The 288,358-nt window shown below is 32.9% G+C and overlaps 12 protein-coding genes and 1 long non-coding RNA gene across 17 annotated transcripts in view; 7 read left to right on the top strand and 6 right to left on the bottom strand.

Moving 5' to 3' along the window:
- The window catches only part of LOC145324601 (uncharacterized), a 26,465-nt gene extending 8,590 nt beyond the window's left edge, over nt 1-17,875 (bottom strand). The window contains exons 1-10 of the mRNA XM_080167184.1: nt 17,865-17,875; nt 17,607-17,710; nt 17,003-17,216; nt 16,601-16,719; nt 5,257-5,360; nt 3,238-3,349; nt 2,863-2,893; nt 1,768-1,900; nt 802-944; nt 241-319 (exon numbers count right to left, since the gene is read on the bottom strand). Of these exons, the coding sequence (XP_080023310.1) occupies nt 241-319; nt 802-944; nt 1,768-1,900; nt 2,863-2,893; nt 3,238-3,349; nt 5,257-5,360; nt 16,601-16,719; nt 17,003-17,216; nt 17,607-17,710; nt 17,865-17,875 (1,050 nt within the window). The remainder of the gene's footprint in view (nt 1-240; nt 320-801; nt 945-1,767; nt 1,901-2,862; nt 2,894-3,237; nt 3,350-5,256; nt 5,361-16,600; nt 16,720-17,002; nt 17,217-17,606; nt 17,711-17,864) is intronic.
- LOC145324042 (uncharacterized) lies at nt 6,225-13,146 on the top strand. Its single transcript, XM_080166670.1, has 3 exons — nt 6,225-6,504; nt 6,805-9,884; nt 13,141-13,146. The coding sequence occupies exons 2-3, from the start codon at nt 7,083-7,085 to the stop codon at nt 13,144-13,146; spliced, it is 2,808 nt and encodes a 935-aa protein (XP_080022796.1). The 5' UTR covers nt 6,225-6,504; nt 6,805-7,082.
- A 697-nt stretch (nt 17,876-18,572) lies between the features above and the next one.
- Nucleotides 18,573-24,238, bottom strand: LOC145324600 (uncharacterized). The gene is made up of 12 exons (XM_080167183.1): nt 24,148-24,238; nt 23,418-23,605; nt 23,010-23,111; nt 22,711-22,784; nt 22,472-22,475; nt 22,084-22,190; nt 21,861-21,911; nt 21,305-21,448; nt 20,718-20,797; nt 19,219-19,387; nt 18,962-18,996; nt 18,573-18,722 (listed from the first exon to the last, which is right to left on the bottom strand). Exons 2-12 carry the CDS (start codon nt 23,474-23,476, stop codon nt 18,573-18,575), a joined length of 975 nt encoding a protein of 324 aa, XP_080023309.1. The 5' UTR covers nt 23,477-23,605; nt 24,148-24,238.
- A 1,879-nt stretch (nt 24,239-26,117) lies between these two features.
- Nucleotides 26,118-106,288, bottom strand: LOC145324599 (uncharacterized). Its single transcript, XM_080167181.1, has 13 exons — nt 106,171-106,288; nt 45,504-45,577; nt 44,864-44,960; nt 30,621-30,687; nt 30,370-30,401; nt 29,855-29,914; nt 29,396-29,447; nt 28,026-28,138; nt 27,618-27,669; nt 27,104-27,161; nt 26,787-26,851; nt 26,418-26,489; nt 26,118-26,132 (listed from the first exon to the last, which is right to left on the bottom strand). Exons 2-13 carry the CDS (start codon nt 45,574-45,576, stop codon nt 26,118-26,120), a joined length of 756 nt encoding a protein of 251 aa, XP_080023307.1. The 5' UTR covers nt 45,577; nt 106,171-106,288.
- LKRSDH (lysine ketoglutarate reductase/saccharopine dehydrogenase) lies at nt 46,062-86,618 on the top strand. 2 transcript variants are annotated; one of them, XM_080166500.1, is made up of 28 exons: nt 46,062-46,140; nt 46,684-46,746; nt 49,312-49,390; nt 49,785-49,898; nt 50,275-50,334; nt 50,607-50,770; nt 52,444-52,533; nt 52,821-52,932; nt 53,348-53,439; nt 53,643-53,787; nt 54,068-54,258; nt 54,666-54,935; nt 55,987-56,102; nt 56,801-56,894; nt 57,342-57,428; nt 57,755-57,812; nt 58,147-58,210; nt 65,397-65,573; nt 65,993-66,094; nt 66,525-66,614; nt 66,953-67,030; nt 67,641-67,734; nt 68,016-68,106; nt 75,479-75,561; nt 77,925-77,964; nt 78,626-78,703; nt 79,420-79,546; nt 86,464-86,618. In XM_080166500.1, the coding sequence occupies exons 1-27, from the start codon at nt 46,079-46,081 to the stop codon at nt 79,543-79,545; spliced, it is 2,820 nt and encodes a 939-aa protein (XP_080022626.1). In that variant the 5' UTR covers nt 46,062-46,078; the 3' UTR covers nt 79,546; nt 86,464-86,618. The 2 variants fall into 2 exon arrangements, with proteins under 2 accessions (XP_080022626.1, XP_080022627.1); XM_080166501.1 differs by lacking the exons at nt 46,062-46,140; nt 46,684-46,746; nt 49,312-49,390; ... (1 more) ...; nt 50,275-50,334; nt 50,607-50,770 and adding an exon at nt 51,781-51,819.
- Nucleotides 87,609-90,740, bottom strand: LOC145323902 (uncharacterized). 4 transcript variants are annotated; one of them, XM_080166502.1, is made up of 5 exons: nt 90,664-90,740; nt 89,216-90,370; nt 88,850-89,022; nt 88,462-88,632; nt 87,609-88,333 (listed from the first exon to the last, which is right to left on the bottom strand). In XM_080166502.1, the coding sequence occupies exons 2-5, from the start codon at nt 89,765-89,767 to the stop codon at nt 87,673-87,675; spliced, it is 1,557 nt and encodes a 518-aa protein (XP_080022628.1). In that variant the 5' UTR covers nt 89,768-90,370; nt 90,664-90,740; the 3' UTR covers nt 87,609-87,672. The 4 variants fall into 4 exon arrangements, with proteins under 4 accessions (XP_080022628.1, XP_080022629.1, XP_080022630.1 ...); XM_080166503.1 differs by having other exon boundaries at nt 87,609-88,061; XM_080166504.1 differs by having other exon boundaries at nt 87,609-88,043.
- LOC145323903 (uncharacterized) lies at nt 90,737-95,277 on the bottom strand. The gene is made up of 4 exons (XM_080166507.1): nt 94,814-95,277; nt 94,394-94,546; nt 92,984-94,095; nt 90,737-92,768 (listed from the first exon to the last, which is right to left on the bottom strand). The coding sequence occupies exons 1-3, from the start codon at nt 95,235-95,237 to the stop codon at nt 93,437-93,439; spliced, it is 1,236 nt and encodes a 411-aa protein (XP_080022633.1). The 5' UTR covers nt 95,238-95,277; the 3' UTR covers nt 90,737-92,768; nt 92,984-93,436.
- Nucleotides 106,289-123,664: 17,376 nt separating the features above from the next.
- Nucleotides 123,665-127,126, top strand: LOC145323905 (uncharacterized). Its single transcript, XM_080166510.1, has 6 exons — nt 123,665-123,776; nt 124,589-124,678; nt 124,971-125,047; nt 125,435-125,536; nt 126,351-126,392; nt 127,029-127,126. Exons 1-6 carry the CDS (start codon nt 123,687-123,689, stop codon nt 127,099-127,101), a joined length of 474 nt encoding a protein of 157 aa, XP_080022636.1. The 5' UTR covers nt 123,665-123,686; the 3' UTR covers nt 127,102-127,126.
- Nucleotides 127,127-127,467: 341 nt separating this feature from the next.
- LOC145324598 (uncharacterized) lies at nt 127,468-129,542 on the top strand. Its single transcript, XM_080167180.1, has 4 exons — nt 127,468-127,478; nt 127,531-127,660; nt 128,440-128,498; nt 129,425-129,542. The coding sequence occupies exons 1-4, from the start codon at nt 127,468-127,470 to the stop codon at nt 129,540-129,542; spliced, it is 318 nt and encodes a 105-aa protein (XP_080023306.1).
- Nucleotides 129,543-129,981: 439 nt separating this feature from the next.
- Nucleotides 129,982-131,928, top strand: LOC145323907 (uncharacterized). Its single transcript, XM_080166511.1, has 3 exons — nt 129,982-130,129; nt 130,502-130,604; nt 131,792-131,928. Exons 1-3 carry the CDS (start codon nt 129,992-129,994, stop codon nt 131,902-131,904), a joined length of 354 nt encoding a protein of 117 aa, XP_080022637.1. The 5' UTR covers nt 129,982-129,991; the 3' UTR covers nt 131,905-131,928.
- A 755-nt stretch (nt 131,929-132,683) lies between these two features.
- On the top strand, nt 132,684-136,136 carry LOC145323909 (uncharacterized). Its single transcript, XR_013881134.1, has 3 exons — nt 132,684-132,998; nt 134,083-134,160; nt 135,443-136,136. It is a non-coding gene; the product is annotated as an uncharacterized LOC145323909 (long non-coding RNA).
- Nucleotides 136,137-136,162: 26 nt separating this feature from the next.
- Nucleotides 136,163-163,118, bottom strand: LOC145324597 (angiotensin-converting enzyme-like). The gene is made up of 26 exons (XM_080167179.1): nt 163,110-163,118; nt 162,498-162,587; nt 161,930-161,984; nt 161,049-161,111; nt 160,337-160,448; nt 157,363-157,414; nt 155,206-155,274; nt 154,777-154,845; nt 154,015-154,074; nt 150,698-150,748; nt 149,239-149,300; nt 147,532-147,602; nt 145,948-146,041; nt 145,194-145,274; nt 144,510-144,605; nt 143,857-143,964; nt 143,302-143,416; nt 142,895-142,983; nt 141,037-141,096; nt 140,345-140,414; nt 139,598-139,688; nt 138,973-139,081; nt 138,104-138,178; nt 137,613-137,661; nt 137,058-137,118; nt 136,163-136,719 (listed from the first exon to the last, which is right to left on the bottom strand). Exons 1-26 carry the CDS (start codon nt 163,116-163,118, stop codon nt 136,655-136,657), a joined length of 1,926 nt encoding a protein of 641 aa, XP_080023305.1. The 3' UTR covers nt 136,163-136,654.
- A 14,524-nt stretch (nt 163,119-177,642) lies between these two features.
- On the top strand, nt 177,643-248,959 carry btv (dynein cytoplasmic heavy chain beethoven). Its single transcript, XM_080167178.1, is given in 72 exon segments — nt 177,643-177,787; nt 178,170-178,257; nt 179,263-179,312; nt 181,744-181,794; nt 182,187-182,242; nt 182,410-182,473; nt 182,825-182,887; nt 183,227-183,295; nt 183,668-183,733; nt 183,972-184,015; nt 184,169-184,256; nt 184,587-184,702; nt 185,205-185,280; nt 185,730-185,816; nt 186,125-186,168; nt 186,659-186,728; nt 187,330-187,415; nt 188,063-188,140; nt 192,718-192,796; nt 193,230-193,314; nt 193,922-194,041; nt 194,645-194,787; nt 198,494-198,526; nt 199,649-199,764; nt 200,273-200,394; nt 200,762-200,830; nt 200,936-201,048; nt 201,584-201,682; nt 205,999-206,127; nt 206,527-206,582; nt 206,918-207,037; nt 207,783-207,938; nt 209,423-209,567; nt 209,944-210,038; nt 210,618-210,784; nt 211,373-211,464; nt 212,716-212,808; nt 213,269-213,400; nt 213,900-214,000; nt 218,821-218,885; nt 219,157-219,228; nt 219,593-219,664; nt 219,840-219,871; nt 220,255-220,395; nt 220,899-220,992; nt 221,221-221,375; nt 221,500-221,602; nt 222,100-222,217; nt 222,472-222,637; nt 223,871-223,995; nt 224,474-224,590; nt 225,048-225,109; nt 225,397-225,506; nt 226,060-226,166; nt 226,499-226,562; nt 227,088-227,229; nt 227,595-227,676; nt 229,295-229,337; nt 229,955-230,033; nt 230,571-230,722; nt 231,182-231,315; nt 231,467-231,472; nt 231,598-231,711; nt 232,522-232,644; nt 233,297-233,378; nt 239,168-239,320; nt 239,634-239,698; nt 239,946-240,044; nt 240,340-246,780; nt 247,260-247,338; nt 247,806-247,902; nt 248,560-248,959. Coding segments are annotated over 72 exon segments (13,125 nt in total). The 5' UTR covers nt 177,643-177,652; the 3' UTR covers nt 248,595-248,959.
- Nucleotides 248,960-288,358: the final 39,399 nt, after the last annotated feature.

The raw sequence follows: 288,358 nt of genomic DNA, 5'->3' as shown, positions 1-288,358 counted from the left end.
AAAGACATAATATAACCATCCAAAAATTATGAAAAATCACTTTTTCAAAACTTTAGCTCTAAAAATCTCCGGTGTTAATGGAGGTAAAAATTATTTTTTTATATATGCTTATGTGGAAATGTACAGAGAACACGGATATATTCTATTTTTGATGATACATTGAGAAATAAGGGCTGTAAACCCTAAAAGATACTTTTTCGTGGGTCATACTGTATATTAAATGTTAAATTTGATTCCTAAAAGTTGGTTAAGTTGATCATCATTGATGGGGAAAGACACATCTTCCACATTCTGAGCTCCTGACTTCTTCTTTAATTCACTAGAAAAAAATATTAATTTTTAAGGGATACCTTGTCAAAAACATGGTAAGGGCAAAGCTACTGCCCAAGACACTTTAACGTCAAGTCCAAAGACCAAGGATAAATAAGGGAAGCAATGGCTCTTTTTCCGTCTTAACACCCGGGGTATATGTTAGGGTAAACCCAACAGACAACCAACCCTTTCATTGCACAACAATTGATACTTTATGCCCCGAAAATCAAATTGTAAAAAGTAGTTTGGCTTAAAAATACAAAAGAAAAGACAAATGTTTAGACCCTAATATTAGAGAAGAATGAAGCAGCTTATAGTGCCTATAAAAATGACGTCATACAATACAAATGACCAATGATAGGACAGTATATATTGTAATTGAACAATAGTAAAATGTAAACTGGCCTATAATTGGTCATTTGTATTGTATGTCATCATTGTTTATTAGGCACTATAAGCTGCTTCCTTTGCTGTTAAAAATATTTTTACTTTAGTTCTTGCATAACTGCCAGAATCTTGTTAATCTTATCAGCATTCTCCTCCTCTGTCAACTCAATATTCTCATCCATAATATGTTCAGTGTCAGCAACTGATGATCCGTTCTTCGCGTAGTCGTCGGCTCTTTTGAATACCTTTAACAGAAAAACAAATTAAAGAATATGCGGTAAGTGTGACGTCATAAAAATAAGTTTATTATCCAACTCTATTTAAGGGTTTTCTTTCCCACTTCTCTTTCATCCTTCCTCTTTAGACATATTTTTATGACTTCACACATGACACTTTCCGCATATCCAAAATTGGAATTATCTACTACACACATATAAGATATATTGAATTATATATTGTCCTAGCTAGCTGTTATTTATGAAACAAGGATGACAACATTCATAAAAGCGAATCTCTAAAATCAAACAGTAAGACAAACGAACATTAGTTCATTTGGAGCACATTGCTTAAATCTATAATACAAAGTAGAACGATGTCTGTCTGTTTGTTTGTCTGTCTGTCTGTTTGTAGCGAAGGATCTCGCTAACCACTGAACCGATCGGGTTCTCCTTAACAGGGTAGATTCTAATATGTCCCTGGAAGGTTTATAACTATAACCCTCCCTAGAGAAATTAATTTTTTTTTAAATTTCTCAATTTTAGAAAGAGAGTTCAACGAAAAACAAACATCAAACGTAATTTTTTTTTACTTTTTCTTTTAAAATCTAAAATAAGAAATTGAATTACTAAATTCGACTCTCTCCTCCTCAAGTGCCCCTAGAGGCCTCTAGGGGCGTAGCCGCTAGTACATAATAAAGTTTAAGGAAATACAATATTTTCAGAATTTATAAATATCTATAAGACAATACCAACATGTTTAAATCCGGTATCCATTATATATGGTAGGACAGACCCTAATTATTGAACTTTAATTTAAAAGTTATCTAAAATTATATAAATATCAAATCACCTTGCTGTCATCGCTAGCGCTTGTCTCATTGTCATCCACAAGAACTTTGTCACCTCCAGTGTTTGCTTTCATGTCAGCCACATTTTTAGGAAGAAAATGTTCGAATGTTGGGAAATTTATATCTCTCTCGTCTGGTTTTATAAAGCATTATAATTACTTTGATCGATACTCGTTGAAAACAGCAAAAAATAAGAAAATAGATTTGCAGTTTCTTTTAAATAAACTGAAAATAAGTGGAGAGGGTTGTTTTTTACTTTAGGTTAGGTTAGGTTACATTGGGTACAGGGTAGCCCCGCAGGTTTAAGACACGTCAAACATAGGCCCTACGTCGATTAAGGCTTCCCGAAAGGGTTAGACATATGAAACAAATTACCCTTCCCCTCATTTTTTCCCCCAAAAAAGGGGTTTGTGCTCCCAAGGCACCTTTCAATGTAGAAAGATTAAGTACAAATTCAAAATTCAATATCGTTGGCGCATCAAAAATTATTAGAAGTATCTTTAAACTTTAAAAAACAGCCTTAAAATTTGGTACAATGCTAAAACAGTTTATATTCTACACTTTTTTAATATGAGAATATTTCATAATAAACAACCCTCTGATTTATAGTTAATCATCTATTAAAACCAGATTCAAAAAAGTTTACTTAACCATATAAATTTCTTTTCGAGAATTTTGTTTCATGGAGTAGAATAATGTAGAATTTATCGTATAGTCAAGGTTTCATTATCATATACTCTAATAAAGCGAAACTAGTAGCGGTCTTCAAAAACAATCCTTCGCATAATCCTTTTAAACCATCCCCTCCCCCTTTCTGGATGAACAAACTGACCAATATATGGCAAGGGAAATAGCAACCTAATTTTTACCCTGTCCCAATATCCACGTATATTCTTCATCCATTATTTTAACACACTAACCATAAGTTTCATATTATTGTATATTATTTCAGTCATACGATAAATATATATTGAATATGTGAGACATAAAGATATAAACATAGTTTTAAGCCCTTATTAAGTAATCTTTTAAATTCAAATCGTTCCAATATTTTTGTAATTTAATATCAATTAACAAATCAAAGTAATTAATTTCCTTTAGAGCCATTTCCAAAGAAAGAAACGTATCCTAAAAAAAAAGATATTTTTACAAAAAATAAATAATTATAAAATTTATGAATATTTATGGACTCTTCAAATGAATAGACAGTTGTTAATTAATTGAGGAAATATAAAAACAACAGTAGCTAATTAACACATCGTATTACAGACAACTTTCCGCGGATATTAAAATGAATGATTATAAGATTAAAACCAGTTGTGTTAGCACCGAGGTGCCTTTTAATAATTTCCATTACTATAAGCGTATGTCTTTAATACAATGCTATACATGCTTTTTCAGTATAGCTGAGAACCGGTTCTAATCCAGCGGATATTAATCGGTTTCAAAGCCATACTGGAAAATTAACTTACCAAGGGAAGATCTTGTAAGCACATCGACAGCATTCTGCAGGGATTTAAACATGGAGGAATCCTCTCTGATCAACTGACTAACAGAGTTAGGGTCCAATTCTCGTTTGAAGGGCTGAAATGAAAATCAGTTGAGACACAATTAAATTAGAAAAAGTGATATAAAGGGATAAGACAATGTCCGATAAATTGATGTAAGCCAACGAATAATAAAACGTATTCTAATGATATTACCACGGATTTATTTTGATAACATTAAAGTACAAAAAAACACAAAAATCTAAATTTTCCTCAATTAAAGAAAAAAGATATCAAGCTTTATAAATGATAAATAATAAGACCATTAGATCATAAATAATTGTTGATTTCAAACATTTAAACTTCAATTTTAAAATATAATTATACATTGTCTGCGAAAATGACTTCCTTGGGAATTATTAGAAAAAATTCACGGCCAAAAATACAGAATGCTTTTTTTTAGGACAGTTAGATAATTTAGATCATAATTATTAGTAGTGAAGCTTCTCTATGACAAGGCATATCCCCATGGAACTTAAATAATAATTACTCAGCTACTATATAAGATAGAAGTCTAAATTTTGCTTGTTTATATTTTCTAAATAAAAGAATATATCAAAGCATTAAAATAGGGAGGGAGGAGGAATGGACTGTAAATGATACTGGTGCCCAAAATTTTATGATCACGTTCTCTCATTAGATTTGCTGTCTATAAGAACCATGCCGGTTCAGAGGAAAGAGAGACACACAAACATCCTGGTATTTTTATTAAAAGATAGCGTTAGAGCAAGTTATGAGCATATGAATTAAATTATTGATCTTGTTGCGCTAATTTTTAATTGTATTATCCTTGTTCCTTTCACAAAAAGATATTATTTAACATTAAATTATCCGTTGTTAAAATTTTATAATAAACATTTTAAGCATTTAATTTACTTCTATTTTACAAGAATAAAAAGCTATTTAAAGTCAGTTATACATGAGAGTTATATATGAGAGTAAATTATTTAATTGTACATAATTGAAATTAAATGGCTTTTAAGAAGCAATTATGATTTGATGATATTATGTAGTTATTTTTACTTTAACAAGGATGACAACATCCATAAAAGCGAAGCACTGACACGGTAGGACAAACGGACATTAACACTTGTATAGTATCTGAACTGAAAAATCGGAACATAAATGAATAAATGTCGAATCAAAATTGTAGGTAAATTTGTTGAAAAACTGCTTAAAAACAGGATAATGTTTATGGACATACTTACATTTTTGGACTTGATTATAGAGTTGCTTCGCTTATAATATTGTTCTTTGTTGTCCCAGGAATCAATATACCAAAAATCAGATCAAACGGATAATTAAAACACTTGAAAATTTGTTGTTAAAAAAGTAGAAAAATCAACATGTTTAAAATGGACGTACGGACATTCTGGTAATGATTATAGAGTTGCTACGCTTTCTAAATCGAACCCAACTACTACAGCAATCATCATGCAAAGTTTAAAATCGATAGAACAATTCTTACATGCCTAAATTAACGAATAAAAGCTATCTATCTCGGACGGACGGACGGACCGACCCTAATTATGGAAAAGCTTTTAATTCATCTTTCGTGATTTAAATCCCCTCCCCCAAAAAATATTATTTCTCATAAAAAGAGTGTTAAAAGGTATTCAAGTGCCGAGACGATCACAGAAACCTCCCTTTCCTCAATCCCACTTTTTTTTTTAAAAATAGATTAAAATAAGGTAAAGATAGTTTTTCGTGTTTATGTTTGTTTTTAAAAACGAAGCTTTTCTATAATTAAGGTCGGTCCGTCCATACGTACGTAACGAATAGCTTTTTTCGTTAATCTAAATAGGTTAGAATTGTCCTATCGATTTTAAACTTTGTATGGTGATTCCTTTAGTAGTTAGGTACGATTTAGAAAGCGTAGCAACTCTATAATCATTACCAGAATGTCCGTACGTCCATTTAAACATGTCCTAAAAATAATTTTACCTTAGCATCTGTAGTAATACCAAAGGTTCTCTGGACAAAGACTGTTGAAGACGGGGTAGTCACCCTGTAGCTGTTCTCATATGGTGTCTGTGTGCTAACAAATTCTGAAATATTTTGGATTATTAATCACCCTGTAGAATAATATACATCAAAATCTATTGAAGATGGGGTAGTCACCCTGTAGCTGTTCTCATATGGTGTCTGTGTGCTTACAAATTCTGAAATATTTAGGATTGTTAATCACCCTGTAAAATAATAAACAATGAAAACTATAAAAGATGGAGTAGTTACCCTGTAGCTGTTCTCATAAGGCGTCTGTGTGTTTACAAATTCAAAAATATTTAGTATTGTTGATCACCCTGTAGAATAACATACAGTAAAATCTATTGAAGATGGGGCAGTCACCCTGTAGGTGTTACCATATGGTGTCTGTGTGCTTACAAATTCTGAAATATTTAGATTGTTAATCACCCTGTAGAATAATATAAAACAAAAACTATTTAAGATGGGGTAGTCACCCTGTAGGTGTTACCATATGGTGTCTGTTTACTTACAAATTCAAAAATATTTAGTATTGGTAATCACCCTGTAGAATAATATACAGTAAAAAATGTTAAAGATGGAGTAGTAACCCTGTAGCTGTTCTCATATGGTGTCTGTGTATAAAGCCTACGAATTTTGAAATATTTGGAATTGGAATACCCTGTAGATTCAAATATAGCAAAAACTGTTCTCGTATTGAGTTCTGCTAAAAGAGTCGATGAGCTACACTGGTAACCCCCAATCTTCCCAAATCAGTTTTTAAATGAATTGAAAACAGAGGGGTTTGGGGTCCGATGCTTAACCCCTCTAGTCCCTAACGATGCGGAACATTTACTTGAAAGTGTCAATTTTCCAAAAGCACAAATTATAAAAATAAGTGGTTGCATAAACCCTACAAAACTAACTAGAAAGTCTTTCAAAAAAATTGTCTTAACCTCTTTTCGAGGAAGCTTTGTGTTTATCAAGTTCGAAATTAAATTCCTTATCATTAAACCAAAATCAAAGCGCAAATGTCGTCTTTTAGGGCTTTCCTTTCATAATGTGGCGCGGCATAGAGTGTTTGTTTATTTTGAAGCGCACGTTCTTTACTTTTGAATGAGATATGAGAGTGTGAAGATTGCGGAGAACAAAATTGGGCCTATCATTGGTCTCATTGAGTGTGAACTACCCTAGTATATCAGGGATTTGAAACCATAAGAGCTTCAGGTAGAATTTGTTAATTTGATTAAGAAGTATGGTGTATAGGACGATTATATGTAGTTTTAAAAAAGGCTTTAGCCAGCTAAGCATGAAACTTAATTATGATTAATATATGTTTTAGTAATTTTTATGTGCCTTATTGTTGCATTTAACAATGATTTATTAAACCAAATAATTTTCCTTTAAAGCCAAAGTTTCCAAAGATTCTTTAACCATAAGAAAAGAAAAAGATTTTTTTTAGTGCTCAAAGTTTTAAGATAACGAATAATATTTTATTCTGTTTATTAATTGATCTTGTAATTTCAGGTCTTTTGAAATAATTTCATCAATAAATCTATATTCAAACCTGCTGTTGAATCTTGATGGTTCCTGGTATTGGGGGTTTTGTATGTTCGCCAACTGATCTCGTGAACTTCCCGCTAATTCGGAAGTCCAAGCTCAACCAAAGTGTCATGGTTGAGACAATTTCAAAATATCTGATGAATAGGCGTTAGCATTCATCAAGAGATCAATAGCATCTAGTGAATTATTGATGCAATAAACTGTGACAATTTTTCTGTGAAATAAGTACCTAGTGAATCAATATGCCACTAACCAAAAAGCAGAAAATTGAGCGAGCTATCGCTATTGGCAGTGAAAGGCTAGAAGTTTTTGATGAACAGTTAAAATTGTTTTATGACAATCTAAAAGCCTGCCAAAGTTTTAGTTCATGTGAAAATGTGAATGTAAAATCAATTCGTGACATTTTTAGTGAGGTCAAGGACCAATCTGACCTAATAAAAAGTCTAAAACCTGCCGTGGAGACTAGTGAGCTGCGCGAGTTCAAGCGTGATTTGGATGAAGCTAGTGAGCAGAAAACTGTTGCAGATAAAGTTTATGCGTCGTTGGAGCAGTGTACAAAAATTCTGTACTGGCTTGACAATGATTCAGATGACGCGAGGTCAAGCACTGTCGCCAGGAACCTTGACGTCATTGAGAAGGTGAAGATGGACATGGGAGTGCTTAAAATTTCCGTGGAGTTGCGCCAAGAAGTACGTGATATGTACCGAAGGCTTAGAGAGATGGAACGTCGTTCATCTAATCTGGATGAGAGTGGGACACCTGCCATGCTCTCCAGAAGTATGTCTGCTGTGGATATTCGGAGTTCCAACCCGCAGTATGGGCGCTGGGACAACAGTTTGTTGCCGTCGTTCGACGGTACTGACACGGATTACCCAAATTTTAAACAGGTCTTTAAGGATCTATGCTCTGGTTATGGATTTGCTGACCAGAGGTTAAGTCTGATGTTGTGTATGGAGAAGGTGATAACCAACCCGGAACTACGCAAGCAAGTGTCAGCGATTAGAGATCACAATGAACAATGGGCGTTTCTTGACCAGATGTTTTTATCAAACACTCGCCGGTTCATGAGGATTTTAACTAAGTTGAACAAGATGAAACCTGTGGATAAACCTGTGGACGTGGTTAGCGCAATTGCTACCTTCAAGAGCATGATGCAGGAGGTAGAAGCCATCGTTGGTTCTGCAGCTAAGGATTACAACCACCTAACTCTCATTCATATTTTTAAAGACAAGTGCCCTGAAAATTTGAGGGACAAAATTATGATGGAGCTTGGTAGCATGAACCAACCAAACATCCCGAAGATTGTTGAACTGCTGGAGAGGACCAGAGGTGCCATGTTGGCCGGTGATATGTCCTATGATAGTGGCGCCGGCAAGAGAAATCGTGATAGAGCTGCCGCCGCGCAAGTATCTGGCCGCAGCGACGATAAGAATGGAAAGGCTGGAAAGGGCAAGGCGTCCAAGTGGAACAGTGCATGTCCTGTGGAGAGCTGCAAGGAGAAACACCCGATTTTCCGTTGCCTCACGTTTAAGAAGATGGATGTGGTTGACCGGAAGAAAGTTGTCCAGCAGAAGAAGTTATGTGAACTCTGCTTGTGTGACGGCCATACTGCTGACAAGTGTAATAAGTCTGATAAGCTTGGTGTTTGTGGTACCAATAATTGCGACAGATACCATTCCAGGTTACTCCATGAGGCTAGTGCTGGTGTGAATACAGTTTACAAGTCAAGTTCTGCACCCAGCCCCTGTACCTTCTTACTGCAGTTAGTTCCTGTTGTAGCACCTGGCGGCGGCACCTGCCACGCCACGGTAATGTTTGACTCCGGGGCAAATTTGCCACTTGTGTCTGAGAAGTTATCCAACAAGTTGAAGCTGAAATCTACTGGCAGATATACAACGATTTCTGTAGCTGATGGCAGTGAGTCTTCCTGCCGCAATGTTGTGTTTTATTTGAAGGATAGGGACGGCAATCTGAGGGAGTTTGAGGCAGCTGTCATGCCTACCCTCGGCGGGGCCAACGAGATGCGCTCGGTCCACCCCGAAACTGCCGCCGAGATATTTAAAATGCCGCCAGAAAGGTTTACATATATTAGTGGAGGCTTAGATATCATCATTGGAAATACACATCCTGACGTGTTTCCTTCAACCTACCAGAAAGTGGGCCAGTCTATGTTGTGGCGAACCATTTTTGGTAGTGGTTTTATCTGTACGAGTGCTGATGGTGGAGCTGGAGATCAAAAGTCGGCTTATAAGGCTGTCAGTGTCAGTGGAGGCACTTTGCCAGACTTTCTGACGTCTGAATCGTTTGGCATACAGCCGCAGGCACTTTGTCCAGGATGTACTGCTTGTCAAGAGTGCAAGGCTATGGCCGACGGCACTACCTGGGACCAGCGTGAGAGGCAGAGGATAATTGAGGCAGGTTTAACACTAGACTTGCAGTCCAACAAGTGGACAGGTCAATATGCTTATATTGAAGATCCTCACACTTTACCCTACAATGAGAGTTTAGCCCGCAAAATTGCTGAAAAGGATCGTGCCAGGATGGTCAAGGAAGGTACCTATGGAATGTATGTGGAGGTATTCAACGACGCCATAAGAAGAGGCGTTTTCCAAAAAGCCACGCCTGAAGAGTTGCAGTATGAAGGACCTAAGTCTTGTTCATCAATAGTGGTTGCTTTCAAGGAGGATTCAAGTTCCACACCCATGCGATTGTGTGCAAATAGTTCTCTGACGTTCAAGGGTACCAGTTTTAATAACATAATGCTGGGAGGCCCGCCGCCAATGCAGAAGATTTTTTATCATTTGATGCTTTTCCGCGGTTACAAGGTTGGTATAACCGCGGATATCTCCAAGTTTTATAACTCCATCCTGGCCACAGAGTTCGACAGCCAGATGAAGAGAGTTTTATTTTCCCCGACGCCAGATGGTCCACTTGAAATTTACCTGACCAAAGTTGTGAATTTCGGCGAGTTAGCTGCGGGAAATTTGGCAGTTACAGCCCTGAAGTTGACGTCCCGCCTGTTCGGCGGAAAGAGTGAAGCAGAGGTCAAGGAGATGTATGGAGAGGGACAAATAAACGGTAGTGAAATTGTTGCCAAACCTGAATTATGGAAGGAGCCACAAATACCTACCTACCCTGATGAGGAGTTCAAGTTACCTCAGATTCCAGTTGCAGTCAAGCTTGAGAAGCACAGCTTCATAGACGACGTTATTTCGGGAGCAGGATCGAAGCCAGAAGCCAAGGAGATGATGAAAGAGGCCGACAGGATTATCGGCAAAGGTAGTTTTTCCTTCAAACAAGTCATTTATTCTGGAGATGATTGCCAGCATACCAAGGTTCTCGGGCTGATATGGAAGCCAGCCACCGATGTGTTGTCCATTGCCACAAGAGTCAACCAAGATGGTAAAGTCAAGGGAAGGAAGGTGAAAGAGGATGCTGATTTGTACAACCTCCAGGACGCCTTGGACGAGAATCTGACGAAGAAGATGGTCCACAGGTTCGCCGCCCAAACCTTCGACCCGATTGGGCTTTGCAGCCCTATTCTGTTGAGAATTAAACTTGTCCTGCGGAAAACTTGTTTGCTGAATTTGGGCTGGCAAGATTTCATTCCAAAAAGTCTACGGGATGAACTTGTTCAGTCGCTGGAGGACAGAGCTGAGGTCGCTAAATTGGAGTTTGACCGTTGTGTGGTCCCGGATGAACCAACTGGCCTTCCATCCTTGATGATGTTTTCGGATGGGTCATCAGAGGCTTATGCATCTAATGCATATTTGAGGTGGCCAACTAGACAAGGTTTTGAAACGTTTCTGCTAGCCACCAAGTCAAGAGTTGCGCCGGTCAAGTGTGAGTCAATTCCACGCCTTGAGTTGATGGGGTGCCAGATGTCCACAAGGTTGGCAAAGTCCGTCAGAGATGCCCTGCCTTTTGATGTTATCAGAGTGATGTATTTTACTGATTCATCGTGTGTTTTATCACAAATAGTTTCCAACAGTGCTATGTTGAACACATTTAATTCTCATCGTATTGGAGAAATTCAATCTGCGACCAACAAGGATGACTGGAGGTGGGTCCCGGGGACGCAAAACGTTGCAGATTTGGGCACCAGAAGCACCTGCAAAGTATCAGATTTGGGACCAGGTTCCAGGTACAGATTGGGCCCAGAATGGTTGCGCCAGGATGAAAGTGCGTGGCCGGTGAAAACTGCCGAAGAAGTCAAGCAGGTTTTACCCCCTGAGGAGTTGAATACCAAAATGGTTAAGTTATGTTCAATGAAAGTTGCCGGAGAAGCCGCTGAAGATGTCTTTAGGTTTAAGCACAGGAGGTCATTTGGACAGGCCAAACGTATTATGGCAGCTGTCCTGCAAGTTGCGAACACCTGGTTGAAGAAGCTAAAGAGCAGACAAGAAGGTAAGGCTACAGCCGCGGGTAGTCATGTAGCAGCCGCAGATGCTGTGTACAAGCCGTCTTTGTACAATTTTATGGCGGCGGCGGAACTTTTCATTGTGTCCCGAAGCCAAGAGGATGAGTGGATAAATGATGCTAAAGGCAATTATGCGTCATTAAATCCATTAGTGCATGAAGTATCATTGACCTGGCCTGTCGTTGGTCCCGGTGGAAATTATGTGACCAGGGAGATGAGGATTCTTAAAATGGTTGGTCGAGGACAGCCAGTCATTGACGCCATTACTGGCGGCCGTAAAATGATATTTGAAGACATGCCAGGTTTAATAATTTTGGAGCCTGGTAATTGGTTAGCTGCTATTTTTATGAGAGAAGCGCATGTTGAGCTTCACTCTGGTGTCCGTGGAACTTTAGCTGAGAGCCGCCGTTGGTGCTGGATTGTGAAGGCAAGGAGGTTGGCCATCATGGAAGTGAAGAAATGTTGGCCCTGCAGTGTTGAGAGGGCTAAGGAATGTCGTGCTACCATGAAGGAGGTGTTACCTGACAAGTTGGTCCCGAGCAGGCCTTTTGAAGCTGTGCAAGTCGACCTGATGGGTCCGCTGGTTACGAGGAGAGCTGCCGCCAAAACGAGGAGTCAGACAGCAACGAAGAAGGTGTGGGTGTTCGTGGTGGTCTGCAGATTCTCAGGGGCGTTGTGGTTAGATGCCTTGGAAAAGTATGATACCAGCAGTATCCTGTTGTCCCTGCGCAAGTTGGAAGCTGTTCATTGTCTGCCGAAGATCATAGTAAGCGACATGGGCACACAATTATCCGGTGCTCGCAAGGTTTTAGAGCAGAAGTTGGGCAGCCAGGTAGAGTTTTCTTGGTCTCAGATCCCGGCCCGAGCCCACCATTATATTGGGCAGGCTGAGAAAATGGTGGGACTAACCAAGAGATTGCTGTCCAAGAAGTTGGTGAATAGTTCTGTTAATTTCAACGAGCTCCTGGTGCTGTTGGCGGAGGTCAGTAAAATTATGAATAGCAGACCACTGACGATTGAAGCTGCGAACGACGTGGAGAATTGGCGGCTAATTACCCCTGGCCAGCTGCTGGGAAATGTTGACCGCCAGCCGTTGTGCAATGTGGCGATGAAACCGGAGGACCAAATTTCCTCCAGGTTGAAGTTGTTGGAAGATTTATCTGCCCAGTTTTGGACTGCCTACCGCCAGGAGATCCTACCGAAGATATTACGGATGTCCAAGTGGAAGGATGAGATGGCAGAGCCACTAGCTGATGGAGATGTAGTTCTGGTTACGAGTACCAATCCGCTGATGAGATGTTTGAGGATGGGCCGAGTGACGAGAATTGAGGATGGAAGAAAGACGGCAAGAGTCTTGTTCAGACTGACGGATAAATCTCCCCTAGAAGAACATGCTGTATCAGTCAGGCAGTTGTTAAAAATTATGATTAATAATTGATTCTTATTTTATGGAAATTGAGATTTTTTTTAGTAAAAAGCCACATTTTTCATATGCCTATTTTTATGCCTAAAATAAGAATCAAATGAAATGCGATTAAATATTCTTCTATTTCATATGCTCAAATTTAATTTTATTGAGTTTAATTTCTTTTCAAAAGTACAATTCATTTTAAAACTTACCTGAAAAGTTTAACAAAAAGGAATAAATGTGTCGAGGTTGCGTGATTCGATATTTATTCTATGAAAAAATCAAGTATTTTTTTAGCAGATTTTTTTTAAAATTATATATGAATTTCAATCAAGTAAAACATTTTTATTCAGATCAAGGAATGATTGAAAATTCATATTTAAAGTTTTTTTTTACAAAGAAAAATTGGTATTTTTTTCATAATTTCAATGAAAATTCTAACGAAGATATTAATATTTTGCTATTCTTTAAGTATTAAAAAGTTTTATTGTTGATTAAGATATTACAGTTCTTATTCATTAGGTTTGAAAAACTTTCTGCCCAAGGATTTTGAAAAATTTTTTCTTACTACTCTTTTTGATGCTTAACAAATTTAGTTTTAAGTACCTATAAATCTTAATTTTCTTGTCTAAGATTTATTTCGTTTTATTTTTACATTATTTGTTTACATTTACATTTCAACCTGATTTCGTAGGTACTTATTGATTTATTAATAATGATTTATTGCCTATTGATTATGAAATGATTATTAATTAGTATAGTTGTTATATTTACAACATCATGATTAATAGGATTATCTATTTTAGGATTGTGTATGTGATCTTGTGATTGTCATGTGCATGGAATGTTGTATGGTACAAACCAATCCCCATCCTTCTATCCTAAAATGTGAGGTATTATGAGTCCTAGTGAGGAGTATAATATTGTGTATGCATTTCACGGGGTTTCATTTAGTTAGGAGCAAAATTGTCACGTTTTCGGGATGTGGCCATTCTCATGTGATTATGGTGAGTTGAGTTTAGTGAGAAATGTTGCTAGTGCTCAGCGCGAAAAAAACCTTGAATCTCGTTAAGGAAGTTAATTTGACTTTCAAACGGGGGGTGTGTCTTAACCTCTTTTCGAGGAAGCTTTGTGTTTATCAAGTTCGAAATTAAATTCCTTATCATTAAACCAAAATCAAAGCGCAAATGTCGTCTTTTAGGGCTTTCCTTTCATAATGTGGCGCGGCATAGAGTGTTTGTTTATTTTGAAGCGCACGTTCTTTACTTTTGAATGAGATATGAGAGTGTGAAGATTGCGGAGAACAAAATTGGGCCTATCATTGGTCTCATTGAGTGTGAACTACCCTAGTATATCAGGGATTTGAAACCATAAGAGCTTCAGGTAGAATTTGTTAATTTGATTAAGAAGTATGGTGTATAGGACGATTATATGTAGTTTTAAAAAAGGCTTTAGCCAGCTAAGCATGAAACTTAATTATGATTAATATATGTTTTAGTAATTTTTATGTGCCTTATTGTTGCATTTAACAATGATTTATTAAACCAAATAATTTTCCTTTAAAGCCAAAGTTTCCAAAGATTCTTTAACCATAAGAAAAGAAAAAGATTTTTTTTAGTGCTCAAAGTTTTAAGATAACGAATAATATTTTATTCTGTTTATTAATTGATCTTGTAATTTCAGGTCTTTTGAAATAATTTCATCAATAAATCTATATTCAAACCTGCTGTTGAATCTTGATGGTTCCTGGTATTGGGGGTTTTGTATGTTCGCCAACTGATCTCGTGAACTTCCCGCTAATTCGGAAGTCCAAGCTCAACCAAAGTGTCATGGTTGAGACAAAAATATTTTCATCTATCCATGCTAAAATTTCACAAATTTGAAAAAGCGAGGGGTCTGCCATTGTCATATCCTTACAACTTTGATAAATAGATAAGAACGTACTTTTTAATATCCAAGTATCATGTGGTAAAGTGAAAGGAGTGAAAATTATTTGTTGACAATAGAAAATAATCAGGGATCTAAAGGGATAAGACAAGAGCAAATTAATTAATGTACATCCCCAATGTTAATACACAAAATTACTCCATATGTAGATTACAATTATTGGTTGAAACATTTGACCACTCAACTTAAAAGATGAACCAATCAAAATTCAGTAAAAGTTCTCAAAGTTGTTAAGAAACGAATAAGAAAATGTTATTATAGAACTTTGGGGAATTGTGTAATAAACAGCCCTCCTTCCCTGATTTGTTGACAATATAACATAATACATAATAATATTTAACAGTGGTAACAAATCAAAAATAAAATTTCTCCTCTAATAAAGTGTTCCTATAAAACAGTCAATATTATATTATAAGCTTTATATAGTGTCAATAAAAAAAATGACGTCATATATTACAAATAACCAATGACAGGCCAATATGTTACAAAACCTGAATTGCGTTTTAAAATAAAAAAAACCTACGTATTTAAAGAAGGTTTAAAGCTTCTATGTAATTTTAAAGCATTGTTAATATTAAGTTTTCCTGAAATAAGATATTGACTGCAAAGTGAAAACATTCAGTTTTATTCCCATGTAACTTCTTGAATTATGTCAACAGGGTGTCAAAATTGTACCATAAGGGCAGGGCTCGGCAGCCACACGTCAACCGCCTGTAAGTCTTTAAGGGAAATCAACTTTTAACAATTTTAAAATCAGCTGGATGTCTAAACCTGACCCAAATATGGCAATCCCTTTTTTCAAACTTTTTGAAAGTATCCAAATGGTTTTAAATTTGGGGCTTAGTCGCGTCTGCAGAGTACTGATTTAAAATACTCTTTATTATTTCAATTTGCTAGAACAACTTTATCATTTTAGGTTTTGGAAGTACGTGTTTAAAACCTTAAAAATCATAATTTATCTTATATATTGTCTTAAATTGAATAAAAATGTAAATAACACATTTTAATGCAGCTTCTTTAAAAATTTCAGCCTGCAGTTTTTTTTTCTCTCTGCGCAAGTTTCCGTCTCTAAGCTATTTCTTTTCTCCATATAAAAGAATTAAATAGCTTTTTGAAATGTTATGTTATATCAAAATCAAATGCATATTTAATTTTCATACAAATATAAATTCACACATAAATAATTTAGAAACATTTGTTATAAATGCATACAATTTCTCATGTATTTATGCAATTTTCACATATATGGTTTAATAATAAATCTAAATAAATTTAAATCTTAATAAAAATCAATTAATTTTATATTTCTAATCAAAAATAACGAAGCTACTCTTTAACTACACTTTGTCTGTCCGTTTGTCCGTCTTTTTGAGGATACATTTGAATTTCTCTATTGCTATTTTGCCATTAAGAACAATTTGAAATCTTCTATTTATGTTGTTGATATACGTCGCCGTTAGTGGATGTTATCATCCTTGTTTAATTTATATGTTTAGCTTTTAATTAATTGTAATGAAATATTAATTTTCTTGTGTAATTAATTTCATGATTAACATTATACAATTAATTATGAAACAATTATGAAAAGTTGATTATATATACCAATCACTTTCAAAGATCATAATAAAGAAATCCTCAATATCAAATGAATAATTAATTACATGAACATATACATATATCCTTTTGGAAAATACAATCTCATACATATATATATAGTATATTTGCATGTACAGTCTAATTCAATTAATTTCAAAAGCTAATAATCCAGTACATAATACACACTATTTCAAATATTAAAATCAATATGTAAACAAATTAATAAAAAGCCAAATAATAATAAAGTCTCTTGGACAATTGAAATTTCCTCTGCTGGCTTAGGAAAATCCCAACTCTAGACTAAACCGATAAAATTTTATAGGATTTGGTTCTCTGTAAGAAAGATAGACTTGATCAAGAGTAGCTAGCTGCGCTATTAAAATTCTTACCCGCATTTTCTATTCTCTGTTTTCGTTGATTTTCCAGATTTGTGTTGATTCTGTTTTGTTGGGCTGGCTTCACTTTGATGTCACGGGCAAACTTCTCCACCTCCTTCTTTCCAACTTCCCTGGATAGATAGATACACTTATAGCGCAGGTAGGGAGGGGACAATGGGCTGTTCATTACACTAGTCCCTAAAGTTTTCAAATAATGTTTTCTTATTCGTTGGCTCAACAACTTTGGGGAATTTTATTGAATTTATTTGGTTGATTTATTTAAATAAGTGCCCAAATGTTTCAACCAATATTTGTAATCTACAGAAGAAGTAATTTTGTGAATTCCTATTGGGGATGTTCATCAATTTATCGGCCATTTTCCTATCCCTTTAGGTCCCTGGATTAAAATAATACCTAGAAATCTCCGCCTCCAAAGAAATATCTTCATCACTAGTAATATCAGGAGCGAAGCTTAGTGAGGGTGTGTTCAGCGGTTGTTTGGTTGTGGCAGATGTAGTTGTTGTTGTTGTACTCTCTTCAGTTGTTGTCTGTGTAGTTGTAGTAGTAGTGGTGGTTGTTGTTGTGGTGCTTGTAGATGTGGTTGATGGTGTGTTAGCTTCGATAACATCTATTTGAAAAATGTGGATAAAATTTTAAACTATTGCTTTCCGCAAAGTTCTTAGCGATCGTAGAACCTCCCCCACCCTCCCATTATTTTTTAAATTGAAAATAAGAGTTTATGAACCCTTTCCCTATAATGCCTAACTACTACGGGGCTACCTAATTAAATCTAACCCAACCTACCCAACAAGTTAACAATTAACAAAAGACAGCGGCGAAGGGTGACCCACCCTTCCCCACACATTCTACATTTATTTTACGATACCATGTTGGATTGGTAGTAGTTGTTTTCTAAGAGCCATCGTAATATCTTTTTGGTCAGTAAACTCAGGAAAATAGCCTTAGTCCTGCTTAGATACATTACTATATTTCTTAAAAGTATAAAAAATTATCAAACCTTCGTTTTCTTGGATTCTAAGACGTTCCAACTTTGGTGGGGAGGTTACTGTAAGACCTCTGTTTATTGGTCGGAGGGTTTTCAGCTCGTCCTCCAGAGCTTTCCTGTATTTGATAAAGCATTTAAATTTAATTTGATTAATAGCGAAGTTTTAAAATTCAATGTATGTATATGAAATATCCAGGGTTCGGCAGCCGCGCGTTTATCTTCATATTATAACTTTAAAATTTAGCTGGATGTATACATCTGTTCCTGAACAGATTATCCATCTTTATAAAAAAAAAAATATTTTGTCACATTAGCGGGTTAAAATTTGAGACTTATGAGCGGCTGAGCCCTGATAATATCCTTTTAAACATTATAGCTTTCCGTATTGATTATAGCAGTATCTTAAAATTGTTCATCAACTTGCGAAAAAATACAATTTGTCCAAATGAGAATACAATAGGAAATATTGACAAAGTATTACATGAGGCTAACTTGTATAAGTTTTTTTTGAATTAGCTTCGCTACTAAAAATTATAAATGCTTTCCTATTGCTAAAGAATTGTTTCTTTTCTTCATCTGATTCAAATATATGGCCTGAAATCAATCAATTTATTATTTACTAGCATCATGTAGAGGGTTCTTATTCGATTTAATATAAATTAGCATAAAAAACACACAAGGATCTATGTAAACTTTCCTAAAATAGAGAACTTAATGGGTTCAATGGTTCAGAGGGACAAACAAAAAATTCATAAGGGCTGGACCTAAACGTACAACCTTCCTTTCAAAATCTTAGAAACAAGGCAAATAAATGATTATCTAGGAGAAAGGGGACATTGGGCTGTTTATTACACTAGTCCCCAATCATATAATTTTGTAATAACGTTTTCTTACATCTTGGATTAACAACTTTGAAGACTTTTATTGAATTTTGTATTATTTGGTATTTTTATTTCAAAAATTTGTACTATATAATAATTAATTGATTCCTTGTGGGGGTGCATGATGGAGGGGTTTAGCATGGTGATGGTGGACAACCGACCCTGCAGGATGCAGAGGGGCTCCCAGGTCAGGTAGGGCTGGCAGGTGCGGGGCTACAGGCTCCAGAGGAACTGCCTTTCCGTACTGCAGAATCAAAACATATTTAAATATGAAGGTTGTACTTGTGTATTTTTTTTTCTGTCCTTTATTTCTTTTATGAGGGATTTATTTTGTTTCTTGACAGTTTTTAAGATATTTTGTGCATCAGGGGGAGGAGGGATATTTTCAAAGGTTTCCCTTTTATGCCTAAATCATATATTTGATTTGAATTTTTTTTTAAACTAATATATTTTGATTTTAAAATTTGTTTTTAAATAGTTTTCCTGGTGAAGTGGAGTTGGGTGGTGCTTCACAATTGGGGCTGAAACAATCAAAATTAATTTGATAAAATTTATAGCACGTCATTAAACAATAAATAACATTTAACATAAAAATAAACATTTATTCTGTAAAATAGATTAAAAGGAAAAAAGAAGTACTTGATAAATTACGATATTTACGATAAATATTTTTTAATAATCTATAAGTACTAGTAAAATTTATATTTCCATGTCCCCTCCTTCCATGAATAAGATGGGGTTACCTGGAGTATAATGTCCCGGAGTGGGGGCATGGTGTGTGGGGGCCACAGCCGGGGACAGATGGATGGCGGGGGCAGGTTTATGGTGCTGGATGTGTTGCACGTGATGGTGGTTGGGTCCATGGTGCTCCAGGTGAGAGGATTGATGCCCGGCCCCGTGGTATTTAGTCTCCTTGACAGATAGAAAATAGTTAGATATTTTGATTCACAGATTGATAAAGAGAGAGATAGAAAGACAAGCAGATAGCTAGTTAGACATATAGATAAATAGGCAGATAGACAGATAGGCATATATATATATATATTTTGGCAGATAGATATTTTGGTAGATAGATAGTCAGGGAGATAGAAATTTAGACAGATAGTTAAGCAGATAGAGAGGCAGATAGGTAGAAAGGATGAGAGATAGAGAGGCAGAAAGATAGAAAATCAGATACATAGTTAGTCATAAGTAGATAAGAAGTTTGATATATAATAGGATTAAACAAGGTTGAGAATAGGGTTGGGCCGGATATCCGGTGTGGCCGGATATCCGGCCGGATATCCGGCTCTATAATTTTTTTATACTTTACACCAAAAAATCTCTACTTTTTAAATTTTAAATGGCTATAATTTTCTTATTATTGAAGCTAGAAGTACATTTTTTCTGAACAAGTTTAACTTTATGTAAATTTATATAAGATTTCTGATGAAATTTTTTTTTGCTTCTTTAATATCTGGTAATTTGGCCGGTTATCCGGCCGGATATCCGGTAATTTGGCCGGATAACCGAATATTTGCCGGATATGCGGCGTTGGCCGGATATCCGGCCGGTTACCGGATATCCGGCATTTGAAATCAGCCGGATATCCGGTAAGCGGTATCCGGCCAAAAAAGTATCCGGCCCAACCCTAGTTGAGAACATCCATTAATGCGAAACTGGGATCCTGCAGGGTCCCCAGGTTCAATTTTTAGTAAGAAAGGTACCTACAAACAAAGATATTATAATGTTTGACTAAAGGCATGATTATTAGGGGCTAGTATTGAAAGTTGGTACCTGATGTACATGATGTCTAACTCCATTGAACACAGGTTGGGGAGTGATAGATAGATAGAAAGATTGATAGATAGATACATACCTGGTGTACATGATGTCTAACTCCATTGACCACAGGTTGGGGAGTTCTTCCTGTATATCCCTTGGGTTGATAGATAGATAGATATACAAATATATAGATAGATAGATAGATAGATACCTGATGTACATGGTGTCTAACTCCATTGCCCACAGGTTGAGGAGTGCTTCCTGTATATCCCTTGGGTTGATAGATAGATAAATACCTGATGTACATGATGTCTAACTCCATTGACCACAGGTTGGGGAGTACTTTCTGTATATCCCTTGGGTTGATAGATAGATAGATAGATAGATAGATACCTGATGTACATGATGTCTAACTCCATTAACCACAGGTTGGGGAGTGCTTTCTGTATATCCCTTGGGTTGATAGATAGATAGATACCTGGTGTACATGATGTCTAACTCCATTAACCAGAGGTTGGGGAGTGCTTCCTGTATACCCCTTGGGTTGGCTGTACGGTCCTGAATTATTAATAGGTATAACATAATTTTTTTTTATTATTCTATTATTTCGAAGATTTTTATAAATAATTTTGGAAGATTTTTGTCATTTGAGATCAAAAACCAATCAATACTGTCGTTTCAAAGATCTTCAATGCTATTCGACAGTATATGTGAAATAAATAGAAGCCATTTATAATGCCTATTAAAAAAATGAAGTCATACTGGCCTACCATTGTCTAATTAAAATGTATACTGGCCTTCCATTGGTCATTCATTCTGTGTATTGTCATATCATTGGTCATTTGTCTTGTATTTATGGCATTATTTTAGGCACCATAAACGGCTTCGAACGAATACAGAGAGGGAAGGGAAAATGCAGGTTTAATTAAATTACTGTTTTTTTACACAAAAAAATAAACTAGATTCCAAAGGTAGAATTTTACTTACGATAATTTGGAGGAAGATTTTTAATTATTTTATTGTCATGTCCCATAATTTTTTTATTAAAAAATAATCAATTTTTACCTGTTTTAAAGTTGGTAGAATACAAGCCTCCAGTAAGATCAATAGTTTGAGCATGGTGGTTAGCAAAGTTCTTTTCATGAAGGCTCTTGATACTTTCTTTTATCAGAGAGTGGTAGTCATCTACTCCTTGCAGTTGGGGGTAACCTAAATACCAAGGATGATAACTTCCAAAACAGAGAAAAAAAGGGTAAAAAGGAATGGGTAGAAATATTGGGAGGGGGGAAAAGAAAAGGTCAGATATATAGTAGCTTTAAAATTGATAAAAACATCTATTGGCAAATAAGCAACAAAGAAATAATGGCTGGACACAATGTAATAGGTCAGATGTTCAAGGGTCATGTGAGAGAGAAAGAGAGAGAGAGAGAGAGAGAGGGAGAGAGAGAGAGAGAGAGTGTGAGAGAGAGAGAAAGTGAGTGATAGAGAGAGAGATAATGAAAGAGAGAGAGAAATAGTGAGAAGGATATGAAATATAACAGAAAATCGCAAAACCTTTGTATATTACATACTTTGTCTTTTATAGCATATTCGACAGGCTAATATTTAAAAAATCACTTACCAATTGATGGAAGTGGAGATGGGTTGTGTTGGGGTGCTGAATATCCATAAGCTAAAAGAAGACATTTTCTTAATAAAAAAATATAGTACATTAAATAATTGACTTTTATAAACATTACATCAAAACTAAAAAACACCAAAAAAAGTTAAAGTTACAAAACTACAAGTCTTTTTCCTTAACCGACTTTAAAAAAAATATATTTCTTGTAAATTTTATTCCATACCTTTGTTATCAGGAAACTTGATGTGAACATCATGATGGGGAGCTGGTGGGGGAAGATGGGCGGCTGGAGGCGGGGGCAGGTACGATTTGCTGGGCGGTTTTTCATTTCTAGAAGGTGATTATATTGATTAAAATTGTTTATGCTGTTTTGACGTTAGTAAAAATATAATAATCAGGTAGAGAGGGGTACCCGAAGTTGTATAACCATCTTTTCATATTCGTTTCTAAGATAACTCCGCTCTATGATCAGTTGGTTTCAAACTAGTGTGTCCAAATTTTTCAACCAATAACGTTTATCTACAAAGGAGTGATTCTGTTTATCTACATTGGGGATGTATCTTATCTTATTGTCCACAGTCTTATCCCTTAAGATCTCATTCTCTGTATGCCTTCCTTAACTAAAAACCGTGCCTATCATTTTCCTTTACGTTCATGAGTAACCTTATTTTTAGAGGAAGTAAGCCATCTTTTGTCCATATGAACATAAAAATACATGATTCACATCCACTAATTGCCCTATGAGCAAAAAATCTCCTCCCCAACTAAAACCGAAAAAAAGGGAGGTTTTTTTTCCAATTTTAGTGACCATAACATTTTCTGTTCAATATTTGTCTTTCTTTGTATTTACCTTGAAGGGGGTAAATATGATTCTTTTGGTTCTTGATAGGCCTCTGTTGGCAAATATGACTCTGCAAATTCATCCTGTGAAAAAAATGTTAAATCCAATTTATTATATCCATTTTTAGAACATTTCTATTAACATAAATAGCACCATTTATATATTTTTCAAGATTTTAATTGATGCACCCTGTATTTCCCTGCTTTCTATTTGAGTTTTGAAAAGTGTAATACTTTACAGACTGACGTACGGCCAGAAGCAAAGATATACCTTGTTTATATAGTAGCTGCGCTTATTTTAATGCTCACCTTTGGGGGAACATAATCTGAATCAACTGGGGGCAAATATGACTTGCTGGGGGGCAGAGGGTGGCGTGGGGGAGGTAGGTATGATCCAACAGGCTCTTCAACCTAAATAAAAGTTCATAAAAAAAAAAATATTAAAAATAAAGAGGGGTGGGATATTTTTCCTAGTGTTTATCATACCATTCAGTTAGGTTCAGTTATATTTTGTACAAGGGAGCCTCATAGATGTAGGTTCCGCAGGGTTAGGTATAGGTATAAGAAGAAAAAACTACTCCCCCATATTTCAATTTATGTAAAAATGGGGAGGAAAGGTTATTTGTTTGTTTGGCCATCTCAGGCAAAGCACCAGATCTTCAAATTATTTTAAAATTTACATGGATATAATTTATCTTATGATCTTAAAATACAAACCTTTGGTGCTTCATATTTAGATGTGGCAGGTGTGGAAATAACATGATCAGGGCTGCCATAAGAGTCAGGAATAGGGTGATGGTGCAACTCTAGGTCATCACTGGGTGCCTCATGTTCGTGGGCAGATGTCTTGGGTACTCCGTAGGATTTGGGCGCAATTTGCACAAATTGGGGTGGGGGCGGGTATCCTAAAAATAGTAAATTGTGTAAAAACTAAAACATACATAAAATACGGTTCCGGTTTCTTAGTAGTGATAGTTGTTCTAGCATAGGCTGGTGTACTGGTTAAAATTGTATAGGAAGCTCCTAGAAATCTTACCTGGATTATAAGAATACAGTTCTGGTTTCTTGGTGGTAATAGTTGTTCTAGCATATGTAGGTGTACTGGTTGAAATTGTGTAGGAAGCTCCTAGAAATCTTACCTGGATTATATGGATAAGGTTCTGGTTTCTTGGTGGTAATAGTTGTTCTAGCATATGCTGGTGTACTGGTTGAAATTGTGTAGGAAGCTCCTAGAAATCTTACCTGGATTATATGGATAAGGTTCTGGTTTCTTGGTGGTAATAGTTGTTCTAGCATATGCTAGTGTACTGGTTGAATTGTGTAGGAAGCTCCTAGAAATCTTACCTGGATTATATGGATAAGGTTCTAGTTTCTTGGTGGTAATAGTTGTACTAACACAGACTAATGTACTGGTTGAAATTGTATAAGAAGCTTCTAGAAATCTTACCTGGATTATAGGGATAAGGTTCTGGTTTCTTGGTGGTAATAGTTGTTCTTGCATAGGCTGGTGTACTGGTGGAAATTGTATAAGAAGCTCCTAGAAATCTTACCTGGATTATAGGGATAAGGTTCTGGTTTCTTGGTGGTAATAGTTGTTCTAGCATAGGCTGGTGTACTTGTTGAAATTGTATAGGAAGCTCCTTGAAATCTTACCTGGATTATAGGGATAAGGTTCTGGTTTCTTGGTGGTAATAGTTGTTCTAGCATAGGCTGGTGTACTGGTTGAAATTGTATAAGAAGCTCCTAGAAATCTTACCTGGATTATAGGGATAAGGTTCTGGTTTCTTGGTGGTAATAGTTGTTCTAGCATAGGCTGGTGTACTTGTTGAAATTGTATAGGAAGCTCCTTGAAATCTTACCTGGATTATAGGGATAAGGTTCTGGTTTCTTGGTGGTAATAGTTGTTCTAGCATAGGCTGGTGTACTAGTGGAAATTGTGTAGGAAGCTCCTAGAAATCTTACCTGGATTATAGGGATAAGGTTCTGGTTTCTTGGTGGTAATAGTTGTTCTAGCATAGGCTGGTGTACTAGTGGAAATTGTATAGGAAGCTCCTAAAAAGAATAACATCATTATAATATATAAAATACTGTTCAATAAAGTACTTCTATTCAACTCTTTTATGTGTAATGTATATTTGTCAGTCTGTAGGTCAGTTAGACAACTATCCTTTTTTTTTAATAAAACCACTTCAAAAGTGTTTGAGTCCTTCCTTTCTAATGTACTTAAGTTCCCTATTCAGTGAGAATATGTTAGGAAAATTAAGAATTTGTTAGAAAATTATGAATTTGTGAGGAAAATAAGAATTTGTTAGGAAAATTAAGAATTTGTGATGTTTAGGACAAAATTTTATCTCATCCCACTACAAAAATATATTTTACCAGGAGTAGACACAGATGGTTGATACACAGGAACTGAAGTGGTTGATTGTGAGGTATATGAGGTTGATGGTAGAGTATACGCGGTCGATCCTTTGGTGGTTGATTCTGTTAGAAATATATTCAATCAATATTATTTTATTAGAGACTAAATGTTCTTTTTGAAAATAAAACTTAGTATTAATTTGAGGTAAATCTGTTATCTGAAGAAGCAGAAAGGTTGGAGGTTACATTATTAAGAAATATATTGTAGATATTTTATCTTATGGTTAGTTTTTTTATATTTGGTTGATTTTTTACATCATTTCCATTATGCTGATCTTTTTTTTCAACAGTGAATGTAAATGTAGATGAACACTTTTTTAAAGTTTCCTTTGAAACCAATATTTTCACTAAAATATTTTTGTTAGGTGTTCAATTGGTGTTAATTGAATGCCTGTAGTAGATTGTGATGTTGTTGTGGGTGTTGTACTTGAATATACCGGGGAGGATTCTGAAATAATATTGTGTGATTTATCTATCAACTAGAAATTGCACCCCATGCATGTTGCCGCCTTGTATTCAAAGTATAGCAGAAATATAGCTAACAACAACTCCTAGACTAGCAAAAAAAAACTAGCCTAAAACCATCCCAGAACCTATATGTAGCTTTTCTGTAATAGAAAATTCAATCAATGTTGTGGCTAGCAAGATTTTTATGTTTTAAAAGTTACCCATGTAAACCCTTTTTTTCCTCATATGATAAGTTTTATCAAATTGCCTGTGAGTTTGAAGCAAAAGATCTGATAATCACAAATAACTTCTCATTCACTTTTTAAAAGCTCTTCTTGTATCAAATAAATTAATATATAATCCGCCTACCTTCTTGAACAGTGGTTGATTGAGTAGTAGCTATTGAGGATGAATAAGGTGGCAAAGATGATAGGTGGTGGAATTCTTCTTGGGGCACATAAACTCCCTAAAACAGTTTAGACAAATGATGAATAATTAGCTATGCAGGTGCGTTGCCTTAAAGTGAAATAAATTGAAAATAAAGTGGGTTTAGTTTTGTTCTACCTAATAACAAATATTATCTAATCTAATATGACCTAAGCTAATAAAGAAGCAAACGTACTTTGAGTGAAAGCATCATTATTATTCTATTTCAGAAATTCAGGCTACAGCTAATTATGTATCATAAAGTTACCGGCTTTCTGTCTGACTGTATGTATAGTAAGATATCTTAAACGGATAGACTGTTCGTTCCATAATTTTAGGATAATTCAGAAGAAGGGTTAGACCATGTAATATACAATGATAAAAAGAAAAAAAAATGCGTCAATCTTCTTGAATTCAGTTTACCTTATTTTTTGCAGGCAAAGTTCTAACTTCATCATAATTTGGTGTTATGATTTTGTAGCTATACTCAGGACTCTACAAAATAATATTATCAACAATTAATAAAAGTATGTAAGTTTTTGATGGAAATATGATTTACTCAGTTGCTAAATTAATCACATTGCTGGAATTTTTTGATTATTTTAGATTACGTTAAAGATGAGATTTTATTTATGTGAAAAAGTTTTGAATACTCTGAGTGCAATTAATTGAAAGCTTAAAATTTTATCCATAAGTGTGTCGTTATGTTTAACCACTGGTGCTTTTATTAGGCCAAAAATTATAAGATTTAAAATAGAAGCTGGAAATGTGACATGTAGAATAAGATAATACCTTAGTAGTTGAAGTAGTGCCAGGGGTGTCTGTGTATGATTCTATTTCAGGATAGTGAACATAACCTAAACATTAAAGGTATTTATAGTGCCAAAAAGGAAGTCATACAACACAAATGACCAATGATAGGCCAGTGCACTACTAAATTACCAAGTATACGGGCCAGTATACGGGCCCTACAAAAAGCTTCCTAACCATTAGAAATAGATATAATCTAGATTCATATTATCTTAATCAGCCAGAATAAGTAGAATTACTCTATCTGTATCTATTAAAAATAACTTTAATATCAAGTTGGATGAAAAATAGAAGTCTACCTGACGAGTGTGTAGACTGGTGTTCATGTAAAGAATGGTCATGCAGATGAGATTTTTCCTAAATACAACAAAATTGTATTTTTATGATTTATAAGCAAAGCTACTTTTAAAGTCTTTTATTTTAGTCTGCTTGTTTTAAAAATGATTTTGACTATGCAGCATTAATGCCATTATCATGACTGAATTTTCTACTCCCTCCATTCCCATTTGTGGTGTAGCATTCAAATTATTAATTTCCCTTTTTAATTACAAATATAGTTTTTTATTTGTAGAACAGAGGGTTTGAACTCTACTATTGTTATTTTATTTACTAAAAAGTTATACTACTTATAAACTAATCTAACGATTAGGACCCTAGCAAAGACCTAAATTTAAAAATTATATACACTAAAACCAGCCCGAGACCTGTGTGATGCTTAAAAGCATAAAATGAGTTCTTAACAAACTAAAATCATATTAGTTTATGTAATAGAATTAATCCTGATATAATAATTAACTTAAAAAACTGACAAACCTTATAGTCATCATAATGGCTTGGTTCTGTATGAATTTTCTTGGATACATCACTAAAATAATAATTATATTTGTAACATAACATTATAGCTACAATTTTTTAGTTTTCATAAGCTTTAATTATTGTAATTGAGGTTAGGCATTAAATGTTAAAGCTTCAGTCTAAAAATAACAAATAAGATCATTTCTAGATTAGGGTTAGGAAAAGGAAAGATATATTAATAGTTATAATAATACTTATTGATAAAGATCTTTATAGTGCCTATAAAAAATGACGTCATACAATACAAATAACCAATGATAGGCCAATACAACTAAATTACTAATGGCAGGCCAGTATATTATATTTTAATTGACTAAACAAAAAAGGAAGCTAACGTTAAGACAACTAAAAGAAAAAAAGGTTTACCTAAAGTAAAGAGTACCATCGTTTTTATAAGCAGTTTTATGCAGAGTATTATGCTTTATTACAGCTTCATCATAAACTTGCTTCTTCTTGTAATAATCCAGATAATCTCTGTACAGTAGACAATGTCAATTTGAGCAAAATTTAAGATACATCATTATATACGTTTTTAGTTTTGTATTAGTTCTATAATGCTTAAATTAAAATAATAGAATTTGGAAGGGTTAATTAACTGTATGATGGGGGGGACTGCCATTTACACATCCAGCAAATTTACAGTGGATGTGTTTTCGCCAGTGCAATGGATGCATTTATGACAAACTGAATTTTTACTGTATAAATGACAGTAAAATTGATTCTCATGCCATAAATACATCCAACACTGGCAAAACTACATCCAGTATTTTTATACATATGTCAAAAATACATCTGACACTGACATTTACACATCCATACGTTTTCAATCATATGTCATAAATACATCCAACACTGGCATTTATACATCCATAGAAATTTAATTTAAAATAATAAGAAAACAACTTTTATATTATTTGAGTTATAATATATTTGTCAGGTTAAAATAAAAAGCATTATAAAGATTTAAACTATAATATATATGTCAGGTTGTCTTTTTTATAAGGACATGTTCTTTATGATATCTTTTTTTTAAATACAAATAAACAGTTAATAAATCAACCAGTAAATAAACTATGTACAAAGATGGATAAAGTTGTAAACTAATGAGTAGCGAATACCCCTCCCCCCCAAACGAATTTGGGGGTGCCAAATTTTTTTTCATTTTATCCCCCCCCCCTCATTTAAAATTTACCCCTACCCTGGGGGTGCCTACGGCGCCCCCAACGATTTAAGAGGGGGTATTTACCCCCCCCAAACAATTTTGGGGGGGTAAATACCCCCCCCAAAATAAAAAATCTCTAACAAAAAAAAAAATTTATTACTAAATTCTTAATAAAATTTAAATTACCCACCCCATTCGCTTCGCGCGCATTTTTATTACTAAATTCTTAATAAAATTTAAATTACCCACCCCAAAAATTTTACCCCGGGGGTAAATTTTTGGGGGGGTAAACAAATTTTACCCCTGCCAACAGATTTCAGGGGGGGTAATTACCCCCCAAGCAAATTTTTTTAACTAGTTTTTTTTAGCCCCGAGGTGCCGGAGGCACCGGCTAAAAAAACTGGTTTTAATCTTATGATTGTACATTTCTATATTCGTAGAAAACTGGATATAATACGATGCTAGACATAGTTTTTTCGTATGGATGAGAACCGGTTCCTATCCACCGGATTCGAATGAATACGAGAAAATATATTTAAACATAAATATCAAACAGACATTTTCTATTCCTGTATATTTGACTGGAAAAGGGGTCACGATGGAAATGTCCCAACTCTAAAGGTTTCCTAAAACATAAACACAATAAATTTGCATCATATTGAACAGTTTCTTTATTAATAACAATGAAGACACATCTTATGAAATGCAGAAAAGTAATACTTTTGGTTCAATAAAAAAATAGAGATTCCTCCCCATTCTTATCTTTGAAATAAATTGAAATAGGGAAAAGAAGTCGTTTTGTTCTAATGTCTAACCCCTTATGGGTTTAACCCTGCAGGGCTACCCTGTGCCCAATATGACCTAACCTAACCTGACCAAAAGTAAAACACAAACACACGTAAAACTACCAACTCTTGTTTTCAAATTAAGAGAAGGAGGTGTTTCTATGCTTCATTTGACACTTAGAGGGAAACCGTCAATATTGCAGACTTTAATTGTCAAGAAGATGCGCTTGTAATGTTATGACACTTACCTATGTGTAGGATCAGGAAAAGTAACATGGTTTGTATTGTAGGGAGTTCTTATACTAGTCCTTTATAAAAAAAAAACATTGTAAACTAGTTTATTAACTTTTATCTTCTTAAGATAGATGTATTACACAATATAGATGGGCTCTCAGACACAATAATCTAGCAGACGAAGATATTTACTTTTTTAAAAATATTAATTAAAATTAAACTGTAATAAACATTTATAGCAACGTATTATAAACAGCTTTCTGCAGATATTTAAATGAAAAATTATAAGATTAAAACCAATTTTGTTGGCCTAAAGCGCCTCAGGTCCGGGCTAGCAAAACTGGCATTAGTACTGTGATTTTTTTATTTTACTATTAGTAGATAATTGTCTATAATACGATAGGATATATGGTTTTTCATTATGGTTGACAACTGGTTCCAATCCAGCGTATATAAATCGGTTTCGGTGCCATACTGGAATAACATTTCCTATAAGTGTTTAATTAAGCAAAAAAAGTATACTAAATACCTGTTATTTGTTAAATCAGGAGGTGGTAAGTCCTAAAACATGAATAATATTCACAAAAAAGTTATTAAATCCCCAATGTGAAAAACTATATAATCCCTTCAATAGACGTAAACTATTGGTGAAAAAGGTTAGACATTTAATGAAGATTGTTTATAAATCCCCAAAATATTTTATGTAACTAATCAGGGCACATTTTTAAAGCTTTGGGGACCAGTTGAATATAAAGTCCACTAAAATAAATAAAATTCTACCTGTTCGCTTAAAAAGAGAGAATGTGTATCAAAAATCCCCCTCTCTAGCAGATAAACCAGTATATGTCTAAAAATAAATAAAATAATTATTGATACATTTTTGTCAATAAAGTCTCTTTATAATTGTGGTATTTCATTATGTCACCACACACAAAGACGTAAATACTTCCAATGGCTACCATATTTGTAATTTAAGTATAATAGTTTATTGTTCTTTTCTTAAACTAAAAGTTTCTTTTTTTCTTTAATATCCTCTATCAACTAGTATTATTATACTACAATTATAACTATTTTGAAGGTTGAATGGCGTTGGATATGTCATGAAAAAACTACTTTTAATAATTTCCATATTTTAGCATCTGAAGCATCTATGGAATATTCTTCCCAAAAAAATTAATGATTATTTTTAACTGATGGAAAAGTTGTTTTTACATTTCTCATGGTACTTTTGAATAGTATTTTAAGAAACTGTACTAAGTTAAAGATTAATACATTTTTTGGACACACATATTTTTCCAAACAAGAATAACGAAATTTAATCAAAAAGGTTGTGGCTGTTTTAATAATCTTTTTTTTTATAACACTATAACCTTAGTCCCCAATGTTTTATTTTAACGTTTTGTTATACGTTTGCTTAATAGCTTTAGAAATTTTTATGAATTGTTGTATCATTAAGGTAAGCTTTTAAACGTTTCGACTACTAATGATAATCTACAATAGGGGTAATTTTGTGTATTATTATTGGAGAAGTATATCAATTTATCGGCCATTGTCTTATCCCTTTAGATCCCTGGTTTGCTATACATTTGTAGAAAAGTTTTGCCATTTCAAATCTTTCGAGTGCTATTTTGAGGGCCTGGCTCGACATACCTTTACTTCAATGCAGCAGCGGTGGGGGCCGTATTCATGAAAAAAAATATTAATAGGAGTTGGTGGGGTGTACTCTTCGCCCCAAATATAATTTGGGGAATTTAAACTAAACTGTACTAATAAAATTGAAAAAGTTATTCTCAAGATATGTAAGTAGAGTAAGTAGCTCAATGAATCTTTGAGAAGTCTGTGCCTTTCAGGTCACCTTTCATTGTTATTTTCGACAGGTTTAAAGCTATTTTCTTTGAAGTAGATAATCTCCCAACACTCTTATGAATGGTTCATAAAAAAAACCTCCCGACTCTCAATCTCATAATGATATACTGCTTTATCCCCCCCCCCCCCCCTACAAAATTTTGAAAAGGCAAAATGCGATTTTTTTACCCATCAATCCTGGCTGCTACAGGAGCCATCTAAAATCCAGGTACATAATTTTTTTTATGTTTTTCATTGTGAATAAAACCCTTCGATCTAAGTATTTGGCTGGAAGCCAAACGACAAAAGGAACAAAAATACTGGCCACATGTATAATAGACATTCATGTAAAAATACAGTAGGGTACATAGACAGGTTTGCCGTATGGATGGCAATTTAAAATATTATAGCTGTAAGTGAATAAGTGCAGAATTACTTATCGTAAGGTAGTAAATAATATGAGCTTTTAAATGATTAGTCAATTTAATACAACTAGCGGCAGCACCCCTAGCATCTAGGGGAGGGCAATGTAGGTCAGGCAAATAGCCTAAAATCACTTCTAAAGCTTCCCTTAACAGTACAACCATTTCGGATCTGAATTCTCCGAGATCTTTAGCGTCAGACAAAAAAAACTACTTTATACATTAGGATGAATATTTTTTTTACTCTTACGCCAAGTCTACTTATCTATCTAACTGCATTTGTAAAGCTTTCTACGGGGCGCCCATTATTACTGCATGGAAAAGTACACAGTACAAAACAATTCTAATTAACATTTTTAGTAGAGCAGCTACTCTATAAGTAGGATTTGTTCGTACGTCCGTCCGTCATTCCATGTTAACCATGTTTGTCCACTTAAGACAGTAAAAGATAATTGACGTACACCTCCAATTATGATAAACAAATGTCCGTCGTTCATAAAATTTGTGTAAAATTTGACAATGCTAGTTACAACAAATTGATCAAGATTTAAAAAGATCACCTAAAAGATAAGGAATTGGAGAACGTTTTATGTAAAACTTTGGTTACTTTTCATTTGATAATCAATGTTCCCTTCCTCCCTAACAATATCTCTTTTGATTCTGTGCTACTGATGCATATAATACTCCTTGTCAAATATTGGTGTTACTAGGAGTATTTTTCTAAATGCCTATAATGATTTGGTTAAAGTATTTCTATATTCATAACATGTACACCACGAATGTTTTAAAATTTAAGGCTTTAAGTTGTATAAATTAAATAAAAAAAATTTTTTTAAACAATCTTTAGATTTTTTGATATCCCTGTATATAATAAGATTTCAGAAACTTTTGTACTTTGTTGTTTAATCATTGAAACGGGCATATATTTTATTGTATTTGTGAAATCAATCAAGAAAAATCTTAAATATCCAATATAAATTACAATTGAAACGCTAGGATACTCAACTAAATGAACTAACCAATCAAAATTCAAAATGCAAGTCCTCAAGGTTGTTAACACAGAGAATAATCAAAAGTTATTAGAAGACTTTGGGGACTGGCGAAATAAACTGCCAATATTCCCTCCCTCCCTAACTATAAATGCTTTAGGAACGATTATGCAATAACTTGCAAAAAAATCTATGCAAAGAAATTGCATTTTTGTATTTATTTAAAATTTAAAGCTAAATCAAATTGTCCTTACTTTGAAAGTTATATATCTATACTATATTAACTGGATGTTATGTTTTCTTTAAAAATTTTAAAAATGAAAATCTACTAACAACGTGAGTATATACATTGTTTAGGAATTTTTTACAAAAACATATTTACTTTACTCTAAAAGTTTTACTTCATAAAAGCAATTGGAATATTTAAAAGATTGTTTGTATCAAATATTTTCTAATCGATTTCAATAATTAAAAAAAAGGATTTCCTTAATGTTTCCATAAAGTAGCTGGCTGTGTGTCTGTCAGTCTGTACATATTTTAAAACTGCAGCTTTAATTTTTTATTTAAAAAAGTAGTCGAAATAATATTCCACCCGTTTGAAGTAGAAGGGGGAGGCAAAACAACCGTTTTAAGGTGCCCCTAAGGAATCAAAGTAAAAAAATGGAAATTTCCAACCCCATCCTAAAATCAAAAGAACATTATCATTAGACATTCAAAGTATAGGAAAGCTTATAGCTATGGGCTTGAACTAAAATCGGACAATAGGAATTCATATGGGAGTGTCAAAATACGTTTCAGGGGAAAAGTACTATAAACATGGGCTCATATTATGAGGCAGCAAAGCTTCTCTATAAATATTAAATAGGGTATATCTATATAGGCTATGCAGTACCTCTGCAATCTAGATCTACAGTTGCTACATAGATTAGGTCTATAAATGCTTAGGTTCTAATACATACTGAAAAACTATGTATAGCATTATATTACAGACAATTTTACACAAATATTAAAGTAAAATTCATTTTAAAAAAAGTTTTTTTTAGCCTGAGTCTCAATAATAATTTTTCATTTTAATATCAGCGGAAAGCTGTCTACAATACGATAAGATAAATAACTAATAAAGGCCAGCAAGTCAACAGAAACTTTACTAATATTATTCATAAAGATGCTACGCACCTAAAAAAGTACTATTCATGTACTACAAGACAAGTATTTAGTTTCTAAAGAAGTTTAAAATCTAGTTAAAAAATGAAGTTATATTTTGGGGATAATTTAATTCATTTAAAAAAAGATTAAGAAGGTTAATTATACATGAAGTAAAACCATTTGACCTCCTGTTTTCCGCACACAAAAAAAATATACTTTGTTAATGGCAAATATTTATTTCTTACTCTTTGTAAAAACACAATTTTTAAAAGAAAGGGGTTGGGTTGAAAAAGAGGGTGTTGCGCTAGAAATTACCGGCTGATGTCAGGGAGGACAGAACTGGGAATTATATAGGTACCCAAAGTTTTATGAAGTCGTTCTCTCATTTGTTGGTTTAAAATCTTTTGATAAATCTTGGATGGTTGATTCAAACTATAAGTTTTTGACCTCTACGTTTAATCTACAGAATTGGTAAGTTTGTTTATCATTATTGGCGATGTACATAAAATTATCTTCTTATTCCATAAGATCTCTGCAACGGTGTAGAAATTTCAATCAAGTATCAAGGCCCAAGACAATGGACGTTTATGATAATAAACAAAGTTTCCCCTTTCTGTAGATTGAAATAATAAATTGAATAGTTTGGACACAACTTATCACTAAAAGTACATGAAGTTATTGAGCTAACGAATTAGAAAATGTGGTTGATAAACTTTTTGGTGTCAATAAAATTTAAAGAATAATGTCCCATCTCTCCCTGAGAAATTCTTAAAATGTAAAATAGGAAAGGAACAATTAAAATGTATTTACATAAAACATCTAGAATTTTAAAAAGAAATATTCAAACAGCAATTTAAAAAAAAATATTCTAGATTATTTGCGATGCACTAACCCTGCAAGGCTAACCTATAGCCAATGTAACCTCAACTAAACTGAGGTGAAAACACTAAAGCAAGAAACAATGCTCTTTGCTCGCTAGGCACTTTGAGTAAAATCACCAAAACAGACCCTTAGTATCATTATCAAATCTTGCGTTACTTGGATGCATATGCATTAAGCTATACAAATTGGAAAAATATAATAGATTTGAAATCTGCATAAAATTTTAAGGATTTTTTATAAAATTCGTTTTTTATATAATTCATTATTTAAAAGCGCAAATCCAATTTAAGTTTATAAATTTTGACCAATAGGATAGGTGGATTGGAAACTACCTGCGCTCTAATTGGTTGAATGATGTACGTCACTTAAGCTTCTCCAATCAGGGCGCAGATAGTTTTCCATCCACCAATCACAGATGTCAAAATTATTTAACTTAATTTGTATTTGCGCTTATAGATAAAGAATTATACAAAAAAAACTAATTTTTTAAAAATTCCTTAAAATTTTATGCAGATTTCAAATCTATTATATTCATTAAAAGCCTTTCCAATTTTTATAGCTTAATATGCATAGTATGTAGATTGATGTAAAACATTAGTGTGAAAAAGGGTTAAATATCTGTGTGGACCCTGTGCAGGCTTTCAAATAGGTCTTTGAATATCAGCCAATAGCGTCGGAAATATTAACACAGGCAAGTGCAGAATATAATTTGCAAGCAGACGATAATGATCCCCAATACTGGATCCAGGTAGAAAAAAATATAGATCCAGCGTTGCGTGTTGATTTTTTTGTCTTTCAATTGCTGTTTTGTGGAAAAAATAAATGGAGAGAATGGAATACTTTTTAAAAAGGTGCATAAAATAAAAAATAGAAAGCGAGAGAGAGAGGGAGAGGGAGAGAAAGAGAGAGAGCGAAAGAAACAAAAGAGAGAGAGAGAGAGTAAAGAGAAAAGGAAAGACAATAGAAATGGGGAGAGAATTACACAATAGAGAAAAAGGGGAAGGGATAAAGGTAGAATGAAATGTGTTTAGTACTAATAGTGACGGTCAAATCAAACAGACACACAGCGCATGTAGTGAAAAAATATAGTTTTATATGTGTTTATTGCGTTGTAAATCATTTTAAATGTGCTATTTTATATATTTTGTAAATCTTATTGTTTATTATTATGTTTTAGTAGCAAGTTTACTCAATAATTTAACGTAATAGTCCGTCTGTCCGTTAGAGACAGTTTATGACAAAATGTAAATTTCTTGTCTGCTATTCAAGATAGACTTAGTTATTGAAGTTTATTATATTTTTGCTAGATAAAATTATATATATAGCTACTCTTATACTTTTTTTGGGATTAAGATTTTACTAGCTGACTAATTCATATCTATTCTATAAATCACTCTTTTCGTTTGTCTTTTTATCTTCCATATGCTTACTATTATTATATTATTTCTTACTATTATACATACAAGCCTCGCCACTTAAAGATGTTTTCATCATTGTTAAATGTTAGTATTAGTTTAAGGCGTTTTTGGATAATGATTTTACACAGATCGTTCATTTAATGTTTTAATATTTGATTTTACCTCGCTTTTATGTATGATATTATTCTTTTTTAATTGTCCTTAAGCACGTTTCTGATTGCTAAAATTAAAAGCAAATTAAAATAATATTTTTTTCTTGACCAATACCAATTTATAATCTGTTGAAAAAAAGCTTAAAATAATTAGGAACTTTGGACAGGGATTTGTAAACTGATGAAATATAATTTGGTTTAAGTGTTACGCCGTTTATAAACAAAATTATTTTCAAAAGCGAAGCTTTTCTATAATTAGGGTCGGTCCGTCCGTCCGTAACGGATAGCTTTTTCCGTTAATTTAGGCATGTTAGAATTGTCCTATCGATTTCAAATTTTGCATGGTGATTCCTTTAGTAATTAGGTACGATTTAGAAAGCGTAGCAACTCTATAATCATTACCAAAATGTCCGTACGTCCATTTTAAACATGTAGATTTTTTTACTTTTTTAACAACAAATTTTTATGTGATCTAATCATCGGATTTATCTGATTTTTGGTATATTGATTCCTGGGACAACAAAGTATAATGTATTAAGCGAAGCAACTCTATAATCAAGTTCTAAAAATGTAAGTATGTCCATAAAAATTTTCCTGTATCAAGCAGTTTTTCAACAAATTTACTTACAATTTTGCTTTGACTCTTATAAATTTATATTATGATAATTAAGTTCTAACACTATACAAGTGTTAATGTCCGTTTGTCCTACCGTTTCAGTGCTTCGCTTTTATGGATGTTGTCATCCTTGTTTTAATACAAGTAAGTTTTAAGCAAAATATTATTTTTCAAATGCCTTTTAACTAAACCTATTTACTATAGTACATAGATGTTGTATGTTTAGTTAAAACTAGTTTATAGCTGATCTAATCTGTACATATTTGGTTTTATGCTATTTGTGTAGATATGAGATGTCAAGGGATGAGACAATAACCAATACATTCATGTTTAACCCTAATAAAAATAAATAAAATTACTTAAGTAGATTTAAATTGGTGGTTGAATCGTATAAACACTCAACTTGATGATCCAATCAAAATTTATTAAAGTCCCCAAAGTTGTTAAGCCAGCGGATAAGAAAACGTTATTATATATATAACTTTGAGGACTAGTGTATAATAAACAGCCCATTGTCCACTCTCTCTTTGCTAAAAATATCCCCTCCAAAAGTGCCATGAAAATATTTACAACATCAATATCTATGTTTTTAAATATGTATATATAAAGCATATCGGAAGTAATTAAATTATCACATATGACAGTTAAAAGAAAAATAATGTTCATAAAATATGTTTATAGATTATATGATCATTGTACTATGTAACTTAGATGTCTAATGTCATTTCTCATAAAGTGCCTGTGAAGTTGCAGCTATATCCCCCCACCCTTTTAGTTTTTGAACAAATTTAAAATAGTGGAGGTATTGTTTTTTCTTCTCTTTGCTTAACTCCTTGTGGAAGGGCCTATCCTTTTGGGGCTACCTAGTATAAATTTACCTAACCTGACCTAAAGTAGAAAAAAAAATAACCTTCCCTCCCAAATCTCTTTCAATTTAATTCAAAAATTATATTATGGGGGGGGGGTGCGATGTTGCGCTCAACAAGGCGCTTGAGGGTAATTTGACGTTATATACCTGTCAAAAGTGTTGTCATCTTGTACACATATAATTATTTCAGTCTATGTCAACTATATACATAAAATCAAATAAAAGTGATCGTGGCTTGTTTTCATCAGGAAAAAAATATTTATTTTTACTCTATTCGAGGACGTCCAAGCTTTTTTTGGGGGGAGGGATGGGATGAAATAATGGTTTTTAAGATTTTAAAATATCATTCTCAAAGCTCAAAATGATGTTTAGTTACCTTAATCTCCAAAATAAAAGAAGGTTAAAAAGTTTGTCTATGAAAGCCAAATCCCTGTCATCTTTATTTATGTCCTAAATTTGTCGGAAAATGCAATAATAACACATTTTTAAAAATGTTGAATTAGTATCATTTTACTTTGTCCTATTGTCACATAAATACAATGAACATATAGGCCTATTGAAAATTAACCACAGAACGCCAAAAGGAAAGGAAAAATATAGGTTGGGATAAAAAAAAGTTAATTTTAAAGATCTTTTAAAACTTTTTGCTTGTGAAATAAATTTATTTTCCTAATGGCTTCAAATGAATTAGAACCGATTTCCAGCCTTACTGAAAAACACTAGCGTATCGTATTACAGACAATTTTCCAAGAAAATCACAAAATTAATAACAATTTCGTTAGCCGGGGCCTTTTGCCCCTCGGGGTTAACAAAACTTGTTTTTATCTTTAATTTTTAATTTTTATATCAACGAAAAGCTGTCTATTTTACAATGCGATGAAAAAATTATTATACTTAGGGATATTGACATTGTCATATATTTTTAGAAACATTGAATTAAAAAAGATAAGTTAAAAAACATAATTGTAAAAAAGAAATTTTGTAACACCTTACACGAAATGATTTTTAGAAGAACTATTTTGCATTGTTCTAACTAATTTTATAATTAAATAGGTTATTAAGGACATTTTATATGGGAAATTTATCTTTATTTGGTAATTTAATAAGGGAAAAAAATTGGGAAAGCACATATAGAATAGGTATTTATCGCATCGTCTTATAGACAACTTTCCTCGGATATTAACATGAAAAATTTTAAGATTAAACCAGTTTTTTTATGATCATTATTTTAATATTCGTGGAAAATTGTCTTTAATACGATGATTCTAATATAGCTGATTTTAAGGTACCGAAGAAATTCTGGAAGATATTATTTTTTATATAATGTTATCGAAGAATAACTTGGACATATCATTTGAATTTTACCCAAAAGGGCCAATATTACATTACTAGATTTGCTGATATCTACCCAGGATTGGTTGATAGAGGCATATGGAATATGATGTGTTGACGCTTAATTTTTCACGTTTTTATATTTCAAATTATCTTTTTGTCTTATGTTTTTATGTAGTTTCATTTCTAATTGTTATAATCGTCTCTAATGAATGGTTGTATTTTGTGATCAATATAACATACACACTCCTTACCTAATGTAATCAAGACATTCTAAAATAACACACAAAAAAATCAACTTTGCTCTCAAATTTGATGTTCTAAAATGGTCAATAAAAGAGTAGGTATTGTAATGTAAATGTTTATGAGATTAAGTTTCTTTTATTTTCATATTAATCTTAAACTTTCAGAATAACAAATGCTGGGAGGGAGGAGACATTGGGCTATTTATTACACTAGTTCCCAAATTTTTATAATAATCTTTTCTTATTCGTTGTCTCAGCAACTTTGGGAACTTCAGTTGGATGATTCATTAAGTTGAGTGTTCAAACTGTTCAACCACAAAATGTCTTTATTTCATTAAGGAATAGCATGCTGTATATACCTCTCTTTAGAGGTTCACATGACCTTCGACTAATTTTAAATCAGTGTAGCCATCTGCCATGGTAAGATAGTAGATAACAACAACAATACTGTCCACAAATAGCGCAGCAATAACAAGATTCACAATATCCTTTTATATAAAGTAGTAAGCTTTTTTGTCTGTTGCGAAGGATCTCGCTTACTTCTGAACCATTATGATTCTTCTGTACAGTAAAGCTTCTTATAGGTCAAGAGATGGGTTTTCACAATTTTTCAGGAGGGTGATTTCACCCTCCAAAATATTATTTTTTCTTTTCTTTTCAAAGCTCAAATTAAAAAAAGGGGGGGGGGTCGACTTTTCCCCCTTCCACCTCTAGAGGCTTTAAGAGTTATAGCCCAAAGTATTAAATAATTTGATAAATAATTTTGATTTTATATATAGTGTTTTGATAGTTTAATTAATAAAAGCGATAAAATGCAAAGAAATTTAGAAAATTAATTTTCTACACAAAATTTGTTTGATGATATTGTAAAAAATACTTTAAGTAACGGACAAACGGACGTACGAACAGGCAAATAGTTTGAGAAGCTGCGCTACTAAAATACTAGTTAGTAGTGTAACTGCTCTATAATTTGAAATCAGTTGAGTCATCTGTTGGCAAGATATTGAACAACAAGGATGATAACAATTATAAGTAGCGAAGTACTAAAAAACAATGATGGAACTACGAACTAAACGAGCTTTAGAGCATACGTGAAGTGGTAATATTAAAAAGTTTTCACATGTTATGATTTTTATTTTTTGTAGCATTAATGACGAACCAACAAATCAAGTAACGAAAATACTAGATGCTTATTGGTATAGAGAATCTTCACTAAAAAATTCAGTCGTGTATCTTGATTAGCTGCAGATAAATTAAAGTTGCACCATAAACAAATATGACTGACCAATCGAAGATTGGACGGACAGACGGACATTTTTAATTAAGTTAGAAATAAAACCTATAAAGAAATATAGCCATTTCATAAAATCGCGTTTGTTTAAGGACATTACGGACAGATAGACAGACGAAATAATGAAGTGTTGCAATGTCTTTTTATTTTTGTATTATTGTCCAATTGAAAGTGTGTCTATTGAATTAAAGGAATGGACAAAGAATTTAGTTTCTAATAGGAAAAGGGATAGATATTCTATAATTTAATCAATTTATATTATATTCCAGCATGACTTCGAAACCGATTAATATCCGCTGGATTAGAACTGTATCTCAGACATATTGAAAAATCATGTATAGTATCTTATTACAGACAATCTTCTACGAATATTAAAATAGAAATCAATAAATTGATACCAGTTTTGTTAACATTCAGATATGACATTTCATTGCAATTTATCATTTAAATTTTTTAAATTAAAAGTTTTAAGACTAACTTAGGTCAGAACATTCCTAGTGTTTTTGCAGTACTAACAATAAGGCTTGTTTGATAGAAGAATCATTTATCGTCCATTATCCTAATCCTGTATCCATGGGTTACTATAGAAAAAAAATCCGGGAAAATTTCTGTGATACAAAAATTTACCAATATACGTCATTATCTGACCGTTCACTATTGTAGTGCAATTTGAGTTGATATTATAAGCGAAGCCGTTCTTTATATAATAAAGTTAGTACGTCCATAAAGCAAGTATCTTGAAATTTAAGTAATTTTACAACAATTTAACACTCAATTGATACAGAGAGAGATTAGATTAGTCCCCAAAGTTTTATAATAACGTTTTCTAATCTGAAGAAGGGGAAATTATGTTTGTCCTGTATCATCAATTTGAACTTTAAATTGATAAATATCTTTAACTGGTAATCCTCGTTAATTATGTAACCAAATTTAAAAGGTTTCAATAATAAGGAATTGGTTTATTATTTCATTGGTATGCATTTTTTTTATTCTAAAAAAAGCAAGGATGATATTTTCTAATAGTAGCGAAACCTTTCCGAATTAATATTAACAAAAGAGAGAATTGAATCCCTTTTTGTAACATCGCTCCTTATGGTTGGTTCAAAGTTGAGTGTCTAAACGTTTTAACCATTAATTGTAAGGATTGTATTTTGTTCATCGTCATTCGAGATGTACATTGATTCATCGGCAATTGCCTTATCCCTATAGATCACTGAGATTTGTGTGCTTTAAACAAATATAGTATTATAAGAATGTAAAGTCAATTAGGAGGCTGGTCATATAATCATCATATATGACGTATATATAGTGGCAGCGCTACTAAAAAAAATTACCAAAACTTTTCCAAATGAATGCTTACATGCTAAATGTTCTAAGCTAGCAACTTTTACAACTTAATTTTATTACTACACTTCTTATTATTACAATTTCAATTAAACGGTTTTCAAGCAATTAATTATTCATATGTTTTTGTTTTAATAATTTTGCTTAAAAATCCACTGCATTAAGTAACAGGATGTATGTCTATGTTTGTAGCTTGATATCTCGCTAACCACTAGACCGAAAATGTTCCCCCTAATAAATTCTAAAATTAAAAGGGGAAAGTCCAATTACCCCCCTTTTTCTAAGTAAAGGTTTTATCATCAAATATAGAAAATAGATATTTATCGCATCGTATTATAAACAGCTTTTCACGGATATAAAAATGTACAATTGTAAGATTAAAACCAGTTTTGTATCCCCGAGATGCCAAAGGAACAGGCTAACAAAACTGGTTTTAAAATTATGATTGTATTTTTATAGTAGTAGAAAACTGGATATAATGTGATACGATACATAATTGTTCCGTGTGGCTGAGAACCGGTTCTCGTACATTGTGTTAATCGGTTCCGAAGCAAACTGGAAATAATCTTATTATTACTTGAATTGTTGTTTTTTATTTTTAACCTAATTAAATAAAAAATTGTTAATATTCAATTTCTTGTTATTCTATTTATTATTTCCTTATTGCATTATGTTGATTTCTTTTGATTGCATAAATGTTAATGGTAAACTTGAAACCAGGGCTCGGCAAACGCGCCTTAGCTTTGTGCAAAAAATTAAATTTCGAAAAGATGTTTTGTTTGTTTAGGAACAGGTTTAGACACCAAGCTGAATTTTGAAATTATAATTTGACGGTTTTACTAAGGCTTACACGCGGCTGACGCACGACTGCCAAGCCCGGCTTGAAACTCAGTCATGGATGAAAAATTCTCACTAAGAAATATGTAATATATGCTTGATTAAATCTTATAATATATGGATAAAACATTTAGGAATTTCATATATATTTGTTGTAAATTCAAAGTCTTGCATATTTGTGTATTAGATCTAAGCTATATGAATCCAGAGAGAGAGGGGACATTGAACTGTTAATTACACAAAAAATAACATTTTCTTATTAGTTGGATTAATAACTTTGGGGACTTTAGGGAATTTTGATTGGTTAATTGATTAAGTTTAGTATTCAGCCATTCAGTTCAATCTACAAAAAGGGTAATTTTATGTATTATCTTTGGGGATGTACATCAGTTTATCTGCTATTGCCTTATCCCTTTAAATCATTGTTTTAGACTGAATTAAAACTAAATGTTTTATCCATTTATGTAAAGTTTTGTTTATGTATTATACCATAAAAATAATGTTACATACATACATGTAAGAAATAAAAATGCACTTTACACACAATATTCTATAAAAAACAAAACTGTAACTTTAAAGTTATATCTTATTTTATAAAGTAGTAAGGTTTTTTGTCTGTAGCGAGGGATCTCGTTAATAGCTCAACAGATATGGTTTTCCTTTACAGTGAAGCTTCTGATAAGTCCTAAGATGGTTTTAGGTCTATTTATTTTTATAAGTTAGTCTGGGTATGTTTTAGGCCATTTTTCTGCCCTTCCACATCATATAATAACCATATAATAGAGCCGCTAGTGCTAAATGGAGAGGACAACGGCTTATTGCTATGTTGTTGTTGTTGCTTATTGCTATTGTTTGCACTATTCGTGTATTTTTTACTCTCCCTTTTTAATTATTAAAAATTTTACAGTCAACTTTAGTTAATTTTTAATCCATTGTGAAATTTTGAATTTCTCTTTCCATAATGTTCATGTATTTATCATTTATCTTAAGTAATATTTACCATTAATGATTTGAAATTTGGTAAATGTTTTTTTTTAACTATTATATAAATCAAATAAATTAACATTATCATTAAGAAAGTTTTTTAGGGTTGTTCAAAAAGTGTTTTTTTTTTCTTTAAAAACACATAAACAAAAATGTTTAAGATTCATTTTTAACCCACATAGTTTTCAAATTGTGATTTGATAGCTATTTCAATCCTAATAATTTTTTTACATTTTCAGATTTTCCACAAAACATTTTTTCCAATTTTAACTTGAATTAGGTAGATATTTCAGTTCCTGACAATTTGAATTTTAAATCTATGTACTAAAATGATTCTCATTTTAATTATCAAATAATTAGTTCATTTACAAAATGTAAATTATTCATGGAAATAAACGTAGCATTAAATTGCAATTATATTTTATTATGTTGCAAATGAAAGCATTATTTGATAAATGCAAATTGCTCAAATATTTTTGTTTGTTTTTTTTAACAAATTCTACCCAGGCTCAAAGTTCTAACCTGAACCAAATATAGCAATTCCTTTTTTTTAAATTTCAAATCATCCAAACTGGTTTAAATTTGATGCTTAATCGTAGCTGACTCGCGGCTGCCAAGCCCTGCTTATACATGTTAATAAATAAAAACTTACATAGGATAATCTTGAATATATTCACAGTATGAAGCTCCCTTCTTAGCACAGGCAGGACTCTCTCCAGAGTGGGCGGGCACAAAGGGATTGAATTTACCTAGATAGAACATTTTAACAGATAAAAACTTCAAATTCCTTTTTTACCATTGCACAGTAAAAAACTGTTAAAGATTTAGAGAAAAAATTCAGTTGAAATTTTATTTATTACTGAATAAAATAGATAGCCATTTCAATTTATTTTAATATTCTTAGAAAATTCTCTGTAATTCGATGCTATACATGATTTTTACCAGTTCTAATCCAGCGGATATTAACTGGTTTCGAAACCATATTAGAAAACTAGTTCTTAGAACCAAAATATCTAATTTTGCTATATAAAACCCTAAGACAAACCTGTAAATTATTTAATTCCTTTTTTTTCACAACAGTGCTCTGTAAAGTAGTCATTTAAAATTGTTACATCTTCTATGTCATGTGTAGAATTCCAATACCAAGCACAGTTAGGACTTCCAAAAGACAAAAATCGTGCTATAAAAGGGTTGGATGTCTGTAGGACATTTAACCGCGTAATCAAATCGTAAAATTTGCTTACAAAGAACATGTAAAGTAGCATCGCTGCTTAAACAATATATATATTTACCTAATTTACTAGAAGTAGAGGTGATGACAACCAGGGATGATAAAATGATCAACCCAGTAGCCCGTGGCTTCATCCTGAAATACAAAATATAATTAGCTATTGCATAAAAAGTTTTAGTAGAAAAATTATTTTAAAAATAGTTGTACTTATTACTTACCTATGTATACGTTTTGATATAGATGGCTTATCTTAAAACAAATTTAACAGCTTGATGGCTTTTTAAATTTGGGTATACTTTTTGGAAGATAAGTACACCTACTTAGGAGAAATATAATATATGACACATGCATTTGTGATGTAAAGGGATAAGATAATGGCCAATAAATTGATGTATATCTCCAATGTTTATAAACATTATAATTAGTGGTTTAAACGTTTGGGCACTTAACTAAATGAACCAACTAATCAAATTCAATAAAAGTCCCCAAGACTGTTACGCCAACTAATAAAAAAAAGGTTAGTATAAGACTAAGGGGACTAGTGTAATAAACAGCACAAAGTCCCTCCCTCCTGATTTCTATACTAATTGATTTTCTAATATGTTATTAATTTCAGAATCAGGCAACCTTTATAAAATGTTTCGGATAGACAGGGTGAGCAGAAATATTCGCCCCTTGTCGAAACTTGAACAAGTCAAGTAAGTATTTAGCCAAAATACCAGTGGAACCTCCAAACCAGCCCTCATTACAAGTATTTGGGAAACAAAACATCCTTGATGTAATGGATATAGAATACGTGTATGTATTCACAATTGGGAAATTTGTAGTTAATTTTAGTTGCTAATATCATCTGTGGGTGTTTTCTTGAACTTGGTGATTTTCCAGGTAGGATAGTTAGTCCTACGCAAACCTTCCATATCCCTGGAAGGATAAGTGACTGGTAAGGGGATGGACGTCAATATCCCTCAGTACTTCAAGAAGTACCTCCTGTCCTGGTTGCTAATATGGACCCCATTTATTAATCAGTTTGTTCATTCAGTAGGAGGGGATGAGATTAAGGAGCTGGTTGGGGGATATCGGTATTTTAGTCAGCTTGGAGTATCACTTTATTAAAGAATTTGAAAATCTTGTGCAACATCCAATTAATTATATATCGATTCATAAAGTGTAGATTTTTAGTTTAAATTAAATTGTTTTTTTTAACTTGATTTTAAAATATTTTACTTTTTTATTTATTTTAGGAATGCTCAAAACAGATGTTACACTAAGTCCTCTGGGGGCCAGAAAGTTATGGCCATCAGAAGGTAAAATTCACCTTATTCTGGTGAGGCTCTTGAGAATGGAGTGGAGTCGTATTATTGAAATGATAAGCCAATTATTTCTTTTTTTTTATTTATTAACTATTGAGGCAACCAAATATTTTCATGTAGTTGAAAAATTAGGTTCTGATTATATTTTCAAATTTTCATTGCACTCCATGACATTAGAATTGGTAAACCTTATATCTTAATAATAGAATGTAAGCCTGTCTCTGTGTGTCTATAAATGGAAGTTTTTTTTGTATATTTTTGGACTAGGGTACCTTCACATTCGTAGAAAAAAATAACCCCCCCACCCCAACTAAAATGATATAAAATTATTTTAGAACTGGTAGGTTGACCAAAAATTCCCCCCCCAAACCCACCCCCCACCACACCACCATGTCTTTCAAAGTCCTTTTCTTCTGGAGGCGTAGCCGCCATTAAAAATATAGAAGTACTTAATATTATCACACACTATTGTAATCATAATGCAATAACAAACATATGTCATCATATTTTCTAAGTTTTGTACTTTTTCAGTTATTTAGTAGTGATGCTACTCTTTAGCTTTAACTGTCCTGTCCGTCTGTCTGTGATGCTAGTGGGAAATATGATTTCTTGGCTGGGGTATAGTCCTTTCCACGACATCCCTCCATAAGGGGCGATTCTTCGTATTTTTCACAGTAAGTTTTCTCCTATTTCTAGCCCCTGCGGGGGGCTCTAACCCTGCGGGGCCAATTACCTAACCCTGTGGGGCAATCACCTACCCAATATAACCTAACCTAAAATAACCTATAAAAAGCCATTTTCAAAATACGACAAATCGCCCCTTATGGAGGGATGTCGTGGAAAGGACTATACCCCTTGGCTGCTATGTAAAATATACTTTAGCTCATTTTATATAACAGATCTATATTATAGATGTATATACAGAAAACTACCTGCCCCCCTTTTCCAAGGACCTTTTTAATCTGCTAGCAAATTGTTTTCTGTTACTTAACTGTGTCAATATTACAGACACTATTAGTTGAATCATTTTAAATGTTTATTATCTTAGCTTTTCTAGATTTTATATTTTTACTTCTCTCATGGATATTATCATCCTTATCTTATTTCTGGGTGCAGTTTGATGTATTTTTCTCTACATGATTTGATTTATTAAATGTAAACAATAAATTAATGTGTATCTGTCTTAAATAAAAGGTAAAAAGAGACAATTATCTTATAGTTTTTGTAATGAAATATTATATTACTTTAAAAGGTCTTTGGTAGATTTTAGGCTATTTTGGAGAGGTCTGGTCTGTTTAATAGATAAATTTTAATAAATCCAATAATTGCTGTTATCATATCAATATGAGAGCTTTCCAATATTGACATTAAAGATAAAGTTACAGAGTAAAATTTAATGGTCAAAATATTGCTTTATATATATTAAGAAAAGATTTTGTCTTCATAACTAACTTTGAAATAACATATTATAATCAGAACTTAATCCTATGAGAAAAATAGTTAAATACAAAAATTGGAATTCCATTACTTTATAGCTATGCAAATACTGTTAAAATTTATACTTTTGTACCTACTGATTAAACCTTAATGAAGATTTTTTTGGAAGAGATTATACATATGTATACTAGAGGGAGGGGTCAGTTGTGACACTTTTTTAACTACAGGAATTCATCTTAAAAAAGAGTTACAGCACTGAAATTGGGAATGGCAGTCGCTTTAAAGAGGTACTTAAGAGCTACATTATAAAGGAGAACCTTATCGGTTCAGTGGTTAGCAAGACCCTGTTACTTTAATATAAGGATTATTTAACCATTTTTGTGTGAATGCCGAGAAAATTTATGACAAAGTTCGCAAAGAAAAAGTGTTCAGTGTCCAACAGTTGCGCAAAAGTCATGGGAGCAAGATCAAATATAATAATAGGCTTAGAGAAATAGATTGGGAAAATGTTCTTTTAAAACAACCAAAATTTGTTGATCATATCAATAAAACTAAATTGTTTTTGAAAAGGGCAAAAAGTCAGGGATAAAAAGGGATGAGACAACGGCCGATAAATTGATGTACATCCCCATTGATAATAACAAAATTACCCATTCTGTAAAATAAAAAATGGGGAAATTTAATTCAACACCCCTCCCCTCCCAACACTTCAAGTGTCTACGGGCGTAACCGCTAGTTTAAACTTAATAATAAGATAACTGTTCTAATAAAGATTAAGATTTACAGCTGCTTTGTAAAAACACTCAAGTGACCAAATAAATTATAATTTTTAAGTCATGTTCTTTATATAACATTAGATTTGGTCTATACACTAATTTCAAGGGATTTTGAAAATTTTCTTTTTCTAATTTTTTATGAAAGCAAAATTGTCTAACCTATTTTATTTGAATATGCCTCTATGGGCACTTTATAAATGAGAGGTGGCATTTATTCTAGATTTCTCTTGGGAGGGTAAAGCAACCCTTATCTTAAACAGTTATAAACTTGCCCTGGAACTATGAGAACCATATCGGTATGAGTTAATATTGAATTATAGAATCTAATTTAATTTTCAATATTTAGAGAAACCCAGTCTGTATGGGAAAGGAGGGCTCCCCTTGGTCCTCAACATGTTAAGAAACTAGTCAAGAAAGGTGTAAAGGTAACATTTAGATAGTTTAATAGTCATTTAGCAGCAAACAGAATTCAACCTTGAATCTTTTACATAATTACATCTTCATATATTTAATAATTAATTTTGCAATTAATGTTTTAATTAAAATCCTTGATGTAGTGTATCCTTCCATCAGATAAACAGAATTAATTTGTAGACAGTATGCGTGATTGAACTGAATCATCTTGCTAACCGATATGATTCTTTTAGGTCCCAGTAAAAGGTACCCCCACCAATCAATGAGAAATCATTTGTAGAAGAAATATCTAAACTTATTTTTTTTCTAGCGCCTTTAGAGGTCACTTATCTAAGTTTTACTAGTTCTCTGTTTGAGAATCTATGAATTTTTATGACTTGTTGTATAATCTTTTAATTTATTAAGGTTCTAGTGCAGCCCTCAAACAGGAGAGCCTATCCTATGCAAGCCTATGCCAATGCTGGAGCCAGAATTCAAGAGGATATCTCATCAGCCTCTGTCATTTTTGGTGTCAAACAGGTTTAAGGCCATTTTTTAAAAGATTGTCTTATGAGACAACAAATGGGATTAGTATAGATGTATAACCCAGAGTTGGGGACCTTTTACATCTGCTAGCAAATTGCGACGCCATTGGCTGATATTCAAAAAAACGATTGAAAGTCACCACAAGGTCAATGTGGGGTGGGGGCAAAGAGTTATTTAACCCCTTCCCCTTCTATTGTTTTTTGTAATACTTAGATTCCCTAACTATAAAACATGTTTAATAAATTTTTTGAAAGATTAATCATTACTTCTAAAAATCTTTTGGAAGCTAATGGAACTATCAAAACATCAAAATGAAATACCATTTTATAAAGTAGTTAAAAACTGAAAAATAATTTTGATTTTATTTTAGGTTCCAGTAGACTTGCTCTTGTCCAACAAAACTTACTGTTTCTTTTCACATACTATTAAGGTAAGCGTTTTCCTCAGATGATTAACTTTACCAGAAAGACTAACCATTTTAAAAAGGATCAACTAAAATCATTTATTATGATATTTATTGTTTTAATATTTATCAATTTATAATGTATTTTCGACTAGAATAACTACAAAAAGAAAATGATTAATTTAATATTTACAAAAAAAAATTTTTTTTGATATGGAATTTTTCTTATTTTAACGTGTTTGGCTTAATTTATGCAGCCAAAAAATGTATATGGTAAAGTTGCCAAATATATTAATCAGGCCCAGCCGGACAACATGGACCTGTTGGACGCCATGCTGGAAAAGAATGTGAGATGTGTCGACTATGAGAGGATGTGTGATGCCAACGGCCAGAGGGTGGTGGCGTTTGGCAAGTATGCCGGCATTGCTGGCATGATTGATATCCTTCATGGTCTTGGTCTCAGGTAGGATATAGTTTGGCAAGTATGCCAGTATTGCTGGCATGATTGATATCCTTCATGGTCTTGGTCTCAGGTAAGATATAGTTTGGCAAGTATGCCGGTATTGCGGGCATGATTGATATCCTTCATGGTCTTGGTCTCAGGTAGGATATAGTTTGGCAAGTATGCCGGTATTGCTGACATGATTGATATCCTTCATGGTATTGGTCATAGGTAGGATTAGGGTTGGGCCGGATATCCGGTGTGGCCGGATATCCGGCCGGATATCCGGCCATTTTCAATATCCGGCCGGATACCGGATATTGAAACTATCCGGCCGGATATCCGGCTCTTTAATTTTTTATACTTTACACCAAAAATCTCTGCTTTTTAAAATTTTAAATGGCTATAATTTTCTTATTATTGAAGCTAGAAGAACATTTTTTCTGAACAAGTTTAACTTTATGTAAATTTATATAAGATTTCTGAAGAAATTTTTTTTGCTACTTTAGTATCTGGTAATTTGGCCGGTTATCTGGCCGGATATCCGGTAATTTGGCCGGATAACCGGATATTTGCCGGATATCCGTTTGAAATCAGCCAGATATCCGGTATCCGGTATCCGGCCAAAAAAGTATCCGGCCCAACCCTAGGTAGGATATAGTTTGGCAAGTATGCCAGTATTGCTGGCATGATTGATATCCTTCATGGTCTTGGTCTCAGGTAAGATATAGTTTTGCAAGTATGTCAGTATTGCTGGCATGATTGATATCCTTCATGGTCTTGGTTTCAGGTAGGATATAGTTTGGCAAGTATATTGGCATTGCTGGCATGATTGATATCCTTCATGGTCTTGGTCTCAGGTAGGATATAGTTTGGCAAGTATGCTGGTATTGCTGGCATGATTGATATCCTTCATGGTCTTGGTCACAGGTAGGATATAGTTTTGCAAGTATGCCAGTATTGCTGGCATGATTGATATCCTTCATGGTCTTGGTCTCAGGTAGGATATAGTTTGGCAAGTATATCGGCATTGCTGGCATGATTGATATCCTTCATGGTCTTGGTCTCAGGTAGGATAGAGTTTTGCAAGTATGCTGGTATTGCTGGCATGATTGATATCCTTCATGGTCTTGGTCTCAGGTAGGATATAGTTTGGCAAGTATGCTGGCATTGCTGGCATGATTGATATCCTGCATGGTCTTGGTCTCAGGTAGGTAGTAATGGATATAGATCATGTGGATATTGTGATAGATTCTTGCATACCCTAATAAAATGTTTCTCCCAGATGGCTATTATAATGATACCCCCCCCCCCCTTCTAATAATGACTTTGCCCTAAGTTAACGTAGTGAAAATTTTATGAGTACTGTTTAAGCAACCTACATCTGCAACAAAAATTCCCCTATTGCAATATCCACATATTTTATATCCATTGATATTATAACCATATTCTTTGAAGAACATTCGATTTCTTTCAAGGATACAGGAATAGAACATTAAATAGGATATACACAGAGGGAGTAGAGTTTAAATACTGTTATCTATTTACTACAAAGCTTAAAAATCTTATTTTTCCTAACTATTGAATTTTAATTCAAATGTAGGAATATCTTTCTTTTACATTATATTAGTAAAAATACATTATTTCTTTTTAAAACTTACTCTAACTAATTTATTGTTAATGGTATTTTTTAGATTATTAGCCCTGGGAAACCATACTCCCTTCATGCATGTTGCTCCCGCCCACAACTACAGAAATTCCCACCATGCCAGACAAGCCATCAGGTTTGCATTAAAATATTCTAGTTCAAAACTCCCTTCCCCTCCGCTTATTTTTTTTGTTAAATTTTTTTGTCTATTTACTTAAGAGCAATAATTTTAAGGGTTTAGCCTAGCTTAGGTAAGGTAAAGTTGGTTATACATTTATTTCCTAATACATGATTAAATGTCCTTATTATGTTACTTTAGATGTTATTGACAGTTACATCTGAAATTCTTAAAGAACAATTATATTGCCATTAAAATGGTTTTAGTCTATTACTAGAAGCAATCAAATATTTTTATTAATCTAGAGATGCTGGTTATGAGATCTCTCTGAACATGATGCCCAAGAGTATTGGACCCATGACATTTGTATTTACTGGATCTGGCAATGTCTCACAGGGTGCCCAGGAAATTTTCCAGGTGAACAATCATAGCTTTCTAGAACAAGACAGAGTATTCAAATTATCATACATAACACAGGGATCTAAAGTGATAAGACAATGGTCAAAAAAATTATGCACATTCCAAATGATGATACAGAAAATTACCCCTTCTGTAGATTAAAACTAGTGTTTGACACTCAACTTAAATAACCAACTAATTAATATTCAATAAAGGCCCTAAAGATGTTGAGCCATCAAATCAGAAACTTTGGGACCTAGTTCCTTCCTGGACAGAGAAGCTAGTAAAAGTGGCTGACTCAGATTATGACGTCAGACACTTATACTAGCTTCCTGGACAGAACAAAGTAAAATAAAAATTAATCAGTGAATGCTCTTTTTAAACTTTTGACTTACATGAAATTCTGCCAAATTTTTTTTCTTTTAATTTCTAGGAACTGCCCCACGAGTATGTGCCACCAAACATGTTAAAGAAAGTTGCTTTGCATGGTGAAACCAACAAGCTTTATGCCACTGAAATTAGCAGGTAGCAAATACTTTAAATGAAATTATTTATAATCTCCTTTCTTTGTTTAATTACCAATTGTAAGTCTAATCTGTAAAAATCAAAGGTTAATAATCTACGTTAATGATAGTTTAAAAGCATAACTGTATGTATTTAGGACTTTTAAAAAACAAATATTTTCTTTTTATATTAATTCTATGATTAAAATAATCTTCCTAATTTAGATCTGATCAATTTGAGAGGAAAGTTGGAGGTGGTTACAATGCTGATGAATTTGAGGAGCATCCCGAAAGATATATCTCCACTTTTGCTCACAAATATGCTCCCTATGCCAGTGTTATTGTTAATGGCATTTACTGGTCTCCACAGGTACAATTCCATCCCAGGAATCTAAAGGAATAAGACAATGGCGGATTGTGATTGAAACGTTTGAACATTCAAATTTATAAATCAACAAACCAAAATGTATTCAGTCCCCAAAGTTTTTAAGCGAACGAATAAGAAAACATTATCATAAAACTTTAAGGGGTTTAATATACAGCCTTTTGTGCCATCTCTCTCATATTTTTACTCATTCACTACATCCTTTCCATGTTAATAATTGTATTGTGCACTTTTTATTTTTTTTGTACAATCCAATCATTTTTAGACCCCAAGACTGATCACCCTGCCTGACGCCAAGTCCCTGCTGCAACCTGCCAACACTCCCTGGATCCAGAGCTCTCCTGGCACCCCCACCCTGCCCAGCAGGCTCATTGCTGTCTGTGATATCTCAGCTGACCCTGGAGGCTCACTCGAGTTTATGAATGAGTGCACCACTATTGATGAACCTTTCTGCTTGTAAGTATTTCATTACATTATTTTCAAATTAATTAAATAGTCTTTTAATATCAAGTTACTAACATAGTTATCTATTCTTGTAGAAGCAACTTTGAATCTGCAGGGTAAGATGGTTACATGTTTGAATCTTAGCCCACTCAAATGTATGCTACAGAGTGGCCTTATCATCCTAGCACACTCTGATGGAGTAGCTATGCTCCTATAGAAAAATCTTACAGGTTATTGTGTGAGTTCAGAAATCAGCTTGGGTCTTTTACAGGGAATTTTTAGTTTAAGGGGGCTTAAAATTTAAACAAATATTTACCCTGATTTTTTGCCTTGCTTCTTTATCAGAGTGTGCCTGGGACAATTTTGATAAAACTAAAACTAATAGAAATTAAAACAAATGCTTTTACTTTTTTTGCAAGGTATGATGCTGAACAAAACAAGGACAAGAAAAGTTTCAAGGGACCTGGAGTTCTGATCTGCTCCATTGACAACATGCCCACCCAGCTGCCAATGGAGGCCACCGACTTCTTCGGTGACCTGCTGTTCCCCCATGTCATGGATATCATCAGGTCTGATGCTAACAAGCCCTTTGATGAGAACAAGGAGAAGATGGGTCCTATTGTGGCTGGTTCGGTCATCACATCAAATGGAAGATTGACCCCCAACTTTGAGTATATTGCTAAACTTAGGTAAGAATTTGTAAATTATTTGCAATAGGAAGGAAGCCGCTTGTTGTACATAAAAGATGTGACGCCATACAATGACACATTACCAATGAGAGGCCAGTACATTTTTTACAATTGGTCAATTAAAATATATACTGGCCTATCATTGGTCATTTGTATTATATGACGTCATTTTTTATAGGCACTAAGTTGCTTTAATAGAACGAAATAAAATTGAAATTGTTTACAGATTAATAATATCCTAATATAAAAGTAACAGGATGTCTACCTTTAAAGCAATCGTCTTTCTGTCTGTAAATCTTAGTAGAAGTTTGTACCTTAGGTCTAGACAACCGCTTACTAATATTTCTCTATTTTACATTAAATCTTCTTAGGTTCAATGGGTGCAGCCATTAATAAGTACTTTTGTAAAGATTTCTCTGTTGCCAAGTGCATTAGTAAAACTGTTGTAATAAAAGATAAGGTCAAATGAAATTGTGGTTTAGTATTATATTGCAGTGTGTTAATATAAGTGCATGATATATAAGTTTATAACTAGTAATATAGTAATTTAACAGAGATAAAATTAGAAATAAGATATGTATGTACTGAGAATTTGTATAAAAAAAGCTTTCTTTTTTGGCCCAGACTGGCTGATTAGTCTGTTATTGCATTTCTACAGCAAAAGGGCAGTTTTACATAGAGACATAATCAAGTTTAAAACAGATGAAAAATGTAAATGACTTTCTAATTTAAGATTCAATTCAATTACATAATGTTTTCTGTCAAAATCATGCAAACTTTAGCAGTAGAATTAGCCAGAGAGAGGGGATACAAAGGGCTGTTTATTTCACTAGTCCCCAAAGTTTTATAATACCGTGTTCTTATTCATTGGCTTTGCAACTTTGGGGGCTATAGTGAATTTTGATTGGTTGATTTATTAAGTTGAGTGTTCTAACTCTGCAACCTTTAGTTCTAATCTACAGATGTGGTAATTTTGTGTATCATAATTGGGCATTTGCAACAATTTATCAGGTATGTCCTAATAGATCTGAAGTAAATTTGTTTTGTTTAGGGAAGAAAACAAGCAAGTGTTTGGAGACTTCTCTTCTAAGAAGAAGGCCTTGATCCTTGGTGCTGGCTATGTGAGTGCTCCTGTTGTTGAATACCTCACCAGAGATCCTGATGTTGGTGAGATGTTTGATTATTTTACTGAGATTTAGATAGATAATAGCTATTTCCCTCATTAAATTATAAACAGCTTTCCGCAGATATAAAAATATACAATTAGCCCAGAGATGCTGAAGACACAGGCTTAAGAACCGGTTCTAATCAACCGGATATTAATCTGTTCAAGCGATACTGGAAAGATTTTATCCTATTTCAATTAATCTAACATTTGATTTCAAATGAAAGATCTAAAGTTTGACAAAGGAATTTATACCTTTGTTAAATGATATTATGATAAAATGCCATACTCGGCGAGGGTGAGGTAATAAAGAGTAGGTCCCTTGAGACAGCGGGTCAAGTACTTGTACTTGAGCGTGGACCTTGAGCTGGCCCTGGTGCTAGCATACAAAAGTGTCTCGTCCTACTCCATGACTACTTAGGTCCAAACACTAAGAAACTATGGCTACACACACACAAATGATAAAATTGGTATTATTAGTAGAAATTGATTAAATATTAATGTGATCAAAGTTCATGATTATTTAGATTTGTGAATCAAACTTAAAATTAATAGATTTAGCGATAGACAGATTGATTTATGAAATGATTGAAAGAAAGTTTTGACTAAGATTTATCAGTGGAAAACGCAAAATATTTATCAAAAATTTTGTTTAAAATGCTAAATAAAATAGAGAACTTAATTGACCATTTTCTTTCAGGTGTAACTGTTGCTGCTGCCCTGAAGTCCGAGGCTGACAGTCTCGCCACTAAGCATGAGAGAACTGAACCTGTCCTTCTGGATGTTGTTGAAAGGTAAGTTGCAGAGAGAGGGGACAATGAAATGTTTATTACACTAGTCTCCAAAATTCATTAGGTTTTCTTATTCGTTGGCTTGACAACTTTTGGGACTTAAGTGAATTTTGATTGATTCATTCATTAAGTTGAGTGTTCAAATGTTGCAACCATCAATTTTAATCTACAAAAAGGGTAATTTTGTGTTTCATCATAGGGTAATGGGGATTTACATCAATTTATCGACTATTGTCTTATCCCTTTAGATTCCTGGGTATGTTTAATGTTTATATTCAACGCTCAAATGTGATAATTGGTCCAGTATGACAATTATATGTAAACTAAATTCATATTCAAAACTAATCGCTAAGATAAGGGTCAGTATGATTATTGTTTTCAAATTAAAAGTGTCTGTAAAATGAAATTATGATCGTATTAAACTAATTGTTGCTTATAAAATGTATTCAGACCCGATTTGCTTGATGACTTGATGCAATCTCATGATGTTGTTGTTTCCCTCCTCCCATGGACCCTTCACCCTGTTGTTGCTAAGAGGTAAATAACACTTTTAATAAGCTTTCCATTTAATAATTCTTCTTATATTGTGTTTGTTTAAACTCAAAGTACCTTGTTGTACACAGAAACCCCTTACCTTAATTTGAAATAGATTGAAAATAAGGTAGGGAAGGGGTTGTTTTTGTTTATTTGGTGCAAGGTATTTTAATAATGAGAGTTGGGTTTAGTACTCATTGGATACTCTGTGGGGAAAGCACAAAGTCTACAGAAAAATATTTATGATATTGAAAATTTACTGTTTAAGCACATTACAATTATAGAATTTTACAAAGTAGAAAATTAAAAATAACCTTTTATGTTTTTAGAGCTATTGCAAATAAGATCAACATGGTTACTGCATCCTACCTTTCCCCTGCTTTGAAGGTAAGTTTTCAAATGATTTGCTTAGAAGTAAAACTAAAATAAAAAGGAATTCTGAGCAATCTTCTATTTTCAAATTTTACCTTATTAGGAATTATAAGGACAAATTGAAATTGGCTAAATTATTTTTATAGAATGATACAATTGATAACAAACACTACTAATAGACTATCTAATAAACTATATACTTGATGCTTTTTGATATAGGTAATAAAAAACTGCCGTTAATCTTGAATAGCAGCCGAGATATTAATTTTTGCTTCAAACCGTTGCCTACAGAAAGATGGACATTTCAAATTTTTAGAGAAGCTTCGATACTAAAAATACTTTATTTAAGGATATGCACAATGAAGCTGTTGAAGCTGGAATTACGGTTGTCAATGAATGTGGTGTTGATCCTGGTAAGTTTATAATCAGTAGCGCATTTCAGGGAGGGAGGGGACAATGGTCTGTTTATTACACAAGTCCCCAAAGTTTTATAATAACGTTTTCTTATTCATTGACAACTTTGAGGACTTATTGGTTTGGTAATAATTTTAATAGCCGAACGTTTCAACTAATAATTTTAATCTACAGAAAGAGCTACTATGTGTATCATCATTGGGGATGTACATCAATTTATCAGTCATTGACTTATCCCTTTAGATCCCTGAGCGCATTTACTCTTTGATATTACAGTCTTAAAAAAAAGAATTTTAATTTTTCAATAATCACGGATGACAACATCCATAAGCAGCTAAGCTCAAAATAATCTTGAATTGGACAAAAGTGATTTATAGAGCAAATGTTCCTGTCTTAACCTCTTTTCGAGGAAGCTTTGTGTTTATCAAGATCGAAATTAATTCCTTATCATTATCCCAAATTAAGCGCAAATGTCGTCTTGTTTGACTTTCCTTTTCTAATGAGACGCGGCATGGATTGTTTATATTTTGATGCGTCCACGTTAGTTACTTTTGAATGATATGTGAGTGTGTGAAGATTTCGGAGAACAAAGTTGGGCCTATCATTGGTCTCATAGTGCGTGAACGACCCTAGTATACCAGGGGTTTGAAACCATAAGAACTTCAGGTAGAATTTGTTAATTTTATTTAAATGGAATGGTGTATAGGACGATTATATTTAGTTTAAAAGGCTTTAGCCAGCTAAGCATGAAACTTTATTATGATTAATTATTATGTTTTAGTAATTTTTTATGTGCTTTTATTTTTGCATTTAACAATGATTTATTAAACCAAATAATTTTCCTTTAAAGCCAAAGTTTCCAAAGATTCTTAACCGTAGAGAAAAATGATTTTAAAAAGCAATTAAGATTACGTGGTTATAAAAACTGGAATTTTGTATTAATTGATTTTGTAATTTCAGGACTTTGAAATAGTTGCCTCAATAAATCTATAATCAAACCTGCTGTTGAAACTTGATGGTTCCTGGTATTGGGGGTTTGTGTGTACGTCAACAAGATCTCTAGAACTTCCCGCTAATTCGGAAGTCACACTCAACCAAAGTGTCATGGTTGAGACAATTTCAAATAACTGAAGTTTGAAGGAGCTGCACTAGCAATTTCAAAGAAGTGAAGTTTGAAGTTTAGGCATTAGCAAATTTCAAATAACCTGATGTTTGAAGGAGCTGCACAAGCAATTTCAAATGGTTCTGAAGAATAGGCATTAGCATTCTTCAAAGAATCTGAAGAATAGGCGTTAGCATTCTTCAAGAGATCAATAGCATATAGTGATTATTGATGCAAAAAACATTGACAATTTTTCTGTGAAATAGTACCTAGTGAATCAATATGGTGCTCACTAAAAAGCAGAAAATTGAGCGAGCTATTGCTATTGGCAGTGAAAGGCTAGAAGTGTTTGATGAACAGATAAAAGTGTTTTATGAAAATCTAAAAGCCTGCCAAAGTTTTAGTTCATGTGAAAATGTGAATTTAAAATCAATTCGTGACATTTTTAGTGAGGTCAAGGACCAATCTGACCTAATAAAAATCTGCCGTGGAGACTAGTGAGATGCGCGAGTTCAAGCGTGATTTGGATGAAGCTAGTGAACAGAAAACTGTTGCAGATAAAGTTTATGCGTCGTTGGAGCAGTGTACGAAAATTCTGCACTGGCTTGACAATGATTCAGACGACGCGAGGTCAAGCACTGTCGCCAGGAACCTTGACGTCATTGAGAAGGTGAGGATGGACATGGGAGTGCTCAAGATTTCCATGGAGTTGCGCCAAGAAGTACGTGATATGTACCGAAGGCTTAGAGAGATAGAACGTCGTTCATCTAACTTGGATGAGAGTGGGACACCTGCCATACTCTCCAGGAGTATGTCCGCTGTGGATATTCAGAGTTCCAACCCGCATTATGGGCGCTGGGACAACAGTTTGTTGCCGTCTTTTGACGGTACTGACACGGATTACTCCAACTTTAAACAGGTCTTTAAAGATCTATGCGCTGGTTACGGATTTTCTGACCAGAGGTTAAGTCTGATGTTGTGTATGGAGAAGGTGATAACCAACCCGGAGCTACGCAAGCAAGTGTCAGCGATTAGAGATCATAATGAACAATGGTTGTTTCTCGATCAGATGTTTTTATCAAACACCCGCCGGTTCATGAAGATTTTAACTAAGCTGAACAAGATGAAACCTGTGGATAAACCTGTGGACGTGGTTAGTGCAATTGCTACCTTCAAAAGCACTATGCAGGAAGTAGAAGCCATCGTTGGTTCTGAAGCTAAGGATTACCACCACCTAACTCTTATTCATATTTTCAAAGACAAATGTCCAGATGCCCTGAGAGAGAAAATTATGATGGAGCTAGGCAGCATGAACCTGCCAAACATCAAGAAGATTGTAGAACTTCTGGAGAGGACAAGGGGAGCAATGTTGGCTGGTGATATGTCCTACGACACTGGTGCCGGCAAGAGGAACCGTGACAGAGCTGCCGCCGCGCAAGTATCTGGCCGCAGTGACAATGAGAATGGACGGGCTGGAAAGGACAAAACTTCCAAGTGGAATAGTGCATGTCCTATTGAAAGTTGCAATGATAAACATCCTATTTTCCGTTGTCTCACATTTAAGAAGATGGATGTTGTTGACCGAAAAAAAGTTGTCCAGCAGAATAAGTTGTGTGAACTCTGCCTGTGTGATGGTCATGCTGCTGACAATTGTAATAAATCGGATAAGCTTGGTGTCTGTGGCACCAATAATTGCGACAGTTATCATAGTCGTATGTTGCATGAGGCTAGTGCTAGTGTGAATACAGTCTACAAATCAAGTTCTGCGCCTAGCACATGTACCTTCCTGCTGCAAATAGTTCCAGTTGTAGCACCTGGCGGCGGCGCCTGCCATGCCGCCGTCATGTTTGATTCTGGTGCAAATCTACCACTTGTGTCTGAGAAGTTGTCCAGCAAGTTGAAGCTGAAATCTACCGGCAGATATACAAACATTTCTGTAGCTGACGGCAGTGAATCATCCTGCCGCAATGTGGTGTTCTATCTGAAGGACAGGGATGGTAATTTGAGAGAATTTGAGGCAGCTGTTATGCCTAACCTCGGAGGTGGCAACGAGATGCGCTCGGTCCATCCGGAAACCGCCGCCGAAATATTTAAGATGCCGCCAGAAAGATTCACATATATTAGTGGAGGCTTGGATATTATCATTGGAAATACCCATCCTGACGTGTTTCCGTCAACCTACCAGAAAGTGGGCCAGTCTATGTTGTGGAGAACCATTTTTGGAAGTGGTTTTATCTGTACAAGTGCTGACTGTGGAGCTGGTCAGCAGAAATCTGCGTATAAAGCTGTCAGTGTTAGTGGAGGCGCCTTGCCTGAATTTTTGTCCTCAGAGTCATCCAGGTACAGATTGGGTCCAGAATGGTTGCGCCAGGATGAGAGTGCGTGGCCGGTTGGTTCTGCCGTAGCTGTTGATAATGAACCGGTTGGTACTGCCGTAGCTGTTGATAATGAACCGGTTGGTACTGCCGTAGCTGTTGATAATGAACTGGTTGGTACTGCCGTAGCTGTTGATAATGAACCGGTTGGTACTGCCGTAGCTGTTGATAATGAACCGGTTGGTACTGCCGTAGCTGTTGATAATGAACCGGTTGGTTCTGCCGTAGCTGTTGATAATGAACCGATTGGTTCTGCCGTAGCTGTTAATGATGAACCTGTTGGTTCTGCTTGTGATGCTGTTGTTGAGAAACCTGTTATTTCTGCAGTTGATGCTGTTGTTTGTATTGCAGTCAATTCTGATGTTAAAGATACTGCCGCAGCCGTTGACAACACTGCTAGGGCGAGCACTGCCGTAGCTGTTGATGATGAACCTGATGGTTCTGCTTGTGATGCTGTTGTTGATAAACCTGTTATTTCTGCAGTTGACGCTGTTGTTTGTGTTGCAGTCAATTCTGATGTTAAAGATACTGCCGCAGCTGTTGATAACATTGCTACGGCGGGTGAGGCTGTAGCCGTTCACAATGATGATGCTGAAATTGGTTGTGTTGCAGCCGGTGCTGATAATGAGGTTGGTGCTGTTGTGAATCAAGAATCGACCTGGCTGCTGCCAAGCTAGCCGCCCGACACAGGGTAAAGGGCCTGCAATATGGCGGGTGTTGCCGCCAGAAAGTTATTGAAAGTCTACCAACCCCACAAATCTAATTTACAACATAAACTATTTATGTGTGAAAATGATCTTTTAAAGAAAAAATAATACAAGTTATATATTAAGCTTGTGAAGGGAACCTAAAAAGGTTCTGTAAAGAATAAGTATTCATTATTCAACTAATTTTATTGTTCATATTTAAGCACAAAAATTCTACAAAATTGTTTAGACTTTTAAAGCAGATTTTAAAAGATTTCGTTTCTTTAAGTATGATTTTGAAAAGCAAAAGTCTGTGTGTATTAACTACCAAATGATTTTTGCAGATTTTTTAGATTGAGAAAAATAGATTTTTTTAAAATTATTTTTCGAGGTATTTTTTTCATGGTTCACGGTTGCTTAAAAATGTTATTCTCAGATTCTCATATGAGATAATGCATTAAAGTAAAGAACACAACATGTAAAATTATTATGATAATGTTTAAAATATTTCTTATTATTATTTTAAAAGATTATCGCAAAATCAAGATATTGTTTAAATTTGTAAGCAAATAAAAGTTTTTCTTTCACTCCGGAGGCAATTATTCCAAATAATCCACGCGTAAAGATTTTTTTCTTCTTCATTCCGAGAGCAGAGATTCGTAGTAATATACGTACCTAGCGATTTCGGGCAATTTTAAACCTTGAGAAAGTATTTTATAGCAATTATATATTTTCGTTCATGTTTAAAATGTAAACTCTATTTTCTATGAGATAAGCATTTATAATAATGAACACGATGTATGATATTATTAAAATATTGATTATTATTTATATGAATATCACAGAATTAATTTAAGATAAACTATGCATATTTTAAATTAACCTTTCCTTCATTTTTATCGCAGATATTAAAATAAAAGCGGTTAAAAAAATTATGATTAATAATTGATTCTTATTTTATGAAAACTAAGAACATTTTTTTTAGTAAAAAGCTACATTTTCATATGCCTATTTTTATGCCTAAAATAAGAATCAAGCGAAATGCGATTAATTTTTATTCTATTTCATATGCTCAAATTTAATTTTATTGAGTTTAATTTCTTTTCAAAAGTACAATTCATTATAAAACTTACCTGAAAAGTTTACCAAAAAGGAATAAATGTGTCGAGGTTGCGTGATTCGATATTTATTCTAAGAAAAAAATCAAGTATTTTTTTAGCAGATTTTTTTAAATTACATATGAATTTCAATCAAGTAAAACATTTTTATTCAGATCAAGGAATGATTGAAAATTCATATTTAAAGTCTCATATTTCTTTTACAAAGAAAAATTGGTATTTTTTTTTCATAATTTTGATGAAAATTCTAACAAAATATTATTATTATTTTGCTATTATCTAAGTATTGAAAAGTTTTATTGTTGATTAAGATAGTTACAGTTCTTATTCATTAAGTTTGAAAAACTTTCTGCCCAAGGATTTTGAAATATTTTTCTTACTACTCTTTTTGATGCTTAACAAATTTAGTTTTAAGTACCTATAAATCTTAATTTTCTTGTCTAAGATTTATTTCGTTTTATATTACCATTATTTGTTTACATTTCAACCTGATTTCGTAGGTACTTATTGATTTATTAATAATGATTTATTACCTATTGATTATGAAATGATTATTAATTAGTATAAGTTGTTATATTTACAACATCATGATTAATAGGATTATCCATTTTAGGATTTGTGTATGTGATCTTGTGAGTGTCATGTGCCTGGAATATTGTATGGTACAAACCAATCCCCATCCTTCTATCCTAAAATGTGAGGTATTATGAGTCCTAGTGAGGAGTATAATATTGTGTATGCATTTCACGGGGTTTCATTTAGTTAGGAGAAAAAATTGTCATGTTTTTCGGGATGTGGCCATTCTCATGTGATTATGGTGAGTTGAGTTTAGTGAGAAATGTTGCTAGTGCTCAGCGCAAAAAACCTTGAATATCGTTAAGGAAGTTAATTTGACTTTCAAACGGGGGGTGTGTCTTAACCTCTTTTCGAGGAAGCTTTGTGTTTATCAAGATCGAAATTAATTCCTTATCATTATCCCAAATTAAGCGCAAATGTCGTCTTGTTTGACTTTCCTTTTCTAATGAGACGCGGCATGGATTGTTTATATTTTGATGCGTCCACGTTCGTTACTTTTGAATGATATGTGAGTGTGTGAAGATTTCGGAGAACAAAGTTGGGCCTATCATTGGTCTCATAGTGCGTGAACGACCCTAGTATACCAGGGGTTTGAAACCATAAGAACTTCAGGTAGAATTTGTTAATTTTATTTAAATGGAATGGTGTATAGGACGATTATATTTAGTTTAAAAGGCTTTAGCCAGCTAAGCATGAAACTTTATTATGATTAATTATTATGTTTTAGTAATTTTTTATGTGCTTTTATTTTTGCATTTAACAATGATTTATTAAACCAAATAATTTTCCTTTAAAGCCAAAGTTTCCAAAGATTCTTAACCGTAGAGAAAAATGATTTTAAAAAGCAATTAAGATTACGTGGTTATAAAAACTGGAATTTTGTATTAATTGATTTTGTAATTTCAGGACTTTGAAATAGTTGCCTCAATAAATCTATAATCAAACCTGCTGTTGAAACTTGATGGTTCCTGGTATTGGGGGTTTGTGTGTACGTCAACAAGATCTCTAGAACTTCCCGCTAATTCGGAAGTCACACTCAACCAAAGTGTCATGGTTGAGACAGTTCCGTTGTAAAAACAAAGAAAGACAGAGGATATGCCAAAAAACTCATAGAATAATCATAAATTAAAAATTAGGTTTATATATTGTTAACCATGACAGACAGACAGACGAAAAAAATTCTATATCTATATGCTTTAGGAATCCCCATTGAATGTTTTAGCTGTCTAATTTAAATTGCAAAGAAAATCACGATTCTCTCCAAGTGTTTATGGTGTTTAAAAAGTTGGACACCACTGCACTGGTAGAATAAAGATGTTTTATTTTAGGTATTGACCATTTCTTGGCACTGGAATGTTTCCATGACGTCCAGCAGGGAGGTGGCAAGATCGAATCCTTTGTCTCATTCTGCGGAGGTCTGCCCGCCCCAGAGTGCTCTGATAACCCCCTGGGATACAAGTTCTCTTGGAGCCCCAGAGGTGCTCTCCTCAATATGCTTAGTGGAGGTAAAAATTAGTCATTTTTCGAAAGGTCACATTATTTTTATTATTTTTATAAGATTTAGATTTATTTTTACAAATGCGTAATATTTTTTACCATATAGTTTACTAGTGGCTGCGACTCTATCTAGGAGCTTTACATGAAAGGGGTAAGGATAAGGAAAGCAAAAAATAACCTGAACCACCCAAAGACCTGAAATTAAAATTGAATAACCCAAATCGGGATCTTTGTAAATCTTCCTTGAAATGGAGAACCGAATCAGTTGAGTCTTTTTCGAAATCTTAAACTACAGACAAAAAATAGCCTTTCTACTTAATATAATAGGATAGAACTGAAGAATTTTTTTTTCTGTAATTTAAGTCTTTGATCAGTAACTTGTTTTAGATGTCATTTGATATTTTTCCAATTAACTAAATCTTTTCAGCCCGCTACCTGCAAAACGGTCAGATTGTGGATATAGAAGACAATGGTGGCCTTCTGGACGCAACCAACCCTATGGATTTCCTACCCGGTTTCAGTCTTGAAGGTATACATTTTGAACCTCGTAGGGTTTGTGTAACTTTTATTTAGCCTAACCATAATAAACTTATTATTCAACTTGATTTCAGATCTTAAATATTATTTCCATAAGCGAAGCTTTTCTATAATTAGGGTTGGTCCGTCAGTTCGTAACGGTTAGCTCTTTTTGGTTATTTAGGCAGGTTAAAATTGTCCTATCGATTTTAAACTTTGCATGGTGATTCCTCTAGTAGTTAGGTACAATTTAGAAAGCGTTGAAACTCTTGTCCACATAAGTTATGTTGATTTTTTGACAAAAATTTTGTATGTGATATAACTATCCTATTATAATACTGATTCCAAGGACAAAAAAGTACAATATTTTATTGATGTTGTCATCTTTGTTTTTAAAGATGACATTGAAATGTTATTAAAGCAATACAATTTTATTTATTAAGGTTACCCCAATCGTGACAGCACAATTTATGGTGAATTATATGGTATCAATGAAGCTTCTACCATTCTTAGAGGAACTCTCAGATATAAAGGTAATCCTTATAATTAAGTAACAGGATGTCTGTCTGTCTGTACAGAAGGATCTTGCTTTACAGTGTAGCTTAACACCCTGGAAAAGATTATAGCTATTTTTGAGGAGGGTACCACCACCCTCCAAAGATAAATTGCAAAAACATAAAACAGCGGGGGAAAATATATTTTTGGGCAAACAGCTGATCTTAGAATTAAAAAAACATTTTAAAGACCCCTTGAGGCCTCTAGGGGCCAAGCCGCTCGAAGAGAATAAAATCAATAAAAAAACATTTTGTTTTCTTAAATAAAAACTAATACCTTAACACTAACCCTCTATTATTAAATATCTATTGTACAGGTTATGTCGATGTGATTCGTGGAATGGTGAACCTTGGACTTCTGGACCCTAAACCTGAACCTCTTCTACATGAAAATGGTAAGAACCTCTGTTTAGTTTTTACATACCTATAATAGAAATTTTGTATAAAGGCCTGTATAAAAACAATGGGTAATTAATCCTGCATATTTTCTACCTTAAATTTTATAACTAGTTTAAACATGTTGCCTTTTTATTTTTATTAGTTTAAAGCATGCGTAATAACCTTGATTCTTAAAAATGACAGAATGTACAAAAATTTTACAGTAACAAAATTTTAAATCATGCGATTAGTCTTTAAAAAAAGGTTTGAGGATAACTTTTGTTTAGCACAAGTATATATTTTTTTGTCAAGTTGTGAATCTGTAATAAACAGGCACCACTATTATTTTAAAACTTTCCTTCTTTCTTTACCAATCACCTTCCCTTTTCATGGTATCGTATTATAGACAACAATCCGCGGGGGAAAAAATGAAAAATCATTATATGAATTTCAGTTTTATTGGACCTGAATGATACTGGTTTTAGGATTTTTATTTTATTATTCGTAGAAAATTGTCCACAAAACGTTATTAACAACATGAATCTTAGAAGCGGATTTAATCCTATGGATATTAATCAGTTTTAAGTCATTTTAGAAAGATAATCTTAAAGTTTTGATTGTTATCAGGTCCTGATCTAACCTGGAGACAATTTATGTGCAGCATTACCAACCAAGATCCAAGCATTTTCTATGATAATCTCAAAGAAATTTTGTTAGACAGGTAACTTATCATGAGCGCAGTTATGTAACTTAAACTCAGGGATCTAAGGGATAAGACAATGGCTGATAAATTGATGTATATAACAAAGATAATATACAAAATTACCCCTTTTGTATATTACAATTAGTGGTTGAAACGTTTGGATACCCAACTTAAAGAATCAACCAATCAAAATGATAATAGTCCCCAACGAACAAGAAAACGTTATTATAAAACTTTGGGACTAGTGTAATTAACAGTTTATTGTACCCTTCCATCTCTGCTTAAACTAATTTTTGTAGATTGGGAGATGAAAAGACTTTGAAAGGGCTGGAAGAACTTGGCCTGTTGTCTGAACAACCTGTTCCCAAGTGTGGCTCTCCTCTGGATGCTGTAAGTTCTTGTTATTTGTTAGAATTAGCTTATAAAGCCTGGAAAAAATGACGCCATACAGCTAAATGACCAATGATAGGCCAGTATACATTTTAATTGACCAATGGTAAAATTTATACTAGCGTATCACTTTTGAATGATTTTATTGTTATTTATCGTATCGTATTTTATCGCTTTCTGCGGATATTAAAATAAAAATCATAAAATTATAACCAGTTTTGTAATCCCCGAGGTGCCGAAGGCATGGTCTAACAACATTTATTTTAACATTCGTGGAAAAATGTCAATAATACGATGCTATACCTGATTTTTCAGTGACTGAGAACCGGTTCTAATCCAGCGGATATTAATCGATTTCGAAGCCAGACTGGAAATATATTTCTGTATTTCATTTTTATCTAACGCATTAAATCTCAAATGTTTAAACCTTACAAAGGGGAAGCCTCTCCTTCGTATTTTAATTCTATTAAACTATCAGTAATAATTTAATATGACAGATGATAAAAATCAATCAATTATTAAAACAGTTACCACAACAATTATTGCATATTCTTTAAATCATTATCATTTCAAGTTCAATTTTGTATAACGTAATTCGTCTTCTAAACCAGTGAAGGAGGGGGCATTGGGATGTTTATCACACTAGTCCCCAAAGTTTTATGAGAAGTTTTTCTTATTCGTTGGCTCAGCAACTTTAGGGACTTTAATTGGAATTTTGTTAGTTGGTTTATTAGTGTCCATACGTTTCAACCAATTATTGTATCTACACAAAGGGTAGTTTTGTGTATCCTCATTGTATCAAATTGGCTATTGTCTTATCCTTTAGATCCCTGCTACTAACTGTTACATTTTTATCAATTTAACAATTAAAACACTTTACTATATTAAAGGAAATAGAATTATTTTAGATTAGTCGGAATTCTGAAAACATTGACAAACAGACGGATTGACAAACGGACATGCCCGAGTTATGGAGTAGACCTGCCACTAATAATTCTTAATTTCTTTTGCATAAGTATGTAGAAATTAAAGAACTACATAAGAATGATTTGGTCCACTGAATGTGAAATTTTAGTGAGCTCACACCTCCGCATATTATCACCGAGAGAGTGGACAATGAGCTGTTTAGTACACTAGTCTCCAAAGTCTTATAAAGGGTGTTTAAAAAAAAACCAATCGCTTTACTCTTTTCAATATAAACCCTACAGTTTTGGTCAAAAACTATCAAAAAATGACACAAATCATGTCCAAGCAATGACAATGAGATAACACTATTGAATTTTGATTTCTACTCACCTCTCCTGAGCACTACAGCTCGAGTCCTAGCCCTTGTGGAAAACTTTTCCCTACGTGGAGAGTGCATATTTTATTACAAATTAAGACAGTTTTTGTCTTTTTTTAAAAAGAATAAACTGTCTAAAGTACTTGAAATCTTGTAGATAGACCCCATAATGTTTAAAGTTTTTGGTGGGGCCTAAAAATATCTTTCTATAGACGCCTTAATCAGATTTCTGACCCAATCCTAGCCAATTTGGCATCTAAAAGACAGACCCATCAAACATTGAGACATGACTGCTCTGTCTTAAAAAAAAGAACAAACCGTGTAAAGTACTTAAAATCTTGTAGATAGACCCCATAATGTTTAGAATTTTTGATGGGGCATGTCAATATCTTTCTATAGACACCTTAATCAGGTTTTTAACACAATCTTAGCCATTTTGGCATCAAAAAGAAAGATCTGTCAAACATCAAGCACTGGAGAGACCCGTCATGTCTAAATGTTTAATGGGTCTGTCTTTTTAATGCCAAATTGGCTAGGATTGAGTTAGAAACATGGTTAAGATGTCTATAGAAAGGTCTTTACATGCTCAATCAAAAATTCTAAACATTATGGGGTCTATCTACAAGATTTTAAGTACTTAAGACGATTTGTTGATTTTTAATCTCCATGTAAGGAAAAATTCTACACAAGGGCTAGGACTCGAGCTATAGTGCTTAGGAGAGGTGAGTAGAAATCAAAATTCAATAGCGCTTTCTCATTGTCATTGCTTGGACATGATTTGTGTCATTTTTTGCTAGTTTTTGACCAAAACTGTAGGGTTTATATTGAAAAGAGTGGAGCGATTGGTTTTTTTTTAAACACCCTTTAATAACGTATTCTCATTCGCAGGCTTAACAACTTTGGGGACTTTAGTTTATTTTGATTTGTTGATATAGTTGAGTGTCCAAACATTTCAACCACTAATTTTAATCTACAGAAGGAGTAATTTTGTTTATCATCATTTGGGTATGTACATCAATTAGTCGGTCATTGTCTTATCCCTTTAGATCCCTGGGATAATACAGCTTTTACTGTAGTAATATTTTGAAATTAAAATGAATTTTTAAGTTGACACACTTGGTGGAAATGATTGCTTACTAATCTTAAGTATTCGCATGTTAAATATGTATTATAATTTATGATAACATAATAATAAATTTGTAATTGCTGACATCGTTTTACTGCTAGAGATATGTCATTGGGAGATTTACTTGAAATTCAAACAATAATTTTTTATCAAACTATCTGCGCATTCCTATAATTTTTTATATAACAAGGTTTTATGTTTTTATACATATAGGTAGTAACTTTAATTTTATGACATTTAGATAAACTGATTTTTACTTTCCAAAGTAACCAAAAATAAGCAGCAATTTATAACAGATATAAATTGTTTTGACGACAAGTCGCCGATTTTAAACTTATCTGCGCCCAAATTGAAGTTTGAAAGATTTAACGACTTTTTGCAAAATTAATTGATTATTTTCTCCAACACTTTATCTAGTAATGCTAAGATAAATTATAATTTATGAGGAAATAAAAGCCACATCAACCAGGGATATAAAGGGATAAGAAAATGGCAGAACAATTCATATACATCCTCAATGACGATTCACAAGATTACCCCTTATGTACTTAATAATCAGTAAATGAAAATCTTGACACTCAACTTAGTGAACCGACCAAGCAAAGAATCACCAAAGATGTCAAGCCAACGAATAAAGAGTTATTATAAGACTTTGGGGACTAGTGTAATAAATAGCCCAATGTCCCCCCCTTCCCTGAAATAAAAGCCATACCACCAACAACATCTCATTAAAGTTTCATGGTCAAAACACACAAACAAAAGGATAATAATGTTCATAAGTAGCGCAGCAATTATAAACTTACAATATTGTTCAATCAGGGATCTAAAGGGATAAGAAAATGGCCGATAAACAGATGTACATCCCCAATTGTGATACACAAAAGTACCCTTTCTGTATAAATTACAATTAGTGGACACTCATCTTAATGAATCAATTAATCAAAATTTTAGTTTTCAATGTTGTTCAGTCAACGAATAAGAAAACGTTACTATAAAACTTTTAGGGACTAGTGTAATAAACAGCCCAATGTCTCCTCCTCCCCTTTGTTCAATACTGTTAAAATGTTACTTCTGCTAAAGTAGATTTAATGTTTTAATCGTTTATATAAACAAGGATGACAACATCCATAAAAGCGAAGCACTGAAACGGAAGGACAAACGGACATTAACATTTGTATAGTGTCTGGAAATGAATAATCAGAATATAAAAGTATCGAATGAGTCGAAGCAAAATTGTAAGTAAATTTGTTGAAAAACTGCTTGATACAGGATAATGTTTAGACATACTTACATTTTTAGGACTTGATTATAGAGTTGCTTCCTTTATACTAGGAATCAATATACAAAAAATCAGATCAAACGGAAAATTAGATCACATAAAAATTTGTTAATAAATCAACATGTTTAAAATGGACGTACGGACATTCTTGTAATGATTATAGAGTTGATACGCTTTTTAACTCGTACCTAACTACTACAGGAATCATCGTGCAAAGTTTGAAATCGATAGGACAATTCTAACATGCCTAAATTAAAGAATAAAAGCTATCTCGGACGGACGGACGGACGTACGGACTGACCCTAATTATAGAAAAGCTTCGCTTTTAAAAAAGATAAATACATTCAATTTCTTAGCTGACTTACAATCGGACGTACAGACTGATTTACATACATACCTTTTATAATATAGTATCTGCGCTACTAGCAACACATTTATTATATGCACTTCTAATCAGGACGTATAATAGATTTTGACTGATTAAGAAACTTGTTTTTTTTGGCTACAGCAAATTTATTTAAATGTTAGGAAATAAAGGGGAAATTTAAAATGAAAATTACATAAGCTATTTTCAGGGAATAGTCGAAATATTGATGTTCATCCCCAATGATTGTATATAAAATTATTCATTCTGTAGATAACAATTAGTGGTTAAAACATGTGGACACTTATTTAGACGAACCTATCACAATTTAGTATAAGTACCCAATGTTGTTAAGCCATTGTTATTCTAAAACTTTGGGGACTAGTGTAATAAACAGCCCAATGTCCCCTCTCTCCCAAGGCTCCTAAACAGGATTTTTTGAAAAATATATTTTTATATTTAAATTAATTCCTAAATTCTTGAGACAGTTCAAAGACACGTGCTAAATTATTTGCAGTTTTCATATTGGCAGTTTTTTTTTATTTATAGTCACTATAAAATCGTAGCTAGATTACAAACTGTAATTCTATTCTATTCTACTTCTATTATAAAGTAATGAGGTTTTTTGTCTGAAGCTTAGGATTTCGATAACTACAGAACTTTTGAGTTCTCCCTTTTAGGGAAGCTTCATATAGTTCCCAGGAATGTTTTAGTCTATTTTATTTTATGATTTAAGCCTTGCTAGATGTTAGGGGCGCAAACAATAGCCCAAAAATATAAAATAAGTAAGGTTTTTGTTTGAAACTTTAGATATTGTAAATTGTTGGTCCAAATTGGTTGTTCTTTTTAAGGAATTTTTAAGTATGTCTAGGGGTATTATTTGGATTATTTTTTTAGTACTTCTATGAATAAAAGGTTTTTGAAAGGATACAACTTTAAAGAATAAACACTCTTGTATGATGGTTACATACGGAAAAACTATGCTTTACGCCTACAGCCATTAATTAACTAATTGTTAATTATCTTTTAAACCTTCAGGTCTTATCTTAAAGTAACATAAATCATATCTTGGTAATATAATAAAAGCCGTGGATAGATATTTGCAAAAAAAAATTTTGCATCAATTAGTATAACTTTGTAAGGCGCCTGTACATAGATTAGCCGTGGGAGGGGGAGGGGTTGGGAGGGTTTTAAGCCTTGACAGAGGGTGATAAGGGTGGGTTTCCCCAATAATCATGCAAACTTTCATTTAGTTTAAAATTTCAAAACAAATTAAATTAAACCTTCTTAAAATGCTTCAATCATTAATTATTATTAGATCAGGAACATAAAATAAAGTAGCATATTAAATAATTAAAATAATCCATTTTTTTGCTTAATGATATACTTTTCTCCCTCTAATTAAATTCCTGTAGATTTAATTCCTATTCTGAGATAGTACGCCATAATTTTTCCATGTGCAATTAAATAGTTTAATGGTTTTCTTTCTAACCAAGTCATTAATTGAATGGCCATAATTTATACAAAATTACCCGGGCTTTATATCTGGTTATTTTCTTTAGTCTCGGGTATATCACAAAATTCCATTTAAAAACATGTACAGCAATACTATTGATATAAATGAAGCCTTTTATAGTGCCGGTAAATATAATTAAAATGTATGCAGCCACTGCTAATTTAGTCTGTGTATTGGCCTATAATTGGTCATTTTTATTGAAATGTTATTTGTTGTATTACTTTAAGTAGCTTCGATAGAAACACTTGTTTTATCCTATTCGCCATTCTTTTTGAGTAGCAAAGTATTTTATAAAGTACTTGTCTATCATTCTACATAAATCAATTGTACTTCTTTTATTGGCTTTTGACTAACACATAAAGCTCCCTAGCTAATTTAAATTGTAAACCAGGTTTAAATTGCTTTACAAAAAATATAGGCACCATATAAATGAAATGTATATGTTGTTTTGTCCCAATAAATATTTGAATTTGATAAAATCCTGGTTTGAAACGTAAATCTTTGAGTAGTTTTTCAATTTAGAGTAAATATATCTTCTATATATAATTCCCTGTCAAATAGCTTTTAAATGCTCCGAAAAGCACATTGTAAAGATTGTACAAATCCCAAAATTAAATCTGGTTGGTCAAGTGGTTAAAAATACATAAATAATTTTACATCTTGCAAATTTCATTGCGGAAATAAGTAGAAAAGAAAACAAAAATTTACAAAATTTGAATAAAATTAAAAATAGTTATTCAAACAAGGATTATAATATACAAAAGAACTAAAGCTTAGAATAGAAACAAAATTAGAGTGACATAAATTTAGTTTTAAAAGTTCAGACAACATCTATCAACCTATTTATATATTCATCTATTGTAGGTCAGCTAATTTCTATCAATCTATCTAGAATGAGAGAGACATGATCTATTCATCTATTTATCTATTTATCTATTGTAGGTTAGCCAACATCTATCCCATCAACTGGTGTACAGAAAGATGGAGAGAGACATCATCTATTCATTTATTATCTATCTATCTATCTATTAATCTATTGTAGGTTAGCCAACATCTATCCCACCAACTGGTGTATAGAAAGAATGAGAGAGACATCATCTATTCATCTATTTATCTATTAATCTATTGTAGGTTAGCCAACATCTATCCCATCAACTGGTGTATAGAAAGAATGAGAGAGACGTGATCTATATATCTATCCATCTATTCATCTATCCATCTATTGTAGGTTAGCCAACATCTCTCCCATCAACTGGTGTACAGAAAGAATGAGAGAGACGTGATCTATATATCTATCCATCTATTCATCTATCCATCTATTGTAGGTTAGCCAACATCTCTCCCATCAACTGGTGTATAGAAAGAATGAGAGAGACGTGATCTATATATCTATCCATCTATTCATCTATCTATCTATTGTAGGTTAGCCAACATCTATCCTATCAACTGGTGTACAGAAAGAATGAGAGAGACATGATCTATTCATCTATTTATCTATTTATCTATTGTAGGTTAGCCAACATCTATCCCATCAACTGGTGTACATAAAGATTGAGAGAGACATCATCTTTTCATTTATTATCTATCTATTTATCTATTAATCTATTGTAGGTTAGCCAACATCTATCCCACCAACTGGTGTATAGAAAGAATGAGAGAGACGTGATCTATATATCTATCCATCTATTCATCTATCCATCTATTGTAGGTTAGCCAACATCTCTCCCATCAACTGGTGTATAGAAAGAATGAGAGAGACGTGATCTATATATCTATCCATCTATTCATCTATCCATCTATTGTAGGTTAGCCAACATCTCTCCCATCAACTGGTGTACAGAAAGAATGAGAGAGACATGATCCTTATGAGACACGAAATTACTGTCAGGTTAGAGTTTAGTTTTTCTTCTGATTTTTTCTGTGAAACTAAAGAGATAAAACTGAAATAATTTATTTTAATTTGATTCTACACCATAATTTCATGTTCTATAATTAAGTGTATCTTGTAGCATGCTAAAATAACGATCCGCTCCTTCCACCCCCTTTTGCCCAATCCCCTCACCTCCTACTGGATAAACAGTTTGACCAATAAATGGGGGAAAATAGCAACCTTAATTGACGAAAATTTTCCCCTGTCATAATATCCACATATATTCTACTAGCGGCTTTGCCCCTAGACTCTAGGGGCTTTGCCCCAAGAGATGATAAAAAAAAGTTTAGGTGAAATTCAAAAAAAAATTGAGAAGGACCAAGGATATCTCCTACAAAAAAAGGACCAAGGATATCTCCTACAAAAAAAAATGGGGGGGGGGGTTTGTTTTTTGGGGGGTTAGGAGTGTCCCACCCCCCAAAAAAATATCTTAAAACCACCACAGGACCAGTAGGTATATTCTCTGAAGAGTAGAATCCGATCGGTTCAGTGGTTACCGATATCTTAAGCTTCAGACGGACGGACGGATGGACAGACAGACATCAAGCTACTTTGTATTATAGATATCCATTCATAGCAATATCTTTTTGTGTCGCTTCTAAAGACCATTGAAAAAGATTGCACTGAAATGGGTTAGATAATAAGATTATCTTAATATTTCAATCATTTTTGTGTACTGACCGAATATTAATTAGTTTAGTTCTTATTTTTTTTATTGAGACAAATTAATATCAAGCATTACTAAACAAAATACATATTGTTAAACAGTTACTTTTCTGACTGAAAAATACTGATTCATTTGTTAGAAACAAAGATTTATATTTAGCATTACAATTAAAAATGTCTTGTTTCCTTTTTGTGTAAAAATATCATAATATGACAGATTTTTAGGATTTATTGAAAAAGTTATTGGAGTGTTAAAGTACATTTTTTCGCAGCATTGCTTTCAATTTTAGGCTTATTATATGTATTAGTTTATGCGCTCCTAGAATCTAGGGGCTACAAATTTAAAAAGGAAAAGTAGGGATTCAAAAATAGCATAAAACAATTCTCAAGCCGTAAATATAAAACTATTGAAGCCTAAACCAATCCTGACACTTGTGAAGCTTCCCTAAATCAAAAAAAACTCAAATAAATAAACATGACTACTTAATTTAAAAAGATTATAAATTATAATTTTATTCACAATAGGAGGGGTGATCAATAATTAATAATTAAGGTATACATTTAGTTTCAATGTACTAGCAAGCTAAATATTCAAATATATTGCATCATAAAAAAGTTATATCGGGGTCCAATTAAAGTAAATATATGTTTCACGTATCGTTCTTTGAATCAATTATAATGATACATTTTTAACAAGATAATTTTGCTATAATTTTAATGTGCATTTTTTAATGATATTAATCAAGATAAGTAAATGAGAACATAATTTTGATTTACAACATTTCTTTACCGGGGAGTGAGGAGAAATTGGACTGTTTATTACACTAGTCTCCAAAGTTTTATAATAACGTTTTCTTATCCGTTTGCTTAATAACTTTGGGGACTTTAATGAATTTTAATTCGTTGATTCATTGAGTTAAGTGTTCAAACATTTTAACCACTAATTATAATCTACAAAAAGTGTAATTTTGTATATCATTATTGGGGATGTACATTAATTTATCGCCCATTGTCATCCCTTTTGATCCCTGATTTCTTTACGGTACAACAATTATGGAATTAGATTAATATTACAACCAACGTATAACTGTTTTCATTTTTTCAGCAGGGGTTCCTTATAGATTTCGGGACATTTATTTGGCAATTTAATTATTTCGAATCATTTATTGCTCTGGTGTTATTGGAAATGACTTGCATTACCTTTTATACAAGGAATCTTAAGTGATAAGACAATGGCAGATAAATTTATGTATATACCCAATTTGAATACACAAAAATACCTCTTCTTTAGATTACAATTGGTTGAAAAGACGTTTGGACAATATACTTAATAAACCAACCAATCAAAATTGTCCCCAAAGTTGATAAGCCAAAAAAATAAGAAAACGTTATTATACAATTTTTGAAAAAAATTCTGTGTTAAAAATCCAATCAATCGATTTAAATCGCAGAATAATTGTCTCAATTTGCAAAAATGATAGTTGTGTTATTTATCAATTAATTTTATAATAGCAATATTGTCAAAATTATAACATTATGTTATTTGTAACAGAGAAAAAAACGTGATGAAGTTGATTAAAAGAGAAAATTAAAACTCTAATTTAGCTCTGTAGCTAGTTGGTTATGATTACTCTAAAATACAACTTTTTGTTTAGATGGCCTGACGGCAGAAGAGAATTGAAGGGCATTAATATGGTAAGTTTTTTTAAATTATATACTTTTCTTTCATATTTGATAAAGTAAATTTTTATTACTTAACAACATCTAGACAAATTTTGATAATTATTCTTTCTTATTAGAAGGCAAATGATGATTTTTAAATTACTTAAAATTGGGAAAGAATAAAATAACAGCCTAATGTTAGAATTTAAGTCTTTAACATGCGGCTTAATCGGCTTGATAGAGAAAAACTACCAAGAGCCTCCTTTAACTCCTTTTCAGCCGTTTAAAAAATTCCTTGCTTTGAATTTTAGTTCCAATTAAAACATTGTTTTGCACATTAAATAAATTTCTTTAGTAGTAGTGAGAGCATCCCTATAATCAAGTAAGTATGTCCTTAAACATTATCCTGAATTAACGCAGTTTTTCAACAAATCTACTTACAATTATGTTTCGACTATTAAACATTTATATTATGATTATTCAATTATGACACTCTACAAGTGTTAATGCTCGTTTGTCCTACCGTTTCATAGCTTCGCTTTTATGGATTTTGTCATCCTTATTGTGTTTAGATTGAGTACGGAGATCCCAAGGGGTACACTGCTATGGCTAAGACTGTATTGTTATATTTAGATTGAGTATGGAGATCCCAAGGGCTACACTGCTATGGCTAAGACTATATTGTTATGTTTAGATTGAGTATGGAGATCCCAAGGGCTACACTGCTATGGCTAAGACTGTTGGCTATCCTTGTGCTATTGCCACTAAGATGGTAAGTTGTTGTGTTATCAAAATTCAAGTACCAGGTTTCCCATCTCATTCATAATTACCTAAACCTTAATATGGCAGGTTTTCCATTTTTAATGTTTGATATCAAATTAAACACACTAGGTATTAATCCTTAAAATAAAGTAATAGGATCTGTGTGTGTGTAGAGAAGGATCTCGCTAACCACTGAACCGATATGTTTCTTCTTTACAGGGTAGCTTTTCATAGATCCTAGGAAGGTTTATAACTATTTTGGGGGATGGTTCACAACCCTAACAAAAATTTATATACTTTAAAAAAGATTTTAAAATTACAATGGAAAAGTATAAGGTCGACTTCCCCCAGCTTCAAGGGCTCCTAGAAGCCTCTAGGGGCGTAGTTTATGATTATAGTAAATAAGTATATACAAATTTTCTTCTTAATATTAAGTAACTGACATTAAAAGGTTGAGTATTATCAAATTCACCATGGTGGATTGGTACATTCACTCAAAGTTCCTATTAAGCACTGATAACATCCTCGGATCCTTATTTAATTTTCTTTTCCTTACCCCTGCAGGGGTCCTATCCCTGCGTGGCTACCAAGTACCTAATATAACTTGACTAAAGGTAGTAAACAAACAAACAAACATTGAAAACGCGTATACAATATGCCCAGCAAGGCTCTTTAAGTGATCTTAAATGTTAAATACATCTCACTTCACTTGCATAAAATGTTCAGGTTATGGATGGTGAAATCCAGAAGACAGGAATGGTGCTGCCCTTCTCTCAAGATATTTACAGACCTATCCTCAAGAGGCTCAGAGATGAGGGCATCAGAGATACTGAGAAATCTGTTTTCTTATAAGGTGAATATGTATCTTTATAAGGTATAGTTATTTATAGCATCGTTTTATGGACAGCTTACCGCGGATATTATAATGAAAAATTTTAAGGTTAAAACTAGTTTTGTTAGCCCCCATGGGCCGAAGGTTTGGCCTAACTAAACTGTTATTGGTTTTATGATTTTTCATACTAGACATGATTTTTCATTAAGTATGATAATTGGGAATTTACATCAATTTATCGACAATTGTCTTATCCCTTTAGATCCCTGAGCATTTAGATATGTTTCAATTTATGAACTATGTTTCTAAAGCTTCAAAAAAAGACATTTTTGTATTCAAATGATATATGACCAATTTTAAAACAATAACCATTGTTTAATACAACTATAATTTAAATAACAAATAAGTATTGGTTATTCATTATGAATACAAAAATATAATGATGCATAGTTTTTTTTACATTTTTGACCTTGAATTGTTGTCATTTTAAAGATTAAACCAATGTCCTTTAAAAAATCTACAAAATAAACAACAGACAGCCATTAAAAATCTATTAATAATTTTCAGAAAAATTTTTCTTTGCAAATAAAAATATTTAGGATGTTAACAATACTTTGAACAAAAATGTTTGAAACGAACAGAAATAATTCGTTGAATCGTGTTAATTGTAATTGATCAATATTCAGCAGTTAAAGCATGGTTTTTCAAGGGATAAGACATTGGACTGTAAATTGATGTAATACCTAATTATAATATACAAAATACCCCTTTTTGTAGGATAAAATCATCTGTTAAAATATTTTGACACTTCTAGTTTGAATCAACCAATTAGGATTCCATTAAGGAACCAAGGTTTTTTTAAATCTAACCAAAAAAATACTGTGGTTATAAAATTTTGGGTACAGTATGAGTTACTTTCCCTCCCTGAGTCTCTTAATAACCTATTTAATTATTCTGTACTTCTAAAATTACAGAATAGAAAAAAATTAAGGGTTTATAAACAATTTTTTGAACAGGATTTTAATGTTATTTTTAAGTATCAATATCCATGTTTACGAGAGAGAGAAAAAGTTATTTATAGATTTTTTCCTTGAACAGTTTAATAAAAAGTCCACGACTGTATTATACTTGTGTGTGTGTGAAGCGTGTGTAAATAATTTATTGTCCAATAATTGTATTGTTGTTATTGATATTTTTGCACTTAATTTGGTCCCAAGGAAAAACTTAATTTTCTTCGCATGTAGCAAATTCCTGAGTTCTTCAATTGAGAACTTATTTTTAAATATTAGAATTATTTTTTTTTTTAATTGAGTAGATGTGGTATTTTTCTTGTTTTAGTATTTTACCTTCAGTTAGGTTAGGTTATATTAGTTACAGGGTAGCTCTGCAGAGTTTAGGAATTAAGACAAAGACTAAAATATTTAAAGGGGGGAGGCGGATGTGCCACTTTATGAAACCAAAACTAAAAGTCAAAGGAACTCAACTAAAAAAAGAGTTACAGGTCTGAGATTTTGCATGGCAGTTGCTTTATAGGGTTACAATATGGAACAGTGAAGAAACGGCGGCGCATCCGCCGAAAACCGCCGAGAAATTGCAAAAAAAAAATTCGGCGGGAAACGGCGGTTTTTGGCGGTTGCGCCGCCGTTTCTTCACAGTTCCATATTGTACCTCTATAAAGCAACTGCCATGCAAAATCTCAGACCTGTAACTCTTTTTTTAGTTGAGTTCCTTTGTTGACTTAGTTTTGGTTTCAAAAAGTGGCACATCCGCCTCCCCCCTTTATTTTAAAAATAAGGGGGGTAGGTTGCTCTTTATCAGTTCCAAATTGATATTTTTTACGTTTAATCAACCAATGTGCACAACTTTTAGATTGGATTTGCAATTTTTAAAAACCTTTTTATTACTTTTATTAGCTCCTAAAAAGACCAATGCAGAGGCAATTTTTTCTTTAATGACCACTGAAAAAAGGCAGGTCTATTTTTGCGGTTAGCAATATAAGATTGTAAACGGCAGAGTTGTTCTTTGTAATAGAAAAGACACACACATATATAAGTTCAATGTCAAGATATATTATCAATATGTTCGATTGTAACACGTGATTTTCATATTTTGTACAACATAAACTTAAATTAAGGATTCGAATACAAAGATCTAAAGGGATAAGAAAATGGCCGACAAATTGATGTACATCTGCAATGATAACACACAAAATTACTCCTTCTAAATATTGGTTTAAACATGTTAACACTCAACTTAATAAACAAACCAATAAAAATTAAGTAATAGTCCCTAAAGTTGTTAAGCCAACGAATAAGAAAAAGTTTGTGTAGAACTTAAAATTAATTTAATATTTAATTATTTAATATTTATGTTATGTTGTGCTTATATTGAAAAAATCATACATTTTGGTTGTTTTAATTGGTGGAAATGTTGGAAACAAAATATTTTTTCTTAATAATCCAGATATAAATTGTTTGTTAAATGAATTTTACAGGGAGGGAGGAGACATTGGCCTGTTTATTACACTAGTCCCCTAAGTTTTATAATAACGTTTTCTTATTCGTTAGCTTAAAGACTTTAAGGACTTTTAGTGAATTTTTATTTGTTAGTTCATTAAATTGAGTGTCCAAACGTTGCAACCAATAATAGTAATCTACAAAAGGGATAACTTTGTGTATCATCATTGGGGATGTTTATCAATTTATCGGCTATTGTCTTATCCCATTAGATGCCTAGTATTTTAGTAAAATTATAATATGATTACCATTTTCTTATTTGTCCCACCTTTGATTTATTGCTGGTTCATGTTTGAGGTTAACTTGTGCCGAATGTTGCGCGCCAAATTAAGAAAATAATACGCGGCATTTTACATTAAATGGAAGCTTTAGAAGAATAATGTTCATGCCAGGGAAATCCAACTCTTAATTTTGGTTTTGAACTTTTAAGAAATTTAGGATTTTTGGGCCATTTTTCCAGTAAAAAAGAATAACAACATCCATAAAAGTGAAGCTCTGAAACGGTAAGACAAACTAACATTAACACTTAAAGAGTGTCAGAACAGAAAAAAGGAATATATAAGTCTAAACCGTTTCAGACGGAGAGACCGACCGACCATAATAATAGAAAAGCTTCGCTTTTAAAAACTATGGAACTATTATTTAAGCCAGTTATGAGATCTTACTGGACATAACAACAGTTAGACAAACATCCCTTTACTTTAGTAAATAAGAATTTCAGCGCATTTGTTTGAAAATTATTCAATATTGTTTATTTCTTAAGAATGTAATAATTACTTTGTGGTTAGATTATTCATACATTCAAAATTTTTAATGCTTACTTTTGAAGATATTACTACTTTTGTTTGCAGCAAAGCAACACTATAGTCCTAGATTTGGATGGTTAGTTTGTCATTATTATGACTTTAAATACGCATATTTGCAAAAAAAATCCACAATTTTTATGATTTACTCATCACAATTGCATTAATGCACACACTGTAATATATAGGTGAAAAAACCAAGGGAGTGATTACACTAGCCCCTAAAGTTTTATAATTACATTTTCATATTCAAAGGCTTAACAACTATGGGGGCTTTTATTAAATTTGATTGGTTGGTTCATCAAGTTGAGTGTCCATACGTTTCAACCACTCATTGTAATCTACAGAGGGGTTAATTTTTAGTATGATCATTGGGGATGAACATAAGTTTATTTATCTATAGATCTCGGTATAAACCTATACATCTTATTACTTTTATTATATTTTTTAAAGAAGCAGGAAAAATATTAATCTGTTCCTAAGTATTAATAATTAATGAAGAAAAAAGTTAATGTAACCAATATGCTAAACATTTATTAAACCACAAGAGTTTTATGACTTTGAAACGTACTACATAGTACGCAGTACACATTGCTAATGATTTTAGCTAACAAGTACAAAGATATCAAAAGAAATGGATATAAATAAAAAAATAAATGGTACCTAATACTGTTTTATTTAGCACCTACAAATGATATTAAGGGTAGGGGGTAACGCCCTAGCCTAAAACAGTTCTATGTACAGATTGAACAAGAATAAGTAATGCAGTTGGTTGTCAATTAGTGTGTTAGTTTTTTACATTTTGTTACTGCATGCACGTAATTTTTATTGTAAGATTTTATATTTGGGTTAAGTTGCAGTTAACGGTAAAATGTTCCTGGTAACGATTATTCCAAAAAGTAAAACGTATAGATTATGCCCGCACAAAATTTTAACCTACAAAAGAAGGCCTACAAATAACCTGGAATAGTCATTTATCAATAGGGCACATAGATGCATAAAAAAAGACTTATTTTACGCGTTTTTTCTTGAGTGAAGCATTCCCTGTGCGCCATTGGATCTTGGCTATTCCCGATTATTTGTAGGCCTTCTTATGCCGCTTAAAACGGTAGGCAGATATGATATGTACGTTTTTGAAAATGATCGTTACCAGGAACTGTACTTGACTTAGATATTTGTATAATCCAAATAACTATCCATATATTTATAAGGTCAAAATAAGAATGAAATAAACATCATTTTGGCATTTTAGAATGCACTTGGTAAAGTAATTTGCTATACTTTTATTACCTACAAATATCAATCATTTGGTATGCTAGCAATCTTTTCAACAGGGGGATAATTCCTCCCAAGAATAGTTATTTTTTGTAATGTATTATAGACAGCTTACCGCGGATATTAAAATGAAAAATTATATGATAAAAACCAGTTTTGACCCGAGGGGCCCAGGGTCCGGTTTAACAAAACTGGTATTGATTTTATGTTTTTTTTTTGTATTCGTAGAAAAGTGTCTATAATACATTACTATACATGATTTTTTACTATGGCTGAAAACAGCTTCTAATCCACCGGATATTAATTGGTTTCGAAGCTATACTTGAAAATATTTACCTTCTTTGTAGATAAAGTCTTATTTCTACTGATTTTCTTCTTTAAAGCAATTAATCTTACCTAAAAAAACATTTATCTTAATAAATTAATGATTTTAAAAAGGACAATTATAAATATAGTTAGCACAGCTATTAAAACCTATATCATTATGGCTTGAAATATTTGCCAGTATGACTTCGATTAATATCCAGATTAAATCAGGTTTAAGCCATACTGAAAAATCTAGTATAGCATTGTATTAAGGACAATTTTCGATTAAAATATATCGTTGCTAACAAAACTGGGTTTAATCTCTTTTTATTTTAATATCCGAGGAAAGCTGTCGATAATACGATGCGATAAACAACTATCAGAATCGCTATATATTTGACAAATTTAAAATCTACAAGTTTTAGATTAACTACGCCACTAATAAGATAATATTTCTCTTTTGTTGTAGCGTTTAACATTTATAATATTTTACATGAAATTATAAATAATGATATCTATCACGAAATTAAGTTTCTTCCCATGTTAATGACACTTTTTTATAATAACAGCAACTTAAACGTTAGATGTAACGTGTTTTAACTTTTTTTTTTTTTTAAGCGAAGCTTTTCTATAATTAGGGTAGGTCCGTCCGTACGTCCGTCCTTAACGGATAGCTTTCTTCGTTAATTTAGGCATGTTTGAATTGTCCTATCGATTTCAAACTTTGCATGGTGATTCCTGTAGTAGTAAGGTACGATTAAGAAAGCGTAGCAACTCTATAATCATTACCAGAATGTCCATACGTCCATTTTAAACATGTCGATTTTTTTACTTTTTAACAACAAATTTTCATGTGATCTAATCATCTGATTGATCTGATTTTTGGTATATTAATTCCTGGGACAACAAAGTATAATGTTATAAGCGAAGCAACTCTATAATCAAGTCCTAAAAATGTAAGTATTTCCATAATCATTATCCTGTATCAAGCAGTTTTTCAACAAATTTACTTGCAATTTTGCTTTGACTCTTATACATTCGCATTCTGATTAATTAGTTCTGACATTATACAAGTGTTAATGTCTGTTTGTCCTACCCTTTCAGAGCTTCGCTTTTATGGATGTTGTCATCCTTGTTATATATACAAGCAACTTAAACGTTAGTTAGATGTAACGTGTTTAAGCTTATTTTATAATTTTTTCATAGTTTTGGTATATATTTGTATTGATCTTAAGGAGGGAGGGGACATTTTAACAAGCAATTTTGATCTACAAAATTAAGAGGTAATTTAATTTAACCTCATTAGGAATGCATTTAAATTTATGGTCAATTATCTTATACCTTAAGATCCCTTATTAAGCCGCGTCATACCATAGACGTTTCAATTATCAGTTACTCTGTCAGAACTATTAGCATACTGTGCGCATTAAATGAAAGTGGTCTTAGATGACTAAAGTATGGAAATGTCATTTTTATGTCGGTATAAAAATAAATATGTAGATTTACATACTTAAGTTGACATAATAATCACATATCTTTAGAAGGAACATAATTATTAAGGATAAATAGTATAATTATTCTATCCCTGCAGGTCCATGAGGGACTATCTTAAGCAGTTACTTGACCTAACTTGAAAAAAAAGTACACCTTTACAATTAGTTAGTGTTCAATTTATATTAAATCATTGTATAAGAGCTGTTTTTTTCCAAGAAACCAGGGGCAAACAAAATAGGAAATTATATTTTGCACTTGCGTAATAGATACAGTATACGTGGATAGATAAGGCAAATTGTGTCATCAATTTAGTTTGCTACTTTAGTCCTCATTTATTGGTTAGTACCTTCCTCCAGTAGGAGGTGAGGTATTTTTATATTAGCCGGCTCGAAGGATCAATTTATTAGAGTAATTAGAGTAGGCGAAAATGCAAGGCAATATAGAAGTAATTATAAATAGGTTTTTTCCGGCTTTTGCCAACTGTTTAACTGTTTTAGTATCATAATATAAATATTTTAATATACATACTATTCATATTTTTCAGATACCTGCCTACTCTGAAACAAGACGACTGAAGCCCCTCTCCTATGAATCCTATTTTACTTGTTAAATAAAACCAAAAATGTATGTTAATTTTATTTTAGTTATAAATTATATGGTTATCTATGATTTTACTCATAAATACATTTTAATTATTTATGTTTTGTTAATTTTTTAAAACTTGGTTTAATGTATATGTTCTGACATTAGAGTAAAATAATAGAAGGGGAAGGGGTTAAATAACTGTATGTCCCATCCTAAGGACCTTTTGACGACTCTCCATTTGGGTGTTGGAAAATTAACTAGTAGTGTCGGGAATATTAACACAGCCAAGCAGTAGAAAATAATCTGATAGCAGACGAAAAAATTCCTTGGAAAAGGGGGATAGTAGTTATCTGTATGCAATTGTAGATCTGTTCCGACTTTTAACAAATATAAATGTTTGTCCTTCGCTTTCATGGATGTTGTCATCCTTATTCTTAATAATTTTCTTAAGTGTAAATTTAGGTTTATTTTCTCATAGTATTATTATTTATTAATTGATAAATATGAAGTTGTATAAAGTGTGTTGCATAATCAATAATTAAACACAAGGAGGGAATGGACAATATACTATTTACTGGACTAGTTGCAAAGTTTTATAATAATGTTTTCTCATTCGTTGGCTTAAAAACTTTGGGGACTTTTTTCAGAATATATAATTCCGCTTAAATTTACATTTTTTTCATATTAAATTATTTTTTATGTGGAAAGTCCTTTTGAGTCCATGTGCTTATTTGAATTCAGTGGCTATTTAGCTTTATATCTGTGTATTTGTTACCCTAACAATTGAGTTCAATAGAGTTTCTACAACCAGGTTTTGTCTAGGATTTTCAATTCTGCTACTATGTAAGGCTTCACTGAAAATAGACGATTTCTTTTCCGCACCTCCGTGTATTTAATTAATTGATCAAAAAATAATACGATGTCTGAATGTTTAATTTAAGTAATAAGGAGTTTGTATTTGCGGTTTAAAATCTTTACAGACACGTATCAAAATAATAAATATTACAACAAATCCGAAACGAAAAACATTTTAGAATATTATCCAGAAGACAATAATCATTTTTATCTGAAAAAATGAAATAAGAAAGAAAAAAATAACAAAGATAAATTTTTAATCTTATATTGAAAAAAGAAAAAGAACAAAAGAATCGAAATAAACAACAAATATTTAATTTAATCTAATAACAAAAGCATTATTTTCTTCGAGGGTAAGGTCGTCTTCACCGGAAAACTGAAGCTCAGGCACCTCTGTAGGAAGTGGAAACCCGTCCTGCATTACGGGAGCTCCGCCTGGATAGATAAAACCCGCTGATATCAGGAATTGCCATGCCAAATGGCAATTTGATGAAGTTGAAATAGTTGAGTTGGGAACCTGATCCTGTCCTTGGAACTGTGGGAAAACAGAAGGAATCATCGATGTAATGGCAGCAGGAATACTCTGCAAAGCTGGGGGCTGAGATGCTGCCACACTGTAACTTTGAGCAGCAGGAACGATGTACTCTAAAGAGCGCTGTTTCCTTACCAACTTCTTCCTGGCAACTTTCAAAGATTCTAAGTCTGTTGGATTCAATACAATTTTACTAAAAACATCTAAGAGAGTTGATGGGTCTACACTGCGATAATATTGAGCTGTAGCTGGATTTTTCCAACGACCAAGTAACATAACTTGGTCGTTGGACATCCCTAATTCGAATGCTAAAGATGTACCTAACACTTTGGCGCTTTTAGACGAAATTTTAGTATTAAAACCAACTTTAGCATACAAATTATTAACATTCCTCATTAAAGTTGATATTGAAATTGGAAATCTCCCGTCTCCCACCAAAAATCTGATAGAAAAAAATAGTTCTTGCAATAAAAATAAGAAAATAAGGGTCAAAAAGAAAAAAATTAAATTGTAAAAATAAAATTAAAAAATTATGAAAAAAATAAAGAAAATTTGTATTGAAGAACCTGCCTAGATTGATTAGGAGCGGCGCCATTCCCTGTACGACAAAAAACATATGATGAATCATGATACCCAGAATCGATGGTGTAGAATCTGAGGCGATTAAAGAAAGCCACACACAACGTGTACGGACAGTAGGGACCTCCAGAATATACGAGATAAGCTGTCCTGCCTTCATATCTAAATAAAAGAAAAAAATCTATCATTTATCTAAAATGAAAGATTAATTCAAAAAACAGAATAAAATTTCTTAGAAACTAATAAGAAAATAGTTTTAAAAAGTAATTAAGAAAAGGCTGAGAAATATGTAAACATGAAAATTTAATTTGAAAGCGAATAAAACTATGAGAATAATAGAGTAAAGATTCAAAAATATTATAAAAAAAAAATGCTTAACCTGACGTCATTTTTAGCTGACCGAAAAGTGACGGCGATAACAGGAACTTCAGCGAGACCAAGAGATGTGACTCTGAAATCCGAAGCTCTCAGTTTTAACGCATCTAAACCTCTGCAACAGAGGTGGATCTGGAAAAGCTGGAAGAATAGGGCTCGAAAATCCATTATGGAAATCTAAATTAAAAAACTAATATGAAATAAAAAGACTAAAAAAGAGAAATAAAATAAACTAAAGAAAATAAAATGATCTAAAACTTATGTTGTAAATAAAAAGATATTCAAAACTATGTATAAAAGAAACCCAGCAAAAAATAAATAAAGATAAAAAGTGATATTACTCAGAAAAGGATTTTCTTAAAAAAACTACCTTATCTGGATTATCCATGTAAGGAGTGATAACGGCATCAATAGCTTTGGGAAGCACCCATAAAGGAAGCAAATTTGCTTTTTTAAGGGGCATTTTCTCGCAGGAGGCTCTTCGGTAGATGGCTTCAAAAGATCTATCTACTTCTAGAGACCATGGATCATTAATTTTCACGGCGACAGTAAGAAACGACACTGCTCCCTTTAGGCCTTTCAGTTGGGAAAGCTTGGCAGATGATTCTTCCAGAAATAATAAATAATCTAACAGAGTATCTTCGGTCATAGTAAGTAAGTTACATTTCTTTGTATGTTTCCCTTTCTTGGCAAATTTCTCAAGGGTAGATAAAATTCTATTATGATTATTCTGTGTAGCCCTACCTCTAGCGGCAGTTGTGATTTTAATGTGTTTAATTTCTCTAGATGAGAAATTATAATTTTCAAAAACTTTCAATAGCCTTAAAGGACCTCGACTTTCAACTGAAGAAACAGAATGAGACGAAATTAATTTTCTATTAAATTTCCAATAATCCACTGAAACTTCTTTAAAAGTTTTCATTTTAATCTGAAAACTAACAAAAAGAATTTTAAAATAAAAGAAAAATAGCAAGGAAAAAACCGAATCACAAGCATTGAAAGGAAATAAGGACAAAATTTTAATTAAAATAAAGAAATTAAAATGAAAAATTTGAAAGACATATGAACATTATAAAATAAAAAAATTATAACCCTGAAGAACCAAACCCCGACGAGTTCCTAACAGTCTCATCAAGAGAATTAGTAATCACAATTTTTGGATAGAAATTCTTCTCAACTATGATCTGTGCAATTCGGTCGTGTTTTTTAACTTGAAAATCTGAATGACCATGATTAAAAATAAGAACACCTACATTCCCTCTGTAGTCATTATCTATGACTCCCCCACCTATTTGAATAAAGTTATTTAAAGCTAAACCTGACCGAGGAGCTATTCTGCCATATGAACCGGGGGGTAAGCTCATAGAAATATCGGTAAAAATTAAAGCTTTATCATGAGAATGAATCAAACAATCGGAAGCTGCGTGTAGATCAAAACCAGCAGCTAAAGGAGAAGCTTTAGAAGGGATGATAGCATCATAACTTAATTTCTTGACTAACAGAACAGAGTCATCCATCGTGAATCCTTAAGAATAAACATAATTTGAAAAGAAAAATATCATAAATCAATAGCTGACAAACTAAAAACTCGTTAAAGAAGATAAACAAAATCAAAAAAGAAAGAAAGAATGATAAAAAATAAAAATTTCATCAAGAAATTAATAAATAACATTAGAATCCTCATGAAGATAAAATAAAAATATCATAATGAAATAAATTTGTTTCTAAAAAACAAAACAAATTTGTCAAAACTTGTATGCAATAAACAGAAAAATAGAGTAGATTTTCTACCTACTAGCAAATAAAATTGTTAAGTACCTGACTAAACATAAGATTCCACTATAATCCAAAAAATGAAACCACATCAGAGGCTAACTCTCATTTTATGAAACTTTGAAAATAAAAAAATAGATATTAGAACAAAAATAAAATTGATTTCACAATAAATCAGGAGGAATAGAAAGGGAATGATTTTCATTAGTTTTAATATAGAGAACTAAAGTGGGAAAATTTTTATAGCCAGAAAACATACATTTGGGAGAAGAAGAAACATAAAAAGGATTAAAGATCCAAAAATCTTTGACAAACCACTGAAATTTATTTACTTTAACAAAGGATTTCCAAAAAGGGTGTGATGGCCACACAGGGATTAACATAATGATAGAAAGATTATCATATAATAATATTTTATTCAGTGTTCTTTGGATTAAGGAAACAGGGGGATGAACATAAATAATATCATCAGAAGAAAGGGTTGATAGAAAAAAATCGACTTCAATAGCTCCAATTTGTGGGACAGCTGAAATAAATCGAGGTGTCCTATGATTCGATGCAGAAGCGAAGCCATCTAAAGATATTCTTAAATTAAAATGAGATTGTACAGATTGAAGATCATAATCTGAAATCCCATACTCTTCTGACGAACTAGACATACGTGATCCATAGTCCGCAACTTTCAAAAGATCCGAAGATCGGGGGAGCCATTTCGGGTAAATAACTAATTTGTGTTCATATTCTAATTGTTTAATAAAAATTAAAAGTTTTTGAATCTCAGGGATACGTGACCCATGTTTCAAATAAGAATATGCACACATTGAGTCTGTACACCAAAAAATCACAGAATTAGAGTTCGACTGAAAAAATTCTTGAAAAGTTTCAAAACTCTTCACGATGGCTAGTAGTTCTCTTGCACCACTAGACATTTCACTTTCAGATGGAGAAAAAATGTAATTAGAAATAATTTGACAATCACCAGCTTTAAAAGCATAACTCTCCAAGTCTGAAGCATCTATATAATGAAAAAAGTTGTATAAAAAATAAAGAATATAAATAAAGAACATAACTTAAAAGAAATGTGTCAAAATTTAAAAATTTTAAAATCAAAACAAAACTTAAATACAACTAATTCCTGAGGCAAAAACGAAGTAAGGTTTCTCAAAATCTCGAGGATCAATATCCATGGTCAGGAAAGAGGTTTGGTCTTTGTTTAAAAATTCAAAATCAGCTTGTTCTAGTTTCAAACTTTGACCGTTAAATGTTCTTAAATATTTAAAACATAGTTGAAATTCACAATACATATCCTTATTAATTAAAAGGGATGAATCCCAACCTGAATCACAAATATTACGTCCTAAAGTATGATTGCTCATGCGAGCTACAATTTTAACAAAATTTCCATGAGAATAAAAAGCATGAGAAAGCTTCCCTAAAAAAGAAGCTAAAAATCTTGACTCAATTAGTTGATTGTTTAAAAAGGCTGAAAACAATTGTTGAAGAAGAAATTCTATTTTAAGTAATTTAACTTCTGGAAGACTAATAATCATAGAGTCGCTATTAAGAATATAACCTAAATAAACTATTTCTTTAACTGGAGACAATATACATTTAGAAAGTTGGAAAGACCAACCTGAATATAAAATGAGTGAAATCACAAAATAAGTAGATGACAAACATTTAAAATTAGAAATTTCTATAACAATGCCATCATCGATGTAGACGCTAAGGTCTACACCGAGACGGTGAGCATAAATTTTAATTGGCTTGATCAGCTGATCAGTGATGAAAACAGCTGTAGAGCAGCCAAAGGGCAAACGGGTATATTTATAAAAAGAAATAGAACCATCCTCTTCGATGATAGAAAATCCAAAGAGGTCAGAAATATTGGGATTTAAATAAACCTAAATAGGCGCGATTTTATAAACTTTGTTAAAATAATTTTAAGAAAAACTAGAAGAATATAAAAACGAAAAAAAGAATTTTAACAAAGATTACAAAATCGCCCCTGGTGGTACATTCCCTTTAAGTCCCAGGTTGTAAAATAACAACCAGGGACAATCCTAGGGAGAACTGTTTTAATGTCATTTAAAGTTACATTATCAATAATCATATAATCATTTAAAGATCTGGATAGATCTATACACAACCTAAAAAAAGGTTTTTTTATTTTTGTTTAAAAAATAGAAAATTTAAGAAAAAAATTGTGAAAAAAAGATAGAAAAATTTAAAGAAAGAAAGAAAAAAATAGGAAAAGAAAGAAATTTCTAAAAGAAAAGGAAAAATTAGAAAAATAAATAAAATTCACAGAAAAACTAGTGAAAAAAAAAGAAGAAAAAAATATTAAAAAATCAAGTTAAAAAACCTTTTTTTAGTTGTATTTGTGATACAATCAGTACGAGTAGCTACAGTAAGGGGAGAAACTATAAAAGGTTGATAAGTTAATTTCACGACAGCTTGACTATCAACTAATTTAATAACTTCATTGCGGACAAATGTCATGTCATCACGTGCGGTTTTATTATTTCTTTGAAAAGAAGATTGAGGTTGTGAATGAAAATTGGGTGTGTAACCATAAAGTAAGGTCCTCATAACGAGATCATTGGCCTTCAACACGTTTTGATAAAATGACACGGCTGAAACATGATGAATAGAAGGGGCAGGTGAATAATTTAAATCACGAAAAGATTGCTGTAAAGTCATTAAATTTTCAAAAAATTCTAGATCACTATCTGGACATTGATCAGCAATGTCTCTTAAATCAAAATTAGGATGATTGGATTCACCAGAGAACGAATTTGACATAAATAAAGGGGGCTCAAGATTGGGTTCCAGGTTTGGACTTTTTGGGAGTAGAGCAGTTGTTAGCTTTGTGTCCAGTTCCTCCGCAATGGTAACAGAGGACTTTACCTTGAGGTTTGCCCCTAGCTCCTCTTTGATTGAAATTTGGTTTGGAAAAAGAACTTCCTTGTGAGCGAAAGGCAGCTACAACTTTTTTCTGAGCTGAATTTTGCAGCTGACGGCTACCTGCTAAAGCAACTTGAACTGCTTGATCCGGGTTAAGATAAAATGCAGAATCAATGACTCCTAAAACGGAATGAGACAAGTCTGCAGCTTGAAAACAATAGTTCAAAGTTTGTTTAAGATCTTTTTTAAGCTTTTGAGGAACTTTAAGGGAAAAAAGCTTTCTACCTGCATCCTCAATAACATTGTTAAGGCGAACTATCTCTCTACCTATAGTTTTTAGGAGAACTTTATCAGTGTTGCCATAATCTTCAAGATGATTTAACGCATCCAGAGTTCTGTCTCTCTCAATAAGAAGATCAGATCTTTTCAATGTTGCCCACTTAGGGGTAGAAACATTACCATCAGCGTGGTTTCTTTTAGCTTTCTTAGCTTTGGCACCTCCTAAATACTCCTCACTTGAGGAATCGGAGGAAGATCTAGCTTTCTTGCGTTTTTTCTTTCTCTTTCTGTCTAAAAATAAGAGAAAAATTAACTTATTTTTCAAAGAAAAAATGTAAACTTAAAATAATTTGAGAACTATGATATGATTGAAGGATGAACAATACAAATTTCATAAAATGAAAATATTAAGATTAAAACTCATTAAAACAGAGATCTATAACTACAAACAAACAACCAAAAAAAATCACTACTATGTGACATATCGGTTCAAAAACAATAATGATTCTATATGAAATAATTTGAGAATCTCATAAAAATCAATAAAAACTAGTTTGAATAAACTAAATAAAACGTATCATAGCAATACCTTTGCTATCTGAACTGTCAGAGTCATCATCATCATCCTCTGAACAAAAACTTGAGTTTGAAGAACAATCTGAAGAAGAAGAGTCTGAACTATCATACTTCTTCTTCTTTTTCTTAGCTTTGGATTTCTTCTTCTTTCTCACGGAAGATTTGTCTAGAAATAAGACCAAGAATCAATCATTATTGAACAATAAAAAATATATGTTTCCTAAAGAAACAGAAAATGTCACACAGACAAAAGAAACAAAAATCCAGTTTGCAATCCTAGTAAACAAAAAAAATACTAAGGAAAAAAATTAGCAAACTTCTAAAAATGTTTAACCAAAATCGGTTAAAGAATACATTAAAGTCTGTAAACTAAAAATCATAAAGATTTTAGTAAAATAAATAAAAATGCAAAAACAATAAGAAACATACAAACCTGATAACGGTTGCAGAGGTTCCATGTTTTCTTTATTCCCCACAGAATTCACCAAATGTGAAGGGGGAGGGTTTATTCTAGGCAATCCAGACAAACCAGGAGTTGTAATTGGATGTCTGTTTGTGAATCCAGGACGAAAAGATCCAGATTTAGGCAAAGATCCTAAAGCTAAAGGATCATTAACACTGGCTTGGGGAAAAGGAAAAATTCCTGTAGAACTTGTCCCAGCTGTAGTGTACACAGAGCCAGCACAGGAGCCTGGTTGCTCAACTGTAGATGAGGAGCCAGATTGCTCAACTGCAGAAGAGGAGCCAGATTGCTCAACTCTTGGAAAGGAGCCAGGTTGCTCAACTATCCCGCCACCAGAGGATGTAGTTACAACAGAAGAAGATTGAGTACTGTTAGTTGTAACCACTGGAGGCATAATTAATCTGTAAAAATAAAAAACCACAGATAAAAGAAAAGAAAAATATAAGCTAGAAAATGAAGGGAAGGGAGGGAGGGATAAAAAATTTAAATTTAAACTAAGTATTGAAGCTCAAAAACTATTTTAAGGACTAAAAAGAAAATAATTAGACGGGTTAAGATGTAAACACTACACGTTGTAATAAAATATATTAAACAATAAATTGCGGCATTCAGATCGTATCATTTTATCAATCAATCAATTAAACACACTACGGCAAGCTTCATAGAAAGGGTTGATATTTTCAATTCTGCTACTATGTAAGGCTTCACTGAAAATAGACGATTTCTTTTCCGCACCTCCGTGTATTTAATTAATTGATCAAAAAATAATACGATGTCTGAATGTTTAATTTAAGTAATAAGGAGTTTGTATTTGCGGTTTAAAATCTTTACAGACACGTATCAAAATAATAAATATTACAACAAATCTTCACTTCAAACATAGGAGAATATTTATAAAAGTAACTAAATAAAAACCGAATCACTTACTCCAAACTAAACAATTTAAAAATACGCAAATTAAACAAGTTACTTTTATAAAAAATTTAAATTTAAACTAAGTATTGAAGCTCAAAAACTATTTTAAGGACTAAAAAGAAAATAATTAGACGGGTTAAGATGTAAACACTACACGTTGTAATAAAATATATTAAACAATAAATTGCGGCATTCAGATCGTATCATTTTATCAATCAATCAATTAAACACACTACGGCAAGCTTCATAGAAAGGGTTGATAGTAATGATCCTCTAACATCATTTAACAAAAGATATGACTGTAATATAAACCACATCAATATATACAAATGATTATTTTGAACATCTCTACAAAAATCAATAGTAGATCATTAATTCTTATATAAAAGTAGCAATATGTCTGTCCGTATGAAGCGAAGGATCTTACTTACTGATGAACCGATAAGGTTCTCTTTACAATGAAGTTTCTTAAAGGTTGAAGGGAATATTTACAACTTTTTTGAGAAAGTTAACTACAACCTTAAAAGAAAAATTATCGATGAAATAAAATACCCCATCGTAACTTTAAAATGTTTAATTTTTCTTTTAAAAATGAAATTGCAAGTATTGGTTCCCAAAGGTCGTAACGGGCATTTGTGTGTGTTTGGACCTAAATAGTCATGGAGTCGTAATGTGCGTAGCTGTTAGTACCATTTTAAAATCAAACTAAAAAAATACTTTTCGTTGTTCTGATTAGTCTATTATCAAGCAATACAGTCTAATATAACCATATGGTATTGATAGTTAAATATAAAATATGGGTTCTAGAATTATTTAAAACTGAAATTCACAGTATATGTTTAGACATAGTAAGTAGGCTAATGTGATGTGATTGAACTTAATGAATGACATTAAGAAACTTTGAAAAAACTAACCTACTCTTGCGCAAATTGTCATATTATGTCCTAACATATACTAAAGTAGTAAGTTTTCTTTATGTCCAACACGATCTCATAAACGGCAATAGTTTAAAAATTTCATCAGAAGACTCTTTCATGTTCCACAATTTTTACTATTTTACTGTCTTTGGTATGCTGAATTTTACAGAGAGAGAAAGGGACAAAGGGCTGTTTATTACACAGGTCAATGATCAGATCAAACGTTTCAACCACTAATTGTAATCTACAGAAGGAGTAATTTTGTGTATTGTCATTGGAGATGTACATGAATTTATTGGCCATTGTCTTATCTCTTTTGATCCCTCGATAAATTAACTAATGGGCTCTGTCATTCCCCATTTTTTTAGTATTGTTACTGTCTTTGGTATGTCAAATTTCAGCTGTTTATTATAAACACCCCACATATATAACCAGAAGCTAAACTTTACCTTCAAAAATATAATTTTCCCCTTGTTAGCAACATTTTCTTCAAAATAGACCTTGAAACGTAGAATGGGTAAAAGAGATAAAAAAAGGAGCGTAGCTACTTTATAATTAATCCCAATAAACATATTTTTTTATTGCAGCCATTCTTCTCAAAGGTAGCAAAGTAGAATTTTGTTTATATGTTTCTTAGAAAAGGTTTAAAAGGATCATAGAAAGAAAACGAAGTAGCATTTTTTGTCGTATTTTTACATTAGCTTTTGATAGGTTAGGTTAGGTAAATTTTAATTATTGCCCCGCAGGTTTAGAGCCCCCCTGCAGGGGCTATAAATAGGAGGAAAGCTATTGTGGAAATACGACGAAACCCACTACTTAGTTTTCTTTCCATGATCCATTCAAAATAATTAAATATGGAAATCTAAAAGTATCTAAATTACATACAAATTTTATTTTTTTGGCAATTAAACTAAATATTAATTCACCTATCATATATTAATTTATGTTTAACTTTTAAAGAACCTGGTTATGAAATTTTTTATTGTAAAATGATATCGTTCTTGTTTTATTTCCATTCTTTAGTTGTCAACTTAACATTTTACTATCTTTACAGATAATACAACATATTGGTATAAAATAGGGAATGGTCAAAATAAAGCCTATAACAAGGATGACAACATCCATAAGTAGCGAAGCACAAAAAATCGTGGATGGAATTACGTAAAAGTAGATTTAAAGTGTATTTATCCCAAAAAAGTTTGAAAATTAGACCAAAAACACCAAATATATGGGGAAATATTTAAAACATATAAAAATAGCCAAAAACCTGATAAAAGGCAGTCTGACCGCCATGGTTGTTTTCTTTAAACGACGGGATATTTAATTTTGATATCTATAACTGAAAAAATTTTGAAAATCGGACCATAAACACTGAAGATATGGAGAATAATGTGATAAATACAAAAATAGCCTAAAACCTGCAAAAAGGCAGTCTGGCCGTCATGGATGTTTTCTTTAAACGACGGGAAAGTTAATTCTCATATCTATAACTGAAAAAATTTTGAAAATTGGACCATAAACACTGAAGATATGGTGGAAATGTGAAAAATACAAAAATAGCCTAAAACCTGCAAAATGGCAGTGTGGTCGTCATGGTTGTTTTCTGTAAACGACAGGAAATTTAATTTTGATATCAATAACTGAAAAAATTTTGAAAATAAACACTGAAGATATGGAGAAAAATGTGAAACATACAAAAATAGCCTAAAACCTGCTAAAAAGGGGTCCGACCGCGCTTGATGTTTTATAGTTAATTGTGCTTCTTAATAATGGGAATGTTGTCAAAAAATTTCAGCTGTCTATCTTTAATAGGAGCCGAGAAAATCACGTTTCCCCTATTCTGTCTTACACGGACGGACAGACGGACGGACAGACGGACGGACGGACGGACATTTCGAATTATAGAGTAGCTTCGCTACTAAAAATATTTGAAATAATATGATAACTTTATTACTTATTTCCTCAAAATTTAGCCCCAAGAAATGTTCAAATTATGAGTTTGATAATGTTAAATTTGATTTTAAAATCAGATGGTTGATTAATGTCATTTAGTAAAAGAACAGGCATAATTTTAGAGTTTAAATTTACTTTAATTTTTCTCTAAGTTAATGTGAAAATAGCCTAAAACTTGCCTGAAAATATAAGAATTCGTCTAGACACGTAATTTTGTATGTTACACTAATCCCCAAAGATTTTTAAAAACGTTTTCTTATTCGTAGCAACTTTAAGAACTTCTATTGAAATTTGATTGGCTGGTTTTTGAGTTGTGTGTCCAAATATTTCGACAACTAATTGTAATCTTCAGAAGGGGTAAATTTGTGTATCATCATTGTGAATGTATATCAATGTATAGGCTATTGTCTTATCCTTTTAGATCCCTGATATAGGCATATATTTTGAGTGATTTTAACCATAAGTAAACAAGTATCGTATAATGTTAGAAATTTACAAGAAATGGGAAATTAATATAAACTATATAGAAAATAAGGAAGACAGCATCAATAGAAGCTAAGCTAACAAAATAATTTATTTTTTTGAGAAACGCTTCAATAAAGTCACATTTGTAGACTGAAGTTGCATTAACAATCAGAAAATCAGGGCAAGTCAGCCGCCTGTAGGCCTAAACCTTTTATTGTATTAATAAGCAGGAAGTCTAAACCTGACCCAAATATGGGAATTCTTTTCAAATTCATCCAAACGGGTTGAAATTTGAGGCTTAGTCTTGGCTGACGCGTGGCTGCCTAGCCCTGCAAAAACCCCTTTATTTTTAAAAATAAATTAAACCTAACCATCTATAGCATTGAACCTAATTATAGAAAAGCTTCGCTCACAACAATAGCACTTTAGTTCATGGTTAGTTAAACTAATAGCATTGTTTCATCCGCAAATTTAAAATAAAGAAAAAATGTAATTGACATAAAGATCATGTTTTAATACTTTTTCTATTCTTTAAAATTATATTTTACTTTTCATAGTTATAGCATGTCCATACGTGTGTCTTTCTTATTGACCGTGTTTTGTATCCTAATCAGTGGCGTGCAGAGGATTTTGCCATGGGGTGCAACTGAAAATTTTTGCTTTCTATGAAGATTTTTAAACCTAAATCGAGGGGGAGGGGAAAAAATCAACAAGAGAGGTGTATTTTTATTGTCAGGGGTGGACTCCTACCCACACAAAAGTGTTCTTTAAGTGGTAAATTGACGCGCGAAGCTCGCAAATATCTTAATAAAACCCCTTCGCTATATTAGGAGGGTGTATTATCGGGGGTGTTGAGGGAGGTTAACCCTTCCCTGAACCCCTAGAAAGCTTCAGTGTAAATAAAAAACCTAATCAGCAAACAGCGATATCCTATACTACACATACACACACTAACAGACAGACAAACTTCCTCTTACTTATTATTGAAACAGTATGGAGAAAAAATTGAAGAAAGTTTAAATGAATGAAATTAATTTTGATTGTATTGGCCACACCACCAACTATTACAGCCTTCAATGACATGGATATAAGTTCTAAAGACTTGTAAAGACACTATTCAAATAAAGAAACAACTATATGTAGAAAAAAAATAGTACATTAAAAGCAAGAATAGTTATTTATCACATCGTATTATAAACAGCTTTCTGCGGATCTTAAAATTAAAGATTAAAACCAGTTTTGTTTGCCACGATTTTTATTTTAATATTAGCGTAAAATTTCTAAGCATGATTTTTCAGTATGGCTGAGAATTGGTTTTGATCAAGCTGATATTAATTGGTTTCTAATCTATACTGGAATGTACCTTAATAACTTTTCGCGCTTCTTTTATACAAAGTAGAAATCAACTGTCCGTCCGTCTGCCTGCTTTTCAGGAAATAGTTAACCACAGTTATAACCAGTGTTGCGGATCCGCATTGATTGTATGCGGAGACGGAGACGGATCCTCCAAATTTGGTCAGTGCGGATCCGGATCCGGATCCTTGACAATAAAAATAAAATTACCAAATTTTTCAAAAAATATTTATTCTTTAATCTCGAAGTCAAAAATACTTTTAATTTTCAAGTCTGAACCTAAACCTTAAAGATTGGCTCTCATCATGAGAATGTCTGAGATGATGTCCTCCTTTGTAAAATTTGTAAATTTGTGACTATTTTATATAAATTTAGGTAGATTTTTCCATAAATTTATACCCCAGGATCCGGACCGGATACGCAATTTTTTGCGGATCCGGATCCTTGGACTCAAAAAATGCGGATTCTTGCGGATCCGGTTCCGGATCCGGATCCACAACATTGGTTATAACCAAGGAGCGCTAAAGAGTTACATGTCCATGAAAAATCTCAAAAATCTCTTTACAGTGATAGCTGTATGTTTCAATACAAAACAAGGATGACGTGAGGACTTTCTGGTAACGATCATAGAGTTGCTACGCTTCCTAAATCGTACTTATCTTTTATAGGAATCATCATACAAAGTTTAAAATCCATAGGACAATTTTAACATGTATAAATTAACGAAAAGGGCTAACCGGTTGGACTGACCCTAATTATCAAACTAGAAACTATTTATTTTGAGGACTAAATGTGCCTCTCCTTAATTCACCTTGAAATCCATAATTGGTTTAATTGCGTATTAAGTCCGGAGTAGAAAAAAATAACAAATGACAATTCTGCCGAGGGAAATTTAAGAAAATTAGTTCACATACAAAGCTGCAAATAAATTTAACGTAGTTGATTGCCTTTTTGCATGTTTGATGCTATTTCAAATCATTATTATATCAACCTGAAAGGGGGGTGGAACCCTCCCCAAAAATAGTTATAAACCTGATTAAGACCTATAAAAAGCTTCAATGTAAAGGAGAAACATATCGGTTCTGCAGTTGTCGAGTTCCTTCGGTACGGACAGACAGACACACACACACACAGGTCATGTTACTTTTGTAAAGGCTTCATTTCAAACAATATATAATTCAACTCTATTAAAATCGCTTTTTCTAATAAACAATAAATTTGGATGTTTGAATCAACACTAAAAAAATCATCTGTGAACTAAAGTTATTGTGAATTCTTTTAGTAATTTTAGTTTAGAGAAGTTTTTTGTAATTTTCACTGCAAAACGTCAAAAGGTCATTTGCATTCATTTATGACAACAATCTTGAACAACACTGTATGCGGGAATAGCACAAATAAATTAAAGAAAATGTAGAATTGGAAATAAAAAAATTGCCTAAAACCACCCTAATAGCATATATAAAGCTTTCCAAATTCCAGAACTCAATTAGTTTAATGGTTAGCGATCTCTTAATGGACGAACAAGAAATAATACTTGGTATTTGGTTTTGAATATTTACGTTAAAAGTCGTTCCTACTGCTGCTTTTCCTGTAAAAGAGTATAACTTGTAATTTATGCAAGGAGACGCATTTAAAACAAGTGTCGTGCAATCAAATATCTTTACATAAAACGTTTTACAAGAGAAAAACATAAATTTAAATGGGCCATTTTACGAAAATTCAACAAAATTTGTTGATACTATCTGCCAATAATGACTACTAAAATATGTCCTTAAACTTGAAACATTTTCTATTACAGATAATAAATGTGGCGAAACTGCAAAAAGTATAAAATACATAATAAAACCTTGTATAAAAGTTTAAAAGCCACAATAAATTAGAAATAAAAAGGTGTATAATTTAAAATGTTTTCCAGTATGTTTTCGAAATCGGTTAATATCCGCTGGATTAGAAAAGGATATCAGCCAAAATGAAAAATCATGTATTACATCGTATTCTAGGCAATTTTCTACAAATATTAAAATGAAATCAGAAAATTAAATAATTTTTAAAGCCCGGGCCTTCGAACCATCGAGACCAACAAAACTAGTTTTAATCCTTAATTTTTCATTTTATTATTCACGGAAAGCTGTCTATAATACGACACCTAGCTTGCCTTGAACTTGATTTTATAAAGTTAATAATTGTATAAATTACAACATAAAATGCAGATTGGCTTATAATATGTTTTCACAATACATGGATAAATAAAAAAAAATGGCTAGCTATATTTTATGAAATTTGAAAAGATTAGTTTCAAATAGGAAACTTTGTATATTGCCTATAAAAATGACGTCATGCAACACAAATGACCAATGAACGGCCAATACACAGATTTATTAGTATTATGAGTATAGGGGTCATGTTCATAAAGAACGCTTTTAATAATAAGTTACTGCAAGGACTTCCAGATAAAGTGATACAATCAAAGAGCTGGTTATTCGTCAGGTGTTACCACAAGACCAATAGTATCTTTTATCTTATACCAAAAGAAAATTGCTATTTTTGAAATTTCCTATTTTTAATAAAACACCTTTTTTATGGCTTGCTAAAGGGGATGGTTATTATAATAAGCTCAGAGGTTTTCTTCAGTTCTTTTTTTAAAACGTTGCATAGCTTTTTTATACCAAGTGCCTGTCAAACGTCAAAACCAAGAGATTTTCTGCCGTTTGAGAAGCGTAGCTACTTTAAGACTCTGCAAATCCCTATGCTACAATAGTAGGTTATTTAATTAGATAAATAAATTTATATTTTTATTTATTGATTTACAAAATTTAAAGACAACCTTTGCAACTTAATGCTAAAAAACATCTTATAAATTCTAATAATGACTTATAGTGATTTATTGGCAATACCTATCTGTCCCTCTTTCTTGTGCTCAATATTACTATTTCTATTACTTGTAGGCGTAATGTTGTTCCTCTTATAATGGACAACTCTTGTCTTGTTTTGATTAGTTTATACTGTGGCGGCCTTGATTTTTTGTAACCAAGGGGCAGCCGAATTTTTAGGAAATTAAGATATCGATTTCAATGAATAATTTTTATTGAAACATAAAAAATATACTTTGTGATAAATTTTTGTGAGAACAAATCAAAATTTAACATAAGAATCCAAAGTTTTTAAAACGTTGGGTACCAGCCAAAAGTACTCAACTTATCAATTATTATTACGAAAAATAAAATTACGGCCCTAAAAAATAATATCCAACTTTCATTGCATTAACATTGGTTAAAAAAGTATTTTTTCTAAACAGAGGTGTTTAGATTTTTTTGTTCATTTTTTTCTTTACTAAATATAATCTGTTAGGTCTAAAAAATAAGACTATAACACTCCTCTAAATCTTTACTTTGAAAAAATTGGGTTAGAAAAAGTTTTTCTCGTGACGACGAAAGTTACTCTTGTCATGATTTCTGTGTATGTGGTTTTGAGGGTTTTTTTCTTCTAGATAAAACTAGAAGGTGTGTCTTAATTTCCGCATATTTCAAATATTTTTGATTTGCAATAAAACACATGGCAAACTAAATTAATTTAAAACCGTTCAAAGTCTTATTAGGTAGTTATATTCCAAGGGGTCTAATAGGATAAGACAATGACCGATATATTGATTTACATCCCCAATGATGACACACAAAATTACCGTTTTTTTAGATTATAATTGAAAATGAAATGAACACTCAATTGAATAAACCAACCAAGTAAAATTCAGAATAAAACACTAAAACTCACTTTGGGGACTAGTGTAATAAACAGCCCATTACCCCCCCCCCCTCTGTCTCTTTTCTTATTTCTAAGAACCCTCGTAATTTAATTTTAATAATGTTATACATGAGCGGATGTGAATTTACACCAAAAACTAGAACACATCAACTAATGTTAAGATGCATATGTTTCCTTTTTAATCATTTTTATGTCTGTACTTCCGTATGACTTCAGTGAAAGAACAGTAGGTGCTAAATTTATCTTTACTCCACTAAATATGCGTAAGATTCATATAGTAGGTAGTATATTTCATAATTATTATTTATTTATAATGTCATGTTTACAGGGATAAGACAATGGCCAATAAATTGATGATACACAAAGTTACCCCTTCTGTAAATTACAATTAGTGTTTGAAACGTTTGGATACTCAGCTAAATGAAACAACGAATCAAAATTCAATAAAAGTCCCCAAGGTTGTTAAGCAAACGAACAAGGAAACGTTTTATAAGACTTTGGGGACTAGTGTAATATACAAAACCCTAATGTCCCCATTCTGCATTTCATCTCTTTTTCTGCTAAATATGAAGCTTCCCTCAATATTTTTTAGCTTTAAACAGAATTAAATTAGTAGACACTTTAGTATAATTAATAGCGAAGCTACTTTATAATTAACGTTGTCTGTCCTTCAGTCCGTCTGTAACGCTAATGAAGAAAAGAAATTTACTCAGCTGCTATTAAAGCTGATTTTATTGTCACCATACACATTATTATACTTATGATCTTTATTATTTTATGAACTTTGTCAACGTTTTTTGTGCTTCGCTACTTATGAATGTTATCATCCTTTTTATTACAACATTTACTCAGCTATTAAAAGTATTTTATGTATGTTAGTCTATGTTAAATTTCTAATTTAGTAATTTGCACTGAAATAGTAGAGATTAGCACAGCAAAAGAAAATATTTTTGGCACAATCAACAATTGTTTGCAAGCTGTTGTGGGTTAATGGATAGAAAAAAATAGCGTAAGAATAAATGAATATTCAATTTTAGTTTAATTAATTTAGAAAAGTATCAGTCTTAGTTAGCATTTTCTAGTAGAAATTGGGATATTGGGCTGTTTATTACACTTGTCCCAAAAGTTTTATGGTAAAGTTTTCTTATTCGTTGGCTTAACAACTTTGGAAACTTTTATTGATTTTTAATCTGTTGGTTCATTAAATTGAGTGTCCAAATGTTTCAACCACTAATTGTAATTAACAAAAGATTTGATTTATGAATAATCGTTGGGGATGCACATGCACATCAATTCATCAGCCATTGTCTTATCCCTTTAAAACTCCAAAAGTAAAATAAGCTTTAAAATTGTTAAATGATTTCTGATACGATAAGGCAGAATAATTGTGACAATAACTTTTTCCATGAAGTGTTACAGTGCAAAATTGCACTTTTTCACCACTTTGTGTCGTTTGGTCCAATTTTTTTTAGAAAATAGGTGAACTTTCTGTTTTATTTATTTAATAAGCTATTATATGCAGGAAGGGAGGGGACATTGGACTGTAAATTATACTGGTTCCTGAAGTTTTTAATACCAAATAGCTCATGCAAAGGCTAAAACACTATGAGTAATTTTTGTCCAATTTTAATTTGGTTTACAAACCCTAAGTATCCAAACTATTCCACAAATACGAACAGTTAGAGGTTTATTAACAACTAGTGGCTTTGCTACTAGCATCTAGGGGTGCTGTATTTAAAGAGAGAAAAGGTTAGTGGAGAAAAATAGCCTAAAACCTAAAACTTAAATTTGAAACTAAATAAGACATTCCGGGAACTATGTGAAACTTTCCTGTAATGAAAAACCCCAATTGGTTCAGTGGTTAACTTACAAACAAAACATTTTAAAGAATATGATAAGATTGCTATTGCTACTTCGAATAAAACTTTCATTAAGTTTTAATCAAATAAAAATCTTTTATATTACCTGATTTTTGTCTAAATTCACTTATAAATAAACAAATTTATATCAGTAAATAATTATTTTCTGTTTAATGGTTTTATTCAACACTACATTTCACTTAAATCACTAATCAAAAAAATCTGGAATATTTAATATTTTCTTTAAATTATTTTTCATAATTTTGATGACTTTTTTAAAAAAAATAATGGAAAAAAAAGAGAATTTGACAGTAGGTTTACGAAACCGATTAAAATCCGCTAGATTAGAACCGGTTCTCAGCCATATTGAAAAATCATGTATACTATAGTATTACAGACAATTTTCCACAAAAATAAAAATCATATAACTGGTTTTAATTTATAATTTTAATATTCTTGGAAAATTGTCTATAATACGATAATATAAATAACTATTAAACTTTAAAATAAAAGATTGAAAAAAATTAAGCAATCAGAATTGCTTGGACATGTGAACGTTCAAGAAGTTAAAGACCGACTGAGCTAAATACCCGGAGACAAAACAGAAGATCGGACAGAGTAGCGTCCACCAATCCTTGCAGTGTAGAATAATACAAGGGTGTTTTGTTAGATTGCAAGATATTGAGACACGCCGCGTGTCTATGAACGGCTACAGTGTAGGATATGAGAAAATAAAATTGTTGGGAGTGCAAGATTGGGAGATTTAGTGCCCTACCATCTGACATCAATTCACTGGCGGATTTTTTGAAATTATGTAACATGCATGTTATTGCAAATAGTTGATAATTTTCTTCAAAACAAGTATGACAATATTTATCTAAAATACAGCTTGATGTCTGTCCGTCCGTCCCTTTAGATCTCGGTAACCACTGAATCGATCGGATTCTACTCTTCAGGATATATGCCTATTGGTCCTGTGGTAGTTTTAAGTTATTTTCTTGGGGTGTAGGACACTCCCCTCCCCCCCCCCAAACTACTTTTGGGAAACTACTTTAAAAAGATGGCAGCACCAAAAATACTTTTTTAAAATTACCTCTTTGGGCAAAGCACAAAAAATCATGGTTAGACAAATAATATGATAAAATGCAGATGTTCAGCGGTCATAATAACTACAAAATACAATATCACAAAACCTATGTAAAAATTTTGGTTTCCCCATACCTTTCCTAACAAATGGACAAACAGACTGACGGACATTTCAAATAATAGAGTTTCTTTGCAAATAAAAGTTAGGTTTTGTTATTTAAATCACTAGCGGCTTCCCGGGACCTATGAGAAGCTACCCTGTAAAGGAGAACCCAATCGGTTCAGCGGTTAGCGAGATCCTTCGCTACAAACAAACAGACAGACAGACATCGTTCTACTTTGTATTATAGATAATGTTTAAAAACTAAAACATGCATGGTTTTTGCGATAAACAAAAAAATCTGTTAAATTTCATTGGTAGCTCGTGTATTAGCTAGTAGTAGGGAATTTGTGCAAGGAGGGAGTGGACATTGGTCTGTTTATTACACTAGTCGCCAAAGTTTTATAAGTTGGATTGATTGGTTCAAACATTAACCTCTTTTTGTAATCTACAGAATTGGTAATGTGTATCTTCAACGGGGATTTAAATCTATCGGCCATTATCTTATCCCTTGAGACAGGGGCGTCCAAGCTTTTTATTTTGGGGGGGGTAATTCGGTTTTGGGGGGGGTAAAATGGCGCGCGAAGCGCGCCGCAAATTTTTTTACCCCCACCAAAATTTTTACCCCGGGGGTAAAATTTGCTTGGGGGGGGGTAATTACCCCCCCTGAAATCTGTTGGCAGGGGTAAAATTTGTTTACCCCCCAAAAATTTACCCCCGGGGTAAAATTTTTGGGGGGGGGTAATTATAATTTTATCAAAACTTTAGTATTAAAAATGCGCGCGAAGCGCGCAAAAATTTTTTTTGTTAGAGATTTTCTATTTTGGAGGGGGGTATTTACCCCCCCAAAATTGTTTGGGGGGGGTAAATGCCCCCTCCTAAATGGTTGGGGGTGCCTACGGCACCCCCAGGGTAGGGGTAAATTTTAAATGGGGGGGGGGTAATCGCCCCATTACCCCCCCCCCCCCCCCCTTGGACGTCTATGCCTTGAGATCCCTGGAATTTATGTTAGAAGATAATTAACATGTTTATTTAATAGTTATCTACATATTAATATTAATAATCTTATTCAGTTAGGATATTAAATTTTTTCCAGTATGGCTTCGAAACCGATTAATTTCCATTGGATTAGAACCGGTTCTCGGCTATACTAAACTTATATATATTAAAATCAAAATCAGAAAATAAATATCGGCCCCTCGAGGCCAACAAAATTGGTTAGAATCTTAAAATTTTGTATTTTAATAACCGCAGAAAGCTGCCTATAATACGATGCGATAAAGAAATATTAATGCCTTTGATGGAAGAAAAAATCATGGATCTTAAGGAGTAAGACAAAAGAAAGGCAAATTTATATTATTTCAATTAATAATCTTTTTTTAGGTTGAAAAGTTTTGACACTGCTAGTTCGAACAAACAAATAAAGATTTGATTTTTAAAATTTAAAGATTTTAAGCCAACAAAAAAATTTCATATAAAAATCTTTTGGTAAGGCATAATAATTTGGATTTAATTTTTTCATTCTCTTCATTCGTAGGTTTCGTGATTTTTGTTTTTTATATTTTTTTAAGTAAGTATTATTTTTTATCAGCCAACTACACTATAACTTAGTTTTATTTGTAAAACAATTTGTTAGAAAAAGTTCCATTTGAACAGGGCCTACGCCTTTCTAATAAACCCCTTAAAACAGACAACAGGGGTGTAAAAAAACGCGACACCCCCTTAAATGTAAACGAGTTGTAAAAAAAATTCCCGGGCTCGCTTGAAATACCATAGGACGATTGTTTAACTAATAAAATTGTCCCCTCTTTTTGTCTATACCATACCTTCCTCGATTATTGTATAATGGGATGTCGCAACAAAACTCAGTGCACGCAAAAGAACGGTTGTAGGAATGTAATGATGGTTGGCCAATAAAATACTTAAAATTACAGATCAAAGTATATAGCATTGTGCGTTTATAAAATTGCATATTCTTTTAATGAAAAAGAAAAAGAAAAAATTTTTTTGGAGGAGGAGTCGATCATTTCATTATTTGTGTCAAAAATTAAAATATTTTTTTTCTTTTTTTGAGGGGGGGGGGGTTAATTTTTATCTAGGGGCGATTTCTCTAAACCTTCCCAGGACCTATGTAAAGCACATATCGGATCAGCGGTTAGCGAGATCCTTCGGTACAGACACAGACAGAGATCCTGTTAATTTAGTATAAGGATTTGGTAAGGATAGCACCATTGTTTTACCGTACTATGTAATACTTATAAATTAAGGATGAAGATATCCTTATAATAAAGTAACAGGATGTTTGTGTGTTTGTATGTTTGTACCGAAGGATCTCGCTAACCGCTGAACCAATTGGGTTCTCCTTAACAGGGTAGATTCTCATATGTCTCGGGAAGGTTTATAACTATTTTGGGGGAAGGGTACCATCACCCTCCCTAGAAATTTTTTTTTTTTTTAATTTCTCGATTTTAGAAATAGAGTTCAACGAAAAATGAACGTCAAACGCAAAATAGCCATATTTTAAATATAAAAGATTTAAAGTGCCACTAGATGCCTCTAAGGACGTAGCCGCTAGTTTGACATAATAGGTTTACTGAAAACACTTTGTTTAGGAAAAAATACGACATTTAAAAACTTTGTACTGTTTGTGAAACTAGAAAAACAAGTATTTTTTAACAAAACAATAAGTTGTAAAAAGCAGACAAAACATAACATTTATTTTACTCCTGTGAAATACATTTTTGGAGTGAAAAAGATATTACAATCATATTCAACTTGTTACAGTTTTTTTTTCTCAGTTTTATATAGAAAAATGATATTAAGATTGCTTATATGTTTTTTATACACTTTTGTGTTTTCATTAGCAGAAGATAAGGTTTGGTTTTGTTTAAAAGCGAAGCTTTCCTATAATTAGGGTTGGTCCGTCCGTCCGTCCAGAACGGTTAGCTCTTCTCGTGAATGTAAGAATGTAAGAATTGTCCTAATTTGCATGATGAATCCTATAACATTAGGTAAGATTTCAGATTTATACATTTAAAGTGTGTTACTTTATTTTATGTTTTATTATTATTTGGCCACAACTTGGTCAAAAATGCTCACAAATCAGACCTTTTTCGACCAAAGATACTCAAATGGTTCCTTTACAAGCCCAATCAATCAGTTTTAAGATATCTTTATATTTCAAGAAAAATTTATGAAAATACTAAAAAACAGCAAATTTGGGTGTTACCCCAGTTACCATAAAATCAACAGAAAAAAATACTTATTTTTACTTTTCTGTCATTTTTAAAGTTTGATTCTGTTAAATTGGCTATTCTTGAAGAAATTTATGCATTGAAATATACTGAAACATAATATTGGTCAGAAATTAATGTATTTCAAAGAAAGAAAATTTTAAAAATAAGAAATTCAACCTCTATCACTTCAGAGGACAGCTGCCAACCTTCAGTTGACAGGATATAGTTTAATACTTGTTAGCAATAATAATTAGCCCAAAAAGTAAAACAAAAAGTTGTTTAATATGGTAAAAAAATGATAATCTAAATCTTAATTTTGGGGATGATGATCTGAAGGACGCTCTTACTGGTGGTGATGATGACCCAGATGGTATCCAAGTACATAAGCATTATGACAACTCATCTATTGAACTATGGTCCAAATTTTGTATTTGTAGCAGCCTCCAATTAAAAGTTGTAACAAGAAATATAACCATCTTTTAAAAACTACTATATTTACCTTATGAATTGGAGAATTTAAAAACCATGATTGTATGTTTTGGGATTTCTCTTGATTGGAGAATGCTACAAATACAAAAATCGGACCATAGTTTAATAGATAAGTTGTCATAATGCTCATGTATTTGGATACCATCTGGGTCATCATCACCAACAGCAAGAGCGTCTTTAAGATCATCATCCCCAAAATTAAGATTTAGATTATCATGTAATTGATAGAGCTACAAGTAAGATACAAAACGATTTATATCACATTTAGTGTTTTGGCTATAGGTGCCACCCTTTTCAGTTAAAAAAGCCCGTTTCCTAGAAGTTTTAAAATTTTGATATTATATGTGGACGGGTATCTTTACTCGCGCCAAGCCGGGCAATAAAAATGGCAGGTATCTTTACTTGGGCCAAGCCAGGCCAATATAGAACGTAAAAAAAGATTAAAAAAATCATATAAAAAATAATAATTTGAATAAAACGAATTTACAGATGAATGTAGTTGCCAATAAACTTTAAATTTCACGAAAAAAATCACTAACTTAACTTCATAAACAAAAAGTTAGGAGGGGTATTTTAAAATCATCTCGTTTTTCTTGGTTTTCAAATTTTGTTGAGCTATACCGGCAAACGGAAGTAAGCAAAACTGCCTGCTCCAGAGGGAAATGAAAACCAGGGTAGTAGAGGGGGGATTCATACTGAAAATGATGCAGTCCTGAAACTGAGAACCGTTTTTTTTCGGCATTTTCTGGAACTGGGCGTTAAAAGCCGGTTCGTCACTAATGGGTTAAAAATGACAGAAAAGTAAAAATAAGTATTTTTTCTGTTGATTTTATGGTATCTGTGTATATAAAAGGTAACACCTAAATTTGCCGTTTTTTAGTATTTTCATCAATTTTCCTTGAAATATAAAGATATCTTAAAACTGATTGATTGGGCTTGTAAAGGAACCATTTGAGCATCTTTGGTCGAAAAAGGTCTGATTTGTGAGCATTTTTGACAAAGTTGTGGCCAAATAATAATAAAACATAAAATAAAGTAACACACTTTATATTCTACTTATTCTGTTATGACACTTTACAAATGTTAAAGTTCGTTTGTCCTAACGTTGATCTTATGGATGTTGTCATCCTTGTTACTAATAAAACGTTCTAAATATAACAATTACTAAATAAAGTTTGGTCAATATAAAGCAATACAAGCAACAAAAAAAAGCAGTTTATGTTTTTAAATGGTAGAAATATGCAGGGTTCGGAAGCCGCGCTATCAGCCGCGCGGCTGCGGCTGCGGCTGAATCCTAATTTGCGGCTGCGGCTGCGGCTGCGGCTGCTTAAAGTTATGGAAGTGGCTGAGGCTGAGAGTGGCTGAGGCTTAGTGCGGCTGAGAGTGGCTGCGGCTGAATGCGGCTGAGGCTTAATAAGAATTGGGGTGGCTGAGGCTTACAGTGGCTGAATTGGAATTTTGTGGCTGAGGCTTCGAGCAGCTGAGGCTTACAGTGGCTGAGGGTGGCTGAGGCTTACAGTGGCTGAAGGATTTGTGGCTGAGGCTGCGGCTTACTGAAAGCCGCGCGGCTCATAGCGGCTGCGGCTTACAGTGGCTGATTGGAAAATTAAGCCGCGCGGCTGAGTGAGGCTGAGGCTGAGAGTGGCTGATAACATAATTAAGCCTCGCGGCTGATTCTGAGGCTGCGGCTTACTGAAAGCCGTGCGGCTGAGGCTGTGGCTGAATTAAATTCAGCCGCGCAGCTGAATGCGGCTGCGGCTGAATACAATATTAAGCCTTGCGGCTGATCTTATGGCTGATTATAAAATAAGCTTTGCAGCTGAGGCTTCGGCTAAATTGGATTTTTTAAATGCTTTCTAGGACATTTTTTGGAGAGTTGAGGGTGGTTAGGGGTTGTGAGAATAAGAGTGGAGGGAAGAGGGGGGAGGACAGCAGGATTTTTTCAAATGTTTGATTCAGAATTAGTACCAAAATTTTATACTGGTACCCAAAGTTTTATACTGGTACCCAAAGTTTATTCTGGTACCCAAAGTTTTATTCTAGTACCCAAAGTCTTATACTGGTACCCAAAATTATATACTAGTACTCAAATTTTATTCTGGTACCCAAAGTTTTATTCTAGTACCCAAAGTTTTATACTGGTACTCAAAGTTTTATACTGGTACCCAAAGTTTTAGTCTGGAACCCAAAGTTTTATAATGGTACCCAAAGTTTTAGACTAGAACCCAAAGTTTTATACTGGTACCCAAATTTTACTGGTAACCAAAGTTTTATACTGGTACACAAAGTTTTATACTGGTACCCAAAGTTTTATACTGGTACCCAAAATTTTATACTGGTACCCAAAGTTTTATTCTGGTACCCAAAGTTTTATACTGGTACCCAAAGTTTAATACTGGTACCCAAAATTTTATACTGGTACCCAAAGTTTTATACTGGTACCCAAAGTTTTATACTAGTACCCAAAATTATATACTAGTACTCAAATTTTATTCTGGTATCCAAAGTTTTATTCTAGTACCCAAAGTTTTATACTAGTACTCAAAGTTTTATACTGGTACCCAAAGTTTTTATACAGGTACCCAAAGTTTTAGACTAGTACTCAAATTGTATTCTGGTACCCAAAGTTTTATACTTGTACCAAAAGTTTTATACTAGAACCCAAAGTTTTATACTGGTACCCAAAGTTTTATACTGGTACCCAAAGTTTTAAACTGGTACCCAAAGTTTTATACTAGTACTAAAAATTTATACTGGTACCCAAAGTTTTTTACTGGTACCCAAAGTTTTATACTAGAACCCAAAGTTTTATACTGGTACCCAAAGTTTTATACTGGTACCCAAAGTTTTAAACTGGTACCAAAAGTTTTATACTGGTACTAAAAATTTATACTGGTACCCAAAGTTTTTTACTGGTACCCAAAGTTTTATACAGGTACCCAAATTTTATACTGGTACCCAAAGTTTTATACTGGTACCCAAAGTTTTATACAGTTACCCAAATTTTATACTGGTACCCAAATTTTATACTGGTACCCAAAGTTTTATACTGGTACCCAAAGTTTTTTACTGGTACCCAAAGTTTTATACTGGTACCCAAAATTTTATACTAATACCTAAAATTTTGTTTTAATATTGGTACCCAAAGTTTTATACTGGTACCTTAAGTTTTATACAAGTACCCAAAGTTTTATACTGGTACCCAAATTTTATATTGGTACCCAAAGTTTTATACTGGTACCCAAAGTTTTATACTGGTACCCAAAATTTTATACTAATAGCCAAAAATTTATTCTGGTACCCAAAGTTTTATACTGGTACCCAAAGTTTTATACTAATAGACAAAAATTTATTCTGATACCCAAAGTTTTATACTGGTACCCAAAGTTTTATACAAGTTTTTTAGCAGTAGGAATTTATTTCAACATCTTTAGTTATGATGCAGTACAAAGCCTATCAACTCCCAGACGACGAGCCGATGCGCTACATGTTGAGCCACGGTCGAGGGTTTCTATGACATTAACTCAAGGTCCAACAACCCTGGATAACTAAGGGGAATTATATCTTTCCTTTGCGCCTGTTCATGTTGCACACCTAGCACCTAGGAACCATTTAATGTCTTCAGTTATAACGCAGTGTCTGCGCGAGATTCGAACCTATTACATCCCTGATGACAAGCAGATGCGCTACTTGTTGAACCTTGGGGAACCAATTCTTTCCTTTTCTGTATTAGTTTAAGTGACATCTATCCAGCAACCAACTTTTTTTATTGAACTACCTGCCTGAAAGTTTTATGGTAATGAGTTACGCCTGTTTATGAGCCAAGGAAATCCTCCTACTCCAACTTTACATGTTGCACACCTGCCATAGCAGCAGTAGGAACCATTTAATGTCTTCAGTTATAACGCAGTGTCTGGCCGAGATTCGAACCTATTACCTTCCTGATGACAAGCAGATGCGCTTCTTGTTGAACCTTGGATAATTAAGGGGAACCAATTCTTTCCAATTTAAGTGACATCTATCCAGCAACCAACTACCTGCCAGAAAGTCCTATGGTAATGAGTTACGCCTGTTTACGAGCCAAGGAAATCATACTCTAACTTTACATGTTGCATACCTGGCATAGCTGCAGTAGGAACCATTTAACGTCTTCAGTTTTCACGCAGTGTCTGGCCAAGATTCGAACCTATTACCTCCATGATGACAAGCAGATGCGCTACATGTTGAGCCATGGTACGCAGGTTAAATTTGTCTTAAAAATAATCGTCTTTAAAATGCTTATCATATGTACACTTGCAATAAATGTATTTGTCATAAAAACTTACCTCTTATGAAAAATGTTTTTTTACAAAAGTGCTTTTTATTACAATTATTCATGGGTATAATTTTTATGACTAACTTTTTATGTCACATAATCTTAATGACAATGTAATTATGAAGTTATTACAAAAAATACTAAACAATAGGTACTGGAAAAAGAAGAACTGAATTAAAATAATTTTTTGGGGGGTAGGGTGATTTTTATTGGGTGGGGAGGGCCAGGGCGAGTAAATCACATTTTTAATTTTGGGGTGATGTTTAATTTTTTTTCTAAGGCAATTTTTTTCTGGTAGTGTGATGGTACCCTCCCCCAAAATAGTTGTAAACCTTCCCAGTACCTATAAGAAACTACCCTGAATAGGAGCACCATATCGGTTTAGTAGTTAGCGAGATCCTGTAGTACAAACATATAGACAGACAAACAAACAGACATCATAATACTTAATGATCTAAAAATAAGACAAATTTTCATTTTGAAATATTGGAGCTCTGATAGCTTTTTGGTACGGTAACAGCTTTGAACCATCTATCATCCGGGTTCGAATCCCAGAAGAAAAAATAATTTAGGGGGATGAACGGTGACTTTTATTATTTTTTTTATGGGAAAATAGGGGGGAGTTTGGTTGAGCACCCACCAGTTTTAATTTTAGTTTTTTAAAAAATTCAAAAACTTGGAAAAGGCAATTTAAAAAGTTTACATTAGTTCAGTAGTTATCGAATTCTTAATCTACAGACAAAATAACTCTCCATACTTTATACATTTCCCCAAAAAAATTATAAACTTTCCCTGGATCAATAAGAAGCTTCACATTACCACTTTATATAATAGAATATGTGGATATATTAAAAAAAAGAAAATTTGTTAATAAAATTATGGACCTCATTTATTGGCCAGTTCATTTATATATCCCATAAGAGGGGAGAGATGGATTAAAGGGGGTGTATGGGGGTTATTGTTATTTTAGCCAGCTGAGATTATTTCTTTATCAGAGTACATGAAAATATGGACAACATCAAAGTAATAATATATCGATTCATGTATTGCTTATAAATTCAGAAATTGTATAACATAATGATAAAGATAAAGAAACATTTTTTTTATAATAATTGCAGTTTCGAAAATAAAATCAATTTTAGTAAGCATCTTTGTAAAATAAACAAAATCGGATGATATATGATAATCATTTAACTATTTCAATCTATCGAGTACATAAAGATTATGTAGATTTTTTTTGCATATTATACAGGACAATTTATTGCATTTTACAGACCTTTTTTAACCAACTTTAAAAAGTAAAATACATCGCTGTTTAAATTTTTTTTGTTAGAAAACATATTAGGATAATTTGTGTTCAAAATAAACACACACCCTCCCCCCTCCTCAAATCTTAATTTAATTATTTTCATTAATTTAAAAATACTATGAAAAATGAAATATGTATAAATCTTTTTTTTTGCATAACTTTTTTAGTGTCTCTCATCAACCACAAAGTATTAAATACATTTAAAATTGAAGAAATATCTAAGTAGGAGAAGCTTAATTATATAGAACAAGTATTGCGTACCTAAACGGAAAAATAATAGAGAAGCTACTATATAACTTGAGTATCACAAAAATTGATTGCCCCCTGTGAGGTTTGAACTCATGGTCCCTAGTTTACAAGACGAGTGCTCTACCATTGAGCTAAATAGGCCACTTGAACAAGAAAAAAATTTTAAGATAATGCAAATTCATAGTGAATATTAAGTAAATTCTGAAAAATTTGTATCTTTTAAAAACAATAAAATTAGGCAAACGTCAGTAGGGCAGTTACCCTATAAATAGTATTCAATAATATTCATAAGTATCAACGTTCAAAAACGTATTGCTCCTGGTGAAATTCGAACTTATAACCCCGGCATAACAGTGTAGAAGAACCGTGCGCTAACTGATTGCGCAACTGGAGCTCTTACATTACAGGTTCAAACTTTTTGTAGTTGTTCGAGATGGTAGTTTCTATGTTGTAATTTTAAAAAAAACTTAAGATAAAATTTTTATAAAAGAATATAAAAAAAATTTAAATGTATAACATTTAAAAAAATTATTTTTGGGCGATGGAAATGTCTGACCCCCACCCCAAAATTAGCTCAAAACCATCCAATGTCAATATATATATAACTAGCGGCTACGCCCCTAGAGGCCTTTAGGGGGCACTTGAGGAAGAGAGAGAGTCAAATTTAATAACCCAATTTCTTATTTAAAATTTTTAAAGAAAAGTAAAAAAAAATTTTTTTTTGGGGGGGGGGAATTTTTTTTTTAGGGGGGGGGGCCTCCCCCCTCATTTTTAATTTTAGTTTAAAAAATTTAAAAATTTTTTTCTTTTTTGGAGGGGGGGGGATTTTTAATTTTTTTGGGGGGTTGGGGGTGTCCCACCCCCAAAAAAATAGTTATAAACCTTCCCAGGACCTATGAGAAGCTACCCTGTTAAGGAGAACCCGATCGGTTCAGCGGTTAGAGAGATCCTTCGGTACAGACACACAGATACACAGACACACAGACATCCTGTTACTTTAGTAAAAGGATTCCTGAGAAGGACAACATTGTCAGTTCAGTGGTTGCTGAGATCTTAAGCTTCAGACAGACAAAATTAAATGAAAATTAAGCCCCGCGGCTGAATTGACGGCTGAGGCTTGTACTAATTTAGCACCTGCGGCTGCGGCTGGGGCTTACAATATCTCAGCCGCGCGGCTGTGTCAAAGCTGCGGCTGAATTAAAAAAATTAAGCTGCGGCTGAGGCTGCGGCTTACAAATATCAAGCCGCGCGGCTGCGGCTGCGGCATAATCATAACTTTGCAGCTGCGGCTGAGGCTTTCTTGAAGCCGCGCGGCTGAGTGCGGCTGCGGCTTCAAATTATTAACAGCCGCGCGGCTGAGTGTGGCTGAGGCTTCCCCAACTATAAGCCGCGCGGCTGATTGCGGCTGAGGCTTAGAGGGGCGTTGGCTGAATGAGGCTTAGTGCGGCTGAGGCTTAATGTGGCTGAATTGGAGTTTTGTGGCTGAGGCTTACAGTGGCTGAGGCTTAGAGTGGCTGAATGCGGCTGAGGCTTACAGTGGCTTATGTTTTCTTTAAGCCGCGCGGCTGCGACTAAGGCTGAGGCTTATTGGGTGGCTGAGGAAGCCGCGCGGCTGATTTTGAGGCTTCTCGTAAGCCGCGCGGCTGATGGTGGCTGAGGCTGAGGCTGCGGCTGCGGCTTCCGAACCCTGGAAATATGTCAATATTTTTTTTTTAATCTTCAAATATTTTTAGGGTTGCTGAAATAGTCAATAAATTCCTTACATTTTTTATTGCTTTTATTAATTAAATTATTATTTAACTTTTAGGTACTTTGTGACTTTAGCTTATCATGTAAAGCAAGATGTGAACGGATATTTGAGAGGGAATGTAAACCAGAGACTACAGCTGAAGATTGTTATTTGGTTCCTAAAGAGGAATACAGCTATCTTGTTAATAAACATATTATAGAAAGAGTAAGGACTGGAAAGTATCATGTGTGACGTCATAAGAATACGTATTATAAGGAGGGATGCGAGGAGAAGTGGGAAAAGAAACCTCTTTAAAAAAGAGATGGATAATAGGCGTATTCTTATGACGTCACACATGACACTTTTCAGCTCTTCCTGAAAGAGGATGTTAGCATCTTACATTTTTAGATTTAAAAGTAAACATTACAAAAACAACAAAAATTAGAGCTTTCATACAAAGTACCTGTTGAGCATTAATAACCACCTCGCCTATTTATGTTATAAAACGAAGATTCATATCCAGTTAACAAACAATATAACCTAACCTCACCTGATCTAAAGTAATAAACAAACACACTATCCATCTTCCTTATTTTCAATTCATTTTTAAGATAGTAGTTAGGAGTTGGAGGTTATGATCAATGATCAAAGAAATACTTTGTTTGCAAGTGCCAAAAAAATAGTAGGAGGAAATATTTTGAGATTATTGAACTAAAAACCTGTCTAGTTCCTTAATAAGCATTCTCTAAACTAGGGATTAGGAAGATCTAAGCTGGATCTTTAAATCATTTAGTGGTGAGCCAGATCGAGGTGAGCCAAACCGATCTGGCTCACCACTGAAATGATTTAAAGATCCAGCTCTAATGTTTATAACTAGCATATGTACATTCTTCCTATATCTTGGAATATCATCCATAAAACAGCTAATAAGATAAAACTATACATATACATTATGAGTGAAATTTACTTACAATATAACCAATACAACAATTTGTGGATTTTTATCAAAATTTTAAACTTAAACCTCAAACAAGCATATCTTTAGTCTTTTGTCTAAACTGGGTATATGGACATCAAATCAGCTTCACTGCTAAATTCAATTTACAGAGAAATTATTTAATCAATGAAAGCAGCTTAAGGTTAAATTTCCTTTGATATTGCACTGTTTGTCCTTTACAAAGCACTTTTTAGTGAGATCAACTGCTTTGTCACACATCTTTGGAAGTTTCATTCTTACATCAAAATTTATATAAAATTAATGTTGAACATTTTACATAAAACACATAAGCTGAACATGTCTTGCGAGATTTTACCTCTGTAAAGTATATACTATATTGAAAAAAATACTTTTAAAGTTTTTTTTTTAAATATTCGAACCATTCTGTTTTCACATATGATTGTCATGGTGCCAATTAAAAATTCTTTTCAGTCTTCTTTGAGCAAACAGTATCTTATCTTCAGATCTTAGGATCCAATAAATTGGCAGGGCTAGAAAGAAAATTCTACCAACCATGAGGTGGACAACGATGACACCCTTGTTATCCTTATTTATGAAAACACTGAATATGGCAAGGACTAGTCCAATGGTGCTGATCCATATTGCAATGTCAGTATTCAGCAAAAGATTTTTAAAATTTGCAATTTGAGGTTCTCTAACATCCACTGCATCATTGTTATTCTCAATGTTGTGAGAATTCGGAGTGTTGATTATTATTCTCACAGTGTTTAGATCTGCTGAATATGCAACAGTATTTGATCCGTTAGTATTATTAGTGTTAGGAACCACTCCAACAGATTCTAGACCGTCTATATTTTCAAGAGATTCTTTCAAAGGCTCAGCAACTGTAAAGTTATTTGGTTGTTGCTCAGTTTGGTTAGCATCAATATCTGAAATTTCTCTAGTGGCAGTCTCTTCAGCAAAGCTAATATCTTTATCAAGATTTTCAATGGTAGAAGCATCAACACTCTCAAGAGCAATGACATTTACTTCTAGATTATTTGACTCAACATGTGTCTCAAAAACAGCAAACGACATAGTTTCTGGTCTTTCATTAACAACTGACCTTGGAAAAAAATTACGGACATATGGATGAATCTTGTTTACTACAGATCTCTTTTTCAGTATAATTAGCAGGTATAGCATCATCCTTAGTCCAAGTATGGCAGCTGTGTGCATAAAAAATGTAGCTGGTTTTTTCTCCATAATATCTGCACTAACTGACATATTATGAAAGTCTCGTAAATTGTCAATATTTTGTTCTGTACACATTGTACTGTAATTAGCTAAGACAAATGTGTATTCTGTTATCCATAGTCCCATAATGGCAGCAAAGGTCACCTTCCATATTTTGACATGGTCCATGCTCAAATAATCAGCTGGAGATAAGGCAGCCAGTGCCTTGAAAACCAGAATGGCTTTGAAAAAGTAACTCAATAAAACAGAAAAGAATTCATGTACTGTAAGGCTGCAGGTCAAATTAGGAAACTCATCTAAGCCCCACTGAATAATTGCTGGATAGAAATAATACAGATTTCCAAATATATTGGCATGAACTATCACTATGGCTGTTATTATTACTAGAGGTTTCATCAAATGCACAAGAATGGTTTCCTAAAGGGAAATGATAATCTAGTATAATTTGTATAAAATAAAACCTCACAAAAACTTTTTATTCTATTTAACAAAAGATGTTGAATAAAGAGTAAAGCTGCTATGAATTAATAAAACCACTTCACTACTACTAGATTTTATAAAAGGGGCGTTATAGCTCAGTGGTAACACAGTGAGTTTTGGAGGTGAGAGTTCGAGTTCAATTCCCTATGTGTCAACTCGATTTTTTCATTCCCAAAAATTCCTGCAACTTCCCCTTGGTTGTGTAAGAAGGGAGATAATTAAGTAGTTTGGATGGTCAATAGTCATGTACATTATATCTGTGCTGTGCAACCCTAGTCCCAAGCTCCTATGCGGAGAATGTCATCAATTACACTGACCTAATTTGGGACACCTGCGATACTTGTCAAGGTGAGGTAACAGAGTAACTGCCATGAGACATCGGGTCAAGTACTTGTATTTGAGCATTCAGCTTGGGCTGGCCCTAGTGGCTAGTATACAAAAGTGTCTAAACACACAAACAAACTCTGGCTACTTACACACACACACTAGATTATATTTCTTGCCTTTGGTGCAGGTAAGTTGGCATAGTAGAGATGAATAATCTTGCAAGAAGCCAGAGCTATAATGCTGAGAATAAGCATGCCCACAATGTTTATGAACATGGGAACTACTGGCAGAGTAATAACTACTATTGTAACAACAAGACATGGAGTTATCCAGGATTTACCTGGAGACTTAAATTTCATTGTTTCTTGAATAAATCTATAAATATAGATGTAAAACCTAGACTTTCGTCTACTAGCAATTCCTGCTAGTTTGAAATAACTTGGCTGTGTTGATATTTTCAATGCTATTGTTTTTTTTCAAAAGACTTAAATGAAAGCAAGCTTAGGGTCCTTGGAGTGGGGACATACAGTTATTTAACCACTTTCCCCTTTATTGATTTACACTATTGTTTCTTATATGACTGACTTACACATACTAAGTTAAACATTTTATCAGAATTATATATTTTCTGTAAATATAAAAAAAATACTTCAAAGATAACATAGACCCACTTAGAACTAATTCAAAAAATAAAAAAGTTTGAAAATTGAGGAAATAAAAATATTAAGATTTAATTTTAAATGTTATAATTGTCCTATTGATTTCAAACTCTGCATGATAATTCCTATAACAATGAGGTATGTTAGTTAGTTTACTAACTCTATAATCATTATCAGAAAGACTGTACGTCTATTTAAAACATGCTAATTTTTTACTTTTTTATATAATTATTATATTTCTGGATTTTCTGGATGTTGTCATCCTTTTTTTTAATACAATTTTGTTTACCTTAACAAAAACAATAAAATAAGTCATCCATAGGTTTTTATTGCCAACACTGATATCAAAAATTGGAAATTGAATTTTGAAATTATCCTGTTTGTTTATGAATGTCGCTGAGGATGCAAATTCTACACTTAAAAATATTAAATATTGGATTAAATTATAAATATTTATATATTCTTGAAAGTGGATGTTAAGTCTATAACGCATATTATCATATTTTATATTTGATATTTTTATTTTTTTTAAAATTGTTTATTTGGTTGAAAATTACCAAAGCAAACACTTACTGTTTAAAAGCTCTTCCAAAATTAAGATCTGCACATCGATTGCGTCCATGCATCGCAGTTAGCTTTATTTGTTAATTTAGGCATGTTATAATTGTCCAAATGATTTCAATATGATGATTACTGTTATAATAAGGTACGATTTCGAAAGCGTAGCAAGTTATTAATGAATGTCCGAACGTCTATTTAAATTATGCTAATTTTTAACTTTTTGGACAACAAATATATATGTGATATAATACTCATATTCTTCTGCTTTTAGTAACATTAACTTCTGGAAAAATTATGTTTATAAATTTTAATTAATATTACGCTTATTAAGTTTGATACTCTATTTCAAGTATTTGTTTCTTCTACAGTTTGATTTCAGAGTTTTGCTCTTATGGATGTTGTCATCCTAGTTTTTTTTTAAATATTAACAACATTTTTATTAAATCACTTAAAAATAAAACACTTTAAAAACTAAGAAGAAATATTTTTGTTCCAATATTACTGTAATTTGATATAAAAAAACATTTCAAATTGTACTGTTAAATCTGTACAGTGTACAACCCACAATACCTTGAAATTGAAATGCAATATAATTAATACAGGTCTTTATTTATATAACTAAAATTGTAGTAAATAATAGAGGGGAAGGGGTTAAATGACTTTATGTCGCCACCCTCAAACAGCCAATTCTATACAAAGAATCTGAAAGAAATTTGCTAATTGAAAGTGAGCACAAGGTCCACGGGGTGCGGACATACAGTTATTTATCCACTTCTCCTCTCTCTATTGTTTTACTTTAATATTCTGAAACTCAAAAAAATAACTCAATTTTTAAAATGAAAATGAAATTTATAAATGAAAGCTTTAAAAAAGGAGTGCCGTACTGTAATGGATACAAAATATGTGGAGAAATGTTATGGACCTAATCGGAGCAGGGATTGTCCTAAAATGTTTGATCAACAATGTGAAGCCAGACAGGTAAACACAAGGATCTTTCTTTTTTAAAAGCGAAGCTTTTCTATAATTAGGGTCGGTCCGTCCGTCCGTAACGGATAGCGTTTTTCGTTAATTTAGGCATGTTAGAATTGTCCTATCGATTTAAAATTTTGCATGGTGATTCCTATAATAGTTAGGTACGATTTACAAAGCGTAGCAACTAATTTTTATGTGATCTAATCATCCGATTGATTTGATTTTTGGTATATTGATTCCTGGGACAACAAAGTATAATGTTATAAGCGAAGCAACTCTATAATCAAGTCCTAAAAATGTAAGTATGTCCATAAACATTATCCTGAATCAAGCAGTTTTTCAACAAATTTTCTTACAGTTTTGACTCTTATACATTTATATTATGATTATTCAGTTCTGACACTATACAAGTGTTAGTGTCTGTTTGTCCTACCGTTTCAGTGCTTCGCTTTTATGGATGTTGTCATCCTTGTTAAACCTTAGCTAGTAATTACAAATAGGCTTGCTGCTATAATTCAAATTGTCCTTGTTTTCTATAAAAATTCGTATTATTCCCAATTTCCCCAGGGAGGAATGGGATATTGGGCTGTTTATAGCACTTATAATACCGTTTTTTTTTCGTTGACTTAACAACCTTGGGACACTGATTGAATGGTTCAGTTAGTTTAGTGTCCAAACGTATCAACCACTAATTGTAATTTACAGAAGGTGTACATTATTTGTGATGTACATCAATTAATCAGCCATTGTTTTATCCCTTTAAATCCCTGCAATTATTCACAATCACATATCTTTAATATGAAATGTATATATTATAGGTGTCAAAATGTAAACGAGTCAGAGAAGAGAAATGCACAGAAATACCCAGACAAAATTGCACTTCTCAGGATAGATGGAATGATTTTCTGGTAATGATCCTTAAATTAACGAATATAGCTAACCATCACGGACGTACACACAGACCTACCCTGATTATGGAAAAGCCTCGCTTTTAAAAATAATACGAAAGTGGCAAAATGAAAATTTCTGAAAGGATGAAGTTTATTATGAGAAATACAATTTAAAGATTGGAATTTTAAAAATGTATGTAGCAGAACAAAAATGCGAAATCCAAAAGAAGCTAAGCAAAATTAGAAATAAGAAAACCATCATCATATGAAATTTCAAACCTGGTTTTTATTTATATATTTTGTTTGTTAGAACCAAAAGAACAGTGGCGGAGGATCTGAATTTCAAGCTTTTTCAAATTTTGTTAAATCTTTTGTAGATTGTCAGGAATGTTTTTTAAATAACATGAATTATAAAATCCAATAATGCAAAGTATATATTTAAAAAGGTGGGAGGTATTTAAAAGGAATTTTAAAGAGAAAATAATTGTATGTCCTGTATGTCTTAGAACGTATTCACTAACCGCTGCAATGTCACAATTGAAGCTTAATATTGGTCCTAGTAATTTTTTTAGCTAGGGAGGCGATGGACATAAAGTAAGGGTTAGAAACTTCTCCTAACTAATGAATTTATATTTAAAAGCCCGTTTATTGCTTATCACTTTTATCCTAAAAACTTGGATATTGGAATCACTAGTTTTTTTCTTTGGGGGGAGGGGGGGTTATGATGTTAACCTGGCAAAATGAAATTTTAAAAAACATAAAAAAAAACAAGGATGGGCCTGTACAAGAATGTGAAACTGTATTTATTGATTATTGTGTGACAGAGTCGGGAGATTATGATAAGAAATGTTTGTCTGACGACGACTGTTATTCTGGGTAAGAGTTTTTTCCAGTATTAATTCGAAACAGATTAATATCCACTGAAATAGAATCAGTACTCAGCCAAAATGAAAATTACAGACAATTATCCACGAATATTTAAATAAAAATCATAAAATTAATATCATTTTTGTTAATTCGGGCCTTCGGCCCATCAGGGCTCACTAAACTGGCGTTAATCTTAGAGTATTTCATTTTAATTTCCGCGGAAAGCTGTCTATATGTCATAAATAACTATTATGCAAAGTATCTGGATGTTAAACTGTCTGTTCTTTTGTCTTTATTTCAGCCTGAAGAAGCTTTTTATAATGCCTATGTAAAATGACGTCATATTGGCCTACCATTGGTCGATTAAAATTAATACTGGTCATTGGTAATTTAGTCTCTGTATATTGGCCTATCATTGGTCATTTGTATTGTATGACGTTATAGTTAGGTACTATAAGCAGCTTCTTTATTGGGACATAAAAGTTTTTTTGGTATAGTCTCTTTTGTAGCAAAGCCTCTCAAGGGGCGTTTCGTTGTATTTTCACAGTAGCTTTTAATAGGTTATTTTAGGTTAAGTTAGGTCAGGTGATTTCCCTGCAATTAGAGCCCCCCGCAGGGGCTAGAAATAGAAAAGCATTTGTGAAAAATCGACGAAACGTCCCTAAAGAGGCTTTGCCACAAAAGGGATTATACCCAAGTTTTTTTTTATTCTTGTCTCATTTTTAAACCAATATAAAGTGATGTTTTGACTAATCGATTTCATTACAAAAAAATATAATATACCAATTTGGAAAACCTCTGTATTATATTTCTTTTGATTTAGAGTTTCCAACGGAAAACCAGCAGTTTTTAACTTTAGAAGCAGGTAGCATTCAAAAATATAAAAAAAAATAAAGGTCAACATTAGTTATCACAGAATAATTTAACCACTATGAGTTTTAAGCACTTAATGTTTATTTCCAATATAGATCTGATATAGACCTTGAAGCATTGAAACAGTCCCTTTTGTAAATGTTAAAAATTGGATGTTTCTTTGTAGTAAAAGTTGTCGCAAATATAGGTATCAAATTAATATATGTTTATTCAGACAATAAATGTGTGTGCAATTGTAATTGAATGTTAAAAGTCGAGTCCAATTAATCTTCATATCTTAAAGGTTTTTTATCACATGAATCACCCAGGGTTCTACAGGGATAAGATATATTGATTTACTTCCTTAATGATGATACACAAAATTACCCCTTCTGTAGATTACAATTGGTAGTTGAAACGTTTAGACAAAAAACTTAATGAACCAACCAATCAAAATTTAATAAAAGTCCCCAAAGTTGTGAGGCCAACGACTAAGAAAAAGTTTGTATAAAACTTTGGGGACTAGAATAAACTAGAGTTTCCTACCTCCCTGTAAATCGACCCTCTATATTTTTAATATAAATTAAAAATTTTTTTTGAATTTTTCATGTGCTCATCATTTTATACTTTATATACTTGTTAATTTCAGTCAGAATTGTAAAACAACAGAAATAGAAGTTTGCCAAGATCCAGACTGCAACCAAAGAGTCCCAAGGAAATAATAGAAAATGTGTATTTATTTAATTTGACCTACCCAATTAATAATTAAAGTTTTCGCAAAATTCCCTAAAGTTGTGAGTATAATTTCAGTCAAATGCGCTTATTAGGTCAAATTTATTTTAAATATGCGTTTAATTATACTATGTGTTTGGTCAACATTAAGAACAGTTAGACTTATTGACTGGAAGCTTGCTCACAATTTTACAGAATATTGAAAAAGCTACTATTCCATTTATCGCATCATTTTATAGACAGCTTTCCGCTTTCAACTTTCAGCTTTTGGGTCTCGGGACTAACAAAACTGGTTTTCATTTTATCGATTGCAGAGAACTGATTCTTATATTAATCGGTTTCGAAGTCATACTAGAATGGTTAAAAAGTAATCTTTAACCAATTGATTTTTAGTTAGAATATTTTCTATTTTGCTAAAGACAAGAATGTACAACTGTCAACAATGTTAAATGTGAAGCTGTAGTGAATGAAACCTGCAGACAGGTGGAAAAACAAAATTGTGTTGCACCGACAACCCCTGCATGTAGAAATGAGTTTCAGTGTAAACAGGTAAAACTCAGGAAGGGAGGAAACAATAGGCTGTTTGTTAAACTTGTCCCCAAAGTTTTATAAAGTTTTAAAATAACGTTTTCTTATTTGTTGAACTTTTGAGATTTTCATTAAATGTTGATTAATTGGATTATTAATTTGATTATTTTAACCACTAATTGTTATCTACAGAAAGATAATTTTGTTTATCATCTTTGGGGATGTACATCAATTTATCGGCCATTGTCTTATCCCTTTAGGTCACTGCATTCTCATACTCATAGTATGAACTCTTGAAAATAATATCAAGTCAATCAAGCCGTTTACGAAAGTTTAAGAGACAGCAAAATATTGGCCTAAATAAAATCTATGCTATGCTTTGAGTTAGGGTTTCCTTGATTTAAAGAAATCTGTAAGGCTTTAGGAATCCTATTTCCTAGGCTATCCTAGAAAATTTTAATGGATTTTGCCCGATAAAGAAAAGGGATCAAATGAAGATAATATTTATTACCCATTTTTTCCCTAATTTCCGAAGTTGTACGACAGATAACCCAACTATTGCAAAAGCTATGTTCAGCTTACATTAATTAAACATTATACATTCAAAATTTAAATTTTTCACATTTTGATTTTTTTGGAAGTTTGAAGACTTTTTAGCTAGTATTAGATATTGAGATAGGATGAGGGCCGGGTGATACGTACACAATCGGAAACTAAAATTCAGCTGACCCTCGAAGAACAACTTTTAAGATAAATACAATAGTTAGATAAAACACAAACAAATTGCTTAATTTTTTTAGAGATATTTCACTTTTACGAGGGACAATAAGTTAGAAGAAGTACCACAAAATAGAACCAGGTAAAACAATTATCGAATACTACAGTGTGTTTTTTCTAATAAAACAAAAATATTGCTGAATTTAACCCTTACTATTGACAGACAAAAAAGGCAAAATTTTATTGGCTTGGGTTGTTTTTAAATGAAAAAAATATTCCAAATTCCAAGTTCATTATTCTGAGTCTGACTAAATAACTTTAAATGCATCTAGCTCTTAAACTGCTGGCAGCACAGTCTCTATACACATATAATTAGTACCAGAATTAAAAGTTCTAATTTGAACAAGAAATTGTCAGGAACTAAAAAATCCACAAGAATGGTAGAGCACACAAAAACGCGAGTTGTTTTTGTGCTGTGCATTTATTGTAATTGGTTATTACAGATTTCTTTTTTGTCAATGGTAACTGGATAAAATAAAGCAACACTTTTGTTTTATTAAACAAGGATGACAACATCCATAAAAGCGAAGCTCTTAAACTGTAGGACAAACGAACTTTAACACTTGTATAGTGTCAGAACTGAATAATCATAATATAAATGTATAAGTAATAATATAAATGTAAGTAAATTTGTTGAAAAACTGCTTGATACGGGATAATGTTTATGGACATACTGACATTGTTATGACTTGGTTATAGAGTTACCTCAAAAATCCGATCAATCGGATGATTAGATCACATTAAAATTTGTTGTTAAAAAAGTAAAAAAAAATCAACATGTTTAAAATGGACGTACGGACATTTTGGTATTTTTTTACGCTTTCTAAATCGTACCTAACTACTACAGGATGCAAAGTTTGTATCGAAAGGACAATTCTAACATGCCTAAATTGACGAAAAGCTAGTTGTTCCGGACGGACGAACGAACCAACCCTAATTATAGAAAAGCTTCGCTTTTAAAAATATTGATATAATAAATAGTAAAGTTAACAAGGGTTTTACTTTTAGGGCTTCAGGAACAAATATGTTGAAGCTAGACCCCCAAGGATTTGTAACTATTGGCACCTTCAGAAACAATCAGCTTCAGGCTTTGAATAATATGTTTGTCTGCTATATTTTAAAATAACATTAGGTAAATGTATTAAGTATAGATGTATAACCCAGACAACTACCTGGATCCAGTGTTTTTGGTCTTTTTGGTCTGCTAGCAAATTGCTTTATGCTCTATTATAGTGACTTGGCTGTTTAATAATTTACAACGCTATTGGATGATATTCAAGATCCAATTGAAAGTCGGTAAAGGATCCACGAGGTGGGGACATACAGTTATTTAACCCCTTTACCCTCTATTGTTTTACTCTAATGTCTAAGAGTATAAAAAAATATGATTATACTAACTAATAAACCTTTTATACAATATTACCTAATCTATCCTCATAAACTACACCCCCCCCCCCCCCTAAATATGAGAGGCTAGGGGGATTTTTGGTTATTTGCTCAATAAGACATTTATATTTTTTGTATCCCCTTAGATGTATTACACCTGAAATATATTCTTTTTATTCATATTATTCAATGATTGCACTGCAGGGCTTTGGAATAAATTTGGACATTGAACGTAAAATAATCACAGCTGGAAAATTTGTTGGTAGTTCACTTCAGGAAGGATTCATATTCTATCCAAATATGACACTCATCTTTAGACAGGGACAGGTAAATTGAATTTTCCAATATGGCTTTGAAACCAATTATATCCGCTGGATTAGAAACCATACTGAAAAATTACATTGGTCAATGTTATTTGTATTGTTGACGTCATTTTTTTTTATAAAGAGCTACCCTCAAAGAGACTAGCATAAAAACTTATACTTAGAAATTAAAATAAAGTAAGGGTGGTGTATTTTTTAATAATGCATAATACCCGAGGAGACCATAACTTGCAGTGCTTATGCCTGCACTGCCCTAACCCGGCAGGACTACTTTATAACAAATTCCTTACCTAACCTAACCTGACCTATATTATTAAACACTAACACACAATAAACTGCCCAAACCCCATATATCTAAAAATGTCGCATCTTTTAGGCAAATGTCAATGGCATAGAAATTGATGTTGACTTGACAACAAATGAATTTATCTGCAAGAATGACATCAGCTCTTGCAATCAGGATAATATTGAAATAGAAGGTAAAACATTATCCTCAATACAAAGTAGAATGATGTCTATCCGTCCGTCTGTCTGTCTGTCTGTCTGTCTGTCTGTCTGTCTGTCTGTCTGTCTGTCTGTCTGTCTGTCTGTCTTTCTGTCTGTCTGTCTGTCCGTCTGTCTTTCGGTAACTACTGAACCGATCGGATTCTACTCTTCAGGGAATATACCTACTGGTCCTGTGGTGGTTTTAGGCTATTTTCTTGAGGGGTGGGACACCCCCAACCACCCAAAAAACAAAAAATTCCCCGCCTTTTTAAAAATTATTTAAAATAGTGGTGGAGTGGGGGATCTCCAGGTAATAAAAGATGTAATTATACCTCTTTGGGCAAAGCCCCTAGAGGCTAGGGGCGAATCCGCTAGTATTATAAAAAGTAGTAAGCTGTTTTGTCTGTACTAAAGAATCATGTTAATCGCTAATCTAAAATGATTTTACTTTAAGGTGAAGCTTCTTAAAGGTTCAGGGAAGGTTTTTATCTATTTTGGAGGAGAGTATCTCCACACTTCCAATAAAATCTCCCCGCCAAAAAAAAATCAATTTCTTTTTTAAACTTCGACTTCCCCCTAACTCCCTCCCACCTTAACTGCCATTAGAGTCTTCTAGGGGCGTAATTTGTCCCATAATAATGATAACTTCATATATGTATCTTCATCCCAATCTCCTATTTTTGTTACTTATAATACTGACGGGGAATTCAAAATCCCAATTTGTTCAAACAATAATTTTAATCTATGAAAGGGATTATTGAACATTGTCTTATCACTTAAGATCCCTGAAAACTAACCTATTAAACCCGTTTTATTAGAGGTATCGTAGCTTTGTTGTAAAGCACTTAATTACAGCGCTGAATTTTCGAGTTCAAACCAACCTTTTTTTGCTACCACATGAACATGTTGTCTCAAAGTCTCCATTTAATATGAATTCACGCAACCTCCTCCTAGTTCATTACAATGACTTAATTTGGGACACCTGTCTTACTCTAGTAGGTATAGGTAATAACAAGGAGCTCTAATGAGATGAGCATTTCAAGTCATAACGTACTTGAACGTGGAGCTTGAGCTGGCCCTAGTGGCTATACAAAAGTGTCTTGTCATGTCCAGGAGTCTTAGGTCCAATCTCTTAAAACCAATGGCTAATTAAATAAAAAACAAACCCTATATGTTACAGGTGACTTCAATTTTGGTGGAGAGGGTGTGTACAGAGGCCAACTCGATCTACAGAATGGTAAGCCAACTAGAAATGGATTCGGATCTCTCAGGAAGGATTTTAATTTTATATAAACAAGGATGAAGACATCCATAAAAAAAAGCTCTAAAATCAGAAGTAAGGACAAACGAACAATAACACTAGTAGAGTGTTGGAACTTAATAGGCAGAACATTAATTTGTAAGTCTAAACAAAATTGTACATAAATTTGTTGCAAAATTGAGTAATTACAGGATACCGTGAAGGACATACTTTCCTATATATATGATGTCTTATGTACTTCACTACTTAAGGTTGTTTTCATCTTTTTTTTGTCTTTAAAACAAAATAAAAACAACTTAATATAGAACAATTACAGTACTTGACAAAAAAGATTTTTTTATAATTTGAGAAAAATATTTGGATACTTGAATTTCTGTTTATTATATGAAATGATTCAAATTTAAAATAATTTTTTACGCTTTTTTTAAGAAGCAACATTTTAGTCAAAACGTTTTTGCCAAGTGTAAATTTAGAAGTCATTTTGGGTTTTGCTTTTAATTGAAGGTCCTAGTTAAATATTATCAGTTTATGGTAAGAAGTATCCTTATATAAATAAATGTGTGTGTTCGGTGTTTGTGTGTACAAAAGAATCTTAATACCCACTGGACCGACATGATTCTTCTTATCCGTGATCCTAACTGTGAGTTTCAGGAAAGGTTTTGTTTAAGGGGGAAAACCCTTCACCCTGAAAATATAAATCGCTTTTTGAATAATATACAGCCCCCCCCCGCCTAAATAAAAACTTTCTTTTTGTTTTAAAAACTAAAATATAAAGTTGATGGTCGAATTTCCTCCCCACTCTACCTCAAACTCCACCTGGGATCTCTAGGGGTGCAGCTAATGGTATGAAAATTAAAGTAAAACAATAGAGGGGGAATAAATGTATTTTCCACTCTTTGGACCCTGTGCCGACTTTTAATTGGGTCATTGAATATCAGCCATCAGCGTCTAGGGCCTCTAGGGGCGTAGCCGTTAGTAATCAATACTGTATTAAATTAAATCCTTTATGCCAGAAGTTTAGAAAATGATGATTCTTATATTGGATTCTGGAAGGATGACATAAGAAATTTATTTGGAGTAAATCAGGAGGATTTGCTGGAAACCTTTGCTGGACAATATTATCAAGGTTTATTTTTACATTTAGCATTTCGGCATTTCAGATGCGTTTGCAATTATTACTGCACCAATTACAACCCCCCCCCCCCCCATGTACCCTAAAGTTAAACACCCACACACACAAAAACAGGGAGGCAGAAGACATTTATTATACTATTCCACAAAGTCTTATAATAAATTTTTCTTATTCGTTGGCTTGGGGACTTTAATTTTGATTGGTTGTTCCTTTAGTTGAGTGATTAGCGTTTAAACCACTAATTGTTTTCCATCAAGATTTAAACATTTAGTATTTTGGCTTTGCTTTATTCATCTACGTTTGTAATTATTAAAAGCGAAGATTTTCTATAATTAGGGAAATTTTAATGTGATATAATTATCCAATCTGATCTGACTGACTCCTAGGAAAACAAAGTACAATGTTATAAGTGTAGCATCTCTATAATCAAGTCTTTAAAATGTAAGTATGTCCTTAAACATTAAACTGTATTTAAGCAGTTTTTAAACAAATTCACTTACAATTTCGTTTTTTACCTTTAAATCTATATTCTGTTCTGATTATTCAATTCTGACACTCTACAACTGTTAATATTCGGTGGTCTATCTTTCAGGGCTTCACTTTTATGTATGTTGTCATCCTTGTTATTTCACAAATGACAACCCACAATTAAATAAGATTAATAAATTTATTTATAAACAATTAGGAAGAAAGAAATAATATTTACTTTACCTTAAATTGCATATAAAGAAAACATACTTAATTTAATTTTAGGTCTCATTATAGATTTGACATATTAGGTAAATTTTAAAAGAGTGTGAAATATACTAAAGTAACTTTTGACCTAACAAAGGCTTTTGACAGTTATACCTGGCACCAGAAATTTCTGAATAAGCACCACCCCCCAATATGGAAGAATCGCGGTGACAGTATAAAACTATGTCTAAATCCATTTTTAGGTGTTTCCTTTCCCAATCCTCCTCTCATTCCTCCTTTGAGACGTATTTTTTTATGACGTCACACATGACACTTTCAGGCGCTTCGAATAGGAATCAAGAAAAATTTGAAAATAATCCATATGATTCTTTTGACATTTTAGGTTTTAGGCATGGAGCTGGAGTGAAAATGTCGTACCTGGACAGTTTTAGAACCATACTGGTGGCAAAATATGTTCTAGGCATGGGATAATAGATTCATTTCAGGAGATAAAATCAGAGATCTAAAGGGATAAGACAATGGCCGAAAAATAGATGTAAATCCCCAACGATGATCCACAAAGTTACCTCTTTTGAAGATTACATTAAGTTTGAACACTCTACTTTATGAACCAACCAATAAAAGTTCACTGAAGTCCCCAAAGTTGTAAAGCCAATGAATAAGAAGACGTTAATATAAAACTTTGGGGACTATTGCGATAAACAGTTTAATGTCCTCTCCCTCCCTGGATGAAATAAATAAGATTTTTTAATAAATATGTTAGCTCTGTATATTTATAATCCAAGAGTACTTTTTATTAATACTAGCGGCTTCGCCCCTAGCCTCTAGGGGCTTTGCCCAAAGAGGTTTAATCAAACCAATTTTTCGTATTTTAGATTTAAAAGAAAAATTTAAAAAAATTTTTATGGGGGGGGCAATTTTTTTTTTTTTTGTGGGGTAGTCGACCCCACTATTTTAATTTTAGTTTTAAAAAGAAAAAGAAAATTTTTTTTGGGGGGGGGTGTTTTTTTTATTTTTTGGGGGGGTTGGGGGTGTCCCAACCCCCAAGAAAATAGCCTAAAACCGTCACAGAACCAGTAGGTATAATCCCTGAAAAGTAGAGCCCAATCGGTTCAGCGGTTACTGATATCTTAAGCTTCAGACGGACAGACAGACGGACAGACGGACAGACTTTGTATTATAGATATAATTGTTTTTGGTGCTTTTAGTCAATGTGTCTAACAGATGTGATGAATTTTAGTTTCCAAATGTGTACGCAGTTTCCGCGGTGTTTCCTCAGCCTATCTCAATATTTACTACTAGCTAAAAAAGCTTCAAACTTTCAAAATTTTGAACGTAAAACGATTTTAAATTTTTTAAAAAAAAATTTGAAAAGTTTGAAGTTTTTTTAGCTGGTAGGAAAATTGAGATAGGATGAGGAAACACCTTGGAAACTGCGTACACATTTGGAAATTAAAATTCAGCACATCGTCTAACAAGAAAAGAACCCAGGGTGGGAGGGGACATTAGGCTTTTTATTACACTAGTCTCCAAAATTTTATAATAAAGTATTATTATTCGTTGTCTTAGAAACTCTGGGGACTCGAATTGAATAGAATTGAAATCGTTTCAACCACCATCTACAAAAGGAATAATTTTGTGTCTCACCATTTTGCGCATTGGGGATGTACATCAATTTATTGGCCATTGGCTTATCCCTTTAGATCTCTGATTATTTATCCATTATCCCTGCTACTTTGTAGGTCAGGTGAATGGACCTGGAGTATTTCTATATCCAAATGGAGATATTTTTGTTGGAGATTTCTTTGGGGGAAGGAAGAAAGGAGAGGGCTTGTGGATTCTTGAGAATTCTAAAATATTTATAAAATAAGAAACGCAGTATATTGTACATTGTGTAAAATCTAATGGATTTTAGTATTAAAATATACAATATTCAATATATTGTATCATTATTTAACAAGGATGGCAACATCTATAAGTAACAATTGAAGTTTTGAAATTATTATTAATACTTGGTACATAAATGGGGTAGGATTTTCCTTCGATTTCAAGTGATCATCTAGAAAACCCAAGGGAATCATCCACTTGAAATAGGATTCAATACTCTAACGCCTACTGGTGGATATTAAGTTAAGTTTAATTCAACAGAGAACCAACCATTTGATTGCACGACCTTTGTCAGAAAAGTCCTAACTGTGCATGGTCATGTTGTGCCTTTTTGGGCCAAGGCATTCCCCCTACTCTAACCATTTATGTCGCGCATATACATTGCAGCAGTAGGAACCATTTTTAACGTCCTTAGTTATGACGCGGTGTCGGAAAGAGATTCGTACCTATCACCTCCCCAACCACTAACATCTGCGCTACGTGTTAAGCCACGGTCGCGGGTTATTTTATTGATTTTACTAATTAATACAAGTTATTTCTCCTAACATTTTATATAATTAAGGTACATTTAATAATAAAATTATATAATATTTATTTTAGCTCATACAATTTTATATAATTAAAAATATTTTGATTTAATATTAATTACATATTTCTATCAGTCATTAAATCACAAATTGTTTATTATAAGATCTAAATAAACATAAAAATATTGTTAAATATTTGAATTTTAAAATATGAATATTTAAGTTTAATTTTAATATTTTAAATAAAAATATAATCATATACATAGCTGGAATATACAACAATATATAATATTTGTTCCAGTATGACTTCAAAACCGATTGATATCCAGTGGATTAGAACCGGTTCTCAGCCGTACTAAAAAATCATCGTATTTTAAACAATTTTCCACGATTACTAAAATAAAGATCATTATATTAATATCAGTTTTGTTAAACCGGTTATAATCTTTTATTTTATTTTAATATCCGCGGAAAGCTGTCTATAATACGATGCAATAATTTACTATTATAAATTTTGATATTTGAGTTGAATTTTAATGTTTAGAATAATAGTCTTGACATAAGCAGAGAAACAATCAAAATTGTGGAAGAAATAACAGTCAAACCTAAAAAATATGCATTTAACAATTGTTTTCTGTAAAAGGGATAGTTGCACGAAATGCATTAGAAATTAATTTAGTGAACCGCATATTTTTCCCTAGTTATTGGGTTAAACTAAATTTATATGGCATATATTTGAAAGAATTTCAATTTTTTACCACGTAGTTTTTAAAATATCAAGACTTGAAAATCGTCTTAATTGCATACATCACAAATTGTGTTTTTGTCTGTCTACCTATCTTTCTATCTATCTATTTATCCTTCTGTCTGATTGTCTATCTTTATGTCTACCTGTTAGACTCTCTGTCTGTCTGTCTGTCTATCTATCTATCTAAATGTTTACCTGAACTATTTAGTCCATACTCATTACAAACTTTGTTCATTTTCAGTGGTCCCCATCCAACCTAGAAGAAAAGAAGAATATAATATCTAGGGAGGGAGGGGACATTGGGCTGTTTATTACACTAGTCTTCATATATAAATTTCTTATTAGTTGGCTTATCAGCCTTCAAGGACATCCAAGGGGGAGGGGGGGGGGGTAAAGGGGTAATTATCCCCACCCAAAAAAACAATTTTGGGGGTAAATACCTACCCCAAAATAAAAAATCCCCATCAAAAAAATTTTTAAAAATATTCTATTATTAGGTAGGTACCTTTTTATTACATTATAAAATTACCCCCCTAAAATTTTTACCCCGGGGGTAGTTTTTGGGGGGAAATTACCCTTTCAAATAAAAAAGCCTGGACGCCCTTGACAGCTTTGGGAACTTTTATTGAATTAATTGATTGGTTTGTTCACCCCCTTCCCCCTACTGGATAAACGAACTAATCAATAAATGATGTTCATGTTAGCAAGATAAATTGACGATAAACTTGCCCCTGTTATAATTTTGCTTACCTTAACTCCATTTTTGGCATTTTCTTTCTTCAGCCAATTTTCTAGAGGTCTAAAATAAAAATTTGTCATTAATTGTTAAAAAAATAGTTACTTATCGCTTTCCTTAGATATCAAAATGAAAGCTGAAAGATTTTAACCAGTTTTGTTATCACCGAGGGGCCGAAGGCCATAGCTAACAAAACTGGCATTAATGTTATTATTTTTATTTTAGTATTCGTGGAAAATAATCTGTAATACGATGCTATACATGATTGTTCAGTATGGTTGAGAACCAGTTCTAATCCAGCAGATATGAATTGGTTTCGAAGACATTTTTGAAAATATAAGTTCATTTTTGAGTGTCCAAACTTTCAAAACCATAATTGTAATATACAGAAGAGGTAACTTTGTGCATCATCATTAGGGGTGTACAATGTACATCAATTTAACTGCCATTGTCTTCTCCCTTTAGATACGTGAGAAGATTCGAATTAAAAATAATATAAACATACTTGAAATATTCTCTAATAGCACCAGTATCCATTTCTGGTTGTCCAGTCATTATCTGCATAGCCTCCTTCCAGGGTCTAGATAGATAGTTAGATAGAAAGATAAACAGATAGATAGTAAGTTAGTAGATAGATAGTATCCATTTCTGGTTGTCCAGTTATTATCTGCATTGCCTCCTTCCAGGGTCTACATAGATAGATAGATATATAGATAGGCATATACTAAGTCCAGTCATTATTTGCATGGCCTCCTTCCAGGGTCTACATAGATAGATAGATAAATAAATAGATAGATAGATGATTAGGTAGCATCCATTTCTGGTTGTCCAGTCATTATTTACATGGCCTTCTTCCAGGGTCTAGATAGATAGATAGATAGATAGATAGATAGATAGATAGATAGATAGATAGATAGATAGATAGATAGATAGATAGATAGATAGATAGATAGATAGATAGATAGATAGATAGATAGATAGATAGATAGATAGATAGATAGATAGATAGATAGATAGATAGATAGATAGATAGATAGATAGATAGATAGATAGATAGATAGATAGATAGATAGATAGATAGATAGATAGATAGATAGATAGATAGATAGATAGATAGATAGATAGATAGATAGATAGATAGATAGATAGATAGATACATAGATAGATAGATACATAGATACATACATAGATAGATAGATAGATAGATAGATAGATAGATAGATAGATAGATAGATAGATAGATAGATAGATAGATAAAGGCAGATACTAAGTCCGGTAATTATTTGCATTGCCTCCTTCCAAGGTCTAGATTGATAGATGTACCTAAGAACTTCCTCTTTAAACTTTATAAACTTGAAAATTTGTAAAGGTTACCTAGAAGCACCGAGCTTCAGCATCTCCTTCAATTTATTACCAGCTGCTTGTGAATTATAGAAGTTACATCTGTGAAGGGGCTTCTTAGGATCTTTTGGGTCATATTGACCTGAACAAAATGTATAATATGTTTCTTCATAATAATGAAAATTCATAAAATAATACTAATTGAAAACAACTTGTATTTTTTAATACAATTTAAAACGGTATGAACCCGATAGTCACCCAAAACATATTCATAGAATTCAGAAATCGAACACCCATTAGAAAAAAAATTATAGTTCATCCTTTTGGGCCTAACCCATATGGGTTCATATCTAAGTGGGGCTCTTCCAACCTTCTCTTAAGCTAACGAAATTGGAAAATGGAAACCGCCAAACATTTTTCAGTCTGGCTTCGAAACCAATTAATATCCGCTGGATTAGAACCGTTTAAAAGCCATACTAAAAAGATTATTGAGACAATATCCCAAGAATATTAAAATAAAAATCGTAAAATCAATACCAGTTTTGTTAGCCAGGGCCTTCTGCCAATCGTGGCTAACAAGACTGGTTGTAATCTTATAAATTTTAATTTTAATATCCGCGGAAAGATGGCTATAATAAGATGCGATAGAAAACTATACCTGATTCTAGACACAAAGCTCTGTAGAACTGGAACTCATAGATGAAAGCTGTAAAATATCTTACATATCCGACATCATTAGCAACATGGTACTAAACAAGAATAATTATTAATTATTATGTCCATAGTGCAAAATAAGATTTATTATAGTAAAAAGGGTCTCAGTGAAATAAAAATTAAATTACATATATTCTTAAAAGTTTTTGGATCAAAAAAAGAAAACGAAGTAGCGGGTTCCATCGTATTTTTACAGTAGATTTTGATATTATTTTAGGTTAGGTAAATGTTGATGATTGCCCCGCAGGGTTAGAGCCCCCCCCCCCCCCACAGGTGCTAGAAATAGGAGAAAAGCTACTGTTAAAATGCGACGAAACCCGCAACTTCGTTTTCTTTCCATGGTCCAAGTTTTTTATAAATAATAATAATTTGGTGGCTGAAAAAGACACTACCCTCATTCCCCATTACAGACAGTAATCATTAACATTTTTCTGCAGATATCAAAATTAAAAATTATAAGATTTGAACCACTTTTGTTATCCCCGAGATACCGAAGGTACGGGCTACAAAAAAATAGTATTAAATTTTTTACTCTTATTTTAATATTCATTGAAAATTTTCTATAATACAATGTTATGCATGATTTTCCAGTATGGCTGTGAACCGATATTTATCGGTTTCGAAGCCATTCTGAAAAGGTATAGTACGAAATCCTTACCTTAGATAGATAGATATAATACAAAATTCTTACCTTTGCTCCTGCATCAAAATCTGTGTAGTTACGCTTTCTTGGAGGAGTTAGTCCTTGTATCTCATGTCTGCCAGTAAGAAAAAAAGTAAAAACTGATCATTTTAAACTACGCTTTCTATAGTACTTATAAAAATCTGGCCATACTGGCCTATCATTGGTCAATTAAAATGTATACTGGCCATTTGTAATTTGGTCTGTGTAACGGCCTCTTATTGGTCAATTGTATTGTATGACGTAATTTTTTTATAGGCACTCTAAAGAGCTTCATTTTAAACAGCATAATTATTTTATTGTTGGAAATTTTTGTGAATATATTTGGACAAGAGAAAGCTGAACATACATATTTTGAAGCTCTATATAAGTCTAGTAATTATTTTAAGTTATTTTTCTAAGGAAAGAAATGCTTTTGTTTCCTTCGATAAAAAAATTTAAAAAATTGATAACTTTCAATCATCTTAAAGTTTGTGTTCATAGAGTCCAGTACAAATTAACCAAATATTGGAAATTTTGAAAAGATATCATTATCTAATTGTCAATATCACAAAACCTTTATATTTTAAGCAAAAATATGACCATAATATAAAGAAATAAAGGGGTTAATGTCGAAGCAGCTTACCCCCCCCCCCCCCCCTACCTTGGACATTACTTGGCGAATTTATGATATAGAATAATCATTTTATTTTTCATTCCTGAGTTTCCACCAATGGCAGTTCATATTTTCTAGGCTCGTCACTCCAGAGTATACATCCCATCTAAATATAGATAGATAGATAGATAATAGTTTGTAAAAATTAGATTTTCTTTTTTGCTAATGCATTTTTTCATTGAAGGTATAAATAGTACAAAAAGATTACGTTTTTTTGTAAGATACAAGGATGGAAAAAGCAAATCTTAGATTTATATTTTTTTTAAAAAGATAATAGTTATTTCTCGCATCGTATTATAAACGGCTTTCCGCGGATAAAGAATGTACAATTATGAGATTAAAATTAGTTTTTTATTAGCCCCGAGGTGCCGAAGGCACCGGCTAAAAAAACTGGTTTTAATCTTATGATTGTACATTTCTATATTCGTAGAAAACTGGATATAATACGAAGCTAGACATAGTTTTTTCGTATGGATGAGAACCGGTTCCTATCCACCGGATTCGAATGAATACGAGAAACCTTATTATAGTTAGTTAGACAGATAAATGGGTACAGGGTGGATTTAGAACTAGCAAAAATAAAGTCATATGCACATCAAGAATGGATACATTGGGATTTTTTATGGGGGGGGGGGGGGGTAAGGAGCCCCTGCCACCTTCCCCAAAATATCACGAGTTCTACTAAAGATAGAAGTTTTTAGTATTAAAGTATTTTTTTGCTTCTTTATACAAATTAACAACTATTGTTTTTTGACCTTTTGATTTTTTATACCTAATAAATTTTTTTAATAGTTTAAAACTTACACTCCAATTAATAATAACCTAAAGAAAAAAATAGTCCTAAACATTTAAACTATAGAGTAGCTATGCTATAAGAAAATTAGATTGTTGTCATGGTTGATTAAAATTAAGATTGTGATGAAGATATACCCGTCCAACAACTCTGTCAAAAGGATTAGACGCATTTTTAAAAGCCTCAAGCTTTTAATTATATTTTTTTTTCTTTATTTAGAGTATGTCCAAACGTTTGTATGTCCGTTCATTCAGTAAAGGTAAGCTCTGATCATTGGGTATGTTAGAATTGTTCTATCAATCTAAAAGTCAGTAAATTAATTTTAAATGTAAATTCATTAGTTTTTTAACACAAATTTTTTCATGATCTTTTTTGAAATGGCGACTTCCAGAACGATTCGGTACAATTTTGTTTGAAATACATCTAATTGTTATATATTCAGCTTCACTTTTTATATGTTTTTCAATGAATTGAATATATATGTTAATTTTTAGACGGACTTATAGAGAAGATTTACTTCAATCATCTAAAAATAAAATATAAGTACTTTTCATGATTTAATGATTGATGATATAAAAAAATACAAACGCCTTAAAAAATGAGAAAAAATTTGCTAATAAAAAATGTATTATAATTTTTTTTTGCAAAATCATGAGCAACGCAATATGCGGCTGGTTTTCAACAACCTAAACTTGTTAACTCATGTTTAAAAAGGGAGGGAGGGGAAATTGGGCACTTTATTGTACTAGTCTCAAAAGTTTTATAATAACGTTTTATATTTCGTTGGCTTAACAACTTTGGGGACTTTTATCAAATTTTGATTGGTTAGTTCATTAAGTTGTTTCTAAACATTTGAACCACTAATTGTAAACTACATAAGGGGTAATTATGTGTATCATCATTGTGGATAAGCTTCAATTGAACGGCCATTGTTTTATCTTTTGTTAGCCCGAGAGGCCAAATGCCCAGAATACCAAAACTGGCATTAATATTATAATTTTTATTTTAACATACGCGGAAAATTGTTTATAGTCCGATACTATACATGAACAAGTTATAATCCAGAGGATATTAATCGGTTTCGTAGCCAGACTGGAAAAAAAAACTTTACCTAAATTTATCCACCAAATAGCCGAAAGGTAGGAAGGCAATTCTCTCCAAAGCCATGTTGAACAAAATATTGATATTAGTCTCTTCATCCTTAAACATACATTGTGATCAGGAATCTTTAGGGATAAGACAATGGCAAATAAATTGATTTGCATTCCCACTGAAAATACATAAAATTACCTCATCTGTAGATTGTACTTTGTGGTTGAAACGTTTTAGACACTCAAATAAATTATCCAAACAATCAAAATTTAATAAAAGTCCCCAAGGTTGTTAAGCATCAAATAAGAAACGTTATTATAAGACTTTCAGGACTAGTGTATGAATAAATATCACAATGCCCCCCCCCCTTCCCTGAATAAAACAGTAAATTGTTGCACAGTAAAAAAATAATATATTTATGTGTACCTCAATATCTACTTCAGTGTCAAAAAGTCCAAGTTTCTGGAAGTAGGTTGCTGTGCCGACAGCCAGGGAAACAATGTCAGCCACCCCCTCATGGAATCCAGGGTTAGCACCAGACCTAGGTAAATAGATAGATAGATAGATATATAGATAGATAGATAGATAGATAGATAGATAGATAGATAGATAGATAGATAGATAGATAGATAGATAGATAGATAGATAGATAGATAGATAGATAGATAGATAGATAGATAGATAGATAGATAGATAGATAGATATATAGATAGATAGATAGATAGATAGATAGATGGATAGATAGATAGATAGATAGATAGATAGATAGATAGATAGATAGATAGATAGATAGATAGATAGATAGATAGATAGATAGATAGATAGATAGACAGACAGACAGACAGACAGATAGATAGATAGATAGATTACCTGAAAAGATAAGATTGATTCTTGTACTGCAGGTAGTATTGAATATGCCCCATCTCATGGCTATAGATAGATAGATAGATAGATGGATAGAAATATAGATAGATAGATTACCTGAAAAGATAAGATTGATTCTTGTACTGCAGGTAGTATTGAATATGCCCCATCTCATGGTTAACTGTCACAAAATCTTCTTGGTTTAATCTTGTGCACTGTTTGATTCTAAAATAATATATTATATTTTATAACAGTATTCAATTTTACTGTTCTTTTTTAATAAAATAAATGAAATTTTAAAAGTAATCCGGAAAAATTCAAATAGGACTATAAACCTTAGGGTTAGTATCTGTTAAAAACTGATATTTTGTGCTTTCCCTCAAATTGCCTGTTGAGCAATTAAAACTCCTTTAAAAATCAGGGAGAAGGGATACCTTTTTCCTATTCATAGCTACTAAGGGGTTCCTATTATAACCTAACCTAAAAAAACGAAAAACTACCCTGAACTTTAAATTTCTTTTAAGATAAGTGGGCAGGAGGTTTTGTGCTTTACAAGGCACTATCCATTTATAGGGAACACTGGGATTTACTACAGTAGTCCCCAAAGTTTTGTAATAACTTTGGGAACTTTTATTGAATTTTGATTGGTTGAGTGTTCAAACGTTTCAACCACTAATTGTAATCTACAGATTGGGTAGTTGTGTGTATCATTATTAAGACATCAGTTTATCGACCATTGTCTTATCCCTTTAGATCCCTGATTTATTTACCTGAAATCTTTTCCATTCTGGAAGTCCCAGGCAGAGGCATGGCAAGTCAGGTCTCTGCCATCCGATGGCTTTTGCAGAATACTTCCCTCCCAAAACCTATAAAGTAATAAAAATTGTTATACAAGCTTTAAAAAGCAACACTTTTTTAGATTATGAATTTATTTTAGTGTTTGTGAGTTTGCTGGTTTAAGAAATAATGGGAATTTTCCTCGGATATTAAAATTAAAAAATAAAACAAGTTTTGCTAGCACCGAGGGGCCGAAGGTTCGGTTTAACAAAACTGATAACAATTGTATAGTTTTGCTTTTAATATTTGTGAAAAATTGTCTGTGATACGATGCTATACATGCTTTTTCAGTATGGCTAAGAACCGCTTCTAATCAAGCGGGTGTTAATCGGTTTCGAATCCATACTGAAAAATATTTCCTTTTTTACAATTACAAAATAATGGCCTTAAAATTTATATACATTATTTCTATAGCAATATATTGGTCTTATATTGATAACTTAAAATTTCAATACATTTTTCTTCTTTTTCAAGTTTTAATGAGGCTATTTATAGTGCAATAAAAAAATGACGTCATACAATACATATTACATATGACCAATGATAGGCCAATACACAGACTAACTTACAAATGGCAGGCCAGCATACATTTTAATAATTCAATTTTAAATACTTACTCTTTGGGCATAGGATCCATTCCCATGGATTGGAAGAAATCATCAGCCTTCTCAAACATCTTCTTTTGGGTCCAGCCTTGGCTAAAATATACAAATAATTAATTCATAGTATAGATGTATAACCAGACAACTAGCTGAATCCCCCTAAGTTAAGGACCTTTTTGGTCTGCTAGCAAATTGCTTTCTGCTCTTTTGAAGCTACTTGGCTGTGTTAATATTCCCGACGCTATTGGTTGATTTTCATAGACCCAATTGAAAGTCGGCTCAGGGTTCTTAGGAATGGGAAATACATTTATACAACCCCTTCTCCCTCTAGTGTTTTACTCTAATATACCAATTGGTATTTCTTTTTCAAGATTCAACTGCTTGAAAATAAATATTGTTAAATTATTATATACCATTAATTCCTAACTTTGCTATGAATTCACTTTCGCACATGTCTTATTATCAAATTTATCAGTTCTGCATATTTTTCCACGCTCAACCAATCAAAATTCAATAAAAGTACCAAAAGTATATGAGCCAACGGATAATGTGGTTATAAAACTTTGGGTACCAGTGTAATTCACAGTCCAATTACCTTTTTATCTTATTTAGAGGTTAATAAGAAGCAAGGCAACTCTACAATTTTTTATCACCTAAGCGTAGCTCCAATGATATTGAAGGAAGGTTTATCTTTATATGGAGTCAAAAAAAGTACCCAAAAAAGTATATGAGATTTTGTGGTTATAAAACTTTGGGTACCAGTTATTACCTAAGCATAGCTCCAGTGATATTGATGGAAGGTTTGGAAGGGTAGGGAGTCAAAATATCAGCCAGGTTATTCCATTGTTGGGCCCACATATTACCTACAAAAAATAAATGTTTCGAGTATAGATGTATAACCCAGACAACTTCCTGTCGGGGACCTTTTTTCCGTCTGCTAGCAAATTGCTTTATGCTCTTTTGTAACGACATGTCGGTGTTAATATTTACGACTATAATTGAAAGTCGGCACAGGGTCCATGGTTTGGGGAAATACATTTATTTAACCCCTTCACTCTCTATTGGTTTAGTTTAATCCTATAGATGCATCACTACCCTAGAAAACCCATGATTTTTTCTAGCTTTTACTTAATTAAAATTTTTTCATTTATCTTGAAGTGAAAATCCGATATGAAGAATTTAAATTTAAATTACCATAAGGTCTTATTCACAATTATTTTCAAGAATTATAGAAAAGATAAAACGCACGTTTTTGAAGTTCTTTATAGTGCCTATAAAAAATAACTTTATACAATACAAATGACCAATTATAGGCCTATAAACAGACTAAATTTCATTTCATTGACCAATCTTTGATCAATATGACGTCATTTTCACAGGCACTATAAATAGCTTTCATGTTTTATACAGTGCAGTAAAAAAATTAACCTAAAAAATTTCAGCAATTTTGTTAATATTTTTATTACCAAAGGACAACCTTTTATTTTAAACTATAGAGTAGTAACACATATTAAAACACGTTACTAACATTCTTTGAATTTTTAATTGAATATATGTTACATAAGAGCATTAAGTCAGGGATCTAAAGGGATAAGACAATGGCCGACAAACTAATGTACTTCTCCAATGATGATACACAAAATTACCCCTTCTGTAGATTACAATTAGTGGTTAAAACGTTTGAACATTCAACTAAATGAACCAACTGACCAATATTCAATAAAAAAGTCCCCAAGGTTGTTAAGCTAACCAATAAGAAAAAGTTACTATAAGACTTTGGTGACTAAAGTAATAAACAGCCCAATGTATCCTTCCTCTTTGGCTTTAGTAGTGTATAAAAACAATGAGATAGGTAATATCAACAGGTTTATCATGTTTTATCTAGATCTTATCTTGTATTATACATAATGCTCGAAACTTTTGATTTAGAGGCCCAGGGGGCCATTTTTTAAAGGTAAAGGTAAAGGTGTCTCTCGGTCTAACAATCAAACCCATAAGACGCCTTTAATGTGAAGAATGATTCTATAGACACTTGTCCACAGATTAGAAAATAAAAATCATAAATAAGGATAAATTAGTTTGGTTAGCCACCATAAGCATTTTTATTTACTGACAACCATTATAAAACCACACGATACATGTTTTTTTCAGCAAGGTTCAAAAAGTTTTTCAATCAAAAGTCTTATTGATTTTTTTTTAAAACTACCCCCCTTCTGAAGTTTGCAATCATTGACGGATATGATTTAACAACTGTACCCAAAGATTTTAAGTTAACAAATGAGAAAACGTGTTTATTTAACTTCGAGTACCAGTATAATTTATAGTCCAATATTCTGTCCCTCCCCAATATTACCTAAAAGATGGGCTGGAATGGGTCCGTTCATTGACATAACCTCTTCTCCATAAACATTGAACAATTTGGTCCTAAATTAATAATTAGTTATCTTATCGTTTCATAATAATTTGGCTATAAAGAAGCCTTTTTAAAAGCCTCAATAAGACAATTTGGCCAAGCCTATCGAAAGCAATAAATGTATTTCGTATAAATGTATAACCCAGACAACTACCTGGATCCAGTGTTCGGACCTTTTTCGTCTGCTAGCAAATTGCTTTCAGCTCTTTTGTAGCGACTTGTTTGTGTTAATATTTACGACAATATTGGCTGATATTTAAAAACTCAATTGAAAGTCGACACAAAATCCACGGGGTAGAGACATACAGTTATTAAACTTTTCTGTCATTTTTAAAGTTTTATTCTGTTAAATTGGCTATTCTTGAAGGGATTTATGCATTGAAATATACTGAAACATAATATTGGGCAGAAATTTATGTATTTCAAAGCAAGAAAATTTTGAAAATAAAAATTCGACCTCTATCACTTCAGAGGACAGCTGCCAACCTCCAGTTGACAGGATATAGTTAAATACTTGTTAGCAATAATAATTAGCCCAAAAAGTAAAACAAAAAGTTTTTTAATATAGCAAAAAAATGATAATCTAAATCTTAATTTTGGGGATGATGATCTTAAAGATGCTCTTGCTGTTGGTGATGATGACCCAGATGGTATCCAAATACATGAGCATTATGACAACTTATCTATTAAACTATGGTGCGATTTTTGTATTTGTAGCATTCTCCAATCAAGAGAAATCCCAAAACATACAATCATGGTTTTAAAAATTCTCCAATTCATAAGGTAAATAGTAGTTTTTAAAAGATGGTTATATTTCTTGTTACAACTTTTAATTAGAGGCTGCTACAAATACAAAAATTGGACCATAGTTCAATAGATGAGTTGTCATAACGCTCATGTACTTGGATACCATCTGGGTCATCATCACCACCAGTAAGAGCGTCCTTCAGATCATCATCCCCAAAATTAAGATTTAGATTATCATTTTTTTGCCATATTAAAAAACTTTTTATTTTATTTTTTGGGCTAATTATTATTGCTAACAAGTATTTAACTATATCCTGTCAACTGGAGGTTGGCAGCTGTCCTCTGAAGTGATGAAGGTCGAATTTCTTATTTTCAAAATTTTCTTTCTTTGAAATACATTAATTTCTGCCCAATATTATGTTTCAGTATATTTTAATGCATAAATCCCTTCAAGAATAGCCAATTTAACAGAATCAAACTTTAAAAATGACAGAAAAGTAAAAATAAGTATTTTTTCTGTTGATTTTATGGTATCTGTGCATATAAAAGGTAACACCCAAATTTGCTGTTTTTTAGTATTTTTATAAATTTTTCTTGAAATATAAAGATATCTTAAAACTGATTGATTGGGCTTGTAAAGGAACCATTTGAGTATCTTCGGTCGAAAAAAAACTGATTTGTGAGCTTTTTTTACCATGTTGTGGCCAAATAATAATAAAACATAAAAAAGGTAACACACTTTAGAGTAGCTTTTTGTTAATTACAATCATTGCGTAAAATCACAAAATTTATCCTTACTAGCAGCGTAACAAAATCACTATTAAACGTTAACGTAGCTTACATGCAAATAAGGACAAACAGACATTTTCTATTATAGAGTTAGTAATAGAATGATATTACCTGACATATGCATGAAGTTGTTCATAGAGTGGCTTCAGTCCTTGCCATGTAGCATCCATTTCCTGATAATAACATTCAAATTATTTATTAAAATCCTAGGTTTTTTATATTTAGTGTTATTCCGTCCGTACGTCCTTAACGTATAGCAATGATTGTACAATTAGGCTGGTAGAATTCTTAATTGTTGATTCGTAAAGCACTCCTGTAACAGTAAAGTATAATATTGAAAGCGCATCAACTCTTAATTTATTACTAGAAAACCAATGTATGTCCTTGGATTTAGGATTCCTTGCTCGATAAGGTAAAATCTATGTAGTGGTCCATTGAGACTTACGGACCAAGTGAGCATTACATAGTAGCTATGCAATGGCACGCAGAATCTTTATAAAAAAAATCTGACATCTATCTTTAAAAAGTTAATTTCCTCATATGAAAATTGATGTTTTATGTACGATTGAGAATGTTATGTTAGAAAAATATTTAAAAGATCTAAAGGGCTAAGACATTGGAACCCGATGATGATACACAAAATTACACCTTCTATGATTAAAAAATTCATTGAAAAACCTCAAGGTTGTTAAGTCAACGGATAAGAAAACGTTATTGCAAAACTTTGAGGACTAATGAAATAAACAACAAAATGTCCCCTCCCTTCCTAATAAAAATTAGCTTAGGACGGACAGACAAAATAAGTTATAGAGTATTGTATTTGCTGAAAAAATGCAGTAAAATGTATATGTGTATATCGATAAATAAAAAATAATATTGACACATTTTTAACAGGTGTGTAAGTTCTATTGTTATATTTATCGCATCGTATCATAAACAGCTTTCCGCGGATAATAAATCAAAAAAATGTAAAATTAAAACCAGTTTTGTTAGTCCAGAGGGGTCGAAAGCCCGGTCTAACAAAACTAGTATAGTATGATTTTATTTCATTATTCGTGGAAAAATGTCTGTAAGATGATGTTACATACGAATTTTCATTATGACTGAGAACCGGTTCTAATCCAACGGATATTAATCGGTTTCGAAGCCATACTAGAAAAAGTGTTGTTGTTGCTTGACTTACAAAGTATTTTTTGTATTCAGTTCGCGAGAGCGAAGCTACCTTAAAAAGATTCCGTCTGTCTCTACGCCCATCTGTTATGTCAGTTATGTCATCTTATTGGTTGAAACATTAGGAACTCTTATACTTATGTTATGGATCTTTATCCAATAAATTTACGTTTTAGGTTAATATCCTTATTTAAAGATCTTCCGGAGCTAAGCTTTGTTAAACATGCATGTTAAGAAGTTCTCAAAATCAGCCATGCGACGTCATAAAAATGTGGAAGATGAGAAGAGAAGTGGGAAAGAAAAACCCTAAAAAAGAGATGGATAACCCTTAATTTTTATGACGTCAAGTGGCTGATTTTTAAGACACTCTTTCCCACTACCTTAAGAAAATAATTATTACCTCTTTGAATGTATCAGATTCATAAGCTACCACCTTCATCAAGCTTGCATCCTGAAATAAAATTACTTTGATTAATTCACATGGCCATCCTTGTGCATGATATTATTTTTTTATTATACAAATTTTCCTCTTATTTATTTATCTCTGATTTATCTCTGATTAGAATAATTTTTTTTATCAAAAAGGCGAAATTGATTGCTTATATTTTAAATTGATGGATATTAAAATATTCGTGGTTATTATAACAGGAGAAACATTGCCGTCAATAGACATCCATTATTGATCGGTTCGTTCATCTAGTAGAAGGGTAGGGAATAGGGTAAATGACGAGGGGTCGTTTTTTTATTCAGCTGTTTGTAGATCGCAATAAAGTTTTGTTGAAAGTACCCAAAGCTTTTAAGATCATATTTATAAAACTTTGGGTACCAGCATAGTTTACAGTTCAATATCTTCTTTTTCTGACCATTATACATTAATAATTGTTGAGTAACTAAAGTGCTTTACATTTTGAAAGTAAAGACTTGTACACTTTGAAATTGAATCAGGGATCTAAAGGGATAAGACAATGGCCGAGAAATTTATGTATATCCCCAATGAAGATACACAAAATTACCCCTTCTGTAGATTAAAATTAGTGGTTTAAACGTTCGAACACTCAACCTAATGAACAAACAAAGCAAAATCCCCCAAAGTCCCCAAAGTTGTTAAGCTAACGATTAAGAAAGTGCCATTATAAAACTTTGGGAACTAGTGTAATAAACAGCCCATTGTCCCTTTTTTTTTCTAAATTTGAATACAAATCAAAATGACTTGCTCTTTCAAAATATCATTCTTTTAATCAAAATAACCTAAATATATATAATATGCTATTAAAAAGTAGTAAATTTTGTCTGTAAATTGGGTTCTCCTACAATATAGCTTCTCTTCTCATAGGTCCATGGAAGGTTTATAACTATTTTGGAGAGGTTACTATCACCCTCCTAAGATAAATCCATCCCACAACAAACGTCTCTAGAGGCATAGCCGTTTGTATTACATTGAACTATCATTCTTATAAACTTGTTGCAAAAATGCCAATTTTGCTACTGTGTACATTTTTTGCTTGAATGCAATACATTATATGTATAGTTTAGATATAGCTTTAAGCTAAAGTTAAAATATCAATAGTTACATAAGATAAATCTAAAAGGGCTTAATAGAAAATTAAACTATGAAAATAATAAACTTAATACAGTGGTCGACGTAAAATCTTTTTTGCCTCCTTGTTTAATAACGGATACTATGAATATTATATCTTGTGATTTATTGGCAATAATCAGGGAGGGAGGGGACATTGGGCTGTTTATTATACTGGTCTGCAAAGTTTTATAAAATTGTTTTCTTATTCGTTACCTCAACAACTTTGGGGACTATATTAAATTTAGATTTGTTGGTTGGTTTATCAAGTTGAGTGTTCAAATGTTTCAGCCACTAATTCTAATATACAAAAGTCGTAATTTTGTGTATCATCACTGGGGATATACATAAATTTATCGGCCATTATCTTATCCCTTAACCAAAAAGACTACGTTGGCATGAATTAAATTGTCCTGGTCTAAATTCTTCCTAAGAGTGATTTTAATAATTTGGTTGAATGAAACATCAAATACAATTAATTGTTCTGAAGTATTACTTGCAATAGAGCTTTTAAACTATTTATTATGTAACAAAAATTTTTTATAGATTAGGTGGTTAAAAATTTTATTGAGCCTATATAACAGGGATCTAAAGGGATAAGACAATGGCCGATAAATTAATGTAAAGAAAATCATCCCTTCTGTAGATTACAATCAGTGGTTAAAACTTAATGAACCACCCAATTAAAATTCAAGAGAAGTCCCCAAAGTTGTTAAGCCAACGAATAAGAAAACGTTATTATAAAACTTTGGGACTAAATATACTTTTCAGACCACAGAAAAATTAAACAATACTCTTGAATTTAATGGCAGGGGTGTAAAAATGTTACAAAAAGATTAGCCGACCTTCCATAATTATTTTTTCAGGGGGGTGTTAAGGATAGGCGTTACACCCCCTCCCGAAAATGTAGTTTAAAAGCTACTTGCATGTAATTTGAAAGTTATCTAAAATTGTACATAAATACAGGAATCTAAAGGGATAAGACAATGGCAGATATATTGATTTAAATTCCCAATTATAATACACAAAATCACCCCTTCGTTAGATAACAATTGGTGGTTGAAACGTTTGCAAACTCAACTTATTGAACCAACCAATCAAAATTCAAGAATAGTCCCCAAAGTTGTTGAGAAAAAAACTTTAAAGACTATTGCAATAATCAGCCCAATGTCCTATCCCTCCCTGACTTAAGCAAAAATTGTGACAACATATTTTGATTTTGATTGTGGTTATTATATAATTTCTATACAATTTTGTTTTGGTTTTATAATTTCTTTCATTTATAGATCGTATACTTGATTGATTTAGAAATTAAATTTAATTTTTCTTCAATATTTCCAGAAAAATCTGCATTTTACACTACTAACAGATTTTTTTTATAAATTTCATGATTCAAAAATCTTAAAAGTTGGATTAGTCATTACCATAAATTCTTCTTAATTGATTAAATATTAATTCAGGGCCTCCGTGAATCAGCAAATTAATTTGAACTTGCTAAAACTGTTTTTGTGTTGTAACTAATAGGAAGTGGGTCGTGGGGAAAAGTTTAACTTAGAATTGTTTATCAAAATTCTGGTCCCTAAATAAATAACATTTAACCCAACCTATTTATGTAGATAATAATATTATTATTGTTGAAACGTTGCATCAATAATATAGGAAATAGCAGTGGGGCTTCTCTACACTTGAATTTGAGTAACGTCCGGCTGTCATGTCCGCAGCTTGAGCGCCCCTGTTATGCTAGACCAACTTTGTTCTTTTTTTAAATGGGTGCGTTACAGAGGCTGGGGCAATCAACTCAGAGGCGTGCATAGTATTTGAATAATAAGTTGCTCGTAGAGCATCATTTAAACCCTTAAAATTTTAAACAACATTGAGGAAGTGTAATTCTTAGAGACAAGTTTTGTGTTTATTAGTGATTAAATTAACCAAAGTATTATGAGTGGTGGTCGGGGAGTAAGACACCACCTTCCTAAACGCTACTATATATTATTGAAAAAATAACTTAAAACCACTGCATGACCAGTGTCTATATTCCCTGAAAAGTAGAGCCTAATCATTTCAGCTGTTACTGATATCTTAGGCTTCAGACAGTCAGACAGACGGACGGACAGACATCGTTCTACTTTGTAAAAACTTACCTTGAATTTGTTAAGCCTGGCGGCTTCATTGTAAGTCTCCACATAGTCCATATACATGCTCTAAAATAATATTTTCAAATTAATTTTTTTTTAAAAATCGATAGTATGTTTTTTGTGTATTTTTTTTTTGTCAGAAAATCCAAGGATAAGACAATGGCCGATAAATTGATGTGAATCCCCAATGATGATACACAAAAGTACCCATTCTGTAGATTAAAATAAGTGGTTAAAATATTTAGACACTCCACTTAATGAACCAACCAAACAAGATTCCATGAAAGTCTCCAAAGATGTTAAGCCAACGAATAAGAAAACGTTGGGCACTACTTTAAAACAGCCCAATGTCCCCCTCGTTCCATAGAAAATCAGTGCTTTTACTCAATAGAGAAGTAAATTTTTTATTTTTCCCAAAATATTTCATAACCTTCCTGTGAACCATTGAGAAGCAGCTCTACTTTATCGGTCAGCGAGATTCTTTTCAACAGACAAACATCCTGCTAATTCTATACGGATCTCAAGGGATAAGACAATAGCCGATATATTGATGTACATCCCTAATAATGATACACAAAATTACCCCTTCTATAAATTGCAATTAGTGATTAAAACGTTTGGAATTTCAACTTAAAGTACCAAACAATAAAAATTCAAGAAAAAGCCCCCGAAGTTATTAAGCCGATGAATAGAAAACGTAGGTATAAAACTTTGGGGACTAGTGTTAAAAACAGACCAATGCCTCCTTCCTCCCTTGATTAAACTTACCCTAATTTTCTTTCCAGTTTTCTCTCTCCACTGAATCCAATAGAACTCTAGCACTCTGGGGTCACGGATCTGAAAAAAAGTCAAATAAAATCTTGGAAAATTTGATTATTCTTAAACTTTTTTTTCATTTTTTATTCTTATCAGAAGTTGTGAATCAGCAGATTAATTCCATGTTAGAAAATTTTGATATTTATGTTGACAAGAATTGTAGAGTAACAATGCTACTAAATTTGTTTTGTCGGGGCTCGGCAGCCGCGCGTCAGCCTCAATGAAGTCGTGCATATTATAACTTCAAAATTTCAGTTTGATGTCTAAACCTATTTCTAAACAGACAATCCATCTTTTTGGATTTTTTTGCACCCATGCGGGTTTAGATTTGAGGCTTATCCGCGGCTGAGGTGCGGCTACCGAGCCCTTGTTCTTGTTTACCGTTGCCATGGCCTCTGTAAGCTCTGGTTCTAGACTGTAGTCCAACACAAGATGGGAATATTCTTTAACCTAAACATTAGAGTTTCATTAGAGTTGTCACGGCCTATGTTAGCTCTGGTTCTAGGCTGCAGTTCAACACAGGATGGGAATATTCTTTAACCTAAACATTAGAGTTTCATTAGAGTTGTCATAGCCTCTATAAGCTCTGGTTCTAGGCTGTAATCCAATACAAGATGGAAATATTCTTTGACCTAAACATTAGAGTTTTACTAGAGTTTCATTAGAGTTATCATGGCCTCTGTAAGCTCTGGTTCTAGGCTGTAGTCCGTCACAAGATGAGAATATTCTTTAACCTAAACATAAGATTTCAATAGTTTAACAAGGATGACAAAATAATAAATGTATAAGTATAGATATGTAATCCAGACAACTACAAGTGGCGGAAACTCTTTTCTCGTATTCATTCGAATCCGGTGGATAGGAACCGGTTCTCATCCATACGAAAAAACTATGTCTAGCAGCGTATTACATCCAGCTTTCTACGAATATAAAAATGTACAATCATATAATTAAAACCAGTTTTTTTAGCCCGTGCCTTCGGCACCTCGGAACTAAAAAAACTGGTTTTAGTCTTATAATTGTACATTCTATATCCGCGGAAAGCTGTTTATAATACGATGAATGAAATAACTATTCTTATGCTAGCAAATTGCTTTCTGTTCTTTTGTGGGGACTCGGCTGTGTTTATATTTATTAACATATCAAAATTAGGACAGGTTCTCCGCCCTGAGTAGATTTACATATAACTCATATAACTCCTTTATTCGTTTACTTTAATATGACATCATCCTTAAGTAGTGAAGCAGACAAAGTACAAATATATATAAATCATAAAAACGACAAAATCTTTTTGAAAAAATATATTAGTATCTATAGCATGACCAACTTATCGATAATCCAATTAAGTTGTTTACTAGAGGCTCTTTAAAAAAGAGAATTTTCACGAAAAAAAACTTTAGAATTTTAATACTTAGTAAAGGTAATCATATTATCATAGCGTTACAGACTGACGGACGGAAGTAAATTATAGATTAGCTTCTCTGTTAAAAATCTTTAAATGTTGTTGTTTTCTTAATTTAATTGTGAACAATGACAATGGGAAATCGGTCTTTTTACAAATATAATTTACAATTTAAGTATTAGAAAACATTAAAAGTTAACTAGGATGACAACATCTTTACATGCGAAGCTCATAAATCAACACATAGTTCAAAGATGAAATTAAAAATTAAAATTAAAATTGCTAGACATTGCAATAGTTGATAGTGACCATGATAAGAAAAAAAATGACAACATTTATAAGCAAAGGACTTATAAGAAACGGATATCGTGAGCCATAGATGTTCAATGCTCATACAAAAAGAGATTTTAATAAGAGATTTTTTAAAAGTATAAAAGTACAAAACTTTTCTAAATAGATTTTTTTGTTAGACCGAATGGCGGAGACGGGCTGAGTAAATTGTTTTTTTAAATTCTATTTGGTGAAAGATTCTTCATCAAAAATCAATCTTGAGTAGGAGCCGAGAAAATCACATTTCCCCATTGCGGACGGACGGAATGGCGTATGGATGGATAAAGTGAATTGTAGAGTACTAAAAAGGCTTGTACTACATTTAATTTAATTCTTAATTTTACTTTTATTGTATTGTTATTGTTAAGCTTTTCTAATTTTCTTGGAAGCCTTTTTAATTCAAAGAATAATTCCTATTTAGTTCTTTTGAACTAATGCAACTTTTAGGAATTAGATTGCGCCAAAGATTACTATTTAAAATGTCATCTAACATTAAGTCAGCGAAGCCAATCTGTAACTTGCAACGTCTACAGGCCTTTTCTCTCAAACTGACTTATCGAACACAGTAATTCCATCCCCCCATTATTTTGAAAATATTGAAATAGTTATTTCTCGCATCCTATTATAAATAGCTTTCTGCGGATATAAACTATACAATTATAAGATTAAAACTATTGTCTTTTAGCTCCGAGATGCCTTCGGCTCCTTAGGGCTAATCCTAAACTAGTTTAAATCTTGTAATATATTTCATTTTAATATCCGCGGAAAGTTGTTTATAATACGATGTGCTAAATAACTATTCTTACCTTTGCTTTGCTATAGGTGGATCCCATATCTGCTTTCAACTTGTTAAACTCCCTGAAAATATAAATATGAATGCAGGGATCTAAAGGGATAAGACAATGGCCGAAAAATTGATTACCATTGACAAAATTACCACTTCTGTAGATTAGTGGTTGAAACGTTTGAACAATCAACTAAATAAACTATTTTTTTCACAGTCAGAAAGTATGATATAAGATATAAATATAGTAGGAATTTTGTGACATTTTTATCTAAAATTCCACATATTTTTTCACAGTGAGAAAGTATGATATAAGAAATACAATATATATAGTAGAAATTTTGTGACATTTTATCTTAAATTCCACATATTTTTTCACAGTGAGAAAGTATGATATGAGAGATATATGGTAGGAAACTTGTGGTGAAATTATTATTTATCATTCAATTACAAAACTCTAGGCTTTATGCTTAAAAAGGAATAAGAATATTAAATTTACAATGAAAAAACATTTCTATATTTATGATAAAAAAAAACATCCATTTTTTTCAATCAATCAAACAACATACATTATTTTATTTTTTGTAAATGATTCAGTAATATGTATTAAATAAAATTAATCTTAATATTTCTAGAACATCTATAGCTTCAGCCTAATACTAAATAATATTAATCTTTATAATCCTAGAACATCTATAGCTTCAGCCTAATACTAAATAATATTAATCTTTATAATCCTAGAACATCTATAGCTTCAGCCTAATACTAAATAATATTAATCTTTATAATCCTAGAACATCTATTAGCTTCAGCCTAATACTAAATAATATTAATCTTAATATTCCTAGAACATCTATAGCTTCAGCCTTATACTAAATAATATTAATCTTTATAATCCTAGACCATCTATAGCTTCAGCCTAATACTAAATTATATTAATCTTTATAATCCTAGAACATCTATTAGCTTCAGCCTAATACTAAATAATATTAATCTTTATAATCCTAGAACATCTATAGCTTCAGCCTAATACTAAATGATATTAATCTTTATAATCCTAGAACATCTATTAGCTTCAGCCTTATACTAAATAAGATTAATCTTTATACTCCTAGAACATCTATAGCTTCAGCCTAATACTAAATAATATTAATCTTTATAATCCTAGAACATCTATTAGCTTCAGCCTAATACTAAATAATATTAATCTTAATATTCCTAGAACATCTATAGCTTCAGCCTTATACTAAATAATATTAATCTTTATAATCCTAGAACATCTATTAGCTTCAGCCTAATACTAAATAATATTAATCTTAATATTCCTAGAACATCTATATCTTCAGCCTAATACTAAATAATATTAATCTTTATAATCCTAGAACATCTATAGCTTCAGCCTAATACTAAATGATATTAATCTTTATAATCCTAGAACATCTATTAGCTTCAGCCTAATACTAAATAAGATTAATCTTTATAATCCTAGAACATCTATAGCTTCAGCCTAATACTAAATAATATTAATCTTTATAATCCTAGAACATCTATAGCTTCAGCCTAATACTAAATGATATTAATCTTTATAATCCTAGAACATCTATTAGCTTCAGCCTAATACTAAATAATATTAATCTTAATATTCCTAGAACATCTATAGCTTCAGCCTTATACTAAATGATATTAATCTTAATTTTCCTAGAACATCTATAGCTTCAAGCCAGTCTCTAGTTTTCGACAATTAGAAGCTGTAACATTTTACATGTAGCTGTCGATAAATGTTTATTTTATTTGTGTAAAATTTTGAAATAATTGTCTATGTTTCTAATTGTTCAGCCAACTTATACACACAAAAATGCACAGGATTTTTTTCTAAAACTTCTTAACAAGGCATAAAGCTAGTCTGTAACTAAAGTTTAAAATTAAACTTTAATTTAAAGGATTTTTACAAATATTTGGAAGATTTTTGTGGGAAATTTTTTAAGAAAGGATAACTTTACGACCATATTTCTATAATCAAAAACTTTTTTGGGGGTTGGATATTTTTTATGGGGACGATTTCTCATGGGGCGGGGTTTGGAGGTACTTGTACCCTCCCCAAAAATAGTATCTTCGCTGGACCTATATGAAGCATTACTATGAAGGAGAATCAAATAAGTTTTTTACTAAACATACAAAACAGACATACATCCTCTTACTTTTATATAAGGATAACATAGCAAAGAGTTAAATAGCTAGATGATAAAATATGGATGAAAAATCCCAATGGTTTTCTTCTTTAATGTGTGCTATGAACCGTAAAACCGTAATCCATGAGAAATTTGGACTGTTTTTCAAATAATGTTAAAATTACTTTTTTTATACAATTATACATTTATAAGACATCCTTTAAATGATGTCATTTTTTTCTTAATGTTGAGGGGGGGGGGGAGTTACCCTGCAGGGCATAACCCTTCGGAGCAGCTTTATACCCAACATTAACTAATTTAACCAGGCATTATTATAACAAAAAAGTACCCCTGCCTTCCTTTTTTAAAATTATTTTTAAAAGAAGGGGGAAGGTGCTTGACTAGGAACTTTAATGAAAACTGTCTTTTTTAAATCTTGGAAAGAAATCGAAGTTGCGGGTTTCGTCGTATTTTTACAGTTCCTTTTCTTCTATTTCTAGCATCTCCGGGGTTCTTTAACCTATTTACTAACCCTGCAGGGCAACCATTAACATTTACCTAAACTAACCCAAAAATGAAAATAGTTTTTGTTTCATCATAGGCTAGGTTCAGGTTTATTATTTTTAAAAGTTAGTGGGAGGGGGTGTGGGGAGAAAAAATTATATGCTCGCTTCGCACTTTGAGGGATATCACCCAGTAGAATTATATGACTAATGATAGGCAAGTATACATTTTAATTGACTAACGGTAAAATATATACTGTCAATTGTATTGAATGACGTCACTTTGTATAGGCACTATAAGCTGCTTTTAAAAAGTAGAACTTACTTCAGAGTTTTCTCGGGTAGGACTGCAGTGCCAAGATTTGTTAGCATCATAATCTTTCTCTTTACATCTCTATCTTTCACAAGGGACATGTCGATTTTCTGTGCTGTTAAACCTAAAGCAAGTACGATTGCAGTCATAGAGGTTTATGCTAGATATGGGGAATGGATATAGAATAGATTTTTAAAAGAGGATGAAAGGGGACAATTGGCTGTTTATTACACCAGTCCACAAAATTTTTAAGAACGTTTTCTTATTCGTTGACAACTTTGGGGACTTTTGATTGGTTGATTTATTAAGTGAAGTGGTCAAACGTTTCAACCAGTAATTGTAATTTACAGAAGAGAGAATTTTGTGTATCATCAGTATGGATGTACATTAATTTATCAGCCATGGTCTTATCCCTTTAGAATCCTGATTTATATCCCCAATTTATTTTGAAAACTTAATTATCTTACAATGTCTCTCGTTTGATATAAAAAATACGTGAATTTTATAAAAAAAAAAATAATATTAATATGATTATAAAAAGTATGTTCATCATTTCAACACCTTTGTTAAATATGTACACTTGTCCATAAAAACGGTGGAGTTCGCCCTCGTTTACAATTTTCATTTATAATCTTTGCAATAGTCGTTTTTGGGACATAGCCTTTAAAGGGGCCATGAAAGCTACAATAGCCTTAAATTTGTATTGTCAATAAAGTTGACTTACCTATCTGTTTAAAAAGTTTGTCATACTGTTCTTGGGCCAACAGGCTGGCTTCCTTCGTCTCATCTAAAATAACGGATTTAATATTACTTGGACCTTACACCAGATTTTTATGTTTAATATCAATGCGAGGTGATATTGCAACCTATACTGACGAAATGTTTTTCCCTGTCTTAATATCCACGTATATTCTACATCCTTTTCTACAATTATTTGATTTTTAATATTGCAGATTCTATATAACTAAAGTCCATCAGTCACTCTGTAACTTTTTAATCCATCTTTACGAAGATAGATATATAAAATTCCCTCAAAGTGCCACAGTATTTCAGACTGCATCCCCTATGTTTAAATAATATGAAAATAAGGGTGGTTTAGTTTTTCGTTTGTTTGTTTATTACATTGAGCCAGGCAATATTAGGCACAAGGTAGACCAGGTAAGGTAAGGGCCCACGTAGTAGTTATTAGGGAAAAAATCCTATATTTTCAATTTAATAAGGGAGAGGGGTTTGTGCATATTACCCACTTTGAGGGAAAGCAACAAAAAGATTGATTACATACTGACAAATGTACAGGCAGTGTGAGGGAAGTAAAGCCTTATAGAACATGCTTTGTGTGTGAAATGTGAAATTTAAGAATAGATATTATTGCATCGTAATAAAACAGCTTTCCGCAGTTATAAAAATGTACAAGCAGTTTTTTATCCCCAAGATGCCATAAGCACGGGCTAAAAAAAACTGGTTTTAATAAATGATAGTACATTCTTATATTCGTAGTAAACTGGATATAATACGATTCGATACATGATTTTTTAGTATGACTGAGAACCGGTTTTAATCCACCGGATATTAATCGTTTTCGAGCCATACTGGAAATTAAAACACCTGTAATATTGCTTTCAAACGCCCAAGCAGCAAATGTAGTTTTGATTTGTTCAGCCTAAAAAATAAGTTAGTGGTTAAAACGTTTGGACACTTAACTTAATGAACCAACCAATTAAATCCTAATAAAAGTCTCCAAAGTTGTTAGAACAATGAATAAGAAGACATTATTATAATTTTTTGGGGACTAGAATATAAACAGCCCATTGTTCTCGTTCTTCCTAGATAATCCAATATTAATTAGAGAGGAAGTGGACATTGAGCTGTTATTACACTAGTCACCAAGTTTTCTTACTAGTTGGCTTAAATATTAAAGAATCTTTTTTAAATAGCTATCTTTTATATAATGAAAGACAGACAAACGGACAAAGTAAAACATATACTGAATGCTCATTGGCATAGGGAATCGTTCAGCAAATTTCAGTCGTATATCTCAAATAGAAGCTGATATGTCACGTATAAAATTGTTTCATATAGACATTTTGAATTATAGAGTAGTTTCGCTACTACGAAAATTTTAAATAATAGTTAATCTAAAAGAATAAAATGAAGATTCCTTGTCTGATTTTACCTCCAATTTCTTTTCTGAAGTTTCGACAAAATTTTTGATTTCTTCCTCTGTTCTAAACATAACCTCACCGTATACCAGACCTTTGAAGTACTAAATAATAATATGCTTATTCTTTTTTATTTTCTTTTTATAGTAAAACAACGTTTATTAGTTTTGCAATCTTAGAAATCTCAGAAAGATACTAATAAGATTTTTATTAAAGAATTAAATGATTTTTTAAAAATATTTTTGGAGATTTTTTTAAAAAAAATTTTTTTAGAGTGGAAAAAAGCTGTTTATTACACTAGTCCCCAAAGTTATATAATAACGTTTTCTTGGGGACTTGAGTGAATTTGATTGTTTGAATTATTATGTTTAATGTTTAAAGTTTCAACTACTAATTGTAAACTTTAAAAGGGGTAATTTTGTGTATCATCATTGGGGATGTACATCAATTTAGCAGCCTTTGTCTTATCCCTTAAGATCCCTGACAAAACCACTAATTATCCTTAAATTTTGCTGTGCTACTTTAGTAAACAAATGACCTTATTTCGTAAACTAAGCAATATAACAAGTAAGACCTGTATTACTATTGCTTCAATATTATAATTGAACAAATATTTTTGGTTTGACTTTACTCATTATTTGTTCATTGATATTAGCAATATAAAGATAATTAGCTGCTTCGCCCCTACCCTTTATGAGCTCTGTTTTCGAAGAGGCAGAAAGGGGCTAGAAAAATAGCTAAAAACAATCCCCAGTCTCAAAGGGAAAACTCAATCGGATAATTAGATATTGAGAACCTAATCTTTAAATAAAAAAAACTCTTACTACTTTATACAATAGGATTGGTTATAGGCAGAACTTTGACCTCCTCCTTGGTAGCTTAAAACTGTTGGACAATAGTGTACTTTTCTTGTAATAATTTTAATCTACCAAAGTAAGAATTTTGTTTATCATAATTGGGGTTTAAATAATTTGTCATTGATTGCCCCACCCCTGCATCCCTACTAATAAGGAACACATAATTGATTTACTTGGCAAAATATTTACTCATTATGAATCTAATTGTTCCTGTCTAATTTGTGGATTTCATGATAACTAACGAACGGATGAACCCTTAGCCACACCCTCTACCCCCTCTTTTACAAAGGAGAGACAAACATAGGGAGACAAACACAGAAGAGACAAACATAGAAAAGACAAACATAGGAGAAACAAACACAGGAGATACAAACACAGGAGAAACAAACACAGGAGATACAAACACAGAAGAGACAAACACAGAAAAGACAAACATAGGAGAAACAAACACAGGAGATACAAACACAGAAGAGACAAACATAGAAAAGACAAACATAGGAAAGACAAACATAGAAAAGACAAACATAGGAGAAACAAACACAGGAGATACAAACACAGAAGAGACAAACATAGAAAAGACAAACATAGGAAAGACAAGCACGGAAGAGACAAACATTGGAAAGACAAACACGGAAGAGTCAAACATAGGAAAGACAAACACGGAAGAGACAAACATAGGAAAGACAAACATAGGAAAGACAAACATAGGAAAGACAAACATGGAAGAGTCAAACATAGGAAAGACAAACACAGAAGAGACAAACATAGGAAAGACAAAAATAGGAAAGACAAACACAGAAGAGACAAACATAGGAAAGACAAAAATAGGAAAGACAAACATAGGAAAGACAAACATAGAAAAGACAAACATAGGAAAGACAAACACGGAAGAGTCAAACATAGGAAAGACAAGCACGGAAGAGACAAACATTGGAAAGACAAACACGGAAGAGTCAAACATAGGAAAGACAAACACGGAAGAGACAAACATAGGAAAGACAAACATAGGAAAGACAAACATAGGAAAGACAAACACGGAAGAGTCAAACATAGGAAAGACAAACACAGAAGAGACAAACATAGGAAAGACAAAAATAGGAAAGACAAACACAGAAGAGACAAACATAGGAAAGACAAAAATAGGAAAGACAAACATAGGAAAGACAAACATAGAAAAGACAAACATAGGAAAGACAAACACGGAAGAGTCAAACATAGGAAAGACAAGCACGGAAGAGACAAACATTGGAAAGACAAACACGGAAGAGTCAAACATAGGAAAGACAAACACGGAAGAGTCAAACATAGGAAAGACAAACACGGAAGAGACAAACATAGGAAAGACAAACATAGGAAAGACAAACATAGGAAAGACAAACACGGAAGAGTCAAACATAGGAAAGACAAACACAGAAGAGACAAACATAGGAAAGACAAAAATAGGAAAGACAAACACAGAAGAGACAAACATAGGAAAGACAAAAATAGGAAAGACAAACATAGGAAAGACAAACATAGAAAAGACAAACATAGGAAAGACAAACATAGGAAAGACAAACACGGAAGAGTCAAACATAGGAAAGACAAGCACGGAAGAGACAAACATTGGAAAGACAAACACGGAAGAGTCAAACATAGGAAAGACAAACACGGAAGAGACAAACATAGGAAAGACAAACATAGGAAAGACAAACATAGGAAAGACAAACACGGAAGAGTCAAACATAGGAAAGACAAACACAGAAGAGACAAACATAGGAAAGACAAAAATAGGAAAGACAAACACAGAAGAGACAAACATAGGAAAGACAAAAATAGGAAAGACAAACATAGGAAAGACAAACATAGAAAAGACAAACATAGGAAAGACAAACACGGAAGAGTCAAACATAGGAAAGACAAGCACGGAAGAGACAAACATTGGAAAGACAAACACGGAAGAGTCAAACATAGGAAAGACAAACACGGAAGAGACAAACATAGGAAAGACAAACATAGGAAAGACAAACATAGGAAAGACAAACACGGAAGAGTCAAACATAGGAAAGACAAACACAGAAGAGACAAACATAGGAAAGACAAAAATAGGAAAGACAAACACAGGAGATACAAACGCAGGATAGAACAACAAACCCAAAATTGGTAAACGCATGCAGCTTAGTAAGATCTTAATCATAATCAAATGTTTAAAAACTTACTACTTCGAGGAGCTTAAAGTTGCCCTAAACTGAAAAAATATATATAGGTTTTACTTTAATTGTGACTTTGTCTAAAACAATTATAGAAAAACCTAACCATTTTACAATTTTTTAAATGAAGTAACAGGATGCTTGTCTAATTGACTATATGTCTGTCTGTTTGTACCGAAGGATCTCGCTGACCGCTAAACCAATATGGTTCTCCTTTACAGGGTAGCTTATCATAGGTCCTGTGATGTTTTATAATTATTGTTTAATACTAATATTAGAAATGGGATAGGAACTCAACTCCCCTCTCATATAGTTTCCCTAGAGGCCTCTATGGGGCGTTGCCGCTTGTATTAAATATATTAAAATTAAAATAAAATTGTAGAAAATATTCATGTATTATTTGAAGACAGACCGAGGTCCAAGTTCGTGTCAAAAATTGACGTCTTATCGCCAAAAATATCTTAGGGATATTTTACAAAACAGTCAATATCTTTAATACAGAGTAGCTTGATGCCTGTCCATATGTCCCTTAAGATCTCGGTAACCACCGAACCGATTTGATTCTACTCTAGAAGCTAAGGGCGAAGCCGCTAGTAATATATGAATCAGTAATTCAATATATAAAATTCATTTTTTAAAGCTCCTTCAATCATCAAGTTGAACATCTATCTTTAAGAATAGCCGAGAAAATCACGTTTCTAGCTTGCCTAACATTTTCTTTTGACCAGCTTAATGGATGTACTGACAGACAGACAGACAAAATTTAATTAGCAGACAATAGGATGAAAGGATGTAGATCAAACGTGGATATTATGACAGGGGAAAAAATATTGTCAATTTAGTTTGCTAACATGGAACTCCTCTATTGGTCAGTTTGTTCATCCAGTAGGAGGGGAGGGGATGGGATAAAGGGAGTGGAGGATGGGAATCGTAATTTTAGCCCGCTGCGAGGGCCACAGTAAAAGTGTCTGACTATGACGTCAGAAAAAATTAACAACTAACCAATGAGAGGCCGCTATATATTTTACCATTGTGAATACTGGCTTCTCATTGGTTAATTGTTAATTTTTTCTGACGTCATAGTCAGACACTTTTACTGTGGCCCGCTGCGAGTTTCACTTTATTAGAGAACATGAAAAGCTGGTGTAAGATCCAAGTAATAATATATCTATTGATAAATTGTTAAATTCGCTGATTCTATGCTATGGCGGTTTTGTTGACAAACTTTTCAATATAAGGAAACAATATACAATAAAGTAGAATTTATTTTTAGAATTTAAAGATTTTTAGATTATTTGTATGTTTTTTTTCTTTTTTAGAAAGCGCAGCTACTAACAAATTAATGTTAAGTCTTTAATATAAGAAATCTCTAAATCATTAAAATTTCATCCATAACGCAACAAATTTGTTCAATAATACGACAACCAAAATATAATTTCAATATTAATTTAAATTTAGCTTTTTATCTTATAAATATGGGATTTATTATTACTCGGATCTTACACCAGATTATCATGTACTCTAATAACGTGAAACTCGTAGCTAGCTAAAATAACGATGCCTCCTACCACTCCCTATACCCCATACCCTCCCGTCCCCTCCCACCGATTGAACGAACTTACTGTGTTAGCAACCTAAATTGACGACAATTTCTCCACTTATATTGTATTCTAAATCCATTCTTATAAATGAATTCTAATATATTTAAACAATTCGTACTATGATTTTGTTATCGTGTACTATCAGTTTAAACAAGTTTTAAATTTAAGGCAATTTTGTATTTGACACCCTCCCTTAAACCACCTTAAACTAGTATGTGCTCGCACATGCGGACAACCAACTTTTTTGTTGCACGACATTTGTAGGAAAATCACAAGTTGTGCCTTCCTCTAATACACGGCAGGGAGGAAGGGGACATTGGGCTGTTTTTTACACTAGTCCCTAAAGTCTTTAACTACCTTGAGGGCTTTTATTGATTTTTGATTGGTTGGTTCATCCAGTTAAGTTGTCTTATTCGTTGGCTTAAAAACCTTGGGGACTTTGAATTTTTATTGATTGGTTTATTTAGTTAAGAGTCCAAACGTTTAACCACTAATTGTAATTGACAGAAGGGAAAAACTTTGGGGATGTGCAACAATTTATCGCCTATTGTCTTATCCCTTTAGATCACGGCATTCTTTCTACTTTATAATTTTAACATCACACACCTGACTTCGTAGCTGGTTAAAAAAACTATTTTTACAGTTTCATTCTCCAATATACAAAACGTTTTAAATATATTTCAGTATGGCTTCCAAACCGATTAATATCCGCTGGATTAGAACTGGCTCTCAGCTATACGGATAAATCATTATAGCATCGTATTACAGACAATTTTCCACAGATATTAAAACAAAAATCATGAAATTAAAACCAATGTTGTTAGCAAGCGCCTTTAGCCCCACGGGCCTAACAAAAATGGCTTTAATCTTATCATTTCCCATTTTAATATCCGCGGAAAGCGAAATCTATAATACGAAGCGTTAAATAACTATTATTATTTATTTTCCTAGAAGGCATGCTGACCAAATTAATATTTCTCGTAACATTTTGTCCACCTATTCACCTAGAATAAAAATTTACAAACATTAATAAAGCTTTTTATAGTGCCTATAAAAATGACGTCATAAATGACGTCATAATGGTAATTTAGTCTGTATATTGACCTTTTATTGGTCTTTTGTATGGCGTCATTTTTTTATGGCACTATACATTAACTAATTAATCGATAATATTTCGTGAATCACAAAAAAAATATTTCTCGTAATCATTCGAATCCGGTGGATAGGAACCGGTTCTCATCCATACGAAAAAACTATGTCTAGCATCATATTGTATCCAGCTTTCTACGAATAAAAAAATGTACAATCATAAGATTAAAACCAGTTTTTTAGCCGGTGCCTTCGGCACCTCGGGGCTAAAAAACTAGTTTTAATCTCATAATTGTACTTTCTATATCCGCGGAAAACTGTTTATAATACGATGCGAGAAATAACTATTCTTGTGTCTATACTATACATTAAGAGATATAAGTTTTCCGGAATTTTAATGTAGGGAGTTGATTTGAAATCTGCATCAAATTTTAAGGATTTTTTATAAAATTCGTTTTTTGTAAAATTCTTTAATCTAAAAGCGAAAATACATTTTAAGTTAGTTAATTTTGACCAATAGGATAGGTGGATTTTAAACTACCTGCGCTCTAATTGGTTGAATGATGTACGACATCCAATCAGAGCGCAGATTTTTTAAATCCACCAATCACAGATGCCAAAATTAATTAACTTAATTTGTATTTCCGCTTTTAGATAAAGAATTATACAAAAAACGAATTTTATAAAAAATCCTTAAAATTTGATGCAGATTTCAAATCTACTCCCTACATTACAATTCCGGAAAACTTATATCTCTTACTATACATATTAGACTAAATGGGGGACGGGGGATCTTTGCAGGGATGAGGTATTAGGGTAAAGTTTGTAGTGAAAACTTGGTTCTTTCTTACATAGTGGCTGTAGACCACTGATCCCCCCCCCCCCCCCCCACCTACCTACACTTGTTTTTTAAATGAATTGAAAATAAGGGTAATTTTGTTTAAATGTCTAATCTTTGGAAGGGCTATAACCCTGAGGGGCTTCCCAGTACACAATACAACCTAACCTAACCTGAATAAAGTACGCGAGGGGGTATATTGGTAATCAACAGGGTATTTTATTTAAGTGCAATTTGTATCAAGAAAAGAAAATACCTAATAAGATTAACAATTATAAGAGCAGAGTTCATTAATTTAAAAAGCCAATTATCTTTTTAACTCTCTATCCACTGAACCTTATATGGTTCTCCTTTACAATGTAGCTTTTTATAGGTCCTGGGAAGGTTTATAACCAAAAAAAAATATTTTTTTAAGATTTTTCTTTTTAAAATTAAAAAAATGGGTCGATTTAACTTCAACCCCCCCCCCCCCCCATCCCGCCACTAAACACCTCTAGGGGCTTACCCGCTAGTATTACATAGAATATACAAAAACTTGCGGATGTATTCTTGTTGCTAGATAGTTTGTTTTCATTTACAACAAATTCATAGAAGTCAGAATATCTAGCTATTTCTGGTTTAAGGGTTTCATAAACATCTTATTTGAGTGGTTTTTAGCATTGATATAAATAAATATTCTGGATAAATAAGAGAGAAGAGGGGGGATATAAGACTGTAAATTACACTGGTACCCAAAGTTTTGGTTGGTACAAATTAACAGAGTCCAAACTTTTCAACCAATATTCATAATCTACAGATGGGTATTTTTTCAAAGATCATTGGTTACAGTAACTTATAAAGCATATCAGCCGTTTATCTTAAGTAGCAGCCGAAAAAAATACGTTTTCTTTAAAAATTTAAAATAAATAGTAGCTTTACAACTTTGTAGGTATAAAAAGTCCGAAATTTCTTTACCTTTTCAGGATTTAATTATTTGCCAGTGGCTAGACTCAACTAGAGAGAGAAGGGATATTGGGCTGTTTTAACCAGCACCCTATGTTTTACATTAACGTTTTCTTATTCGTTGGCTTAACAATTTTGGAGACTTTTAATGAATTTTGATTAGTTGGTTTATAAAGTTGGGTCATAAAACGTTTTAACCACGAATTTTAATCTACAGCCAGGGTTATTTTGTGTGTCATCATTAAAGATGTACATCAATCGGTCATTGTCTTATCCCTTAAGATCCCTGAGACTCAACCCACATAGGAACCAGTGTAAAGTTTTCTTAAATCAGTCTAAAAAATTGACTTTTGAGATCTTATGAAGCACAGAAAAATCTTAATAGGCAAATGGAAAGAAAATAATAAAAAGAGATGTATTAGTTTTATCAAAATAATTAATATCAATTTTGTTATCGTGTTCCTTTATGACTAATTTTGAATCTTTTAACAAGGATGACAACATACATAAAAAGCAAGGGGAATGCATTTTCATTATGTTTAAAAGATATAGACTAGCAGACAGACAACGTTAGTTATAGAGTAAATAGTCATGAAAATTTTATGAGAAAACCAAGCAAGATAGTTTTAAAAGAAGCATTGAAAAACACAATTTCTCTATAGAAATTCACAAGGATTTTTAGAGACCACCAATTTAAAGAATGTCCATTGGTCTATACAATCTTTTAAAACACATAGACGTCTATCTTTATAATAATATGAGAAAATTATATTTCTTTGTAAATCCAAATAAAAAAGGACATTTAATAGCTTCGATACTAATAGATAGTAAAAAGCTTTCCAGTATGGCTTTGAAACTGATTAATATACGCTGAATTGGAACCGGTTTTCAGCCATAATGAAAATCAAATATAGCATCGTATTACAGAATATTTTACACGAATATCAAAATAAAAATCACAATATTAATACCAGGTTCATTAGCCCGGACCTTTGGCCCCTTGTAGATAACAAAACTGATCTATCTAGTAATTATTCATTTTAATATTCGCGGAAAACTGTCCATAATACAATGCGATAAACAACTATTTTTATATTTTTTTAATGCAACATAATTCTAACCCCAAATAAAAAAAATACATTACATTGGATAATTAGGTAATAATTTTAGCACCAAACAGCTACAACCTTTCAAGGCAACTATTTAAATTAAAGATACAATTATTAGATAATAAATTGAAATCAAGTTTTGAAATATTTTTCACTGTATGTATATAATAGTACAAAATGGTTTTAAAAAGTTGTTTTAACGGTATGATTTTCAAGTTTCTTTATCAAAGCTCTGATCACTACTACGCTTTTCTTGTTGTATAATAAGAGTCAAGTCAAAATTCAATGTTAAACAGATTACACGGAGTAAAACATCCACTTTTAAGTAGTTTTACATTAATAGATAGATAGATGATTAGGATACACATAATATCCCCTCTACACCCTCCCTCCACACCCGTCTATTTTTGTTCCTCTGAGCATCCCTAAATAGACGCCCATCCCCTAGCCACAAACCGCCCGCCGGTAGGTTGACGGAAAATTTTATTCAGGCCCTTTCTATATCCACCTGTAAATATGCCTTGGTGTGTGCATGTGTGTGTGTGTGTGTGTATGTGTGTGTGTGTGTGAGTGTCCAACTTCATAATATCACACAACTCCTTGATTTATGTTAAGACTTGTAAAGAGCAGGGAGGGAGGGGACATTGGGCTGTTTATTACACGTGTCCCCAAAGTTTTGAAATATTTTTTTTCTTTGGGGACTATTTTGAATTTTGATTGGTTGGTTCATTAAGTTCAGTGTCCAAACTTTTCACCCACTAATTTTAATCTACAGAAGTGGTAATTTTCAAAATCATTATTGGGGATGTTCATAAATTTATCGGCCATTGTCTCATCCCATTAGATCTATGCTTGTAAAGAGACTCAAGATTATTTGGTGCTACAACACTCAACAGAAAACCAACCCTTTGACTCTTAATTGGTATATTTAACAATATGAGGTACTATTTTAACGTATTTAACGCGCCCCTGGCATCCAGGAAATCTATATATTAGAAGGTGTTGTACCCTCCCCCCCCAAAAAGTTTTGAATCTTCCCTGGACCTATGTGAAGCTACATTGTAAAGGAGAACCATATTGATTTAGCTATCTTGACCATATTATTATCCATTACCTAATTAGGCCGGGGTTATCCTTCGATTTCAAGTGATTATTGCTTGTAATGGTATGCAATTCTCTTACACCCACTGGTGGATATTAGGTTAAGTAACATCCAACAGACAGCCAACCCTTTGATCGTACGTCCTTTGTTTGAGAAGTCCTAAATGTGCATTGTAAAGGGTTGCGCCTGTTTATAGGACAAGCCATTTCTTCTACTCAAACTATTTATGTCACCAGCCTGACATAGTACCCGGAACCATTTTAATGGCTTATGTTATGACGCGATTTCGGGCCGAGATTTGAACCTAGCATCTTCCCGACAACGTGCGAATGCACTACGGATGCACGATGTTACGCTACAGTCGCAGGTAAACTATCTAGACCATATTACAGAGGGGAGTGAAAGGCGGCACGGACAAATATCTTACGCTCACTCGCGTCTGAATAACTCAGTAGGCTAGCAAACATATTCCGCCAGAATAAACCCAAAAATTAAGGGTGAACCAAAAATAATTTCATATAAATGTAAATAAAGTTTTGCTGCATTAACGTAGGGATCTAAAGGGATAAGACAAAGGCAAACAAAATGATGTATATACCCAATGTTGACACATAAAATTACCCATGGTGTAGATTAAAATTAGTGGTTGATACGTTCGAACATTCAACTTAATTAACCAACCAATCATTCAAAAGTCAGTAAAGTCCCCAAAGATGAAAATAATAATAACGAATAAGAAAACGTTATTATAAAACCTTGGGAACTAGTGCATTAAATAGCCCATTGTCCCCTGTCTCTCTCTCTGGTGTTCTGATTCGGGAAGTTGAATATTTTAATACACCCCATAGCCATGTCTAAGTTGAACTGACCAAAATGGAGTTTGTTTAACTTCTTGCCACTTATTTGTTATAGACCTCTCATATGTGTGCTTTTAGAGAGGTCGCTTTTCCCAGGGATCTAAAGGGATAAGACAATGGCTGATAAATCGATGTAAATCCCCAATGACAAACAAAATAACCCTTTCTGTAGATGAACATTAGTGGTTGAAACGTTTGGACAGCCAACTAAATGAATCAACAAATTAAAACAACAGCTACTTATAGGAATGTTTTAATTCTTCAGTCACTACAATTTAAACCTTGGTTTTTTTCTATTAATATTGCGTCTAAACCCAATTGAAACCTTGGTTTGTTTTCTACTAATAATGCGTCTATTATTTGACTAATTCAGACTTTCTTATGGCATTAAATTTACCTTAGCTAGGAACCCCTAGGGTAATAGATCAGGGAGGGAGGGGCCATTAATTGGACTGTTTTTTACACTAGTCCCCAAAGTGTTATAACAAGGGTTTCTTATTTGTTGGCTTACCATCGTTGGGGACTTTTATTAAATTTTATTAGTTGGTTTATTAAGTTGAGTGTACAAACGTTTCAACCTTTAATTATAAACTACAAAAGGGGTAATTTTCTTAATGATCATTGGAATGTACATCAATTTAACGGTCATTGTCTTATCCCTTTAGATCCCTGGTAATAGATAGATATCTGAACTAGCTATGTATGTGTGGAGAGGAGAAATTAATAAACTGCACAATTAGAAGATTTAAATAATTAATTCAATGTTGATATGCCTATATGTAAAAATAATTAGAATCTGCCATTATTAGTAGCAAAGCTACTTTATAATTCGAAATGTCCGTTAGAGAAAAAGTGGAGGAAACGTGATTTTCTCGGCTCCTATGACAAATAGAAGGCTGAAACTTTTTGACAACATTCCCATCAATCAGGAGCATAAATAACTTTAACACATCCATGGCAGGCGGACTGTTTTTAGCAGGTTTTAGGCTATTTTTGTATTTTTCACATTTTTCACCATAACTTTGGTGTTTATGGTCCGATTTTCAAAAAAATCTTGTTATGGATATCTAAATTAAATTTCCCGTCGTGTAATGAAACACCTATAAAGGTTGGACTGCCTTTTAGCAAGTTTTTGGCTATTTTTACATTTTTACATATTTCTTAATGTTTTTGGTGTTTTGGGTCCGATTTTCAAACTTTTTTAAGATGACAGTATCATGAAAAATTTTCCTATTGTTCTGAGCATCCAGAAAGTAATTTACTTTGACCATTAAATAAAATAAGGTTTTGTGTTTATTAACTCCAATAAATCTATTCTTGATTTTAAAGAATACTCTTTCTTTTTACTTTTCGTATTACCTCACGATTTTTGTGCTTCGCTACTTATGGATGTTGTCATCCTTATTTATTTGAGAATTATTACAATTTTCTAATATAGCCAATTATTTATATTTTTTATTATTTATTAAATCACTTTATTTTGTTTACACCTAATGTTCGATATAGCTAGAAACCTTAAAACATGTTTGTCGTTAATTGGTTTTTTCAGCAATCAATGCAATACATGATTTTTCAGTAATAATAAATATTACATGTATATTGGAGTTTGGGTATTGTATAGGTTAGTTATCAAATAGTTGTTAAAAGCTTGGACGTCCTTAAGAGCACATATTTACATCAATAGCCAAAAAAAAATTATAAATTAAAATTAAAGTTATTTACTACTTTTCCTTTTCTTTTGTGTTTGTTAAATAATTTTGTTTATGGTCATTGGGGTATGTACATAAATTTTATTTTGCATTGCCTAATTTCTTCCTTGAGAAATAAGGATAAAAATAGCAAGATGACTTTTTAAACTTTTTAAAAACGAAGCTTTTCTATAATTAGGGTCGGTCCGTACGTTCGTCCGTCCGTCCGTACGTTCGTCACAGACGGATAGCTTTTTAAAATCAATTTAGGCATGTTAGAATTGTCCTATCGATTTCAACCATTGCATGGTGATTCCTTTAGTAGTTAGGTACGATTTAGAAAGCGTAGCAACTCTATAATCATTACAAGAATGTCCGTACGTCCATTTTAAACGTATTGATTTTTAACTTTTTTAACATCAAATTTTTATGTGATAAAATTACCTGATTGGTCTGATTTTTGGAATGCTGATTCCTAGGACAACAAAGTACATTGTTATAAGCGAATCATCTCTGTAATCTAGTTCTAAAAATGTAAGTATGTCCTGAAACAGTATCCTGTATTTAAACAGTTTTTCATCAGATTTACTTACAATTTTTTTTCTCGACTTTTAAACAATTATATTCAGATTAATCAGTTCTGACACTATTTAAGTGTTAATGTCCGTTTGTCCTACCGTTTCAGTGCTTCGCTTTTATGGATGTTGTCATCCTTGAATTTAGGATAATGCCAATGGTATCAGCAGGAAAGAAAAGGGGAGAATTGTCTCATGTCAAAAACAGCTTTCTCATAAATACGTACGACATGTTTACGTATTAACAGACCATTTTGATTAAGCCGGCTAGGGATACAATTTTGTAGAAAGCAGTTATGGATTTAAAGGAGTTGAAATTACAATGTATAATTTGTTTTATTTTTTTGCATGAAAAATAAGAATTATGCTTTAATTAACACAATCAGTTAAATTGCTAAAAAATTAATTAAAAGACTTTAAATCTTTTTATAGAAAGTAGTAAGCATTTTTTTTGTCTGAAGCATGAAATTTCAATAAAAACACAACTGATTTAGTTATTCTTTTATGGAAGATTCTAATAGGTCCCAGAATGGTTTTAGGCTATTTTATTTTAGGATGGGTTTAGGCTATTGTTTAAATACTTCTTACCTATTAGAAGACAGAGTTCCTAGATGTTAAGGACCTTGCCGCTAGTATTAATTATTATTATTATTAGCTTTCTTTTATTATAACAAAAAGTTACTATTTTAAAGGGAAAGTTTAGTCTGATAATAAAATATATACTTTAATCTTATATTTATCAGCTACCAAAGGCCGAGTTTAACCACATAGAATAAAGAAAATAATCATTTAACGAACGTTGTCATGTTCCTGGCAATGATATTTTTAAATTATTATAAACTATAAAAAAAACCTAAAACAATCCTGAGACTTATGTGAAGCTTCCCTTAAATGTAGATCTCAATCAGTTCAGCAGCTATTTAAATCTTAAGCTACAGACAAAATAACTTTCTACTTTATTTGATTAACTAAAGGAGTAGATATGGTAGTAGGTATTTATATCAAAGGCTTTCTTTTAGTCTAATAATGAAATAAACATTCTTTAAATTTAATCAGGGAAAAATATAAGAATGATGATTAGATTATTTTACAACCCTTTCTTTCTTTCAATATTACAAGAACCTACCAACAATAAATTAAAGAATCATTTACATGTTAATATGTGAAAAGATTTATTTATCATTTTTTGTCCTATCCCTTTATATCCCTTGTTCTCTACAAACCATAATGGCTTTCTCCAAATTATCGGACAACACAACACAGGTAGAAGAAGAATAAAATAATATTTCATTTCAAATTCCTTCGTTGGTTTTACAGTGATATACATTATTTTTATATTTATTCTCAGTATGACTCCAAAAACCAATTAATATCCGCTGGATTAGAACCGGTTGTAAGCCATACTGAAAAATCATGTATAGTATCGTATTTTAGACAATTTTCCATATTTCCATATTAAAATAAAAATCATAAAATTAATACCAGTTTTGATAGTTTACGGCTTCAGACCTTCAGTGCTAACAAAAATGCTTTTAATCTTTTAGATTTTTATTTAAATTCCGCAGAAAGCTGTCTATAATACGTTGCGATAAATAACTTCTTTTCAAATTCTTCAATTCCTTTATTGGTTTTACAGTGATATACAACAGTGATCCCAGTATGGCTTCGTAACCAATTAATATTCGCTGGATTAGAACCGGTTCTCAGCCATACCGAAAAATCATGTATAGTATCGTATTACAGACAAGATTAAAACAAGTCTTGAATCCAATGCGATAAATAACTATCATATTTATTTAAAGTGAACTTATTATTATTTAAAAACTAAACGTCAGTACGTCACGTCTGTACGTGAGGGAGTAGTAGTTTTAGACAATTTATTAAAATTTATGAAGTAAGGCTACTCTTTAAGTGTAGCCAAAATATCTGTACGTCAACATCTATTTTAAGTCACACTGTTTGAATATTTTGGATCACATCGTTTGGAGCGCAGCCTATATACATTTTTTTTGTTTTTTGATATTATAAACAAATTAGATCATAAACGAAAGTACCTTTTTCATAATTGTAGCCCAAATGTTTGTAATTGATTTATGTATCTGTTCAATTAAGAGCTTCACTTTTGTTAATGTTGTTATTGAAGCTTTTTATAGTGCGTATAAAAAATGACGTTAAACTGGCAAACCTTTGGTCAATTAAAATGTATATACTGGCCTGCCATTGGTAAATTTAGTCTGTTTATTGGCATATATTTGGTCATTTGTATTGTATGACGTCATTTTTATGTATATTTATTCTTAATTATCAGAAGTTTTATTCAAAATGCCTGACGAAGCAGCGATAGACGAGGAAACGGCGGATGATTTGATCAACGAGTACGCCGGTGCGGTAAACAATACGCCACAGTACGCTGGTGCCGTCAATGTAGATGTTAGGAAACAGTTTTTCCTTCAACAGGTATTGTATACTTTCAGATAACATGTTGTGGATTTTTTTAAAGAACTGCCACAAAAATAATCTGAAGTGTAAGCAGAAAAACACGCGAAAAATATTTTTTCATTATTGAGTAATGGCTATTCCAGGTGATTTGTAGGGTTACAATCAATATCACGTTCAGCCGCTTAACAATTCTGTTTAAAATATGTTACATTAATATTAATCCTTGTATAAAAGTGATAGGATGTCTTTCTGCGTTTTCCTTTTTGAAAGTTTAGTGCTGAATTTTCCCCTCTCTTTCTCTAGAGCGCTCCTAGAGGCCTCTGGGGCGGTAGGCGCTGGTAAATCAGATATAATACGCGTTTAATATTAATTTTTAACAACTTGATTTTTTCAATTTTAGACTGGAGATTATTTTGGCTTGAGCTCTAATGATCCTAGCTTGCTGAATCTTCAATATGATGACAAAGTTAACAACTTTCTGGATGACGGTAATAATAAAAAATCTATTTACATGTACGTGTTTTTTCGAAGCCCTTTATAGTGCCAATAAAAAATGACGTCATACAACACAGATGACTAATGATTGGCAAATACACAGACTAAATTACCAATGGCAGGCCAGTATACATTTTAATTGGCCAGTTGACGTCATTTTTGAATTGAGTTCTAATGATCCTAGATTGCTAAATCTTCAATATGATGACAAAGTTAACAACTTTCTTGATAATGGTAGAATTATTAAATTTTATTACCTTTAAAGTAACTTGCTGTAAAGTATTGTGAATAAATCATTCAGAGTGACATTTTTATTTGAAATCAAATTTTTTTAACTAGATATTTTGTTTTAAATTTTCTAAAAACAGATCATCATTTTTATGGAGGAAGCAACGTTGGATTGTAAATTATACTGGTCCTCAAAGTTTTACAAACGTGATATCTCATTTAAAACTGATTAAATCTTTTTTGCGCTTTCCAAACCTGCAGTGTTAAAAATGTTCATACTAATGTTCGTCATTCTGGGGGTGTACATTAATTTTTCCCCTGTCAATAATAATATATCCATTTATATTTTATATCCATTAGATCTACATATTTATGGAACAAGCTTTGTAAAAGTTGTAAAAACGTGACAATTTATTGACCACCGGCTTGTGATTTAATTTGTAGAACACAATCGGTCTGTTGGATGTTGTACCAGATTTTCATTTCCTATTAATAAAGTAGTAAGCCTTTTTGTATGTAACGAAGGATCTCGGTAACCGCTAAACCTATATAGTTCTCCTTTACAGTGAAGATTCTTATAGGTCCAAGGATGGTTTTTAACTATTTTTGCAATAGACGATATCCGTTTTAGCAACCTAAATTGACGAAAAATTTTCCCTTATCATAATATTTACGTATATTCTATATCCTTTATTGGAATAGGTTTTTTTAAAAAGTTGTAAAAATGATTGTAAAAAATCTATTTATTGATACTGTGATTTGATTTGTAGGAAACTGTCTGGTGCTGACAGCTACATTGGAAACTAAGAGTAATGGACAGGTAATATCAGGGAGGGAGGGGACAATGGGCTGTTTATTACAATAGTCCCCAAAGTTTCATAATAGTGTTTTCTCATTCGTTTGCTTAACAACCTTGGTAACTTTTATTGAATGTTGGTCCATTAAGATGAGTGTCCAAACGTTTCAACCAATAATTGTAATATACAGAATGGGTAATTTTGTGTATTAAAATTGGAGATACACATTAATTTATCGACCATTGTCTTATCCCTTGAAATCCCTGACAGGTAAGAGTAAGATGCAGTTTTTTACACACACAGTTAATTTTTAGTGGAAACAAAAATAAATCTACAGACAACTACCTGAATCCCTCCGTTGGGGACCTTTTTCGTCTGCTAGTAAATTGCTTTCTACTGTTTTGTTGCTATTTTGCTGTGTTAATATTCCCGACGCCATTGGTTGATTTTCAAAGACCCGATTGAAAGTCGGTACAGGGTCCTAGGGGTTGGGACGTACATTTATTTAACCCTCTATTGTTAAACTCTAAAGCAAGAAAAAACATGTATCTTTACAAAAAAGTAACAGGATGTTTGTATTTCTGCCTGTCTGCATCGAAGGATCTCACTAACCACTGAAGTGATATGATTCTCCTTGACAGCGAAACTTCGCATAGTTACAGAGATGGTTTATAACTATTCGGGGGAGGGTAAATCGATCCTTCCAAAAGAAATTCCCTTCCAGTCTTTTTTTACTTTTTCTTTTCAAAACTAAAATTTACAGTTGAGGGCTGATTTACCACCCTACCCTCAAGAAGTATCCATAGAGGCCTCTAAGGGCGTAGCCGATAATGTAGCAATAAAAGAATATAAGATTTATAATAACTAAAAAATCTTACTGAACGTTTATTAATGTACATCAAGTCTTCATTTTCAAAGAAGGTGTATCAACTATTTTTTTTATAGCTAGCCGGTTCTTTTAGTAAGTAGTAGATGTAAAATTTTTCATAGAATTCAGATATGCAATCGGTTTTTTTGTAGACCTCTTATTTTTTAAGTAATTTAAGTTTAAAAAAAAAAAAATTAAGTCGATTTTAAGGTACTAAAATGCAACAAAAAAAAGAAAGAAAATGGTCATTATGAACAAAAATAGTAAGATCTTTAATTTGACACCTTACTTTTTCAATTCTGTCAGGTAATTATTGAAAAAATCGATTTTTTTAAACCCACGAGAATAAAAACTTTGAACTTAATTTTATTATTTCACAAATAAAAAAATATGGGTTCATATATACCATTAGAATCAGAAAAATATTACGAATCCATTGTAAGCAAAATTGAAAAAAAAAGTTTACAATATAGTATATAAACTACAATAAAAGGAATTATATGAAAATATCATATTATGTTGTACAGGCAGCGTCTTAATTCTTCAATTGAGTATAAAAATGGGAAGGGGGTAAAGAGGGGGTAAAGAGGGGGTAAAAAAGGGAAAACAATAGTGTTGTCTGAACAAAAAAAATAATTGGCCATTTCTGTAATTTTTTAATTTTTTAATTTTTTTCAATTTTGCTTACAATGGATTCGTAATATTTTTCTGATTCTAATGGTATATATGAACCCATGTTTTTTATGTCTGTTTGAGAAAATATTTAGGTCTAAAGTTTTTATTATACCGAGGTTAAAAAAATAGATTTTTTCAATAATTACTCAACAGAATTTTAAAAGTAAGGTGTCAAATTAAAGATCTTACTATTTTTGTTCTTACTGACCATTTTCTTCTTTTATTTTGTTGCGTTTTAGTACCTTAAAACCGACTTAATTATTTTTTTAAAAAACTTAAATTACTTAAAAAATAAGAGGTCTACAAAAAAACCGATTGCATATTTGAATTCTATGAAAAATTTTACATCTACTACTTACTAAAAGAACCGGCTAGCTATAAAAAAAAAAGTTGATACAACTTCTTTAGAGAAAATATCTAAATTAAATCTTTCAAACATTAGTATCCATCTTACAGACAATAAAATAATTTCTAACTAATCAAGGGAATTTATTTATTTAAGCTTCCATTTCAATTTAACTGTGCATGTAATATACATACAAAATGTGTTATTAACTAACAGAACTAAAGTCAGTTTATGCAATCTTTATTTCTTTCTTTTGACAAATTTATTATGCTAACTTCTATAATGTTATAATAAAAAGTATTATTTGGTACATAGCTAGTCAAAAATTTAACATAAAAAAATTACAATTACTTTCCCTCAAAGTGCCCAGCAAGCACAAGATCCACCTTTCTCCTTTTATAATATTTTTTTCTCTTCCCCAACCTATCATAACGTTAAAAACACTAAAAACACACAAAGAACTACTCCTCACCCCACCCCTCCCATATTTTTTTCAAAATAAGGGGAATGGAGTTCTGTGCTCGACTAGACACTTTGAAGGAAACCAATGTTAAATCTTTTTTAGATAATGATTCATACGGATAACCTGCCCCTTCCTGGTCAAAGCGATGATAAGGTAATAATATTTTATATAATTAAAGAATGTCGCTAGTCTGACGTTTATTGACGGATAGCTTCACTCTGTCATAATGATAAAATTTATAAGTTTACAATCTAAAAATAATACAGCACTTAACTAAAATCATAATAATAAACTATATTTAATGTATCTTTTAAAAGCGAAGCTTTTCTATAATTAGATTAGGTCCGTTCGTCCGTCCATCAAGGGCAGTTTGTTTTTTTCGTTGATTTAAACAGGTTAGAATTCAAACTTTACATGATTCCTATAACAACTAGGTAATATTTAGGAAGCGTAGCAACTATTTACCAGAAAGTCCGTTTAAAACACGCTGATGTTTTACTTTTTTGCTGTAGTATAAGATGACATATATTATTTTTTTTCTTCAGGTTTTGATTTTCTTCAAGAAGCGGCCAGATGTAATAACACCAGATAACTTGCACAGGTATAATATTAGGCAAAGCTTTTCCAGTACGGCTTCGAAACCGTTAATATCCGCTGGATTATAACCGGTTCTCTAATAAAAAAATAATGTATTGCTGCGTTTTGGCAGAACAGATGAAAGCTTCCATATGAATTGTTTTTTAATTAATCTACAAATCTTTTATTAAGGGATGTATATGTTTCATCGATGTTAGACTCTCCTGTTTCTGCTCTCTATCATGTTCTACAGAAGGTAAATTTTTATTTGATTGTTTAGTTTTTTAGTAGACTAGTTACATCACCACTAGCCTCTAAGGAAAGGCAGGGGAAGTCATTAAATAACTTCATAAAGACTATCTAAAAAGTACAACCTATTTGGACCAGCTTCATTCAACCCTATATATCCTTTTAGAAAGGACGGGGAGGATAGGAAAATTACTTATCTCCCCCCGCCCCCCTTAATATATATGAAGCTTATATGAAAAGAATAAAAATCCGGACCAGCTTACTTCACCCCTAGCCTCTAGGTGGGGTACAGGAAAATAGCTTATAAACGTCCTAAGATATTATAACATTAAATCTTAAACTATAAATATTATTTTAGGTTTATACTCCACTCCTACTAAAAGATCCTCGTTGGAGCTCTGATTTTGATCCTAAACTTCAGGTTGATAAAAATAAATTAGTATATTTGTTAAAGATTGGAACTCTGAATATAATAAAATCAAACAAAGCAGTTTTAACATTTTTGTTATTATTTATAAAAATTCTTAAATATTTATTTATCGCATCGTATTATAGACAGCATTAAGCAGAGATTCAAAATTATAAAATTGAAACCGAAGCCCTCGACTAATGAATTTAATTTTATTATTCTTGGAAAATTGTCTATAGATGATGTCTGAGAACTGATTCTAATCCAGTGGATATTAATCGGTTTCGAAGCCATACTGCAAAACATTTTTATCTATTCTACAGATGCCTTAATAGCAAATTTTAATTTTAGGGTTTAATGACAGAATTAGAGAAAGGGTTGGGTTCTATATTACGTCGGCAAGATCCTTCTTTAGTGAAGGTAAGATAATTTCAAGCTGAATTCTATTTGGTTCTTGAGTTGTGAAGAAAAAAATCAATCTAGCTGGACTAGCTTATCGAAATTTGAGAATCATTACTGTATTTTTCCTTATTCCAAGTCAACTGTCAATAAAAACAAATTAGACAAATCATAAAAGTTCTAGTTTTATGGTATTATTCGGCTTTAATGAGCAGGTTTTAGTCTTATTTCAACGGTATGTGTTCCTCTGTCGCCACTACCCTCTCTCTTTATAATAACATTCAAAATATTTTCATCAATAAAAAAAACTGTGTTATTAATTTTTTCTTTGAGAAAATCCTCTAATTAAAAAATGAAATCTTTCAAATCTGAATAAAATTATTGTTAATTTAGAATGATGAAGAAGGTGGTAACTTGGATTCCATGTCCAATATTTTGACTCCTGTCGATGAATATCAGGTAAAATATCTTTTACTATTGAAAAAAATGATACTTAACCCAACAAAGTCAATAATTTTCATTGAAATATGAATCTAATGTATAGTAAAGTTTAAATAAGGTATTGGCACAAATAATTATAGAAATTATTTCAGCTGAAAATTGATTCAGTATTAAAAGTGCACAAGATGTTAATATTTAAAGCAACATTAAATTTAAAATCTTTTATTTTAAACTTTAAAATATTTTGTATTTTTAGTATTGGACAGATGTTGCAAAAACCTCTAATAAACGAGAAGAAAGGTGATTTTAATATTATTAATTGCAAAAAAAATGAAATAAATGTTTTACATTAATAGCTTCGTTTCAGTGCATATAGATTCATTTGAATTTGTCGAAATCTGATTTTAGATATAAAGCAAGCGTTTGATACATATAACATTTTTCTATATTTAGGGAAAAGGCCTCAAGTTTTTCTACCACATTGCAGCCATTGGCCAAGGATTTCGAGAATCTTGATTCTCTTCAAATCCTAGATGTTGAGGTATTTATTTATAATAATATTGAAGGGGTTTCAGAGGTTTTTTTCCCGCTCCAAAGTTTTTGTGAGTGCCTCTGGTAAATTTTAGGGGAGGTGGAATATAATTTAATTCCAAAAAATTCAAAAAAAATTCAAACTACTTTAGCTTGAATACCACTCCTTCCATCTGTTTGCCAGAAACGTTTGTACAGAACCTTAAATTTCTAGCTACTATTTTTGTGATGATTCCCTTGTCTATGGGCATTGATTCCGGTTGTCCATAAAGACTTTTACTTGGCTACTATATGAGATATGCTTCTAAAATTTATTTTATCTTGTTACTGCAATGTAAAGGATGTCTTGGAGACAAGCTACAATGTTTTGGATGATCTATGGAAGCTTGACGATTATGTTTTCCCTCAAACAAGGATGACACATCTTATGGATGTCATAGCACATTCTATTGCAAGGTAAATAAACATATGAATAGTCACTTTATGACGATTTTTAATAAGTTGCTTATCCCCAAGTATCTTAGATAATTTTTTAAAAATAGCTTAAAACTATCCCAAGACTTAAATTTTTAAAATGGAGAACTTAATTGGTATAGAGTTAAAAAATCGTAAGATACAGACAAAAAAACGGCTTTTAATTTAAAACTTTCCCCGAAAGAATTTTCTTCTTTTGTTTTCTTAGTTTAATTCAAATATGGGGCTAATATGCATGTTTCTAAACTCTTCTTATTTTAAGTATCCTACAATCTGTAAATAGGGTAAGTTATAGAAACATGAACATCAAATTAATATGTTAGCTGTTATATGTAAAATTCTTTTTAGTAACACACTTATTAGGGCAACAAAGGGATTTTTATTAATTTGAATTCATCTGAACCCTCCTTTTCTAAATAAATGTAGAAATATTTTATCCTATTGATAAAATGTATCAAAATTTGTGATCTTTACCTACTTTTAGATATGTACAAAGCAAAGTTGGGATGTTGGATATTTGGAGAGGAAAATATTCGGAAGTGGACCTATATATGTCACAGGTATAGGCATACATATAGATAGATAGATAATGATATATAGATAGATAGATATATATATAGATAGATATTTGGAGAGGAAAATATTCTGAAGTGGACCTATATATGTCACAGGTTTAGGCATACATATAGAAAGATAGATATATAGATAGATAGATATATAGATAGATATTTGGAGAGGAAAATATTCTGAAGTGGACCTATTTATGTCACAGGTAATAGTCATACTGTAGATAGATAGATAGATGGATAGTTAGATAAATAGATAGATAGATAGATAAATAGATAGATAGATGGATATATGGATGGAAAGATAGATAGATAGACAGATAAGTAGATATATTTTAGAGTAATAATCTGTGTGATAAATGACAGGATATGCAATAGAGTTATATTTCAAAATATTAATCTGTGTGATAAATATCAAGATACATAATAGAGTTATATTTTAGAGTATTAATCTGTGTGATAAATGGCAAGATATGTGTGATAAACTAACAAGTCTTTATTGGATTAACTTTGCTTATCACAAATGGCAGGTCAGTAGTTTTTTGCAGGGATCCAAAAGGATAAGACAATGACCGATAAATTGATGTACATCCCCAATGAAGATAAACAAAATTTCCTCTTCAGTAGATTAAAATTAGGGGTTGAAACATTTAGATACTCAACTTATTGAACCAGCCAATCCCAATTCAACAAAAGTCCCAAAAGATGTCAAGCCAACAAATAAGAAAACGTTGTAAAACTTTGGGGACTGGTGTAATAAATAATAAAGTGAAATATCTCTTCCTGATTAAAGAGATGATTGGATATTTGTTATAAAAATTCAACCTTTATTTTTTAGGGCTCAGGATATTCCCCCAGCCATACTAAAGCTGTAGCAGCGAGGTTTCGTGAGATTTTATCTCTCAGAACTCTTCATAAACAGCTGACACAGCTGCTATCTCATAGCGAACAGGTAGGGAATTCAGGTATAAGGTAGCGAGGTTTCGTGAGATTTTATCTCTGAGAACTCTTCATAAACAGCTGACACAGCTGCTATCTCATAGCGAACAGTTAGGGAATTAAGGTATAAAGTAGCGAGGTTTCGTGAGATTTTATCTCTGAGAACTCTTCATAAACAGCTGACACAGCTGCTATCTCATAGCGAACAGTTAGGGAATTAAGGTATAAAGTAGCGAGGTTTCGTGAGATTTTATCTCTGAGAACTCTTCATAAACAGCTGACACAGCTGCTATCTCATAGTGAACAGGTAGGGAATTAAGGTATAAAGTAGCGAGGTTTCGTGAGATTTTATCTCTGAGAACTCTTCATAAACAGCTGACACAGCTGCTATCTCATAGTGAACAGGTAGGTAATTCAGGTATAAGGTAAAGAGGTTTTGTGAGATTTTATCTCTGAGAACTCTTCATAAACAGCTGACACAGCTGCTATCTCATAGCGAACAGGTAGGGAATTAAGGTATAAAGTAGATAAGACAATGGACGATAAATTGATGTAAATCCCCAATTATGAACACAAAAATTACCCCTTCTAAATATTAAAATTTAACTTTTTGAACACTCAACTTGATTAGTCAACCAATCAAAATTCACAGAGTCCACAAAGATGTTTAGCCAAAATATAAGAAAACGCTTATATAAAACTTTGGGGACTAGAATAATAAACAGCCCATTGTCCCATCGACTCTCTCTCTCGCTGTATTGAATTGGTTTTTAAGAAGAGTAGCATCTCTATATATTAGTTTTTCAACATACTAGCGGCTGTTCCCTTATCATCTAGTAACTCTATAATCGATAAGGAAGGGAGGTGGCAAAAAAAGCCTAAAACAATTGTTTTGCTTTGGTTAGCTTCCTAAAATAAAGAATCAGTACTAAAATAAAGAATCAGCACTTAAGCTAAATACAAAAAAAAACCTTACTACTTCATATAATGTGAAATTATATTTTTTTATCAAGTATAAGTTCTGATTTTTCTCTTTTTCTTTTTCCCTTTACATCTTTTTCCACATTTTTCTTTATCTAAATATATTGATTTTTAAAAATTTAGGATGAGCTAAGAACAGCTGAAAGTTTCAGTGTTTTTGATAACATCAATGCTGTACAATATAATCCATATACAGAACCTACTTGGAGGTAAGAAAGTATATTTTCTGACAGGCTTTTTTATTGAATACATACAAGCTTACAAAGTGAGATATGATATCGCATATTCTATTTATAACTTTAATTTGATAACATTAACGCTGTACAATATATACCCACTTGGAGGTAAGAAATAAAAATACAATGTTCTGACAGGCTTCCGTATTAAGGACAGACATTCTTACCTATTAATTAGGCTGCTGTCCATGAAACTTTGACGTTAGGTCCTAAAACCTAGGATAATTAAGGGAAGTTAAATCTTTCCTCTTCTGTCCAAAAACCAGAGGTATTAGGTTAAGTAACATCCAACAGACAAACAACCATTTGAATCCTAACTCCTAATTGTGCATAGTAAGGAAGTGCGCATGTTTTGGATCAAGGCATTCCCACTACTCTGTCTATTTAAGTCGCACATCTAAAATAGCAGTATTAGGAACCATTCTTAACGTCTTTAGTTTTAAAACAGACATACTTAGTTTTACTAATTTCTATTTACAATTTAAATTCAACAAAGGGACAATACAATACAAAAAAAACATGAAGAATTGAAACTATTTGTTAACTAATTTTAAAATTATAAAAAATATATAAAGCAAAACCAGAAAATCTAATCTACCTGCTAATTTTGTTATGTATAGGGCTCTTGTGAAGCAGTATGAGGGAAGCTTAGCCCCAGCAGAGCATAGAATTGCCAGCAAGCTTAGAAACCAACTTAGGTATAGATAGATAGATTGATAGGCAGGTAGATAGTATAAGAAATACTTAGCCCCAGCAGAGCATAGAATTGCCAGCAAGCTTAGAAACCAACTTAGGTCTAGATAGATAGATTTATAGGCAGGTAGATAGTGTGAGGAAAGCTTAGCCCCAGTAGAACATAAAATTGCAAGCAAGCTTAGAAACTAAATAAGGTATAAATAGATAAATTGATAGGCAGGTAGATAGTTAAGAAATACTTAGCCCTTGCAGAGCATAGAATTGAGCGCAAGCTTAGAAACCAACAAAATATATAGACTAGTAAACAGGTAGATAGTATGAAGAAAATAATAGCCTTGGCAGAACATAGAATTGCCAACCAACTCAGGCAATGAATAGAAAGACACTTCCAGAGCATTAATGGTTGTGCGAATGGGGCGCTTGTCCAAAATCTGTGATATGGAGATCACTCTTCTATGAGTACTACTTAAATCCTACTTTTACTGCAATACACATAGACATTCTCAAAGTCGGCTTGTCAGTGAAGAATGCTTTTCCTTTTATTCCCACAAGTATAATACGAATTTGGTTGAACCCGTGGCTGTTCATCAAATACCCACGCACAGTATTATATTGCTTTAAATCAAGAATAAATGGCTGGTTATGATGTTCGATCTATATCATACTAGAAATGCCTGGATGTACCATCCAGGTTTAGATAAATTAGTGAAAATTATTGTTTCCTTCTCTTATAATACATTATTGGTATTGCATCTTATAGCTATTCTTTCATAGCGTAGTGGTATGATATGAGAGAATGGGGTACGAAGATCAGTGGTTCAATTATTGTTGTTAGAATAAACATATTTTATTTCCTTTAAAAAAAATTTAATTATTTATTAAATAAATAAAATAAAACTAAAACTTATTTTGAAAAGTCACTTAAAATCTTTAAAAAAGCAATTTAAAAAAAAATGTTGCCAAGCCTCGAACCGACTTCCTTGGCCCTAAATATTCTAAAGAATATTTCTTTTTATGACATTGTAAACAACATCAGTAATTAATAAAATAAAACTAATTTTGAAGTCCCTTAATATATTTAAAAAGGTAATTAAAAAAAAAATTATCGCCAAGCCTCGAACCGACTTCCATGGCCCTAAATATTTTAAAGAATACTTTATAGTAATTGTTTAAATTAACAGACCTTTAAAGCTTTCCTCTTTAGCTCAGTGGATAAGTTTTATTGTTAATATTTTATCCAAGCAGTCTGAAGCACCTAAGATCGAAACCTCTTCGGGTATTTAAAAAATATTTTTATCTGTATAGAGAGAGAAAGAGAAAGAAAGATATTGTTGTGTGGAGGGGGGGGGGGGTAATTTTTTTCCAGAACGATTTCTCTTGGGTGGGTGGTGTTACCCTCTTCCAAAATAGTTAGAAACCTTCCCAGAACCTATGATAAGCTACCCTGTAAAGGAGAACCATATGGGTTCAGGGGTTAGCGAGATCCTTTGTCACAAACAAACAGACAGACAAATAAACATTCTGTTACTTTATTATATGGATGATAGCTTTAATAGTTTATTATACATGCGGGCAATAGAACTGGAATTCTTGATAAGTTACTTGGGGGGTTTTGAACCGGCGACCTATAAGCTTTGAGGGATACTTAATATTATAGGAGGAAAGAGAGAGAGAGAGAGAGAGAGAGAAAGAAATTCGTAGGTTGCGTAATTTTCAATCATCAGCGACCGTTTAAACGGATATAAAAATCAAAAATTTATAAAGTAACAGGATATTTGTCTGTGTGTTTGTATGTTTGGAGGGTAGGGCGAGTAATATAATAGTTATTTAAAGCATCGTATTATTAACTATTATTATATAACACTGGCTTTAATCTGAAATGATTGTGCATTTTTATATTCATAGAAAACTGGATATAATAAGATGTTAAATATATTTTTCATAATAATAACCACGACCTTAGCCTTACAACGTACCCCTATGCCACAAAAGCCGCATAAATGGCAAACAAAAATTGGTCATCTTTTTACAACCCAAAACAAAATTAATAATGGGGATTAATCAACCCTTCTTTTTCTTCCATTGTTCTTTCCTTGAACTTTCCTTGAATATTAATATTTTTCTTCAATTGTCTTTTACCCTACTATTAATCTTTTTCTTCCATTTTCCAATCCCCGACTATTAATCTCTGAATATTAAGGGGATAGAAATTGAAATTATTATAATAGCTAAAACTATTACGCCGATATTAAATTACACCAAATTTTTGTTAAAAATATTGTTATAAGAGCTAAAAAACGCTCCGCCGACATTTAAATACTCTTTTGTTTTAATTTAAATTAATCTAATAATTTTTACAAAGACGACATTAAATAGGTATAATTTTTAAACATGTTGATTGTTGAATCAACACCCCATCATGTGTAATTTCTTGCCGCGTCAAATTTTTAAAAATTAAGACATAAATTTTTTATATATTGTCTAATTTTGAAAATATATTTCAGTGTTTTCCATAGCTCAGTGGGAAAGTTGGGGTGACTGGTTATCATGATCGAGCGTTCAATTCCCGGATTTGATATGTTTTTTTTCAGTTCGTTTCCTTGTCTACCTTGGATGCGAGTTCAAGACTTACGAAAAACAAATTTTAAAAAATAGCTTTTTGATATTTTAAGTGACTGTTAATACAATGTAAATAAGTAAACTTTTACCAAATATTACTTATTATATCAGAGAGTGAAAATGATATTTAGTGTTTGGGTAGTTTCGAACTGACAACCTTCCGACTTGAATCGAAGTTAAACAAAAAATATTTAAATTAGTCTTAGTTAAAAATTTATAGATCAATCGCAGAGATTTGAACACGCAATGGTTCCGTTAATAAGCAAGTACGATAACCACAATACCAAGAACGCCAGTATAAATGTGTGAAATTAATTACAATAGTGGTGGGGGGGGGGAGGAGGGGTTTACTGAACCAGCATCACATGGCCTTTGTAGTTTAGCGATGAGAGATAGATAGATAGATAAAAAAATCACGGAGGTTTCGTGAATTTCATTTTGGGAGGTGGGGGGAGACATAAGGAGGAAATAGGGAAGGAAGAACATATGAAGTGGGATGGATTTATAATAATAGTATAGTTTTTTTTACAAAAACTTAATTTTGATGTAAATTGTTAAAAGAATATCGTTTTTAGGATTTTTATATGTGTATGTACATTAGATATAATGTTTTAAATAGTTTTAATTAATATTAGGTCAGTTTGAGCTTAATTTATACGAAACATTGCTAAATTTTAAATCTTTTATATGGGAAATTTTGTCCATGTACTTTTTGACCGAAACCTCGAAATTAAAAAGTTGGGAGGTTTCGTGAGAAAAATATTTGGTTTGGTAAGAAAAACACGGAGGTTTCGTGATACAATTTTCAAGGATAAAAAAGTATAGGGAGGTTTCGTGAGTAATATATTTTTTGCTATCTTGTTTATTTTAAGTACTGAAAATTGGATTGAAGATTAGCTTGAATATAGAAGTCTTCCTTCCTTATTCGCATGTCGCGAGTTCGAACCCCGTCCGAGAGGGCCAGGCATTTTGTACATGTTAAAAATTGGAAGATTTCATTAAATAAAAGTTGTCGCAAATATAGGTATTAAATAAGTATATCAAGTACATAAGAAGGAAGATGGTTTTATAAAGTGTATTTATATTACAAGTGAATCAATTAAGTATGAAAGATACAGGATAGGAGATAATAAACATAAGTAGTGTAGGACAGGAGATTGCCTTAAGTCCAAAGCATCTAATTGTGCATTGTGTTAGGCCTCTAACATAAGACCTAGGCACAATTCATGCTAAGTACTAAGGAACCTAAATTTAAACTACAATGCATGCTAAATTAACTAAGATCATTACCTTTAAGCCAGGAGAGAAGAAAGAACTTAATAGTTCAAGAGTTAGTAAATAACTGGCTGATTTTAAGAGGTGCAACTTATAAAGACAACTTATTACCAGGATCTAGTCATTGTCTGTTCAATAAGGTGTTTGTATGTTAAACTTGTGACGTAAATGTAGCTGTGGCTGTAGGTATGCTTAGTTTTACATAATGGTTACATGATTACTTTAACAATAGATACAATGTTTTATATAAGCATATAACATTAGTCAATCACACATAGATTACCATGGATAGGCAAGTATTACCCATATATAGTGTTATATTGGTAATAATAGGCCTGAAATTGCATAAAAATACATTAAAACTGCCTGAGGGCTGACCATATTATCTGTGTCTTATGCCCTGAAGTGCAAGAGATAATTACTATAAACTGTCAATCAAAATTTATAGAGGGTATAAATAAAGTGAACTAGATGCGAAGCATTTCTATAAAAATCTTGTCTGTACATTCAAAGAATTTTGAAATTTAGATGTCGCATCTCCATTAACATTAGCAACCAATCAGAAGGGGATTTTTTATAATAAGACAAAGTCTTTTTCAGCCAATGAAAACATGAGTTTCTAGTTTTTAACCAATAAGAGGACACAAACAATTGAAGAATAACTGAAATGTACATTTTTGTTTAGAAACATGAATGCCAACACAATGCAGTTTCTACAGGAGTTTAAACGTTACCAAGAACTGATGAGAAGACCAAGTATCCAGGTATAGAGAAGCTGTGCTATTTATGATTTTTTATAGCTGATACGCCCATAGAGGCCTCTAGGGGCAAAGGGGGATAAGTCGATTTTCCAGCTTTAACTTTAGTTTTAGAAAGGAAAAGTATAAATTAAAGTTTTAGGAGGGAAGGGGTGTTATGGGAGATTTCTCTTGGGAGGGGAGAGATACTGGTACTCTCACCCAAAATAGTTAAAACCTTCCCGTGAACTTTTAGAAGCTTCACTTTAAAGGAGACAAACCAGCAATACAGACAAACTGACAGATAGACATTCTCTTTCTTTTATAAAAAAAATCCAAAAATAATTTGTGATTTTAACTAAAATAATGTATTTTTGTTATTGTCAGACAATTTTACCTTTTTTAAGATGATAAAATCAACTGAACAAAAATAAACAAAATCTTCTAATAACTTTTTCAGAGAGAGCTAATTGCAGAAAGAGAAAATCTGTTGGGAAAAATCTCAGAATATGTTCAGAATGAAAGAAAGGCTTTTCAAGCTTCAGGTATTGTAAAATGTCTGTTACTGATCCAAAACAGCAAAGCACGAACAAGAGCAAGTGTTTTTAGCAACTTCCAGTGGTTATTTTGATTATTTTGTGGTGAATATACTAGATCTCTGTTTAATATAGTTTTCAACTGAAAAAGATAAGTTTCACAATGTTTGTGGGTTACATAGAAAAACTTTGAAAGAAATATATTCAAACGTTTTGTTGAGTTCAAAGTGCAAAATAAAAAAATAAAAACATGGCAAAACATAATCAAGTGATAAAAATTCCAAATAATATTAATCAAACTGTTAACATTATTACAATTTACCACTCTTTTTGCTAAATATATATTTTTCATCTATGGATTTTCAATCTCAACTCGTTATACATATAAAAAGTTTTTGTCAAGCCTATGATAGACTTAAATTTTCAATCATTTAGCCTGATATAATAGAAACAAAGTATATCAACTAAAACAATGCCTTACATTACTGCTGGAAGGTGCTTAACAAAAGCTAATAAAACTACACTTTACTATGTTTATTATAATTCATTATATTTATCAATCTATCTATCTATTTATTTACCTAACTATCTATAATAATCAACCAATATGTTTTAGGTCCTAAATGGTCTAGAGATGATTTTTCCCCCGCCGTTTCTAGCATTTATTTTGTGCATCACTCTGAGGCAAGGTTTCAGGATGTGATGAATACTGGAGAGAAAATTCTGTCAGATTTAAGTAAGTTTTATTTCATTTTCAGTTTAACTTCGAAACCGTTTAATATCCGCTGCATTAGAACTGGTTCTGAGCCATGCTGAAAAATTATGCATTGCATTGTATTATAGACAATTTTTCACGAATGATAAAATAAAGATTATAAAATCAATGCAAAATAAATTTTCATTTTATTATCCGCAAAAAGCTACCTGTAATACGATGTGATAGATAACTACTCTTCTATAATATTTATAATTTTTATAAACTGAGTAAGGGACGAAAAAGCAACAAAAAATTACAACAAAAATTAGGATTAAAGCGTATGATGATTTATTGATAGGAAACAGGACGAGTTGTAAAGCAGATGTTTATTTATCATAAAAAGGATAGGATGAGAAAGACCATAAACCTACGGAAAACTTGGTTGATTACTGAATGCTCTTACTACAAGAAAAAGTTCACAAAAATCAGCAGTCTATTTTAAGTAGCAGCTTAGAAAATCACATTTTATCCCACACCCTTTCGGACTGACGGACAGACAGACAAAGCATATTATAGATTTTAAATAGTAAATAGTAAATGTAAAAGCTACATTTATTACTTTTAATTTTTGTAACATTTTAGGTAGCTGGCCTATGATGAAAGACGATATTAAATCATTTTTGGAAGAGTTAAAGTCATATCAGCGAGACCAGTTTGATCTGTGGAGCAATTACTATCTGGATCAGTTAAATTCTAGAGAATTATCCTTAGATACTGATAAACAGGTAGTTAGATAGATAGAGAGATAGACATGTAGAATGTATTGTAGATGTATAATAGATAATTTGACGTACTAATGATTTGTTTCTCTGGTGTTGAAGATATTTTGAGTAATTAAATCTATGAAAATTATCTTTGGATTTGGGGAGGGGGTTTGGCTATTTATTTATCTAACTTAAAAAACTATGAAATTATCAAAGAATTCTCGTGCTTTAATGACAATTTTGAATCTCTAATAATTAAAGTTTACATTTCAAGAAACAAGTTTAAGATAATCGCAAATATTTATAGAATACCTAATAGCAATACAATTTTTTTTCTGATTGGCTTAACACAACTCTAACTTCTCTCAAAATTATGAATACAGAAGAAATAATTCTTTGCTCTGACTTAAATATTAATCTGCTTAAATATAATGAACATTCTCCAACCAACGACTTTTTAAATATGTTAATCTCTCATTCTTTTTTACCAGTTATTACATTACCTAGCAGAATTACACCAACAAGTGCCACTTTGATTGATAACATTTTTACAAATAATAGGATGGATAATTACAATGCCGGACTTATTTACTCAAGTCTATCTGACCATCTCCCAATATTTTACTTAAATGTTAGTAATCCTAAGCAAAACAAAGATTCTTTTTTACAAAAAAGAAATATGTCTAATGAAAATACTGAAATATTTAAGCAATCCTTATCCTCTTATGATTGGTCTGACATAACTACAGATTCTAATCCAGAGAGTGCTTTTGAAAACTTTTCTAATGTTATCAATAAAAACTTGGTAAAATGTTTCCTTTTTAAAACTACAAAACCCAACAAAAGAGTTATCCCCAAAAATCCCTGGATGTCACCAGCTTTACTAAACATAAGAAAGAAAAAAGAAATGTTATTAAGACAAAAATTTAAGGATAAAACCGTTGATAACAATAGAAAATTTGTCATTGCAAATAATATTTATAAATCTGCGGTTAGGAAAGCCAAAAAAGAGTACTATTTTTCTAAATTCAATGAATTTTCGTCTAACATGAAAAAAACTTGGTCTACAATTAATCAACTTATTAACAAGAATAAAAAAACGCATTCTATCCCAAATCTTTTTACTGATGATAACAGATCTTATGAAAACTTTCAAGATATTTGTGAGGGTTTTAACAATTTTTTTATTAATGTTGGTCCCAGTCTAGCAGATGAAATTCCATTTTGCGAAAATGATTTTAATGACTACCTTGGGGTTCCAGTCAATGAAAATTTTGTCTTTCAAAAAATTACCCCTCAAATAATTTTTTCTACTCTCAATAAGCTAAAACCTAAACTAAGTTGTGGACCTGACAATATTTCTACTAAACTTTTAAAAGAAATTATGCCAAGTATTATAGATCCTGTTGTTCACCTATTTAATCTTTCATTTAAACATGGCTTTGTTCCAAACAATTATAAATGCGCTAAAATTTTGCCAATCTTTAAATCAGGAAGGAATAATTCATTTGATAACTATAGACCTATTAGTATATTAAATGCCTTTTCTAAACTACTGGAAAAAATAGTTGCCTGTCAAATGTTTAAATACTTAAATAAGTTCAATATTCTTTATAAACATCAACAGACCCAAGCACAACACAACACAGCCCTTAATTCAATTATTGAATAAAATATACCAAGGTCTTGATTCTCAAACACCAGAATACACACTGGGGTGCTTCATTGACTTTAAAAAGGCATTTGATACTTGCAATGTCCAAATTCTTTTAACCAAGCTAAACCATTATGGTTTTAAAGGTTTATCAAATAAATGGTTTCATTCTTATTTAAATAATCGTTCTCAATATGTAGAAATTAATGGTATCAAATCGTCTATTCAAAACATAACCCATGGAGTCCCACAGGGTAGTGTTCTGGGTCCTATACTGTTTTTATTATATATAAATGACTTGCCAAATGCAATTGATATATTTTCTTCACTTTTTGCTGATGACACAATTTTTGCACACAGTGATAGCAATTTAAAAAGATTAGAGGAGTGGGTAAACATTGAACTAGAAAAAGCTAAACTTTGGTTTCAAGCAAATAAACTTTCACTTAATGTTGCCAAAACTAAGTTTATGGTTTTTAGAACCAAACAAATGCAGTGTGTTCAAGATTCTCTAGTCATAAAAATTGGTGGTGAAAAGATTGAAAGAATTGGGAATGATTGTAATATTAAATCTTTTAAATTTGTAGGTGTTCATCTAGATGAGTTTATAACGTGGGAACACCATTTAAACTCAGTTATTAACAAAGTATCTAGTGCTAATTTTGTATTAAATCAATTGAAAAAGTTTGCACCAACTAAAATTCGTAAATCTATATATAATTCCCTTGTAAAATCGCACTTGGAATTTTCTATTATAACATGGGGTAATGCTAAATGTGAAGGAATGAATAGATTATTATTAAAACAAAATCAATCTGTGAGATATGTCGCTAATGCAAAGTTACTTAAACTTGAAGATATTATGACTGTTAATATAGGTAGCTTTGTAAAAAGTTTCCTTGAAGAACAAATGCCAGACTCATTCAATAATATTTTTGAACCAATGTTATCCAACAGAGTAATGAAATTAAAAGTACCTTTACCTAAACATAAAGCTCTAGAAACTTTTCCTAATGTTTGCTTTGTTAAAATATGGAACAACCTAGACACTGCTATAAGGTGTGCTGAAACTAAAAATTTTACTAAAAATCTCATCAAAAAGAAAGCTTTAGATAAATATAAGAGTTTTAATTGTAATAAGCAAAAATGTTTTGTCTGTAAAAATAATTAAAATTTGCCTTAATTTACTCTAAAAATTTTAATTTCTCTAACCCCATTGTATCATAGTGTAAATAGCATCATTAATACCTTACTATTTATTTATACTATTTAAACCTATTTATATGTTATATGTATATATCCAATATAATTTTCTGATTAAAATTTCTATGTAGCTAGCAACATTAAAAAAATCATTTGAATATGTTTGTCTTAAATCGGTACTTCCAGCTTTTGCAACGGCCAACCCAGCTTATGAAAGTACCAAACTATGCATAAAATTATGTAAATATGTGTAAGAAATATTATTATCATTTTGTATGCTTATGTTGAAATACATCTATCAATTTTAAGGGGACAAAAATAATAGGTAAACATTGTTTCTTTTCTTTTTTCTTATATTTTATCTGGAGAAAGTTTTATATTCCATTTCTCTGTGTTTGTGTGTGTGTGTTGAAGGGTTAATATTTCATAAGGGATTAATCAGAGATCCTCATAGAGAAAATAAATTTTAAAACGTAATATTTACCCTTGACGCACTATTTGCCGCACTCTTATGTAAAATGACAGAAATGAAAAATTGAATAAAATAGTATATAATTTTAAAAAATAAACATTTAAAAAATTACATAAGATGCATGCCAATATAACAATCAATTAGACTTAAGAAAAATAGTGAAAAAAAGGTCTTATAATGGTTAAAAAAAACGATTTTGTTGGTCAACTGACTAATCATATGTCGAGGTAGACACTAAAATTGCAATATTTACTTAAGGATTTTTTTGAATTTTTAAATTTGGCATAGATATTCTAAAAGTATTTAATTGCACCTATATTTTGAGCCCATATCATATTCAACCTATATTCGCTCTTTAAAAAGATATTTCTCTAAACTAATCAATTATTTATTTTTAGGTTATCTACTTTGAGAGAGGAAAAGATATGAAGGTAAGGATTTTTCCAGTATGGTTTCAAAACCGATCAATATACGCTTGAATTGGAACCAGTTATTAGCCATGCTGAAAACTTATGTATAGCATCACATTGCAGACACAACAAATAAAGGGTGAGCAAAAAAAAATGCGTAGATTTTTAAAATTCAAATTGCACGGCTTGTGTTAATAGTAGAAAAATGTTACGCATACCATTAGAACCGATAAGAAGTCAATTTTTTTAAAATATAAGAACGATTCCTCTGCTACGTATAGTTAGGGAGCTACGTGTTAAAATGTCCCAACTGACTTAAAACTTGACTTGCGAGTATATTAGTAAATATTAGACAATAATTCTTGCAAAAAGACGTACGTATTTTTTTTAAAATTCAAATTGCGCGGCTTGTGGTAATGGTAGAAAAATGTTACGCATACCGTTAGAACCGCTATGAACTGTATTTTTTAGAAATATAAGAACGGTTCCTGTGCTACAAATAATCTAGGAGCTAGGTGGTAAAATGTCCCAAAATTTACTTGCAAGTCAAGTTTTAAGTCAGTTGGGACATTTTAACATGTAGCTCCCTAACTATACGTAGCAGAGGAATCGTTCTTATATTTCTAAAAAATAGACTTCTTATCGGTTCTAATGGTATGCGTAACATTTTTCTACTATTAACACAAGCTGCGCAATTTGAATTTTAAAAATCTACGCATTTTTTTTTGCTCACCCTTTAATTCAATAAAAATCGTAAAATTACTTCCAGTTTTTATCCCGGGCTAGCAAGTTTGTTGTTAATATTACAATTTTTCATTTTAATATCTGCGGAAAGCTGTCCATAACATGACGCAATGAATAACTATTAATCTATAAAGCTTAGGATACTTCGTACTGTCTGTCTGTCTGAAATAACTTAATAAACCTGATTTAACCTAACCTAACTATTTAACTTGACCTAACCTAACTTTATGTCCTAAAAGTTATTTAAAAATCTTCACAAATAAGATAATAATGTGAATTTCGGAGGATTTTTTTTCTCAATTTTTTTAAGTTGGAAGATTTTTTTCTTAATGTTTTTAAGTTCAAAGATTTTTTCTCTCGGTGTTTTTGAAAACATTACCTTAATTACATTTTTAATAGGTCAGCTACAACAGAGAGCTGTTGATACTAAATCGAGATTGCAGACAGTTGGCTATTCTTGGATTTCCTATTCCACAGAAAATATTGAAGGCCAATGAATTGGCTAAGAAGTTTGCAGGAATAGTGTATATACAATTTTACCAATCAGAAAAAAAACCTAAGCTGTATCCTATTATTTAAAGACTTAAGATTGTTTTTGTCTGTAGCGAAGGATATCGCTAACTGTTGGTTCATCTCTAGGTTGTAGATTTTAATAATGCCTGGGGAGGTTTATAACTATTTTAAGGGATGGTAACACCAACCTCCCAAGAGAAATTACACCTACAAAGATAACCCTTCCCCCTCCAACTTTTCTTTTCCTTTTTCTTTTTGAAACTAAAGTTTAAGGGGGTAGGGGGTTGCTCCATAACTCACTTAATCCGTTTGTCCAATTGCTACGTATGGATAACATAATCCTTGTTTAATTATCATTAATTTAAATACAATTAGCAAAGAATATAGATTAACTTAGAATACTTCAAAATCGTTGCACATCTTTCCTTTACATTTTGAATATTATAACATAACTTTAAAAACTCTTCTACAAATGATATAAAAATATATACATCATATACCAAAACTACTAGGGCAAGCTATTCAGCTGCAAAAGATTGCCAACTTCCATAATACAATTGGAGATAGAATGATCATCTCACAGAGGCCTATGATGTTAGAAGCAGCTGTTGGATTGGCTCAACTTGTTAAAGGTATGCTAATTAGATAGGTGGATAGATGGTTAGATGGGATAATGGATAGATCGATTGATGGATAGATAGATGAACATTATGTTAAATTGATAAATAGTCTAAATAGTCTAAATTTGTTTGTAATTGGTAGATTTTTAGAAGAGTAGATTTTTTCTTCAATTTTTAGATTTCTGTATTTAATTAGGATTGACTATATTGATACTAGATTTGATAATTAGTTAATGGATAAATGAAAAATGACAGATACAGAGAAGATTGTTGGACACTATCTCAACAAACTGACTTAAGCTTCAGACAGGCGGACAAACAGATAGACAAACATCATTTTACTCTTTGAATTATAGATTGAATGAAATATTTAATTCAGAACAAACAGATTTAACATGGACCGATACAGAGAAGATAGGCCACTATCTCAACAGGGAAGCTTTTTATAGTGCGTAAAAATGACGTCACACAATACAAATAGCCAATGATGGGCAAATACACAGACTAAATTATCAATAGCAGGCCAGTATACATTTTAATTGAACAATGGTAGGCCAGTATGACATCATTTTTGTAGTCACTATGAAAAGTTATCTCAACAGGCTGAGAGAGTATACAGAGAAACTAGCAAGGCAGAATAATCAGCTGGCTTCTTATCATAAACAGGTATATTAGCATTATTTTTCTGTGGGAAGTTCTTCACTCTTTTTTCAAGGGCAAACCTCTTTTTACGTTCCCCAACTACAAAAAAAAGATTTAGTAACAACTTAAAGCTATCTTCATGATTTATATGTATATAATTTTTTTCATTTGTACCTTGACGTCAAGGTTTAAAAATTGGAAGAAAAAACAAATTCATCTGTAACTATAACCTCAAAAGATTACTTTATCAAATGTAACTCTTTTGATATATCATCCTATAATACAGGCTTCACCCCGATCGTCGACGGACTTGCACCAAGAGGTGATGGGAAGTCCCCTCTCCTAAATAGATTTAATTCTTTAAGATAGTATCAGAAAGATATCAGAACGTAAATACGGACAGACATTTTTGTGTGTTTTTTTCAGGCGCAAAAATATTGCTTAATGTAGCCAACTAATCATTGACAGAAATTAATAATTAATATCTTATTTGCTTTATATCTATCATTTAGATTTGATATTATGTATTTAATCTGAAATTAAACCTTTTTATTAATAGGTTAGTGAAAAGGTGATAACTCTAATGAATACAGATCTGTTGAGACAACAACAAAAATGGAAAGATATCATCAAAGAAATAAGAATGATAATGACACAGGTAAGAAAAAATTCATGTTTAATAGATTCAAAAAAGAATAGACTAATAATGGTTGAATACATGAAGAGATCAGCAGCCACATGTCACCCGTCTGTAAGCCTTATTCTTTTATTTACTAAGTATATTTGCGATAACTTTTATTTAATGAAATCTTCCAATTTTTAACATGTACAAAACGGCCTGCATACTTGCTTCAAGATCCATGTCAGATCTATATAGGAAATAAATGTCTATAAACGAGCTCAAGTTTTCCAAGGAATATATGACTAAAACTCATAGTGCTCCAATAATCCATAATAAACTCTCATTGCCCAGAACGATAAGACTCATTATTTTACTTTATTAAAAATAAATTCCTTTTTTTTATTTCATGTAGCTATTTACCTTATATTGATGTATTTAATTTCTAATCATAAAAGAGAAAATTTAAATTTATAATATAATAAATTTAAGAAAACTCTGTTTTAAAAGAATTCGATTGTGGCGACATTTTGTGTGGTCAAATATTAAACTAAAATTGTAATCAGCATCATTAACCCTTTAGTGATGGAAATGTAAAGAAAAAAATATAATTTAAAAAATCTTTTTAAAATCATTTAAATTATTAAATATTTACTTTCTTTTAGATAGTAATGCCGGGTGAGGAAAATAGATTTATTGAGAAATAGATATGCATATAGAAAACTAGCCAATAGGGAGATAATTATATCGAGCCAACTCTAGTCTATAATATAAAGTAGAATGATGTCTGTCCGTCTGTCTGTCCGTCTGTCCCTTAAGATTTCGATAACCACTGAACCGATCGGATTCTACTCAGGGAATATACCTACTGGCCCTTTGGTGGTTTTAGACTGTTTTCTTGGGGGGGTGGGACACCCACAATCCCCCCGCAATTTTTTTTATTATTTTAAAATGGTGGTGGATTGGGGGATCTCCAGGTAATAAAAGATGTAATCATACCTCTTGGGACAAAGCCCCTAAAGGCTAGGGGCGAACCCGCTAGTAATTTCATAAATCAGCAAGAAGTCTAAACCTGGCACCAGATATAGCAATCCTCTTTTAATTTTTTTAGAATCTAAAATTGAAGGTTAAACTTCTCATATCCCCCCACCTTTACTGAAGGAGGACTATAGAGGCAAACTGGCTAGTGTTTTAAAAGGAAAACAAAAGCACCATAAAATTCATAGATAAATTTTTAAAAACGAACTTTTTTATTGTATAGGTTAGTCCGTCCTTCCGTTTGTAATGGTTAGCTCTTTAATTTGGATATGTTAAGAAGCGTGTGTTTTAAACATGTTGATTTTTAACCTTTTCAACAACATTTCTTTATGTGATGTAATTAAAAATAAGGATGACAACATGCAAAACTTAAAACCTGAAACTATTAAAAACTATTTATTATTTAAGGACATGCTCACATATTTAGGACTTGATTATACACCCCTGTCCTGGATAAAATGTTTATTTTAAAAAACATGCGCATTCAGTTTTTTTTCATTTCCTGATTAATTTTTGTCCCCCAATTCCAAAAATATCTTTCCCGAAATCCTAGCTGTTCTATAAGATCTCCAAAAATGCAAATTACTTTTGGCTCTGATTTTTCAATATTTTTAAAAGAAATTTTGTTAAAAACATGTTTTAGTGAACAGTATAAAGGGTTTATCACACCTTAGATTATACATTCCTTGAATGCCAACAAGACCTAACAGAAACAATAAGAAATAACCAGAAAAAGACATTGAAGGAGCAGTTTTTGGGACTTGACTAAGATAAACAAAGTTGTAGAACTCCTCTAGTAGTAAATCCTTATATAAGATATAGGTTTCAAGTCTATTTAAGGTTTCAGGTATTATCCTCCAGGTCTCCAGAAATATTTAAAAGCCTCCTGTGACTACAATTTTTGACTTAGAGACTTCAAATTTTAAAATTAAGCTGTTCTTACATGTCTATATAACGTATTAAGATCTGTTTTTCCGCTGACTGCAGCAGCTGTCAGCTGCCAAGTGCAGATGCGTCCACCAAAACTTATGTTTTAAGATTTCTAATATAAAATTTACTTAACATTTTCTGAAAAAATTGTTTTTCTAGGTTCAAAAATAGGAAAATGACAGCCTTTTGAAATGTTTAAATAATAAAGGACCTAAAAACAAAGGTTGTAAAATAAAAGGGTGAAAGAAGCGAAAATTAAATTATCATTATAAAACAGAGGACATGCACACAAAGTCCTCTAGCCCTAATAGGAGCTAACAAGATAGGGATAAGGGGGGGGCGCGTTTTTTTAGTCAGGTCTGAAAAACTGCTCCCTCAATGTCTTTTCTGGTCAAAACCAGAAATGGCTATGTTTAACAGTTAATAACGGTAGAAATGACAGGTATTTATTTTATTGATTCAATTAGGACTTCAATGACATTCAATGAATGTATAATTTCTGGTGTGTTACCATTTTTTACCCTTTTTACTGTTCACTAAAACATGTTTTGAACAAAATTTCTTATTAGTTAATTTAAAAATATTGAAAAATCAGTCCCAAAAGTAATGTGCCTTATTTTCTCAGCTCCTATTAGGGCTAGAGGACTTTGTGTGCATGTCCCCTGTTTGATAAGGAATTTCTGACAATAAGAAAGACAAAGTAAATTTTTGCTTCCTTTGCTCTTTTATTTAACAACCTTTGTTTTCAGGTCCTTTTTTACTTAAAAATTTCAAAAGGCTGTCATTTTCTTATTTTTGAAGCTAGAAAAACAATTTTTTCAGAAAATGTTAAGTAAATTTTATATTAGAAATCTTAAAACATAAGTTTTGGCGGCAGCAGCTGCACTTGGCAGCTGACAGCTGCTGCAGTCGGCGGAAAAAACAGATCTTAATACATTATGTAGACATGTAAGAAAAGCTTAATTTTAAAATTTGAAGTCTCTAAGTCAAAAATCGCGGTTACAGGAGGATTTTAAAGATTTCTGGAGACCTGGAGGATTATACCTGGAACCTTAAATTGACTTGAAACCTATATTTTTTAAAAGGGTTTACTACTAGAGGAGTTCTACAACTTTGTTTTTCTTAGTCAAGTCCCAAAAACTGCTCCTTCAATGTCTTTCTATGTTTAACAGTTAATAAAGGTCAAAATGGCAGGTATTTCTTATTGATTCTGTTAGGTCTTGTTGGCATTCAAGGAATGTATAATCTAAGGTGTGATAAACCCTTTATACTGTTCACTAAAACATGTTTTTAACAAAATTTCTTATTAGTTTATTGTAAAAAATATTGAAAAATCAGAGCCAAAAGTAATTTGCATTTATGGAGATCTTATAGAACAGCTAGGATTTCGGGAAAGATATTTTTGGAATTGGGGGACAAAAATTAATCAGGAAATGAAAAAAACTGAATGTGCATGTTTTTTAAAATACGTTATATAGACATGTAAGAACAGCTTAATTTTAAAATTTGAAGTCTCTAAGTCAAAAATTGTAGTCACAGGAGGCTTTTAAATATTTCTGGAGACCTGGAGGATAATACCTGAAACCTTAAATAGACTTGAAACCTATATCTTATATAAGTAAATTTTATATTAGAAATCTTAAAACATAAGTTTTGGCGGCAGCAGCTGCACTTGGCAGCTGACAGCTGCTGCAGTCGGCGGAAAAAACAGATCTTAATACATTATGTAGACATGTAAGAAAAGCTTAATTTTAAAATTTGAAGTCTCTAAGTCAAAAATCGCGGTTACAGGAGGATTTTAAAGATTTCTGGAGACCTGGAGGATTATACCTGGAACCTTAAATTGACTTGAAACCTATATTTTTTAAAAGGGTTTACTACTAGAGGAGTTCTACAACTTTGTTTTTCTTAGTCAAGTCCCAAAAACTGCTCCTTCAATGTCTTTCTATGTTTAACAGTTAATAAAGGTCAAAATGGCAGGTATTTCTTATTGATTCTGTTAGGTCTTGTTGGCATTCAAGGAATGTATAATCTAAGGTGTGATAAACCCTTTATACTGTTCACTAAAACATGTTTTTAACAAAATTTCTTATTAGTTTATTGTAAAAAATATTGAAAAATCAGAGCCAAAAGTAATTTGCATTTATGGAGATCTTATAGAACAGCTAGGATTTCGGGAAAGATATTTTTGGAATTGGGGGACAAAAATTAATCAGGAAATGAAAAAAACTGAATGTGCATGTTTTTTAAAATAAACATTTTATCCAGGACAGGGGTGTATAATCAAGTCCTAAATATGTGAGCATGTCCTTAAATAATAAATAGTTTTTAATAGTTTCAGGTTTTAAGTTTTGCATGTTGTCATCCTTATTTTTAATTATATTTAGGTTGAACAAAATGGATTCACGAACCTGACTACATGGAGGGCACACTGGGACAGACAGCTGTACAAGGCTCTGGAACATCAGTATCAAGTTGGACTGGAGGCTCTTAATGAACATCTACCAGAAATACAGGTAAATAAGCTAGATTTGGGAGTATATGCAAGAATAAGGAAGAATATGTTAGGATAAGCTAGATTTTGGTATAAGTAGGAAGAATATGTGAGAATAAGGAGGAATTTGTGAGGATAGGCTAGATTTTGGTAGAACCACAGGAAGGATGCTTTGGAAAAATAGCTGTACAAAGCTCTAGAACATCAGTATCAAGTTGGACTTGAGGCTCTTATTGAACATCTACCAGAAATACAGGTATAGTTATCTATAGCATCGTTTTATAGACAGTTTTCGGAGATATCAAAATGAAACATTATTTTCTCAAAACCTTTTAGCCTGAGATGCCGAAGTGTGTTTGTAGGGAAGTATCTTACCAACTACTGAACCGATATGGTTTAATGTAAAAACAAATATTTTTAGGTTGATTTAGTGTACAGGCAACAGCAGTTACAATTCCGTCCACCAATTGAAGAAATAAGGAATAAATTAAGAATTTAGATAGAGGATAAATTTGTTGACTAAAATTATTTTGTAATGTAGAATAGTAACAGTTTAAGTATGAGTAATCAAAATTCAATAAAAGTCCCCAAAGTTGTGAAGCCAACGAATAAGAAAACATAACTATAAAACTTTGGGTCTGGAGTAATGAAGAGCCCAATGTCCCCTCCCTCCTGCATTCTAATACATTTCCTAACTGAGTATGGAAATTTAATAGATTTAAATTCTTTAAAAGCTCCTATCACACATTAGATTTTCTTGTTTAAAAGCATTAGAAGATATTAAATCTAAATTCTTATGTGTATTATTTTACCAGAATGAAGTACTACACCCAACTGAAGAGATTTCTGGCTATCCCCAACAACTTTCGCGGGGTTGGAGAATCAGTGGAGAATCTGATTTTCCCTCTCATTATTGAACGAAATGCGCATAGGTTAGTATATGTTTTAATATTATTAGTAAAATTAACAAGGATGACATTGACAACATCCATATCCTATTGTATAATGTAGTACGGTTTAATTGTCTGTAGCTTAAGATTTTGACTACTGAACCGAATGATTTTTCACTTTTAAAGTACTGAGAAGGTTTTAGGCAACTTTCTGCCATTACCATCCATTTTGACTAAATATCCATTAGTTCAGTGGTTATAAAAAAGAGCAGAAATGAAATGATAAGTAAAAGAAAACCACAAAACCTTTACATCTAAATAATATATGTCACATGTCTTTTATATGATGACTGACAGACCAAAGAACAAAATTACTTACCTCGTAAGGGTAGGATTCTTCTTCGATTTTTAAGTAATGATCTAGAGAATCCAGAGCATCATCCGGGTGTAATGGGATGCGAACCAGATATAAGGTATAACCAACAAGCGAAAAAAATATAAAATAATATTTTGGGGGCAAATGGAGAGGTCGTCAATTTTACAATGTGTTGCCCCCCCCCCCAAAAAAAAACAGCTGAAAAACACGTATAGGTTTAGTGATTATTTTTCAAATTAATTTCGTTATTGGTATAAGCTGGATTCGAACTCCCAAGGATATTAAGTTAAGTATCATCCATCAGACAACCAACCCTTGCACAACCTTTATCTGAGAAGAAGAGCAAAATAAGTTCTATACGGAATGCTTTTTGGTAAGAGATATCTTCACAAAAATATATTTTTTTATTAGATTTGGTCATCTGTTCAAGAAGGCAGAAGAATTATTCCAGAGATTGAACAGTGTCAAGGAAAGATTTATTGACTGGGTCTCACTGGGAGCTGTCGACATGGATGAATTAATTGATCAGTCATGCCTCTCTCCTCAGGATTGGGAATCCAATTTCAGGTTTAAAGTTGTAGGCATAAAGGATAGATAGATAGACAAGAGATACATACATGTTGAGTACAAGATTAATTAATCTTTCTGGGAGCTGTTGACATGGATGAATTGATTGATCAGTCATGCCTCTCTCCTGAGGATTGGGAGTCCAATTTCAGTTAAACTTATGATTGTATAGAAAGACTTTGATAGACAACAGACAGACGTACAGTATAGATAGATAGTTATTGATAGTATATAAATTAGTCTCTCTGGGAGTTGTCAACATGGATGAGTTTAATTGATCAGTCACGTCTCTCTCCCGAGAATTGGGAGTCCAATTTCAGGTAAACTTATATTAGGATAGAATACAGAAAGAGAGACATTCATAGACAACAAAAATAATGAATATATAGATAGTTATTAATAGGATATAAATTGGTCTCACTAGGAGCTGTCGACATGGATGATTTAATAGATTTGTTATGCCTCTCTCCAGAGTAGGAGTCAAATTTCATGTAAATTTATGGTTTGATAGATAGATAGACAAAAGATACATACATATTGAGTACAAGATTAATTAATCTCTGTGGGAGCTCTCGACATAGATAAATTAATTAATCAGTCATGCCTCTCACCAGAGGAAAGGAAGTCTAATTTCATGTATCAACTAAAAAGTTATAGAGGATAGATAGATAGACAAACATATACAGATACATGCACATTAACTATGAGATTAAATAAGCTCTCTGGGAGCTGTCGATTATCAGTCACGACTTTCTTCTGAGGATTTGGAGTCTAATTTCAGGTAAACTTATATTTGGATAGAAATACATTAATAGACAACAAACATAAAGGATAGATTGATAGATATTGATAGGATATTAATTGGTCTCACTGGGAGCTGTCGACATGGATGAGTTCATTGATCAGTAATGCCCCTTTCCCGTGGATTGGGAGTCTAATTTCAGGTTAACTTTTGGTTGGATAGATAGATATCAATGGACAACAAACATAAAGGATAGATAGATAGATATTGATAGGATATTAATTGATCTCTCTGGGAGCTGTCGACATTGATGAACTGATTGATCAGTCATGCCTCTCTCCAGAGGATTAAGAATCTAATTTTAGATAAACTTATGGTGGATAGATAGATATTCCAAAAAGATTGAAAGACAAGTTGATAATATGCAGAGAGGGAGGGGGTATTGGGATGTTTATTACACTAGTAGCCAACATTTAATATGAACGTTTTCTTATTCGTTGGCTTTACAACTTTTGGGACTTTTATTGAATTTTTTTGGTGGGTTTATTAAGTTGAGTGTCAATTATTTAACTCCTATTTGCAATCTACAGAGGGGGTAATTTAGTTTAGTATCATTGGGGATGTACATCAATTTGTCGGCCATTGTCTTATCCCTTTAGATGCCTGAATAAAATGTGTTTAATTGTGAAGACTGACCTTGAAATTACAACCGCTAATGATTCTAAATGCTGATATATTACAGAAACTGCAAAGCCCGTGGCCAAGAGATAGGACGTCTAAACCTGCAGAGTGAGAAGATTGATTGTATACAGATTAGCTTCGCTCCTGTCAGAACTGAAATTGAGATGCTCAACAGGAAACACAATTTATCATTATTTAAACAAATTGTATTACAACTAGAGAGAGAGAGAAGGACAATGGTCTGTATATTACACAAGTCCCCAAAGTTTTATAATAATGTTTTTATATTCAAAAAACTCAACAACTTAGGGGACTTTTAATGAATTTGAATTAATTGGTTTATTAAGTTGATGTTCAAACGTTTCAACCACTAATTGTAATCTGCAGAAGGTGTAATTTGTGGGGATGTACATCAATTTATCAGCCATTGCCTTATCCCTGGGTAAAAATGGGAGGATAAAAAGTTTTGATTAAAATCTATCTTTTTATCATAAAATGATAGGTTCAACAATAAAACTAGATAGTTACATACATAATTTTACTTAAATCAAATAATACTGAATTGTATAATTGTACAGAAAGCTATGGGACACACTGGTGAACAAGCTTCATAGCTCTATTGTTAGAGATATCACAAAAATTGAAAGTTTTGCTACAGAAGCCATGGACACCTTAAGGTTAATTTTCAATATAGATTTATTGCATTTTCAATCATATTTATCTAAAATATGAAATAACATGATAGAATCGTCCTATTGAGTTCAAACTAATTATTCATGTAGAATATAGAAATTTAGGTACAAAACAACTCAATAATTATTACAAGAAAGTCTGTAATCATAATAAGAATAGACATAATTAAGTAATTAAATCTTAAAATCAAGTATGCCAATATGATGTTTTTGGGTAATTTTTAAAGCAGATTTATATGTATAAAAAGTTTTTGATGAAATTTTAAGTACATCCCCTTACAATGTTATTCTATTGCATCAGTTATTTAGATTTCTTACCGTAGCTTATTACTAATGGAAATAGAATTAGAATATACGTGGATATTATGACAAGGGGAAAATTATTCTCAACTTAGGTTGCTAACATAAAAATACATTATTGGTCAGTTCCTTCTAACAGCAGGAGGGGAGAAGATGGTTGGATCATAATTATAGCCAGCTACATGTTTTCTTTATTAGAGTACATGACAATCTGGTGTAAGATCCATGCAATAATGAATCCATTTTATTCCTGTATTTATTCAGGAAACAACCGCAAAACGTGGATGAGATTGGGGAGGCTAACCGCAAACACGAAGAATTTGAGAACTCCTCTCCAGAGATGATCACAATGTTTGAGAATGCGGACAAGAAGAATAAGATATTGTCCGCATGGTCCAGAGAAAATGTGGAACAAGTTTCGAAAGTCACAGGTAAATTTATCTATATCCATGTCGATCCCCATTGATGACAAACAAAATTATCCCCTATGTATTTTATGGTTATTGGTAGAACCGTTTGGACACAAATAGTTTGAAACCAACTAATAAAATTAAATGAAAGTATACAAAGTTTTTGAGCCAACAAATAAGATAACATGGTAATAAAACTTTGGGTACTAATAGAATTTATTGTCCACTGTCCCCTCCCTTCCTGAGTTGACAACTTACAATTTATCTTATTGGATTTTAAAATATGTTTGAATTATTTTCTATCGAATCTTTTATACAATCTGTTACACTTGCGGCTACACCCCCCCCCCCCCCGAGAAGCCTCTAGGGGCACTTAAGGGTGGGTTGGGTAGGGAAATCAGCCTATTAGATGATTCACTGTAAAGAAGAACCATATCGATTCAGCATTTTGCAAATGACCTATACAAATCTGCCCTATAAAGGATGAATATGTTTTAGGAATTTTGGATAACTATACAACTCTGATGGATAATCATAAGTTTGTTATTGAATAGTAGGATTTGCCAATGACCTTTACAAAGCTTACCTTAAAAAAATATTACGTTTTAGGAATCTGGGATAACTACACAACTCTGATGGATAATCATAAGTTTGTTATCTCCAAACAGGTGGATGCCATCAAGTCTAATTTAGATACACAGGTAAGAAACAGCTATTCATCTTATATTTAGTCATTTTTCATTTAATGATTAAAATTTTTTATATTACAATATAAAGGTTTCGTGATTTTTAAAATGATATCTTAAATCAAGGTTTGGTGATTATTATACTTTTAGTTTTTAAAAAACTTATTTGTATTGATTTAATTTGTTGGCTTTAAAATAATCATAGCTAATGTTAAACAAATTAAATGAAACTGGTGTAATATTTTTTAATCAATCTAACATATGCATTCAATTAACCTTTTCTTCTATTTATTATCTGTTTAACCATCTTGATCCAGCAATATTCGTAAAAAAAAAGTAAATTTATCTGCTGTCCATATTTTTATCATGTCGATCAATGCATCTGCAAACATAAACTTAAACATATATAAAGACAAGATAAATGTGCATTGAAAGCAAGTTTACCGTATTGTCTGTCCATCTATAAATGCTACCCAACCATCAATTTTATCTATCTATCTAGGTGAAAAACGGAACCAAAATTATATTATTCTCCATCTATATATCTATCCTAATATCTATCTATCTATCTAGGTTACAAACATAAACAGTGAGATAGACAAGTTTAAGATGCGCTGGAACCAAATTTATCTTATTTTCTATCTATTTATCTATCCTATTATCTATCTATTTATATCTATCTAGGTTACAAACATAAACAGTGAGATAGACAAGTTTAAGATGCGCTGGAACCAAATTTATCTTATTTTCTATCTATTTATCTATCCTATTATCTATCTATCTATCTAGGTAACAAACATAAACAGTGAGATAGACAAGTTTAAGATGGACTTGAACCAAATTTATCTTATTTTCTTTCTATCTTTATATTTAGGTGACAAACATAAACCGTGTGATAGACAAGTTTAAGTTGCGCTGGAACCAAATTTATTTTATTTTCTATCTATCCATCTATCTATCTATCTATCTAGGTAACAAACATAAACAGTGAGATAGACAAGTTTAAGATGCGCTGGAACCAAATTTATCTTATTTTCTATCTATTCATCTATCCTATTATCTATCTATCTATATCTATCTAGGTAACAAACATAAACAGTTAGATAGACAAATTTAAGATGCGCTGGAACCAAATTTATCTTATTTTCTATCTATCTATCTATCTAGTTAACAAACATAAACAGTGAGATAGACAAGTTTAAGATGCGTTTGAACCAAAATCTTATTCTAATATCTATTTATCAATCTTATTATCTATCTATCTAGGTAACCAACATTAACAGTGAGATAGACAAGTTTAAGATGCGCTGGAACCAAATGAAACCCAAAGAAGATGTCATGAGCTCCTCCCCTGAGAAGGCAGTTTATACAAATTTTAAAAAGCAAAGTATCTGATAATTAAAGCTATTTCTTAGTCACATCTGGAATACAGGGATAGAACCATTATGGAACGTTATGGACGTACTGACGGACAGATCAAAATTATAGAAAAGCTTCCCTTTAAACAGTAACACATAGGTTCTATAAGTATATTATATGTAAGTTAATGTAAAAGGTTTCGTGATTAATTGTTTGTTTGACTTTCTCAAGGCCTTTGATGTTCAATGAAGGTCCTAGGTACATCAATAAGAGAAAATATAACTGATTCTCGGATAATGAATAATGATTAACGTCTCCCTAACCCGTTTTCCCGAAATTAATATGTTTAGAATTCTAACTCCTAGTGAGTAAATTAATTAATTTTATTTTCAATATAAGTCATAACATGGGTCATTTTGAGATTTTGTTTGCCAATTGTATAAACTGTGAAACTAACCAGATGATTGAAGCTATAGCTTTAATAAAAGAGAAACGTGCAGAATGGAATGAGCTGATGACAAACAAAGAAAAGCTGACACAAGACTGTCTGCAGTTCAGCCCTGAACAGCCAGAGTTTGAACAGTTTGATCAGGTAATCCTTTTTTTTCAGTATGGCTTCGAAACCTATAAATATCCGCTGGATTAGAACTGCTCCATTCTTAAAGTAATGTATAGCAGCGTATTACAGACAATTTTCCACAAATAATAAACGGAACTAAAAACTGGTTTTAATCTTATAATTTTTATTTTAATATCCAAGGAAAGCTGTCTATAATACGATGCGATAAATAACTATTATTATTTATTTTCCTGGAAGGCATGTTGACCAAATTAAAATTTCTCATAACATTTGTACACCTTTTTACCTAAAATTAAATTTAATACATTAATTTAAGCTTTTTATTTGCTAAAAATTTACTTCATAACTCACTTTGTCCTCCAGTCAACAACGGCATTAGAAAGATTCTTGGGCTGTTATTTGAGATAAGCGTTTGAATGTCTTTTGTAGATTGGTTTTAAGAATGGTTATAATCTTTAATATGTATTCATTTGTGATTTTTTTTTATTAAATAACTCATTTAATGTTGTAGGTAAATGCAGATCTAGTGAAGTTTGAGGAGATGTGGGGAATGTTTGAGGAATTTCAGAATGGACTTGAGGATATGAGAAAGGAGGAGTGGATTATTTTCAGGTATAATAGATTTTTATAGTGCCTATGAAAAAAAGGCGTCATACTGACCTAACATTGGTGTGTATACTGGCCTGCCTTTGGTAATTTAGTTTGTTTATTAAATCAAATCAATTGGTCATTTGTATTGTATCATTTTTTTTATATGCACTATAAACAGCTTCTAAAATTTCACCATTTGCAGTTATTTAATAAAAATTTTGTTTTCCAAAATATAAAATTCTGCCTTTGGCTGTTGGTATACTTTATTTGTTTTGATACATCTGCATGACAGATTTTGTAAGTGTTAAAATCGTTCAAGAATTTGTAATAGATAAAATAAAATAAAATACGTAATTACTTATATTATAGATTGTAGGTTAATAAATAGGTGTTAGGTTTAGATAAAAGTAAAGAAGTTGTATCAACTTTTTTTTTTATAGCTAGCCGGTCCTTTTAGTAAGTAGTAGATGTAAAATTTTTCATAGAATTCAGATATGCAATCGGTTTTTTTGTAGACCTCTTATTTTTTAAGTAATTTAAGTTTTAAAAAAAAAAAATTAAGTCGATTTTAAGGTACTAAAATGCAACAAAAAAAAGAAAGAAAATGGCCATTATGAACAAAAATAGTAAGATCTTTAATTTGACACCTTACTTTTTCAATTCTGTCAGGTAATTATTGAAAAAATCGATTTTTTTAAACCCACGAGAATAAAAACTTTGAACTCAATTTTATCATTTCACAAGTAAAAAAATATGGGTTCATATATACCTTTAGAATCAGAAAAATATTACGAATCCATTGTAAGCAAAATTGAAAAAAAAAGTTTACAATATAGTATATAAACTACAATAAAAGGAATTATATGAAAATATCATATTATATTGTACAGGCAACGTCTTAACTTTTGAATTGGGTATAAAAATAGGAAGGGGGTATAGAGGGGGTAAAGAGGGGGTAAAAAAGGGAAGACGATAGTGTTGCCAGAACAAAAAATACAATTGGCCATTTTTATATTTTTTTATTTTTTTACTTTTTTTCAATTTTGCTTACAATGGATTCGTAATATTTTTCTGATTCTAAAGGTATATATGAACCCATGTTTTTTATGTCTGTTTGAGAAAATATTTAGGTCTAAAGTTTTTATTAAACCGAGGTTAAAAAAATAGATTTTTTCAATAATTACTCAACAGAATTTTAAAAGTAAGGTGTCAAATTAAAGATCTTACTATTTTTGTTCTTACTGGCCATTTTCTTCTTTTATTTTGTTGCGTTTTAGTACCTTAAAACCGACTTAATTATTTTTTTAAAAAACTTAAATTACTTAAAAAATAAGAGGTCTACAAAAAAACCGATTGCATATCTGAATTCTATGAAAAATTTTACATCTACTACTTACTAAAAGAACCGGCTAGCCATAAAACAAAAAGTTGATACACCTTCTTTACAAATTACATTGCACATTGGGGCAAATCAACCAAAAAGGGGATTTAATTATTTAGTACCCTTAAAATTCATCTCACAAAAATTTCATTTTATACTTTTTTGTAGGTAATTTAACAACAAACAAATTTGCTTTTATGTTTTTTTCTTTCATTTGAAAGGAACATGGAGATAAAGGTCATTTTATGAAGGTAGATAGAAAATTACCAGATTAACCCCTCCCGAAAATAGCCCCCCCTTACCCTATCCATCTATCTATCCATCAATCTATCCATCTATCTATCCATATATCTATCCATCTGTCTATCCATCTATCTATCCATCTATCTATCCATCTATCTATCCATCTATCTATCCATCTTTCTATCCATCTATCTATCCATCTATCTATCCATATATCTATCCATCTGTCTATCCATCTATCTATCCATCTATCTATCCATTTATCTATCCATCTTTCTATCCATCTATCTTTCCATCTATCTATCCATCTATCTATTTATCTATCTATCCATCTATCTATCCATCTATCTATCCATCTCTCTATCCATCTATATATCGATCCATCTATCTATCCATCAACTATTCATCTCTTTATCCATCAACTATCAATTTATCCATCCATCAATATATCCCTCGATCTATCCATCCATCTATCCATCTGTCTATCCATTTACTTATCCATCTAATTATCCATATATCTATTCATCTAACTATTCATCTATCTATCCATCTATCTATCCATCAACTATCTTGAATTTCGTGTTTAAAATGTCTAATTAGGGGTTTTGGTTATCAGAGCAATATGAGAATGTTTTAGTAGCGCAGCTACCCTATCACTAGCTTTTTGGGCCCTATAAAGTGTAACTAGGTTAATTGTAGTCCAATTTTAGTGTTCAAAGTGTCAAATTTAGGGTCATGGAATTCATTTCAGAAGGAGGGGAGGGGATGGTGTAAATGGGGGTGGATGGGGATCCTTATTTTAGCAAGCTACAAGTTTCACTTTATTTTTATGTTTAATAAATCCATTATAAATGTGGGCATGATTAACATAAATTTTTATTAACTAATATCTATATTTATAATGATATTATGATTCTTGTTTACTGTTTATATGTACACTATCGGCTTCGCCCCTAGCCTCTAGGGGATTTGCCCCAAGAGGTAATTAAACAAGGATGAAAACATCCATGAAAGAAGCGAAGCTCTGAAATGGGAGGACAAACGAACATTAACACTTGTGAAGTGTTAGAACTGAATATTAATGCATGTCTATACAAAATTGTAATTAAAACTGATTAAATACATGTTACTGTTTGAGGACATACTGACGTTTTTAGGACTTGATTATAGAGATGCTTTGCTTATAACAATAGACGTTGAAATAGGAATCAGTATTCAAAAAATCAGATGAATAGGATATTTTTAACATTCAAAACCATTATTTGTTGTCAAAAAAGTAAAAATCAGCTTGTTATAAATGGATGTACGGACTTTCTGGTAACGATTATAGAGATGCTGTACTTTCTAAGTCGTACCTAACTGTTGTAGAAATCAGCATGAAAAGTTTGAGATCGATAGGACAATTCTAGCCTGTTTAAGTTAAGTAAAAGAGCTAACTGTACCAGACGTACGGACAGACCGACCCTAATTATAGAAATATGAAAAAATTGAGGGGGATTTTTATTTTTGAAAAAGATCTTTAAACAACCACAGGACCAGTAGATATATTCCTTGAAGAGTATAATCTAATCAGTTTAGTGGTTAGCAAGATCTTAAGGGATGGGCGGACAGACAAACAGACATCAAGCTACTTTGTATTATATATTAACACCTAGGGATCTAAGGGTCAAAACAATAACCGATTAATATGTACATCCCCAATATTGATACATATTTAATAAATACATATTTAATAAATTATATTACAAAATTATTTGTCTGTAGATGACAATTAGTGGTTGAAAAGTTTTGACACTCATCTTAATGAACCAACCAATAAAAAATCAATTAAATTTCCTGAAGTTCTTATTCTAACGAATATAAAAACGTTATTATAAAACTTTGAAGTTTGGGGACTAGTGTAATTAACAGTACCCTCCCTTTCTAAATAAAACTGCTGACTTTAAACATGAATACCCTGTAACTACATAATTTAAAAACAAAGCATTACCAATAGACAGACAGAAGACTACTTGCTAATTCCAATTTAGAATGATTATAAGAACCTCACGTTATTTGCATATTATTTTTACCTTTCCGCAGTGAGGTAGGGGACATTGGGCTGTTTATAACACTAGTCCCCAAAGTTTTACAGTTGTGTGTTCAAACGTTTTAACTACTAACTTTAATCTACACAAGGGGTAGTTTTGTTTATTATCATTGGGGATGTACAACAATTTATTGACCTTTGTCTTATCCCTTTAGATCCCTGATATTTGTAATAATCTATAGAAACGATTATTTAGTTACATTAAAACATCAAACATAAAGAGGTTTAGATTTAGGTTTAGCCCCCCCCCCCCTCCCCCCCATCATTTAGTGCAATAGAACTTGAAAATATTTATTATTAACTTTAATTCTAAGTCAGAATAAATATTTCCCAATATGTCTATGTTTTTGTGTCTTTATGTCTTTGTGTTTTATTTGAATTATATCTTAAGTTTTTACTTTAAAAGCGCATTTAAACGCCTTTTCTTACAAGCTTTTCGTGCACCCACGTTCAGAAAACGGACTAAAAACCCCTACGGGGGCGCGGGGGGGTAAATGAAACCAGTACTGGCGATTAAAATATGTCTTTGGGTAATCAAATATCGTTTTTTTAGCCAGTGGCAACCGGTGAAAACATGTTTCCTCTTACTGTCTTCTTAAAAAACAAACAAATAAAAACTAAAATCTTGACTTCAACTAGAACTATTTAGGACTAATTTCTTCAATTTGTGTTTTTTTCTTTTATACTGTCAAAATATATGTAATACATGACTCGTCAGAAGTTATTTTGTCTAATTACGTTAATTCTAAGAGATTTTATAATACTTTTAAAATTGTTGGTGAAACACAAAAAGTATGCCTTTTTCTGTAAGAAAATTTTTGCATTTCTTGACTTCCATGCATTAGAATGCTTACTTAAAAAGCGTATTTTTACGATTCCTTTAAAATCTGATGTACATTGGGTATGATAATACTCATAGAATGTTTAAAACTTGATTTGGGGGTGGTGAATTGTTGCCCCTTGTTGCCCCTATGTGCATTGTAAAAGATTGCAAATTATTAAATTAAAAGCGTAAATTGAGAATTTAGATTTATGCATAAAAAGCCTAATTCGAATTAACCTTTTCTAACACATTTACTAATACAATTTGTTTCAAAAGTGTTTACTGATTTGATTTTGTGATTTTAGGTCGAAGCTGTACAAGTTTGAAGAGTATCTGAATACATGGACTGAAAAGTTAAACTCACAGGAACGTACAGTTTTCAAATTTTTTTTACATAATTCACAAATTAAGTTGTATTTTAATTTAAAAGTATTTGAGAATAAAAAAAACAACTATTCTACCTAATGAATTTACCTTTTAAAATATAATATCATCATAACTTATCCTTAAACAGAAAACAAAACACATTATTTAAAGTCTAATAAATTTTGTAAAAACATCTTTTTAACATTATTTCAGTTTTATTTTGTTTGAGATATTTAACTTTTATTTTGCAACTGTTATTGTTGTAAAGGAAAAAGCTAACACAATTACAGTTAAGCTACTGAGAGAAATAGAGAAAAACAGAGAAATAGTTCCAGTTCTTAAATATGTCAGGAAACAAAAATAAAAATATTTCCAATCTAGACAATTGTAAGACATAATTTGCCTTTAAGTCTCCATTATTTATATTCATGATTTAAAGATTTTTAAATTTCAGGGTTATTTTCAGCTGATAATTGATTGAAAATTACATCATGACTGCAGATTGTGTACTTTTCTGCTGTTGATGATTTAGCATCTAAAAGCATATAGGTAGTTGTGATAAACTTTAAGAAGTGCTACTTTTCTTGCTGCGATCTTAATTATAGATTATTATTAATTAACTTAAAACAATTTTGGGTTCTTGTAGCCTAAAAAGTTTATTTTCCCTTCAGATTTTAAAAATTAAGTAAATAATTTTAATTTTTGTTTATCTCAGAGGTGACATGTTTGCTGATAAACATTGGTCTGAAATGTATGGTCTCCTTGGCATACCGGCTAAAAGGAATGTAATTTAAATCTTTTTTTTTTTCCATTTAAATTTCTTTTGGACTGTATAATTATATGGAATTTATCTTAATTCAGAAATTCTCTGTTGTAATACTGCAAGTAAAGTATGTGTTGAGATTTGTAAATTTAAAGGTTATGTATCTTCTGATTTAAATTACAATTTTTAACAGAGTTGAGACATTGATTTTTGGAGATTTTCTTAAGGTAAAAGAGATTAATCAGAGTAACAAGTTGATCATTAATCATAATATTAGATAAATATAACAAACATAATACTTTTTCTGTTTTAAAAATGTCTTTATAAAAACATGAGATTTTCCTACTTATGATCTATGAAAATTTATTTTTCAAAAAAGATATTTAAGAGATAAGACAACAAACAGAAATTTTATTTACATCCCCAATGATGACATACTAAATTACTCATTATTAAAAATAACCAATAAATATTCAACGAAAGTACTTTTTAACCCAGGAATAGGAAAAATTGTTTATAAAAATTTGGGTACAACTATACTTTACATTCCAATGTCCCCTCCCTCCCAGTGTAGATCTAAACACATGAAACAATTTCTTTAACTATCAAGGCAAAAGATGCAATCATAGCGCGGGAGCGGGAACTACAAGAGTTGAACAACAAAGCTGCTGGGGAGATTGTTGTTAAAGAAGCTCTTGATGAGCTGGATGTCTGGGAGGTGGAAGCCAAGTTTACTTTTCTTGATCATCAGGAACATTTTTTATTATGATTCAATTTGAAACACAATTGTATTCCAGGGATATAAAGGGTTAAGACAATGGCCGATAAATTAATGTACATCACCCTATAAACACTCAACGTAATATATCAACCAATCAAAATTCACTGAAGTACACAAAGTCGTTACGCCTACGAATAAGAAAATGTTATTATAAAACTTTAGGGACTAGTGTAATAGACAGCCCATTGTCCACTCTCTCTCTCTGATTGTTTTCAAAATGGCAATATTTGTACATTTGATATATTATCTTTTCTTTTTTTCATAAGTGTCTTTAAAGCTTTACTGTCAGACCGTCGAACAAAGTAAATCTTAAAACTACATGCGCATAGTACAGGGAATCTTCACAAAATATTTTAGCTGTCTATCTTTAGTAGCAGCTGAGAAAATCACGTTATAACAATAAGTTGAAGATCTACAAAACTCTTTCAATAAAAATATTTAAGTTGATTATAATGAAAATTGTGAATTAATAGACCTCACTTGGGGACAATGTATCTCTGATTAAAGATTGGAAGGATATCCTCAATAAAGTTGGTGATAATCAAGTTCATCTACAGTCTATCAAAGGTGACTATGGATATGTGTTTTAGCCCCGAGGTGCCGAAGGCATCTGCTAATAAAACTGGTTTTAATCTTATGATAGTACATTTTTAAATTCATAGAAAGCTGGATATAATACGATGCTAGACATAGTTTTTTCATATGGATGAGAACCGGTTCCTATCCACCGGATTCAAATGAATACGAGAAAAGAAATTCTAACATATATCAAGCCTATATTTGATGATTTTTTAGGTTCACCTTACTATAACTCATTTGGTGATCGTGCCAGTATTTGGGAGAGGAAGCTGACAGATCTGGATGAAATTCTACACAATCTGAATTCTGCCCAAAGAAAATGGGTCTATTTGGAGCCTTATCAAGAACAAATGAAGATTAAACAAAACCAGGTAGGAAAAATGTTTGAGATTAGCTAGAAGTAGATATTATATGTTGTCACTTGAATAATAATGGTAAATTCATTTTCCTATCCGCGAAAAGCTGTCTATTATAATATTATTTGTTTTATTTAAGGCTGGTGGTTTCAACTACAGAGAGGTATTCAAGAGAATAGATGATGATTTTAGAGCAATACTTGGTGATGCTGTCAGAGATAATAGAGTTACTTCTCTACTTAAGGAACACACTCTATATACTTTGATTTTACTAAACATGGTTTCAGGAAAAATATATCTCTTTTCTTTTCTTAATTTCTCTATCTATCTATTTATGTATCTATCACTTTCTTTCTTTTTCTTTCTCTATCTATTTACCTATCTCTCTCTCTCTATTTATCTTTATCCCTCTCTCTATCTATCTCTCTCTCTCTCTCTCTCTCTCTCTCTCTCTCTCTCTCTCTCTCTCTCTCCCTCTCTATCTATCTATCTATTTATCTATCTATCGTTATCTCTCTCTCTCTCTCTCTATCTATCTTTCTATCTATCTTTTTCTCTCTATCTATCTACATATATCTCACTTTCTTATTTTCCCCCTCTCTTTCTATTTAGCTATATATTTATCTCTCCCTCCCTCTCTATCTCTCTTTCTTTTATTTTTCTCTCTATCTATCTATCTATCTTAATATATTTCTATTCCTTTCTTAAATTATTTTGATAAATAGAGTGTATTATTACTAGATTGGATCCATAAAAAGCATGCTGGATTCAATTTTAGACAAGCTTGAAAGATGCCAAAAAAGTCTGAATGACTTTTTGGAAGAAAAAAGATCAAACTTTCCAAGGAATGTTATTTAGCCTTAAAAAATATATACATATGAAAACATGAATGACAACATCCACAAAAATTGATTAGTTGATTAAATATTAAAGAAATAGAAATGCATATTGAAAAAAGTGTTTTTTTTCTTTAAATTGTAAGATATTGGTTTATATTTATAGTAGTAATTATTGAGATGTAACCCTTAAAAATATATTTTAATATCCTATGATTTACAATATAAAAATCAATGAAATATTATTCAATTAAAAAATAACAACTTTTTGACAGATTTTATTTTATTGGGGATGACGATTTGCTGCAAATATTGGGCCAGGCCACCAAACCAACAATCATTCAGACCCATCTGAAGAAACTATTCTCTGGAATCAACACTGTGGATTTTGATGATAACAACAAGCATATCACTGCTATGAACTCCTTGCAGGGAGAAAAGGTAATCACTTACTTTTGAATAAACAATTAAGAAACCAAAAGTTTCATACTTTAGATACATTAACTACGTTTAATTTAGATAATAATTAAACATTATGTTTGTTCTAAAAGAATGCTTTATGTTGTCTGAAAATATCAGGGATAAGGGATAGGAAACCTGGCCATTAATTAGGTCCAAGCCTAGATTTGAAAGGGATATTGCAACTTTTACTAATTCCTAATTAAATGTTGTCACTGGCGGATGCTCCCAAGTAGCTTTTGCTCTAAACCATTAAGGATCGGCCTGTTTTGTATCAACCAATTGACAATTGGCGGATGGAGATATAAAAAACGCGGCAAAAACATCATCTGCTTCTAAATAAAAATAAGAAATAACATAAAAATGGTGTTCAATGACATCAGCTTAATTATAAAATCTGCCCAGAGTTTTACATTAAAAAAATAACATATATAAAAAAAAACAGAAATAGAGGGATTATTTTTTGGAAAGGGGATAGCTACGAATTTTCATTTGGTTGTTTATAAATGAAATGTTGTATTTTAAATTTTCAAAATTTTATACAGAATTGATAAAACACATTAACCTTACCCTTTGTACTATACTACACAGTACAAATCTATTATTACATAAAAGTATCCATAGAACTTGATAAAATGTGCTTATTTATTATTTTTTTATTTTGAATTTTAATTAGCAATAATATTTTTAATACAATTTTTACTCATTAACAAAAATGCAAATAATACAACCTAAAATCTGTCTGGTTTATAAAAAGTTCTATTTTTACTTTAGACTAGCTACCTGAATTTTATTTTATACTTTATCTACACACACACACTCAGCTATTTCATTAGCATTGATAACGAACTAATGCACCATCCCATAACTGGTTTTTTTGGCCTAGGCTTGAAATAGACCTGAAATAATATTTTCCTACGTTTCCCATCCCTTATCCCTGGAAAATATGTCAAGTCAGTCATCAATATATTAACTAACAATCTTTAATAGCATATAGATCAGTGTTTAATAGAACAACATAATAATGAGCATTACAATTTAGCTAAATGACTGTTCTCATGAAAGTCAGATGTCATTACAAAAAAATCAGCTGATTGTAAAGCATGGTACAATTGGTGTGCAATTGCTGCGTACAATTCTGAAAAGCAAAATGTCGTCTTTTGTGTTGAAATAATATTCCAAATTAATAATTTAAACAAATATAATTTTTTGCAGGTGGTGCTGGTTAATCCTGTAAAAATCACATTGGAAGTTGAAGAGTGGATGAGTAATTTATCTAATGAGATGAAAAATACTCTGAAGAAATCATTGGCTCAATGTCTCAGGGATATAGTCAATAAGTAAATGCGAGAGAATGGTTAAACGATTTGACAATGATATAATGTTACAATTTGTTTTAATGATTCATAGAATGATAAGAAAAGGGTATTTTGAGTATCCCAAAACCTTTAGTTGAAATATGCTTAAATAAATGTATGTTTGGGGAAAGCAACCCCTTTATCCTGTTATATCAATTAGTAGGGTTTTTTTCATAGCTTGATATTTAAATAATTTTGAGTTATTTATGTGAAGCTTTCTGAAGAAGCTTAACATAGGTCAAGGTATGGTTTTAGAAATTTTTATTATTTATATTTAAGCCTTTGGATGGTTTAAGGCTATTTGTCTGCACTTTAAATAGAGAGCCTTTAGTACATTAAAAAGAATAAAATTTTCAATTTACAAACATATTCAAAAGAGAAATAACAAAACAAGTGCTTTATCTAATAAATAATACTAAAAAATCTCATTTACTTATACCTATATCCCTGTAATTAACAGTGAAAGCAAGAGTAATAATGGGGAGATAGACCCACTCAAATATTCCTCTCAAATTCTCTGTCTCACGGAGGCAATCATGTTCTCCGATAATTGTGAAAAGGCTATCAAAGAAGGAAATTTGGAATTCATTAAATTTTGATTATTTTTTTAAAAGAGAAGAGTCTATATTTTTCTTTTTAGTATCCATGCACTTTATAAATGGAAATGTTCGTTCAACAGTAATTTAAAGATCTTTAAGATTAAAAGGTTTTTTTTAACAATCTAGACTGTACAGTACCTACACAGTACAAAATATGCTCATTGTGGCTTCTGTGATATCTTAGTAGTCATTAGTCAAGACTGTATATTTTGTTCAGTCTAGATTTAACACTATTTAGACAGTCTAGACTCTAGAGTCTCGTTGCAGTCTAGACTCTAGTTTCTCTCTGCCATTTTCTGTAAAATAGTTGCTGCTCTATCTACAAATGTATTTAAAAATCACAAAACTAAATTTATAAATTATTAGTTAAGAGGGTAACTTTTTATTAGATATAAAATTTATTAATTTAATGAATTATAATCTTTAAAAAGGAAAACTTGGAAAGTATTTATCTGAACTACAAAACAAGCTTGATTCCTATACCTCTACAGATCTAGGTAAATCAACACATAGATATAATCTCGCAATGCATGTTCTTTAACATTAAGTCCTAGTAACATTTTAAATGAGTTATAAAATCAAATAATTACTATAATTTGATTAAAATTTTTATCAACTTATTATGATTTTTAATGCAAATATTTAAAAAAAAAGAATTGTGCAATGTGTAACTAGGTATTTTAACTTTTTGTGCAGATTTAGCAGTAAGGCATACTTAAGCTTAGAAAACATTATTAATTGCTTCATTGCTGCTTTTTTATCTTTTATTAAATTTTTTTTGCAGGTGTTGCAGATGAAAACACTACAGTGCTCCACCTTAAACTGAAAGCTCTGATCCTGGACCTCATCCATTACATTGATGTTGTCCAGATTCTTGTTAGCAACAATGTCAAGGTCATTAGTAAAATTAATTTAGGACATAATTTGTTTTACATCAATATTCATGAAACTTTACATAAATTACACATGTAATTACATTTTTTTCTAAAGTTATTATTTCATTATTTCAACAAAAATTTTGCAAGTAAGTGAATTTTTTATGTCAGCTTCAATGGACCTTTTCAATTGATAGAGGGAGTAAGAACCCATTTCCCTATCCTCAATTTGTTTTTTTTTGGGTCATATTTTTTAGGGGGGAGGGGGAGGCAGCTGGGGTATGTTAAATTTTAGGAAGATTATCCTTGAAAATAGTCTTTAATGTGAATAGGGCCTATAAAAAGCATTTAGAAAATTTTGTACCTGAAGACCAGTGATGAGTAGAAGGTGGGGAAAGGGTGTCTTCCAACCCCTGAATAAAATAGAGGGAGGTGGATAAAAACCCCTAGGGGTCCACCCCTATTCTACACTTCCTTTATAGTGAATGTTTTGTAGACGGGTTAGAAAAGTTCCAAAAATCCTTTCGACAACAGATAAACATAATAATTTTACAATAAATCACTCACTGAAGGCAACAGATCATTGGCTATGGCAGAAACAGCTTAGATTCTACAACTATGGAGAAAATACGAAGATTAAAATGGTGGATGCAGAATTTCTGTACACTTTTGAGTATCAAGGAATAAAAACTCTTTTATATTAACTTTTAGTATAATATGAAGCAAGAGGAGAGGGGACATTGGGTTGTTTATTATGCTAGTCCCCAGTTTTAAAATAACGTTTTTTCATTTGTTGTCTCAACAACTTTAATGTAATTGTATATCAATTTATCAGACATTTTTGTCTTATCCCTTTAGATCCCTGAATATAAAGGCAAATTTATGCAAGGACTATAAAAATTGAATTATTATTTACCCTTTCTTTATTTGACTTGATTCTTAGTATCAGTCTTAGCTCAACCATCGAATGTTAGATACTTTATTGAAATTGAAAGAGTTTTTTGTAAAATCAGGAAATGCCCCTAAACTTGTACATACACCGCTGACAGATAAATGCTACCTTACTCTCACTCAGGCAAAGATATTATAAATTGAATTAATAATAAATATTTTTTTAAGTTTAAAAATCATCTCATGTTTTAAAATTTTATAGCTGTTAGAAGGAATATTTTCTAAATTTATTCCGTGAATATTAAGTAATACTACTTAGCTTATAAAGAATTATTAGAACATTAATGGTAAATGTAAATGTAGCGCATCCCCTTGTCATCGAGGAGGTGATAGGTTCGAATCTCGTCATAACTAAGGACGTTAAAAATGATTCCTACTTCTGCTTTGTCACGTGCACGAGTTAGAGTATGGGGGAATGCCTTTGCCTAAACTAGGCGCGACTCATTAACATACACAAAAAATCGTGCAATCAAAGGGATGGTTGTCTATAGGGCGATTGGACGCTTGACACAGCAATTAAGACATGGAGCATGTTTCATAGTTGATAGGAGAGGTCCAAAACCCAAAGCGAGACAAAGCCCCCAAGAATTCATCCTTATGTAAATCATATAAAAACTCAAATTCTTCAATATCCTTTGTGAATGAGCAGGGTATGAAAATGGGACTTGGAGGTAACCCATATGGACCTGCAGGCACTGGTAAAACTGAATCTGTGAAAGCTCTGGGTGGACTATTTGGTAGACAAGTGCTTGTATTCAATTGTGATGAAGGAAAAATTGCATTATTTGATTGTTTTTTGATAAAATATTAGGATCATGGGAAGAAATGAATTAGTGTGTTTTGTCGAAATTTCACAGTAGCTTTTGATAGGTTATTTTAGGTTAGGTTAGGTAAATGTTAATGAGTGTCCCATAGGGTTAGGAAATCGTCCCGAAGGGTTAGAGCCCCCCTGCAGTGGCTATATATAGGAAAAAAGCTAATGTGAAAATACGATGAAACCTGCTACTTCGTTTTCTTTCCATGTTTTTGCTTGAATATCTTAAATATTGTAGAACCATATCTCAGAAACACCCCCCTTCCCTAATAAAAAACCTTTCTTTATAATTCTTTACCTTAGCCAAAAATGTATCTTACTTCATAATGCAATTTTTATTAGGAATCGATATAAAATCTATGGGAAGAATCTTTATTGGTTTGGTAAAGTGTGGAGCTTGGGGTTGTTTTGATGAATTCAACAGGTAATTATTGCAACAGAATATTGTTTGTTTTTTAAATTTCTTAACATTAGCATTCTAAGCAAACTATTATACTTTAGATGACTAGATTAGATTAGATTAGATTAGATTAGATTAGATTTATTATTCTTGGGTGTACATACATAGAAAAAAAACTACAATAATAAATTAATTAAATGAATATTATATACATTTATATATACAGAAAAATTTTATTGATATGGTTAATTTATAAAAATATTTTCTTCCCAAATGGCAGTTTCCTAAAAACTAGGAAGTATGCAGTAATGTGTATTCACACATTGTTTTCATACAGGCCATATAGATAAGACAAAAAAAAAGATAATAAGCAATAAATGAAATCATATTGGAGAGGAAAGAATGATAATAGGAAGGATTGATTAGGGCATACAAGTCTCACACCATTATTGCAATAATAGAAATTTAAAAAATTTTAAACAAATAAATTTTGATTAATTTATCAGATTTCAAACAATATTGAAAAGAAATATAAATTTATCTACATTCTTGACATAATGGGTTGTTACACACTAGAATTAAGCTTGATAACAAAGATTCTTTTAGATTTTTAATAAATTTTTTTCTTGGTTGATTGTGGGTTAATAAATCATTATTACAATGGTTATTCCATGATTCTTGAAAATGATACTTAGGAAATCTTTCAATAGATTTAAACTTCGGCTTTTTAACATCAAACATATTTGAGTTTCTAAGATTTCTGGTATGTAATTGGTTACATTATGGAAAGGAACTTGGTAGCTTACTGTTTATAAAATCATACATAAATAATAATTTCAAATAATTAGCTGATTCATGTAAAGGAAGGACATTCATTTTTTTAAATAAAGGCATTGTGTGTGAGATGTGTTTCTTACTAAAAACAATTCTTATTGCCTTTTTTTGCAATTTAATTAATGGTTCCATAGTAGATTTAAGACCACAACTCCAGGCAGGTAAACAGTAAAGTAAATGACTATTTATAAGGGAATGAAAAAAGCATTTTTTTGCTATCTAAATTCAGTATATGTTTAGCTCTATTTATAAGAAATAAGGAACTAGAAATTTTTTTACGTAAATGTTCTACATGATATTTAAAATTTAAAGAAGGATCTATAAATACACCTAGGAATTCAATTGCAGGAATATTGCTACTTGAATTGACATAATTTAAGATTTTTATTTTCTCAGGATCAAACTCATTTTCATTGTTAAAGTTTAGCTTAATATTAAGAGCATTAGATACGTGTATATAAACTACATTTTGCTCAAATATCCTTATTAATAAGGAAATATTTTTGTTAAATAAAATATATTGAATTAATACACTTTCCAATTTCAACTATAAGAACAAACTATGATACAATTTCTAGTATGGCTCTAAAACCAATTCATATCTGCTGGGTAAGAACCGTAATATACAATTTTCTACGAATACTAAAATAACGATCATAATATTAATACTAGTTTTGTTGTCCCAGGATTTCGCTAACTCGGGTCCAACATAACTGAAACTAATACTATACTTTTCATTTTACTATCCACGGAAAGTTGTCTGTAATACTGTGCGACTAATAACTAATAAATTCCTATTCTACTTTAGACTTGAAGAGATGACTCTTTCTGCGGTTTCTATGCAAATCCAGGTCTTATTTTTTATACAAAACATTTAATAATATAATATTTTATATACTTATTTAATTATTGATATTATAATTAACTTCAACAAAAATAGTGTGCAAAGTCTAAAGGGATAAGACAATGATATTTGATATTCATTCCAAATGATGAGTTACAAAATTACCCCTTCTGTAGATCAAAATTAGTGGTTGAAACCTTTCAACACTCAACTTAATGAACTAACCAATCAAAATTTACTAAAGTCGCCAAAGTTGTTAAGCCAACGAATAGGAAAACGTTTTTTCAAAACTTTGAGGACTAGTGTAATAAACAGATCATTGTCCCCTCCCTCCCTGTTAAAAGTTAAAAGGCCTTTAAAGATTTTGGATATAGTCCATTTTCCGGCAACGCTCCTTAAGGGGCGATTCTTCGTATTTTTCACAGTAGCTTCTCTCCTATTTATAGCCCCTGCGGGGCAATCACCTAACCTAACTATTAAAGGCCATTTTAAAAATACGACGAATCGCCCCTTAAGGGGCGTTCCCACGAAAGGAACTATATCCAAGATTTTTTATTAAAATATTATGTTTGCTGTTATATTTTTTGATTAGTTAGATGTTTTGTATTGAAAACTTAATTTCAGCCCATACAAACAGCACTAAAGCAAAACCTGCCTTCTGTTATACTTCTGGACAAAGAAATTTCATTGGATCCTAACTCAGGTTTAAATTATATTTTAATTTAATTATTTAAATTTACAAATCCATTATTATTTTCTTTACCTGTTTGTGTACATTCTACTTTTTGTAATTCTTATCCAATTTTGTCATATCTAGATAATCTAATGTAACACTTAGCGCAAACGTTCATCGATGTGGAGAAGATTAGTTCGAATCTCGACCCATTTCGTTGTAGCTAAAGGAGTTAAAAGTTTACCAACAGCTGCTATGGCAGATACGGGACACTTCTAGTAAAAGTGAAGGAAATGACTTGGTCCAAAACAGGTGCAACCCAATACCATGGGTAGTTAATACTTTCAGTCATTGCATTGGTCATGCAAAACTTTGTATGTTTTAACATATGGATCAAGCACCAAGTTGTATTAACCGTCCCCAGAAACGAAAATTTATCTTACTATTGCTGTTATTTTGAAGTTTGCCTCAGTTTTTTATTTACACAGTAAAACATTTCCCCCCTTAATTTATTTTCTATGTGAAGCCAGTTAAAATTATCTGCATAATTCATCTCCTATGGTGTAGGTATATTTGTGACGATGAATCCTGCGGGGAAGGGCTATGGTGGCCGCCAGAAGCTACCTGACAATCTGAAACAGCTGTTTCGTCCTGTGGTCATGTCCAAGCCTGATAATGAAAAGATTGCTGAGGTCACCCTGTTTGCTGAAGGATTTAAGGTAAGATAAAATGGAAAAACTCAGGGCACAAAAGGGATAAGACAACGGCCGATAAATTGAGATACATCCCTAATGATTATACACAAAACTTCTGTAGAGTAAAATCAGTGGTTGAACTTAATAAATCAACCAATCAAAATTCACTAAAATCTTTTTAGTGTACTATGCATTACAATATTATATATGTTGTGCAATTAAAAACAAAAAAAATAACTGTTTTACGGGCCAAATTATGTCTTATGACAATCTTGTCAGTCCTTACATGCAAAACCTAAAATATATCCGAAAATTATGAAAAAAAAGAAAATTTTACAAGTTCAATTAAAATTACTGTCAAAAGAATACTTTTTAGATTCATAGGAATAAAGATATAAGTAAAAAGTTGGTTGGTATTTTGTATCCAAGCAGTTACTGTAAAAAAACAGTTCACCAAAACTTACTATAAATATACATTTCTAGGATGCCAAAAACATTGGCAAGAAGTTGGTTGGTATTTTGCAAGCCTCCAAACAACTACTGACAAGACAGCAACATTATGATTGGGGACTCAGAGCCTTGGTGCCACTATTAAAAGGAAAATTCTTAGATTTATAGTTTTAAGGGATTATTTTAGAAAATCCAGCTTTTTAAAGTTCCTATTAAAAATTACGTCATAAAATACAAATAAACAATAATAGGCCAATACACTGACTAAATTACCAATTACAGGCCAGTATACATTTTCATTAATCAATATAAGGCCAGTATGACGTAATTTTTATAGGGACTGGGGGGTTTAAGTCATAGTTTAAAAGTTGGGTTTGAGATAATAGTAAACTTAAGTGGGTTATTGTTTTTTTTTTATAAATGGCCTTCATTTTTTTGAAATATCTAAGAATGTTGTTGAATATGAAAGGATGTGGTAATATGCTAAAGAATATTCGATCAAGCAACCCAGATGAAGCTATTGATGCGGTCAAAGAGGCAGAAATTGCTGTTAATGCTTTAAGGTAATATTTACTACTGCAGAGCGAGACGGTTTACACAATTTTGGCTTTGGGTTGTCATTTCTAATTATTAACCCCCCCCCCCCCCCCCATTGAAATTTACATGGTTTCTTTTCCCCTCTCCCCCCTAAAGGGTAAACGATAATGCTTCGTTAAATGTATTTTTTGTCTTTTATTGTGTTTTTAAAACACAAAGGTTTCGTGAATTTTAATCAAAATAAAATTATCCATGCTTTCTTAAAGTACTGCTTATGTGTTTAATTTTTTTTAATCTAAATAACAAAATTATGAGTGACGTTTTTTAAAGGTTTAATAAAAAGTGGGCATCTACCATCTAATCTTATATAATAAAAGTTATATTTCCATCCTTAGTAACTCATCCCTGCACATATGAACTCAATAATCAATACAACAAAATATTTCGATGAATATTTTAATTCATAATAGCTATTTAATGCATCTTATTATAAACAACTTTCCGCGGATATTAAAATGAAAAACTATAAGATGAAAGTGAGCTTTGTTAACCCCAAAGTGCCAAAGGCTCGGGCTATCAATACTTATATTAATTTTATTTTAATATTCATGGAAAAATCTCTGTAATACGATGCTATACATGATTTTTCAGCATGGCTAAGAACCATTTCTAATCCAGCGCTTATCAGGTCAAACTGTTCTTAATTATGCGTTTGATTATACTATGCTTTTAATCATAATTAATATAAGAACACTTTGACTTAATAAGAGCATTTAACCACATCCTAACTCCCAACTTTTCCAAATAACGCGAAAAAATGTCCCTCTTTGTTTCAGGTTGAACACAATATCTAAGTTGACCTACCTGGACAATCACAAGTTTGAAAATTTGATAACAGAATTTTTCCCAGACACAAAACTTTCCAATGCTGGTTATGAAGAACTAGATGCTGCTCTTAGGTTGCATTTTTATCAGGGATCTAAAGGGATAAGACAATGGCTGATAGATTGATGTACATACCCAATAATAAACGCAAAATTACCTCTCCTGTAGATTACAATTCGTGGTAGAAACGTTGTTCACTCAACTTAATGAATCAACAAATCAAAATACACTAAAGTCCCCAAAATTGTAAAGCCAACAAATAAGAAAATGTTGTATAAAACTTTTGGGACCAGTGTAATAAACAGCTCATTGTCCCCTCTCTTCCTGTTTAATAATTCAGATTTTTATAACCCCCAACAACCTAGCATTACCGTTCTTGTTTTTATAGATTTAAATTACAAATTATTTTTTAGTAGTGTAACTACTCTACAAATTATTTTGTTTGTCTGTCAGTCCGTAATGTTATTGGGGAAAATGTGATTTTCTCTGCTGGTCTACGCATCTAGTCTATACATTGTTTTGTCCGTCTGACTATCGGTCATGCAAAAGACATAATAATTTTTTTTAGATTTTTCATGATAACATATTATCTGTTTTTTCTTTGTTATGACAACGAAACATCTGCTCTATAACTTACTTTGACCGTTTCTCCATTATTTTTTTGTGGTTCGCTACTAGTAAATGTTGTCATCCTTGTTTTTATTATAATACAAATTTTTTATTTAGAGAATCGTGTGCTGAACTTGGTATAGAAGTAGCTGACAAACAAATTAGAAAAGCTATTGAGCTTTATGAACAACTGAACCAGGTCCTTAGTGAAATAAAATACTGCAAATAACAATATCAAGGACAATTAAATACAGTAAAACATAAAAGAGGTTAACTAATTTTATTCAAGATTATAATAATTGTGCATTGTATGTATGGAAAGAGAAAGGATTGACGTGTTAAAAGTGTTTGTCACATTTCCGTAATGTTAATATACCCTATTGTAGAATAGCTACACTACAAAGGAAATAAAAGACAAAAAGATAAGAGTAGCGATAAAAGAGATACAAAACAGTGGCGTGCGAACCGAAGGGGGCATTTGGGGCAATCGCCCCCCCCTAGCGACCAAAACGCCCCCCCCCCCTGCCCCCCCCCCCCCCTAGACACCGCCCCCCCTGCCCCCCCCTAAATGTTAAAAAATGCCCCATTTTGCCCCCCCCCTGGTAAACAAAAATGCCCCTTTTTGCCCCCTACCCTACTAAAAGCAAAACTATCCCAGTTTCCAAAAAAAAAGATTAAGACTTACTAAAAAAAATTATTTGGCGCTTCGCGCCAAACAGACAGTTACTGTTTATTTGCCAAATTTTTAGTGTAGAAATTAGGTTATAATCTCTTTTTGCTGAACATAACAAACCAGGTAATAGGAAGTATTTTATTTTGTATAATATAAACTTTTTACCAAAGAAATTTTGTATACCCCCCAATGATGAATGATGATAAACAAAATTATAGATTACGATTAGTGGATGAAACATATGGAAACTCAAATTAATTAACCAACCAATCAAAATTCCATTTAAGTCCCCAAAGTTGTTAAGCCAACGAATAAAAAAATGTTTATATGAAATATTTGGGACTAGTGTAAGAAATAGCCCAAAAACTCCTCCCTCCCTGCATATTTGAAGAAAAAAATTTGTGCTTCGCGCCCTTCCAAATGGTTTCTGCTTTTTATCACATTGTATATTTTGTTGTTATTTCTACAAAAACATTTATAAACATCAAATATTTAATCAAAAAGTTATTTTATATAAAAAAAAGAAACAGCGTTGATATTTATCTAAGCCTTTTTCTCAACACTGTATGTCTGTCTAAATGAATAACTATATATTATGTCATATGATGTTTAGGATAAGTTTATCATTTTTTTGTGTACATACCCTTACAAAAAGACATGTTTTTTATGGCAATTTTCATTAAAAACCCTTAAAACTAACTACACTCTATATTCCTAACTTTATAAAATACGTCACTCTTGTTGTCTCTAATAAATTTTTGGAAACACCACTTCATGAGAAATTGACAGATTTTTAAAGTGCCATTTGACTTTTTAGCTTTTCTATAGTTCACTATGGCTGTCAGTTCGTAATACTAAGGGTGAAATGTGATTTTCTCAACTGCAATGAAGGATAGATGGCTAAAACTTAATGTTAACATTCCCATCATTATGGAGTATAATTAACTATTAGAAATTCATTGAGTTCGGACTGCTTTCTAGGACGTTTTTGGCTATTTTTGTATCTTTCACAATTCCCCCATTGTTTGGTCAAAGAAGTTGTATCAACTTTTTTGCTTTTTATTTAAGATAGCTAGCCGGTCCTTTCAGTAAGTAGTAGATGTAAAATTTTTCATAGAATTCAGATATGCAATCGGTTTTATTGTATACCTCTTATTTTTTAAGTAATTTAAGTTTTTTTTAAAAATAATTAAGTCGGTTTTAAGGTACTAAAACGCAACAAAATAAAAGAAGAAAATGGCCAGTATGAACAAAAATAGTAAGATCTTTAATTTGACACCTTACTTTTAAAATTCTGTTGAGTAATTATTGAAAAAATCTATTTTTTTAACCTCGGTTTAATAAAAACTTTAGACCTAAATATTTTCTCAAACAGACATAAAAAACATGGGTTCATATATACCTTTAGAATCAGAAAAATATTACGAATCTATTCTAAGCAAAATTGAAAAAGTTTTATAAAACTATAATAAAAAAAATAAGTTTATTTTAAGAATCATAATTTTCGGCTTTAAAGGGTTAGCTTAAACCTAAACAAAAGACAATGCAATGTAGCAGATATTTTTTAAACACAAGAAACAATAATGTATTTTTAACTGCATTGTTTTGAAGTTTATAAACAGACTGATGCATATTTGTTCATAATTTTTCATTCTTTACATGTTCTTTAATATCACTATATTTATTGTAGTATCTATTGTATATATTGTATGAACGTTCTCCTTTTTTTCTGGCAATTCTATAGGTTAATTTTATAGATTAAGCTTCCCGATTCGTCAATTTTTGCGATTTGTGATTGGCTAGTTTAGTAGTTACAATTCTTAAAATAACTTTTTTAGGGTAGTGCAGGGTTATTCCGGTCAATTTTTTGCTTCAACTTAAAAAAAAAACATACTTCCCAAAAACTTTTTCCGGTTTTTAAGAGTGCAAATGAACGATATGGCAATAACGAAGAAGCCTGTCTTGGTCCCCTTAAGATCTCGCAACTAGAAGTCGGTCAAAAATCGGTTTTAAGGGCGGCGGTTGGCCTATACCGGAATAACCCCACCGGTGGGGCTATTTCGGTCAGTTGACTTTGGGGGGGTGGAACACCCCCTTAAAATATTTTTTTTAAACATTTTAAACTATGAGTAGAAAGCTGAGGTCATTAGCTTTCTAACAGTACTAGTCGCATGCAGATCAGACATTTTTTTGACCACATTTTGCCCATTTAAAAAAAGTCGGTAAAATCGCAAAAAAAACATCGATTTTTTTTCATGCAAACTTTTTTTAAAAATCATACTTTTTATTATATGATTAGGTTTTTTTTAAGCTTTATACATAAATTAGAGGCAATTTCTGATTCGCAGGTCTTGGAATTTCTTGAAAAAAGTGATTTTTTCCCAAAAAATTTTTAATTTTAAAAATCCTGCCAGTTTTGACAGCAGTTTTTGATACATTTTTTCTTGTCTCAAATTGGATAGGATTGACCTACAAGGGTGGTTAAGGTGTCTAAAGATGCAAAATTACATGCCTGACAATTAACTCGAAATGATATGGGGTCTAACTCTAATATTTCAACACATTTTATGCAACAGGAATTTTGAAAATGCAAAATCTTGAATATGTACTCTAAATATTGGAGAGAGAACCCATATCCTGGGGAGTTTTTGTTAGGACATGCAAAGAGCTTTCTATAGACACCTTAAACACCTTTCTAGCTTAATCCTAGCCGATTTGACATAAAAAATCCAAACCGCGCAAAAATCTCAAACACCCTCTTATACAAAAAAGATGCAAGGGTTTCATATGGAATTTTAAATCTTCTGGCAGTCTTTCTAATAGACATACCCCTTCTTACATGAGCCAATGCAGCTGATACATCTTCAGGAAAATATTTAAGGCGTTCCTTTGGGTGATATACTCTTCCCATTACTATAAAAATGTGTCTGAAAAATTTTTAATGTCTTTACAAATTGAAAAGCTTAGGCAACAAAACATGACATAATACAAGCAGTAAAATGACTAGTAATGTACATCACACAACAGGCAAGGCAATGATTAAAGCTTAGGTCATGCATTTAGGTTGTTTATGCTTCCAGATCACCTAAATAAAACATTAGGGTATTATACAGTTATAAATACAGTAATAAAAAAAAGTAAAAAAAGTGACCGGAATAGACCCTTTTATTGAGACGAAAAAAAAATTATGAAAAAATCAAGTTAGAACAACGCCTCCAATTGCAAACGATAAATGAATGCCATATCTTTCATTTTACAAAAACCCGGGGGTCAATAGGACTTACCATTTTTTCACAATTTTAGATTGAACATGGCCTATTTTGAAAATTTTTTTTTGCTAAATTTTTGCAACTTTTTGAGGGCAAAAAAATCATAGAAGGAGTGATCTGACAAAAATTTGCTGAAGTAAGAAATGAAAGTATAGGCAATAAACTACAACTTTGCTTTTCTAAAGATCTCTCGCAAACGTTTAGAACACCGTTAAAAAACGGTTTTAAAAAAGTTGGTCGAGTGACCGGAATTAGACCCCCCTACCGCATTAACCCCGCACTACCCTATTTTTTCTATTTTTTATTACAATTTTTTTAAACTTTTTCAATTTTGCTTACAATGGATTCATATTATTTTTCTCATTCTAATGGTATATATGAACCCATATTTTTTATGTCTGTATGAGAAAATATTTAGGTTTAATGTTTTGATTAAACCGAGGTTAAAAAAATAGATTTTTTCAACAATTACTCAACAGAATTTTAAAAGTAAGGTGTCAAATTAAAGATCTTACTATTTTTGTTTATACTGGCTATTTTCTTCTTTTATTTTGTTGCGTTTTAGTACCTTAAAACCGACTTAATTATTTTTAAAAAAAACTTAAATTACTTAAAAAATAAGAGGTCTACAAAAAAACCGATTGCATATCTGAATTCTATGAAAAATTTTACATCTACTACTTACTGAAAGGACCGGCTAGCTATCTTAAATAAAAAGCAAAAAAGTTGATACAACTTCTTTACAAAATTTTTGTAGATAAAGGTATCAAAATCAATTTTCGGGTATAGTCCCTTTCGTGACATTGCCTCTTAAGGGGCGTTTCGTTGTATTTTCACAGTAGCTTTTCCCCTATTTATAGCCCCTGCGGTGCCAATTGCCTAACCCTGCGGAGAAATCACCTAACCTAACTTAACTTTTAATAACCTATTAAAAGCTACTGTGAAAATACAACGAAATGCCCCTTAAGAGGCATTGCAACAAAAGAGACTATACCCCAAAGTTTTCCATATTTCTTAGAGATTTTTATATCTGTAGATAAAAGGACAAGTATTTTTTTTTATTTTTAACATAGTTCTTTATATCTTTGGTTTTTATGGTATGATAAATTTTTTTGTGGATTATAATATCAAACAAAAAAATTTCTCGTTGTTCTGAGCATCTAGTATGTACGTAATTTACTTTGACTGTCATCACACAACATACAGGAAAAAGGATTTGTGACTTTTTCTACCTAAAATATATATTTATTTCAACAAATGCTCTTTAAATCTTCTTGTCTGTATTTTTATTAATAAATTTTTGTGCTTTGCTACTTATAGATGTATTCATCCTTGTTGTCATACAATAAAGAAATATTTGAAATCAGTTGTACATATTAGGTAAATTTTGGTAAATTATTTCCAAAATGAGTGTTTTTATCTCTCCCCCCCCCCCCTACATTTTTAAATGGGGTTATTCATCATCCTTTCTGCTGAGATTTTATAACATCCCCTTCCACCCATAAAATATGAACATGTTTTGTTGTGGGGGGGGGGGAGGTTAAATTATCATCTGTTTTTTTTTTTCGAAGATGCTTTCTAGCTCCCATCCCTTTAGTCATTGCAGGGTGGGGAGAAGGGATGGGGTAGAAGGGATAGGGGAGAAGAGATGGGGGGGGAGAGATGGGGGATAGAAATGGGGGAAGGGATGGGGAAGAAGAGATAAGGACTATAAGGCCCATAATCAAATAATCCCACCCCTTAAAACGCCCTTATTTAAAATTAGTATATAATCAAAATGCCCCCCCCTAAAGCAAAGTGCCCCTTAAAACGCCCTTATTTAAAATTAGTATATATAATCAAAATGGTTAGGGTTTAGGGGGGGGGGGGGGCAAAATTTTACAAAATCTTCAAAATGCCCCCCCCCCCTAGACAAAGTGCTTCGCACGCCACTGATACAAAACAACAAAATAAGTTTTCTAAAGGACTTATTTGAATCTTTGTGAACAGTGAGGGATTCTAAGCTTTCATATAACTACATTTCACTATGAATTTTGTAAAAATTAGAGAATGGGTGTTGTGATAGTTGGTCCAAGTGGTTCTGGAAAAACAATCCTGAGAAACCTTTTGAAAACTGCCCTCATCAGAATGGGAAAGAAAATTAAACAACAGATTATGAATCCTAAAGCAATTTCAAGGAGAGGATAAAGTCATTTTACTGTTAAATTACTCAGCTAACATATCAAATCCATAAATGGTTATAGGATAAACAATAAACATGGATATATTGACAGGAGAAAATTTCTAGTTAATTTAGCTTGCTAATATCGACTTCATTTATTGGTCAGTTTGTTCTTCCATTAGGAGGAGATGGAATGGGGTAACGGGGCTGGATAGGGTATTTCGTTATTTTAGTCAGCTGCAAATACATGAAAAGCTGGTGCAACATTCAAGTACTGATATATATATTAATCCAGACACATTTATATTTTCATCAAAAATATAAACTTTATCCTATAAATGAAGGTCTCAGTTGCTTGGAAATATAGATTTAGACACAAGAGAGTGGACAAATGGAGTCCTTACATTGGCTTCTCTACAGGAATCACATTTCATTTGGATTAAGTTCCTTTTTTTAAATAAGAATTTCTTTAACTTTTTAATTATATTGTAGTTTGTAAGTCAAGGGCTGAAGGGTGATAAAAGGGCTTTTTAAAACTAAATTTCTTTCATAAGAATCTTTATGAAAAAAAATCTTTACATTCTCTTGAACAATTTGCTTATGTTTTTTTATTACTGTCTAAAATAATCATCGGAATGATCCAATTGAATATAATGTTGATAATCAGGCAGTTGACGAAGCAGAAGATGTTAATACCTGGATAGTTTGTGATGGTGATGTTGATCCTGAGTGGGTTGAGTCTCTCAATTCTGTACTGGATGAAAACAGGAAAAATATATTAGAATAGACGCACATTGATTCAGTAGCAAAGCTTATAATAAGAAATTGTCTGTTTGTCCAACGTAATCTATGTCATACAAATGTAGAATATACAGTATCTATGCTTTTTCTCTCTTTAAAGGTTTTCTCTATTAATACTATGATAAAGATTCCTGTTTTATTTTATCTAAATTACTGTCAGCTTTTAAAGCTGTACTTCTTCAACCCAAATTGTCCTTTATCAAATTAGAGTAAATTTTGCAAAAGTTATAACAATGTGCTTTTTTAATATTTTTTTAAACAGATTGCTCACCCTTCCTTCCGGCTGGAGAATAAAATTTGGCCCAAATGTCAATTTCATCTTTGAAACCCATGATCTAACCTATGCCTCGCCAGCCACAATCTCAAGAATGGCTGTAATATTTCTCAGCAATGAAGATACAAACATCAATGGAATTCTAAACAGCTGGCTGAAAACTCAGCCTGAAGACAAACAAGGTTTCCTCAAACAAATGATTGATGATCTGTTTCACAAAGCGCTTGAATGGTGTATGAATGTAAATGAGTTCGTTGTTGAAACTTCTTTGGTAGGAGTTGTTCTTAATGGCCTGTCTCATATCACACCAGATGTCAAGGATAAAACAGAATTTGCAGTTCTTTTGATTAAGGGTTTTGGAGGAAATCTTAAAGAGTCAACAAGAGATAAATTTGCTCAAAATGTTCTTGAATGGTGTGGAGAGTCTTTCAACAGCAAGCAACCATTCAATATTTTCTACAACAAAAACAGAAATAGAGTTGATAACTATACCAATAACATTGGCAATGAATTTGATATTACTGCACTTGATATTGATTCTTTGCCACTTGTTTTTACTGCTGATGTACAGTTAATGTTTGATACTCTTACACATTGGCTTGCTACTACAAGACAGCATTTTCTATTGGTCGGTCCTGAAGGTTCTGGTAAAAGCAAGGTTTTAAGACACTGTCTGTCAAAGCTAAGGGGTACGAATGTTGCTACTATACAGTGTAGTTCTAATATAACACCAAGTCATGTGATGGATAAGCTGAATCAGGTTTGTTTGCCAGTTTCATCAAGTAATGGAAGAGTGTTTACACCAAAAGAAGCGGAACATCTTATCCTATACTTTAAAGATTTGAATCTTCCCAAACCTGACAAATATGGAACATCACAGATAATCTCATTCTTGCAACAAATTCTGACATACAATGGTTTTTATGATAAGAACAATGAATGGGTTGGACTGGAATCCATTCAGATTGTTGGAAGTATGACTGCTGGAACTGGACTAGGTAGACATTCATTAACAACAAGACTGACTTCTATTGTCAGAACATTTTCAATTCCTGAAGCAGACAAGGAACAAATGGAGTCAATTTATTCAGCCTATTTGTATGAGACACTGAAATATGTTGTGCCAGGTCATCCTATTTGGGCAAATCCATCAAAAGTATCAGCATTGGCTGCTTCATCAGTTAAAGTTTTCTCACAGCTGAAGACAACATTCTCTGTTGATGATCACAGTCACTATTTGTTTACTTTGAGAGATGTCACTCAATGGTGTACTGGTTTGTTGAGGTATAAACAAGATGAATCTGATACTAGTCATAGTTTCATATTGAAAATCTGGTCTCATGAATGTATGAGATTATTCAGGGACAGACTGGTGTCTGATAATGACAAAAGAAAATTTGATTTACTTTTAAACTCTGTGCTAAGCTCAGATTGGAGCAGCAATGTCATGGATTCTTTGTCAAATATCTATTACTCTTCTGAAACATCTACAACTACTAAACTAGCAACATTTGGTAAACCACTCATTGCAATGAAAACTGATGATTGGAATAAAAATGTTGAAAGAGGAGCTACTGTTTTCTCAAGGGACAATTGGGATTTGGAGATTTATGCAACAAAAGAGTTATTTGAATTAACATCAAGGTGTGACAGAGTATTATCTACTCCAGGAGGATCATTACTTCTAGCAGGCAGATCTGGAATTGGAAGAAAAAATGCTGTTGGCATAGTAAGTGCCTTTCAAAACGCTAAAGTGGTTAGCATGAAGATGGGTAAGAACTACAGCATGAAGAGCTTCAAGAATGAACTAAAATCATTCATGCAGATTGCAGGTGTTGAAAATGAACAAGTTTATTTCATTATGGAAGATCACAATATGATTGATCCAAACTTTTTAGACATGATCAACAGTCTTTTATCCTCTGGTGAGGTACCTGGCCTATATACACATGAAGAAATGGAACCTGTCATTAGTCAATTGAAGCAAAATGCTTCCAACAGTGGTTTTAGTGGTGATATGACAAGCTTTTTTGCACAAAATGTCAAAAAGAATTTGCATGTAATTTTGATTATGGATTGTGCTCAAGAAAACTTTTCTACAATACTTGAAAGTAATCCTGCTTTCATCAAAGAATGTTCAGTTCAATGGATGGAAAATTTCTCTAATGAGACTTATGTTACTTTGCCCGCGCAGGTATTAAGAAGTTTACACAGTGGCAATGACAAACTAGAATCAAGTATGGATGAAAAGCTTACAAGGCAGATCTCAACATCTGATTCTCTTCTACAATCATTCTATACAATACATGACTCAATTGACACCAAGATAACATCACCATCCAAATTCATTGCACTGATAAAAGCTTATCACACCATTGTGGCTAAAGAAAAAGATAAAATATTGTCAAGAAAAAAAAAATTATCAGCTGGAGTTGGTAAGCTCAATGATGCAAGAGAAGTTGTTGCTAAACTTAAAGAAGAAGCTGCTGTCAAAGAAAAGGAATTAGCTGTCAAACAAACTTCTGCCAATGAAGCTTTACAAATGATAACAGATACTATGAAAAATGCTAATACACAAAAGAAGGACATGGAAGTGTTAAAGACTAATACAATCAAGGAAGAGAGACAAATTGCTGAAAGAAAGAAAATAATTGATGAAGAACTGAAAGAGGTTGAACCATTGATTGAAGAAGCTAGAAGTGCTGTTGGTAACATCAAAAGTGAAACTCTTACTGAAGTAAGATCTTTAAGGATGCCCCCACCTGTTATCAGAGATATTTTAGAGGCAACTTTGATAATCATGGGAATGCAAGATACCTCTTGGAATAGCATGAAGAGCTTTCTTTCTAAACGAGGAATTAGAGAGGAAATAAAAACTTTTGATGCTAGAAGAATATCACCTAAAGCAAGGGAGCATGTTGAAACTCTGCTAAAGAATAAAGCCAATTCATTTACCAAAGAAGCAGCTCAAAGAGCATCAGCTGCTGCAGCTCCTTTAGCTGCTTGGGTAACAGCTAATGTAAAGTATTCTAGGGTTCTTGAAAAAATTCAGCCTCTTGAGCAAGAACAGTATGCATTGAATTCCAATTTAAAGAAAGCAGAGAGTCAGTTGTCATCTCTAACTCAAGGACTTGATGAGGTTGATCAAAAGGTTGCTGTATTGAAAGATAAGCTTAATCAATTCACAAAGGAGGCAGCAGAAGTTGAAATTTCCCTCACAAAAACTAAAGAGACTATATCAGCTGCTGACAAGCTTGTTGCAGGTCTTGAAGGTGAATATCAAAGATGGAAAAAAGAAATTGATTCTATTGGAAAAAATCTAGACAAGATTCCCTTTTATGCTTTGATTTCTTCAGGATTTTTGATATATTTGTCAGACAAGCCAGAGAATATAAGGAATAGTATGATTAAGAACTGGTGTTCACTGTTTGATGTTAAAGATTTGGATATAAAACATTTTCTCAGCAGTGAACAAGAAATGTTACAATGGAGAGCAGATGGCCTACCATCAGATGACCTTTCAATTGAAAATGCTATCACAATCATGAAATCAACTGAATATCCCTACATTGTAGATCCTTCTAAACAAGCTACTGAATGGTTAAAAGTTGTATGTACCAAAAAGGGTAATTTGGAAGTAACTAATGTAAATGATGACAGATTTTATCTCAATGTTGAACTTGCAGTTAGGTTTGGTAAAACACTGATCATAGAAGGTGTTCAAAGAACTGTCCCTGTCCTTTTCCCTATATTAAACAGACAAGTCTATGGCCAGGGACCATATAAATCAGTGTACATTGGGGAGAAACAGGTTGATTTCAATCCTAACTTCAAAATGTTCCTTGTAACTCAGAGCTCCAAGCCAAATATACCACATGATATGAAAACAAAGCTTACAGTTGTCAACTTTACAACTACCAGAGCAGGTTTAAAGGGTCAACTGCTTGGAAAAGCCCTGAAACTTGAGAAACCTGAACTTGAGCATAGAAAATCGGATCTGTTGAAACAAGAAGAAACTTTAAAGATTCAGATCAATGATCTTGAAGATGAACTACTTAATCAACTTGCAAATTCATCTGGAAACATCTTAGAGAACAAGGAGCTTCTTGATTCTTTGAATTTAACTAAAACTAACAGTGCTACAATAGAACAATCATTACAAGAGTCTGCAAGACTTCAAAAGAGCTTGGATGAAGAAGGCGATACATACCTACCATTTGCAGATTTTGGATCAAAACTTTTCTTCAGCTTGAAAGATCTTTCAAACATAAGCAACATGTATCAATATTCTCTTGGATCTTTTGTCAATCTGTATGAGAGAACAATGAAAAGTGTCAGTACAGGTGATATGACAATGAGAACAGAACTGTTGAAGAAAAATTTAATGTTATCAACTTATGAATACATATCAAGATCTTTATTTAAATCTCACAGGCTAATGTTTGCTTTGCATCTTGTACATGAAATGTTTACTGATATGTTCCTTGAAAATGAGTGGGAGTTGTTTGCCAGACAGTTGATTGATGGAAGCTCTAGTGCTGATGGCATTTCTAATGTACCAAGCTGGGTTGATGAAGAAAGAAGAAATGATGTTTCTCAATTAGTTCAAGCATTACCTGGACTTACTAAAAATCTGCAGCTAGAAGAAGCTGGAATATGGAATGCTTTTATACAGAAAGAAGACTGTGAGCTAGATTTTCCTTCAGCTGTTCACAAGAAAATATCTTACTTTCAACAAGTTCTTGCTGTCCAGGCACTAAGGCCTGATAGATTGGTGAGTGCAATAGAAAGTTTCTTGCAAAGAGCTTTAGGCATGAAAGAGTTATCACCTCCAGCTCTTAATTTAGGCTCTGTTTATAATGAATCTTATAACAAAGAACCAATTCTAATGATAATTTCACCTGGATCAGATCCATCACAAGAATTGAGAGATTTAGCAAAGCAAAAGCGCCAGACTCTGCATGAGGTTGCAATGGGCCAAGGTCAAACTGAAAATGCTCTAGAGAAGCTGAAAGAATCCATGAAACATGGACAGTGGGTCTGCTTGAAAAATCTACATTTGATGACTTTCCTGGTTCCACAACTGATGCAAGAAGTTAGCAACAAAGAAGTTCATGATGAGTTTAGATTGTGGATAACATCTGAAGCGCATCCAAAATTCCCATCTGTGTTATTAGAATCCTCACTAAAAATATCATTTGAATCTCCACCAGGAATAAAGAGAAATATTCAAACAACTGTCAATTCTTGGAATAAAGATTTTGTCTCAAAGAAAGGAAATGTTAAGAGAGCCCAAACACTGTTTGCATTGGCTTGGTTCCATGCTGTAATACAGGAAAGGAGGAAGTACATACCACAGGGCTGGGCAAGCTTCTATGAATTCTCTGACTCTGACCTGAGAACAGGAGTTGAAGTCATTGAGGATCTATATGATGACTCTGATGGAACTATAAGTTGGGACTTTGTTCATGGTTTGTTCCAGAATGCTATTTATGGTGGAAGAGTTGATAACTCATTTGATTTAAGAATTCTTGAATCTTATCTGAAAGATTTCTTCAATTCAGATGTAATTTCTGGGTCAGGGTCTGCTGTAAAGTCATTTGGTCCAGGTATAGAACTACCTAAATCTGACAGCTATCAAGAACTACTTGACATTGTGTACCGTCTCCCAGAAGAGGACAAACCATCATTCTTTGGACTGCCCCCTAATATTGAAAGATCCTATCAGAGAAATGAAAGCACAGAGATAATAAGGCAAATAAGACTTTTGTCTGTGTCATCGGAAATTGGCATGAAATTTGATAGAGAAAAGTGGCAGGCTGAACTTACTCCATTGCTTAATCTGTGGAAAAAGTTAAATCAAGGATCAGCTATTATACATCAAAGCCTCCATCCACCACAAGAGTCTAAGGATTCTCCACTTAATGACTTTGTTGATCTAGAGGATTACAATGGAGTTAATCTTATACAGCATGTGCACAAGACCCTTGCTGGTATATCTAAAATTATAAGGGGTACAGCTCTACTTAATGAGAAAACCAAGAAGGTGGCCAGCAGCTTGTTAAAGCAACAAACCCCAGAATCCTGGCAAAAGCTTTGGCAAGGTCCAGAGGATCCAAGTGTTTACATCAAAACAATAGTTGCTAAAGTTCAGGAAGTACGGAAATGGAAAAACAGGATGTCCAAAGGTGACTTGCTTAGTGATGTAATTGATCTTGCTGACCTATTCAGTCCTGATACATTCCTAAGTGCTCTTGCTGAGGAGAGCTCTAAGCAAAACTCTATTTCAATGAGTGAAATGACGCTGAAAACAACCTGGTCCAAGAGTGGTGTACCTGGTTCCAGTCTGGCAGTCAAGGTGACAAGTCTCCAGCTTGAGGGAGCAAGTTTTGATGGTGTGCGGCTCAATGACAATAACCACAGGCAATAAGTGTTTTAAAACAAAATTCATTTCTTTACTTTCATCCTTCTGTAATTAAAGATAAAATAAAATTCATTTTCATAACAGAAAAAAATTGGATTTTTATAAATACCAAAACAACTTTTATTTTAATTTTAAAAATAGATGAACAAAACTTTTTTTAGGTATAGTTTAAAAAAAATTTTAATTGGGGGTGGGGGGAATTATTTTCTAGGGGTGATTTCTCTGGAGAGTTTTGTGTTACAAAATTATGAAGCCTCCCAGGACCTATGAGAAGCTACATTGTAAAGGAGAACCATATTGGTTCAGTAGTTAGCAAGATCCTTTGGTACACACGGACAGACACAGATCCTTTTACTTTTTTATACTGATAGAATTTTAAAAGATGAAACCTGTCATTTGATAAATAATTAAAATTTTTTTATGAGTTTCCCTGTTCTGATGTAAACCATCCTTGTTAAAAACACTAAATAATCCCCAGGAGCCCAAGTGTCCAGGTGGCCCCAACAGTCAGCCTTGCTTATGTCCCAACTGCGCAGGCTGAAAAGTTTTCTTCAGAGGTGATTTTGTCAATATTCTAAAGCAACAAGGATGACAACACCCATAAAAGCGAAGCTCTGAAATACTTACATTTTTAGAACTTGATATATAGAAGCTACGCTTATAACATTGTACTTTGATGTCCTAATAATCAGTATTCCAAAAATCAGTTATATGGGGTAATTATATCACGTAAAGAAGTGTTTTTAAAAAATAAAAAATGTTTAAAATAGACGTACGGAATTTCTGGTAAAGATCATAGAGTTGCTACGGTTTCTAAATATAATGTTCAGAAGTTGCTCAGCAATAATAAGCTTCTAAAAGTAAATGTGATAAAAAAAAACAAATTTTTAGATGCATTGTTATAAAAAAAAACATTAAGTTTCATTTTTGAATTCTTTTTATTTTCATCTGATTGTTGTTTAATAATCATTTATTTTACTAAGCTTCGCTTCCATTGAATATAATTGTTGTTGATGTATTTTAGCTGATGAAAGTTCCGCTGTACTGGAGTAAAGAAAGGGACAGGTTACTGGCAATGTTGGATGTTCCTAACAACGGGAATGAAAGTCGTTGGCTTCAGGAAAAGATTGTAAATTTAAATTATAAAGCACCGTTGATATTGACCCAGGGAAGAAGGGGACATTAGGCTATATATACACTATCCCCCAATAGAAGCCCCCCAAGTTTTAGAATACTGGCTTAACAACTTTGGGGACTTTTAATGAAATTTATTTGGTTGGCTCAATAAGTTGCGTGTCCGAACGTTTCAACCACTAATTGTAATCTACAGAGAGTTTTGTGTACTCAGGATGTATATCAATGCATTAACCATTGTCTTAACCCTTTATATCCCTAGATTTATGGATAATTTTTACAATTAAAGAACGTGTCCTAGCTTCCAAAGTTTTGATTCACCAGGGTTCAACAAAATAGATTTTTTTAATAATTACACAACAGAATTCAAAAAGTAAGGTGCCAAATTGAAAGTCTTGTTTTTTTGTTCATAATTGCAATTTTCTTCTCTTTTTGTGTTGCGTTTTAGTACCTTAAAACCAACTTAATTTGTTAAAAACTTAAATTACTTCAAAAATAAGAGGTCTACAAAATAACAGATTGCATATATAAATTCTATGGATCATTTTACATCTACTACTTACTAAAGGCACCGACTAGCTATTTTTTTTTTAAAGTTAGGACACGTTCTTTGAATATATATTTTTACAATCTTTTTTGATAGGCTGGTGTGTGTTTCTTTGTGAGAGATATTGTTTAAAATAAAGGAGCTTATAGTGCCCAAAAAAATTACGTCATACAATACAAATGACCAATGACAGGCCAATATACATTTTACCATTGTTCAATAAAAATGTATCATGGCCTATCATTTGTCATTTGTATTGTATGACGTCATCCTTTTTGTAGGCACTATAAGCAGCTTCGCAAATCGAAAAGTAAAGTAATGTTATTTTGATTTATCAAAAAGAAATTTAATAAAAATATCTTTTTTACATTTTAGTGCACTTTTCTAATATAACAAGCTTTTTGATTACCTAAAGCAGCTTTTATTGTAATAATATTTTGCAAAGAAAAAAATAAATGTATTGCACCTGTGATATTATGAATATATTTAACCAAATAATAAATCACTTTTGTAAACTTTTTTATTTAATATTTAACAAGGATAAATATTTCTGTAGGTAGCAAAGATAATCTCAGATATGACTAATAATTTGTTGAAATGAAGAACAGTTATTATATCGCTAATTGTGATATTGCAGTTAGAAAATTTTAAAAAATGAATAATAGGAAGGTATTCGGCAGGGAAAAGGGAATGTGATTCTGACAAAAAACTCTAAGTGAAATTTCCCCAACAACCTCTTACCCTCTTACCCACTTACCCATCAATTAAACCAAAATATTTAATTTTCGGCAATTTTAAATGGAAATTTATTGTCTGAATAGCAGCACCTGGGTATTTGGAAGCTCAATGAAATTTGTCTTCTTCAAATATTATTAAAGTATTGTTCTATTTTCTGATTAACAAACCATCCCTACTTTAAATCAGTGACAAGATAAATGTGTATATCCAAATTCAAAGAACAAAGGATTATGGTGTTGAAATTTGAACTATTGCTCTTTAAAATCCCTCCTTCTTTTTGCTTGTCCCTCGAGCTTTTAGGAAATTAATCCGTGAAATCTCCGCCCCTTACTGTCTTCCATTATCAAAATTATGATTATCCCATTGATTCTCCGCCCCCTTTATAGGTAAAATATAGTTGCATTATTTTCCACCATGCGTCTCATTAAAACTAACTTTTTTTAGGAAATCATAAAAATGCCAAAGATAGAAATTTAAGACTTTTTACTTTAAAAATTTTTAATGCATTTATGTCAATATAAACAATATATTATTTGTAATTAAAATTTTGATACATAAACCAATTAATATTTTGAAACCCTTATGATAGATAACAAATGATGCCATCAATATATAGCCTAGCAGAACTTAAATATTCTAATTCTTTTTGAAGACTTCCAGGTCACTTTAACTAAATATAAAAGAGAAGCGTTTCTCTAATTAGGGTCTGTCCGTAACATTAATCTCTTACTGTTTGGGCAATGGCATGTTGGAATCAATCTATTTCATGGCATATCCTACACATTTCCCTAATTTTATTCCCACTGTTTAGATTCCCACAAACGGATTCCCCGAAATCTGATTCCCCTAATGTTAAATATCCTTTGTTATTCTTTTCCCAATGACACTTTGGCCTAATGCACTTAGCCTAAACGTCTTAAAGCAATGAGATCATATTTCCTCTTCTACAAATTGCCGCATCTAAAGATATCCATTAAAACAACATTCTTTTATTGGCTCAAGTATTCTCTTTTGACATATGATTGTTAAATACTCTAATTACAAATCATGAGATTTAAATGGCGGAAATTTAATAAGTTCCATATGACCTTGCTGGGACACTCTCACATTATAATATTATAAACTCAGCAATTTTTAGTAGCAAAGCTACTCTATAATTCGAAATATCCTTTTGTCCGTACGTCTGAAACTTTTCTTGTCTCCATAAAATATTTTTATCAAATGAATCTTCATTTTAAAATTTCCTTCAATATGTAGCATAATTAGGTAAACCATTGCGGTCGGACTGCTTTTAGGAAGGTTTTTAGCTACTTTTATATTTTTCAATGTTAAACAACTCCTATAAAAGATAGTAATTTTAATTTTAGGGGGAGGGGTATTTACCTGCTTTACTACTAGAAATTGGAAATGTTAACAAATATGTAATGAAATATAAAGAAAATATTTTAAAATGGTTGAGTGCGAAATCGGAAAATTATAGGCTTAACTCAAATTTTTGTCTGATTCTACCTTGTTAATAACCTATCCTCTCAGTCCAAAGATAAAGCCTAGGTACCAAGTTTACGCAAATGTGTCAAAACTACCCCCCCCCCCCCCCCTACTTAGTTATGACACTCTACAAGGGTTAATTTTGCCATCCTTGTTTAAAATTACTATCAAAGAAATATAGTCCCTTAATTCTGGTGAGAAAAGATTGAATTCGTTAATGTTATAATAAAAGTATTAGTATGTCTTCACTTGCGCACTTTCAATTGAAAATTTAAAAACAAAAAAAAATATGTTGGGGAGGTAATTTTGGGTTATTTCTAGTAGGAGATTGGTGGTACCCTCCCTTAAAATATTTATAAACCTTCCTAGGACCTATGAGAAGCTACCTTGTAAAGGATAACCATATCAATTCAGTAATTAGCGAGATCCATCAGTACAGACATAAAATGAGATACCCAAACAAAAATCCTATTAATTTATTATACGGATTTGCAAAAAAAACACAAAGTAACTAGAACATATATGGTGTTTTTGGGCGAATGGAATAGTTATTGTAAAATCTTGTTACGATTTTTAAAGTTTGATACATATGCGGAAGTGCAAGTACACCAAAAGTGTAGTGTTGTAAAATCGTTAAGAAGGAGGAGAAATAATGAGTATTTGTATAATTTGGTAAGGCACATAGGAGAATTCTTGGCTCTACTTTACAATACCTTCAATACTTTCTAAACAGGATATAATAAAACTGAATAGTTTTTTTTTAACTTCGCCTTTATGGATGCTCTCATTCTTGTTATGGGTAATTTACATGACATGTGTCAATCGAGTTGAGCAAAAGTATTCACTAGAATTAAAACATCTAAAACTCTATGCACGCCTCCTCGATTAGCTAAAACGGCTCGTAAAAAATGCTTAGTCATCCATATGTTTTATACACAAATGTATACAAACATATATGCATATATATATAAAGTATTATAAAACAAGATTGTAAACACAATGTATATTAATCTTGTTTAAATCTCGTCGCTATATCCTTATACTAAAGTATCTATAATAAAGAAGACTATTTACATTTAAGCATTAGTCCTTTATTATACAAAAAAAATCAGTTGATTAATGGTTAGACCTTTGTAGCTTCGGCATTTTGTTAACTATTGCACTGTAAGAAATCACTTATGCATAAAGCATTTCATTATCTTTGCTATATCTATAATAGAGATAGTTATTTATGTTTAAATAGTAAGTCTCTATTATACATATAAATAAGTAAATTCAGTGGTAAGCTTGTTTAAATCTCGTCGCTATATCTATAATAAAGAAAAGTAGATATTCATTTTTTATAATATATAATAATAAGTTGATAAATGGTTAGACTCTTGTAGATCCGGCATTTAGTTAACTCCTTTTATTATCTTTGCTGTATCTATTATAAAGATAGTTTATTAAATTAATGATCTTTATTTAGATTCAATGGTTAGAATCCGTTTTCTCTTTAGCTTAACTTTTATTAGTTAAGAAATATTTACTGCACACTGTAACAAAGTAATCACACACTGTAAACAACTACATTCAAAACCTAAATAATCTGCTAGTTTGTAAATCATACATTTATCATACTAGAACCAACCTACAATTATCTTAGTGTACATTTAAATAATCACTATCATAATAAATCACAACAAATAAGGCATAATATTAAATCTACAAAATGACCCCTCCTAAAACAAGGAGTGGGGGTAGAAAACCTAGTACCACTATTAAAGACACATATGAAGCACTCAATATACTTCCATTGAAAAAAGTAAGTACACCAAGTAGTACAAACAAAACAGATCTTAGCCAAACTAAAACTAGTACCCCTAGCACAGTCTTTGCTCGTAGCACTGAACTATTAAATGAACAAAATGCTTTCCACCCCACCCCCTCTATTGGAGCCATTAGAAAAGTCGATTCAATTAGGCCCTTAAATACAGAACTATCATTCCTGCCCAATAAGGACACATTTGATGATAATTCTGCAATTCTTCCCAATCATTTTAGTGAGTTAGGTATCACCCCTATACAATCACACGAAAACACACCACACAGCTCAAAAAACACAACCCCTTTACCACACAGCTCAAGGGCAAGCTCTTACAATTCTGTTAAAGACTTAGATCCTTCATGCATTCATGAAAGAGTTGAACTACTTTTAAATACAAATCTGAATGACAAATCAAATTCAGATTTACTAAGACTACATCAATTGATAATAAAAACACAAGGGGACATAGATTATCTTCAAAAATCTAATTCACTAAAAGCTGAGCAAGTAAGCATTTATATCACACAATTAAGCCAAATAAAACGCAAAATAGATATAAAAAGATTTAACAAATCTGAAAGTCAACGTACTTCTAATGAAACAGCCTCTACAGTAATAGAAAACTATGTAGAGTCAAACAAAAATAAATTGATTGCAGAAGTTGCAAGCTGCGTGTTAAGTGAGTATACTCACGTAAGTATAAAATGCGCAAGCACTAAAACTGAAATAAAGCGCAATATTAATTCAATTAAGGCAGACTTAAACAACATATTCACTGAAAAGAAAAAAACAAATGACAGAGTTGACTTATTGTCTTCTTCAGTTAAACAAATAGGGCACCAGTTACAGGATTCTTGGTTAAAATCCAATGAGAATTTTCAACTTATCTGGGATCAGGTCACAAATGTTGACACTGCTGTAAAGTCTATTAAAACTGACATTCATTTACTAGTCGACAAGGTAAACAAGATCGAGTCTTTAACATTGTCACAACTCCATGCATCTAAGGATAATATTGAGGATAATAATAAAAGTAGGGTAAGGGGGGGGAAGTTTCGGTAAGGGGCTATTCTCGGTAATTTCGACCTACCTTCATTAAATGACCTTTTTCTCCATGTTCCTTTCAAATGACAGAAAAAAACATAAAAGCAAATTTGTTCCTTATTAAATTGCCTACAAAAAAGTATAAAATGAATTTTTTGTGAGATGAATATTAAGGGTACTTATTGGGTCTCAAAGTCGGACGAAAAAATTTTTTTTTCCAAAAATTTTTTAGTAGGTGTGTAAAGATCGACCTACACAAAAATTGGTAAGACCTAGAGCTGATCTGAAAAACTTTTTGAACTAGAAATTGCCCGCTTTTTCCAAATCCGTTGAGAGCTTTAAAATCGGGTTAATATTTTTTTCAAAAATGACCAAAGTTGGCGCCGGGGGAAAAATCGGTAATTTCAAAAGAAATTAAAATTCAACTTTTAAGGTCATGTTTTCATGTTTTCTTTTGTCAAATCTATTATTCCATATGGACTTTTTAAGAATTAGGCCTAAAAATGAATAGAACAGATAAAAAACAAAAAAAAAATTAATTTTATTTTTTGAATCAAAATTTTGCGAGGAAAAAATCAAAATTTCTGGTCCTTTGAAAAAAAAATATTTTTGACATAGGAGGAATAGTCCGATCTTTATGAATTTTTTTGTGGTTAATCCCAATCACCTATACTAATTATGATTTATTACGCTTGTTTGCTCGTTTGGCCTTTTTTCATCGATTTTTTTAAGGTTAAAATGTAGTCAAGATTTTTTGCAAAGATGACACTTTTGCTTCAAATTCAATTTTTGAGGTCAATTTTTAATCAATTTTCATGTTTTTTGGGCTAAATCTATAGTTCAATGTGAGCTTTTTTAGGATCAGGCCTAAAAAGTAATAAAATACGTTTTTTTCTTATATTAATTTTAAGTTTTAAAAAAAAAAAATTTCGAAAAAAAAAATCGAAAATTCGCGTCTTTCAAAAAAATTCATTTTTAACATAGAAGGAATAGTCCGATCATTATGAAACTTTTTGTGGATAATCCCTATAACCTATACTAATTATGATTACTTTTGTTTGACTGGCCGTTTGGCCGTTTTTCATCGATTTTTTTTAGGTTGAAAAAAATTACCGATATTTCCCCCGGTGGTGGGGAAATATCAGTAACTTTTTTGCGGTCAATTTCGGCCAACTTCTAAAAGTCCTAGGATAATGTCCTTTTAGGACCTGATAGTCCTTTCCGTAAGCTTTCTACTGGTCTTGGTTTCATTTGAAAATATTATTATTTACCCCATTTTTTTTCAAAAAAAACGAAAAAAAACCGAAATTTCCCCCCCCTTACCCTAATAATCATTTCAGTAGGCCTGTAAGCCTTAACAACTCACTAGAGGAAAGTTATAACATCATGCATGCCACACCCTCCTTCTCCCCTAATGATTACTCTAATGTAAATAATAACCCTTACAGTAAAATTCCTTTCTCAAAAAATACAAATGCAAACAGGAATGCTAGTGCTGATGCACATCAAGTTCCTGTAAATGCATTCAATAGATTAAACCCCTTCAATCATACACCTTCCCATGCACACAGTGGTAGATTTGAGAATCCATTCATGGATAATCACTATCCAAATCCTCAAAATAATTTGGCAAGTAACAACATCCCTATATATTCAAACTTGCCTAGCTCAAATACTAACCGCCAGGAGCGATTAGTTCAGAACACTGTTGGTTTGGCCAGGAAAATTCTTGACATTCCGTTAAAAAACTCCTCTAAAGCAGACACTCTTAAGTTAGTTTCATTTGATGCTAAAAAGCTTTCCGCTTACAAAACTGACTTAAAACACTTTCAAATAAACTTACAAACAATTGTACACCCACAAACTTTGGATTTAATTGATTCCACAATATTTGAAATTGAGCAATGGGAAAATACCCTAAATGACTTACAAAAGCAATATTATATGCACCTATCCAGTGAAAGAAGTCTTCTGACAAAGGTTGACTTAAAGCCTTTTGATGGAAGTGTCGAAGGTGACACCATATATCACTTTCTAAATGTCTTTAACAATTTAGCTGACGTTTGTCATGGGCCAAATGAAAAAGCTCAATTACTTTTTAAATCCTATCTCTGTGATTCATTAAAGGTAGAAGTAGAGCCATTTCTCCCACACTTTGAGAAAATGTCTGCTTACCTACTTTCTCGGTTTGGCGATCCACGCAAAATAGCAGCAGATAAACGTCGTAAAATAGCTTCTTTAAAATGTCCCTCAAATCCTGAAGGACAAATTGATTATTATAAGAATATAGAGGCTCTTCTCATGCATTGTGAGAGTCTTGCCTCTACTCCTGATGTGAATGCTGCTGAAGTTTCAGCTGCTGTTCACAACAGTGAATTTGTTGATAGTGTTGTTTCACACCTACCTAGAAATTTAATAAATACATACTCTCGTAAACTTGAATCAGAACCACAGGTTCCCCATGTAAGTGGAAAAAGGTGTTTTGAAATCCTTAAAAATGTCGTATCCAGTGAATGGAGACATATCAGCCGCCTCTTTAACCTTACACAGGCTAACAGTAGCTCAGAATCACACTCCAAAACACAGAATAAGATAAATTCTGCTAACTCCCAACCTAATAAAAACCAAAAGCCATATGTTAAACCTAGGTTTCCACATCCTTGTCCATTTCATGACAGAAAAGTTGGCATCCATAGCCTGGGAGTTTGCACATACTTCTTTAAAGGATCAAACATAGCTCGCTTAAAACTATGTACTGATAACAAAGTCTGTATCTCATGCTTACAGAAGGAATGTTTCTCTTCCTCTCCTAACTCTTGTACAAATGACGTCCCTGCTATACTGATTTGTTCAGAATGCAACTCAGATTCCTCAAAAGGTAGGACATCCAATATTCTCTGTTGTCCAAATGATACCCATTCACGTCCCTTATTCACTGATATGAAAATGGCATTAAATGAGTATCTGCAAGTAACCAATTTTGAGTTAATTGGAGCTCTAAAGGAGCAATTCTCACTTGCAATCATGTCTGCTAATGGTCATGGCCAGCATACCAATCAGGTAAAATCTTCTAAATCCTCTGCAGTAAATCCAAAGGTTGAAGTTCCAACATTTGATTGCTCCTCTGGCCAAAAAATAAACAAATCAAAGGTTGTTAATCATAACACATTTGATGATAGTTTATATATCTTTCAACAGGTCAATGTACAAGGTACAGACCTTTTGATATTCTATGACTCTGGAGCCACAGGTAATCTTGTTCTAGGTTCCCTTGCTGAGCGCCTGAATTTTAAGGTCATTAAGCAAGAATCTGACCTGATTGGTTGTCTTGGCAACACTTCCCTTTACACCCAATTTGGCTCATATATGGCTAAATTGGGTCCAGATGATTCTGGTTCCTTTCATCAGCTGTTATTCCAAGGAATATCCAAAATTACTTCAGTATTTCCTAGGTATGATTTATCTAAAATTGCCCAGGAAGCTGAAAGCTCTGGTATGTTACCAGAATCTACCATTCTACCAAGCTGGGTAGGTGGTCAAGCGGTAAGCATCTTACTTGGGGTTAAATACCCTGAGCTCATGCCCAAGCTTCTATTCTCACTGCCATCTGGCATAGGTGTCTATAAGATGCCTTTCTTTGATAAGTTTGGCAGTAATATTGCATTTGGTGGTCATCACCACAGTATTACTGAAACGAATAGATTATCAACATCTATTTCAATTAACACGCTCAGCATCATGCTGTCCAGATCTATGTTAACTGATCAATTCATACCATGGCCTGAGCCAGATTTAACAATATCACAAAGAAAACCCCCTCTTGCTCTTCAACTTTGTCATGAACAATCTTCATTTCTCTCATGCACTCCAGTAACTGGGGGAGATCTCCTAATTTTATCTTCTGAATCATTGCCGGATCAACTTGTTGTCTCAAAGATCCAATCAGATTCATCCTTTCATCGCTGTTGTCCTCATGTAATGAAACAAAAATTAGCTGAATCACAAACCATATTTAAATCTAAAATTCCGCTCTCTAAAATCAGGGAAAGTCTTGATCCTGCTGAAGAATTGGTTTCATTCCGTTGTCAGTCCTGTGAAGACTGCATTGAATGTCGGAAGTCTGATAAAATTAAATCATCCTCACTGAAGGAACGCATGGAGCAAAAACTAATTGAAAAGTCTATTCACATAGATTATGATCAGCAAAAAGTCTTTGTAAGTCTTCCCTTCACTGAGGATCCAATTGCTTTCTTCAAGGAAAAATTCAAGGGAAAATCTAACTTTGGCCAGGCATTTTCTACATACCTATCTGTATGTAGAAAGCCTGAGGATCAAAAAATGCATGTAAGAAAAGCCTTCCAAGAATTGGAAGGCTTAGGCTACATTCAGGCTGTTGATTCACTGCCAATCAACTTGCAGGATTTGATCTTAAAGGCCCCCATCAATCACATATACCCATGGAGATATGTCTACAAGGAGTCCGCTTCGACTCCTTGTAGACTCGTGGTTGACCCCACCTCCACAGGTATGAATCTCATTTGTGCAAAGGGAGATCCCTCTTTGGCCAGTATGCTAGGCATAGTTATGGATGCAAGATGCTCTCAGTTTGTATTCTGTGCGGACATTAAAAAATTATACAATCAATTAACTTTAATGCCTTCAGCATATCCTTACTCACTTATGTTATTTGATAAATCATTGGACAAAACTGTAAAGCCTAAGCTATACTTAATGAAGGTAGCTTGGTATGGTCACATTAGTACCAGTAGTCAGGCATCAACTACACTCAAGCGTTTGGGCACTGATCATGCTGCCTCTCATCCTGAGGGTGCATTAACTTTGTCTAAGTCCATTTACGTAGATGATTGTCTTAAGGGTTCCCTCAATGGAGATGAGCGTGAAAAAACCATTGATCAAGTTAAAGAGATCCTTGGTAATGGAGGGCTGAGCTTAAAGTTTGTTGTAAGAAGTGGTGACCCCCCTCCACTCTCATCCACTCTTGATGGTTGCTCTGTTTCGCTTCTTGGATACTCTTATTACACTGAGGCTGATCTCCTTGCTATCTCAGCTAATGAGATTAACTTTTCAAAAAAGAAAAGAGGGCTTAAGCCACCCAACCTATTCCCTACCTCTGACAGGGATTCTATACAAAAATTACTCCTTTCATTACCTAACCTCACAAGACGGCAATGTCTTGCTAGAGCTTCTGAGCTATTTGACTTTATTGGTCTAATTGAGCCCTTTAAAGCAAATCTAAAAAGGTCACTTTCTCGTCTAAACTTGCTTGATTGGGATGAATTCATCAATGCTGATGAATATGCTATATGGCAATCATATCTATTGAACTGGCCTGCCATTGCAGCACTCAGGTTCCCTAGATCTTGCATACCTCCCTCACCAATGCAACCATTTGAGGCACGGCTTATCTCGTGTAGTGATGCTTCTGCTACATGTACAGGAGTAGCTTTGTATTTGTCTGTAAAACTTTCGGACAATTCTTGGTCATGCCAGCTTCTAGCCTCTCGATCACAGCTTTCTAATCAGCCTATCCCGAAAAATGAGCTTCAAGCTCTTGTTCTTGCAATGGAGCTTATCTATGCTACAGTTGTCTCCATATCTTGCAAAATTGGAGATGTCATTGTAGCAATAGATAGCACCATTGCCCTTTGTTGGGCAAAGAATATAAATGGACGTAGTCGTGTTTTTGTTCAAAATAGAGTCCTTGCTATAAATAGGTATACATCCTGGATTAAAGATAGATTAAAGCCAGGTTCAGAGGTCCACTTGTGTCATGTAGCAGGCGATATCAACCCTGCTGATCTTTGCACAAAGGGTGAGATCCAACCACATCAAATGGATGCTAACTCAGTTTGGGTTATGGGATTCCCTTGGATGAGGTTGGATTTTCATAAAATGCCTGTTACCTTTTATGATGACCTAAAAGTTTCTAAAGATGAGGCAAATGAAATATAACAAGAATCGCATGAAATAGATCTCTCTGATCACATGCCTAATTCCACTGAGATTTCGTGTATCAATGTTCCCATGACTGGAGAGTTTGGAGATTACAATGGCTACATTGTGTCTAGCCTCCAAACTCTTCCTAAAGTTAGCTGCAATGTTGCAGCTTCTGTCAATATGGACTCACTTCATCATATTTCTAATAATGCTCTGCCTATCATTGATATCATTCATAAAGGTTGGAGTAAGTCCAATAATATCATGAAAGGTGTTGCCAGATTCATTCTCCTTACAGTACACAAAACTCACATTAGCGATTCCTGCCCTAACAAAATTAGTGCTTTATTAGAGTCAAAGTGTAAATTGTGTCAAGCCTTCATGGAGTTGAGAAAATCAAAAAATCCTCTTGATGGTTCTCATCCGATTCAGGACAACTTGATTCCCTTCCCTAACCTTGATCAGTCAAATTATTTTTTGAATATGCTAATAGCTGTTGAGAACTCTATAGTCAATAGTCTCCTTAGATTGCAAAAAAAGATTAAATAATGCTGACTTAGAGGCCTGTGAAGAGGATCCTGTATCTGGTGTCCTTTACTATAAGGGAAGACTTAAAACAAATGAAGGAATTCACGTTCAAGATCTACAGCTGTTAGATCTCAAATTCATTGATGCTGAAAGCATCACCTTCAATTGTGTAACAGTTCTTCCTGATCATCCTATCTTCTATGCCTTTGCTGTTCATACACACATGACAGCTGACCCACACTGTGGAATTGAGGCCACATTAAAACAAATACACAAAAGGTTTTATCCTTTTCGGGTCAGAAAATTTCTTCAGGCGCTTCTTTCCTTCTGCATCAAATGCAGAATTGTAAGGAAAAAGGTTTTGGAGCATGAAATGAGCAGTCACTCTAAATACAAATTCACACTTGCACCACCCTTTGCCTTTAGTATGCTTGACTTAGCTCAACCATTTATGGTTAAGACTAGATGGCAAAGCAGGCAAACTATGGCAGTCCCTGTGTTAGTATGTGTCTGCATACTAACAGGGGCAACTGCATTGTATATATGTGAGGATTGGTCAACTGCTAGCTTAATACAAGCATTAGAGCGCCACTCCAGTCGTTATGGCTGTCCTGTCATACTCTGGGTTGACAGTGGTAGTCAAATGGTTAAACTAAAAGAAGTTGAATATGATTTACGTAACCTTAAGGACCAGGTACGACGTGAAAACTCTATTGAGTTATCTGTTGCCCCACCTAAATCTCACTCTCATCAGGGTCTTGTAGAGAGAAAAATATGTCATGTAAGAGATATCCTTGAAAAATTAGGAAAATCAAAACCATTGTTGTCATTCATTGGCTGGGAAACTTTGCTTGCTAAAATTAGCAATATTATAAATTCCTTGCCAATTTGTAGGCCAAGTGCTAGATCAGTTCAGATCAAGGAGCTTGACCTCATAACCCCCAACCGTCTCTTACTCGGATTCAATTCTAACCGGACTCTTGTTTCACCTATGATCATTGATCTTATGCCTTCTGCATGCCTCTCCAGAGCAGTAAAGCTCCAGGAAAGTTTTTATGAGCTACTATTGAAAAGAACTCACCTCTTTATTCCTAAAAGTAAATGGTTGAAATCAGATGTTGTGTCCATTGGAGATATTGTCCTGTTCTTCATAGATGACTCTAGTTTTAAAGCTAGAAATATTGTTTGGCACTATGCATGAATTCTAAATATAAACAATTCCAGGCTAACATTAGAATATTCAGGAAAAACAATTGAACGCTCCAAACGCCAAGTTGTTAGAGTCTGCTCAGAAGAAGAGCTAATTTTTAATACAGAGAGCCACTACAAAGAGCTAACTAACCATTAATCCTGATTTCATTGTCCTTTGTTTACTTATTGATTTTTTTTTGTAGGATGGAGGTGGATAAAGATATTGTAAATTATTACACTGTGGAAAGAAGGAAGTGGGCAGATCCCAATGCAGATTGTTTCACTTTCCTTCATAAATATTTTACATGCACCTCTTTAAATGATTATGGACTTGATCCAACAGATGAGATAGCTGTCTCTAATTTCTTTGGTTCTTTATCCACTCTTGAAGTTGATCTTGCCATACTCCCAGCACTAAAGTGCATCTTGGATCATGTCTTAAACTCTTGTAAAATTGAAGAAAACTTAACAAGAACAAATTATCTCAGAGCAATCTCTAGTACATTGACACATCTAAATAAGTGTAGAAATATCACTAGAAACACCAGGCTTCATGTAAGAACCCTAGTTCTTGGGGTTTCTGAAAAGGATCAAATAACTCTTTTCACACATTGCTTAACTGAACATGTTAAGTTTTTGTCTCAAGGAAAGTTATGGCTACCAGTTGAATGTCTAGCGCTTAATGTTGAATATACATCAGGTATATTTAAGGGTTCCTTTTCTTCAAGGCTGCCAGCTCGAATCAGTCTTGGCTCCTGGTCAGAAAGATTTGATATTGTTGTACCATGGAAAGTTACTAAATCCAGTGATGGTGTTGAAGTCTTGTCTCTTGATTTGCATGATCTGTTATCAGATGAATGGAGAAAAATTTTTGCTTTATCAGGTTATATCACTGGGATAAATATTCATGAGGATATAAGGAATGTTGAGAATTTTCTCAGACAGTTGAAATTTCGAAATTGGAAAGGGATCATCAAAACCAAAGCTCTTGACCTATGCACAATCCTTGCATTATCAGGCTATAATGCTCCTGCTGACTACACTCACCTAGCTTTCACCTTTACTGGAACTGTTTTTTATGACTTTCCATCTTATGCTAATGGATATGGTAAATACCATAGCCAAATTATCCCAGATCATTTGAATATTTGCATTCAGTCAAAGATTCTAATTGTTATGAACTCATATTTGATTGCAACTATTGTGGTCATGATGAATTTGTTCCCAACACCTTCCATTGCATCATTAGTTACTAAAAAGTCTTTTCCTAAGTTCTCCAGTTGGTTTGTAGACTTTCTCAACAAGATTACATATGGTGCTATTCTCGATCCTGTTGTCTTTATGAGCAATAGTTCAAGATTGCCTAAAGATCGGATTCTGCTTATTGACACACAGCAGGGCTTGCTCTCTCCATCCCAATTTTCACACCTTTCTCCACCTTGGAGCAATGTCTCCTCCTCAGGTTGCCCCACAGACTGTGTAACGGATCGGACGTGATAGATAGCTTTTTAAAAACTAATAAAGCCCGCCTCGAGCGGTGTGGCGGCACTTCACGTTGAGTTGGTAACGTTGTGGCTGAAGCGATTCAAGAGCGAAGCAACTCGTTCCCTTCGTTTGTACGTCTCCGCTAAGTTAAATAACGAATACTACACGCAAGTACCCACAGGGGATTTTATATGTTTCTGGATAATTAATTGCAGCTAGGAATAGCTGCCCACAAATTGGAGTTGATACTCTACTAACAACTGTTTGTGCGGAACTGATGTATTTTCAATAGACAAGTATAGTTTACACAAAATAATGAATACATATTATATCAATATACATATAGGAAAATTACAGAGAGTATTGAAGTAATGCGGGGGCGTTTCTGATCATGCAGGGATGGCTAGGGATACACGTAGGTCTGCACAGGATATATCAGCAGGCCGGAGTGTATGTTGAGTTTCCCGTTTAGTCACGTTCAGTTGTGCTGGGGAAATCTCTGTGATGCATTGAGGATGCCAAATCCCTGGATAACTGAGAGCCTTTCTCTACAAAAGTACATAAGTCAAATATCGCCTAAAACCTACACGCGTAGATTATAAAAAGGTCAGATATACATATAAATGCGCAGCATTATATGTATATCAATTTCTTGGAAAAATATGGCCTCATATGAGATATCATAAGACTTTAACAGAATATAATAAGTACAAATGTTTCATAATTAAAACTCGAAATCCGTCATTTGTGGGCTTAAAAATTCAAATAAAAGTAAAATTAATAGAGAAAAATAAACGCTTTAAAATGGTACTAATTTCATAAAAATCTGTCCACTCGTTTAGGATCACGAAAATGTCATTCTGCTTATTTTACAAGTATCTCAAGTAAGACCCACTACATTTTCTCCCCTTTTTATCTGGCTAGACAGACGTGCCAGATAACATAACGCTCAAATTGGCAAAGACAATAGACTGGTCGGCCAATATTACCTATTATGCTGTCATGGTATTAAGGTTGATAGCCTAGATGTTTTAGTCGCAGTGTTGTATGATGGCAAGGATGCAGGATCTAAAATGATGGGCTGTATCTCTGTCATCTGTATCTTCGGGGTTGATGTCGTTGGTAATAGCGACGTTGTCTCTGCTGTTGTCGTAGGTTCTCGCCTCTCAGTTCTGGTATCGGCCTTCTTCTTTCTCATAAGCTTCTGGTAGGAATGCTTGTTATAAAGGTAAAGGTGGGCGACTAAGGCGATGGCGGCTCCAGGTCCTACACGTAGAAATGTGAGGATAATGCATATCAGATCAGTGATAAATTTTAGCCCTAGGATGACCAGGCATGCGAATGCCATTAGATCGCCATATTCATGGAGCCAGCTCTTGACGCTGCTCCATAAGTCAATTTTGCGTTCCATGTCCGGCACTAGATTATCAAGGGTGTACAGGGGTAGGTTGTTGGTAGAAAGTTGGTTACAATTTCCGTCTCCGATGCAGAGTCCGTAGGTGATCTCCTTCAGGCTTGCCTCGGTGTAGGAGGGGAAGGTGAGGGTGTGTAACCATTCAGCTCTCTCTCTTTCCGTGTAGATTCCTCCATGGCTGAAATCCGTCCAGTTAACTAGAGGGGTGTCGATGGTCATCTCCATGGGGGCCTGAGTCTTGATGATGGCGGGAGTCAGCTGAATCCAGCCTTCTTTAGACTTGACAGTTAGGGGGAAAGTCGCGGAACACGTTACCCTTGTAGAATGCAACTTATAATGTTTAGTTGCAGCATCTGCATAGCCATCAGGATCCAAAGGTATATCTTGATAGCAGTTGATGTCGTCCTTGATCTTCTGGGTCCTCTTGGTGCACTGGAAGGTCATCAACAGGTCTCCCTTCAAGAGTCCATAAGTCTGCTCATGTAGCAGCACTGGTTGGTCTGACTTTCCATGGTAATGGGTCTCGCATATGGTCTTCCGTAGTGTTACATCTAGTTGGCTGAAGGTTTGGCGCATACTGTAGGCTAAATAATTTAAATGTACTGCAGCTTGAAGGTTTACATCTATCTGTCCGGGGTCGATGGTGGCGAGTCTGCTGAGGTTGCTGGTCTTGCCCAGGTAGATGCCGTCGTGGTCCGTGGTGATGACATTAAAGGGGCAATGCATTAGCTTCATTGCACCTGTGGTGTTGAGTAAAACTTGCTGCTGGTGGTCCACTAAGTAGGTGTCCATGGTGGTGAGGGGGTTGATGGTGTTGACCATCTGTAGAGTGCAGGAGCTGTCGTTGATATTCCAGACGAATGTCGCGGCGCCAGTGATGCACTCCCCTTTATGATATGGACATGGTAGAGATAAATGGTCGGTCTCACTCTCTACCTTGTTGTTGCTAACCAGAAAAGTTTCTTCTTTAAGTAGGATCTGGTACTCAGCTAACTTCAGGGTGTTGTAGTGGATGGTGTCGCCCATGCGGATGGTCTGCCCAATGCAGGTGATCTTGTCATCCTCCATCTTCAATGATCCGGCTAAGGTTGCCGAAACGTAGGTAGGGCGGTTAAGTTTCACTTTGATTGGGTCACCGTAGCCAGAAATTTGATATTCCTGAACCAGTGACATGCGGCGGCAATTTTCTGCAGTAATCTCCTCGTGCCTCATGGTTTGGGGTACCTGTTGTAACTTGAGATGGCCCCAAACTCCACACTTGAAATGGTATAGGGATACCCTCACTTCGCAGGAGTATCCGTATACCTTTGTCAGGGTTGGCCTCTGTAGAATTGTGTAGCGCTCCTTCACTGGAACTTCTTGTGTAGGTTCCTCTGCTCTGCATATGGTTTCCTTGTTGAATTTCTTGATGGTGGAAGGGTTTGTGCAATCTATTATGTCTAGTGAGTACGCCTCACTGGTTGGTGCTACCGAAGCCGTTAGCACCGCGATCAGTGGTAGGAAGATTATCGACATGATAAAATTCCACCTCGCGAGTCTCTAGGATCACCGCTTGACACACTCGTTGATTCTTGTTGAACTCCACTGCTTCGGTACTCAAGTTCCAGAAGACTGCTTGTATCTCGCCGGTGTAGTCGCTGTCCACTAATCCTGCCAGTAAAATTACTCCTTCCCGTTCTATGCTTGAACGGCCGAATAACTTAAGGAAATATCCGGGGGGTACACGGGTGTGTAGCTTGAGAGGTACGCAAGTCTGTTGACCAGGGGGAAGGATTGTGTGGGCGGGGCAGTATATGTCATGGCCCGCACTTTCTCTCGTACCCTTGTATGGCAGCTTTGCTCCGCGTTTGACGGGGATTCTGATTGTCCGCGCAAGTGTAGCCACTGCAGGCGGGTCCATATCCTCGTCCGAGCTGTCTAGCACCTCTTTGCTCTCTTCCACTTGCTGTTGCCAAAGTGTCCCACTCCTCTGTTTCTTTCCTCCGGATTTAACCCTCTCCCCTTTTTCGGGTGAGTCCGTGGACTGCTCCTCATTGTCGCTCAGAGCGCGCTTCTCTACCCGGGGTGCGGGAGGGTATGTGTAGGTAGCTCGCTCGCGCTCTCTATCTCGGCGCGGTGTCTGCGGGGGCGAGCTTCTTCTCGGGCTTCTCTCTCTATCGGGGGTTCGCTTGGCATCTCTCCGTTGAGTGCCCGAACCGGACGGTTCGCAAGATTGATCTCTCTCCCTCCCTCTCTTCTCACTCTGCTCTCTGCGCGGTGTGCGCTGCATCGTTGGTGATCTGGGCGGTGGTGTATCCGGTAGGGGAAGGTTAAGGGGGTCAATGTTGGGCGGTGGCGGTGGTGCTCCTCCCGGTCTATTGGGGGGTCCTCCCTCTTCATCGCTGTCATCCCCATTTGAGAAATCAACTCTTGGGTTAGGCGGCTTCGCCTGCTTTTCTGGATTCAAGGGAATTTGCTCCCCTGCCTCATCTCCGTCTTCTTCAAATGGTTCTGGGGGAGAAGTTGGGTCTCCGTCTGTCATCGCTGGGGGGTAATATGGTTTTAACCGACCAACATGTACAACCAAGTCCTCCTTTTCTCCCGCTGGTATTGTCTGAATTTTGTATAAAACGTCGGCACACTTCTCGGTAATTAAGTATGCTCCACTCCAATGTTTGGTCATCTTCTTCTTTGCTTTACCATGGTTGGGTGCCAAATAAAAAACTTTATCGCCTACTCTAAACTCGCGATTGCTGTGATACTGCAAAGCATTTCTTCGAATGATGCTTGCTTGACTCTTCGCCATGGCTTCATACATGGTCGTGTATCTGTCCAATAAATTTCTCACGGCTGTGGGAATATCCTTGTCATCGTCGGGGTTTGGTAACCGCAAAATCAAATCCGCGGGTAGAGTAGCCTCTCTACCCTGGAAGGCGAGAAAGGGGGTCACGCCGGTGCTGCTGTGGATCCTCGTGTTGTACGCCAGGACAACTCCAGGTAGATACTCTGGCCATAGAGTCTCCCGTCCTTGGATCACGGTTCTCAGCGTCTCTTCCATGGTCCGGTGCCACCTTTCTATAAGGTTGCTCTGGGGGTTCGCCACGGGGCCTAGCTCGTGCTTAACATCGAGCTTCTGCAAGAGTCTCTTCATGATGGTATTGCAGAACTCTTTTCCCTGATCGCTGTGGAATGCCTGCGGGCATCCAAAGGTACAAATGAACTTGTCCATGATCGTCGTGGCGACCTCGTCGGCGGTCTTCTGTTTCAAGGGGTACGCTTGAACAAAGCGCGACCATCCGTCCTGCAGGGTCAGGATAAAATTGTATCCTTCTGGGGTTGTGTCGAACTTGCCTACCACATCCATGTAGATCGTCTGCAGAGGATACCCGTTTTGAATGGGCACATGCGCTCCTATCTTGATGTTGGCCTTGATGTTCTTCTGGACGCAGTCATGACAGACGGCGATCCTCAGGCGGATGTCTGCTTGATGTCCCACATAGTAGAAATTCCTCAAAAACTTTGATATCGTGGAGTGCATTCCAAAGTGCGCTCCAGTGGTGGTTCTGTGGCAGTGAGTGAACACCTCTTCTCTCAGGGACAAAGGGACCATTATCCTGCGTCGCTTCCCTGTGAAGGTCTGTATCTCCTGCTCAATAACTCCATCTTCTGCGATTCGCAGAGTGTCAAAAATCTCGGCCAGCCGGTGCACGTCCCTACTTTCTCCACGCAGAGTTGCCTTGTCTGGTGCACGCCGGTCGACGCCAATCCATCTACGAACCTTCTCTAAAATAGGGTCGTCTAATTGATGCTTGTACACTTGGTCTCTGTACCGCTCTCTGTGGTCAGGAAGCTCGTCGGCAGGCTCATCATCTACGGCTCCGACGTACTCCTCTTGCTCAGCCTCTTCCTCGGCTGTCGGGTCTGGCATATCAGCATCGGTGCGCCGGCTTAACGCGTCGGCGTTGGTGTTGAGTCTCCCCGGCCGATGAACCACACGGAATTCGTAACCAGCCAGCTCCTCTGTCCACCTGGCCATCATGCCAGTGTTCTTCTTCAGTGACTTCAACTGCTTGAGGGCGCTGTTATCCGTATTAATTTGGAACGGCTTGAAGCTCAGGATCGTCCGAAACTTTCTGATGCCATAAATCACTGCGGAGGCTTCCCCTTTCCACGAGGGGTATCTTTGCTCCGCGCCAGTCGTCTTACGTCCCATGGCGGCGATCAACCTTTCGGCGCCGTTCTGAACCTGACTCAGGATCGCACTGATGGCTCTTCCGGAGTAGTCGGTGGTCAGTTGGAACGGGGTATCCGCTTCAAAATCAGGCACAGCGCGGATGGGTGCATTCTGGAACTTGTCCTTCAACTGCTGGAACTGCTCATCCATCCCTGGGGTCCACTCCAGCTTCGTGGCTTTCTTCTGTGCATTCATCTCACACGTCAAGTCGGCGTACTCCGGTATGAAGGTCCGGTAGTACCCGTAAAAACCGAGAACACTATTCAATTCGGCGACAGTTGCTGGCGGCGGCCAGTTCTTGATACGCTCCACATACTCAGGCACCATACCAATACCTTCATGACTCAGCATGTGGCCAAGGTACTGTATCTTCTTCTGGAACAGCTTGCTCTTCTTTGCCTTCAGCTTGATTCCTGCCTTGCGGTGGGCCTCGAAAACCTGTCGCATCTGTGGTACATGATCCGCAACTCTCAGGTTGTAAGATATTACATCATCGAGGTAGCATTGCGCTACCTCGCTTCCCAGCGGGTTCATTGCGGTACTGATGAATCTGCTGTACACCGCTGGTGCTGTGCTGATGCCGAAGGGCATGCGGCGGAATTGCCACAAACCCGTTGGCGTGGCAAAAGCCGTCAGCTCCCTGGATGCTGGATCGATGGAGATGTTGAAGTAGGCGGCTGTGGCATCTAACGTAGAATATACACGATGTCCTCCTGCGCGGTCCAATAGAGTCTGTATCCTCGGCAGCGGGTAGCTGTCTTGCTCTAGACAACTGTTTAACCTGCGGAAGTCCACTGCCCATCTGATCTTTCCATCCTTCTTGCGCACAGGAACAAGGGGGCTCGCCCATGGCGATGAACTCGGCTCGATCACTCCTTGGTTGAGCCAGTCGGCCATCTGCGCCTCCAGGTCCTTCAACATCTTGGGGTTCAACTCCCTGTATCTCTGCCTGATGGGCTCCGTCCCTGGCTTGAGCTTCAACTTCATTGTTACCAGGTCTGTGTGCCCAGGGGCCTCTCGACTGAATATGTCTCTGTACTCATAAATAAGCTCCTTGACTTGCTTCTTGACGTCGGGGTGCTCGTTTAGTAGCTCGTTGTCCTCCATCTCCAGGTCCTCCCACACTTCCTTGAACGTGGGGTTCTCCATCTGCTCCTTCGTCATGGGCTTGGTGGGGTCGCCCGCCTTGCTCTCGGACATTGACTGAATAACTTCGTGGGGCTCTCTCAACACCAAGCTCTCGGTGTTGATCACCATACTGCTGTCCTCACAAATCTCGGCGGTGAACACACACCCGGCCGATGCGATGCACGGCTGCTCCTGTAAATTGACGACAGGGATGCGGACAATCCCATTTTGCTGGGCTCTGTACACTCCTTCCAACACACGCACTGGACTATCATCTAAAACGGTCTCTTCTACCATGACAGTCGCTTGCGGTCGGAGTTCTCGGCTAGGAAGAAAATTCACGACAGACACTGACTCTGGCGCGAGAATCCTAGTCGCTTGGACGGACAAACGGACAGGACGCGGCCGCTTACCTACTGCGACGGTTTTCAAACGAACGGCCGGCCCTTGGGAATTACGAAGCGGTCCCTTGACATTACGTGTCCAAACGTTTTTGCGCTCAAAATCTGCTTTTGCTTTGTGCTTAAAAGAAAGTTGCGCAACATATGATTCGACGGAATCCGGTTTAAGTGCTAAAAACTCACGTGAATGGTGCACATTACCATTCGCAAAATTATCTTCTGCTTTACATAATTCTTTAAAAGTGGGTTTACAAACATTTAAGGCACTACTATAGCTACTTATTTCTGCATTCAATTCCTCGAAGGCTCGTAATGAAACACTTATCTGAGGGTTGGGGGGCGAGTGCTCCCCCGGCGGTTTTCCAGACCGCTCTTCATCTTCTGAGGCACTTGGAGCCTCGTAGTCGATGGACTGCACAAGCGGAACTCTCGTCTGCTTCACGACTAACGCCGCCTGCACCGGTGATGAATAATCTAGAACTCCACGAATCTCCTCGACCCACTTGCACCCAAGATTGATGGGGGTGCGAAGCTCAGGTATAACCAATGCCTCTCGAATGTAGCTAGGACAGTCATCTCCCAAGATGACACTAATGTTGTAAACACGGCCGATGACGTCCATATTGCCGCCATTCGCCGCTGTTCCCACTGTTAAATCGCAAGGAACAATCGGCAACTGTAGTTTCCGGGCTAACTCCTCATTTACGGCGACTCCTTCATGCAATTTATTACCGGTATCGATGAGACCATAGGTCCGCACAGTCGGTCCATTTGCACGCAGGCTGATCTTGACCATGGCCCGGGCGCCTCGTCGTCCTTGCATCTGGTTGAGGGTGGTAGGGTCTACAGCTGCTGAGGGACTCCGACCTACCGACGGGAGCCCTCTCTCACATTTTTTGAAGTCTTGCTTCTGTGGCCAACTGCTTCCAGACAGTTGACATCTCCGTAGAACTGCGCCTGGTCATCATCTCCTACGCCGCTGTCAGTGTCCCCAGGTTCGTTGGTACGCATCTCTCGCACGGCATGACGGCCACGATCTTGCTGCTGTCGGCCGCGTCCACCGCCGCTGGCGTTCTTCTCCTGGTTCCTCTTGCGCACGTTCGCCAGCCGGTCCTCAGGAATAGTACACGTCTTCTGCCAATGGCCAGGCGTGCCACACCTCCGACAGTTGCCTTTCGGTTTGTCTTTGGTGGCACCGCCCGTACCTTTACTCGCTTGCTGCTTCTTCTTGGGGCAATTACGCGAGTAATGGCCAGTCTGGTTACAATTGTAGCACTTGACGCTACTGGTTCCATCTCCGACAGCGTTGACCTCCATATCCTCGGTGCCGTCGTTGCGATAGATGACACGGTTGGACGTGGCGAGGCCATCCATGGAGGTATCCTCAGCATCTCCATGGTGAATAAGCTGACGCTGCGTGGCAATCTCATTCATAATGACGTTCCGTAGGACACCCATGCTGGTAATACTAGGTAGCTGACAAAAAACTCGTTTTCGTACTTCTCGATGGCGTAAACCAAGGGTTACCTCTTTCCGGAATTGACCTGGATCACGGTTGTCTGGGGAGTAGGCCTTCAACCACATCTGTTCTTTCTTAGCAAGATACGTCTGCGGAATCTCGTTCTTGCCTTGCGACAACTGCTTATACGCGTCCTTGTTGATGTCCGAATCGGACGGTGCTAAGAATATGGCATCCAGTCTATCCATTACCTGCTCAAGAGTGAGCGCGTCTTGGTTGTCGGCGACTTCTCGGGCCATCTGGAACGCTTCTCCGTCGAGACTCATGATGTATTGGCCTTTCCTGCCCTCTTGATCCGATGGGTGATGACGGGCAATTCTAAACGCATTGGCCATCTTGGTCTTGTGGCCATCCCAATCTTCTCCGGCACGGTTGCAAAACCGGGGAAAATTCTGCTTGTTAAGCTTCCGGCGCTGGTTCTCCAACCAGGTGTTGCCTAGCGCAATGAGCTGAGCGTTCTCATTCGGCGCTCCTTCTGCTTGTGCCTCTTGAATGGCACGCTGCAAATTCAACTGTTCTAGATCGGCAGCCTGGGCAGCTTGCGCCATCTTTGAAACTTAACGAAATTTCTTCAAAATTTAAAGAAAATTTTACCAAGTTGGTGTTCCAGACGTCAGAATGGTCCCACACTGGTCTCCAAACACAGGGGTCTTCGTCCTTTCTGATCTCAGTTCTCATAAAAACCGTCTGGTTGTACACAATCGTCCGAAATTACCGTAGTTCCTCGGGGTAATTTCCACGTAAATCTCCTGTTGAGCACTTCGGTTTATCCAAGCACAGCTGACACCAGTTTGACTGTAACGGATCGGACGTGATAGATAGCTTTTTAAAAACTAATAAAGCCCGCCTCGAGCGGTGTGGCGGCACTTCACGTTGAGTTGGTAACGTTGTGGCTGAAGCGATTCAAGAGCGAAGCAACTCGTTCCCTTCGTTTGTACGTCTCCGCTAAGTTAAATAACGAATACTACACGCAAGTACCCACAGGGGATTTTATGTGTTTCTGGATAATTAATTGCAGCTAGGAATAGCTGCCCACAAATTGGAGTTGATACTCTACTAACAACTGTTTGTGCGGAACTGATGTATTTTCAATAGACAAGTATAGTTTACACAAAATAATGAATACATATTATATCAATATACATATAGGAAAATTACAGAGAGTATTGAAGTAATGCGGGGGCGTTTCTGATCATGCAGGGATGGCTAGGGATACACGTAGGTCTGCACAGGATATATCAGCAGGCCGGAGTGTATGTTGAGTTTCCCGTTTAGTCACGTTCAGTTGTGCTGGGGAAATCTCCGTGATGCATTGAGGATGCCAAATCCCTGGATAACTGAGAGCCTTTCTCTACAAAAGTACATAAGTCAAATATCGCCTAAAACCTACACGCGTAGATTATAAAAAGGTCAGATATACATATAAATGCGCAGCATTATATGTATATCAATTTCTTGGAAAAATATGGCCTCATATGAGATATCATAAGACTTTAACAGAATATAATAAGTACAAATGTTTCATAATTAAAACTCGAAATCCGTCATTTGTGGGCTTAAAAATTCAAATAAAAGTAAAATTAATAGAGAAAAATAAACGCTTTAAAATGGTACTAATTTCATAAAAATCTGTCCACTCGTTTAGGATCACGAAAATGTCATTCTGCTTATTTTACAAGTATCTCAAGTAAGACCCACTACAGACTGTATTGCTATAACATACCTTTTGTTATTTGTTGTTGATCTGTCATACACTCCAGGGTTACCAGATTTTCTAAACTTGCACACAAACAAAAAGTTGCTATCTGGAATCTTCAACAACCCAACAGGAAAATCCGTTCTACCTGGGAGTCTGGGATGTAAATTGGACCAATCAGTACCTATCATTGAAGTTAATATATCTTCTTTACCTGTATCCCAGGTGCTAAAAGCATTCAGAAATTCACAACCAAACTCTTCTCCAATCAAAAAACTGTCCAATCAACAATTGCTCCTGCTCTTTACATGGACAAATCAAGAGATGTCATTTCTCTTGTACGCAAAAACAATAGATGATTACCAAATAAAATCTCTCTTTAAAGAAATTCAAGATGATGATGACAATTGTAGGTTTTATTTTCCAGAAGAAATAGTTAGTTTAGATTATCTTTTCTCATTTCTCTCAATATCTCTGCCTAATATTGGAGACCAAGGTCAGGTTAAATCAATGAAAATAAAGAAAATGCTCAAAAAAGAGATTGATAGAAATAAGAGACTGCTTGAATCAGAAGTTTCCCCTAACACAACCAAGAAACTAAAATTCTCAAATAAAAAAATCAAGAAACTCTCCAGCAGCATGATTACAGCTGATTATACCACTACTGAAGTAGAGCTTGAGATCTTTGCCCCAGACCTAAGTGCTGAAGAGTTAATGAGTTGTAAATATTTCTAAATTCTAAATACCTTTAAGAGAAATTATGTAGTAAAAAAAACCACTAAAAATTAGGCTTGCTAGTTAAGTTGCAACTAATTTGAGCCTAGTTTTTTGTCCTTTTTTTGTTTTTTTTGTTGAACTACTAGTTCACCAAAACATGGGGTATGTTCTGCCAGCTTGGAGTTGGCATCTTATTTCTCCCCACAAAACCGGTTTCTCCCCAAAACAACCCTGGTCGCTCCCTTTCTGGCCATTTGGTCTCTGACTGCCGAATGGGAAAGAATACATATAGATCAGGTTGTTAAATTTAAATTATCTTCGTTTTATGGATGTTTTCATCCTTGTCCTTTATTAATTGTATAAAGTTGTTGTGCTTATAAAATATTAATTCTTGCCATAAATTTGCAGCCAATTAGCTGTTTATTTGCAGCTTATGCTGCTGCTATTCGCCGCCGCTGCCAATCGCAGCTGTCATTGTCCGCCGCCGCCAATTATTGCCGCTGCCGCCGCCAATTGCCGCTGCCGCCGCTATCATTGTCCGCCGCCGCCAATTGCCCCCGCAGCTGTCATTAACCGCCGCAAATTGCCGCCGCCGCTATCATCCGCCGTCGCCGCTGTTATCCGCCGCCGCCGCTGCTATCTGCCGCCGCCACGTAAAGCCATCCACTAATTTAGCTAAAGTAATGTAACATTTTCATGATAATCTATCTTTAATTAAAAATGCTATACTTTATATTAACTACCTAAGATGGCTAAACTATCTAATTACTTTGCTTAAGTACTGAGCTGCCGTTATTCGCCGCCGCCGCCGTTATTAGCCGCCGCCGCCGTTATTAGCCGCCGCCGCCGTTATTCGCCGCCGCCGCTGGTATCCGCCGCCGCCATTTGCAGCCATCCAATTTGGCTAGAGTAATGTAACATTTCATGATAATCTATCTTTAATTAAAATGCTATACTTTATATTATCTACCTAACTATTTAATTACTTGCTTAAGTACTGAGCTGCCGTTATTCGCCGCCGCCTTTATTCGCCGCCGCCGCCGCCGCCTTTATTCGCCGCCGCCGCGACTTACCTTTACTTCTTTCACTTAACTACTGATCGCCATATCTTTTTCATATCTGTCCTTTAGCTGCAACGCTTTAGCTGTTTCAGCTGCACTATAACATTGTGCTGCAATTTGTTTATCCATTCTTATACCTTCTTTTTAAGAATCGAGATTTGGAACTGCCAGACTGTTGTTTGCAGCCAGACTGCGCCCAGGACGCCCATGAGCCAGCAGATTGTGCAGCAGCCTTGTACAGACCGCCAGCAGGAGAAGCCTTTGTGCCAGCAGGACCATCAGGATCCTCCAGCTTGCAGGTCAAGTTCAGTAAAATATCTCGCATTTTGATCATGTCATTCTTTTATGCTATTTGTTATAATAAACCTTAGATTTTAAATTTTTATATGTTTTTTATCATTTTAATATTTTATTCATCCTGTATGTCAGTAACATTTAGAAAGCGTAACAACTCTAAATTCGTTACCAGAAAGTCTGTACATCCTTTTTAAACATGTTGATTTTTACTTTTTTAACAACAAATTTTTATGTGATAAAATACTCAGATTAAAATGTAAGTATGTATATCCTTAAACAGTATTCTTCATTTTAGAAGTTTTGCAACAAATTTACTATAATACTTTGCATTTTCAGTTCTGACAAAAGTTACAAAAGTTAATGTTCGTCTGTCCTACCGTTTTAGAGCTTCGCTTTTATGCATGGATGTTGTTATCCTTGTTAGAATAGATTTAGATATACAATTACAAGGATGACAACATCCATAAAAGCAAAGCTCTGAAACGGTAGGACAAACAGATACTAACACTTATATGATGTCAGAACTGAATAATCAGTATGTAAATGTATAAGAGTCAAAGCAAAATTGTAAGTAAATTTGTTGAAAAACTGCTTGATACAGGATAATGTTTATGGACATACTTACGTTTTTAGGACTTGATTATAGAGTTGCTTCGCTTATATTATTGTACTTGGTTGTCCAACGAATCAGTATACCAAAAATCGGATAAATAGGTTACATACAAATTTGTTGTTAAAAACGAAAAAAATCAACATGTTTAAAATGGACATACGGACATTCTGGTAATGATTATAGAGTTGCTACGCTTTCTAACTCGTACCTAACTTCTACAGGAATCACCGTTCAAAGTTTGAAATCGATAGGACAATTCTAACATGACTAAAGAGAAAGTGGACAGTGCTTAATTTTACCCTTTTCAGTCTTGAACTTATACTTCCACTATTTATCTATGTAATACAACACAACCCCTTTCGGAAGAGGCAAATGAATGTAGAATTTGAGCAGTTTTATTGGTTTAGCCCCCCCCCCCCCTTCCCCCTTCTTAATTTAGAGACAATTAATCATTTCTAGGGTATTTAAGAAGGATATCAAGGACACGTGGAAATGTAAACTTTAGGATATATGATCTGTCGCCAAAGTGTAATTAGGATGAGTGCATTATGGATATCATAATTTGGGGGTATAAATTTTAATGGGAATTTAAATTGGGGGAATCCGTCACTTTGGCAAAATGAAGTTTGGGAATTTAAATGAGGGAATTCGATTACGGGGGAATCGATTTGTGGAAAAGTACCTAGAACCGTTGGAATCAATCTATTTCATGGCATGGTAATAGTGTAAAGGTTAGGTATATAATAACATGACCAGATTGTTCCTCCATTGTTTTACTATTGGATGATTTAGAGATTATGTATCTTAATTATAATATTATTGTTTTGAATAAAGCTCAATTTTTATTACTTCCTCACCTAACCTTACCGACCTACAAATGACAATTTTATTGTTTTTTAATCTCCGCCTCTTTTGATTTTATTGCTCTCATTTATCCTATTATATAATGCATTAAGCTTTTTTTTTGTCTGTAGCACGGCATCTCGCTAACCACTACACCGATATGGTTCTTATTTACAATGAAGGTTCAGGGAGGTTAATAACTATTTTTGGGGATGGTATCGCCCCTAAAAATAACCCCCAAACCCAACTAATTGCTTAAAAAATCTAATCTTTAAAACTTAAAGTAATAATGTCAACTCCACCCCCACCCACCTCCCCCACCCCCCATACATTAAGTGCCCCTGGAGGCTTTTAGGGACTTAGCCGCTATTAACTTATAAATTATTTGAGAACTACTTGGCATTGTGTATTGTCTCCCAGAAGGAAAGACACAAACAAATATAGAGTAGCTTCGCTACTTAAAAACTGTAGATCCGAAAGTCCCCCATTACATTTCCCCCTTCCCAACAAAATTTTAATCTTTTTCTATTGAATTGTCTTCCATTGTAAAAATTACATTAATCCCCTTGATTCTCCGCCCCCTTTATAGGTAAAATTTAGTTGCATTATTTTCCACCAGGCGTCGCGATTAAAACCATTATCTGTAGAAAATCATAGAACTGCTTAACATAGAAATTTAAGACTATTTATTTTAAAAAATTTTAATGCATTAATTCAAATATAAACAGAATATTATATGTAATTAAATTTTAATACACAAACCAAATCAATATTTTTGAAACCCTTATCATTTAGAATAAATTATGCCTGAAACACATCAGAACTAAACACTAAAATTTTCTTCTATTTGTAGACTTTCGGGTCACTTAAACATTATAAGAGTAATGTTTTACTCGTAGGGTCGTTCTGTCCGTAATTGTTAGATCTTATCGTTCAGGCAGATTGGAATCGATCAAATTCAATTTTTGAATGGGGATTCCTGTAATAGTTAGGTATGAAATAGAAAATGCAACTACTATAATCGTTACCTGCATGTCAATACGTCCATTCAATACATGTTGATTTAAAACTTTTTTGACAAAAAGATTGCTTGTAATATAATTATCCTATTCATTTTGTCATACTGATTCCTAGGACAACAATGTACAATTTTATAAGCAAACCATCTCCTTAACCAAGGCTAGAAATGACTGTATGTCCTTAAACAGTATAAATAATGTAGGTACGCAGTTTTGCTACAACTTTGCTTACAATTTTGTTTAGACTTGTACATTTATATTCAGTTCTGAAACTCTACATGTATTAGTGTTTGCCCTACCTTTTCAGAGCTTCGCTTTTATGGATGTTGCCATTATTGTTATATATTAACTTCTTTATTAAACAGATATAAAAGTTGCTATGTAAATCGCACTTTAAATAATTGTGAAAAAAAGATTATAATGTATTAATTGGGATAAAGGCAAAACTTGGGGGGGGGGGGGGTGAGGGGTGTCAACAACCCCCTTAAAATTGAAATTAGGAAGGCCTACCTTAGCCTTTCTTCAACCCCTAATGCATTCACACCCCCCATTCCCCTAGTGATTCGCTAATCTAATCTAATTCTACAGAAATCTCCTCCCATTTTGATTATTACTGATTACTGAAGGTCAAATCTACGCCCCCTTTTTTTAGATATTATATCAATTTAATATATTTTAATACCGCTAGGTGGTTTATACTAAAACTTTAATAATGTAAATTTGTTGCATGTTATGATAAAGCAATTTTCATTATGAATGCACAATCTAAATGTTTATTATTCTAAAATTCGCGGGTTTTTATTGTATAGATTTACAATTTATACTTCAGATAGTTTTAATATTTTAAAGCTTTATTTAGGGTCTTATTTTTAGACATTATACAGTAAGTGCAAGTTGCATCATTAAAATCCTAGATTTATTTTTGGAGGCTTTTTAAGTCTCCTATTTAGACGAAATGACAAACATTAAAAGTAGTAAATTAGACTAAAACAATCCGAAATTTGATAATATAGACTAAAACCGTACTGAGACTTAGGTGAATCTTCCCAAAAATTGAGAACTCAAAGTTTTAAATGACTAGCAAAACAAGCAACAAAAATGGTCCTAGGACAAACGCAGGAGTCACAAACTTAACCTATCCTAACCTATTTTAGACCATATAATAGGATCTTTAAATGCATAACCCCTGCGGGGGCTTATTAGAACATTCATATCTTAACCTAACCTAATCTTTATATAAATGCTTAAATAAATAAATATTTTAACACCAAGCGTTTGGGATTCATGCGTTTGTTTTGGAACCCAAAAAATACTAATCTATATTTACGGATAGTTGGAATCAAATGAAAGTATAACGTATGCCTTTAAAATAAGAAAGGTTATCCTGTAAAATAGATAGACTAACCTTTTAGGTGAAAGGTATCTCCTTAAATTTGAGTGTATGTTTTGTGCTAGTTAAGCATTATTTATCTTATTTTAATTTTATCTATCATATTTTTTTTAAAAAGATAGGTTGTTTTCTATTGTATATTAAGATCACAATAAAAAAACTGAACCGTTTGAGATTATATTTTGAGACGCTTCAAATAGGTCTCAAGGTTATTTTAGGCAATTTTTAAAAAGATTTATGTTTTGGAAGGTTTTAAGCTATTTTTCAGCCACTCCACTTATCTTACCAATTCAGAGGCTGGGGGCGTATAAAACATCTTTATAAAGATTATTTATTATCCTAGTTTCTTCACGCAACCTCGTACGCAAACACACACACACTGATAATGTTATGGGTTGGGCCTACATGAAATCTTGGCCAATAAGAAACTAGTTGCCTCGGGCCTAATTCCACTTCTCTTAGGCCTATTCTCTCTGTGTGTGTTTACCCCTTTATATTGCATGGCCTACTCTTTTTATTCATATTCTCCTTTTATCCAATCTTAGACATAATATTAATATTTTAGGCCTATTTATTTATTTCTCTTCTTCTTTCAATACATTTTATTTTTTGTCGTTATTTTTGTATTTTTTTGAGGCCTAAATTAGAATTGAAAATCCAATGTATTTTGTACACATTCTTCGTATTTTATGATACAATTTTTAAAGAATTACAATAACATATAAATAGACTAAAATTACAATTTTAAAATATATTTTAAATAAAAAAAAGTTGTTAACTTTTATAATAACAAAAAATACAAATGTTTAAGATTTCACAAAATTGACATGTTTAATCAATTTAATTTAAAAGTTTAAGTTTTGCAAATTTTAAATTCGCAATACAGTTATTTTAAAGAATGAACAAAAAAATATTTGTATATATTTCAGTTCGGCACCTCGGGACTAAAAAAACTGGTTTTAATCTCATAATTGTACATTCTATATCCGCGGAAAGCCGTTTATAATACGATGCGAGAAATAACTATTAAAATACCCAAAGACATTTGTAAAGATTCTCCAAAAAAATAAAAGCAATTCGAACTGGTATTTTCTGAGATATTTAGCTTCAGACAAGAATCCTTAATACGTTATATTATTGGATATAGTTAGTTAATTAGCAAGTATTTAAGTTTCGGCTTGTTACTATCAAAAACTTTGCAACTATTAACTGAAACCGACCTTGTTTGCCTAAACAAGATCTAGCACTGTTGGCTTCGCCTAAAATCTAAAGCCTCAAACGGACAGATATACATTATACTACTTTGTATTATAAATTCCTTCATTTATTTTCCAAATCACTACAAAACTAATTTTGTTATCTGCATTGGTTTGAAAAGTGACTTTGTTTCAGGGATGAAAAGGGATAAGACAATGGCCGATAAATTGATGTACACCCCCAATGAAATTAACCTTTCCGCAGATTAAAATTATTGGTTGAAACGATTGGTCACTCAAATTAATTAACCAACCAATCAAAATTCAGTAAAAGTTTTCAAAGTTGTTAAACCAACAAATAAGAAAACATTATTATAAGACTTTGAGGACCAGTGTGATAAAGAGCCCAATATCCCCTTCCTCCCTGAATTTTCTTATCTGCTTTGGTTTGAGAAGTGACTTTGTTTAATGTTGAAAGATTAGGCATAACGTCAAATTCATTTAGTATTCTTACAAAGCTACAAAACTGAAATTAGATTTGACAGACACAAAAATAATATAGTAGAATAGCACATTATATTGTGTTTTTGTTTTGTTTAACGCGATGCCCAAGACACTAATATCCCAACTTTTCAGACGAACAAACCATTGATTTAAAAAAATCTCTGTAAGTAGTTATTATTTGATCCTATTTTAGATACATCGTTTTTTACTATGATGTCGTTGATCTGGCATAGAAGCAGTAGGTATGACTTTTAGAGTCTTTATTTATGCTGATATTCGAGTCCATCGAGGGGTGGATGGGCTATGTGTTACGTTACATTATTAGTTAAATGAGGCTAAACAACACCTTGGGCAATGAAAAAAATTCAAATTAAAACACCAGGAAAAGAACAAAATTCATTTTGGTATTTACAAAGAAAAACAATCCAAAACAATGATATATTTTTCTTGCATGGAGGAAAGGGTCTCAAATATGGCAAGACTAGTTAAGTTATGCTATTACGGAAAGCCGCTGTTGTGTTATATTCAATGAACATCCATCCATCCATCTTATATTTCTGTCACACGCGCGATTGACACAAAATAAAAGGAGAATTCAAAATTATATTCACGGATATAAATATTTAAAATTGGTCAAAATTATGAAAACAAGAAAATTAAAATACTTTTACGAAAAAGAGCAGTCGACCTAAATATTTGATAAGAAAATATTGGTTTTATCTTTTTTTATGAGATGGCGAAATATCCCCCAAAAATTATTGAAAATACTAATTTTCTTTGAGGCTACAAAGTAACATAAATTTTTTTTTAAAATTCTTTCCCTTTTATTCCTGATTCATTCTACATCTGGTAAATGTAACTTCATTAGGCACACATTTTCTTCAAAAGATCTAAAGGGATAAGACAATGGCCGATAAAAAGATGTACATCCACAATGATTATATAAAAAAATAACACTTCTGTAGATTACAATGGTGTTTGAAACGTATGGACAATCAACTAAATCAAGCAACCAATCAAAATTAAAAAAAAAACTTTGGGGACTAGTGTAATAAACAGCCTGATGTCCACTTCCTCCCTGCATTTTTTTCCAAAAACTAGGGCTCAGCACTCGCTGCTTTGTTCAGCAGCAATTCTAGCAAGTTACAGCTGCCCTCATAGCTGAGACATTTAGAGCTGCAAGTAAAATATTGAGAGGACATTTTTTTCTAGACCACCCCCCCCCTCCTCACCCTCCATGCCAAAAAAAAAAATTTCATTTACAGATATTTAAGTAAAGCCGTTACGAAGATTTTAACAAATTCAACTGCAAACTTTGCACAGAGACCAGTAAAAATATTTTGAAAAGGATAGATTTTTTGTGTTGACAGATTTGCTCATAATTCCATAATTCTATTGTTACAACTTTTTTTCATAATGCAGTTACAGAGGGGATACAAAAATACCAAACAAATCTCTTTAAAAAATGGATAACAACAATAAGTAGCAAAGATTTAAAAAATATGGATGGACAATGACATCCGGAGAAAATAAAGTATAGAGCAGTGTCATAAAAAAATAAACATTTGATAAATTATAACACAAATCCTATTAAAAATTTATGATAAAATGAAAAATCTATGAATCGATCTAGTAACCCAATCAATAAGTGAAACCTCGTAGAAATATGTAAAATAGAACATATTCAATCCCTTAAAAATTTCAGCCGTCTATCTTGAAAAAACGTTTTAGGCGGATATACGGACATTTCGAAATATAGCGTAGATTTGCAACTAAAAATAGCTTTACTTCCCATTACAATCAATCAAAATTCAATAGAAGTCCCCATATTGTTAAGCTAACAAATATGAAAACGTTACTATAAAACTTCGGGGACTTTAAACAGTCCAATGTCCCCTCCCTTCGTGTAATTTTGTAGCCCAAACCTTTTTTTAAAATTACGAGCAATTTCCTTATGGGGAACCTTTTTGAAATCTGAGTAATCATTCAATATGCACAAAAATTTAAATCAAATATTATTTTCAGTTCATAATATTTATAATATTTCCTTTGGATTTTTTTAGCGTTTCGTAATATCAAAATTAATGAAAATAGGAGGTAGGATTTCGTTTGTTTGCTTATTTCATTATATCAGGTTAGATTAGGCTATATTGGCAACTGCAGTAGCCCCGCCGTGTAAGAGTAACGCAGGTATAGGCCCTGTAATGTTAGGTTCTCCGTTTGGGTTAAGCATAGGATAAATAAAACACGACCCCTCCAATTATTTTTTAAAAAGATGTACAGGATTTTAGTGCTCGATAAGCACTTTTAGGGAAAGCACCCTACGGCTTTGTGGATAGTCAGACGAAAAAAAACATGTACAGAAGGACATTGTGACTTTTTATTCAGCTTCGTCATAAAAAAAATCGGATATTCGCGCAGTGGGATATTTTTGCACTTTTTTTCAGCACAAAGGAAACCGAAAAATGCGCCAAGCATATTTTTGTTCATATTTACATTTTATATTTAAATGGTATTATATTTTGTTTCCTTCTTATGCTCAATATTTCAGGGATCTAAAGGGATAAGACAATGGCTAAAAAACTTATGTAACCAACCAATGATGATTTACAAAATTACCCTTTTGTAGATTACAATTAGGGGTTCAAACGTGTGATTTTTAAACGTAATGAACCAGCCAATTAAAATTCAATACAAGTCCCCAAAGTTGTTAAATTAACGAATAAATACGTATTAAATTAAACTTTGAGAACTTAACAACTCAATGTCCCCTCTCTCCCTGCCTTTTAAAACATAATGCTTAATATTTCGATTAACTGGAAACGTTAAACAAACGTCTAAAATGAAAAAGCTTTATTAAAACATATTTTCTAAACACAAAAAAAAGAGTTAATTGTTTTTTAACGTATGCCAATTAATATCTCATTCAGTTTTATCAGGTTTCATGCTATTTTCTGATTATATTACATTAAATATATTATATGACAGAAGAAAGAAAATAAACCCAAAGCTTTGAAAGATTTCTAAATAAAAAGCTATTATAACAATAAATATTTCTCTTATTATCAAAGCAAGAGGTACTTTTTTGACAGATTTATTGGGATAATTAAAATTTTAGAGTTATCTTTTTATTTTTAGTAGCTAAGCTTCTCTATATTTTAAAATGTCCGTCAGTATGTCTGTCTGAAACATTGTAGGAGAAAAGTAATTTTCTCAGATCCTTTTTGAGATTGACGTCAAAAATCTTTGTGAAGATTTCTCCTACACAAATAAACAAACATATATAGTTTACTTGGTACGTTGGTTTGTCGGTCATTGTACAAAAGGCATAAATATATTTTTAGAATTTTTGTGATTTTCTATTCCTATCGTGTTCTTTCTCCCTTCTTTTTTATGACCTCTGAACATCTGGTTTTTAAAACATTTTAGTTCTTCGCTACTTATGGATGTTGTCATCCTTGTTTATATTTTTACCCACATTAATGTTTGGAACTTTAAATCATTACAAGACCCCCCCTCAACTCCCGTATTTTACAAGCCACTCTTTTTCAAATTTATTTACTAGTAGCTTCGCCTTTAGTATCTAGTCAGAAACAGGCTTCTCTAGAAATTATAGATCATTCCATTTAAAACCCAAACATTCCAGGCCTATGTTATACAGTAGCAAGTATTTTTTTGGCTGTAGCATAATATCTCGACAAAAGTACTGAATTGAATGAGTTCTCCTTTAAGGAAAGCTTTACATGGAGGCTGAGATAGTTTTAGGCTATATTTCTGCCTATTCTTCCCCTATGAGTACAGAGCTTATAGATGCTAGGGGTGCAGCCGATAGTTATCTTATAGAGAAGTAGCAAAAAAGAATAAAAAAAAGTATTTTATGAGGGTCCTTTTTGAAAAAATTCTCATAACTTAAAAATCCTTTGACCTCCACCCATTAAATATTTTCTATTTTATTTTGCTTTTAAAACTTTATATATTTCATTTTTTCAAATCTTTTAATTCTTACCCTTGCATACATATTTCAAATGAGGAATGAGAAACTGTCCCAATTTTGTTTAACTTTAGCGGAACAAGTTCCAATTACGTCATATTTTTCTTTCCCGAAAAAGGGAGGGGGGGAAGAAAATCTCTTCAAAAGAGATGGGGAAAACCCCCTTTTCTCCCATCTCTTTTTTCTTCCCCCCTTCCCTTTTTTTTCTTTCCCCCTTCTCTTTTTCGGGAAAGAAAAATATGACGTAATTGGAACTTGTTCCGCTAAAGTTATACAAAATTGGGACAGTTTCTCATTCCTCATTTCAAATATCAATGTTTATTAAATAAAAAAGATACCATTAGATTAATAAATCATAAATGCTAGAATGTTTTTAATGATTTTCCCATGGTTAAAAAAAGATGCATTATTAGATAATGTCATCAAAATTTTGATATGCTTCACATTTCTTTTTGTAGCGGAGCTACTCTATAATTCACTTTATCTTTCCGTAACACTGTGGGGGAAATAAGATTTCTCTACTGCTATTAAAGATAAAAATCTTTATTGAAGATTCTTATGACATATTCATACCTAATCTATACATTTTTTATTCAATCTGTCTACCGGTGAAAGATGTTAACGTTATTTTTTTTTAAGTTTCGTGATTTTATGGATTTTTTTTTGACATATTATCATCCTTTTTTCTTTGTTACAAGAACTGAATATCTGCTCTAAAACTTACTTTGACTGTTTGTCCATTAAATTTTTTTTGTGCTTCGCTACTGATGGAAGTTGTCATCGTTTTTAGACTAAATATACTAAATGACTATAGTTAACGATTAACAAGGATGACAATGTACTTTAAAGCTTTGAAAAATGTAATAGAAATAGAGAGACGATTTTTGGTATTTATAATAATTTCTATTTTGAAAAGTTTGTGCCTCATTGTTACAGGAATTTTATTTTAATTGGGATCTTGACATCGCCTCACGCCCAGTTGTCAATTTGGATCTACTGCAGGTCACGGTAAAATATTGCTGTTAAAGAATATTGACAAAAATCTATGAATTTTAAAGGCTGCTAGCTGCCAAACGACTGAACGTAAAGATTATGCCCGCACACTGTTTTAAGCGGCATAAGAAGGCCTACAAACAATCGAATAGCCATAAATCAATAATGCATAATTATCTCGCAGTGCAGAGAAATGCGCGTGAAAAAAGGCCTATTTTACGCGTTTTTTCTTCAGTGAAGCTTTCCCTGTTTATCATTGGATCTTGGCTGTTCCAGATTATTTGTAGGCCTCCTTATACCGCTTAAAATGGTGTGCGGTTATGCTCTGTACGTTCAGCCGTTTGGCAGCTAGCAGCACACTTAATTTATATTGGAGATAAATTTACCTATCGAAATTATGAGATGTTTCCTAGCAACAAATGATATTTTTTTTGTAAAATTATTCTATCTTTGTATCCATGTACTAACCAGATAGGGAGAGGAAATTGGGCTGTTTATTACACATTTCCCCAATTTTTATAATAACCTTTTTCTTATTCGTTGGCTTAATACCTTGGGAAACTTTTATTTAATTTTGATTGGTTGGTTATTTAACCTTGAGTGTCAAAACGTTTCAACCACTAGTTGTAAACTATAGAATTGAGAATGTACATCAATTTATCTGCCATTGTGTTATCCCTTTAGATCCCTGTGTTTAAACATATCCTAACACAATCAATGTAAAGGTTATTTTACAGAAATTTGATCCTAAAAACTCGCGATATTTAGCCACACTACGACGGGCAAAAAACCTAAAAGACATGCTATACAATGTAAGTTACATTTTAGATTAGCAAAATGATTTATTCAATCCTATCCTCTAATATAAAATAGTAAAGGTTTCTTTCTGAAGCTTAAAATCTCAATAACTATTGAACCGATTGAGGCATTCCCAGATAGGCATTGTGATGGTTTTAGGCTATTTTGCAAATTGTATAAAGAAGTAAGGTTTTATTTGTCTTAAGCTGAAGATTTCAATATAGATCCTGGGTTGGTTTAAGGCAATTTTCCATTAAAATCTTATGCTTTTTTTCAGTTACAATGCTTCCCCTTCGAAACAAATAAGATATATACGCCAGAGGCGCAGCCGCTAGTTTATTATAAAGTGCTTTTGTAGAATTAGAAACTTGTAATGCTAAACTAAATATCCCGATCTGTTGTTCAAATTTGGATGCAAATTTGGCTGTATTTCAAGAACTTTTTTTGTAAAACAATATAGCAAAAACAAGAATTTGATAAAGCAAATGAGTTGAAATTCTTTCTTCTTTGATACAGTGCTTTTTATCTGGTTTTTCTCCTCTGCTATAATTCAATTAGTAGATATCTTCTTTCAAGGACATTTTATTAGAATTAGACGTAAGAGAGGAAGGGAGGGGGGGGGGGGTTGCAATTGCACCCTTAGTTCGCACGCCCATATTTCCATCGATTTAAGTCTTTATATGGTGATTCCTGTAACCGTTAAGTATCATTTAGAATGCGTAGTAACTCTATCACAAAAACGAGTCCGTAGATCTATTTAAAACCTGTTGATTTTAAAAAAATTACAACTTTTTAAATGATATTTAATTTTAAGCAAAGCATCTCCATAATAAAATCCTTAAAATATACGTATGTCCTACAACAGTATCTTGTATTTATAAGCCATTTTTTAACAAATTTACATAAAATGTTCAATGAATATATTGCTTATTACTAGAATTTACTTACTTGTACTAATGTTCGTTTGTCCTACCGTCAGATTTTAGAGATTCGCTTTAATGGATGTTGTCATCCTTGTTTAAAACTGCTTAGTAACACACTGTATGAAAATCTAGAGAAAGGAAATGAGTTACAAATTATAAATTCTCTGTCAAAAAACTAGAGGCATTTTTTCTGTAATAAATACACATGGATTATTTGTAGCAAAAAATGAGCAAAATTTACTTTTTTAAATATTTGTTTTTGCTAGATTATGAAAATTTAAATCACCCTGTTCATGTTTACCCGCCCCGTCCCATGCAGTATTTTCTCTCTCTCTCTCTTTCTTTCTATTCTTCAAAAACTTTTATTTAGTATTTTATGTGTGATATGAAAAAAGGGAATTCATTGGGCCTCCCCCATTATATTATAAACATAGATTAGATATTTCTTTCTTTTTTCATCCCGGCCCGTATGCCACTATTTCCGTGCCTTAATCAAGAATGGGGGGAAATGAAATTACGGGGAGAAGCTAGGGGTGGTTAGGTGTAGTCATAAAGCGGCCTGGAACGGCGCTCTGACTACGGATCGACGGACGGACGGAGCGGAGTGTGTGTGTATGGCCCACTACTACGTATATCTTTCTCTCTTTCCACGGTGACTTTCTCCATGGTGCTGTCTGTATATCGGCTTTTTCTTCCATGCTTCTAAGGCACAATACTACTACTACGCCCCATGTAAATTAGGGGAGATGACACATTGGGGGGTTGGGTCAGGTTTGGGTAGAATTTTAAGCAAAATTGGGGAGGTTTTTTAAGGGTAGGTTGAGGGTGACTTTATTATACACACACACACACACACGGAGTAAATAGCAGCAAAACTCACCCCTAAGCTGCTGTAACAGCTTAAAGCCGGCATAACAACAGCTTACTACTTCTCTACTACA

The sequence above is a fragment of the Acartia tonsa genome, chromosome 7 (genome assembly GCF_053477335.1).
Source record: "Acartia tonsa isolate MP-2025a chromosome 7, ASM5347733v1, whole genome shotgun sequence".
NCBI lineage: Eukaryota > Metazoa > Arthropoda > Copepoda > Calanoida > Acartiidae > Acartia > Acartia tonsa.
This window is presented reverse-complemented; position numbering and strand designations above follow the sequence as displayed.

Bases quoted from the DNA above. Each gene is read 5' to 3' on its own strand.
- LOC145324042 (XM_080166670.1), top strand. From the start codon at position 7,083: ATGCCACTAACCAAAAAGCAGAAAATTGAGCGAGCTATCGCTATTGGC.
- LOC145324600 (XM_080167183.1), bottom strand. From the start codon at position 23,476: ATGGCAGCCCTGATCATGTTATTTCCACACCTGCCACATCTAAATATG. The intron at 22,785-23,009 runs GTGAGCATTAAA...TTTTTTTCACAG, and splicing joins CAGATTATGTTCCCCCAAAG to GATGAATTTGCAGAGTCATA. The intron at 21,449-21,860 runs GTAAGTGATTTT...CTTGGTATTTAG, and splicing joins ATCTCCACTTCCATCAATTG to GTTACCCCCAACTGCAAGGA.
- LOC145324599 (XM_080167181.1), bottom strand. From the start codon at position 45,576: ATGAAGCCACGGGCTACTGGGTTGATCATTTTATCATCCCTGGTTGTC. The intron at 30,402-30,620 runs GTAGAATTTTAT...TTCATGTTTTAG, and splicing joins CTCTCTTTTTAAGCGAACAG to GACTTACCACCTCCTGATTT. The intron at 26,490-26,786 runs GTATTATCTTAT...ATTATTTTGTAG, and splicing joins GCACTACTTCAACTACTAAG to AGTCCTGAGTATAGCTACAA.
- LKRSDH (XM_080166500.1), top strand. From the start codon at position 46,079: ATGTTTCGGATAGACAGGGTGAGCAGAAATATTCGCCCCTTGTCGAAA. The intron at 53,788-54,067 runs GTACAATTCCAT...AATCATTTTTAG, and splicing joins GCATTTACTGGTCTCCACAG to ACCCCAAGACTGATCACCCT. The intron at 66,615-66,952 runs GTAATCCTTATA...TCTATTGTACAG, and splicing joins AGGAACTCTCAGATATAAAG to GTTATGTCGATGTGATTCGT.
- LOC145323902 (XM_080166502.1), bottom strand. From the start codon at position 89,767: ATGAAAACTTTTAAAGAAGTTTCAGTGGATTATTGGAAATTTAATAGA. The intron at 89,023-89,215 runs GTAGTTTTTTTA...TTTTTAATTTAG, and splicing joins ACATGGATAATCCAGATAAG to ATTTCCATAATGGATTTTCG. The intron at 88,633-88,849 runs GTTAAGCATTTT...TCTTTTATTTAG, and splicing joins TCAGCTAAAAATGACGTCAG to ATATGAAGGCAGGACAGCTT.
- LOC145323903 (XM_080166507.1), bottom strand. From the start codon at position 95,237: ATGCCTCCAGTGGTTACAACTAACAGTACTCAATCTTCTTCTGTTGTA. The intron at 94,547-94,813 runs GTTTGTATGTTT...TCTTATTTCTAG, and splicing joins ACCTCTGCAACCGTTATCAG to ACAAATCTTCCGTGAGAAAG. The intron at 94,096-94,393 runs GTATTGCTATGA...TCTTATTTTTAG, and splicing joins TGACAGTTCAGATAGCAAAG to ACAGAAAGAGAAAGAAAAAA.
- LOC145323905 (XM_080166510.1), top strand. From the start codon at position 123,687: ATGGATACAAAATATGTGGAGAAATGTTATGGACCTAATCGGAGCAGG. The intron at 125,048-125,434 runs ATGTTTTTTAAA...AAAAAACAAGGA, and splicing joins TCTTTTGTAGATTGTCAGGA to TGGGCCTGTACAAGAATGTG. The intron at 126,393-127,028 runs GTAGCATTCAAA...TGTTAATTTCAG, and splicing joins GTTTTTAACTTTAGAAGCAG to TCAGAATTGTAAAACAACAG.
- LOC145324598 (XM_080167180.1), top strand. The intron at 127,661-128,439 runs GTAAAACTCAGG...TAATTTTTTTAG, and splicing joins ATGAGTTTCAGTGTAAACAG to AGATATTTCACTTTTACGAG. The intron at 128,499-129,424 runs GTAAAACAATTA...TTTTACTTTTAG, and splicing joins GTACCACAAAATAGAACCAG to GGCTTCAGGAACAAATATGT.
- LOC145323907 (XM_080166511.1), top strand. From the start codon at position 129,992: ATGATTGCACTGCAGGGCTTTGGAATAAATTTGGACATTGAACGTAAA. The intron at 130,130-130,501 runs GTAAATTGAATT...CGCATCTTTTAG, and splicing joins TCATCTTTAGACAGGGACAG to GCAAATGTCAATGGCATAGA. The intron at 130,605-131,791 runs GTAAAACATTAT...TATATGTTACAG, and splicing joins GGATAATATTGAAATAGAAG to GTGACTTCAATTTTGGTGGA.
- LOC145324597 (XM_080167179.1), bottom strand. The intron at 150,749-154,014 runs GTAAGTTTTTAC...ATTTTATTTCAG, and splicing joins CCAGGCTTAACAAATTCAAG to GATGCAAGCTTGATGAAGGT. The intron at 140,415-141,036 runs CAGGAATGAAAA...TTTTCTTACTGG, and splicing joins AACTGCCATTGGTGGAAACT to CAGACATGAGATACAAGGAC.